At 40.7% G+C, this 250,936-nt stretch overlaps 4 protein-coding genes across 7 annotated transcripts; 2 read left to right on the top strand and 2 right to left on the bottom strand.

The window, feature by feature from the left end:
* The first annotated feature begins 82,839 nt into the window (after positions 1–82,839).
* NDUFB4 (NADH:ubiquinone oxidoreductase subunit B4) lies at positions 82,840–88,481 on the top strand. Its single transcript, XM_016199910.2, has 3 exons — positions 82,840–83,024; positions 87,023–87,169; positions 88,364–88,481. Exons 1-3 carry the CDS (start codon positions 82,845–82,847, stop codon positions 88,424–88,426), a joined length of 390 nt encoding a protein of 129 aa, XP_016055396.1. The 5' UTR covers positions 82,840–82,844; the 3' UTR covers positions 88,427–88,481.
* A 7,134-nt stretch (positions 88,482–95,615) lies between these two features.
* On the bottom strand, positions 95,616–128,924 carry HGD (homogentisate 1,2-dioxygenase). The gene is made up of 13 exons (XM_016200151.2): positions 128,844–128,924; positions 127,932–128,020; positions 124,166–124,271; positions 114,392–114,451; positions 112,890–112,981; positions 111,724–111,758; positions 110,823–110,902; positions 110,178–110,277; positions 108,031–108,155; positions 105,548–105,652; positions 103,181–103,307; positions 98,767–98,948; positions 95,616–95,949 (listed from the first exon to the last, which is right to left on the bottom strand). The coding sequence occupies exons 1-13, from the start codon at positions 128,919–128,921 to the stop codon at positions 95,800–95,802; spliced, it is 1,329 nt and encodes a 442-aa protein (XP_016055637.1). The 5' UTR covers positions 128,922–128,924; the 3' UTR covers positions 95,616–95,799.
* Positions 128,925–140,023: 11,099 nt separating this feature from the next.
* RABL3 (RAB, member of RAS oncogene family like 3) lies at positions 140,024–174,572 on the bottom strand. Its single transcript, XM_016199911.2, has 8 exons — positions 174,516–174,572; positions 169,838–169,929; positions 155,438–155,567; positions 152,492–152,606; positions 149,025–149,175; positions 144,930–145,001; positions 141,866–141,904; positions 140,024–141,297 (listed from the first exon to the last, which is right to left on the bottom strand). The coding sequence occupies exons 1-8, from the start codon at positions 174,559–174,561 to the stop codon at positions 141,232–141,234; spliced, it is 711 nt and encodes a 236-aa protein (XP_016055397.1). The 5' UTR covers positions 174,562–174,572; the 3' UTR covers positions 140,024–141,231.
* A 187-nt stretch (positions 174,573–174,759) lies between these two features.
* On the top strand, positions 174,760–213,554 carry GTF2E1 (general transcription factor IIE subunit 1). Of its 4 annotated transcripts, none has more exons than XM_087818180.1 (5): positions 174,760–174,847; positions 180,632–181,132; positions 197,330–197,531; positions 201,608–201,849; positions 211,899–213,554. In XM_087818180.1, exons 2-5 carry the CDS (start codon positions 180,685–180,687, stop codon positions 212,306–212,308), a joined length of 1,302 nt encoding a protein of 433 aa, XP_087674306.1. In that variant the 5' UTR covers positions 174,760–174,847; positions 180,632–180,684; the 3' UTR covers positions 212,309–213,554. The 4 variants fall into 4 exon arrangements, with proteins under 4 accessions (XP_087674306.1, XP_087674305.1, XP_087674308.1 ...); XM_087818179.1 differs by having other exon boundaries at positions 180,660–181,132; XM_087818182.1 differs by lacking the exon at positions 174,760–174,847 and adding an exon at positions 175,110–175,623 and having other exon boundaries at positions 180,660–181,132.
* Positions 213,555–250,936: the final 37,382 nt, after the last annotated feature.

The raw sequence follows: 250,936 nt of genomic DNA on the forward strand, positions 1-250,936 counted from the left end.
CCACCAGCTACTCTGTCCCATTCTCTTTGCCAAGAGTGAAATGAAATGTGATGTACAGGTTTTGCTTCTGCCCTCTAATAATTTATAATACTTTTCATCCCTTACACATGCACTGTACCCCCTCAAAATCTGGCATGATCGTTTCTTCCTCCTGTCTATTCAAATTTCCATCTTTTTTTTTTTTTTTAACTCAAGTAATAGTTTATTGCTCTTCTAGCACCTTTTCTGACAATAACTTGGTATAGAAGAAAGCACATGAGGTTTGAGGTCAAACAAATGTGGCTTTTAATTCTGTCACTACCATTTACTTAACTAGTTGTGTGACCTTCATCAAACTATTTAAACTCTCTGAAACAGGGTCTCTGCATCTGACAATTAGCAGAGATAATGCCTTGCAGTGGACTGTGAAGCTTAAATATGGTATATTATAGAAAGTATCTGGTGGGTGGTAGACCTCCATACATAGTAGCGATTATTATTTCATTGATCTGCTTTGCAAATGAGTTACAGTGGGTACCATGTGCCAAGTACTACCAAACCATTCAACATGTCTTATTTATTAAATTATCATAACAAACTGAAAGGCATTTTTTAAAATTGTTTCCATTTTCCAAAAAAGGAAACTGAACCTAAGAAAAATGTGGATACTTTTCCAAGGTTAATGGTTGGTTATACAGCCTTACAACTTGGCATTTATTGTATACCATTATAGTACAACCTTTAACATTGTTCACATAGTTGTTCTTGATGCTCCAGCTAGATTTTAAGTTGCTTAGGGCATAAGCATATCTTATCTTTATTCTCTCTACATTTGGGGCACAATTGATGGATTTGACCACATCAAAATGAAAGACTCATGCTCAATCAAGGGCACCATAGGAAACAATGATAGATTAGAAGGAGAGAATCAGTACCTAAAACTAACAAGGAACTCATAACTGGGATATACATATATGTGACCCTTACAAATCAATAAGAAAAAGACAGAAAACCCAACAGAAAAATGGGCAGAAGATACGAATAAGCAGTTTCCAAAAAAGCCATCTTGCATGTCCAGCAAGTAGAGAAAAGATGCTCAAAGTCACTGGTATTATTTAAACTACACAACAACCCTGTGAAAGCAGTATTATTTTATTATTTCTAGTTTATAGATAAGGAAACTGAGACACAGAGATTTTTAGTAATTTGTCCAAGATTGCACAGTAAGTGGTAAATATTACTTCACACTCACCACAGTGGCAAATATTAGACAATTGGACAATGTCAAACATTAGTATGTAAGCAGTGCAGTTTTCTTGGTATACTGTAGTGATTTAGAGCATTAATTTAGGATCCAGAAGCCTTTGTTCAAATATGCCTTTGTAGTAAGTCTTGGCTATACTACTTACTGTGTAACCTTGGGCAAGTTACTTAAAGTCTTTGTGTCTCAGTTTCCTCATTTCCAAAATGGGGACAATAATAGTACTGAATTCATAGCATTATTGGGCAGGTTAAATGGGTTAATATATGTAAGTTACTTAGAACAGTGCCTGGTACATAAGCTTATAATTAATGTGTGCTAGTTAGGAAATAATTCAGTAGGACCTTGGAGCTGCTGATAAGTCTGTGCTATAGAGTGTGGTTAACTTAACTGTATGATAAATGAAAAACGAGACAAACAACAATAACAACAAAATGAATTACGTGAAGGAGTTGACAGTTATATCAGTGAGGACTTTTTTGGTTGCAGGTGGCAGAGAAGCTAACTTAAATAAATGGTTTCTGCAGTTACATGGAATTTATTGGCCCAGTACCCCCAAAAGATCCATGGGTACACCTGGCTTCAGGAAAGACTTCATCCAGGATCTCAAATAGTCACCAAAGATCCAATGTCATGCCATCTCTTGCCTTTACCTTCAGCAACCTTATTTCACTTCTGGGTTCCACATGGTGGCTCCTGGGAATTAGGGCCTGTGCCCTCAGGGTGGTACACTGGCCGCGGTGATGGCCTCATCACGCGCTTGGGCTGCACCGTCTTGGCGAGGGAGAGAGCCCCTCTCTGGAGCTGCTACAAAAGCCCTAGAATTCGCTTTTTTGTTTTAAAGCCTTAATTGAGTTTCTCGATATCCTCAAATCCCCATGCCGGTCACTGGAGGAAGAGGGAAGGTGGAGCGGGAGTGGGAGGCGGGATGGGAGTTGAGGACTCGCTCAAAGAAAGTCAGGCTGGCGATGGGCAGGGAAAGCCGGGGAGGGACCCCGGGGCTAGCCGCTGCCCCCTGCGGCGGTGACACGGCCCGCAGCGAAGCCCGCGCTCTCCGCGGGGGCGCGGGCGCCAGAGGGCGTGGGAAACATGATACATAGTTTTACTTATTTCCAACCTAACAATAGACATCGACTTTGCAAATGCACAGATAGACTGCGGTGCCCGTATCTGGCCCATATGTCAGTCATGAGTTACATCCCATCGCGGGCCATGAGGAGCGTGGGCGTTCCCCACGCGGGGGGACCGGCTCCCTTTACCGCGCGGCCCTGTACGAGGCGTGCCCGCTCAAATAGGTTATTATAATGCTATCGAGCATTAGCTAAACGAGGTAAAAAACATGTTGGCTATGAAACCAAGAAATGAAAATAAAGATTTTTTTTCTATTAATCAGAAAAGGAAGGAGCTGCCATGTTTCCTGCTTCTGTGAAGAGCTCGCTCTGTCACGCTCGCAAGGTAAAAACAGTGACTCGATCAGGTCTGACAATAAGGCAGTCAACAAATTCAAAGGTAACAAAAAGCTATTTGAAATATGGATTCATACTCATTATTATTAATGATATCTTCATATCAAGCATGCCTTGGGGTATCAGTTTAAAATGCTCAAGATCAGCAGGAATTTTAGAAACCAGGTAGGCAGAACATAAAGACAAATGCCTACTTTTTCTTTCTTTTTTTTTTTCATTTTGGTGATGCTTGAAGATGTGCAATATTCAATTCAGTGCTTTAGAAAACTCCACTCAATTTAGATTGTTTAGAGACTTTCTTTTAGATTTCTTACTTAATGGCAAAAAATATACCTCTAGGGGAAACAACTGTCTTCCTGCTCTAATCAGGAATAGTAGAAGCAGCGCCTGGAAAACAATATGATGACAGGCTAAAATGCATTCTTTGGTCAGCATACACCATTGAAACTGGCAAAAAAAATCAATATATACATCTGAAAATTATCAGGAAAAACAAGTATTAAAGCAAATTACACTATGCTGATTGGCTTATATAGGGAATGAAAATATAGGTGTTTCAATTGTTTCTCAGCCTATTATATTGCCTGGATTCTGTTTCACTAATGACATAAAGAAGTATTTTGTTTGTGAGCATCTAAGGAAAGCTATATTGGAAAAGATATATTCTTAATAATAAATTACTTCTTTAAAAAGTATTTTCTGGAAGAATTGTGTAAGCGAAGCCACAGAGGAATGGTTTCTCTGAATGGAGCAGAAGAAGGATTCAGGGAAAGGTCCTACAGCCACCCTTACGTGTGGAATCCTTGGCTGCACCATTCATAGATGAGCTACTGCAGCAAAGACACAGGCCGGAGCTGCACAGTATGTTACAGAAAGTCACTGATGTGGTTAATTTTATAAGTTAGCATATAGCAGAATATTTGTAATACTTAGCAATGATATGGGAAGTGACTGTAAATATTTTATACCACATTGAAGCTCACAGATGATCTTAGGACAGAGGCCATTGCTGTCAAACTTGAAAACACAAGTATTTATTTGACATAAAGACAGCTGTTCCAAATTTGTTGTCTTTTTATGCGATAACAAGTAGAATTCTACCTATCAGTTAAAAAAAAAAAATCCACACACAATCTGCCACTTCAAGGAAAATTTGTGATGCTAATAATGAATGAGAAAGTAATTGCTTTTTAAAAAATGTGCTGTATGGTGCTGGTTGGTGTGGCTCAGTTGCTTGAATGTCGTTTGGTGCACCAAAAGGTTTCCAGTTCTATTCCCAGTCAGGGCACATACGCAGGTGTGGGTTCAGTCACTGGTTGGGGTACTTGTGGGAGGCAACCGATCAATGTGATCATCACATCACACTGGTAGTTTTCTTTCTCCCCCTCTCCCTTCCTCTGTCTCTAAAATAAATAAAAACATATATTTTTAAAAACATATACTATGGAGAAAATATTTTGAAATTGGATATTTGGAAATGTTCATCATTAGGTGATTTTGTTGTCCAAAACAATGAAGGTGTGGCACCCATAAAACTCTTATATATACAAGTTTTTAAAACATCAACAAAATTTTCTAACTTGTTTAAAAATCTTCCAATCCATAGTTTCAGTGGTTTATTTACTTATTAGTGAAAAATATAAAAATGCAACAACTTTCAATTAATTTGAAGAACAAATAATTTCTAGAGCAGAGGAAAATTTACTAGCCAAATTTTGACCAACATTTTTGCATGAGTGGCTCATAGGACTGAAAAATGAGTGCTGTAATTTTGTGAGTGAATCAATGATGCACATCTTCCAACTAGATCTGCTTATGTTTGTAGTTTATTAGTCTGCTAGGAATTCCAATAACAGATTGGGTGGCTTACACATCAGCAATATATTTTCTCACAGTTTTGGAAGCTGGAAGTCCAAGATCAAAGTGCTGGCAGGGTTGGTTTCTGGTGAGGTCTCTCTCCTTGGCTTGCAGATGACCACCTCCTCTCTGTGTCTTCACACAGCCTTTTCTCTGTGTGTGTGCATCCTTGGTATCTCTTTCTCTTCTTATAGGGACACAAGTCCAATCAAATTAAGATTCTGTCCTTCTGCTCTGTTTCCAAATATATCCGCATTGGGGGTTAGGGCTTTAACATGAATTTGGGGGCAACATAATTCAGTCTATAACAGTGAGTTATCTTTTTCACTTCTGACAGTCATAAAACCAAATATCAAAGTAAACTGGACTAAGAATCAGACCTTCAACTCTCCCTCTCACAAAATGTTAAGCAAATATTTTCTAAGTGAAATAAAAACATCACTTTACTTAAATTTACTATTTTTCCAGTGAGAGCACATGTTGTTTTGATTGTTAACAAATAAAATAAAGTTTTAAAATGTTATTTATTTTATCTTTCACTCCTTTTGTATATGTTTTATAATGTACATAATATATTAACCTATTGTTATTGGTGGAAGTATGTCACATTTCAGGAGTAGCCATCTCATAGAAGTCAGGCCAATAGGGCTAATGAGATCCAATTCCAAGATTTTTGTTCTACCCATTAGGGAAACTGACCTTTTCTTCCACTGGCCCGGGTATAAGATAATGTGAGTTTGAAGCTGCAGGGAGCACCTCCTAGGGCCTGAGATACTGCCAACTCTACAGAGCCAAGAGGTGGGGCCCCATAATATCATCAGAGCCTCAAACTGAGCTGAATCTGATTAGCCCCAGACTTTTCTGCTTTGTCGCCTGCGCCTGCTTGTTTTTGCTCAAGCCTCTTAGGTTGGTTTTTTTTGGTTGCAATTGAAAACAGTTCCAACTGATCATCAGGCCATCAATGTAATTTCATAGTGCTTAAAACAATAAAATAGTTAGCATAAATAAATGCAACGGTTCTTTAAGCCTAATATTTGTAAGAGCTATGAAACATCAAAGCTGGGAAAAGGAAATTATTTTCTCCAACACTTGCAGAAGAGCAGATGTTCTGTCCACTGCACCAGCTGCCTCCTCTATTTCCCAGCCTGCTGCAGACATAGGGATGTGTATTATTTAAAGGCACCTTTAATACAAGTGATTGAACTTGACTCTTACTAGCCTAAGACAAGAGGGAACATATTGGCTGGTGAGTTCACATGGGGTTGAAGGAAGAGGAGCTGTTAGAACTAATGTCTCAGGAATTTGAATGGGACTATAATAGGCAAAAAAAAAAAGAAAAAAGCTCTGTCCATCCTTGCCAAAGTTTACCCATGCCCTAGTCTCTGGAACCTGCCAATGTTACCTAATATGCAAAAAGGTGAATATTGTCTCATATGGCAAAGATGCGAGTCAGCTAAAGACCTTGAGAGGAGGGTCTTATCCTGGATTCTCCTGGTGAGCCCTAAACGCGATCACATGCCCCCTCATAAGAGAGAGGCAGAGACAGAGGAGGAGAAGAAACACACGCAGATAAGGCAACATGAAGGTGGCGGCAGAGAATGCGGTGGTGCCACCACAAGCCAAGGGGCACCAGCAAGTACTGGCAGCCACTGGAGCTGGAAGAGGTGGGGAACAGGCCCTCCCCCTCCCCACTCCCACCCAGCTTCCAGAGGCAGAGCTGCCCTGCTGACAGCTGGATTTCAGTCTTCTGGCCTTCAGGTTTGGGAGAGAAGAAATTTATGTTGTTGTAAGCCACCAAAATTGTGATAATTTTTATGGCAGCCCCAGAAAACTAATATAGGACTCAATGCTATAAATTCTCTCTCTCTCTCTCTCTCTCTCTCTCCCTCCTTACCTCCCTCTCTCATCAGACTCTCAGCTGATTCTGCAGTTTTAGTTTCCCCATGTGGCTAAGAAGATGGCTAATGCAAGTCCCAAAATTTCATCTTCCCAGCTTTGGAACTCCAGCAAGAAAAGGGCATTTATTTTCCCAAGGTGCATATATCCAACCCAGGAAAGGGTTCTGATGAGTCCTCTGTGTCATTCCCCCACCCCACCTCCCTCGGACAAAGCCTGTTTCCCAGGGGTAAGTCCTGTGGGTGGCTCTGTGTGGATTATATCATCCCTACCGGGCAGTACATTGATTGATAGCTTCACAAACCACAGGGTATGAGGGGGAGGTCTTTCCAAAGATGGGATACTGGACAGACCAAAACAACAAATATACACTGCGAGGGCCAGATTCCTGGGCTCTTTCTCACCTTGAGACACCATGAGGACACAGGGGTATGGGCAGAAGAACCACAGGCTTGTCCCAGGAACATGGGGCATTGCACAGTCCCCGCTCTGATCCAGATGTAGGAGTAAGGAACTGCCTTCGGAATTTATGTGGAGATTGGAAAGGCTGCGTGTTGGGTCAAAATGATGGACCCACCTTCCTATAGGTTCCAGTCTGAGTAGGACTGGTCTAGGCTGGATGGAAGGGTGGCATCAGTGGCTCCACGATGTTAATGGACAGCATCAGATTATTAATAGTTGAGACCCCCCCTGAGAAGACCCCTGGGGATAGAAGTTTTCATGGCCAGAGCCAAGGCTGAAGAGAGCCTTTCTTCATTCTTTGGCTATTTCATCTCCCCTCTCCCCACCTCCGGTTTTAATCTCCCTCCCTCTAATACCCCCCCTTTGTCTTTTTTCTCTCTCCTCTCCAGACTCCCACCCTTGGGAGAAGAAGCAGGATGCCAATGCACCAGCCCTGGGCTTTGCAGACAGCAGGTAATGTTTTTTTCTCCCACTGAGAAGAAAATGCCTTCCCCTGCCTAGTTTTGGTGGAACACTCTGTTATCAGCATAATCACTGACATTTATCATAAACCTCAGTGACCGAGATTCTCCCAGGGCCTGGGCTACTCCCCGGGAGTAAATCGGGCACTTTTGAGCAATGACAGGCCTTCTTTCAGACCCGCAGGTATTATTTTTAATGCACCAGCAAAACTTAAAAATGGAAATGAATAAATGCAGCTGGTTAGAGGAGCTGCCCTGCACATGAAGGTCACGCAGTACAAGAATCTGGCTCATTAAGAATGTGTGAAGGTAGCAGGAAATGCTCATTTTTACTGGCTTTTCACGGTAAATAGAAATGCTGCCATTAACCTGCTGAATACCATTCAGCGGGAGCCTGTCAGAGATGCCTCCTGGAAGCCCCTTCAGCTGGCTCTGCCCCTTGATGTTTCCTCTTTGCCCTCATTAAATTTTTAGTCGCTATGGCTGCTTCCAAAGAAAGCTGCCTCTTTCAAGTTATTGCTTTAAATAGCTATAATGGATGTATGAGGGAGGGAGTTGTAATATTCCTGCAAGAAAGAGACTTATAGATTCTTTTTTTAAATGTGAGGAAGTGGTGTTACTCCAATATGAATTTTCATTCATATGGACCCAATTGACTCTGTGTTGGGGGTTCTCCAAGACCACTTCCAGGTTCCACAATCTGCTAGGAGGGTTCACAGAACTGGGCACATAGCTGACCTCATGACAATGATTTATTACAGTGAGAGGATACAAAGCAAAATCAGCAAAGGAAAAGGCACATGGGACAGAGACCAGAGGAAACCAGGTGCAAACTTCCAACAGTCGCACAGGATGCTCTTAATTCTCCCAGCCACAAATTGGGACATATGTGAAATGTTGTCCGCCAGGGAAGCTCATTAGAGACTCAGTGTCTGGGGTTTTTGTTGGGGGCTGGTCATGTGGGTAACTCTCTGCCTAGGACATGCCAGGATTTCAGACTCTTGGAAGGAAAGCAAGTGTTCGGCATAAGCCATACTGTTTGCATAGTTTTGGTGCAGTGAGCCACTCTCATCATTTCTGGAAATGGTGGGAACTCTCCTGGAATCCAAGTTTCCTGATGCCAGCTATGGACCAAACTTGCAATCAGGGCTTTCTAAGGATAATAGTCTCAGGCCTGCTATGTTAACTCTTTAATCTCCACAATTTACCAGTAGCCATGGCATTTCCTGCATTAAGGGAAACTTGAAATTTTAAAACAGAACATAGTAAACATAAATTAGGAGATACACCATGAAGTCACAAATCTCTGTCATGCCCCCAGCTTTCTTTCAAATGGTACTTACATGCCATGTGTTTACCCTGCTATCCTGGCCATTAATGATAAAACAAGGAATTTCTCCTTGAGTCAAAAACTAAGAGGTATGGTTGGAGGTGATTGAGACCAAGAATCACAGTCTGACCAATAAGGGGAGCTCCATGTTGGGGCAGGGGGTATCAAACTGATCTAATCCACTGTTTTGGGAAGAATAAATGTTAGATAGAGAAAGGGAAAGTGGGTTATTGGAGCTCAGATTGAGTGAGAAGTGTTGAGGTATTGTTCCAGGTCTCCATGAAGCCTGGTGTGCTCCTCAATCTTGGAAGTCTATGGTCAAGACAGAGATGATGCCTCCTGGCTCACATTGTGTATACTTGCAATGAACACATTTCTTTCACTCTCAGGGGTATGTCTTTTCCTAGTAGCCTGTAAGAGCCCAGCTAACCACAGAAGTAATATTCCCTTTACAAAGGGATTTGGCAACTAAAGTGAGAATGTTTGTATTAGAGGGCATCTGAAGAAATTTGAAACAGTAAAATTTAGGTCAAATAGAAGTTTCAGAACACATTCTACTTCCTCAAAAACAAACATAAGTAGGCTTAAGAAAACTTAAAAAATTATCTATGTGATTGAGTCATAAGGAGTTCAATTTGTTGGGACTATTTCTTCTTCTATGAGATGAATGCCAGGAAAGAAAGTGATGATCTCCTATGACATAACTCTGTGTCCTTGGCACATACAGCCCCAGGCAGGAGGAACCCAGGATGGCCTGGAGCAAGGGTTCCCTTTGGTGAGGCTGCCAGCAGGGGCTGTGATGTTGATAACAGCTTCTAAGTATTCAAGCCCCAAATCCTCAAACCAGACTTGAACAGTGAGCTGAAACATCCTGAACGGCTCAGTGGGGGCCAATATTCAACCCCTGCACCCCAAGCAGGCTCAGAGGTAGGAGTATAGTGTATTTATCAACCTGTCTGCGGGTTAAATATATCACAAGAGTCAAGATCTTGGGACTGTGCTAGGATGAGGGTAATCAGAAGTGTGCTCCATGGGCACTGCTTTGCCCAGGGTGTCCTTGTGAAAGGCCCCTCAGAACGCGCAGTTAGTGTGTCGGGGACACACCATCTGCCATCTGGCTAAGCACCTCAGAGACTCCCATTGACGTGGCGTTGGCTGAGGCTGGACTGTGATTAGAAAGGAGGGTTTCATTTCACAGCCATCACCTTCTTAAGGAAAGGATAACCTCTTTATCAGGCATATGACCTTTTAGTTGAACTTGAAGTATTTGGGACTGTTCAGAGATAGTGCTAAACGGCACAAGAATACTTGCTCTGTGAAGATTGTTCCCTAGGGAGCTTCCTGAAGTAAAAGCGATAAGGGTTGTCAGAGACCATCCGGTTTTAGTATCAGGGCCATTTCCATCCTTTGTTTTTTAAAATGGGCTCAGACGTTTTTTCCTCTATAGGGGGAGGGAAAAATGACTGCTTTCTTAAGCATTCAGGGCTGGGTTATGCTTTGAATACAGAGTCGCTGTGGTTAAGACTCCAGGTTCAGAAGCATGAGAAACCTACAAGTTAACTGCTTGGGCCAGTTACCTAAACTCTTTGCTCCTGTTTTTCCTCTGTAAATTTGAATAATAATCATATCACACAGGGTTTTTTATGAGGATGAGATTAGATGATGTATGCAAAATACTTAGCATAGTGCCCAACCCGGGGTGAGCATTCAATTACTACTAGCTATTTATTTAACTATTTTATTTTTTCACAGGTACTGAATCCTGCATATGATTCCTTTTTTCCTGAACCTTCCAAGATCAGAATTCCATCCCTGGAAGTGGTCAAGAGCACAAAAAGGGAAGATTTACTGTCCAATGCAGTAGACCTTTGGATTTCAGTTCTGTGGTTTCTGCTATTCTTAGATAACCTCAGAGGTCCACGACCTGGTATGTTTTGTTTACATATATCTCACCTTAATCTAAAAGAGATTAAAAAAAAAAAAAAAAAGTAGTCAGGGTGCAGGAGAATCATTTTAAGTACCCACCCAACCATGTCCTTCCCTGAGAACTTTCTCTCTCCCAACCCAACCCCACAGAGGGATGGACTCCAAAGATGGTACTGTGTCTCATGACCCCTTACTACAGCTGATTGGATACTTGACCAGTGAGAGCAAATTTGGGATTTGAGTCAACCCAATTTTCAGGACATACATGAAGAAGAAATTGGGGATCACATCTCATGATAGCTACAATTTATTTTCAAATGGTTCAGGTAAAAAAGTGTCTATAATACACACACAGAGAGAAAGCAGACATCACAGAGTCATAACAATTGGTAAATCTAACTAAAGGGTATACGTGTTCATTGTACTATTCTTTTCATTCTTTGGTTTAGAATTTTAAAAGTTGAAAAAAGTTTTTAGTGGAAAATAAAAATAACTTTAAAAAGATTAAATGAAAGAATACTCCATGAGTTAGAAATTAGCTCCAGGGCCTCTGGCCATCTCTGAGAAACCACATGTTGCTCGTGGGTAGAGGAACCAAGCACACACAGAAGAGAAAGCTGTACTTCAGTGAGAGACTAGAGAAGCAGAGGTGCAGAAGCATGCAGAGGGGAGCCTGACATCCCCGGGGCATGGGGAAGGTAGGCTTTATTCCTGATCTCCTGGTCTGGCTCCAGAGGCCTGGTTCTGGTGCACGGCCTGGGTTTTGTTGAGATAAGGTATGTGGCAAAACAGCTGCAACTGATAAAAGCTACAGGAACTGATAACAAGGAAGTAAGACCACCCCACACCAGATTTTTGGCTTAAAACTGGCAGAGACCAGATGGATCCAACACAGCAACTAATTTCACCCAATAACACCTAGCCTCATAATACACTCATTGTAATACATTAGCATGCTAAACGACATACCCCAAAACACCAGGATCGGAGTGAGGGAACTCCTCTGAGAAATCTCCATCCCATTCCTGGAAAGTTCCTGAATATTCCTCTCCTTTACTGAAAACTCTACTCCTTGATTAAATGAACCTCAATAAAGGAATCAAATCCCACTAAGTGGGCTCTATCTGGGAAGAGCCCACTCTGTCTCACTGCTTCATTAATAAACTCACTTTCCCTGTAAACTCTATGCTGGCTCATGTTTGAATTCTTTCTCACATAAATCTAAGAACCCATAATGGATTGTGAACCCTCCAGTTCCCAGACCCTCAGAACATCTGCATCATTCTTTCTGCCCCTGAGGTCCATGAGATACCCTGGTATCCTTCCAATGAATTATATATTTTTTTAAATTTTGTTTGTGATAACTTGAGTGTTTCTGGTCCTGATGAACAAATGGGCTCTGATCAAGCCCCCTGGTGGGCCTGTGGTAACAGGTCCACTGAGGCATGTATGAGTTGGTGAGTGGGATGAGTGGCTCAGCTAGAGATGTTAACATCAGACTGTTAACATCTGATCTCAGCAGAGTGTGCAGGACAGGGAACACAAGTATTAACTGGAAGTATAACTTTCTATTATACTGTACAGCTTAGGGGGAGGGGATAAATCATATATGTGATGGGAGTATATTCTTCAGGACACAAACTCAAGAGTGGGCTGGGGGTTGGGGAAGTAACACTTTTTTCCTTTTCTATGCTGAGCTTAATCCTATCCACAGCCTCCTTCTACCTAGTAGCAGAGTCTGAGTTTGCTCAATGGGTTCACTGTTTTTCCTATTTTTCCCTGGGGGAGTATGTTGGGAAGGATGGGCTATAACCCTGGGTCATCACCAGTGATGCACACCTGACATCTCCAAAGATGTCGCCCTCACCCCCGATCCTCCCCGCCCTTACTATGGGGCATCTCCTGGCTCTCATGCTTTTGGGGTCCAGGCCTGCTGCCTGGATACACAGGGACTCTCTGAGGCAGCTTCTGGCCTGTTGGCCTTCACTATCTCTAGGGCTGGGCTATTCAATTGCCCCCTCCTCACAGCGGTGGAGTCTTAACATTCCGTGGGCTCAGATCTCCCCAACAGATCCTGAGAGCTCTGTTTACCTTCCTCCCTAGCCTGTGGAAGGGCACAGGGTCTTTCTCGAGTTACCTAGGTGACATCTTTCTCTTCCCTCCTGTGCAACCCTGGGATGGAGGACTGGATCACAGGCCCCCTTGAATTCTTCTCAGCCTACTGTTTATAGCACATTTTCTTTTAAAACTTCATGTTTTATTTTTACTAGACTAGCTGCACAGAAATGACATATTTTGTTGTAATATTTAATTTCAAAATAACCAGAACTAACACAGAGAAACTTTCTATGTTGCCCTTTTAGAAACATGGGATTCAAAATTTAGTATATAATCTGGTATGATTTTATGCCCCTGAATCATTTTGGGTATTAGCTTTTGATATTTAAAAACCAAGCTTTTGAATTGCAAAATCCCTTTTTCTTGCAAAGCCTATTTTGAAACCCAAATATTAAAAACTGACTTCTTTGTTATTTGCATTTTGTTATAACAAACCTACCCCGAAGCAATGACAACTTCAAGTCTAGGTCAAATGGAGACTGATCAAGGGAGGGATATAAGAAAATGTGGGGAGGGCAGGAGGAGAACACATCAGGTTATATTATTGACTCTATATGCCAAAGTAGTATTCATGAATTTAAATAGATTCCAGAGCTTCTCCTGCCAATGTCAAGGTTTTCATCTATTGAAAGGTACAAGATTTTTTTCTTGCCAAGGCTCTACCATATGAGAGTATCTCATGGACCTGAAACTTGCGTTGGATGGGGCAACCTCAACAATCTAAATATAGCTGGGGACAGGAGGTAGCAAGCAAAGTCTGTAAATCACTAAAACAGGTTTCATAGAAGCCACACACCAAAGAGTGCATCCATAGGCAAACCCCTAAAATAAAGTCGATTTATTTTTATTTACATATACAAACTCAGTTATCAAGTTTCTAAGGTTGGATTGGGGTTGGTAAGAGACATAAATATCACATTGTATATTGCAAACAGCAAGAAAAATTGTTGATCACATTAGATAGCAAAGGAGGAGTCAGAAGAACAACAAAAAAGTTATAAACATTTAAAACATCAAGGCTGTCTAGGGACTTTAGTGTAAAGATAACCTGTATTAAATTTCTCATTTGTTCCTGTGACCAGTTCTGTATTTGATCAATGTCTTAGAGCTCAGTGGAAATGCAGAGAAATATAATCCAAGTATGATATATGGAATTCATAATTTAATAATATGACATAACAATAATACTGTGACATGATTTTATGCCCTTGGTGTTTTGGGGGCATTTGTTCTTGATAACTAAAAGGCAAGTGTTTAGATTTCAGAACTCTTTTTTTCCAAAGATTGTTACAGGCTAAATTGTGTTCCCCAAAACTCATATGCTGAAGCCCCCAGTACCCCCTAATGTAATTGTAGTTGGAGACAGGGCCTGTGAAGAGGCGATGGAGTTAAAATGAGTCTGTAAAGGTAGGCCCTAATCCAATCTGACTGGTGTTCTTTTAAGAACAGATTAGGACACACAGAGACACCCAGGGATGTATCCACACAGAGAAAAGACCAAGTGAGGACACAGTGAGAAGAGGGCCAAGGAGAGAGGCCGCAGAAGAAACCAAACCTGCTAGCACCTTGATCTTGGACTTCCAGCCTCCAGACTATGAAGAAATAGCTTTCTGTTATTTAAACCACTGAGTCTGTGGTATTCTGTTATGGCAGCCCTAACAAACAAATACACAAACTATCCCAAAACCCAAACTCTAAGAAACAACTTCTTTCTTATCTTTACCCCAAGACTTTATAATTTAGTCTGAGAGCAGTCCAGTGATTTTTCCAGGTCTCCAGAAGACACAGAATTGGCCACAGTGCTCTCTCCTCTGGGCATGCAGCAAGGGGCAGAACATAAGGCTTCAGCATCAAATCCAGACCCTGCCACTCAGAAAATGAGCTGTAGTCTATAATCTTTACTTCTCTGAGCCTCAGTTTGCTCATTTATAAAACAGAGCTGAGCTGTGAAAATCACATGAGATGACATTCAAATACTGAGCACAGACCTGGCACATAATAGGAAGGTCACAAATATAGTTCTGTTATTACTTCTACTCATGTTATTATGACCTTAAGCCATCAATAAGAGTAAACTGTATGTTTTGTTTTTTCTGTTGAAGAAGGGGGTAGTTATTTTTAAAATAGGTTTTTAGCCTTGTGTGATAAGATTCCAATGTAGTGGTGGTTACGGGGATGACCATAATGTATTCAGAATGTTGAACTATCCAGAACTGTTCTCCAAAGACTCAATAGTTGCGATTTCAATGTGAACATTTTGCGCCCTCTGAGCAGTTCAGTTCCAGTTCTCTGCTCCAAGGGCCCCAATTCTCTCATATAAGCTGCCTGCTTCTCAGAACCCCTCAGAACTTTTTAAAAATGTATTTTATTCTTTTCTGATTTTCCAAAATGTCCAAAATGACTGTGTACTAACTTTAAACCAAGAAAAAACCCCATCATAAAACCTACCAAGAGGTTACGTAAGAGAAGTACACAATGAATTCAGTCATTTCGTCATTCTGAGCTCAATGGAAGGTGCTTAAAAGAGTGACAGTGACAGATGCCAGAGGGCAAGGGCAGAGGAGTGACTGAGAAGTGAGGAAGTAAAGCTACACCATGGATGGGAGTGTGAAATGGAGCTGGATTTGGGAAGCCTTTTTTCACATGGAACACTTGGCTGTATTTATAGGTGGAGAGGAAGTAGGTCTTGGAGAGGGAGAGGTTATAAAAATACAGACAAGAGAGCAAGGCCTGGGCGAGGCAGGAGGGATTGGGTTTGAGGCCCACACAGTGAAGAGGTGCCTGGGACAGGCAGGAAGGAGGGGAGTCAGGGCCATGACAGGTAAGGTTAGAGGAAGAGGGAAGGGAGGCTGAGGGCTTCCTGGCTGATAGCTCATTTTCTTGGTGATAAACGATCTCAATTGCTGAGGTTGAGGGGGATAGTCTGGAGGAAGGGCTCACGGAGAATGTGTGGAGTTATAGCACGGAGAATGAAAAAGGGCATTTAACAGAGACAAGTGAAATCTTTGCTGGTCAGGGCTGAGGGCCTGGGCAAGGCTGAGAGAAAATGAGGTTATAGAGACTCTGTGAGTTACTAAAGGAGAGGAGTAATGTGGTAACAAACGTATTTCAGGACATTTTTAAAGTGCTGGTATACCAGACGGTGCAGGTGAAGTTGGCCAAATTTTAGGGTGACTGGTAATGAGGCTGAAGAAAGGTTAGTGACCAAGGTCTTCTTGAAGGGGTATCATCTAGGCCTTTATAATAAGGGCGATATCATCAAACCACATTTCTCTGTGGCCAGCTAGCTCCCTGTGACACTAACAATTGAAGATGCTATAGAGAGACTGGAAGCTTGGAAGAGATTCTTGGGACTATTTTGCTTTCTGTTTCTATCAGTGTCACCCCAGAAAAGGTTCTTTGCCCTGTTGATGACAACTGGTTCTGGTTTCATACTTGTAAGACAACCTCATAGCACCCCCTTGGAAATCCCAGCTCCGGCCAACTGGCTTCCTCTCCTCAGAGATCTGAGTTCCAGTTTGGTGGGTCCCTTCTCTGAGCTCCCAGAGACACCAGCACCGACAGGCAACCTCCAAGTCTGGGCCCTAGCTCAGCAGAACCTCTTCTCTGGGCTTCTAGATTCTGATAACTCAAAGTTTTTCCTTTTTTCTAGCCCAAAGGATGGTAACTGCTTACTGCAATTCTGTTACCTCAGCGTTCCTTTGCCTTTCAGTCTCCAATACGTAATTAACCAGTTTCTTCAGTTAAGTTCTTTTTGTAAAAAAAAATCATTTGTTTTCTCAATTAAATCCTTACTGTAAGAGTCACTTTATTAGTTTGCTAGGGTTGCTGTAACAAATAACCCCAAACTGGGTGGCTTAAACAATAAAAATTTGTTTCATAGCTCTGTAGGAGGTCAGAGGTCTGAAATCAAAGTGTTGGCAGGGAGGGCCTTCGGAGGGCTCTGAGGGGAGGTTGTAAATGGTCTCCTTACACGGTCTTCCCTCTGTGTGTATCTGTCTCCATATTTCTACTTTTTTATAAGGACACCAGTCATATTGGATTAGAGCCCACCTTAATGAGCTCACTTTAACTTAATTATGTCTGTCAAGATCCTCTCTCCAACTAAGGTTACAGTCTGAGGTACTGGGGGTTAGGACTTCAGCATGATGAACAGCAATTAGAGAAAGTGTGTGTTTAAGTTTTGGTTAGTCCACTTCTAGCTTTATGTCCTTGGGCAAGTAGCTTCATCTTTCAAAGCTTCAATTTTTATACTCTATGAAATGTATATGATAATTCTTACTTCAAAAATTAAATTAGATAATTTCTTTCTTTCTTTCTTTCTTTCTTTCTTTCTTTCTTTCTTTCTTTCTTTCTTTCTTTCTTTCTTTCTTCCTTCCTTCCTTCCTTCCTTCCTTCCTTCCTTCCTTCCTTCCTTCCTTCCTTCCTTCCTTCCTTCCTTCCTTCCTTCCTTCCTCCCTCCCTCTCTCCCTCCCTCCCTCCCTCCCTCCCTCCCTCCTTTCTTCTTTTCTTCCTTTCTTCCTTTCTTCTTTGTATTTTCTAGGAGAAGATAAACACATTGCTCCTTCTTCCACTGCTCACTCTATTATTCTTACCCCATTTAGATTTTTTTAAAAATGGAGTTTAGTTGCTCACAACTGGCTCTGAGACTTGACTGACAAGAGCTGTGCTGACCATTGGAAATTCCCCCTCCACTAATAGCTCTCTGCAAACCTTCATTCTCACCCAAGTGGTGTCACTAGGGCTTCCTCTCAGCCTTCCTTTGCTCTGTAGCTCATTTCTTTGCTTCCCTTGGCATGATCTGGGTGTGCCTCAGTTAGAGATCCCACTTTCCCAAACAATTCTTGGCCAAGTTTTTGGCTGCTAACCACACCCCTGCCTCTCAGGGGAAAGTGCTTTTCCACACAAGACTTTGTTTAAAAATCCTTGTTCCTGGAAGCTAACAAGCTGTGAGTTGCTTAAAAAGTAATGGTTACCTACAAACAGCACAGCTAAATATAGTCATGCAAAATGCAGTATTTTCAAACAGAGAGCATTGTTTAAACAAGAATTTGAATAGTTTTCTTCCATGTAGAGATACAATGAGAGACCTCAGTAAAGCCTGTATTATAATATTTTTAAAAGAAATGGAATTTTTAGAGTGGTGTGATGGTTAATTTTATGGTCACAGGGTGCCCAGATATTTGGTTGAGCATTATCCTGGGTGTTTCTGTGAGGGTGCTACTGGCATCTGGTAAACAGAGTTCAGGAATGCTGCTAAACATTCTACAATGTGCTGCACAGCCCCCACAAAGAATTATCCAGCCCAAAAGGTCCATAATGCCCTGCTCTAGACACTTTGACCTAGTGACCTCATTCCTGTTCATGACATCAACCACCTCCCCCAACTCCAGCCTGGAGCAACCTCCTGAGTGTCTGCCCTACACAACCAACAGCTTAGCAGGTATCTTTACCTGGAGGTCTCAAAAGCTCCTCCAACTCAACATGTCAAAAACTCATCTTCATTCCCAATCACTCAACAAATATAAATACACGCTTACTATGTGATGGGCACTGTACAGGTGATGAAAATATAGGAGTAAAAAGATGGAGTCTCTACCATCTTAAAAATTCTGATTTGGTGGAAGGTCTAAGCAGCCAAACAGGCAATTACAATACTGAGTGGGAAGTGGTCACTAGTTCAACAGAAGATAGGGTTTTAGAATGTGTGACCAGAAATACACCATAGGAACATAACTCTTATTTATACCAAATAGCCTATGGTAAAACTGATTTCATTATATGTCCTTTCACTTGAAGTGGAAGTTTCCGAGAACCTATTGATGACGTTAAGTGAGGACTTCCTGTACATGTGTTCACTGTGCATGTGTTCACATGTTGTTACACTGTCACTTCAAGGTCAGACTGACCTTTCCTTCAGGGCTAGTAGCAAGTGCTCTGAGGCAATACAGATGTAGAGTTGGGCAGTACAGCTCATTTCCATGAACAAAACAGAAGTATCATCCTACCAAAGGAGCAGAGGGGATCCATAAATAACTGATGTCAATTAGAGGTAAGCAACAACCTAGCCTGTTCTGTCAGCCATCAGATCATAAGTGGGTAGTGCCAGCCTATAGGTACGGTGCCATAGTGAATTCTCCTCTATGCCACTGTCAAAATGTTTTCTTCAGTTGGCCAAGCCCATGATCTCACTGGCCCCGTAAGAGATCCGGGCTTAGTGCTCTCAGCCTCACCTCCTAACTGCTTTCCCTGTAGCACCCCTGCTCCCTCACAGCTACCAAGGTCAGCTCCCCACTCCTCCGGATCCTCCCATCACCCACCACACGAGACTTCTAATGGAATTCCATCAAACTTTAGAGCCTGAGGGAGCTTGCAGAGCATAATATCCAGCTTCTTCATTTTACAGCTGAGGAAACACAATTTACAGCCGAGAGCTGATGGGGAGGCCATTATCTGCGACATGGGCTGAGTAACAGAGAAAGCCTGGCTGCAAGAGAGGCCACAAAGCAGAGATGCTCAGAAGTGAGCAGGGATCAGAGACCGCGAAAGAGGATTCCCAGGTTGCCTGGTGTCGTCTGTTCTTGCAGTTCAGCTGCATTCCCACCTTCACGCACCAGGGGACTTACCTGGACCCTAATTACAGTTTTCCTTTGCTGCTGATGGTAGCTAAAGTCAGTTTCCAATACATGTATGGCTGTGACTTCACACACATAATAAATCAGAATCCGGGGTGTAAACTCATGGTGTTGGAGGACAGCTGTTTGAATATCCTGGACCCCCAGAAAGACAAGCAAGTGGGTCTTAGAACAACTTAAGCACGAAACATTTCCTGAGGCAAAAATGACAAGACTGAAGCTGTCCTTCTTAGGGCAGGCACATCATGAGAAGGCAGGGTTCTTTGGAAAAGACAATAATGCTGGGAAAAGTAGAAGCAGCAGGAACAGAGGAAGAGCAAATATGGATTGACTTCATAAAGGAAGCCACACTGGCCGGGCGGTTCAGTTGGTTGGAGCGTTGTCCCTACACCAATAGATTGGGGGTTCCATTTTTGGTCAGGGAGCACACCTAGGTTGCAGGTTTGGTCCCTGGTTGGGGTGCGTACAGGAGGCAACTGACAGATGTTTCTTTCTCACATTGATATTTCTCTCTCCCTTCCTCTCTCTCTAAAATCATTAAAAACCATATCCTCTGATGAGGATTTAAAATAAAAAAAAGCCATAGGCATGAGTCTACAGGAGCTTAGCAGGACAGTTGAGGACAGGACATGTGGACATCACTCATTCATAGAGTCTTCAGAAGTTGGAGCTGACTCAATGGTACATGATACACACAAAATCACCTGCAATAGAAAGGTTGACTCTCCAGCTGAAACTGTAAGTCTTGGTGTATTAGTTTGTTAGGGCTGTTGTAAAAAATGACCACAAATTTGGTGGCTTAAAATGACAGAAATTTATTTTCTCACTGTTCTGGAGGCCAGAAGCCCAAAATCAGTATCACTGGGCCAAAATCAAGGTGTTGGCAGGGCCCTGCTCCTTCCAGAGGCTCCAGGAGAGAACCTGTTTCTTGCCTTTTCCTTCTTCTACTGGCTGCATAATTCCTTGATTTATGCAGTCTCTGCTTTTGGAGTCATAATGCCTCCTCATCTTCGGTCTGTGCCTCAAATCTCCTAACTCTTATAAGGACATTTGTGATTATATGTAAGGTCTGCCCAATTAATCCAGGATAGTAGTCCATCTCAAGATATTTAATGTAGCCTGGCCAGGCATGGCTCAGAGATTGAGCATCGACCTAGGATCCAGGAGATCGAGGTTCGATTCCCAGTCAAGGCACATGCCTGGGGTTGCTGGCTTGATCCCCAGTGGGGGGCGTGCAGGAGGCAGCTGATCAATGACTCTCTCATCATTGATGTTTTTGTCTCTTTCTCTCCTTCTCCCTTCCTGTCTCTGAAATCAATAAAGATATATTTTTTAAAAAAAGAAAAGATATTTAATGTAATCATGTCTGCAAAGACCCCTTTTGCCATATAAGGTACCATTCACAGATTCCAGGGATTAGGATGTAAATACCTTTCCGGGTGGGGCATGATTTAGCTTACCACATTTGGGATATTTAAAAAGCAAAATACCAACTTAAAAGGGTATTAGCTGGCAGTGGAATGGTAAAGAAAGGCAGAGCCAATGAGTGTTTTCAGCACTGGGTTGAATTAAAGGCATCTAGACCCAAAGAACACAAGACATGGCCCTTGAGGTTGGCATATCCCCCTGGAGGCGATTGATGCACCATGTTGTGGTCCATCCCTTGTTCTGGATGTTAGCTGAGTGATCATAAGGAATTTTCAGATAATTTGGCTGCTTACGTAGATTAACCTATGGAGACGGAATGAGCTGATTTGTACACCAGGGTATTTGGTTTGTTGGATCATTACATTTCTCATTGTAAATGTAAAAATCAGAATTCTGTTTTACTGTCCATTAATTTTTATGAGTTTAGGTAACACAACAGGCTCTGAAATGAGGTCTGTCCATTTTGCTCAGATATATAATTTGACAGCATAGTAATAGTGAATCCATCCATGAAGGGGCAGTCAAACTGAGTTGTGATCTTTCAGTCCTAATTTCAAACTGTTAAGGAAGGAGTGTAATTAGTCAGACTCGAGTCAATTTCCTACCCTGGAGCAATGGACTGTGACCAGGGCATGAGTCCCTTTTGGATGTGCTGCTCTTGTTTTATATTCATTTGGGAGGGATAGGTCAGTGTCCTCAAAAGTTGGAGAATATGGCAAACGAAGGACAGTGCAGTCTGTGTTGTACCTTAATTCCCAGAAGGCATTCTATTTCCAAACATCCCCTGTGCTACCTGCTAAGTCTTCATAATTATGTGTTTGTGCATATTTTCAAGATTCACAGGAAAATCAGTTTCTCTTTCTTCCAATGTATTCTCACTCCTATCAAATTAATCTCTATAAAATACCTTTGATTTGTAATCTATCATGACTATTACTCGTTTACTATATCTGTGTTTTTAGCCTTACCTCTGTGTCTCCTTTATTTTATTACTTAATATATTTTTAAATCAACTCACTCTATAATTAAATACATTACTTTAAAAAATAAACTCTTTCTACCATAAATAAAAAACTAACACAACTTTCCTTAAATAGAAGATACTTATTCAAATAAATAGCAGGATTTTAGAATGTGTTTGCCAGCCATGGTTTTGACTCAGGCTCTAAAGACAATATACAATATACAATATATATATATAACCAAAGCTAGTGTAAGATGGACTCCTCACATGCAAGTTTGCAAAGGAAATTGCAGAGGATTGGTTCCATGGTGTTTGCACCCTTTAGCCAGATCAATGATATTTGCAATGAGTCAGCGTGTGGAGGGAAGGGATTTGTAAAGGATCTCTTAGGAACAATCTGGTGATATGCCAGAGGCCCAAGGGAGGGTGCTGCCCTCTCCTCAGACCTGTGTGACAAGCTTCCTTGGGACCTCACGGAGAGCCAAGGAAGATTTTCCCAGGAGTTAGGGGATATAGACAATGGCAACTGACTCCCACCTAAGAAAGGGTGGAAGTGTCTGTGTTAGGATTGGGCTGCATACCCAGAGTTTTGGGGACAAGGGAGGTGTGAATGTTTCTTGTGGACCAGATGTGGGCCACCTGGGAGACAGGGAACTGGAGTCTGATCAGAGCATCTTGGGTCCTTCCAATTGAGTGGTCTGGAGGAACTCCAGCAGGAAGATGCAGGGGACTGCTGCTTCTTAAGGGCTGTGAGAGGAGCCATCAGTGACCAGTCAGACTGGAATGCTTGAGTTAAGTCCCCTGTCACCGGCAGTGATTGAAATCTTCATGAGGGTGCTCAGGCATGACCGAGTCAGGTTTGACCTACTTGGCTGACAAGGCTCTCAGCCACCAGCCAGGAAATACTGTTCTTATACCTTTACTTCTCCCTCTGATCTCCCCTTTTCTAACACTGGAAAGAAGTAAAACAGCAGCTAACAAGTGGAGGAGAAAGTGAGTGGAGAGAGCAGAAGCCCGCCACACTCCCTGTCTGGAAGGCAGGCAGTGGTCAAGTAGGCCTTGCCCAGGGGAGGGCAAGGATATTGAAGGGTTCACTACTATCTAGTACTTGACATTCAAATTGCCAAACTAAGATTGGGTATAAGGCACTAACACATCAAATATTGATTGATTGATTGATTGATTGAGTGAGTGAGTGATTGATTGATGTGGGTAGTGAAAAGAAATCTGTGAGGTAATATCTTATTGCCATGAACATAAAATGTGAGTGGACACTTGTAGTCTTAAGTGCAATCAAGCTTAGTTTGTAGGACTTGCCTCTTCTCCTCCCTATCAGTGGTGGATGGTACCAAGGGGCAGACCAATGAGTGTGGCAGTGGCAGTGGTGAGGTTTGGTCAACGGGCAGATGGCTGTGGTGGCTTAGTGGTGGCTTAGCCCTGATATTTGTGTGCTGGTTTGCATACTCATCTGAACCCTCCCCAATCTCTTGAGCACTTATTATTTCCATTTTATTTTTTGTTTTCTGTTTTTTCTCTGTTTTCATTTCTCTGTTCTCTTGTTTCTTGCCTTCCTGTGGGTTACTCGATTATTTTTTTGAATTCCATTTTCATTTACTTGTGATGTTTTTGAGTGTAAATCTTTGCATAGCTAGTTTAGTACTTGCTCTAAGTATTACATTATATATACTTAACTGTCAGTGTTTTGATGTTATTTTACCAGTCTGAGTAATGATAGAGAAAGCCTTATTTCCCTTTACATGCCTTTACCCTCCCCCATTTATAATACAATTGTCTTAAATATTTTACATTTAGAACCATATCAGACAGTATTATAATCTTTTCTTTAATTGTCAAATATCATTTTGAAAACTCAAGAACAAAAAAATTCTATGTATTTACCCATATTTTTGCTTTCTATGCTCCCCTTTGCTGATGTTCCAAGGTTCCATCTTTTATTGTTTTCTTTCTGTGTAGAGAGCTTCTTTTAGCCATTCTTTCAGTGTAGTTCTACTGGTGACAAATTTTCTTAGTTTTTTTTTTCACTTGATAATGTCTTGACTTCCCGTCATTCCTGAAGGATATTTTTGCTGGGTGTAGGATTCTGGATCAAAAGTTCTTTTCTTTCAGCGCTTGAAAAATATTGTGCCACTTCCTTTTGGCATTCATGATTTCTGATTAGATATATGCTGTCATACAAATTGTTTCTCCACTATTGGTAAGGTGTTATTTTTCTTTGGCTGCTTTCAAGAATTTTTCTTTGTCTTCAGTTTTCAGAAGGTGAATTATAACATGTCTTGGCATGAGTTTCTTTGGGTTTATCTTATTTGCAGTTTGCTAAGCTTCTTGAATCTGAAAGTATATAACTCTTGCGAAATTTGGGACTTTTTCAGTAATTTTTCAGTCCCATCCTCTTTCTCCTCTTCTGGGACTCTGATGACACAAATGTTAGATCTTTTGTTATGATCCCACAAGTCTGAGGTGCTGTTCATTTTTTTCAGTCTACTTTTTTCTCTGTTGTTCAGATTGTCATTTTCTATCATTAATTTTACTGCTTCTTTCCTCTCCCCTCTCCAATCTACTGTTGACTGAGATTTTAATTTTGGTCTTTGTATTTTCAGCTCTAAACTTTGCATTTGATCTTTCTTTATGTTATCTATTTTTTCCCCTGAGACTTTCTACTTTTTATTTGTTTCAAACATGTTTATAATTGCTCACTGAAGCATTTTTATCATGGCTGCTTTAACATCTTTGTCAGATAATTTTAACATCTCTGTTTTCTCAATGTTGGCATCTGTTGATTATGTTTTTTTCACTAAGTTTGAGATATTCCTGACTATTGTATGCTGAATAATTTTTGATTCATACTTGATCATTTGATACCCAAGGTGGGAAAACTATCATTACTGTGGGGCAGGATTAAGAGTTCTGATTCTTCACGTGGTCTCCACTGGCCCATGGTGGAGGTGGTCTGGTTTCCACAGTAAGATGGTAAAAGTCCTGATTCTTTATTAGGCCTCCTCTGTTGCCATCCCAGGAGGGAAGTTGAGTAATGTCTTGTTGCTGCTGGGTGGGGATGGAAGTCCAGGCTCTGCACATGGTCTTCACTGACACTGTTGCACCACCCCAGCAAGAATGTTAGGGTGTCTCATTACATGTTCCCAAGGGTATAAATCTAAGCTCCTCACTAGGACTTTGCTGGTGTGGAGAGGTTGAGGAGTGATTTTTCGTTTATGTCACTGGAATAGACTTGGTTTTGTTTAAAAGTTTTCTGTCTTGCCTCAAAATCTATTTTCTGGTCTTTTGGCTAGAGAGAGCAGGCTTTTGTTGAGGGTTTTTCTTTTGTCTGCATCTGTTAGCATTTCTGAGTTCCATGTTCTTCAGCTCCAGGTCTGGGATCTGTGAGGCCAAAAGAACCCAGGGAATTTACCACCATGCCTTCCTTGGATCCTAAAGTCCTGTCTTCACTCCACCTTTCAGAGTCTTCTTGTGTTTTTGTATACTTTATGTCCAGGGTTTTCAGTTGTGCTTAGTGGAAGCAATAGGGAAGAGTATGTCTTCTGCATCTTCTTGGAAGCAGAAGCAACGGGGTCTATATTAAGTCATAATAAACAGTTGGTGATTTTCCTCCCTTTCCACAAATACACAAGAATAAATGCACCAAATTAGTAAGATATTTTTAATTAATACATTAATAATATAAATGTATTTAATTAATCAAAAGGTGAGTTGATTTATAAAAACAAATTAAGTAAATAAAGTTATAATTTAAGATATATGTCTATCTGACTATGTAGATATTTTTATGCACATGAGTACATGAAAGTTAAAAGATTAAAAAATATATACATACATACTGGTACCATAAATTGGTGAACTGTAGGTATAGTTGAAACCTTGGGGATAGAAACTAATAGTTACCCTGGACAAAAAATCCTGGGCAGAATCAAGAGTAATATGTTCCCTATTCTGTACATGGGCAGTGAATCAGGCTTGTGGCTTCCTAGTACACATATTCTCATTCATCTGTCCTCTAGAACAGATGCAGCAGGGGAGTCAGACAGACAGACACACTGACAAACTATGCTAATAGAAAAGTGACTGAAATAGTCTGAATATAGGGAAAAGATTATGTGAAAAATTAATTATGAGGCATGGTGTGGGATAAAACTAGCAATTATTCACCACCCACTATGTATCAGATACTTTTAAACATTATCTCATTAAAATTTTAAGGGTTAGTATTGTTACTCCTTTTTAAGAAATAAGTAAACTGAGACCTATGGAGGTCAAATAACTTGCTTAATCTAATCATTGCAGAGTCCAAATTCAAACCCCAATTTGTCAGATTTGAAAATCTTCTGCTTTGCTACCTTCTCTCAGGAAGAAGGTGGGGGTGGGGGAAAGTAGCATTAGAGACGCTTGGTAAGTCCATGAGGTGGCCACAGAGGATTGATAGATGCTAGACTATACTGCCTTCCTCAGTCTTTCCTATTTTCACGACTGTGCTGTGCATTGTGCTGGAGTCTACAGCCTTCTCCTCCCAGGATGAACTTTTATTTCAAGGTAAAAGCCTGGGCTGGGTTCTTCTTTCCTCTCGGATCTGAAGGGAGTTGGCCAAGTCTCCTCTTCCTGAATGTACATAACTAAGAGAGGCGGGAGGGGGCCTCCAGCACAGAGACCCATTGCCAAGAACATCTCAGGGTGGAGAGACCTTTGGAACATTTTTTCCACTCTGCATCAGACAGGGTAAAATTGATTAGCATTTAATTGGTTTCAGCTGCTCTTAACATATTGCATAGAAAACTTTTATGTACTTTGCTAAATTCAATATTCCTTCTGGTTAACAGATTGAAAGCCAGAAACACCCCGAAGAAACACCAGAAATCAGTGCTTTGGGTCACACTGAGTTCTTTGCTATTATTCACCCATTTGGAATGCTCTGGGAATGCTAACTACTTTGGATTGGAGATGAGAAGAGAAACAAATCGATGTCTGGTAAGACTAGGGTAGGTAGCTTCCTAGAAACCAAGATACAGTATCTAGATTGCAGTTCCAGATTTCCCTGTGCAGTCATGTGATTTTGATACACTTTTTCACCTCTCTGGACTGCATTCGGGTTTCCAATCTGGAAAATGAGGAGAATGAGCTTGATGATCTCAAAGGTTGCTTCCATCTTTCACAATTCTCTGATTTATTTTCATTATTGTGATGCTTCAGTACAATTCTGGAAAAACAACAATACATTGCTCTCTGATCAAGAAATGTGCAGCCCTGCTGGGCATGGCTCAGCGGTTGAGCATCAACCTAGGATCCAGAAGATTGCGGTTCGATTCCCAGTCAGGGCACATGCCCAGGTTGTGGGCCTGATCCCTGTTTGGGGGTACGCAGGAGGCAGCCGAACAATGACTCCCTCATCATTGATGTTTCTATTTCTCTCTCCTTTTTCCCTTCCTTTCTCTGAAATCAATAAAGATATATTTTTTAAAAAAGTGTGCAGAATAGCAATGGCAGATTGTGTGTTGGAACTCAGTGAGGGAGAGGTTTGAAAGAACATATAGGTTAAGGATTGGATTAATCAATATGCATTTTAGTCTCCAAAGCTCAGAGGACAAATGAGTGTCTGGGGAAGTTGCTGCCTGTTTCACTGTGTTCTTGGGCAAGGACACTTCAGCTCGCCCTTCATGTCTCCATCTATGAAATGCAAATAAGGACACCTACTTGTTAATACAAAAATCTTTGGTCAAAAAGTAGGTTGTAAATAGTGTGTATCAGACACTGAGGGCCATAGAGTGGGTGCAGCTACAGTAACTGTTTTCTCTCAATCCCCCTTCCTGCTCTTCCCTGAATTCCCTTAAATTGCTCCTTCTCCAACTTCTTCTGCCTTTATTTTTTCTTCCTTGCTGCTTCTCTCTTGCTCAGTCACCTTCACTGGGCCTTCTCTTTACTAATGCTCATGGATGACTTTGTGGCTTTAGAACAATGAAAAGTTTAGGAGGACCTGAGAGGGAGCCTTCTAAAGCCTTGCTTGCCACTACTTGGCTTTATAGGGTCCCCAGCAGTTGTTATTCCCTTATCACCAAACCACAAGTTAGCAATTAGTTGACTAACTTGCAGGCCTAACCCTTGGCCTGAAGAACTCCTGATGCATCTCCAGCACACCCAGGGCTGCTAGGATGAACGTGGACTTGCTTAGGCTTGAGAAGAGAGGAGAAGCACTTCCGTTGAATGACTTCTCCATTCCCTAAAGCCAATGATTCCCCTAGGTTTCCATGAATTGGTTAATGCTCAACATAGCTCAACCTGCTGGACCCATAACTGATGCTGCTATATTCATGGTCTGGGATCCTTTAGGGTCATAATTCTTTCACAATGGGGGCAAGGCCAAAGCTGGCTCTAACAAATGCTAGATAGAGCCTTGCTGCAGATGGTAACATTGAAGAGCCATTGACTTTAGCTGAGGTGGTTCTCCGTGACTTAACACTCCTCATAGATGAAATAGGTTTGTGTTAACAGCACACAGCTATGATATTGAAGGCAAGACCAGCTATTGGAATTTGCAGACTGCTTATAAAACTTCATGAGGGTTATTGTATCGATGTGGATCCCTCTTTCCCAGAACCAAGTCATGCACTGGGAATCTGAAGTGTGGGAGAGAGTTCAGGCTTGGTCAGTGGCTCACCCATTGGGGATGCCAGCCTCACTAGCCTTTGAAAAGGGTGAATAGTGTTCTTTCCCTGTGAGATGTCGTGTGTCTACCTGGGAGGGGAATGAAGGCTCACAGACAGCAAGGTCTTCCCGGTCCCATCTGGTGGCTTTTTACCACAGCCTGGGTAGGAGTGGCCTGAAGGTGCTCTTTTCCATAAGTAGTAGAACATTCCAAGTCTCTGAACACCCTAGGGGAGCAGAGCAAAATTGAGCCTGTTAAGCTAGCCCACCAGCTCAGCAAGTCCATAGTGCTTCACACTGTTGTGTGCTAACTACTCCCTCAGAACCTGGTTCTCTCATGATTTTATTTAGAACCCCTTGCTGGATCTTCCCCTGGCTTGGGAATTACATGCTATTTTGGGCATCATTTCTCTTAAGAGTTTACCCCTAGTTGGAAATGTGAGGAGTCCATGGAATAGAAATGACAAACAAAAGATGAAAGTGCTCTGTAAATTCTAAAGTGCTAGTGTTGTTTATTATTGTTGTTGGTGTATAAAACCTCATGGACCCTCCCCCTGTGGTTCCTATTTAATATGTGCTTAATCAGGGAATGGGGCCATGTCATTGGGTGATTTACATGCTCATGTTCCTCAGGGAGAAGCCCAAGCCCATCCTGATAGCCTGGCCAGCTTGGCAATAAGCCCAGATTCATCTTGTTAGGTCCTGATTCTGCTCTTCTTCCCCAAATTCACAGCAACGCTCGTATTTATTGACCTCAGGCATTTCCCCTAGTTTCTCAACTCTAATTCACCTTGAGTTACAAACGGATGATGAAAGATCACATGGTTTTCTTCGTTTTGATTTTAAAGAGGAAACATGAGGGAACTTTAAATCTTGCAGTTACTCTTGTGCTCCCCACATGTTGCTCTGACTCAGGCATGGGAGAGGAGGGTGTGGTTGGAATTGAGCCCCAAGCCCCGTAAGCTTTCAGCACAGCCTCTGTTTCTCCTGTGGATTCCTCTCCCAGCCCTTCTGAAGGTTCTCTTTCTCTGGCATCTTTTTAGTGTGAACTCATGTAAACTATTAATGAGCCAGGCAGTGTTTTCCAATTTTTATAAATCAAACGATAGAGGGTTATAAAAAGAAAACAAGCCATGCTTATGAAAGGTGCCACGAACATCAAGTTCCACACTGCTGCTTTTGAATTGGCGTTTATTAAAAACTGGTTATAATTCCCCTGGGGTCAGGACTGCTAAAAATATTAGGAATTGACTTGGAAATTCTATGCTTTTATTATGCTCATTTTCCCTAATTATTTGTTTTCAGCCAGAAAAATCTGACGTCTTAGGATGTGTTGCTCTTGCCCTAAGCCATAAACTTAATTTTCGGCTGCTGCATCTTGGAAACCTAAGATTCTCAGAACATTATTACTTATATTCAGAAAAAAATATTTTATTTTAATCAATAAGGTTTACTTCACCAGTAATTAGGTCAACTGGGATAAACCTGCATTTTCCCCTTCTTCTTTAATGGTGGTGAAATTATGAGAACTATTGTAGCTCATAATCATGCATTTACATATTGTGCTATCGAAAAAACACCAATAAAGGAAAAACAATGAAATGAAACAGATAAATAAGAGAAAAGTCTATCCCCTTCTTCCCCCTCCCCAATCTTTTTTGGCTATTTGAACATAAACAGTGTCACTAAAATCTGGGGGAGTTTAAATTCTACTTCTTGCTAGGATGACTGTTATAAACTCCTCCCTAAGCAAAGATTTTGTGTTCTGAAGTCATTGTGTTCTTAGGCTTTGGTCCAAAGTGACTTCATTTTCTCTCCACTGGGATTTAAGAGAAGCTACTAATGTAAGGACGGCAATTTCATGAGCCAAAGATGTCTTTTTTTCTGACTCATGCTAAATAGGATTGAATTGTGTGTTAAGAGGCCCATCAAGTTTCTCCAAAATTTCAATTAAGTTTTACAGAATTCTACTTGGCTCAACCATGGAGTTAATTAAAATGTACATTACAGATCTGATAAACTTAACAAAAAATTGGCACTGGGAAGGCATAGGAACAGTTACTAAAACTAAAAATAACAGTTCTCAGAGAACAGTTCTCAATCTTATATTAAACACGTCAAAATTAATTTCAGCTGCATCAAAAAGTTGGCATACCAGTCAGTCCCAGGATTTGTTTTGTTTTGTTTTTAATTGGTTTGAATAGAATGGCAAAACCAATTCTAGGGTTTCAGCATGGAAATGAAGAGTGTATTAATCATGAGCCTGTCCATTAAGAATGATGTAGGCATATTAGTTACTAACATCAAGCCTTCCGGTAATTGGCACCACTGTGAACCAGAAAGTCAACACTCCCGAAAGGGCCTGTTCTAGAAGAAAATTGGCACTTAAAAGTTCTCTCTTAAGTCAGTTACTCCAACCTTCAGGAAGAAAAAATAATAAGTTTCAGAAGTCACCTTAAAGGATAATCCAAGATATGCAAAAATGATTTTTGTAAAAGGGTGCTTATTGCAATATTATTTATCATAGTGAGAAATTGGAAACAGCCAAATAGGCAAAAAGAGGATTGGTTAAACAAAGTATGATACGTTCAAACAATGAGATACTCTGGAATCATAAAATAATGTTATTGCCTGGCCAGTGTGGCTCAGTGGTTGAGCGTTGACCTATGAACCAAGAGGTCCCCAGTTGGGCTCGATCCCCGGTAGGGGGCGTGCAGGAGACAGCTGATCGATGTCTCTCTTATCAATGTTTCTATCTATCCCTCTCCCTTCCTCTCTCTCTAAAATCAATATAAACATATTTTTTAAAAATAATGTTATTATAGTAATATTAGAGTTCATGAGAAAATTTTATAATATATTAAGCTAATTATCATATATATTTAGAGAAAACAGTAGGTTAAAAATAGTAGACTCCAAAAATTAATCATGGCTATCTCTGGGGCAGTGCCAGAAATATGCATTTTTTTCCTCCCTGCCCTTTTCCATGTGTTCTTTGTAATCAAAGAAAAGAGAAATAAATGTCATAAAAAGACATTTCGTTTGCAAAATCTGCTGAGACATGGTGCATGTTTTAATCTCCTATTTTTAAACTACAGCTTTCAAATTACTTGGCTTTTTAGAGATGCATCTACTGCTTATGATTCTCATCAGTTTTTAAAAAATATCTGTCACTTCCTATCATATTTGGAAGTTTTCTGCTCTGTACTTATGTGGTGCTTTGGGAAAATTAAATTTGATTGTGCCAAAGTAATCAGAAATTGCCTTAATTTTGTTTCTGTGAAGCCTCTTTAAAAGTTGTTAGATGGTGTCAAGAGTCCACCAGGCCTGAAACAAAATAGTTTTTTATTATTGCAAATACCTCTGTGTACAAACTCCACCCTCAAAGCAACATGCAAACCCCAGAAACTGAAAGAAGACACATGTGCTAAGCCAGGGAGCTCCTGCATTCAGAGCACAGATTAAGCTACTTCACTGAAGATGGATAATTGAGGCTTTGACCAGGAAGGCTGTGCACTGGGGAAAGATCAGGCCTCAGGTCAGTGTACTCTTGTGTGGGAGGATCCCTGTCCACCACAGTTTCACAACACAAATGCGAATGGCTCTTGGTTAGATGGAAAATTTCATTAAATCCCATTATCTAAGATAGGAAACTAAAGTTATTATATTAGCAGATCCTGATTTTAAAGAGCTACAAAATCTCTCTCTTTCTCTCTCTCTCTCTCTCTCTCTCTCTCTCTCTCTCTCTCTCACACACACACACACACACACACACACACAGTAGTGGAAAGATAGAGACATGTTAAGGCTGTGACTCATTATGGCAATAGTTGGAATTCTCAGTGTTCCCTCCTGTCACAGCTCTCTGCCCATGACCTGGAGCTTCTCCTTTTCTCCCTGGCACTCATTCTTACCCCTGCTCCGTGCCCTGCACAAAGCTGAAGGATATGGGGCAGCGTTGCCCTCCGAGCCATAATGCTTCCAGCCTTAGGTGCCCAGGTGGCACGGTTTAGGGAAGGAGCCCGCAGAAACTCTAGGCCTCAAGAGGTGTGGCTGCTGGCTTTGGGTGGCGAGATGCAGTTGCTTGGCGCCCATGCTACGGGGGCAAGGAGATCCAGGTTAGAGGAGGAGAAGAGGAGAGAGAGGCCCGAGGGAAAGGGTTAATAACAGGAGCAAGATCGGGGCACCGCACGGCAGAGGCAGGGAAGGGAGCGGGAAGGGGTGGCCTGCAGGGCAGAACTGCTGCGGGAGGGAAGGCAGGAAGCCTGGCTGGCAGAGCAATTTCTTTCAATGAAGATCTGCGCATTATAGTTTTAGTTTTGTGTGTCTGAAAATATCTTTATTTTCTCCATCACTTCAATTGTGGTTTAGCTGGATATAACAGTCCAAGCTGAGAGTTGTGTTCATTCAGCACTTTGAAGACTGCTTTCTTCAACGTTCGAACCGCTTAACGTTGCTGCTGGGAAGCCCGATAGTGTCATTCTTCACATATACATACTGTTTTTTCTGGGTTTTCTTCCTGGCACATTTAAGATTTCCTTTTATTTTTTCTGTTTGAAGTCTCATTACAATGTTCCTAGGCGGGGTTTATTTTTATTTATCCTTTTGTTACCAAAGGTAAACTTTCAATCTGAGGACCCATGCCTTTCTTTTGCTCTGGAGAATTCTCAGCTATTATTTTTATGGTAAGCAACTTACATTGCTTCTCTGTCATTCTTTTAATTCTCTTTTATTTTCTGGGATTCATGTTATATGCATTTAACCACCCTTTGTCTCTGTTGAATTTGGGGTGAACTCCTCAGTTTGACCTTCCCAGGGATCAGCACTCCCTTCACTGAGTCTAGAGTTCATTTCATCTATTAAGTATTTTTTAAATTTCAAGGGCTACCTTTCCATTTCTAAGCATTTTATTCGGTTATTTTGCATATCCATCTGTTCTTGCCTCATTTACACCTGTTTTGGTTACATAATGACTAGTTCTTGTTATAGTTATTGTCTTATCTCTTTGCACTTTATTGTTTTAAACAATTTGTTATACTACTCATTAAAATTACTTTCTGGAGTAAATTTATGTTCTGATTTCATATTTTATTGACTATATATTTAGGATTAGATTCTAAGGATTTTTACTTGCAAGCTTATTTTGAATTGAGTTGTTTTTGTTACTTGTTTTCAGTCTGATTTTATCTTCTCTTTTCCTGTGTTTATTTCTCTAAATTTATTGGTTTTGTGGTTGTCTCTTTGCTTGGCCCCCTAGAATTCCACTTCAGAACCAGATGCTATAAAAGCAATTCAGGGTCTTAGCCCTGGTGATGTCAGGGATCTCTCAGGCCGTCAAGAGGCCAGTATGCGGCTTGGTTCTTCTTGATTTCAAGGCTGGGTCTGTGTCCTCTCACCTCCTTAGGTACACGGCCTCTCCTAAGTCATAGCTCAGGCAGGTTTTGACTAAGGCAGTCTTCCTAATTCAGGTCCCTTGTCTCAAGTGGAGTAGCCACCACCTCCTAATTCTGGGCCTAGAGACCAACAGGCCTATGGCTTCAGCCCAGCTCACTCTTTGGCATTCTGTTGCTTTCTACTGTTCGTGGAGATAGCAATCTTTATTTCACCCTTGAACTCTGTAATATCATTTTGTTTTCTTTCTTTTTTTATAGTTTATCTATCTTTTCCATGTGCTTTGGGGAAGAGCAGAAATGCCCAAGTGTGAACTTCTTATCCCATCTTATTAGACGTCCAGCAGCTATTTTAAAAATCTACCTTGCCATTAGTTAGTACACATATCGTGGGTTGTATATTTTTCTGTGACAGACAAGTGACCATTAATTAGTACATATGCCATAGGCTGTATATTTAAGGAATAAATGGGAATTTGTTTTTAGCAAAGTTAGAATGACTCGCTGGTTATAAAAATAATAGGGCATGGAACAGACTGACAGCTGTCAGAGGGGCAGGAGCTTAGGGGACTGGATAAAAGAAGGTGAAGGGATTAAGCAAAAAAATTCGTATATAACACATAGACCTGGGCAACAGTAAGGGGGTGGGGATAGGTGGAGAGGGCCAAGGAGGGGGGAATGGAGACTGAAAGGGATTTTGCTTGGGATGGTGGGTGCACAATGCAGTGTGCAGATGATGTTTTGTTGAGTTGTACACTTGAAACCTATATGGTTTTGTAAACCAAAGTCACCCAGTAAATCCAATAAATACTACTACTACTACTAGGGCATGATTTTTCCTTCATGGGTTCTCACTGGATCAAGAGCTGTATTGGAATTGATTAGTAAATTCTGTAGTTCCTAAAGACTTAAAATCCAGAAAAAGCTAAGTATATTCTCTAATGATTTTTTTAAAAGATAGGTAATCATAGGATTTTAGAGCTCAAAGGAACATTAAAGATCTTACACTGTTGCCCATCATTTCTGGACCTGAAAACAGAGATGGAGAAATTAAAGGTCTTGCTCAAGGTTACATGATATTCTGGAAATAAAGCTAGAACTTCAATAATTGGGTGCTCCTACGTTTGTATTTCTCCAACAAAGTTGTCTGTAGTATATATTAGAAGTGATAGAACCAGGACGCTGATAAATGGTTTCTACTGCAGTGTTTAATTATTTACAAAGTGGAGGCATTTCACAGAACAAATCACATCCAGGTTTCTTAAGGTCTCAATTTCAATCTACTGTGTGTTTTTTTAATGCAAATGTGTGCATACCACCATTTCTTGCTCTAAATAGAAAGCAGAGTTAGCCAGGATGCTCCTTATTTCCTCACATGGCCATGTCCTATTAAGTGTCTAATTTAGATAAATGTAAGAGACTAAAAAATGAGAGTAGAGATGAAAATAGAAGTATAGCCCATTTCAGGGTTGATGGTTAGAAGCAAATGACTCTGGCTGATTCAGCAGAAAAGTAACTTATGACAATGGTTTTGTATAGCTTATGGAATTGTTAGGAAGGCTAAAATCAGGCCTGAGGATAAGCTTCCAGAAATAGGGCTTCAAACTTTAGAACTAGCCTTCTGAGAAAACCACTCCTGATGCAAGCACCAAGCATTAGATGCTATAGCAAACTAGATGCTCACAAGCTTGGCTTTCTTGAAACTACAGCTGGTGCCAGCAGCAAGGCCATTTCTTTTCTTTCTTTTTTTTTTTTTTTTTTTTTTTGTGCTGCATCCATATACTTATTTATTTCTTAAACATATCTTTATGGATTTCAGAGAGAAGAAAGGAGGGGGAGAGAGAGAGAGATAGAAACATCAATGATGAGAGAGTCATTGATTGGCTACCTAGCCCACAACCCAGGCATGCGCCCTGACCTGGAATCGAACCCTGATCTCCTGGATCCTAGGTCGATGCTCAACCGCTGAGCCACGCCCGGCCGGGAAGCAAGGCCGTTTCTGTGCAGAGCATACCGTGCTGTGAATGACACCCCGGTGTGCATGTGCTGCTCCAGCCGTGGGAGCTCAGGTGTAGCCCCTGCTAGTCCTGAAAACCAGTGTCCTCTCTCGCCATCCTCTGCAGCAAAATGGGCTCTGTGCAAAGCTTCTTTCTTCAAGCGGGAACTGCTGTGCTTGGACACGTCCAATCCATGCATTCTGGCACACACGCTAGCTGCAAGTGGGGGGCTGGGAAGCAAGTTTTCTGTCTCCTATCTTGGAGAGCCAAGGTTCTGAATGTGGAAATGTCCCCAAATACAGCACCAATGTCCAGGTATCAGGCAACTAGAAAGTTTGCCAATGATTTCTACATTTAATAAATTAAAATTGGCAAACAAGCAAAGGAGCCAAATTGCCCATGGGGTTGCATATGGGGCAAGACCACCCTCTATGCTAGATACTCTCCATTCCTCTAAATACCATCTCCGCCCTTCTCCACCCGGGGCGCACCCCTGGAGGCTGGCCTGGGTGCATGGCATCCACCAGCTTTTTCGTTCTCTGCCTCCAGTTGGGTTGGCCAGTAGATGGGGCTGGCAAGGGATGGAAAGATAGTAGAAGGACAAGGTTTGGGCACTTAGCTCCCTGATTCCCTCTTGGCTGGGTTGCAGGTTGTTTCTCTCTCCTCAAGGCCCCTGTTGGGTGGCCTCTCTTACAGAGGGGGGTCTGGCTACCACTCCTTTCTCTTGTCCCTTCAGGACTAGGGGTTCCCACTATTGCTAGCCTTGGGACTTACCCAAGGCTTGTGGCTTCCCTTACTCCTCTCCACACCTTGTAGGCAGCTTCTTTTAAACTCTTCTGTCCCATTTACATGTTTTGTCAGCTCCCTGCTGGGATCCTGAAGAATGCCTCCATCCCCACGGTGGCACATGCCTACATCTTATTTTCTCATCTCTCCTGTCAAAGTGCTGTCATATATTTTCTTTTGTTGTTTTCTCAAAACCAAATTACCGATTGAGTTAGATGAAGACAATATTTTAAAATATAACAGTAATAAAAAACTGTCACTAGGGTTTTGAAATTTATGTTCTACAACTACAGCAAAGTTCTTTTGGGTCCTGGCAATGCATCATTAAAAGCTCTAAAAAATCATGAATTTGAGGCCCATATAGGAACAGGAGGGAGACCGGGTCATATAAGGGTGTCCCTCCAAAATATATACACACTTTAACAGCTGATAGCTCAATTTTGAAAATGAAATATATTTTAATAAACACTGCTTTATAATTATTCAAAGTGTGTGTGTACATTTTGAGGGGGACACCCCATATATATATTTTTAAATGTGCATTGGCTGGCCCAGCGGCACGGCTAGTGGTTGAGCATTGACCTATATGACCCAGGAGAGCGAGGTTTGAATCCCAGGCAGGGCACTTGCCAGGGTTTCGGGCTTGATCCCCAGCAGGGGCCATGCAGGAGGCAGCTGATGACTCTCTCTCATCACTGATGTTTCTATCTCTCTTCCTCTCCCTTCCTCTCTCTGAAATCAATAAAAAAAACATATTTTTTTAAAAAGTGTACTGGCTGGCCCTGAGGCAAACTGCAGCTAGCTGTTAAGGAGGAGTCACTGAACCAGCACACAGTGATGCACACCGCTCCCACCTTTCCCACACCGCGATGGACACTGCTTCCTGCAAAGAGGGCAATTCTGAGAAGGCTAAAATTAGTACCCTGAGTGAGTTGCTTTTTTGTGTGTGTTTTTTTAACAGAGAGAAAAATTATATGTGTCTGAATTCTCATAAAACTCTACAAAGGGCTTCCTTGCTTAAATAGCTGTTTTCCCCAGTTGCTTCTGATTGATGGGTAATTTCCTCCCACAGTCTAACAGATGTCAGCCACTTCTGCCGCCTGTAACATAGAATCTTCTGCACATAACACCTTTGCTAATATGACACAGCAACAAATCAATTGAAACTTCCACTGCATTCTGCTTAGAAAAGGAACATTCCAAGAAAACAAGGTCATAGAAAGGTAACAAGTTTTTAAAAATCAACTGGCCGTATAGGTTCAAGCTACTCTCCTGGGTCTAGGAACTACGTTCGCCATCACAGATCTTCAGAATGATGGATGTGGGAACTGCATTATCTTTATTTTTTATTTTTATTTTTTTAAAAAATATATCTTTATTGATTTCAGAGAGAGGAAAGGCGAGGGAGAGAGAGAGATAGAAACATCAATGATGAGAGAGTCATTGATCAAGCCCACAACCCAGGCACGTGCCCTGACTGGGAATCGAATCCCGATCCCCTGGATCCTAGGTCGATGCTCAACCGCTGAGCCACGCCCGGCAGGGTGGGAACTGCATTATCTTTAGTCTTAAGAATGTTTTCTTCTGTTTAATGTATACATTCTCATAATATTCTTTCATAATATTTTCTCTCTATATTACTAAATACCTTCTCTATGCCTCGCTCTCCTCCAAGTTTTATAGGGAATTAAGAAATAGAATATGCAGTGCTTGCTCTCAAGGAACTTCCAATATAATGGGAACAACAGTGAACATGATTAAAACATATTAAATGCTTTTGTATGGTTTTCAATGGACAGAAGTTCAGAGACACCTGGTATGTTTCTGTATAATACATATTTTAGTGCTTCTAACTGCTCAACCAGGTTGGGCCAGTCAATCTTGGCAGATGATCCAGTTGGCAACTGTGGCAACTGTGACCACATCCCTCTTCCCAAACCTTCTCTTAATATGACTTGAAATTGTATTCCATTTTTAGCATCTGCATATATAACTACTCCTGTACTGGTTTTACAATAGTGATTCAAACACTAAATTTCTTATGTCTTGCACTTATGTAATATATTTTTGAACCTATAAATAAAACTTTATATCCATCCTTGTTCAATTATTCTGGTTGTTTGAGGCTCAACTTTCCAGTTCATTAAAACAATTTAGACCTAATTTTCATCATTTCATTTATTTGCTTTCCATCCCAACTTTGGTCACCTGAAACTTTAACTTACATATATCTTAATTATAAAGAATTCTGGTGCATTGTGAAGTTCATGAAACCTTGTTACTTATGTCATCTCACTTACCATCAGTTTATTACAGGTGGAGTCACGGAAGCTCAGAGCAGCAAGGTGGCCGGCTAACAAGTGCAGAGCCAAGACCAAGACACGTTTCATCAGACTTGAGCCTGGTGCCCTTTCTTTAGAACAATATTTCTTTTATTTATTCTTAACATTTACAAGTAATATGTTAAGTAACATTAACCTCGCATTAAAACAACCATAGATTAAGTGAACTCTTCCCCTTGGCCCTTCCTCTGACCCCATGCCCCTTTCCAGAGGAATTCACCCAACTTGGCTTGAAATGCATTCTTCAAGACCTTTCCCATGCACTCCTTCCCTCCTGGAAATAGTTCACATTTTTGGGTTTCGTATGGTACTTGTTTTAGAGACCTTTCCATGTCTGAGTTTGCATATATTACTTATGTTTTATCTGATGCAGTGTTATAGGGATGTGTATCACTTGATTAACTTTCCCCTTGTTAATAGAAATGTTATCAGTTTGTTACTTTAAAAATACTGTAATAAATATTTTGTACATGACTCTGATACATGTGTGGGAATTTCTCTGGGCTAGATACCTGGAAGTGAAAATGTTACTTGGAAGATACATGCACTCAAAATCTTGATAAGAAATAACAAAATTGTCCTCCAGAAAGGCCTACTCATGTATATGCCTGACAATATGTAGAGGGTAGTGCTGACCTACACTTTTAGTGATATTGATTTGTACTAATTGCTTTAGTTTTTACTAATCTGAATTGTTCTGATTACTCAGTTTTGGCATCTTCCATTTCTTCTTTTATAAATTGCTTGTTATTCTTTTCATAATATTCTCTCTACTACACTTTATACTGTCTTCATATGAATCTCTCCCAAAAAGTACTGAATGAAACCAGAACACGTACAGAACTATAAACAGCGTCAGAGGCCTTCCTCTATGATGGGCATGGGTCCGTGAACAGGCATTTGAATGCAATCGTCTGGCCGGCGGTGGGTCCCTCTAACCAGTTTACAAACCGGGTGATGTCCCTCCATTTTGGTCAATGAATGTTATGAGCATCTTTGCAAAATATTGTGCTGAAATAGATTAATTGTGTCTGGTATTATTACGATCTGTTTATCTTTTTAAAAATATTTTTTATTTGTTGATTTGAGAGAGAGAGAGAGAAACATCAATTTGCCATTCCACTTGTTTATGTACTCATTGGTTGCTTCTTCTATGCGCCCTGCGGACTGGGGATCGAACCTGCAACCTTGGCTTATTGGGACAACGCTCTAACCAACTGAGCTACCAGGCCAGGGTCAAATTTATTGTTTAGCTCTCTCAGAAAATAATATGAAGTTAGTTTAGCCTGTTTTAACGGTTAGTTAACAAATGTTTATGTAATATGCATTCTAGAATATTGCGGAAAGTAATGCTAAGCTCACTCACTCTATAGATTCCATAACCCCTCCCTTTCCTTTTTCCTTTTAGAAAATCTGTATTTCTGCCTGGCTTAGATTTCTGGCACTTGTTCTATTTTCAATTTCCCTGAGATGAGAGGCAGTGGTTCTAAGGCCTAATATCTTTTGTTCAGTCTGCAAAGCCTGCATACCAGGTTCTCTCCCTCCTCATTTAGGTTGGGCTTCAGTTTATTCCCTGGGCATCTGTTAGACCCCTCTCGGTGTGAAGATCGTGTTCCTTGCTGGCGAAGAAAGAAGTGATTGAGTAGCTCTGCCTTTTCTCTGCTATCACATAACAGAATTTCCTCCGAGCAGCCAGCTTATCCTTTCTCCATCTTCTTGCTTCAGGCTGCGTGCTCAAAGCCCTGTCTGGGGTCCTGGTCATCTAGCAGTCCTCAGCTCATTCCAGGTTTTCTGCCTCTGTCGCTTCCTTACAGGGTTTGTATAACTTTCTTACTCACCTTGGTCCGTGTCCTTTCTCTCTTCTTTTGGATGTGTCATTTCAAAACACAGACTCATCAGAGAATGCCATGTTGGCTCATAACAGCTTCTGCAGGTAACTGTTACAGTACAAAATTTAATTTCTCAGCTTCACAATTTTAAGAAACCCAATGTATTCCTTTTCATTGCCCTGGGGTTATATTTATATGACTTTATTGAAGTTTGTTTTCCTAAAACCTCAATTACATGTCTTTTTTTTTTTCTATTACAGATTCTGGGATGACAAGATCCCTTTCATCTTCAGGAAGGCAAGGGATGCATTTTATTTCATATGTTTGTTGAAAGATTTCTATCATTCAGACATCAGCAAGATAGCCTTCCTTGCTGGTCAGGACTGAGTCTAGTGTAACAGTTTCCTTCCTTCCTTCTTGTACTTTTTGAAAGATCAAATTATGCCCTGGCTGGTGTGGCTCAGTTGGTTGAGCATCGTCCTGTGCACCAAAAGGTCCCCGGTTTGATTCCCGTCAGGGCACATGCCCAGGTTGCGGGTTCAGTCCCCAGTCAGGGTGTGTGGTCAGGGTGGGAATGGGAGGCATCCAGAAGCAACCGATCCATGTTTCTCTCTCACACATCGATGTTTGGATGTGTGGGGTTTTTTTTCTCTCTCCCTCCCTCTTCCTTCCTCTAAAATCAATAAAAATGTATTTTTTTTTAAAAAAAAAAGGAAGATGAAATTATTAGGAATGCAAGTCAAGAATGTATTAAATTCTAAGATTGTTGTAGAGATTTTGAATAGATATCTAAGTAGTTGAAGGAACACATCAATATTGCATCTTGATTCTGCGATGTTTTCATCGCATGATTTAGAAAAACATCCTTCAGCTTTCTAGTTAGCCTGGCAGTCTCCGCGCACTCCCACAAATAACAGTGCGCTCTCACTCTCACTGAATCCTCTCCATATGCTGCATGCTGTACTTTTGGGTTCATATGTTTGCAGTTTTGACACATGGTGGTACTATATATCCATTTTTATCAGATTTGTTTAAATTGAAGAACATATACCATTTCATTGCTTAGCCCAATTTCATTTCCCCAAGTCTCAGGAACATCTAGGAAATTGTATTTATCCGTGTAGTGGATGCTGTGATGAACTACCAGTTCCCCTTCAGGAATAAAGGGGTTATTACTCCAGCAACTGGGGGTGTCATCCAAGCTGGTCTCTTCGGGGACTGCCTCAGCTCAAGAGCAGCCTCATCTCCCAAGGCCGCGCCCTTTCCAGAGTGGCCTTCGTTCAATGACTGACTGATGTGTGGATAAAGCATCTTGCCCCAGTTCAGGACAGCTCTGAAGTGTCATCTCAGAATCCTCAGCAGGGCTGGCCGAGCATTCCCTTGACACAGCGTGGAACTCACGTCTCCCTCTGCTCAGTTCGCCCCCCCCCCCCCCCAAGTACTAATCCCAAGGGCACTCCTAAGAAGCTTCCTACAAGCTGATCTCCATCTCAGGCTCTTTTTCCTGAGAAACCCAACCTGGGACAATCTGCTCGTCTTAAAGTTTCCGTTATATCCTGTTATCTTATGCACTGAAATACAAATAATTGAGCCTTGGATATTATTCCCAGTACTGGTTCTCTGGTATTTTCTCAGAATTACTGGGCTTCTCTTTCTCCCACTGTACATCTTTCTGTGCCTTTCATGTTAGCTTCCATTTACGTGATTTAGAAGTTTCTTCTGAGTCTTTTTCTTCCTTCCCTTCAAACTTCACGTAAGGCTGTTTGACTAGTAACCTTTGTCCCTAAAACATTTTTTAAAAATCTTCCTAACATGCATTTCTTACTTGCCAGAAACCTGTCACTTCAGTATTATAAATCAGAGTCGGAAGGAAAAGTATTGACACCATCTTCTGAGACACCTTTTCCATTCCGGTAATCTTAATCTTCCAAAGGCCCAGCTTTCCCGGGGACAGCCCAGATAATGCTGACAGTCGGCCCTTCACCTGTTACCTCCCTAACCGGCAGCTCAGGGGCCTCATTCTGAGTGTCTCCGGCTGAGGGGTTCAGTGTGAGCACCGCCTCTCAAGAGAGGGCTCAGTGAGCTCATATCCTGGAGTTCCCAGGAGCCAGTGAGCCCTGGGTGTCAGTTTGGGCCCCCTGGAAAGGATGATGGAACAGAGTCAGGAATTCCAGAGTCAAGATAAAGGAGGAGGAAGCAAGCTAGGGCAGGAAAAGAGTTCAGACTGTGAGGCACACCTGACACCTGTGAAAGGAAAGTTGGGAAGGAGCAGAAGTGGGCAAGGAGAGCCTCAGGCTGAGCTGCAGATCTAACAAAGTCTTGGCCAACCTAAGGGGGAGATTCGGAGCAAAGACTTGTTGGAGGTGTCCTGCAATGGCAGGAATGGCCAGGCTGCCTGGGAAAAGCATGGCCTGGGCTTGATCCTGACTGCGCTGCAGCTGGAGGCTGCCAGGGAACTGCACTCCTTGCAGCTGAATGCCAAGTTCGGTTTTTTTGTTGTGGTTTTTTTTTAATCCTCTCCTGAGGATATTTTTTCCATTGCTTTTCAGAGAGAGGGGAAGGAGGGGAGAGAGAAACATCGATATGAGAGAGACACATCAGTTGGCTGCCTCCTGCATGCACCCCGACCAGGGCCGGGGTTGAGCCTGCAACTGAGGTATGTACCCTTGGTTGGAATCGAACCTGGGACCCTTCAGTCCACGGGCCGATGCTCTAACCAGTGAGCAAAACCGGCTAGGGAGCCTAGTTCGTTCTTGAAGAGAGACCCAAGTGGTGAGCTCCACGGTTGCTACAGTTCTCCCTATGCCATTAGGGTCTCCTCTGTTATTCGGGGAGCAGCCCCTCCAAGATTGCAGTGGGCCCTTCTTCCTGAGGGGACACTTAGAAGAGGGAGGTTAATGGGATGAACCGCAGCCCCCATCACTTACAACACTGCCCACAAGAAGGTCTCATTGCCAGGGGGCAGCCGGTGATCTAGGCCCCGCACCCCATCATATCACCTGCTTTCTCGAACCATTGTCCGTATCAGTCATGACATTTGGGTTCTCCAGGAAGCAGATGCTGTGACAGTTGGGAGTGCAAGATGTTTAGGGGGGGCGAGAGGTGGGGACAACTGATGCCAGACAAATGGAAAAAGGTCAGGGCAGGGAAAGCCTTTTAACTATGATGCAGATCTGACATTTGTGGAAAGAGAGAGGGAGAAAGCAGAATTGGGAAGCAAGAGCATCAGGCTGTGGTGCAGGCCTGACCGTCTCCGCCAGCCCAACGCGGGCACTCTGTGTCAAAGATGGTGCGTTAGAGGAGCCCTGCATTCAGGAAACAGCCAGGCCCTGGCCCCAGCCACGCTCAGCTCTTGACTGGGGCTACCTGGGAAGAGCTCGGCCTTAGCATTGAAGCTGCAGGCTGTCAGCGAGCTGGATCTCTGCAGCTGAGAGGCAAGTTCTTGCTTGAAGGAAGGTCTGAGCAGCACACCTCCATGGCCCCGCACCTTGCTTAGGCATGCAACTCAGGCTCCCTGGCACCACGGAACCAACTTTCAGCCCCTCTTATAACATAGTCACTTCTCCTGGCTTAACCATGGTTTTACAAGGTGATGTATCATCAGGGGGCCTAGAAATCTAATTTGATGAGGAGGGAAGAAGGTCTTGTCTGTAAAATAAAGCAGTTCACTTTGTGGGGATGCTATCTTCCTAGGATGCTAAGAGAACATGGGCCCTTCAGTACCCAGTGAAGTGGGATGAACTGTCGTTGCTTTTGTGTCCCTGGACTTCCCTCCATGGGGAAAGGCCTATAGGTTCTCTGGTTCCACCAGGCACTTTTCCCCACTTTTCAACCTCTTAAAAGTTATTTTGCATCATCTCCACCTCCTTAGGATATTTTTTATTTCTAATTTCTTTCCAGTACAATTTATTTAAGACTACTTGGGGACACTCTCCCTTCCCAATGGTAAGTTATAGCACCACAGAGATTGAAATAAAATACTTTTGCTGCTAACATGAATGTCAGGTGGGTGTGGACTCAGCTAAAGACAGTTGCCCATTTCCCAGTAAGTGGCAGGTAGTTAGGCATGGACAGCTTAACGGAGAGGGTAGGTCATAGGCAGGCTGGAGGGGGCCTAGCCTGTCCTTGGGTAGACCCCCAGGTGCCTCACTTTTTATGAGCAGACTGTAGGTTGGATAGGGCTAAAGATGTTGTTGCCTGGCCCTGGCTGGTGTGGCTCAGTTGGCTGGGCATTGTTCAGTGCACCAAAAGGTTGCCGGTTCCATTTACTGGTCAGGGCTCATGCCCAGGTTGCTGGCTGGATCCCCTGTAGGGGGCGTGCAGGAGGCAGCCAATTGATATTTTGCCTTCACATCAATGTTTCTCTCTCTCTGCCCCCCCACCTCTCTCTCTAAAAATCAATAAAAATATTCTTTAAAAGATGTTATTGTCTGAGTAGAAGGAGTTCTTTTATTCTAAGGTCCAAAGGCATTGGAGAGGTTTAAAGCCCGGAGAAGAAGCCACGCCGTGACTCAGCTTGTCTGGATTAGCGGCGTGCTCTGTGTCCATTTCCTGCTTAGTCCGCGGCCCGGAGCTCAGCCTTATCTGGACACTCCTGTCTCGCAGGTGCTGTGCCGCAGCTTCCTGGGGAAGCATCATTTGTCTATGCTTAGATCAGAGCCTCTGAGAAGGAGGTGCTCAGGATAGAAGGGCAGGCCCCAAAGACAAGGTGACTCTCAGCAGGATGTCCTCTTCTGTCAACCTTGAGGATGGCACATTTCCCACAGGGCTCTTCATCAGACCTTAGCATTCTCTCTCCTAAGACAGTGACTACCTTGTGCATACACAACAAATGTTTGGTTAGCAACTCAAGCAAAAAGAGAAACAGCACCCGCCCTTCAAGTCCTACATCTTCCTCAGAGAGTATACTTTCTCTGTCTCAAATCCTTTCTCATAAATAAATAATCGTATGAGTGGTGGCTAACATTTAAGTAGCGATTCCTATCCAGGGATGTTCTGAGGATCTTAGAATTATACATGAACCCGCTTGCTCTTCATAACAATAAACTCTATGAGGCAGGTGCTGCTATTTCCCCCATTTTGTAAATGGTGAAACTGAGGAATAGAAAAGTGCAGTGACTTTTCCAAAGTTGCCAGCAGGTGGTGAAGCCAGGGTGTAGAATAAAGCGGCCTGGCTCCAAGTCCACCGAGAAACCCCTAGAGGGGTTTACCAAACCTCCCAGTGGTGCCCTGAGAAATTTTATTTGTGTGTGTGTGTGTGAATCCTCACCAGAGGATATTTTTTCATTGGTTTATAGAGAGAGTGGAAGGGAGGTGGGGGAGGAAAGAGAGAGAGAGAAACATTGATGTGAGAGAGACACATCAATTGACTGCCTCCCACATGACCCTGACTGGGGCTGGAGATCAAACCTGCAACCCAGGTATGTGCCCTTGACTGGGAATCAAACCTGTGACACTTAGGTGCTCAGCCATTGCTCTAACCACTGAGCCATGTGAGCCAGGGCAACCTTGAGAAAATTTATAGGAAGACTCAAAAATAGGTTGTTCCTTGGTAAAATTTCAGCCAAAGAAGGACCCCAATCTAGGTGGGTTCTCCTATCTGTATCTCCCAATGGGAACCAATATTGCCATTTGCTTGGCCTCTTCATTAGGGCTGCTGATTCTGGGCTCCTCTGAGAAGGCTCTTTTAAGTGTGAAGGTTGGTCTCCCTTTAAATTGTTACACTCAGCTCCCTCTTTCTAAGCAGCATTGGCCTATTAGCAAAACAACACAGGGAAAGGAGTTTACTTCCCCGTTGGCATTCTACAATAATTTTATTTATTTCTTCCTACCTGTTTTCCAAGACTATTCAGTGAGCCTGCTGGTCTAGGGACCTGTGAGAAGCCTCTTAAATTCACTTTGGTCTTTTCTAAATTGTTATATTCTGCCCTTAGGCAACAAGCAAGCAATGAAAGCTTGGCAATAATTTAATGTGAAAAGTACACTAATTCATTTTAGAAAGATTTTTCTAATGGAAGGTTTTTCCAGTTAACCTTCTATCTCCCATTACCTAGAAAATGAAATTAACAAGAATGTACTGTTCCCTGAGCAAGCTGTCAATCCATATTTCAATGTAAAACAGAGTTAATATTTACAGTCATTAATTTCTCTCTAGAGAATCTGTTCATTTGATGAATGTTTTTCCTTGTAACTCATTTACCTTGTGAATCTCTCAAATCTAGTTTTTTCTTCTTGGAGAATAGTTGAAAAATTCTGCCCTGAGTATAAGAATATGTTCATGGAATTGGCCCATGGGTTGTTTCACAGAGGAGCTACTCATGAGGCATGGAAATCCACATCATTCTCATTGCCTAAAGCAGAGCAGTTAGACATCTATTAGGCTCTGGTTTGTGTTCCAGCACTGGCTGGACAATACTGATTGGCCATAATATTGTTTTTTGTTTTTGTTTTTAAATATATCTTTATTGATTTCAGAGAGAGGAAAGGAGAGGGGGAGAGAGAGAGAGAGAGAGAAAAAAACATCAATGATGAGAGAGTCATTGATCGGCTGCCTCCTGCATACCCCCGACTGGGGATCGATCCAGCAACCCGGGCATGTGCCCTGACCGGGAATCGAACCCTGATCACCTGGATCCTAGGTCGACATTCAACCACTGAGCCACGCCTGGCAGGGCGGCCATAATATTGTATGATGTATATTATCAGCTATAGGTTTAACCTAATGCTACACCCTTTTCCCAAGTTTGTGAATGTCATATATACAAGATTCTTCAAAGCCTGTGGAGCATTTCCTAGATTCTGGGGAAGCTAGGACCATGTTTCTCAAATTATTGTGCATGACCACCTACACCAGCTCACCTTAGGGATAGTGTTAAAATGCAAATGCCTAGGCTCCTGACAGAATTTCTAAATGAGAATATTCTGAGTCAGGCCCAGGCATATAGGAATTTTATATTCTTAAGCACAATGAAGTTTGAGAACCACAGGCTACCAAAGTAAACAGTGTGAGTTAAGAATCATCAAGGGTACAATTTTTTGTGGATATTCGCAATCTATTCTAAAATTTATATAGAAAGGCAAAGGAATTAAAATAGTCTAAGCAATTTTGTGAAAGAACAAGGTTGGAAGATTCATACTACTTGGTTTCAAGACTCCCTAAAAAGATACAATAATCAAAACTGTGTGGAAAAAAACCAAAAAAGATTGAATGCAACTCAGTGGAGAAAGGACATTCTTTTCAATAAAAGATGTAGGAACAGCTGGATGCTCATATGCACCAAAGTGGACCACAAACTATGTTCCAAACCTTATGCAAAAATTAACTCAAAATGGGTCATGGACCTAAATATAAAATGTAAAACTTTTAGAAGAAAGCATAGGAAAAAATCTTTGTGCTCTTAAGTTAGGCAAAGTTTTCTTAGAATAGCAAAGCATGATCCCTAAAAGAAAAAAAAATTTGATAAATGGGACTTTATCAAAATTTAAAATTCTGCTTTGCACAGACATTGTTAAGAGATTGAGAGATAAGTTACAACTGGATGGAAATATTTGCACATCACATATCTGACAAAGGACTTGTATGCAATACATATAAAATCTCTAAAACCTCAATGGTAAGAAAAGAAACTGCTAATTAAAAAATAGACATTAGATTTGAACACTTATTTCATCAAAGAAGATAATTCATGGGTGGATAGAAGCTCAATGTTATGATTTACTAGGAAAATGCAGATTAATACCACAAAGAAATAACAGTAAATACCTATTACAACGTCTAAAACAGAAGAAACTGACAATTCTAAGAGCTAATGAGGATGTGGAGCAACTGGAACTCGTATATGGCTGATAAGAATGTAAAATGGTAGAGCTACTTTATTAGAAATGTTGGCAATTTCTTATAAAGTTAAACAAAGATTTATCATATCACCCTGCAATCCCACTCTTAGGTATTTATTTATCCAAGAGAAATGGACATTATGTTCATCCAAAAGCTGTGTACAAATATTTACAACAGCTTTATTTATAATTGCCAAAGACTGGAAACAACCCACATGTCCTCCAGCTGGTGAATGGATAAACAAGCTGTGGAACATCCGCACAATGGAATACTACTCAGTAATAAAGGTTGAGCTACTGACACATTGGATGAGGCTCCAATGCATTTTTCTTACCAAAATGGATGAAGCTCAAATGCACTTTTCTAAGCAAACAAGCCATTTCCAAAAGCTACATACAGCATAATCACCTTTGTATGACATCTAGGAAAGGTCAAAATTACAGGAACAAAGAACTGACCAGTGGTTGCTAGGGACTTAGGGAAAGGGAGTTTTTGACTATAAAAAAAGCAGCATGTATGAGGGAGTTTTTTAAGGTAATGAAACTATTCTCTATCCTGATTGTGCTGGTGGTTACACGGCTCTCTGTGTTTGTCATGAGTCAGAATTATATGCCAAAAAGTATAAATTTTACTTATGTGAATAAAAAAAGAATCAGTTAAAGTATATCTGACTTAAAACTGCCAATGAATCCAAATCAATATTTATTGAGTGTCTATTATGAGCAGGGCCTGGATTGGTGGTATGAGGAAAACAAAACCACATAATCAGTTCCTTCTCTCTGTAGACACCAACCCACTGGAAGACACAAACAGGTGCACAAGTAACTACCATGGGGCAGTGGGGGATACGTGCCCAACATAGGAACAAAGAAGGTATAATTGGAGAACACTGGATTCTTATAAGAAGAATATAAGCTTGAAGAACTATACGGCTGAGTCATAGCAGCAATAAATCAGATCTTACACTGACCAAAAATTAGATGGGCGAAAGTTACAAGCATGGGAAAATGTGATTATTGATCAGGTAGAGTAAGGTAATAAAAGCAAACTCTAAGTGTAATGAGATTGAATCAATGCATGCAATGCTATTTTTAAAAAGACAAGTCAAATAATTCAGTACTGATTCCTCCTAAGGAAGTGAAATGAACAGATCAAGGTTGTGGTATGTTGTGTTGACTTTAGATTCCCATAAGCAATTTCTTTACCCACCTCTCACCCCCATTAAAAATAGTTCCCTCCTCTGAGAACTACTGTGTCTAGGATAGTGATCCTCAGCCACAAGCTTCATTTGGGAGCTTGTTAAAATTGCAGATTCTAACGCTTTATGCTATATCTTCTGAATCAGAAACTCTGGGGTTGAGCCCTGCTATCTGTGTTTTAGCAAGCTCTCCAGGTGATTCTGATGAACGTTCGAGAAGTTTGAGAGTTTGAGGAGATGCCAAAACTGAATGCTGTGCTTAACTATTGTAACCAGTTGAAGCTTAAAAAGAAATATCAACTTTTAGTGACCCCTCATCCAGACCCAGACTGGGCTTAACTGAAGATTCTCCAGACCACTGAACAATGGGACTTGTTTAACCAAGCATGTAAGATGTATGGTTTGGCTTCATTCTATCTAGATCATTAGTGTTCAATGCTTATGTGGTTTAACCACCTTGAGTCTCTCTTCCACCTTTCTAAAGCACTTCACAATATTCTGACTTTTCCCCCTTAGCAAACTAGCCAGTAAATTTTGTTTTTACTGATGAGTACTTTTTTGCCAGGTAAAAATAAATTCTAAACTCTGTTTCTTTTACTGTTAAGCTCTGGTGGTCTCTGTTTTATTCTTTTACAGAGAGCAGGCAGTCCTCAAGTGAGTCTAGGAACTAAGCTCACTTTTTCAGCCCTGGACAAGTACTTTAGAATCAGAAGGCCTATATTCTAATCCTCGTGCCAACCCAAATACTGGGACTGCTTTGGGCAAGCTGCTTAACATCTCTGAGAGTCAGTGTTCTCATCTGTAAAGAGGAAGGAGGGAATTATCCCCACCTCGATCTACATAATGGCTGTGAAGTTGCTTAGTGAAGTAGAAAGTGGATGCACATGTAAACATCATTATCATTTGGTGACCTTTTCTCGATACTGCACTCAACACCCTCAGTCTTCTCCCCTTGGCTTCAGAGCACCTTACACAAAAAGCCTGCAGCCTGGGCATGGAAGCTGAGCCAGCAGGGCAACCATCATTGTTTTGCAATTACTCTGGATGAGTGAAATAGCAGAAAATATTCCAGCCTGGAGGATCGTGTATAAAAACATTAGATGATTATAGGAATACATTATAGACTTTCCATCAGAACTTGGAAATGACATTGCAAATTGGTGTATGGTTTACAATAAAAAATGCTCTGATCCTTGGAATGAGCAATTGACTTGCAGCAAATCTGAGCTTCCCCAAATAATGAAAGTGTTCTGCATGCCCAGCGTCTCATTACCTGACACAACAAATAGGGTACAGCTGATGTCAGGGTCTAGCAGTCCCAGGAAATAAACTGCTGCTTCTGATAAATAGGTAGTAATTTATGTAGAATTAGTCCCTTGTAGTGTGCACAGTATTTCTGAAAAATAAAGAAATAAATGCTTTTCTGCTTAAATAGTATCCTGACCCAAGGCAATTATTATGTAATGTATTTGACAGAGGAATGATCCTGACTCTTCCCCAGGGCCTTAAGAATAAGAGGATTTTTCTAAAGTATACTAATGTTGAAAAAGAAAGTAAACATCTAGGCTTGGCTTAAAAGAAGCAAGCAGAGGATAAGTTTAATGGAGAAGGGAAGGTGACATCATTTATGTAGCACCTACTGTGTGCCAGGCACTGTATTAAACGTTATACATGTTAGCTTTTTCCTCATAGTAACTCTGTGAGGTAGACAGAAATCATTGCTCTCGTTTTAACAGAATAGGACACTGTGGCTCAGAAAGTTAAGTGGCTTCCACGAAGCCACACAGCACACAGTTAATGGCAGAGCAGCAGGTAGCCTCTTATCTGGACAGCTGCAGCAGCGCCTGTGCTAGATAGTTTCCCCGCGCTCCTCCAGACCCCCTGCCCCTTCTCCAGCTCCCTCGGCACCCAAGAGGCCTCCCCAGCTTGCTTCTGGTTTCCAGCTGTATCTGGCCAATGGGCAGTATTGGTAGAAGGTGAGAAAGAGGGAGCAGAGCGAGGCCAAGGTTTTTATGCTCCCCTCCCCATCTGCCTTCTGCTCCATCAATCGAAAGTCTTGGCTCCTCGTGGCATAGGATGCTCCCTTGGGGTTTTGAGGACCTCTCCCTCCTCTAAGTGCCCTGCACTCTGGCCACGTCTCAAATCTCCCGGTCTTCAGTGTGCCTATAGTTACAGTAAAACTGAGCTTGGCCGGTTTATAAGACATTGAGGCTTAGAAACGACTGCCCCCCCGTTTTGTTTAGTTGTTGGCTCTGATTCAAATGAAGCCGTTGAATGACGGGCACATTCTGCTTGCCCCACAGTGTGCCATCTGAACAGCTCCTGGCTCAGGGTTTAGAGTGTCTCTACCCCTGGCTCCAGCTCAGAAAGGCTAAAGGGTTTTTATGAGAAAAAGCACCTCGCTGAGCCATATGTGGTTTCTGAATGATGACATTCAGAGCTTGGTGAAAACGAATGGCAGACCTGACATTTCTAAGAATTTCCACAGCTTACATTCATACGTTTCCAGCAAAGGATATACTAGAAGCTAGATGTGTGTCCAGAAAAACACTGCCGAACATGAAGCTACAGTAAAGGTATATTTTTGAAGACTGGTAATGAGCTCCAATCAAGATGCACAATAGCCGAAGGAGGTCTTGTCCCTGAACCATTTCATTAAGCTAATGGGACTGGTCTGTTTGGCGGGGCCGGCTAACTCCTGTTTTCTGCGTGAAGTCATTACTCATGATCTTAGAAGAGTGAAGAAGAAACAGAAGCATGCTATTAAGCAGGATAGACACGCTGAGCAGTTTTTATGTGTGTTGATGCTAAAGGCACAAATAAAAGCTTTGGTGATCAGCAAATGTAATAGTCCTAATATTTTCAAAGGTGTCAATCTTAAAAGTTTAATATCATGGATGGGCAATAATTTTTAAAAATTGATTTCATTATATTTTTGTGCTTGAAATGACAAGACATCCTGGAATCATCATCTTGCCTGAAGTAGTTATTCTATTATTAGATAATTATAGCACTTAACACAAGAAAGGAAGATGGAACGGGTAATATTTAAAAATGTCTTTTTATAACCATGAAATTTCCCTTTTAATCTCTAGCAATTCTTCTTTCCTCATAGTCCACTTTGTCTAACATTAATCTAATTAAGCCAGACTTACTTTGATTAGTGTTTGTGTAGTATCTTTTCTCATCTTTTTATCTTCAACCTTTCTCTATCTTTTTATTTAATTTAAATAGTGTATAGCTGGGGGGTTTTAATCAGTCTGACAAACTTTGTCTTTTAATTGAATTGTAGACCATTTACATTTAAAATAATTAATGATTTAGTTTGTGTCTAATATCTTGCTATTCGCCTTCTATTTGTCATTTTCGACTTTGTTCCCTTATTTCTCACTTCTTGCTTTCTTTTGGATTACAAAAAACAATTTTTATTTCATTGTTTCTCCTTTATTTGCTTTTTAGTCACATATTCTTACATGATTCTTTTGGTGGTTACCTTAGAGATTACAATAGCATCCTTCATGTATAATTGTCTGCCTTAAGTGAACACTTTTGATTTTACCACTTCCTAACTAAGGCAAGAAAGAACGTTTGCAAAATTCAACTGCATTTACCACCTTCCCACAGTTTGTGCTGTGGTTATCATGTATTATGCTTCTACATATTAGTAACATGGAAAGTCTCTGTCTTATTTCAAGTATTATAAACATCTCCTAATACTCCTCCTGTGCTAGCCAGGGCAATCTAGCAGTTTTAACAATATTTAGATCTCTGAGGTTTAACACATACAAAATTTATTTATTTATTCATTTTACTCATATAAAGTTCAACATAGGTGTGCTTGGTTGGGTGGCTCTTCTGGGCACCCCTTCTCTGACTCAGGGGTCCAGATTCCTTTCACCTTGTGACATAAGCATCTTCAAAGCAAACTCTCCGGGTTTTTGTGGAAGGGAAGGCAGCTTGGTGTGGGTTCATTGAACCACCTTGGACCAGAATGACCTACACACTTCTACTCACGTTCCTTTAGCCAGAACTAGTCACATGGCACCACTTAGAGGGTGGGAAATGTTGATCCTCACTGAGCAAATGCTTCTCAGCATCAACTCTATACTATAGAAGGGGCTCACAAATCTTCAGTTCATTGCTATTTCAGTTACAGGCCTTGCCTCTGGTTTTACACACATCCATCCACGTGGAATCCACCGCGATCTTATATCTAACATAGATATAACTGTCTCTTCCCCATTTAGCACTCATCAATTACTCCCCACTGCCAAATGAAATAAGTCCAAACCCTTCACCAAAGCATTCAAAACCATTTAGGATCTAGCCCTTCCAGCCCCATCTCCTACAAGATTTTGTCCTGGGCTCCAGTCCCATTAACTGCTTCCAGTTGCTGGAAGCTTCATTATCATTACTTGCCTCTGTACATTGGCACATGCTCCTCCATCTTTCTAAAAAGTTCCTCTTTGCTGTGTCTAGTGGGAAAATTTCTACCTCTCCTTCAAAGCTTAGCACGAGTATCTTCCTCTGTGAACCTCCTGCAGCCCTCTTCCTTAAGTAGAGTTGATCACTTAGTTCCTTTGTGTCACCACTGAGCTTTCAGCAACCCTCCACAGTAACACCCATTACACTGAGTTGAAATTGTATTTTTACATGCCTACCTCTCCCTTTTAGCTCCTTGAGAACTGGGACCATCACTTGCTTTCTTAGTATCTCCAATGCCTAATACAATGTCTGCCACATGATGGATGCTTCATAAATGTTCATGTACTATATAGTTAAATGAGTGAACAAATAAGGCACAATTAAAAAAATTCTTATGCTTAAATTTAAGTTTAATCTTCATTGGATATTTAAAAGTCCCTGGAGAAAATGATGAACTTGTGCTCTATTTACTGGATCTTCCAATGAAGAAGAATGGAAGGGCCCAGATTAAAGCCTTACGGAAATAACTAACATCCCTTCTTGCCCGGGTGGGGAAGCTTCCTCTCAGTCAATCAATACACTTAACGAACAGGATACAAGAGTGGGCTGGAGCTACAAGGAGGTTAAAGTGACACAAGTTCTTATTGGTGCAGAAGTAACAGTAAAAGTTTCAACTCTGGGAAGTGGGAGAGCACAGAGAACACTGGTGAGGGCTGAGAGGATGTGGGTTATTGAAAAGAATGGCTTGAGGACACGTGATTTCAGCCTGTAGTGTAATGATGGAAGGTGTGGAGGGTCGAGCACGCGTCCCTGAACTCTTCCCTTCGGTACCATGAAAAGACGATTAAACCATAATATGGATTTTGAATGAACTGCATGTCATTAATAATTCTTTTAAAATCATTGTCCATCTATGTTAATTAACGACTGTTAAGTTAATCAGCTCATTGCTCCATCTCTAACCAGTCTATGTGAGTGAAAGTCACCGTATATTCAAAAACAACAAATAATAAACAAACATAACACCCTGACGCCTGCGCCTGTGCTATCTCCTCTGACCCATTGTTAGTGTGATAATTTGGGGGGTCTCCAGCTGGAACTATACTGGAACTTTGCCACCCAGGGTGGTCGATGGGGGTCATTGGGAAGCTGAAGTGAGTCAGGAATATTCTTTTTTTTTTTTTTATCTTTATTGATTTTAGAGAGGAAGGGAGAGGGAGAGAGAGATATAGAAACATCAATGATGAGAGAATCACTGATTGGCTGCAGCCCGCAACCCGGGCATGTGCCCTGACCGGGAATCGAACCCGGATCACCTGGATCCTAGGTCGACGCTCAACAGCTGAGCCACGCCCGGCTGGGCAGGAATATTCTTTATCAAACTGAGATAAAAATCAGGGAAACTGTTCCAGCTGTAGGGACTCGTGCGGAGCAGGAAAGGAGTCTGAGACAGTCCCAGCCCTCATTTCTGACATCAGTTTTGGCAGCATATGGAAGCTGTAGTGGGAAGTCTCCCTCTCCATGGGTTTGGAAATCAGGGATATAAGGTCACCTTCTGAGTTAAATTAGTAAAATTCACAGACAATGAGTGTGATTAGTCATCTGTTAGAGTAAAGCCAGAGATCATCTGAAATGTGTGGACCTCACAAAACTCCAATTAAGGTAGGTGATTTGGAAGGCAGGCCCAGAATATGAATGTCATTTAGTACAAGATATTTAACCAATCGAATTGTACATTGCCAGGAGGAAGACTATGTGCAGGTGGGGAGGGGTAGACAGAGGGGGAAACGTTCAGCTTCGGCTACACAAAATGAAAACCCAAGGAACGTTAACTTGGCAGCGTCCAGCCAAGCAGTGTGCGCGGAGGAGAGAGCCACCCTTGGCGGTTGCTGGAGTGTGCTCGGCGGTGGGACAGCAGTGCTCTTCCAATCTCTCTTCAGCACCTGTGTGCCCTTTGCTCAGCATTTGTGTCCATCCGTTGCTGCCCTCCAGGCATTCTGATTCTAGGACTGGTTGCCCTGGACAGTGAACATAAATTTTTCAGTCCCTGGGGAGAAATGTCTCCCACTATAAATTTATGAGTTTGCCATGAGCAACCTCATGAATTTGATTGACTCAGGTGACCCTGGATTCTGAAAACTTCTGAGATCCTGATGAGGGTGAATGCTGGAATTTGGAAAGTGGTCAGTTCTTCAAGGCCTTATTACCCATGAGGTCTCTTAGTAGACAGCTACGGCCTTCTCTGGGAATGCACTGACCTCCTCTTCAGTCCCTTTCTGCCTTCATCAGACAGTACCACAATATCCACTCGGGTCAAGAGTTCTTAACCAGATCAGACCCAATGACCTATTTTTTAACTGAATGTTTTGTTAGGTCCCATTTATTCTGAAAAGAAATGTACAAATAATAAACCTCCTATGCACATATTTTTAAAAACTCAATATAATGTCCTAACTATAAAAATAAAGAAAAAATACTAGTAGAAGCGGAATAATTTGTAATAAAATAATACGTATTGTAGTATATTAATGCTTGGGGATGACTAACTAAAAGATAGAATGAATTAGCCCTGGCTGGTGTGGCTCAGTTGGTTGGGCCGTGGTCTTGTGCACCAAAAGATTGCCGGTTTGATTCCCTGCCCCTGCCGGTTTCAGGCTCAATCCCCACTAGGGGGCGTGCAGGAGGCAGCGGATCCATGTTTCACTCTCACATCGATGTTTCTCTCTCTCTCCCCCTTCCTCTCTCTCTAAATATCAATTAAAAAATCTTAAATAAAAAAAAGATAGAATGAAGTAGTCAGTTGTTTGGAGATCACAGTGAATGTGACAGAGACTAACGCAGATGGAAGCAGGTGTGTTGGCAACCCCAGTGCCAAGAGCGCTACGCTGCCAGCGAGGTGCCTCTGAGTTTCTAACTACCGTTGGTAAAATTCCTGACCAAACAAAGTACAGTCTTCTCTTGCTTTAAAAATGCTTAGAGGGAGGTAGAAATAAAGGAAGCTTTTATAATCATTTTTCACAAAGCCAAACAAAATTACTTAGATAAAAAAGCTGACTTGAGCCACTTTGCCTTTCAGTAGAGCGGCCTAATCATCTCCTTTCCTGGTTACACGGCTCTTTCATTTAGAAAAACACCTCAAAGGGTCTGTTTTATTGTGAAAGCTGGGGCCTGGGCTCGTTCAAATGGGAAAAGCTTATGATAAAGATAACTAAATTATTCCATTTGATAATGAAATTACAAGATTTTAAAGTTCAATCCTGGCTTCTTCAGAGGCTTAAAACCCTGGGAGAGGGGAGAGGGAAGAGGGGAGAGGGTGTTAGGAGGAAAGGAGAGAGCCTTTTCAGGAAGAAAATTTGGGGTCAATACAGGGACCTGGAAGCAGTGGCTTTGTTCCTAGACCTTGGGTCTGGGAATGTGACTTGTTTCCAATCCCCAATACACAGCCCCAAACAGAAATGATTCAGTGTCATGGGCTTAAGTATTTTCAAATAGTAGCAGCTGAGAAGAAAGCAAGGTCAGGAGGGACCAACAGGCTGAGTTTATGAGGCCATGCCTGTGATTGGGGGGGGGGGGGGGTGTCTATACAATGACATTTGATTTTCTTATATAATTTTTTGTCCTCATTTTAACACAAACCAATCAACTCATTCTTCAAACAAAAATACATGCTCAAGAGGACAAGATTTGGAGATTTATAAACAATCTCCCCCCCACCCCCCCCATCTATCTGTTGGTTTCCTGTGGGTGGACATAAAGCAGCTGCTTGGAACTCAGTTCATTCCCAAAAGTGGGGTCAGGAAGACATGGCCATAATTTGAGGCGATGCTATACTGAATACCACAATTTACAAGGGTAAGTACATAATTTTGCCTGGAGCCCAGTCTAAGGCCAGTCCCACAACCCATGCTTTGTGACTCAGGAGCAGGACAGCACTCTCACAGACCCAATATTCCTCGGAGACCATCTCGGCAGGATGATGCCGCATCTCCTGTGACTGTTCCCAAAGCCCCATCCAAGACAATTATCTAATCTCTGCTCAGGATTCAAATTACCTAATGGTTTTACTCCATTGGGTTGAGCAGGCTCCTTTGTGCATACAGTTCCTGGAAAATAAAAAAAAGATGCTCTTATTTCAATTACCACCCTTTCAGAGGGCCCATTACTTCATTTGTCCCACATTCATTATGGCAGTGGTCATGAGAACAAGTTCAGCTTTATAGTCCTTGATGGAATGCATTAGCAAAATTGAGTCTTTAAAAAGAGGAGGGAGAAAGAAAAGCATTCTGTGCATGAGAAAAGATTTTCCATTTTAGCAAATGAAAAGAGGGAAGCGACTAAGGAAATTATCAACTGTTAGAAAATAATCAAGGAGATAGCTGATGATATTTTTTCTCCTTCCAGAAGCTTCGATTTTACCATGCTTAAGATGTTGCTGAATTACATATCCGAGGTCCTCACTCGTTTTGCTCACCTCTCACTTGCTCACCTTCTGTCCCTCCACTTGCCCACTCTCTCCTCGTATCTTCTCCTTCTCTGTACATACCAGCCTTCAAGTCTGTCCCTGCTTTTGAGCATGGGCCTGGGTAGATCTGAGGGCTGCTTACTTTTTGGTGCTTCCTCAGTGCCACACACCAAGGATTCACTCTTCCGTTGGTTCGAGATCTGAGAGGCTTCCTCTGGACGAGGCACTCTATGAAGAGGAAGGGCACCTAATTCTGTGCTTTTTTTTTTTTTTTTTTATGTGAATGTGTCCTTAGTATTTTCTTCCTGTGTGTATCTCAGTTAAAAACCTAAATCCAGATCTACTTTCCCATGCAGAAACCTTTAGTGATTCCCTACTGCCCACAAAATCAAGTCCAAGTTTGTTAACATAGTATTCAAGATCCTCTGTGATTGGCTTCCAACATACTTTTCCAACAAATCAGCTCCTCTAGCCAAATGAGAAGCTGTAAGAAACAGCATCTAAGTGTGCGGCCTCCGGGTTCAAATCCCAGCCCAGTCACTTACAAGCTGTAAGTTAGTTGAACTTCAGGTTACTTAAACTTCTTTATGCCTCAGTTTCCTTAGCTGTAAAAATGGGATAAAAGTAATTTGAATTGCATGAGAATCAAGAGGACTAATCAATGTTAGTTACCGAGGACAGTGTCTAATACATGATAAACATCATCAGCTATTATGATTATAATTACTCACTATCCTCTAAACTTTTGTATTTTTCTATTTTTGTACCTTTTCTCACACTTACCAATTTCTGGAATGTTCTTCCCTTCTCTCCACCCCTCTAAATTCTTCCTATCCTTTAAAGTCCTAATCAGATTTTTCCCCCCACAAATGTCACTGGACTGTTCTCATATTCTTTTCTATGTACCAGTAGCCCTTACTATCTATTTCAATAATTTTGCAAATGGTCATTTGTTGCTTCATTGCACTTCTTGTACTGCCACCTTCAAAGGTGATTTCACCTGGTCTCCCCCACTTAGCCTGTGAGTTCTCTGAAGGCATGACTCAGGTTGGCCTTTGTCTGGAGCTCAGCACTTGGTACATTGCCTTTCCATTAGCAACTCAATAAATATGTTTATTTGACTTGGTTTGAGTCACAGGTTGAATGCAAGTTTGTTAAGTGCTTTTGGCAGTGGTGAGCTAAAGGGAGTGTAGAAGAGTTGGAACCTTTGTTATTCACTCGTAGGACATTCACAAAGTGTGTGTGCAAGGTGCTCCACTTCTACTTTGCACCGATCAGGTGCACTTTCCTCACTCCAGGAGGAGGCTCCAGGACTGTTTTATTGGTGATCTACTAGGTTGAGCAGGTACTGTATTTGGCCAGAAGGGGGCAGGCTTTGCAGCCAGATGGGTTTTTAGAACAGCAATTTGGCAGAAGGCAGGGGAGCAGGGAGACTCCCCAGGGCTGGCTGTAACACAGATGTCCCTTAAAGAGCAGTTGCTTCCATAAAGAAGTTTTGCAAATTCAGACTTTCTTCCTTGGCTGCTCCGATTTGCCCCTCGGTGGAAACCTTTGGCATCTAAAAGGGCCAGGGTCAGGTAAGATAGAATAGGAGCTAGTATGGTATTGGGTCGAGACTTCCAGGTTCTAGTCCAGATTCTTTTACTAACTTTCTGGGTGGCCTTGGACACTGATGTCATTACCATCTTCTCAAGTTTTCTCATCTGTCAGTGAGGTTGTTGAAGCAACACATAACTTCTAGGGTCCCTGCTGTCTCTAATATTCTATCATCCTAAAATTCATCTCATGGTGGCGTCACTGGTATCTATAAGGGAAAGACAGAGATCTCATTTGGTCAGAATTCAGGTTCTTCTTCTGACCAGTAAAACTCAAGTGAGTCAGTCCCTAGAGTATGGGATGGTCTCCTTTATTGGGCGTGGCCCTGCTTACAAAAGTCTTGGAATTCTCCTTTGTCTCCACCAACACTGAAAAAGTAAGGGCTTGGGATACAGGACAATGAAGAGATGGCAGGGTAATAATGGGGCATAAATCTGAAACTAGAGCCTTCTGTTTACCTGGTCAATTGTCCCCTTGCCTCTGAATTATCACCAAGTGTTCCCTCTTTTCAGACCTGATGAAAGGACTGAAGTCACAGTTGCTGATGCGGGTAGATAGAGGTCCAGGGAGATAAAGCTAGATTGCACTGAGGCTTGGTGCCAAGTAAGCACAAGTGGTCAGAGAACCACGCGGCCTTGGGCTCAGTCCTATTGGTGCATTCCCCAGGCCCGCTGGCCCCCCACTGCCAGAAGGCACTCTCAGTTCCAGTCACCCAGCTGCCCTCTGCAGCTTTCCTTAGATGCTCCTGGCAGCTCCTGGTGCAGTCTCTCCCTCTCGAATGAAGCTCATCGTAGCCTGTCCCACTCATTCAAATCCACTCCCCAGCTAAGGCAGCCAGTCTGCCTTCTTCACTTACACCAGGCCCCTGGGGCATGAGATCACTGAGGCCGTGTTTCTGTGCTCACGAGTCCATCTTGTGCCTGGAAAATCATGCTGAGGAGGAATTGCTGCTGCAGCCAAGGGAGACTGTGCTGTGCTCTAGGGCTTGGGGAACAGTGTGGTAGGCAGACGGCCGCCTAGGGCGGAACATGTACAAGGGCACCAGTCCTTGTAGGACAAGTGGTCAAGCATGGAAACACACATCTGTCCCATTTACTTATTTCACATTCTTACTTTGCTTCCCTCTTCCTGGCAATGCACAGCCCCTGCCAGGCGCTTGGCTCTGTGACACTTGCTGGAGGGCAGAGGGAGGGCAGAGAAAACACACGGCCTTAACCTCCAAGGAGCTTGCAGTCCCGCCAGAGAAGCACGGCATGCACACATTTGCAAGCGTTTATAAGGGTGGCCATGAGTAGGGGGATTTCACCTGCCATCCATGTTGAGTGTAAAGATCTAAAAATCCCAAGTTTATGTTTCTGGAGAGATGGTTCATAATTGTCTGGTTTCAAAGGCACAATGGACCTCCAAAAGGATAAAGAACTGAGCTCAAGTTAGAAGACCTGGGCTGGAGCCCTGTATTTCCACTTGCTAACTGTGAGATAGCACATTGCCTAACCTCCCTGATCCTCAGTTTCTTAATCTCTAAAGTGAGCGGATAATTTCTGTCCTTCCTGTCTCACAGTCTGGCTATGAGGATGAAATGAGACAAGTATGTGGAAGTGTTTTATAAATCATGAAACACTACATAGGTAACGCGACCAGTGGGGGCCGTGGGCCTTCTATGGCTCCATTTTTCTCTCAGCTGCTGCTAAAGGCACCTCATGCCCTGTGAGTTCTTTTCTTTCTCAGTCTAGGAGACGCCTGGGAGCTGGCTCACCCAGGGCATGCCTCTGTCTCTACACTGGATGTTACCCGCAGCGCCCCAGAACCAAAGGCTCTGTCCTTTCAGTAAATGCCTCCAGAGCAGAGAGCCCCGCTGTTCTCTGTGACCCATTCCAGTGTTCAACTGTTGTGAGATCTCGGGAAGTGGGCCTCACAATGACCTTAGATACGACCTTGGCAGTTTGTTTATTTCCTCTGGCTCCTACTGATTAGAGGTGGGTGATAGCCACTCACCAAGTTTTCCACTTAAAAGTATGCTTTCAAATGCTTGACCATAATAGCCCCTTAACCTATGCTTATCTAGACCTAATAATTTAAAATACATTTTATACACTCACTTACTTGATTATAATCTTCTCCAAATGTTTTATAATCTCTTCTACTTGACCCCCTGCTCTTCAACCCCCTCCCTAAAGAACACCCCTTCACAGTGCTCCCCTCTCCTTTCTAGGCACGCACCTCTCTCCCCTAAGAACTTTTCATCTTCAGTTCACCAACATTTGAATAGCTGCACAAGCACAAAATGTTTGATTCAGGGACCGTGTCTGTGGGAAGGATTGCTTTGTTAGTTTCCAGAGAAATGTGAAGCTTAATTTAGAAAGTCGTATAACAATTCTTCTGGTTCTGGAAGTCACAGGGATTATGGATTGCACTGCAGAGGCAACTTGCCTGATGATGTTAGCACTTTGCTGCACTGGGTTTTTCTGCAGCACTTTCATTTTTATTCCTGTTCAGAGACACAGTGGATCAGTCTACTAGATGCATTTGCTCCGTGAGGACAGGGCTTATGTCTTGTTCAGTCTCTTTGTGGCCAGGGCCTACCAAGGGCAAACAGGGGGGTAAGTATCTTTAAATGTTGGATTGCATTGTATTGCCTGTCTGCCCCCTACTTCCTACTTTGGTCTTAAACATGGTCCAAATAGGTTCTAGAACTAGGAAATGATAAATGGTTACCAAGTATTGAGTATGGGAGGGCAGGTGTGATTAGATCACACCTCTACCACCTTCCTTGACTCCAAAAGGCTTAAACAAAGTTCAAGGGCTAAGACTGAAGAATATCGTATCCAACTAGATCTAATGTGACCATGTGTCCCTCAGGGACACGCATGATTAGGATCTGAAAAATAATGAGAACCTGGACAGAACAGGATAGATTTGGAGGTAGGGACCATGAAATGTAGAAATGGTGGGATACATTACCACCACCTCCTTAGCTGTAGTATTTGGGGCTGGAGCTGAGACAGGCTTCTGCTGAGTAATACTGCCCTGGAGCCATCTGTGGGCTGTACGTACTCAGGGTTCTCACTTGGCTTTTGTGGGCTCCAGGCAAAGCACCCTTCCATTAGATGCTGGGGATGCTTCTTGACTGTCATGGAATGTTCTGGAACCTTAAAACACACGCTCAGTTACACTTCTTGATTCCCAGGGCTGAAAAGCCCAGAAAAAGAATTTAAACTCTGTCCCCACCAAGGGGTTAGATATATAGAGAGTGTGTTATGAGCTGGAGGTCCCCAGAGGTCAATCTGGAGAGAAAGACAATAAGGAAGATCCCCAAGAGAAAGTCACTGTGAGTGAAGGTTCTCTGGCACAGGACTGGATCCAGCTGGAGCACCTGAATACTAGAGGACAAGAGGCCCTGGGCAGAGGGCAAAGCTGAGTCCCTCCTTTCTCACCTGGAGCCTCTCAGCCCCCAATCCTGAGTTTCAGTGTGTCTGGGAAAGCATGGGGCTGGGTCTTAAGAAACAAAACTGAGTCATTAGAGGTACAACTCTTCTGATGCGGGCTTCTTCTCTAAGAGACCTGGAAGGCCTTGTCCTGCCAGTCAGGGAGGGAGATGACCACTGGAGGTCAATGGTTTGGGAAAGGTGGGCAGCAGCTGGCAGCCACCCGGCAGGAGAGAGACTGTAGGCCGGCCAGGGCAGCAGGCCTGGAGAATAGAGGTGGGAGAATATACACGAAGAACATGACTGCACAGCTAATGGTGCAGAATTAGCCACTTATGCTGTATAGCATATTCTACATAGTCTAAATTTTCTTCCAAGTGTTAGTTTTCGACAGCTCTTGAAATCTTTCAGAGCTCAGCCTGTGGATGGATTCATCTCCACTTATTTTTCATTAATATTTACTAGTGAGTCTAGGATGATACAGAGACATAACAAAAAAGAAGCATAGACAGAAACCCAGATTCGGAGAAAACCAGAATTACCAAAAGAAATACACACAAAGAGACACAGTACTGAGTTTGAGAAAATGGATTAGAGATAGAGAAACACAGAGAGGAAGCAATTTGGGAGAGGGAGGGAGGAAGGGAGAGATTGAGACCTATTAAAACGGTATTATGGAAGAAGCTAGCTGGATCTCCCAAGATGAGGATCAGGGCGTCTGCGATTAAAAACTCAAGAAAAACCACAAAGGCCCATTGTTTCGTTTGTCAGGAGGTTTGGGCTCCAGGCAACGTCGGCGCTGGCTTCCTGAGACACTGCCTGAGCGCCCCCTGCTGGCCGCTCTGTAGAATTTCACCCTCTGGATCCAAGGTGCAATGGGATTACGTAAATCTTCCTGAATTTTGCCCCACCCCCGCTTCTTTCCTTTATTTCTTTAATTTTCCAAGTTCTTCCTGTTTTTTTCCTAAGCTGATGTCTAATGCTGGGGATTGAATGTCCTCACTGATTGCCACGGTCCTCTCTGCCAGCGAGGGCAGTCCTGAGAGACCCGTCCTAATGAGGGTGCCCACAGGAGGCTGGCTGAGCAAACATTTATTGAACACATGCCACATGCAAAGCACTGTGGAAAGGCCTGAAGGGAGCTCATTTGGCCTTTAGTCTTCTTGCCTCAAAAGTGACTGCTACAATTAAACTGGCCTTCTGGGGTTCGCCTGAGGGCAGGCCCCTGTCCAGATCTGACCCACTGGACAAGCTTCCAAAATAAGTCCTGAGAGGAGCCTTGAGTCCTGCGGGGCACCAACAGTGTGGGCACCCTCTCCTCCTTCGTTTCCTTCTCTTTCACCCCGTTCCTCTTCTTTGCAATGTGCAAAGCCCCTGGGGCTGGAAGGAGAGAAACACAAGTCTCCCCGAATGCTAAGTGGATTTTACTGCTAAGAATAGCCTTTATCTCTGGGCGGAAAGGCAGAAGACCTGGTCCTCTCTCCTCTCTCTCTCGGCTGAAGGTTGATTTTAAAGGGACAGCACCCAGTCATAGGGAGACAGTGCGCCCTGGCTTTCCTATGGTGACTGAGTTCAGAGTCACAAAGCCTGGAGAGGGGCAATGTAATAGGACAGCACAAAAGTCCACGGGATCACAGAGAGGGGGAAGGGAGAGACAAGAGGGCAATGGGGGGGGGGGGAGAGCAGGACACAGAATCTCCGTGGCACCCTGAGCCCTGGCTCCTGCAGCCCCAAGCAGACTGACGGGGCTGGCCCTGGGATCAGCAATGGAGCCCCCCCCCCCCCGGCTGTACATGGGGATCACCTTGGGGGACAGGGACAGATTTCTAGACCTCTGGCTAAGATTATGCTCACAATAAGGAACCCTAGTACCTCCCCTCAGAGGTTAGAAACCTAAATCATGTCGCTGAAAATTGAGTTTCCTTTCATAAAAGTGCTGTTTCTCTCTAGGGCAGAACCTATAAATGTTCCTAAAACATTAGGTCAGAGGCATGGGGTTATTTTCAAGGACTCTGGTCCGTTTCCTTTGTTAGTTAGTTATTTGCTCTGTGGAAAGCAGCAATGGCTCTCTGGAAAACAGAGTCACTATTTTTAGTCCCCTGATTGCCCTTGACCGCTGTTTCTGTCTTTTATCTACCTCCCCTCCCCTCGCTTCTCTCCTTTTCTCTTATCACTGGTTCAGTCTTTTGCTCACACTGTCTCCGTGTCTCCCCCGGGCTCTGGCTTCCTTCCCCACTCACCTTTCCTGCCCCTCCTGGACCTGCTCCCTGGTCAGAGTGCCGACGTGGAAGGAAGGGGTGAGAGGTTGCTGTGTCTGCTTGGGGTCCCCAAATGTCTGATGCCCTGCAGAGTACCTTAAACAGACACTGACCAAAGTCAAGAAGAATCAGGCTCTGGGCCTTTCTTTACTGAACAGTCTATAAACCACTTCTGGAAAACAAATAGACAGCCCACAAATTGTATTATCTCCTATCCTGACTAGCCCTTGTTCACCTCTAGTATAGAGAAGTATTTTAGTAACTCATGAGTCAGTAGGAGCAGAGGCCTTGGTAGGCACTGCTTAAATACAAGTAATGGTTGTTTATCACGAAAGAGAATGGCTCATAAATAACTGAAACTGGCCCCGTTCTATTTCTGTTGAGTAAAAGGGAAAAACCCCACAAACGTCAAAGTGTAAAAAGTAAAAGAGGAACACCCTGTAGAAGATGCTATTTCTTGGTATTGCTGCAGCTGAATAAATCGGAGCAATTTCCAAAATGCCCCTGGAGAAGAGCTGATTTTAGAAGAAACCTGCTCAGCTGCTCCGTGCTGTGGGTCCGGGCGGCCCATGACCAGCAGAGGGCAGACTTTAGTTACAAACCAAAGCTGCAGCGGGGACGGTGGGACAAGGGCAACCGAGGATTCCAAGGTTGCCAGTGCTTAGCCCATGTTTACGCACATCCCGAAATCACAGTCCAAGACGTCCAACAGGACACGGCAGTGATTGTTAAGAAATAAGTGGTTTCTTTGGGGGTGAAATGTTCTGAAATAAGTAGTGGTGTACAACTTTACAAATATACTAAAAACTAGCAAATTACTGAATTGCACACTTTAATAGGGTGAATAATCTCAAGGAAACTGTTATTTTTAAAAAAAGAATTTGTGCCCTGCTAGTGTGGCTCAGTGGTTGAGTGTCGACCCATGAACCAGGGGGTCACAGTTCGATTCCCAGTCAGGGCACTTGCCTGGGTTTTCAGCTCGATCCCCGGTAGGGGGCATGCAGGAGGCAGCTGATCAGTGATTCTCTCTCATCACTGATGTTTCTATCTTTCCTCTCTCTGAAATCTATAAAAACATATTAAAGAAAAAAAAGAATTTGACTAGGGTAGATGTTTTAGAGGGAAACTCAGAGCAGGAAATAAGGAGAATATAAAGAGAATATCTGAATTCTGGAAAAGCCTGTTCTAGCTCCAAGCACCAAAAAAAAAAAAGAAAAAAAAGAAGTATTTTGGGTGAAAACAGAAGATTTAGTGCAGGCTGAAAATAGAAATAGCCAAACTCAGTGTAGGAAGCAAGGAGAATTACCCACAAAGTTGAACTGACCCCGCATTTTCTCCAACTGACCTACTTGTAAAGAGTTGATACCTCTCCGGTTCTACTGACATGGTAATGTGGGTGCTATTTCACTCAAGGCAAGGGAACCAAGCTTGTGTTGATGTCATGGTGACTTTCTATGCAGTGAGAAATAAGGGAGAATCACACTTCTCAGGCCATAGTAACAAGAAAGATTTCCTAAGCTCTTAAGAGCTGACAAGGAAGGGAGGTGATAAGATTTAAGTCGCCAGTTCAGTGGCTGGGGGCCTCACAGTCACACCTGAGGGCCAGGTCTGTTCTCAATAATGCCCATAGGGTCTAGAGCTTGACTCTGTTCCTCCTGTAGCCCCACGCACCCTGCAGAGGCCGAGCTCATGAGAAGCCTTAGTAAGTACTTGGAGAAGTGGAGGAATGGGGAAATAGGTGAGCACAGAACTGAGAAGGCCCAGTGAAGTACTCTGGGATGAGGGGAGCCGTGTACAGCCTTGGTCAGCACGTCAGAGAGGAAATAGCTCTGAGCGAGAAAGACGAGGAGGAATGACTCCATTCGTCCACTTTTTATCAGAACGGCCCATTCACAGGTCCCCGGCCTGCCTTGTTGAAGCAGAGCGGGGTCCAGGGCACACCTGGGCATGCCCTTCCCGGACAGCATGCTTCACGCATCTGTCATTTCTTATCTCCATCCAGTTCCTGGACAGAAACTATAACACATCACTCTCGCTGTGTGCAATGCAGTCATAATTGGTTTTGCTTCTAAATGCACTGTGAAGAAACTCTATGAGAATGCCTTTTAAAACTAGTGTTTACTGATTAAAAAATAAAAATAAAACAGCTGTCTCTTCTGTAATTGCTTACGGGGACCAGGGAGAGCAATGAAACTGGAGCATGATAAAACATTTTCCAGTCCTGTGTTTTTCTCTAAGACTGGTCCCCTGGGTGAATGGTAGGCATTTGGGGGAACTAGGGACTGTATCTAACTACGTCTTACAAAACCTGCTTAATTATAGATTCAACCAAGATGGGAACTTAGTAACTAATTATGTAGCTAGGGCTTCAAATAGACATTGGAACCAGAGCTCATAACACTTCCTGTTATGTAGTAAATAAGTTAAAAACAGCTGGCCGAATAGCCATGGTTTGTAACAAACTGTATGAGTTCAGTGGTAGGAAGAATTGGGCTTGGGAGCTGGGCAGGTCTGCATTTGACACTTGGCCGTTTCCTTCAGTTTTTCACTTAGTAAAGGTATTGATCACCTTCTGTGGATCCGGCACTGCGTTAGGCTTTGGCAACAGAAACATGAATGAGAAAGTCAGTCTCCGTCCTTGGGACTGTAAACTCCCCACCTTTACAAAACACCTATAACTTTAAAAAGGGCTAAGCCTCTCTTCATCTAGATCTGTAAAATGGGGGCGAGGGTGTGTGATGAAACTCATTTGAAAGTTGTAAGGATTGAATTGAATAACATAAACAGAATGCCTAGGATACTGCATTTTTAATAAATGGTGCTTCCTTGCCCTGGCTGGTGTGGCTCAGTTGGCTGGAGCGTCGTCTTGGACACCAAGAGGTGGGGGCTTTGATTCCCCATCAGGGCACATACCTGGGTTGCAGGTTCAATTCCCCAGTTAGGACGCATACTGGAAGCAACCTATCGATGTTTCTCTCTCTCTCTCTCTTCCCCCCCCTTCCTCTCTCTAAATCAATTAAAAAAGCATATCCTGGGGTGAAGATATTTAAAAAAATGGTGCTTCCTTTCCCCTTCTATGCACTCTCTTAGTATAATTTTCATTTGCTACTATATGCTACTATGTTTATTTGAACCTTCCTAGCTTAAAATGAGACCGAATGGGCCAGGGTTTTGAATGGAAACATCAAAGCAAATCCCTCAAACGGTACCTGTTGCAGTTGGGAACGTAGGTTGGCATCAGAGAGATCTTCATTAGAAGGCAGCTCTGCCACTTGCTGACTTGGGGCAAGTTATTTAACCTCTCTAAGCTTTCATTTCTTTCTCTGTAGAGTGAGCCTATAACTCCACCCTCCTGGAGTTGTTGGGAAATTCAGTAAGATACTAACTATATGTAAACACTTAACCCGGTGTCTGGTATGAAATAGATGAGTGGTAGAAGTTATTATTTGTCTGTCTTACTCTTTGAATATCAATTTTTACAACTCACACTGGTCTGGAATAGCGTCACACCCAACTCCTCATTTTATATATGAGGAAACTGAAGCCCAGGGTGGTTTGGCCAAGTCCTACAGTTAGTGGGGAACTGGAGCCTCTGATGCCTGCCCCGGTGTTCTTTTTCCCTAGTTCATGTTCAGGGGTGGGTTTGACTAGCATATTGGTTTCTGCGAACATTAAGCTCACACATGTAGGATGTGGTGGGAAAGCATCTTCCCTCCCTGGGCTGCAGTTTCTTTATGGAAACTGATGAAGTTGGCTAAATGATTCCACTCAAGGTTCTAAGACATGTTGTCTTTTTGAAGAGAAACTAGGGAACACAGGTAACTATAAACAACTTCATCTGGCCATTACTTAGGTCATGTTCCTACTTTATTTAAACGATTAGACAAGCAGATAAAGGATTCTCCTCTATGCTCTCCCCTACAAGGCAACCGTGCCTGACCTTAGGGGTGGCTCCCTCTCAATAGCAGTGATTTTCGAACTGCAGATCATAACCTATTAGTGAGTCTCAAAATAAATTTAGTGGTTCAGCATTTTAAAAAATGAAATAGAGGAGAAGTAAAACTACCAGAGTGCATCACAAGTAGTAATAATAAGCATTATTTTTGAAATCTTTGTTACATGTGTCATATGTGTGTGTTGGTTTCTGTACTGTGAGGTCACAATTTTAAAATGTATTTTCTACCATGGGCTGTGGTCCAAAATAATTGAAAGCTACTGCTTTAAGATATACTCTATGTTGCCTGCAATGAAAGATATTTCTCACTTTTTAATTATACATTCTTTCATTCAACAAATATTTATTGAGCAACTATTACATGCCAGGTACTGTTCTAGGCACTTAGAATGCAGCACTGGATAAAAGAGGAAAAACTTCCTGTGCTCATGGGGCTTACACTCTGGTGGGGGAAACACAAGCAAAGGTAAGGTACAAAATTTAGGAAATGTATATAAGGAGGAAAGAAGGAAGAATGGAAAGAAGAAAGAAAGGGAGGAAGGGAGAAAGAAATGTAGGCCATTCATAATCGTACAACCCAGAAAAAACACTGTTAGCATTTTGGTTTATGTTTTCACAGGCTTTTTCTTCGTAAGCATATGCTATTTATCTTGCCATTTAGAGCACTTCAGGGTAATTGGTGTCACATAAATGTACAGGATGGACACTGAACAAAATCCAGTGACCAAAATCCAGCCCTCTGAAGCATGAAAGGAGAGCCATTGCTTTGCTCTCCCTCTGCTTCCCCCTCCCTCTTCCTTTCATCCCACAGCGGTCTCCACGTCGCTGCTTCTCTCTTTTCTGTGGCAATTACACTGCCAGGCCTTCGCACGTGGAGACAGAGACTGTTGTATGTGAAATAGGAATAGTGCTCGCTGACTCAGCACACTGGGCAGTCCTGTGTCAGGGTTCTGCTGAATATTGACCTTTAATGACTTCAATGATTTTATAGATTTTTTTTTTTTTTTTTTAATTTGAAATTTAAAGAGGTTGTGACTCGCCCAAGGTCTCACGTTTTCGGAAAGTAGTCAGGAGTCTGAAATGCGCTATGCTCCATGGTGTGAGGGCTTTGGTGTGGCCATCTCCATCTGCCATGCATTTCAGATTTCTTTCTTATTGTGCTAACATAGCTTTTTAAATTGTCCAGATACGGGCTGTTGGAGTTGTTTTATGTTGTTGTTTCCTAGGAGGCATAAACTGGTTAGACTTATCTTGGCTTGAGAGACCATTCATTTATCACATCTCCTTGGATTTTGTGACTACCATGCTAAAAGTCTTAAAAATAAATGTAATGGGAAGCTGCACTTGGGTCCAGCAGATGAGAAGATGGAACTGGATCCTTTCCAAAGCCAGTATTTTCACTTGGATGTTTCTGGCTCTCTCATTTACTTTAATAAGCTATTTCATAAGCTAACTTTCTCTTTAAAGACCCCTTTTTTAAGGGGAGATGGTTCAGGTTTCTCATTGTGGTCAGTGGGGCCTCAGGATTTTCAGGACATACTTGGACCATGCTTGGAGATCTAGTGGAAGCTGGTCCTCCCCTCCTCCCCTGCTCAGAGCAGGGGGAGAGCCTGCATAAGATTTTATGTGAAAGAAAGGCTCTGCTGTGTTTTGTTTGTTTGTTTGTTTGTTTGCATTTAAAGATCACCAGAACATCTAGATGATCTGAAAGGACCTTTCTTATTCTAACATTTTATAACTTCTAAGTTCAAAGACTGGCTCCTGATTTTTCTTTTAGAGGTGTCTTTGCCCTTACGGACACACTCACCGATCATGCCTTAATTATAAATGCTTTCCCTGCTGACCTTAGCTGACTGCTAACTATGTCTTCTGCTGGCTATAAAGATCCTGGAAATGAGCGTGTCTGGTAATCCTGCCCTAATAGCATTGCCACCAGCAGGGGAGAACATTTGCAGCAGGGCTCAACTGCTGACCATGGATTTTACTTATTTATTTATTTGTAACTTGCAGGCGCTCGTTCCAACTACTTTGCAAAAGCAGTTCCAGGGTCGCCGCGGGCCCTGCCGCACAGCGGCCCCCTCACTGGGATGCTGCCGTCCGGCTAGGGCCAGGCACCCTGCGGCGCCCCCGACTGCTCCCCACCCGCAAGCAGCTATGCGGGTCGGAGCTCACGTTCGCTCCCGCACGTTTCTCTTTTCTGGCTGCCTGGGCCTGCAAAGGCGCTTGAATGCCCGTGATCTTTGGCTGCCATGCGAGCGGGGCTGAGCCAGCCCGTGCCAGCCCGGCCCTTCCTAGGCGCCCGGCCCTTCTGGCAGGTGCAGATTCACTTCACACGCAACGGGGCTGCTTTGCCCGAGTGGAGCAAGTGCAATCTTCCTTGACAAAGGACTGATGTGGACTTTCATCTAAAATTCACTAGCGCTAAAAGCAGGCAGACATAAATCAACATCTCTACTCACTGCCGGTCAGCAAGGCTCAGGAATTCGCTGCTGGATGTGTGAAGTCAGGATGGAGGATGGAGAAGGCGAACAGAGTCGGGGCTTCTTGTGTGTCACACTGAGTGTCCTCTAACCTCCTTCCATGCCAGGCAGCGCTCTGACCCCTGTTTTTAGAGGAAGAAACTGAGGCTCCGAACCTACAGTGAGGAAGAGGCAGAGGCAGAAATTGGACTTGTTCTGTCTGGCCCCAAATGCCATGTTCTTTCCACTCCGCCACGCTGCCTCCTTGATGAGCATGCTGACTCATCGGGGAAGTTATGTAAGCTTGCAAATCACACGGAGATGCCCAGATAATGTGGCTGCACAGAGAAGAACAAAGCAGCCCTGGCCGGTGTGGCTCAGTTGGTTGAGCATCGCACTGGGCACCGAAAGGTCGCCAGTTCAATTCCTGGCCAGGGCACATGCCCAAGTTGTGGGTTCAGTCCCCGGTTGGGGTTCATAGGGGAGGCAACCAATTGATGGGTTTTTTGGGTTTTTTTTTTCTCTCTCTCTCCCTCTCCCTTCCTCTCTCACTCTAAAAACATATTTAAAAAAAACACGGAACAAAGTGTTGCCACAATAGCTTTGGTGCAGTGGAATCAGTGGAGACAGGCAGTCCACAGGCTGGGAAGAGTTATGCAAAACTGTTGAGAATAAGGGCTGCCCAGTGAAATCTATGTGAGATAATCATTTGTCCCTTCCCCTCCCTACTTGTTCTGTAAATAAACATGGCTTTAATTATAAACATAAATAAAGCTATCTGTCTATTGAATTCACCAGTAGTTACTCAGAGTCCAATGCCGACTTTGGCCACCTGCAGAAGGTATCCAAAGGTGTCTGGGATCAGGTTTGTCTTCAGCATCATCCACATGCCTTTTCCATTGAACAGAGGAGTGCCAGATCACATTTACACTTTGAGGAGTTATCCCTGGCCTCTGTGAGGGGAGACAGCAAGAAGGGAGGCCATGCAATGGCCGCTATTTGTGCCCTGCCCGTGTACCCTTGGTGTTCACCACTGCACACGGAAAACCTGTGACCCTCTGTGCTCTGGCTGGCAGTGAGCTCATCCCAACACAGCGCAGAAATGCTGGGGAGTTCATGCCCGAGAGCAGCCACGAACCGATGACGGGCGGAGAGTTGCTAGATAACTCGAGGTGTGCTCTGTACCGTCTCCCAGAGCTTCTCCGAGGGATGGGGCTCCCGCATCCTGCAGGGCCTGATCACACACGCTGGACGCATCGCCTCTTTCACCTCCGTCTCACTCCCCGACTCAGCTGCCAGGGTCTCCCGGGACTGCCTCTCGAGTAAATTATTTCTACCCAAATCTTTGTCTCAGGCTCTGTTTCTGGAGAAACTCAAATGAACCCTATTCAATACCTTCTGTAGAGGTAGATAATGGAGGCCTTGATGAAGGGAGTAGGACTGGGAATGGGAAGGAGGGGGTGATATGAGCAATATTTACCCTGTGATTTAGGACTTCAAAACTGGTTAAATGGCACTCCAGAGAGAGGTGAGGGGGGAAAGGCTCTACAAGGATTCTAGGTCTTGAGCTTGAACTCCTGGATGGGTGCTGACTCCTTGAACTGAACTAGAGAATAGCTTTTGGGGGTAAGAAATAAATTCCATTTCATATAAGTAGGAGAAAGTGGCATCTGGCTCTGTGATGTCATTTGCAAGAGTGAAAGTACTGCCTTTGCCAAAAGCATCTTCCCAGACTGCTTACCATAGTGCTTGAAATTCTATATTACTCATTTCTTTGGCTGGCTTTTTCCAGAGTCCTATTTTTAAAATGCTCCTGAGATTATTGATAACTTTGTTACGTGTGGTAATAGCATTGTGGTTATGTAGGAAAAAAACTCCTTAACTGTTAGAAATCCATGCTGAAGTATTTATGGGTGAAATGAAACACTGTCAGGAATTGCTTTAAAATAATCCAGCAAAAAGAAAAGTGAAATGTACAAGTAGGGGAATAGATAAAAAGGACACACTGGCAAAATATTTAAAATTATAAAAGCTCAGGGATGAGTACATGGGGTTCATTGCGCCATTTTGTCTACTTTTCTGTGTTGTTGAAATTTTCCATAACAAAAAATAGACATTACCCTGATAGTTTAAAAATGCTCCTGAGAGGATATCATCTTCAATGGTCTTTAACACTTGTGAAGAACAACCACAAAAGTGTGTTTTAAAACTCTGGTTGGGTTTTATATTTTTAGAATATTTACAAGAAAAGGAAGGCTGGTCCTTTTAAGAAACAGACTTGTTAGGAGCTGGATATTAAAAGAGAGAAGAAACTAGGATTCCGATATAGAATATTCTACATTTTGCCAACTGTTTAACCCTTCCCACCATTCTCCAGAAAGGAAGATGGCATCTAACGACATTTGATTACGCCCCCCAGCACGTCCTACATCTGGAACCCTGTATGCATGATCTCTTTGTATCTTGAAACTTTGTCTAGGGATCCATTTCACAGATGAGGAAACTGAGGCTAGAGATGTCTGGTCTTCTGCCTAAAGACCACAGTTTGATAAACAGGGGAATGGGGCTAGGGGCCTGGGCCTGAAGCTTCATGTGACTTGCTCCAGAGCCCACTATGTTCCAGTCTTCAGATTTACTTGCCTCAGTGGTTGGCCTTAGATCAGCCTGCCATTCAGAGAAGAGGCCACTTGCAAATGGGCTCCCACTGAATTGATTTTTTGGGAAGTGACGTGCTTCTGCTCAGGACAAGCCTAAACCAGGAGAAAATAAGAGTATGCCCTCTTGGGCAGGAATGATAGGGAGAAAAGAGTTTGGAGACCAAGTGAGGAGTAACAAGGAAGCCCGGAGCCTGTTTACCCCAGAGCTTTAGGAGCTCGGCAAAGGGTGAGAAAAGCTGGAAGGGGAAGCAGGGCCTGGAGGAACCAGCAAGAGGGAAAAGCAAAGATAAACTGAACTGTAAAAGAGCAAATCACTCTATGAGTAAATGTAAAATGTTCGTAAAAGTAGTGTTTATTTAAGTACTTATATATATTTTAAAGCCAGTTTTAAGGTCAAGTAGATAGTTAAGCAAATTGTAAATTATAATTACTTCCTCTTGTTGGAGTACTATGTATCCATAATATTATGGGTATTATTATCTATAATAAAGACTACGGAAAAATGCTTGTTTAAAAACTTAAGCGAAAAAGCAGAGTATGATATATGCATAGTGTGATCACAATTTTCTAAAAAATCCTCTACATGGAAAAAAAGGTTGGAAGAAAAACATGTCAAAAATCTTGGGATTGTCCTTAGTTTGTAGAAATATATATTTTTTTAATACTTAAATTTTTCATTCCATTTTTTTACTTTTCTATAATGACTTGTGTTACTTTTAGAATTTAAAAAAATGTTAAAAAAAATAAACCAAAGAACTTCCTTTTACTTTTAATCTTTTTTTAATCCAGGGTAAAGAAAATGCTTATAGGAATAAAGGAAGTTTAAAGTATATATGATTTCATGTTGAGGAAATAAAATAATTTAGTAGAAAATCTGAGAAAGTAATGGTAAGTTATATCTCAGCTGTCCTCAGTTAGCCATATACACATGAAGCAAACCTCATCACTGAGCCTCCACCCCCTTCAGTAACCATGTGCCTATGAAACATTGAGAGATCTATTCACCTGAAGATCACACTACGAGAACAGAACATACACCCCTAGCAATAGGTGTCTCTATCCACCTCACAGGATAAATTCATATGCCAGCATTTGCAGTTAGCCACCTCCTTGGCATTTTTAACAAGTCACAAGAGTTAGACTGTAGCTCTTTCAGTTAGTTTTTCAGGGACCAGACTGGTGCTGCATTTTAGAAAGCCAGGGTCATGCCAGGTAAAAATGTCAAATATATGTTTTACCTGGATAGAGACCTACTCTCCAAGATTGTTAAACCAAATATACTACACGCACCCACAATATCTGCAGAGCTCCTTCACAAGAAAGGGTGATTTCTGCTGGCTGACTCGGAAATTGAAATATTGGAAAACTATCATTTAGAAACATGACATTAGGTAGCTTTCTTGAAAAGGCCTTTACCAAAACCTAATAAAAGAAGTACAAAAGTTTCTTTATAATTCAGCCAGCACTGGAGCCTGCCCTGCACAGGGTCCTGAGCCAGACTCGTCAGGGGATATGTAGAGTAAGAAACAGAACTTGCTCTTAAAGGAGAGAGTGAAACAACCATAACATTGACTGTAATACTAAGCAGAAGAAAAGAAGTAGTTGGCATATTTAGGGAAGCAAAAAATCACCTCTACTTAAGGGTTTTATGGAAAGGTTTCCAGACCATGGGGCATTTGAAGGGAGGGAACCTGAATGAAAATATTTCAGTTGGCCACAGACAGAAGGGAGAGCACAGAATGGCGTTGATGGAGGAAAGAATATCATCAAAGGGAAAAATGAAAAAAAGAGCACGTTCTCTTCCAAATTTTTAAAAATACAAGTGGCCTTGTGAACTAAGGACCCTTGGCATCATGGCGTGGCTTATGGCTGTGACTTGTTTTGTTGAGAACAGACTTGGAGGCAGGCGGAGGAAGAGGCCGATTGTCCGGGGATGCTCCCAGACCAGACTTGGTAAGGGGGCAAAAGAGGAGAGATGAGAGGGCCCCTGCTACTGTGGGGATGGAGATAGGAGGAGAGGCAGAGGTGTTAAAGGGGCATTGTTAAGATCTGCAATATTTTAAACAAAAATAAACACACACAAAAAGAAAAAGTGATTAAGGAAGAGGTGACCCTGAAAAAAAGGGGGGCATTGCTTTGTGATGTACCCCATCCTCTGTATCTACAAAAAACCTTCAGTAAAAATCTACATTACTGGACAATGTTTTCAGACTTGAATTTTTAATTTGGGGGGTGGAAGGGGGAGGAACGAGTATGGAGTATGGCCTGGAGGTGAGCACAGGGTGAAAGCAAAGGCAGCGAGAGGGGTGTAGTCATATTTGATCATATACTCACTTTGAAATGCAGAAAGGCAACTGGTCACTTACTCATTCACTCCTGCTATGATGTGCCAGGCACTGTGCTAGTGTTGGGATGCTGGGTGAGCCAAGGCCAATGTGGTCCTGGTCTTCAAAGAGTCTACATTCAGGGGGAGGGGAGGAAATGGCAGGGATTAACTAAATAATAAAAAATGTAAAATTAGCATTGCAATTAGCGTTATGAGGGAGAGGCCTACAGTGCTATGGAAGCTCACGGGGGATCTGACTTTGTTGGTTAGTGAAGAGCTATGGCACTGAGTGAGCTCTGAGGGTGAGCAGGGATAGAGGGTGTAATGTTTAAGGCACAGTGCAGAGAAGATGCAAATGCCCTGCGCCCGAAGGAAGGAGCTGGAGAGAGGCCAGTGTGGCTGGAGCTCGGACAGTGATGGGGAGCTCGGAGCAGACCTCATCGGGTCTTGAAGTCATGCACGGGTTTAATTAGGGGTGCCAGGACAATGTATAGGTAAAGAGGTCACCCTGCCTGCAGCATGAAAAAGAAGTGGGAGCATGGCAAGTAAATATATGTAAGGAAACCACTGAGGAGGCTATTGCTCTCTCTGAGGAAGAGGTAACGACGAGGCAGCGCTCCACCCGCCCCCAAAAGCAGGGCATAGCCTCAGCCAAGAGGATTAATTGTATGTTAAACTGACAATTTGCAAGAAAATGTCACCTTACACTTTGTAGGAAACTTAGTTTTCCTTTCAAGTACAAATATGTGCTTATATAAGTGACTTTACTAATAAGAACAGATCTATGCCAAGAATAAGACAACAAAATTGTCTTTGCAGAAGAGGAATGCAAAATGTAATATTCATAAGCTTTCGGAAACGTCTACACGACAGATGTGTTTCTAAGTGTACTGTGTATTTTAAGCAGCAATTTTTTATTTTTTTGGGGCCTGGTTGGTTTGTATACAGCACACTAAATGGATGGAGTGAACCAGCCATTATGTAGGAGTTGCTTTGTTTTTATAGTAAAAACAACTCACAGATGCATGGGCATTAAAATGTTTCCATATCACCTTCAATTCATCCTGTGTATTCTAATCTTGCTGAAGAAGAAATTAGCAGCCCACAATGGCAGTGGGAAATGATAATGCTCCTCTGTATTGGAAATAGATCAAGTAGACAAGATGAGTAAAGATGTAAGGGGTCTAAACCACACGATTAACAAGCGTGGTCTAACCGCGCACTGAACACTACAGAATATACATTCTTTTTAAGCTCACATGGAGCTATTGTAAAAATGATTATGTATGAGTACAAGGGGATATTCACTTTGTAATAACTCACTGAACAGCATATGTATGATTTGTAAATTTTTTAATATTTATGTTAATTAAGTCCCAAAGAGAGTCTGGGGAAATTTCAAAGGACTAATATCATACAAAGCTCTCTGACAGTAATAGAATTAAATTGGATATTAACAATAAAAACATAGACAAAACAAAATTTCTTGGAAAGTAAAAAATGCATTTCTAAGCTCATGAGTCAAGGAAAAAAACAACGAAAATTATAAGATACTCAAAACTACATGACAATGATACTAATAAAAACTTGTGGATATGTAGCTAAAGTGAAATGTGCAAAAAATTATAAAACAGAAACAAAAATGAAGGAGATAAGCATTCTGTTTAAGAAGCTAAAAAAGAACATTAGGGTAATCTCAAGAAAAATAGAATAAATATAAAAGGAAAAATGACTGAGTAGAGATGATCGACAAAACAAAAATAGGTTCTCTGAAAAAACAAGGTAGACAAAACTCTAGCAGAATGAAGAAAAAAATAAAGCAACAAATAAACAAGATTAGAAACATAAAATAGGACCATCATTATAGACAGTGGAGATAGAAAATATCATAAGATGAGATTAGAAACTCTGTGGCACTAGTTTAAAACAAGATGTTTTAGAAAATGTAAATTACCAAAATTGATTCCAGAAGAAATAGAAAACCTGAACAAACCAACAACCATCACAGAAATTGAATTGATAGCCAAAAGTCTCCCCTGAAAAAGGATGGAAGACCCAGACAGTTTTATAAAATAATTTACCAAATTCCTGTCTTCTAAAAACTGTTTTTGGAGAGTTAAAAAAAAAAAGAAGAAAATCTATCCTACTCATTTCACATAAATGTATTACCCAAACTATATAGGAATAAGAAAAAGAAAATGATAGAGCCTATTCACGTATGAACATAAATTATAAAGTTTTAATAAAATGCCAAAAATTTAATTCATTAGTACATTAAAAAACATACCATGGCCATGAAGTAGAGTTAATTCCAGAATGCAAAATGACTCCACATCAGAACACCTTACCAAGTTTTCCATCTTTTTTTTTTTTTTATCATATTAGCAAAGAAAAAAACATATGACGACCAAAAATGTAGAAACAGCATTCAATCAATTATCACTCATTCATGATTAAAAAACAAACTTTTGGCAGAGAATATAAAAGAATTTTCTTAACCTGATAAAGGGCTTGGTAATTTACATTTTCTCAACCCAGGTTAGGAGTTTATTCACAATTCCCTATGATCCTACCCAATGCTCTTCATATTGTTGCAAGCTGGAACTTACCTGCTTTTTACAGTTTCTGTATTTACCTGTCCCTCTTCTGTTCCTTGAAACTGCCCCACTCACATAGCTTGACCACCTCTGCACATCTGCACTTCTCTCCTTCTCCAATACATCCCACCCCCTTCCAGCCAAATGCAGGTAAATGTACTTAGTCTTTGGAACCCATGTCTCAATAAATTCTGATAAGTTCTTTTGGGAGATTTTTTTTTTAGAGAAGTAGGAGTCTTCAAAATATGAAATATTCATTGATGCAATGACCACTTGTGAAACTGCTTCCCATTCTAACTGTTCCATCTATGAACCCTAGTGCCGACACCTACCCCTATCAAAGTCTTGGTCATCCATTTGGAAATATCCAGCCCTCAAATACAATAGAAGTATACTGAAAATCTTGCAAAAGACATGTAAGTTCATGAAATTGATGAAAGTAATGTTGGTGAACTGCCAGATCCACATGCAAAGTCACTAATAAATGAGGATCTCACAGAGTTGCACCAGGTAACAAATGAAAAAAAACACACACAAAATCAATAAGAATGATAATTACACCGACGCTTGCAAAGGAAATAATTTAGTTTTAAAGGATTAAGAGAAGGCCTTGGGAAAACTGGATAAAGCCCTTCAAAACTTATGGAAATATGACCCTACTGCAAAAATCAAATGCAAAGTAAAGGCTAATGAGCTATATGTAAATTCAGTCCCCACAAATGAACACTTGATTTATCAGAATTAGTATGTGTTGTAATCGTGACCTAAAATTTGTAAAATATAAGATAAATTCATTTTCATAATTTTTGGTTGCATTCCCAATAAAGTCTTTTTCTTTCATTCTGGCATCTAGGTCTCCATCTTCAATAGGTTCACTCTCAGAAGGCCTTTTCAGGGAAAAGCAAGAAGGGAAAGAAGCCCTCTTGCACCCATCTCTATGTTTCCCAAACATGCAACATTGTAAGAATCCCCTCAGGAAATTGTAAAAAATTTCCTGGGTTCCCCTGCCAGACCAATTCTGAATCTCCAAGAGCAAAAAAGAACCTAGGACTCCATATTTTTAACAACTATCTTAAGGGATCCGTATAATAATTAAGCAAATGTGGGAATAACTACCTTAACTAAAAGCAAAATGATGTTTTATTTTCTCTCTCTCCATCTCCCTCTCTCTTAACCTTAAACTTCCTTTTCAACTTGGTCAGCTGGCTTATACTCACTGCACTCCTTTTTCTTTCATCCTTTTTACATGTTCTTCTTCCTAGATCAGTGTCTAATGTATAAACAGATGGTTTTTGAAACTTCATCAATGTACTCTTTAGAATTTTTAGAATTTACAACCTGTTCCTGCTTTTCATTTTATTTTCTTAATATTTTAAAACACCTTTGCAAAAAAGCAGAACTTCCTTTTTTCTCCTTTAAAACTGAGCGAGAGTGATTTGTCTCAAATTCCCTTTTTCTGCATTCCCTCAGCTGCATTCTCAGGGGCCCATTTTGCTCTCTACTCATTGGGATATTAAACTGCCTTGCAAATGTTATATTCTGTCTGTTCTTTCTGTACTGCCTGACAGCTCCTCGATGACAAACATCCCATCCTTCATTTCTTCTGTATTTCCCCCACTGAGCCTAGAAGATTGACTGACTAGTGTGCAGTATGCTTCACGCTGTGGGGGCTTAATAAATATTTTAAAACAGTATTAAAATGTTGATAGATTTGACAGCAGTGCTTCTCATCACTTCAAGCGCCAACACTTTCCAGGTTCCTTCCCTGCCTAGCAACCATTTCCCCAACACACCTGCGTGTCCCCACAGTTCATCCAAGCTGAAGCTCTCTTTTGATCCAGTTTTCCTTGCCTGAGTCATGCAAATACTGTTCACATGTTTTCCCCTGAAAAGTATCTGATTGGTACCCAAAGACCCTGCCAAGAAACCTGAAGTTGCTTTTTCCCCTTGGATAGTAAGGGAGGGAGAAAGACAATAGGGATGGAGGTTTCATTTTGGGTTACTTTCCTCTTTTCTCTCCTAAACCATCTTTCACAGTAAGACACAATGCCCCTATGCATATTTTCATATCTCTAAGGATATTTTTCATTCTTAGCACCTGAAGAGTGCTAAGGATTTTAAGTAAGAGGTTTTAGTACTTTAACCAACATTTTTTCTTCATGAGCTTTATTCATTTTGTGTCTGACCTACTATAATCAGGCAGGCAACACTTCTAACATTATTCTCCTACTAAACATCACTTCGTGCCTATGAAGAATACTCTTCTACTGATATTATAGGGCAGTAGAAGAAGTTACAAAAAACTTATTCTTTTTCTTGCCTAGGGAATCAAATTTTGAAAAGCACTTTGCATCTACTCATTGTTTCATTTAATCCTCACAACACCTTTGCTTGGTGGGCAGACTAGGAGTCATCCTCTCCCGGATACAGACGAGAAACTCAGAGACTTTAAGTGACTTGCCCAAGGTCACACAGCTTGCTTGGATGCATTCACACTGAAACGGGGCTTCCCAACCAGTCCCATTTTCGGTTTCTGCAAGTCCCACACAGCTCAACTCCACATACTCGGTTCCGCCAGGTCAGCAGAGAAGGGTGCGCGACAGAAACAACGAGCGACAGACCGCAGGGGCCGCGGGAGAAGGATGCAAGCGGAGGGAGGGGCCGTCCTTAGTAAAGCAGAAAGCACTTCGCGCACGCGCAGAGCGCCGTTCGAGGGCCGGACCGAGGAAGGACGCTGACGCCCGCCCCGAGCGCCTTCGCCAGCCGCCGGCCGCGGCGCAGGCGCACTTTCTCGGGATTAAGGTCAGGAGGCAGGACGGCGGCCGCGCAGGCGCAGTGGTGCGCCAGGGTCGCAAGATGTCGTTCCCCAAGTACAAGCCGTCGCGCCTGGCCACTTTGCCCCCTACCCTCGACCCAGCCGAATACGACATCTCTCCGGAAACCCGGAAGGCGCAAGCCGAGCGGTTGGCCATAAGGTCGCGGCTGAAAAGGGAGTACCTGCTGCAGTACAACGACCCCAGCCGCCACGGGCCCATCGTGAGTGGGGGGCGGCCGGGCGGGACTCGAGCGCCCGAGTTCCACGGGCCCGCCACGGGGCGCGCGGCGCGGGGGCCGCTGTTCCCGAAGAGTTTCTTAGACGTTTGCTGCCGGTCAGTGTCTTAGACATTGGCCCGCGCCCAGGCCCAGAGGGCAGGCCAACTCGCCAGCCCTTTAACCTTGGTCAGGGAGTTTGGTGGTCAGAGAGCGGGCCAGGGACTCGCACACCGGGCAGGGGCAGGGTCCTGGCTTCATCGCTTCCCGCCTGAGGATCTGGAGAAAGTTCCTCATTCAACTCTGCTGCTTAGACTCAGTTTTCCTATCTGAAAAATGGGGGTAACAGAGCACTTCCTGTTTTATGAGGATTATAAATGAGATAAAGCACGTGACCGGCCAGGCTTGTAATAAGTTAATGAGTGTTCAAAAATGTGTGTGTGTGTGTGTGTGTGTGCTTTAAAGCTGTTTTCCCACCTTTCAGTTCACAGTTCATAGCAATGCTGCTCTCTCCTGCTGGGAATATAGTGATTGTTTGTATTTTTAAAGGCCCAAAGACCCTGCAGCTTGTTGAAGCTTTGGAGTCAGACTAGCAAACCACAGGGTGGGGCAGAAGTAGGTTTACAATTGTGAGTATGTGAAACACAAGTTTACTCTTGTATTATTATTTATTAGTTATTTTAAAAATTTTTATTGATTGATTTTTAGAGAGAGAGGAACATTGATTTGTTGTTCTACTTATTTATGCATTCATTGGTTGTATGCGCCCTAATGGAACAAACCCACAACCTTGGTGTATCTGGAGGATGCTCTTAACCAACTGAGCTACCTACCCAGGGCCTATTTATTAATTATTGTATTATTTTCCATATGAACCATTGAAACCTTTTGCCCCACCCTGTACATGACCTTGGGCAATTTGCCTAAACCTTCTGAACCTTCGTTTTCTGATCTTCATGTATGGGAAAGGTAGTATCTTCTTTGTAGAATCCATGTGAGATTAAATGAGGTAGTTTGTGTAAAATTTCCAGCACATAATATATGCCCATCAAACTGATAGTTATTATTATTTAACAAGTGTGCTTTTTGATAATTTTTTTGTACAGGAGCTGTTTAAATATATCAAATATGATTAAAAAAAATACTTTTCCCAACAGTTGCATTAGTATTCTGTAGGAATTCTTGGGAGTTGTGAGAATTCAAGGAAATTTACAATGTCCCATGCACTATCTAAACTTTCCTGAGTATTATTTAAATATCACAACTATTTAGAGAGTTAAGCTCCATTGCTATTCCTGTTTTACACATGAGAAGACAGCATGGGAAGGACAAGTAGTTTATAGAGTGATACTCTGTTAGCAAGTGATAGAACAGAATTTGAACCTTGGTTGGTCTAAGTAACCCAAAGCATCTGCTTAACCAGTTGGCTCTTCTGTCTCCTGCCAGAACCTTGTTTATTTGAGAAGAAGGTGCAGAGAGAGATGTTTATTATATATATATACTCACACAATTAGCTTTGATATGCCAGAGGTAGTATGATGTAGTAATAAAGATTAAGGCCTGAGCCAGACAGAGTTGAGGGTTAAACTCCAGAGTTTCTCTTTTCCAGTTCTGTGACCTAGGGCAATTCCAGTTTTGTCATGTAGAACAGAGGTAGTAATGCCTACCTCATTGGCTGTTCTGTTCATTAAGCACGTGTCTCACACTTAATCATATATTGACCAATACATGGGAATTACTTGCCTAACCTAAGGATGATTGACTCGGTGAATAAATAATCACTCAGGGTCTGTTACAGGCTCTGCCCTGTGTTACGTGTTGCAGTGACAGTGGAGGTGAAACGGGCAGAGAGATCCCTGTTCTTATAGAATTTCTAGTGGGAGAGGCAAGTAGTAAAGAAATTAATCATTTAGCATGTTAGTGATACATGATAAGAAAAATAAAGCAAGGAAGGGGATTAGGAATGTGTGTACATAGTAGGAAGGGAGAGCAGCTGCAATTTTAGATAGGACCGGGAAAGGCCTTGCTTATAAGGTGACATTTGAGTGAAGATCTGAAGGAAGTGCGGTGAGGGAGCTGGAAAAGCAAGTGCAAGGGTCCTGAGATAGGAGTGTGCCTACTTAATTGCAGAAATACTGAAGAGATCATTGTGGCTAACATGGAGAAAGGTAAGGGCAGAGTAGGAAGAGATGAGGTCAGAAAGAAGCCTGGGACTAGATCATACGAGGCCTTGTAAGTAGTTGGCAAATTGGATGTGACATGTAAGAGGAGGAGAGGGGTCAAGGATGACTCCAAGGTTTTTGACCTCAGTGATCTGAAAAATAAGTTGCTTTCTGCCAAGATAGAGAATTAGAGGAGCAGGGATGGAGGTGAAGTGGAATATTGGGAAATCAGTTTGAGATGCATCACATTTGACATGTCTGTTAGACAGCATGTCACTGTTGAGCAGGTAGTTTGGATATTATGTCTGGAGTTGAGGGTAGAGGTCCAGGGCTAGAGGTATAATTTTGGGAGTCAGCAGTCTATAGATGGATATTAAAAGCCATGTGACTGGAGATCACCAAGGGAGTGAACAGGAATGGCCAACAAAGTCCAAGGTCCAATATTAAGAGATTGGTGAGTAAGGAAGAAGAGAGCAAGAGAAACTAAGGGAATGGCCAGAGAGAAGGAAAACCAAGCCGGTGTGTCCTGGAAGCTGTGATTTCAAGGAGTTTTCATGATGTCACATGCTGCTGGTAGTCCAGACATGGAGTGGTGTCAAAGAGCTGTCACCCAAGGCATATGTATTGGAACCTCTCTTAACAACAGTATTGGTCTCAATGAACTATGGTCATGGGGATCTTGATATTTTTCGGAAATGAAATGTTTCTAGAAGATAGATCTTCACATATCAAAGTGTAGAGAGGTGACTGGCAGTTTGAGAATTCATGGAAGAATCATTCAAATACATTAATAGCAGAAGGAATAGGTAAAAGAATAGATGTATTGAGCTCAACTGTCTCCTTGAATCTATAACTGTGTCTTCACCCTTGCTGTTTCTGCAAACAGCTTGATTTAAAATGCTACTATGCAAGATCCAGTTTCAGTAATTTAGTCCTACCAATCATGACTTCTTGGTATTGGTTAGGACCTTGAATGTTCTCCTTACAACTTAGTATTAAGACTTTAAAGCTGATTTCATTTGCTTATTTTTATCTATCAGTTAATCGGAGCAAATAATTTTGTAAAATCATTTGGGGATTTAGCTAATTAAATTTAATTATGTGTTTGGGGTACATTTGTTATTCTTACGTAGTTATTCTAGTATAAACATATTGAAATGGACAGTTAATTTTTTCTTAACCAAGACAGTGAGCCTTTTCCTTTAACAACAGCCCTGTTCTTTGTACAAAACTATTTAATAGTGTGAAATGTCGTATTTTGTTCTTGAAATATCAGTCAAGTCAGCTTACAAACGTGAAGTTCATAGTTAGCCTACCTCAGTCTTCGCTTTTCTGCAGCTTACTTGTAGCCTGGAAAGACCAATGTAGGGGTAACATTATAAAGGACCTGGAATCAAAGTACAAAGCATGATCGAGCATATGAAATCTGTTCGTCATCATCGGGAATCCTATGTGATTCTGTCAGTCACACTTCAAGAAAGATGATGAAGCTAAAAGCAGTCCAGGAAAGAATAGATAAAAATGATCAAAGAGAAAAAGTGGCTTCTCTGACAGGGTTAGAAAGATTAGGATTCTTAAATCTTAAATAAATAGAAAGCTGAAGGGTATAAGAGTGCTTTTAAATTCTGAAGGATTTGAACAGTATCACCAGAAAATTATTCAGCAAAGAGTAGAAATGAAAGATCTTTCCTGGAGCTATTTAGGAATATTCAGAGTATACCCTTAACTGTAGTAGAGAACAAAAGGAAGGTATCTCTTGTGCTCCCCCACAGAAGTCCTGATGAGGTTGTTTCTTACTCTGGCCCTGCTTAAGTTCTTGTAACTTTTTGTTATTAATTCTAGGAAGATCCTGCTTTGACTCGTTGGACCTATGCAAGATCGGCAAATATCTATCCCAATTTCAGACCCACTCCCAAAAACTCACTCTTAGGAGCTGTGGTTGGAATTGGGCCCCTCGTCTTCTGGTATTACGTTTTTAAAACTGACAGAGTAAGTATCAGGAACTGAGGTTTAGTATTTGTGTGACAGAGTCGCCCTGAGCTGGCTGCAGCTCTTTCTCTTGATGATTGCCACCAGTGCGCCTCCCGTCTTGGTCCTCTACTTTCCCTTCACGTCCTCTTTTATCTATTCCTTTCCAGCAAGAGATAAAACATGACTTGAGTTATATGTTTGATTTTATTTCTTTATCGTTTCAACTCATAGAAATATGCTTTGTTAAAAATCACTATAGTCTGTGGGTCTCTCAAGTTTAATGGTTGCTCTAGAATTTAAAATAATAAATCAATTTAAATCTCTAAGACTTAGCTCATGAAAGAGTCTTTCTGGTGTATTTTAAATGATGTAAGGAAATTATACTGTGACTATTACGTAAGAGAATACAAAAATAACTTTTAAGAAGTTAAATTCTTTTTTCTCATTAGATGTGTAGAAGTTAAACGTACTTGTTCTGATTTACCTTTAGATATCATCTTTGCAAATTTTTGTATTTAGTTTTCTTAATTCATGTTTTACAAAGAGATGTTTATTGCGTTAAATATAAGCAAAATACATAAATCATTTAGTGTGTTCCCTATTTGTGTGAATTCTAGTTATATTGGTTACATTTTGCAAATTAATGATAAAACTTACTAATACACTAACAACAGAAAAGCAAAAGCAGCCTGTGCTGGGCACCACTGCCATCAGAGGCTTGCGTATAGGACTGCAGAGAAAGCGAAGCTTATCTTTGACACAGGACCACTCTGATGCTAGAACCCCTTCCCCAGCTTCCAGGCTTCATATTGCCATCTAGACTGGTGCCCACCTATCTGGCTTTGCTTTAAACCAGCCAATCCACTCTCCTGTTAGTGTGTATATATTTTGATTATCTGGTAAATACTGCTTAACAGAAAGGTGGGCCACATTTACCCGGAAGGTGTTTGTGTTTTGCTTGTGATGTATGCATTTTAGTGGGGTAATACAATTTTACTTACTGAAATGTGGGTAAGATATTTTTCAATAGCAGTAGTTTCTTACTGTTCCTTTATTTTTTCAGACTACTACTTCCTTACTCATGCTCCATAGGTTTTAGAAGGAGGGGGTTGGAATTAGGTTTGGAGCATTTAATTCCTGTTCTTTAGAGTTTTGTATCATGGGCTGTGCCAGAATGCATTGTTTTTAATTTTCTTTTTTCTGTTTACTCAGGATAGGAAAGAAAAACTTATCCGGGAAGGAAAATTGGATCGAACATTTAACATCTCATATTAAATCTGACAATGACGACTATATGTATTATTGTTTAATAAATCTATTAATCATTAAATAGTTTCTCTTTCTTAATGTTACCTCGATTCAACAAACATTTGCTGGACATTGTAGAATCTCTACTTTGTGAGCGTTCATAGTTTAATGAAGAAACAGGTGCGTGTTCATTCATCTAGTCATTCAACAAATGCGTGGCTACTGTGAGCCAGGCATTGTGCTATGTGCTGGGAATGCAACAGTCAATTAGACAAACTGTGTGCTCAAGAGTATACATTCTGACAACTTTTTATTCTACAATTATTATTTGAGTGCTTATTATGTGTCTGGTACTACTTAATACCTAAGTTCTTGCCTGGCTCCTGCCCCAGTGGTAAATGCAATAGAATAGTAAGAGGAGATGGTGGTAGGGGACTTCTCCTGAAACTACATTTGCACAATTAAGCACATTTTTTTTTTTCTACTTACAATATATGTTCCATATCAATTAAAAACAGTTTTCTAAAGAGGGTTTTATTCATACTTTATATAAAATGGAGACAGCATCGAAGAATATTCTTGTTTTACATGGAGTGGCTTGAGTCGGGCAGATGGAGATGGGGGGCGATCAGTTTCCCTGGAGCCATCTATTAGAAGTTGAATAGGCAGCTTCTCTAGAATCATGCTCTGCAGAAGGGTTAGCATGGAAGCGATTTGGTCCCATCAGCGTGTTTGGGAGGAGACACCAATGTAGGCTATAAGGAGAATGAGCTGCTGTTGGTCTACAGGTACTAGGGATGGCTGGTTTCCTGGAGCCACGGGTGGAGGAGCCTGTGTCCTACAGTATTCTAGTAAAACACTGGCCATTAGGTCTCTGCATTGATCAAACACTTATTGAGCCCTGATCATTTACTAAGCACTGAGGATACTAACATGAAGATACAACTCCTTGGAGGAACTCACATGATGAAAAACAATTATAGCAGTCAACGTTTATCAAGCTTTTACTTGTGTCCCAGGCACTAAGCTAAAGCTTTACACACCTCCCAACATGCCTTAAAGATCCCTATTATGCATGAGGTTAGAGAGGTTAAAGATTTGCTGGAGTCCTCTAGCTAATAAGGGCTGAGACAACTTAAACCTGGGCAGCCTGACTCCGAGAGAGGGCGTCTGCAACCGTTCTTTGAAAGGGATAAAGACCAATGCTGTGGGGAGTCCAGTACTGAGAAGGAACATCTAACAGCCTGGAGGGTTTAAGTGATAACACCTTAAGAAGTACTAATTGGCAGTTACAAAATAGGCTTGGAGGTATAAAGTACAGCATAGGGAATACAGTCAACAATACTGTAATAACTATGGTGCCAAGTGGGCACTTGAATTATTGGAGGGAACACTTTGTAGAGTATATTAATGTCTATCTGCTGGTCTGTACACCTGAAACGAATACAAAATAGTGTTGAATGCAAACTGTAATCAAAAAATTAAAAAAAAACAACACACCTTTGAGAGCAGAGACTCCCACTTGCACTTTTAGATTTTCTGCATACTTACAAGTATATAGAATGTTAGAACTGGAAGGGTCTTTTAAAAACTGCCAATCTCACAGCCTAATACTATAGGAAAGATTTGGACAAGAGAAATGACTTGTCCAATTCTTTAGGAAACCCTGCCAATTTGAGGATTAGGAATGCAGGTTGTGACTAGGAACTACTGCTCTGATGGCCCATGTCACCTGTTTGATTCAGAATGAGACTTAGGACAGCTGAGACAATTTCCAGCCAACCTCCTTCCCTCATACAAATAGGAGAATTGAAAAGTCATTTTAACAGATTTGGAGAGAAATCAGGCAGATGTTGGAGCATTTTTTTGTGTAAAGCAAGTATTAGCAGATTTGTCTTTTGCGGGTTGTGAGAGTGAAGATGCTAGATTCAAACCTAATACCTCCCATATTATTCTTGCCAAGTTCTCCCAAGAAGGTATCCATGGTGGGCACTGGCTGTTGCCCACTGACACCCACCTCCCCTTACTTTCCTTCTGATAGAACCCCATTTTTTTCAGGAGACTGGTGGAAATCCCTTTCTCTGCACCCTGCAATGGAATGGTGTCCTATCCAGGACTGGGTCCCACCTTGTGCCCTGAGCTGCCTGCACAGGCCCCAGCCACCAGAGACCCTGAACTGAAAAATAATGATCTTACTTATTTTTATTAATCTTTATTAAATGCATGTATAGCTCACATTTATTTCAATGTTTACTATAAAAATGTTTTGGGTCTTTATTTAGAAGTTTAGTGATATTTTTGTGACCAGATATATGCCATAGGATCTTAACTGTTGTTTACATCAGTTAGCCTGGGGTAAAACTGGTTCGTTATATGTTGTTTCACTTAAAGTCAGTTCCCAAGAACCTATTGACAAAGTTAAGTGAGGACCTACTGTACTTATATCAAAGCCACTTTAGATTCTATCCTAACTTTTACTTTAATTGAACTATTAATATACATTGTTGAGATCTTAAATTGAACGTCAACATGGTTTTCTTGTTTTAAGACCTAAAAGATGACGAAAAGGAGACAGCACTACTACATTTTCTACACTTTGAACTTCTGTTACTTATTGTGTTGGGAGAGTACATTCCTTAATCTTCAGCTCAACGCTAGTTTATTTGGGGACAAGGACCTTGGCTTATTCCAGTGTCTCCTACAGTAGGTGGCACAACAGTCTCAGTGAGACAGAAACTAATAAGTATTCACTGAGTCACAACGGCAACAGTATCATTAACAATAGCTAATATTTGCCTGTGCTCACTCTGTGGAAAGCGATGTGGCTGCCTTTATTGCCTGGTCTCACTTAACCCTCACCAAATCCCTGTGAAAGAAATCATTTCCTTCCTTCAAATGAGAAAAGTCAGGCTTAGAGAGGTGAAATCACTTGCTCAACCCAGAAACTCATTCAGCTATGGAAGCATGGTCCGGATTCCTTACTTACTATTCTTCCAAACAAATAAAATTCATATATAATGGCTATTATATTAATAAGTATCTAATAATTTTACTTAAAAACAAACATGTCAAGATCAAAATACCGTCCCCTCCTCCCTTCCCCCAAAACCCTGAATAATAGCAACTGCTTTTCAATGCTCCTTATGTGACAAGAACTATTCTAAGCAATTTATATGAGCTCATTTTATACTCACACTAACACTATGGGGTAGGTACTATCATTATCCACATTTTACAGCTGAGGAAACAAAGGGAGAGAGATTAAGCAACTTGCAGGGTCACACAGCTAAGAAGGGATAGAGCCTGGATTTGAACTCAGGGAGTGTGGCTCTAGCATTTATGCTCTTAACTATGCACCACACACAAATAAGTTTGGACATACTCAGATTAATGATGCAATTATATGAAGTTAATAATACTAAATTGAAGGCTGGCTGATCACTAAATAGAAGACATTTAAATGTCAGCTCTCAAGCCTTTTTTTTTCTCCCCATTTTTATTTTAGTAGTAAAATGTCTTCCCAGAAGCACAAAACCCCAGAAGTGATAACTCATCACTCTGTAAAATCACAACCCAGAAACTGTACATGAATTTGTAGCTTCTAAACAGTTTACATCTAGGCCTTAGGTTTCCTAACACCCCTCTTCTCCCCATGCTCCCTGTGCCCCACTTGGGCACCTTTGCAGAGCCGGTGCTTTCTGGTGGGAGGCAGTGCCCCTCCCCACTGCCTTGTAGCCTGCTTTTCCTCCTAGGTAATCCCTCACTACACATCCATGTTTACTGGAACATTGGGAGCTTTAGGGATTTTTTTTTCACCTTTCTGTAGACCCTGGGAAACCCTGGTTTGAAACTCAGGTTTGGACCAGGATCTGAGGTTGGAAAAGAGGGTGTTTTGGATACTGATTTTAAGGTAGTTTCTAAAACTTACCTATGCACTTGGGATCACCTGAGCAGTTTCAAAAAAATTCTCATTTGGGTTCCATGTCCAGTGTTTCTAATTTAGTTGAGCTGAGGTATAACCTGGGCACTTGGAGTTGTAGATGCTGCCAGGAGATCCAGTGTACAGCTGAAGTTGACAACCGCTGCATCCGGAGCAGGCTTTCTCAACTTGGGCACCATTGACATTCAGCAATAGTAGAATGAATTATTCCAGATCCTTCCATTGTAGAATGTTTACCTGCATCCCTAGCCTTTACCTACTAGATGCCAGTAGTACCCTCCCCAGTTGCGCCAACCAAAAATGTCTTAGATGTCAGATGTCGGGTGGGGGTTGCAAACCCCTCCCTGTTGAGAACCGTTGTTCTACAGCCACGACTAGTAGCCTGGGCTGTGAGAGAAGTCGCTCACAAGGAAAAACGAGAAGGGTGGCTTCTGTTGCACACTCGCTAATAGGAAAATATATAAAGATGCCAAGGTTTCTGGCAGAAAACCCTCCTGTCAGTGGAGGAAACCTAATCAGGGTGCCTTTTTTTTTCTTTTTTTTTTTAAGATTTTCTATTTCTAAGCAAAGGGAACATTGTCAATAGGTTCTGCAACTTGAAATGAAACGACAAATAATGAACCAATTTTACCATAGGCTCATTGATACAAGCCAGAATTAAGTTCCTGTGGCATCTCATCAAAGTCATAATGAACGAAACAGCGAACAAAACGATGATATTTGAGATTAGGGAATAAAGGAAACGATACAGATCTTTCTAGCTGATCTGAAGCACAACAGGAGAAAACTAAATCTTTTTTTAATTAGCATGAACAGCCTGGCTTGGGTGAAATACTGTCTCCAGCTGACGAGCTGCTGCCAGCAGTGGGGATAAAGTACATGGGCTTCGATGCTAAATGGATGCAAACCCAGAACATTGCCATAGCTCCAGGAAGGCTTTGCTGCCAAACTGATGATAAAATGAACCTAAATCACTGAGAGTCTAGATATGTATAAGTGTAGGGTTAGATAGAGCTCATTATGAAAGGGCTGGTTAGGGAATAAAATATCTCAGTGGTTGTCTTAGTTTGTGTTTTCTGGGAGATGAGCCTCAGGAGGGTGGGGAAGTGAGAGGGAAGGAAGCTAGTAAGGGGCGCATTAGCAGAATTGCCAATGTGGGCACTTGTAGCTTAATCTCAGGAAGCTGCAGGGAGCCAGGGCCAAACACAAGCCTCCAAGATATGGGGTGAGAGAGCTGGCGTTATCCACCGATTCCCACTCCTCGCTGGTTGAGGGCTGCGTCCAGGCCTGTTCAATCCTCAGCACTTTTGCCAGGTTCTGATTTGGGCCTCAGGCAGAGTGGCTGGTGTGGTGCTGGCAATTAGAAACATTTAGTTGTCACCGGATGGTGATTGCTGATGGGATAGATGTCGGGGGGCCACTGGCAACACCTGCTACCATGATCAAATTTAAAATTTACCTAAAGGTCTTAACTGCTTTACAATCTTTATAATCTTTAATTTTTAATAGAGAGTTCTTTATATTAAGGAACATTGGGAAGGCACAGCAACCTCTGTTACCCTCAAAGATACCTTCACCTTACTGTTTGAGACCATGAAATACTGTCAGAAAACCAGCAGTCATCCCAGCCTTGTCCTCAACTCCTCTTTCCCTCACCCCTTACATCAGTCCACTAGCAAATTCTTTCAGGTCTGCTCCAAAACGTTTGGGAATTTATTCATGTTGGTCTCTGCTGCCACCTCATTAGTCCAGGACAATGTTATCTTTTTCCTGGACCATTATAATGGTCTCCTTCCAGGTGCCCAACGTTCACTTTTATTTCAGTTTCTTGAACCCACAAGGCTTTTTCGTGGGATGCCTCCCCCCCCCCCCCAGCCCAACCCTACTCCTCCAAGGACTTGCTTCTTCCTACCCTCTAGGTCTGGCTAAATGTCACTGCTTCTTGGAAGACTTTCCTCTCTAAAGAAAGATCTCCCCATCCCACCTGTTATTCCCAACTCAGTTCCTGTTTGTTTTCTTCTTGGCATGTTTCACAATTTGTAATTATGTTGTTTATTTCCTCTGACTCCATCTCTGGAATGAAACCTCTGTCAGGGCAAGGAACATGTCTATCTGCTTGACCACCATATCCTTCATAGGGCTGCCAGACTGAGCAAGTGAAAATACAGGCTTCCCAGTTAAATCTGAATTTCAGATAAATGCTGAGTAATTTGTTTTAGTGTAAGTATATCCAAAGGACATATTCAATTATTCAGGATTTATTTGAAACTCAAATTTAACCAGGCTTCTTGGATTTTATCTGGCAACCCTAGTTCCTAGGCCCTGACACATGGCTGACTCTCACTCCATATTGTTGAACAAAAATCTGGTAGCAGCACATGAAAATTGCTACTATGGCAACAAAGTGGGGGAAATGTGCTAACTTACAGAACTAAATACCACTTCCCATTCCTTTCTGTTCTGATGTGCCTGTCTCCTCATTCCAGGAGAACCTAATCAACTCACCCAAAGTCCTGGGCAGCCCAGCCCCTGGGAGGATGCTGGCCATGGGGAGGGAGCTGGTAGGAGCAGCTTTCCCACACAGCACTGCCTGTTTTGTTGTGGTCCAACTATAGGGACCCTTGATGTTCTTGGGCTCAGATCTCCCCACACCATGAGCCTGCTAAGGGAAGAGAGAACTTCTTCCTTTTCAATAATTCATCCCCAGCGCCTCACTCTGAAGCTGGCACATAGCAAGGATTCGAAGCATGGATAATGGGTCACTAGTAGGGTGATTAACTGTCCTGCTTGGACCAAGACTGAGGGGTTTTCTGGGATGTGGGGCATTCGGTGTGACAATCAGGACTGTCGGTACCCTTAGTGAATGACGCTCACTCTCAGCGGCTGGGCTTCTTGTCCATTGTCACTGTATTGTTTGCTACGTGACTACCAAGATTAGACAGCCAGCTGCCCTGGCTGCCCATCTGTTTAAGGATGACACTAGATGTTTGAAGTTCTGCTGACCCCCTTGCTTCCTTATGCTTGAACTGACTCCTGGGGCCTTGGCCTTGGCTTCAGCCTGAACTCATGGTCCTTATGTTGGCCTGTCCTTCCTTGTGACTTGGTCTTGTGGTCCGTGGTAGATGCCCTGGACTTGTGCTTCTAGGATAAAGGCACTCAGGCTAAGCCCATGCAAAGGGGCTCAGTCCAGTGGCATGGACCCCAGTCCTGCCCGCTCCAGGTCTGCTCCATCAGGTACTGATTAGGACCAACTGCCACTTCGACACACCAGGAAGTATTTATTGAGTAATTAAGCTGACAGCCATAGAACTTTCCAAATACATTTCTACAAATGTTTCAGTCACTTGACTATCAAAAAGTGAGTTCTCATTTTAACCCACCCCCTCTCCCAATACTGCCAGAAGTCACGAGATTCTGGGGAAACACATTGGATTTCAACTATGGTGGCGATGCTCTGGTCTCACTTAGGTCCTGCTGGGCTCCTGGAGTTGGGGGTAAAGTGGCTCTTGAGAGGCTCCCAGCACTTGTAGTAGTTGTCATCCAAACAATTAGAGGTCTTGAGCCCCCACTTGGTGACCGCCATACTTAGAGAAGACTCAAACATAAATGCCTGCAGGAAATGATGAGAAAGAAGAGGTGAGGTGGGTAGCAAAGCACATTTGACGAGATGTCAAGAAAGAAGGTGTGAGTGGGCAGAGTCTTTGAATAATAAATCACGTGTGCTAGCATGGCGAGGAGAGCAGGCCCAGGCCCAGGCCTCTGGCTCTGACCCTACCACTTATAAGCGGGCGATGCCTTTTGCAGGACCCTGAACTTCTCAGAGCCTCGAGTTTCATTCTATAAAGTGAAATTGGGCGCGTAAGCTTCACGTCGCCCATGTAGCATTATGGAGCTACGTTTGCTAGATCCAAGGGCAGAGGTGGGGAAGTCCTAGCAGTACTCATCTTCTCAGGGCCCGTCACTCACTGGGGCTCTGTCCGCGTGAGGGAGGCCACACTCCCCATTTTGCAGAGGTGGAAACTGAGGCTTGAAGCTGAGAAATGACTTGTCTAAAGCTGTGGTGGCAAGAAGTGGCAGAGCTGGGATTTGGACCTTTGTTTTCCGGGACTCTGACCAAGAGGTGAGCTGGGAGAAGGGGATGGAGGAAAAGAGAGAGTGAGGAGGAAGAGGAGGGAAGTAGGGGGCAGGGATGGCGGTATACAGCGATTTAGAAACCCTGTCCCAGAAGGGAGCGCAGGGTGGATGTCCCGCCGGGTTCAGGAGGATTTTATCTGCAGCAGTAAGATGATGTAAGTGCTCTGTGCATGGTAGACATTCCAGCTTCACTGGCTGCTGATTTGTCTACTTTCTGTGGCTTTTAAAAATCAAAAAACATGCCCGGCCGGGCATGGCTCAGTGGTTGAGCATCGACCTAGGATCCAGGCAATCGGGGTTCGATTCCTGATCAGGGCACATGCCTGGGTTGCTGGCTCGATCAGTGACTCTCTCATCATTGATGTTTCTATCTCTTTCTCTCCCTCTCCTTCCCTCTCTCTGAAATCAATAAAGATATATTTAAAAAAATAAAAAATATAATAAAATAAAAATCAAAAAACAAAATAAAACCCTACAATTCTTATGTGCTCACATTGTTAGAAATTTTAAAAATATAGATGGGCAAAAGGAAAGTGGAAATTCTCTGTGCCACAGTCGAGAGAACCCTCAGTACTGTGTGGTGTCCAGTATACATTTACTTCTTCTTGCTGAAGACAATGGAGATGATTGTCCCTGCCTGACTTCCTGCGACAGGCTTGACTCAAGGACCAGATGAGGTCATGTGGATGTGCCTTACACGTTATAAAGCACTATTCAGACATAAGGGTTGTTATCAAGGCCATTATTATTGTTGCCTCCTTGCTGACTGCTTCTTAGGAGCCTTGCTGTCTGACTGGAGTAACAAAACCCCATCCCAGCTGAGCTATGAAGATAGTATCACATAAAGTTAATTTATTCCAAATTGGAATAAGGTTGAGGCATATAGATGGGCCTGGGTTCAAATTATACAATGAGAAATGGTGAGGGAGGCCCAAAGTTAGGTCTAGATAAAGTGTTGGGCCCTCTCCCACCAGTAGCCTGGCTTCCTGGCTACTCAGGGCCTCCCTGGCCCCAAGGCTCCCACACAGGAGAGATCTTTCTCATTAGTGCTCCAGCCCTAGATGTCACCCAAGTCTTGCTCTCATAAAAACAGCCCTGCCCTGTGCCTCACTGTTACAGAATGCTGTTCCCTGGTAACACTGACTACTATCGAGTGGCAATTCTGGAGTAGCCTGTGCACCTCCAGGAGACTTCAGAGGCAATAGCTTAACTGAGATTCTCAGACCATGTCTTATAGAGAAGCAGGGGTCTACAAAAACTCCACAGAGGCCCTTGCAAGGGGCAATAGAGCTGAGGTCAAACAGATGAGACTCTTCTCAGCCTCCCTCTGCAGACCAGCTACACCAACTCTGGCCCCAGGATTGGGACTGAAAGCAAGCTGCACTGGACAAAGGGACAGATAATTCTGCCTGCTTAGGTGGTTAGCAAACTGGGCATGGAGTCAGGCGGGTCTGTGCTATTAATTTTAAAGTCAGGTAGTATTGAAGGCATTTGTTTAAAAATGTAATGCAAATTAGCATATAATTTAGCATAAAATCACTCCTTGTGGTCCATAAACTCTACCTCCCAGAATGCAAAATAAAATAAAACCAAGTACAGCAGCCGTCTGCAATTGTGTTCAGCCTCAGTGTTTACAGCCTGACTCAAGAGGAATACAAAACAGGTTTTAAATCCCATCAGTTTCATCCCATGCCAAAGGAGAGCAAAAGAAAATGAGAAAACAGCAGAGAACTGCTCCTCGCTGTCCTGACCCTCCTTGGCTTGAAAACCCAGCTGAAGGCAACATCCTGCATCCTCTGCGACTGTGACGCTGCAGGAGCACGTCAAAAGCAAGAGATGACTTGAAGACAGAGCATATATACATGGGGCTGCATGCAGATAATGGAAGGCCCCTCCCGGAGGATTAATGATATTCCCTTACATTTGAACAGTGCTGGACAGTCTGTAAGGTTAAATGACAGCCACCCCCTGGGTTGGATGCGGTGCCCATTCTACAGATGGAGGAAATGAAGCGGAGAAGTTAAGTGACTTATTCAAGGTCACACAGGAACTAAGAGCTAGGGATTGAACCCGGGCCTGACTCCAAGTCCTAAGCTCTTTCTACCCTCACTGCATTGGGAGTCTAGTAACACACAGGGGGTGGGTGCGTACACACATGAGAATGGACAGACAGACACACACTCTCCTCTCCTGACTCCTCCTCTGTGACTTTGGAGAAATAAAAATCAGACTCTTCTCTCAACAAGACTGGGGAGCCCAGAGGCCACCAGGGCCTGGCATTTAACTTGCTTACCATGGTGCCATCAGCAATCCTCTCAGGTACCAGGTTGGCTTTGCTGGCCTTTTCAAAGCAGTTGGCATCGGGCCCATGGGGAGTCATTGCGCTGTGCAGGCTGCCTCCTCCTGGCAGGAACCCACCTTCCTTTGCCTCATAGTGACCTTTAATGAGTCCCATGAATTCACTCATGCAGTTCCCTGGGAAGGTTGGAGCAGTATTTTTTTTATTATCCAAGGCAGACCCATAAACATTAAGACCCTTCAAACATCATTTCTTCAGAATGACAAGAAGATAGGAGAATCTGTTACATTTTATAAGATTAATAAAGAATACAGATCAGCAAAGGAACAACTGGGAAACATTCATTGGAGTGGAATTCTTGGTGGGCAGAGTTCTGCTCCCTGGCCGTGTGGATTAGCAGAGCTCTTGTATCCCACTGCCTGAAAGCGAGTGCGCTAGGTCTGAAAATCAGAGCCCAGGCAAGAATTTTAATAGTAATTAAAATGTAAATTGTAATAAAGAGTGGATGTATTCCATCATTTAGGGTTATAATCCTCATATCAAAATTATCTTGCCTAGCCAGGCGTGGCTCAGCAGTTGAGCATCGACCTGGGATCCAGGGGATCAGGGTTCGATTCCCGGTCAGGGCACATGCCCGAGTTGCGGGCTGCAGCCAATCAATGACTCTCTCGTCATTGATGTTTCTATCTCTCTCTCTCCCTCTCTCTTCCTCTCTCTGAAATCAATAAAGATATATTAAAAAAAGAAAAAAACCCAAATTATCTTCTTTTGTGATCTGAGCCTTCCCCAATAGCCTCACAGTAGTACATATATCACCATACTTCTGGTTCCCAATCTAGAGAACTGAGGTGGTGTGTGTGTGGAAGATAAGGTAATGGAAAGAACTCTGGACTTAGAGTCCATTGTCAAATGATAATCTGTGTGAAAGGATCTTAGCATTTGTAAAACCTAATCCATAAATGCTATATTCTATCAAATATTATCTTCTGTATCTGAACCTGATATCATCTCAGTCTTTCAATCTTAAAAATGGTTGATAGATTCATTCTTATCTATTTTCATTGACATTATTCTCATAGAATCCTAAAATCTTAAAATTAGAAGGGATCTTTATTTCTACTTAATACAGAAGAATTTTCTACATCATTCCTGACAGATTGTCTCCCGTGCTCTGCCTGCACGCCTCCTGTGAATGGACTCTCTCTACCCAACAAAGCTCCCTGAGCTCTAAATTACCTAAGCTTTCTATTCAACAAAGCTCAGAGTGTTAAAAAGTTCTCTTGTATTAAATGGAAATTTGCTTCCACATAAATTAAATACATTGGTCTTAGTTGTGTTTCCTGGAGTTACATAAAACTTGACAAATATCACCATGTTCCCACTCTTCCAAAAGTATGTTTCTATTGAAATAAAGCTTTTTATTAGAATAGCAATGCATTTAGAACAAGAATTAAAGAAATATAACACCTGAGTAAATTTAAGTGCCTTTCCATTCATCCACCCACCTACCCATCCATCCATTCACCTGTCCATTTCCCACCCCATCCATCTATCTATACATCCAAGTGATATATATAATTGGATACTGTGCTAAGTATTGGTGGAGATGAATAAGAAATAGCCTGTCTAAAATTACTCATAGTCTGTCCAGAAGAGTGCTAAGAGTACAAACCATGAACAGAGTAGAGAGATTTGGCAGTGGCAACCCTTGCAAAGCCAAACATTTCACATGATAAATGCCCTACCCCTCTTCCTTGCATGTGAAGTATAACTAAATGCCAAAATAATTCTGTAATTGACTGAGCAGCCATACCCTCCCTCCCAGACAACAAAACCCTGCAGAAAAGGTAAGATCCAGGTCATAGCTCCACTTGTTTGTCTATGAAGAGGAAATAGAGGAAGAGACGCGACTGTAAGCATAAAGTGTCTCTCTTTCAAAAGCAGTTCTCATTATCTAAATACTGTCACACTCCTCACTCCAGTATGTGTCCGCAGGGTCACTTTCATGGCCTAATTTTAAGAAGAGAGCAAGAACAGAATTCAGCTTTGATCTGAATATGAATTTAAGCAGCAATGAGTTTGGTGATGACATTTCTATATCATTGTATATATTTCAAATGACAGTGGGAGGTAGATAGACCTTGCCTTTCTGATTAATGCTGAGGCCAGTTGACCAAGGCACATTAAGATGATTGGATGCAATATTTCTACACTAATAATTTTCCACTTCTCCTATAAAGTCACATCAAAGCAGCAAAGATTTTGAGTACTGCTAAAGCAATATCTTAAATATCTCTAGTAAAAAATAATTTCTCACTTGGGATTCTGTGTTTTTTCCAACTAACTTGCGGCAACCATGACTTTGTTGAGATCTGTCTATCCAGGGCCCAATTTACTTGAGAGTTTTTTCAAAAATTATAAGAAGCATTTCACAAGGCCATTTGTTTCAGGCAATGTGAACTACAAACCAAAATCAAGGAGCGGGCTGAGAGCTGTGGCACAGTAGCAGACTTGCCTGAGTCCAACTGCTCCGTTGCCCCCCTCCCTGGCTGAGGAGACAGCCTCAGGCCACTGTCTCTCAGCACGTGGTCTGCATACCTCCTGCCTCAGAATCTCCTGACTTGCTAGTGCACAATGCAAATTGAAGTTCCACCTCAAAACCAACTAATGAACCTCTCTGGGAGTGGGCCCTGGTAATAAACATTGAAAAAAAAGGCATTCTAAGCAATTTTCATGTTCCCTAATGTTCTCAAACTATGGTCCCTGGAACAGTAGCATCAGCTTCATGTAGAAACTTGTTATAAATACAAATTGTGGGGCCCTACCTGGACCTACTGAAGCAGCAAGTCTGAGCATGGGGCCCAGGAATGTGTGTTTCAATAACGCTCCAGGTGACTCGGGCAGCCTGCTAACATTGAGAACCATTACCTCAGGCACATAGAACAACCTCAATACAAGAACTATGTGAAATGGTGAATTATGAAGGCCTAGAGTCTAAGGTGCAGGCTATAAGCCAGAACAGTTCTCTCTCTTTGACAATAGCTCCTCTGAGGACCTATCTTCAGGAGAACAGTTAGGGACTGTGATAGGCTTGACTCTGCAGAAAGGACCTAGTTTGTAACAACTTTATTCACAAAGCATCTGGTGTCTGTCATGGTAACTAATTGTATCCATTTCTCAATCATAATGGTGTCGCCTGAAAAGGTGCTGGGGTTTGACCTTGAAATGGCCTTCTTCCACTCTGAGGGACTCTGCAGATGCCTAAACAGCCCATTCAGTGCACCCTTCTATCCTGTTGAGCCTGGGCATCTTGGGAGCTGGTACTATAGAGAGGAGCCTCAAATAGACAGGAGGCCCTGAGGTTAACTAGGGAAAGGGGTTTGTATTTTTAGAATGTTCCTGCTCAGTTTTCCCAGAACTCTGTGTACAAAAATGCACTCTCCAGGAAGTGGAATTATACACTGATCTTTAGGTTGGATTTACAGGTAGCTACTGCACAGTTAAAAACACCAGCTTCATTAAGTACAGCCACGAAGCACCATATCCTTGGTGATGCCTTCACGTATTAAGTAAATATCTATTAGACGCAGATGGTTTACCAGCTCTGTTCTAGGCACATTGGATAGTGGTCATGAGTGTCTGCTCTGGCATCAGATTGCCTGCAGTTCAGTCCCGACCCCACCACTTAACTAGCAGGAAGGGTCTGAGCAAGTACCTAATGCTCCTGGTCTCAGTTGCATCCTCTGAAAAAAGAAGATACTGATGCTGCTCATCTCTGACAGCTGTTACGAGGCCTAAAGGTTAATGCCTTTAAAGAACTTATACTAGAGCCATAGAAAGTGGTCAGTAATTGTTAGCTGTTAGTAATAATAAAATTAATAGAATAAAAATGATAGATTTCATAAGTTCTGTTTTAGGCAACAAATGCTTTTCAGAAAGTGCTTCCTGAATAGCATTTATCCCCTGGTGTGGACTGTAGTCTGCTCTCCCTGTCAACATAACCAGAGAAGGCACATTTTACTGGTTCTCGCTCCAGACTTAGATAATGAGGTTTCCCCAAACAACAAATTAACCAACACTCTTCCTCCCCCCCAAAGAAGCATCTGAAATGTAAAGAAATTTGTTTCTCACTTTATCAGCCTTTCTACCTCTCTTCAGGGCCAGAGGAACTGGGCTTTGGCATTACAAAGTGTTCCCTTCTCAGAGTCAACACATCGCTGCCATCCCCTGGGGAAGTTGTGCTATTTAAGCAGCTAAACGTCTGGGGAGCAGCACCAAGCTTGGGGAGGCAGGATCCTGGACTCCAGCCAGGGCAGGGCATCCAGAAACATCTCTGGCAGTATTCCCAATGGGCAACGCTCACTGCTCTGCTGTCTCTTTGCTGTGGCTTGGCAAAAGAGAGACTTACTGTGGTAATAAGGAGGCCTGAAGGTCTTATCAGCGACTCCCCATCGAGGTGGGAAGATGACAAAATCAGCGATGGCCACTCCAGGGCGGAGAGACTTGGCAGTCAACACTGTGAAAATGGACGGGTCCTGCAGAAGCACAGGAGAGGCTGAGCACACGAGGAAAGGGAGATGAGTGGACAATGACATGCCTGTCACACGCACGTGAAGGGGTTTTCGAAGGACATTCTAATTTCTGATCAAACCACACAGGCCAGGCTAAAAGTCTGGGCTTGTCATTGAGACACATAGGACCTTCCCCTCTTGCTGAGCTTGAAGCAAAATGAATTAACACCAGCTAAGAGTATTCCAAGCCGCCTTTTCGCCCTGCTGAGCCCATTTCATGTAAGTACTATCGTGTGGGCCTGAGAACCAGTGGTGCCTGCCTCCCAACCTGACATGAGGGTGACCAGAGCTGGGCTGGACTGCAGGGAGCTCTTGGCAGAAGGGATGCTCAGAGTAAGGTGGAGATAGAAATAAAATATCCAAGCTTAGGTACAAATGGAGGATCTGCTTCTCTTTGAGGGGATCACAGAGATTCCAGATGGTATCCTTATTGCTTTCTGACCCTTGTTTGACTCTCAGACTTAAGACACACCTCATATATCACTAGTTTGGGTGGTGGTAGGGTAGAGGGGAGTAGGTTGGGAGGATATGACTTTAAAAGAGCTTTACAATCCTTCAGTGGAAAGATTGGGGTTCAGCTTAATGGAAACCAATGGTCATGTTTGCTTTCAGATGCCATGATAGGGTCTGCATTCAAAGGCGATTGAAGTCTATTCCTGCCTCAAGAATGCTATTCCTTTAGCATTATTGGTGGAGGGTGGGGCGGGTGGACTAAAGGAGTAATAAAACAGGTACGGGAACAACTAATCAGAGCCAGGTGCCAAGGGCAATCTAGCTTTATAAACAGAGATCCAAGGGAGTACAGAGGGAGGAGCGTCTGTCTCTACCTGAGAGGATCAGGGACGGCTTCAAAGAGGAGACATCTGAGGTAGGCGCTGAAGAATGAAAGGTGAATGAAAGAAAGGAAGAAGGGAAAGAAAGGAAAAGGTATTTTAAGCACAGAAAACAGGAAAGACAACAAAATGCACTCAGGCTTTATTAAGAGGGAAGAAAGCTAAAGGCCAGGGTGCCCTGGCAGCAGAAGCGAGAGGGGCGAGAAGTGGCCCTGGAAACAGGCCCATGGCCAGATGCAGCAAACGCCACGCTTCAGAGCTCAGGCTTAATCTTAAACCACAGACTTAATCCTACACCGCTGCAGAGGTTTGCTAACGCAGTGGGGGAATGATCGGATGTGAAGCTTGGAAATGGTGCTGCAGCAGTGGGACCGAGGAGACTGGCCCTGGGTAAATAAATGCAAGTCAGAAAAGCAACCCCCACTGCTGTGAGAGCTAACACTTCATCTGTCATGAGAAATGACCTGAAACTGCTGACGAGAACATAGCGGGGCTCGAATAAAGCTCCGTCCGTGTCCTGGGAGCCTTTTTCATTTTGGGGGGGCTCGATGTCTCATTTTCTTTTCCTTCCGGCCCTATGCAGAGTTGCTGCTCTTCAGAAAGGTGGCTTTGTCCCCCCAGAGATAAGCTGCCCTGGCTCAGAGTAATCTCTGTCTTTGGTTCTCTGCCTTCTGCTCTAATTATCCCTCCGGCTTGTGAGTTAAGTTAATCTATTATAAACGAGGCTGCAAACTGAACTTTCCCCCAGGACCCCAGAGCTAGCACTTTATCGAGAATGTGGGCCTGCACTGTAGACCAGGGACCTATTTGCGGCCCCTTAATTGAGTGAAAAATACGACCAAGTTCATACTCTAGAATTTCCTTGGTTTAAATCCAAGCGCTGAACCTTCTGAGTGACTTTATAAGAGAGCTGTCTACGCCATCGCTGCTGGAAACGGCCAGGATCGGAGACACTGGGGTAGGCGGCCAGAGCAAGTCGGCTCTTGGTATTTTGTGGGCAGGACAGAGAAGTTCCCAAATCCAGAAATGTTCTTTTCTTATCACTCCATCACTAATGCCAGAAGTTGGTTTTGTTTTGGGGATAAACTTTCCATGAAGGAAATCATTTTTTCGTAGAGAAAGGAGCTGTGCTTGTGGGTGAGCGTTGGGTGTCCGGTCTTCCTTCCTCACTAGCCGTGTTATTTATTCCCTCACCAAAGCCTTGTTGCAGATGATTCAACTTCCTGTGAGCAGGATGACAAATGACTGTATGCCAGGCTCCCAAGGGTGACACTGGAAATGTTAAATCTGCGAATGTTAGGGGCCTACCGTAAGCCCCTCTCACCCAAGGGTTGCCCCCTTCCCCAAGGCCCCTGCAGGGGCCAGACTTACTGCATGGTCAAAGGCCACTGCATTGATGACCATGAAATTCTCCAGATTGTACTTGTAGGGGGTGTAGTTCCCGTGCCAGGCCACGACATTGAACGGGGAGACATTCTGATGGCAAAAGAAGCAGAAAAGGGTGATCTCAGCACCTAATACTTTCGTAGCCGTGATCCCAGTTCACCCTTTGGGAGAAGTATAACCCTGATTCATTCTGTAGTTGCTTCTCACACCCTCAAACTATCCCTTGTTTGGCCACTAACCCTATTTTTTTAGTTTATAAACTGCAGCTGCCTCTGATCACATGTGCAGCAAAAGAAGCACAGCACATTCTCCAAGTAGTGCCTTTTCAACAATTTTTAACGCAATTGTGAGAATCTGTGGATGCCAGCAATTCTCAGGCCATCTGGGCCACCCTCTGGGTTTCCTGTGTGAAGGGCAGGCACTTGCTGTGACTGTTCTCCAGGTAATTGCTGCCTAGAGGAGCTTCTAGTAGACACAGTGCCTGGGTGGTAAGTGCAGGGTGACAGGGTCTCTAGAAGATCCAGCCCCAAGGACTTGAGATTTCAGAGAAACCCTGACGTGAGCCTGCCCTGGGGTGGGAGAGGATCAGTGTTCTGTCATAGGAAGTCTGCCCCACTGCAGAGATGGGTCTGTGCTGGAAACAGCATCTGACTCAGTATGTTCTAAAGAATTTACTGGAGAGACTATGCACAGAGGTATGACTACTATTAGGTGGACCAGAGATGGATGGTGTAGTATCTGAGCCTAGGAATAGTGGGAAGACATTGCCATTTCTAGGCCTGTGGCAGGCCACGAAAGAAGTGTTACAAGGCTCCAGTAAGAGCTAAGAACCAGGAAGAAGGGGCAGCCCAGTGGGGTGCTGGTAAATATTTTACAACCAGCAATCTGGAAAAAAATAAGAAAAACTCTGATTTATAGCATTTGCTGATTTCTGGGGTATAAATACTCTCACCATGATCATTTTTGAGCTACCGATATGATGCCACTGAGCACAAAGCTGTAAAGAGACGCCAAACCGGTATAAACTGGCTCCAGCATGCCACTGGGGCTACCCAACATGAAGCGACATTGTGGAGGGATGCAGTCACAAATAGGGAGGAAGCAGGGGAAGAAAAACCCCAGCTTGTCCTTCCTGCTGCCCTCCAGTTTCCTGGGAGGACCTCTCACTAGTTGAACCCAACCAAAATCCAGCTGGCGAGGAAGGCTGGGTGATGGGATCCAGGTAGGTCAAGCTCCCAGGGCTCAGAGAAGGGAGAATAGACCAGCAGGAGCTCACATAGAGAATAACTGGCATGGGGTCCACCTGGAAAGCGGAACTATTGGGGCTGCTGGCTGCCTCTAGAATGATGGTTCTCTACCAGCTGTATGTCAGCAATAGTAGGGAAAACATGCTTAAAATGAATGTAGATTTCCATGCCTATCCCCAGAGGTTATCGTTTTTGTCAGGCTGGAGTAGTATCTAAGGACCTGCATTTTAAAGATGCCTTCCTGATAATTTCTGATGCAAACGGTCTTTGAACCACATTTTGAGAAATCCTGATCCAGAGAATATGAGGGTGACAGTGTACCAAAGAGGATGGCCATTAGCCCTCAGGGGTTAATTTTAAGTGTCAAACTAGTTGACCTCTGCTGGTTAGCATACCTTCTAGATGCTGTCCAATAACATGCCTTGGGAAATATAAGCAATAAGGCAAAGAGGCAAAAATAAAGCAAACAAATAATGGTAAATAGAAGAGATCTTTGGATTATGTTTGTTATATGATTACTTTATGCTAATATATAGTCAATGTATTAAGGAATAATATATACTATATATTATATAAAATATATACTAATATTAGTATATGTTATAATAAAGATTACATATTATGCTACAATTATTTTTATTTATTTATTTTGATTGATTTTAGAGAAGGAGGAGGGAGAGAGGGAAATATTGATGTGAGAGAGATACATCAATTGACAATTATTATTTTTATTATTATCTATAACTTTGCTTATCTCTTGAGTTTACCATGCTGGCAGTGTAAACCAAATCAAGCTAATTAACTGTGCTCTACTTGTTTTGTATAGTCATTGATAGAATTTGAAATATGGTGGCCACTGATGAATAAAAACCTTGGATTATTTGTCTGTTAACTCATTTCCCTTTTTAGAACATGTTGCCCTGTCTGTATAGTATGATTTTCCCATCATTTATATACCCGGGATTTTCGTTACTTGGTGAGTGGAAACAGCATGACCAACAGATATGGTTCTACCATTTACCATGACATTTGGTAAATTATTTTTCACTACCTGGCTTGTTTTCATGGCTACAAATAAGGCAAATAGTACTTTATTTGTAGTATCTTGGTGTAATAAAAATGAAAAAATATAATATGTGTGAAGTATTAAACAAAGGCCTTGGCAATCAGTAGGTGCTCAATAACTATTCATTTCCTCCCCTGCCTACTGACCCTCTTTACCTGTTTGGCAGCAAACAGCTTTCCCTGGTATTTATTAATCACAGTGTAACCACCTGGCACTTGGCGATCTTCATACCAGGCAACGGGTATCAAGAAATCACGAGGATTGGCCAAGCCATTGGCTCCTAGAATACAATGACCCATAGTCTTTTGAAGTCACATAGGAAAGATACTCATGGTTGCACAAAGAAAAAGGGCTTTCTGTACCAAGAACTACCCTACAATTTGCTTTCATTGTTCAAAGGCTCATTGGATTCCCACTATGGTACCTTTTTAAGAGAACCCAAAGAATTTGATCAGGAAAAAGAATCATGAAAGTCATCATCATCATTGCCAGCATCATCTCCCAAAGTTGTAGAGTAAAAATGGTTTATAAAATCACTTTACGTACATTATCTCATCACTACTGGTGAGGGGACAAGAGAGGAGGAAGGGACTAGAAAGGAGGAAAAGACTAGAAATACTAGACCTTTTCTTTCCAGGAAAACCCTGATGACTCTAGAACTCATCTATAGTCCTTGAGAAAGAAAGGTTTCCATGCTGTTGGCCCAGGCGTGCCTCTGCTCCTCAGACAGAACTCAGAATCAATCCAGGTCTGTAAAACTGCTTTCCAGCCTGACAAATCTGTCAGGGAGAAAGGATTCAGGACTTGCCTGCTTACCTTTGCTTTGTGAGTATTCCCTTCAGGGAAAGCAAATAAATCAAAAGACCAAAAATGAAAAGTGTGCGTGCAAAAGCATAATTTAACTCTGAGAGGAAAGGCCTGGGAAGTGTTCTATGATTTCCAGCTCCTGGGGTTAAAAAAAAAAAAAAGGCCCCAGCTGGTTAGAAAATTCTATGTCTTTTCCAGAGGGTACATGTTCCATGGAACCTGGAAGCTATGCTGGCTGCAGAGCAGCAGGAAGCCAGAGCAAAGTGGGAAGAGCGGGTGGTGAGCAGGATGACAGACGGCCCACCATGGCTCCAGCTGCCTCTCTGCTGCCTCTCTGCTGCCTCCCACCTTCCTCTGACTATTTGGATCCTCACAGAGGAGTGACCAGAAGGCACATGCTGGTCCTGTCCCTGGTTTGCTCTAAAAAACTGTTGACAGGAAAGGGAAGAATTGGGAGGTGTGGCCACCACCTTCAGCAAACATGGCAGAGATGAAACCAAGGGCCAATTTTCCCAGCCACTCTTTTCACTTCAAGAGATGTTTTGAGAACAACCCCTCCTACCACCTCCAATTCTCCTGCCTCCAGCTGGCCACCTGCATCTCCTGCCTCCAGCTGGCCAGAGGAATCAGGAGTGGGGGGATCTTAGTGTTAATCTGCCTCATGGAGGCGATGGTTTCTAGCTTCTTCATAGCACTGAGTGTTGTACCTTTTTTGACTGTTAAGTGTTTAAATTTTGTGGAGTGTGTTCAGTAGGAATGTGAGGTTCATAGACTATGTGTCTCTTGGTCTGTTTCCCCTTTCCATAGGAATATAGCACCTGCCATTTTTTATAGCTTCTCCACTGTATTGTCTATACACAACCAATTAACTTAAGAAAACGATATCCCTTCTGTTCACAAAGCTCATTCCCACGTGTACACTTTTGCTTAAGCTGTTCCCTTTTTTCTTTTCAACTTTTTCATCAAGAATTAGCCAAATCTAACCTCTTCTGTGAAGCTGTTCCTGGTGATCTGGCCCACAGTATTCCCAACTTCTACATCCTACAGGGTGCACGCTCTTCTCCAATGGTCTACATACTACTCTAGAGGAAATTTTACAATGGGTTATATCGGGTCATTTCCTGTTATGCATGTTACGCATGTATGGGAAGGGGCTTGTGTTACCCTTGAAGAGGTTTCTGTCCCTGCCCTCATCACACCTGGGAGCTGAGTCAAGTCGATGGATTAATATCCTGCTGATTGCATTTCGGCAGTTGGGTCAGCCATACTGCATGGAGCCGCTGAACTTAGAGGCCTGAAAAGAAAGTCTGGCATCGCTCGGGGAGTTCTAATAGGTTTCTAAAATTCCCAACTACCCTTGGTCTAGAAAAGAAGTTGTCTAGAGGAAAGTTAAAGTTTGAGTGAGGTAATGAGGAGAGAAAGATGTTTAACTCTCATACAATGATCTGTGTCCTGTATCTCGAGTCAGGCTTAGAGGCCTGTCGTGAAGATTTACCAATTGGTCCCAGGTCAGGCAACTCAAAGTGGACGCCGTAGACCTCCAGGATGTAGCCTCTGGTCTCTTCAAAGACATCTACGCTGAACCGCATTCCTCTCTGGAAAGGGAAGCAGACATTGGGGTGCCCTCCCAGATCATACCTGTAGTTATAAAGCAGCCCCAGAGCCCCAGACAGCCCCCCCCCCCACCACACACAAGTAAAGCTACGGTCTGTTAAGCTAAGTTTGAGAGCCAACCAACCCAAAGATGAGTCCGAAATAAAAATTTAAATCCTAATCACATCTGTGACCCAAACCAACTCTAGCCTATTCTCTTATTTGGTTCAGAGATAACAGTGCCCTGATTTAGCCAAATTTTTAAGAAAATTTACTGCCTTCCGCCCACATCCAGGACCTCGTCCAGAGTGTGTCTAGATATTTAGGAAGGTGAACTGACAACGCTCTTTGCTTTGGGATTGTGTGCTATTTTATTTTAACCCAGGCCTGCTCACCCTTCTGCACGGAGAGCCTTCTGCGTGACTCAAACTCCCTCCCCACTGCCCAGACGTGACGGAGAAGCTTCAGAGCCAGAAATAGCCGCAGCTGCCACGTCTGATTGCTCCCAAATTAGAGAGAGGCAGGGACAAGGGGAGACATTACTCACCTGAATGACGCAGATCTCGTTGGGCTGCACAAGCATCTTGCCAAACTCGGTATAAATGAGAAGTTTCCCTTTCTGGGGAACTAACAAAAAGACAGGGAGCAGTGAGCATCTCTTCACGAGAGAACCATTCCGTGAAGAGTCAAGTGCCTAAGGGCTGCATTGGCTTCGTCATTGTCGATGAGAAGAGCCTACTGAGTCTCGCAGGGGAAAGGCATGGCAACTGCGGCTACCCGTTTTATTACCGAGAAGAACATGAATGAAAAGTTGACTCTGTTGGGGTTTTTTAGTTGTCAGGTAAGGAGCTTGTATGTGCACAATTCTGTGGATTGACCAGAAAGGCAGCTGGAATAGGATAGAAAATCACCTATTTCTGACACTTCCAGCAGAACGCTGTTATTTGCATGTCTACTGTCTACACCAAAGTGTTCACTCCAAAATGTTGGTACTAAAACCATCAAAAAGAAGGAGCAGACCAGAGAGCTCTCTAACAGACATTGCATTTTAACTGCTATCATGAAAATGTATTTAAATTGCAGATATCAATGACGGATAGTCTTTTCTTGGGTGAGTATGAAAGCAAACAGAGTTATCTTAATAAGTTAATCACACCTTGGTATCACCCTTCTTTTTTTTCCTTTTTTCCCCCAGCTGCCCAGATCTCCCATATTAGAAACACCCAGAAGAAATGCACAAAATCAGAGAGACCAGGGCATAGAGTAGAGGCTTTGAGGTACACTGGGAATCTTTTCCAGGCCACCAATTTTCTTTAGATCTTAGTCTGTTGATTCCACTAAATTATACAGATTGAAGGATGAAGGAAAATAATATATATAAAGTTAAAAAGCAGCTTCTAACTAGGGCTAAATTCACAGTGAAGGGGTGAAAAATCTTCAAAACTTACCAATCAGGAAGTCCCCATCTGAATTGTAAAAGCACCTGAAACATACAGAATCATTCCTGTGATTTCCAGTTTCAATACTGTCCAGACAATTTAATCCACTGCACAAATTATTGTTTGGTGCCCACTCTGTGCCAGGCTTATTGCTGGGTATAAAATGGTGTGTGAAATGACCTAATCTCTGCCCTCATGAAGCTTCGAGTCTAGTAGGAAGTCAGACAGCAGCCGAACAATTACAGAACTATGTCATTGTAAACTGTAGTGGCACTATGAAAGTCAAGTCCAGGGGAATGAAAGAATAATGGGCATGATTTAGTTTGAGGAGTCAGCAAAAGCTTTCCTGAAGAAGGGATATTTGACCTGCAGTCTGAAGGGATCATCTAGGTAAGGGGTTAAGGAGGGAGGAGAACACCCCAGGCAGAAGGAACGGCATGTACAAATGCTTTGAGGCAGGAGGACACATGGCAGGTTGAAACAACTGAATGAAGGCTAGTGTGGCTCAAGTGGAGAGAGAGGAGGCGCCTGATATGAGGTGGACCCAAAGTGACATCTCCTGTGCCTTGTCAGAGGGCTGTGATCTTGGACCTGATTGCCTGAGGTCACTCAGCCAGGAAGAGCAGAACTGCTTTTGGACATAACAGTCTGTTTCAAAAATCATTCTGATAGTCTGCTTCCCAAAGAAAAGGCAGGAATGCCATTCACATATGTTTTTCTGATTTTTAAAAAAATCTAATATTGGAGCTCCTCTGTCTAGGAACTTTAAGATAATACAAAGTTATTAGTTGAGGCCAAAGTCTGCCTGCTTGGCCTGCCACCAACAGGTGGTCCTAATGGCTGTCCATGCAGCATGATTTTGGACTCAAGAATAGTCCTGGGAACCTTAGAAATTAAGAATATTCTAACCCAAACCTGGTTAAACTCAAAATGCCTCTTGGACTACTCCTGCTTTTCAGTGCCCCACTGTCCCTCTTCTATTTGCATGTGACATTCTTGTTTATGTCACAGTAGTCAATCAAGATAGTAATACTCATTTATTGTCATTATTAACAAATGCATATCAACATTGCTCTGGGAAAGAAACAATAACAAAAATAACAACCAGTATTTTACTCTCTGGCCAGCAGCTTTTGGGGAATGGGGATGTCCTGCCTCAGCACTGAGCCACTTACCTGTCCCCCATGGAGGTGTTGCAGAGGAAAATGTGGATGGCAAGCCCATTGTTAGACTTGATGTCTCCAGCTCCACACAAGGTGTGCAGGCCCTGGGAGAGACCGCAGAAGAAGGAAGGGCAAACATGAATAGTTCCTAAGAGGCCATCCTTCCTCCGGGTCCCTGAGGGCCATGAGACAAGGGGGCTTGGGGAGGAAGGTTGCAGCATTAGGGACCAGTTAATGCCCCCCAAATATACCAGATCATGTGGGTAGCCCTCTGCTTATCAGGATCCGCCCTGCTCTATTCAGAACAAGGCAAAGGGAAGTACTCGGACCAACTGTAGTCCTCTGCTGATCATACACAGTCCAGGAAACCGTAGCACACAGGCCATCTGAAACAGCCCCCAGCCCCAAACTGCACATGGAGATCCCACAAGAAGATCATTCTGCTCCTCCAGATATCCCTGATTCTTGTATTTTTAACTCAATCTCCAAGTTTGGGGTCTATTTAGATGAGTCTACACAGGATTTGGAGCATTTACTATGGCTAAGGAGATCAATATGATCCAAACAATCTGGCCTATGGCTGTACACCTGGACCCTCCCTATGTAAACCACAAACTGAGGTTGGGCTGCAGAATCTTCCACTAGCTTCTTTGAGCCCCACTCCTTGTAGCTCCACCCCTCCTTCCTTACAAACTCCTTGCTCTGAGCACAGATGTTCCTATACTCTCAGCATCTATTACTACCAAGCAGAACTTGTCCTAACTAGACTTGCTGGCCTGAGTCGATGCTATTCTAGCCCGGGGGTTCATTTCAGGGAGTTCCTGAATTTAGATGGGAAAAAATGATATATTTGTTTTCACTAATCTCTGACTGAAATTTATCATTTCCTTCAATTAATGTGAACAAAAGCAACAAACTACAGCAGTATTAGAGGTGCCTGTAACCTTGACACTGATAGAGATCATGGATATTTTTATTTCACATTTGAGTTGTTACAGATATCCCCAAATCTCATTTATGCTCATGCTCCTAATAACCAGAGTTATTAGATCTTCTCATAGATTTTGTGATTTAGTGCATTAATAAGGAAGCATACATATTACTATAAACCAAACCACATTTATTTTAATATTTTCATCATTGTATTTCAATATAATTGGCTTCTTTGTAATTTTATGTAATTTATTTTAGGCATTTAAGAACACAGGCTTCACCAGACTATCAAAAGAGCCTTTGTTCCAAAAACAAAGGAACCTGGGAAGGTAAAAGCTCAGTTCCCATCGGCTGTTGGGAGATGTTGTAAACAGCCAAGTGCCCTTTGGTGTGTGGGGCGGTAGATGGTGCCTGTAAGTAAGACATCAATGGGAGCGCCGCAAGCGGAGGCAGATGGTGCTGTGTCGGCCGCCTGCCTCTAAGGCCGCTTCTGCTTGGCTTTCAGCCCGCAAACGGTTGGATCACTCTCCGCGGAAGAAAGGGGAAGGAGCGGTGGGAAGAGGTGGGTAGCATTGACTTACGCTCACAAAGTCCACCTTCTTCTGAGATGCTTTTGGAATCTCAAATGGTTTCCATCTAAGCTGGAAAAAAACACACATACAGGAAAATGATTTCACAAGGGGAAACCATAGACTTTCTAAATAAAAAGCATCGATTACACAGAAAAAGGACAGCTGCTCCCTGGGAGGCTCTGACTACTTGTGATTTTGTTATTTTAAATTTAATAATTATCTATCATTTCCTTAAAGGGGCTCAGTTGGGTTCTGTGTGTGTAACCCATATGCATATATACATATTGTCTTTGTTCGCTTTAAATTACAAAAACTTAAAAAAAAAGGTCACTGCTTCTTATTTCAGAAACTTTGTTTCTTTCAACATTTTGCTCAGGCACTTCAGTGAGTTTTGACTGATGCTGCTTTTAATGCTATTTATAATTAGCTCCCTTTGCTGGCATGCCAGCATCTCTGTGTGGGCCCCGACACTGCAGGGGAAGGTTCTACTTTTACTTCCAGCCCTTGGAGTTTTGAATTATTTCTTGAAGAGAAAGAAAAAGCACCCAGCTGAGACTGAATTTGGTAAATGCAGTACCAGGTTCAGTTTTTTTCACCAAACCCCACGTTTGTCCTCAGGCTACCTGACAGTTCAGTTTAAATCACAACAATCTTTAATTTAATAATGAAATGATCTAAGGAAGTGTGGAGAAAAATCAGCAGGTCCAGGCCCTACTCAAAGAGTCAGCCCCATACTTATTAATCAACTTGGCAGCAGGCCTGACCCAGCCAGGCTGGCAGCTGACAAACCCAGCAGCCTCAGGATTTCTCACGGGCTGACCTACACCCCAAGGAATGGCTCCACTGGCTCCCTGCTCAAGGCAGGCTAGGTAGGGCCTTTTAAGTCATTGGGCTCAGCTCATTCTGTATTTCAGAGGCAGCCAAGGGAGTGGGAGATGGGGAGGGGAAGCAAGCAGCGAATGGAAAAGGCAGTGCTGGGATTAGTCTCTCTCTGATATACACAGTCAGACAGCAGTCTTTATTTCTTAAAATCAACACAGATTATCACATCCTGGGATGACTTAAAAGCAACGTAAAATGTTGATTTGAAAAGTGTTGTTGAAATCATGCTTCAGAAAGAAGGAAAATGTTTAGGACTAATTAATTCAGGACGAAATATCCTGGAGGAGGAGAGGAAACCTGAGAGCAAGGATTTAGAAAAGGGTTTCTCAACCTCGGCGCTATTGACATTTTACATGGAATAGTTCTTTGTTGTGGGGGGCTGTCCTGTGCATTGTAGGATGTTTATCAGCACCCCTGACCTCTACTCACTAGATGCCAGTAGCACTCTCTCAAGTTCTAACGACCCAAAGTGTTTCCATTGTTAAGTGTCCTGGTGGACAAATTCCCTTGGTTGAGACCATTGACCTGGGAGGATACTGCCCCTGACTTCAGGGAGGACCACAGCTAAGCACTTCAATAGGGTTCACATCCTGGATGAGGCAGTGGACTTGAAGAACCTTTCCTAATGCAAAAAGTGATGCCCTTCAAATGATGGAGATGGTGTAGGGAAAGGAGTAGTTTATCTGCTGGATCTGATGGCAACAGATTGCACAGGGCCTGTATTCAGCATCATGAAGGATGATAAAGACCACAAGGTGGTTCTCACAAACCCAGTGCCCAAAATAAGAATCAAGCTCAGGCAAGAGGTTTTGGTTAGGAGATTTGGTGTGATATCCTGCTGAACGTAAGGAGGGAGATCTGGGGAAAGAATAAACAGGAAGAGTCCATGGAGTGAAGGGTAGAGCCATATGCTAAATCCAGATGTTCAGCTTAATTGCATGCTGTGGAGCAATTACCCTCTGATCCAAAGTCAACACAAGGGTTAAGCCAGGAGACCTGAGTTCTGCTACTGCCTCTGTTCCCATTTACTCTGTGAACTCAGACAAATCATTTTCTCTCCCTCTGTTGTGTTTTTTTCTTACATGCAACAATGGGATGCTGGAGAAAACTATAATTCCCTTCAGAGAAGAGCATCTGAAAGTAATAAAGTAATAAAGGGAGCCTTGTTAACTGATTTAGTCCTATAACTTTTTAACAGTTTATTTTATTCATACTATATATTATTGATAATTAGCCCCCCTGAATTTAATTATTAAACATTTCAAAAACAATGAAATCCATTGTAGTACCCAATGCAATGTCTTCACTCTAGGAGATTTTCATAAATCTGTGTTGAATGATTGAAGGAATAAATACAAGGTATTGAGAACATTGCTAATATCTCAAAAAAACAAGACTAAAGCAAATTTGTGAGATTTTTGGAAGTCAAAATGACATTCAGGAGATAGCGAGTAAATTGAAAACTGTTTCTAAAGGTCTAAAAATTATTTCTGAAATGTAAATCAGTTCTTTATACATGTGAAAACCCCTCCATTCTTCCATATTCTTTCTGATTTTTTTGTCAGTTGTTCTATCAATTGTTGGGAGAGAGGTGTTGGCATTTCCAACTATAATTGGGGATTTATCTAATTCTTCTTTCAGTTCTATTATTGCTTTACATATTTTGCAGCTGCATTCTACAAATTCTATTGGAAAATAAACTTTCATTTACTAGAAATGATGTAGTCAATAATAATTTGAAAAGTGCCCTCAAGGGAGACTAAAGTTAGAATTTAAAAATCTTTAAGGTTACCAAAGGAGAAAGACAGGGAATCAGTGGTAACATTTAATGATCAGGACTTGAAATTCATGCCCAGGGACCAAAAGGGAACAAGAGAATTGACATCAGTTATTTTCAGAGTCAGAAGATCAGGAGTTGAACTGGATAATTCAAGTCTAGTTTTCAACACTGAAATTCTTTGACTTACTGAGATTCCCTACAAAATTGGCTTGGACTCAACTAGATTAGGTGAGTTAGATACTCTCAACACCGTTGGCTGGTTAGAGGTAGACATATCATTAGAAGTCAGTAGCATGTACCCCAAAACTTGGACGTAATGTGTAGATATAGTAGTGATTGTACAGTGTCAGCATTTATTAGCCCAGCTATGGCTAGGAAAGGCCAAGGGTAATCCACTACGGTGAGTTTCAGTGCAGATTAGGGAAACTGGTGGTGGCTGGGGGTGGGGGAGTGAAAAAAATAAAACAGTAACTCACCGAATGACTCAGCAAATCTAGCAATTTGAAGGAAAAGGCAACATGATTGATGTGGAAGACAAATCAAGCTTTGAGTTCTTTAGAGTTCTTTGAGATAACAGACAAGAGCATGGGTAAGGATGATGCAAGTCACTGTACTTTATTTAGACTTTCAAAGTCTTTCATGAGGCTACAAAGAGGTGAGCATTCATGAGATTTGGAAAACTTTTTTTTTTTTTTTGTTGTCATGGAAAAACACCTGGATTCCCATTTGGCCTTGCCCTTGAGTATAAAGCTAAGGGCATTAAATCCATTATTCAGCACCTAGCTTAGGGCATGAAACATAGTAGTCACTCAATTAATATTGGCTGGATGACATTTAATTATCACAACTCTCTGAAACACCTATGATTATTATCATCTCTATTCTGGAAGTGAAAACACAGATGGTTTAGAGCAGGTAATATTTTTCTACTAAAAACTGATGCCAATACTCTCAGACTCTCTTAGTAACTTACACCCTAATCCCTTTACTCTCAGGTTGTCTTGATATGCTTCCCAAACTATTCATGATCTCCTTGGCTCCTCAACCCAGGTTTTGCCTTCTTCTAATTGTCTTCTGCTTGGTATTTACTGCTCTTCCCGTGCTGAGGTGCCCTGGCCCAGTCTGACTCCTGGGGCCCGAATCCTGCTCAGGTCCTTTACTATCAGCATCCTTGTGCAACCTTTTTATATTAATTCATTCAAATGACTTATTGAACCTCTCTTTGTGCCAAGTTTTATACTAGGTGCTGGAGATAAACGTGACAGTCTCTGCCCTCAGGGAACCCATTACAGAAGATCCTGGAAGTGTGGACATTTTTTGACAGGAAAACAAGGAAATGGATAAATAGAAATGACTTTGGAAGAGAAACATAAACAGAAGCATCCCCTCAGGTGTAAGTCCTGACACAGGGCCTATTCAATATTCTTACACATGGAAAATAAGAGAGACACACAATGAAATAATCTGGTTTGCAGACAGCTCCAACATCTTTCCAAGGAGTAAAACACAAGTTGATGGAGATGTACTGTAAAAAGAGCCAGCAAGCTGTCAAAAAGGTCTCAACAGGGCAACGTGCACTGCACTGTTGGCAAACGCCAGTGAGCGCGTTTAGGGAAATGAAATCTAGTCTATTTACAGGCTGATGGGACCCAAGCTTTCAGGTGGTATAGTCAACAAATACTGTGGATTCTACTATTTGAAGGGAGGCATGTGCTGGGCACTTCAGGTCATAATGAAGATGATGGAGAAATAGATCTCAGGGTGGGAGAGGGTTGGAGTCTGGGAAAAATTAGGGAAAGGGGATTTTTAAAAGTCATGCTGTAGGCCATATATTGGATCTTCTTGAATGTTTTCAAGAGAAACAAATAAAGATTGATGTTATTTCCAATTATTTATGGTCTCTGGCTACATGGGACCCTGGACCTTATTTATTTACATATATGTACAAAGAAAAAGACTGGAAAGAAAGAAACCAAAACATTAGAAGTTGTTAACTGCATTGGTGGGATTATTGGGCATTGACACTTTTGTATAAGTTTTAAATAAAAACATGTATTAATGGTAGTGGGTGTATTATTGATGTCTAAAGAAGGTATAACTACAGGGTGTCCCCCAAAAATGTATACATATTTTTTTCTGATAGCTCAATTGATGTTTTTTTCTTTTCAGATTTAACCCATTGGAATTAGTAATTATTCAAAGTGTGTATACATTTTTTTGGGACACTCTATAGTTTCAGTAGAGCAGTCGGGGCAGGCTGAATTACAAAGGGTTAAAAACTTAAAGAGGTGGAAAACCCAAGACATTTGTGGAGGGAAGGGGCTTTTAGGATTGTGAGACTTGAACAGTTAGCCAGCAAACATTCTATAAAGGTGTACTGTGTGAAACTTTTTTGGTAATTTGCAAGTCCTGGAGGCAGAGGTAACTTTATGATGTAGTCTTTAATTAGCTTTGAGGTGTTTATCACTTGGTCTAAATTATACTGAGAACAAAAAGGTAATTTCCTCAGCTGAGGCTTAACTGGGTCGAGTCTGACTTTTCAACAATCAAGAGGCTGGGGATGTAGTAATAAAAACGATAAACTTTAAAGGACTCTGACCTTTAAGAGGAATTCTCATTCAAGAAAACTAATTGAAACCTGTAAAATCAGTTAAGTGGGACACAGATTTGTTTGTTAAATGGTGAGGCTCCAGAAGTTAGAGGAAGGCGAATGACAAACAAAATTAGGGGTATTTCGTAGGTAAGATATGAATGAACGGAACTCGTTATGTCCAGAGGCTAAATCCAAATACACTCAGAAACAGTTTGTGTTGATTCTTAGACAACTCATTAAATAGACACTAAAAGAAAACAAACTTTTTGTGGGTATAGTTCCCAGTTTTCCTGGGAGGGCATCAAAGAGATGACAGTGGTGATAGCATATCCTGCGATGTTCCTATGGAGGAAAAGTTCGGTAATCCTCAGATCTTCAGATTCCCAGAGATGACTAACCTGGGGAGCTGGTGAAGTTGATGAAGGATTCGATTTGCTCTGTGACAGCTGAAGACATACCCACCACACAGGCTTCAGCAGGGAAGGGTTGTCAGATAGGCGCCTAAATAGAATTTTCTCAGACTTTCTTGGTGAGAGCCTGGAATTCATACTTGGGAGAGGTTATGAGGGGGAAAGTGATGAGTGCAGGCTGTTGGGGTTATTAATGAAGCATTAAATTGGAAAGAGATATTAACTTCTCAAGAAGGTGTAAGTGAAAACACGAAAGCATAGATGTAGCACGAGCAGCCAGGAAGTGTGTGCCAGGGCAAGGGAAGGGGGTGGCAGGTGACACAGGTCACAGAGGAGGGACATGATAAACTACGACCTCGATGGGGTTGGTGTTCACAGAGGCGCTATTGAGTTCTGGGAGCATCTATCCCAAAGTATGTGAGCACAGGTCTAAAAGGAGCAGGGGAAATATTGGAGAAGAAATTCACTTAGTGGTCACCGTATCAAAAGTGTTTGAAGGAATTCAGAATGGGGAAAGGTAACAAGTTCAAGGAGAAATGCAAAGAAAGGTTAGAACAGGGCACATGGGGTAGGGGGAGGAAATAAATATATATTGAGGATCTACTAGAAAGTAAGCAGAAACTTTGATAAAGGCATTTTGATGCCTCCGTATTAACTCGTGCCTTTTCATGGAGTTGCCTCAAACTTCCCTCTCAAGATTTATGTTAACTATTTATGAAATAATGAAGTAACACGCCCGCATAGCATGCTTGACTCTCATCTGTGGTGGGAGACTTCCATTTCCTGTTTTGTTAATTTTACATCATTTGAGCTTTTTATAAGGGTATATTACTTTTATTATAAGACAAAACCAGAAAAATTCTATCAGGACAAGGTTAGCTCCCCTTCATGAGCCACCCCAAAATAATCATTATAAAAGGGTATATTTATGTTAATAAAATGTAACAATAGTAGTCATAGAAATAAAAATATGTCATAAAAAGATAATGCTGCACATATTACATGTCACTCTCAGAATAGAGTCACATTTTCCTTAAAGGCTAGGTTTAAAATCTAACCTCCCTACCCTAAATAAAATATAAAATAAGTGGGCTCCACTGTTGCACACACAACCACAATCAAATCTGAAAAGATGTATGAAGGTGATAGGGGCTTAGATGACTGATGTGGATGATACGAGCAGGCAGGGGCACATAAACTCCCCACTCCACGCCTAGTTATTAAATAACCACTAGTTTTTAAAATAGTTTTCTTAAATGGCCCATGATTTGAATTCCCAAACATCTGCCTATGAATTTTCCTGTAACCTTTCCTTTAGTCTAGCTCAATGGTTCTCAAAATTTAGTGCACATAAGAATTATCATACAGGGCGGCACACGAAACCATGTATCCTATACTTTATGGAGAATTTAAGGGATTTTTCTCAGTAATAATTTTGTTATACTTAATTTTTGTCTTACATGCTGATTTTATAACCACCCGGTTCCTTTTCATAATGCAAAGGAACATGCAGTTTGGCTCTCCTCAAGAGAAGTATCAGAAACTTAATTGGGGATTTTCTATGCTGCCTAAAGAAAAAACAGAAAACTTATTGTGGTCCAAATACCCTCTTAACCTTCCCAAACTAGTATATAATACTTGCTTAATTTATTTTGCCCAGCCAGTAGTTCTACCCAGTGCAGTTATCCATCCTTTATATTTTCTAAAGGAAGATGGAGTCACATTATTAAGCAATCAGGTTTATTTATTAATAAAAACAAACAAATGCGGCCATTGTAACTCTAACAGAGAAATTAGAGAATCTGAGACATAACCCATTGAGGAGGCAAACAAATTCTCAGAGAATGAGCAGTGGCTTTGTCTAGAATGGTTTATGAGATGAGTGAAAAAGTAAGTGATTACATGAATGAAGTGAATGGTTACACGAAGGAGGTAAATGGTTACATGAAGGAGGTGAATGGTTATATGAAGGAGGTAAGTGGTTACATGAAGGAGATAAATGGTTATAAGAAGGAGGTAAGTGGTTTCATGAAGGAGGTGAATGGTTTCATGAAGGAGGTGAATGGTTTCATGAAGGAGGTGAATGGTTTCATGAAGGAGGTAAGTGGTTACATGAAGGAGGTAAGTGGTTACATGAAGGAGGTAAATGGTTACATGAGGATGTCTTCCAGATGCATTCTTACCCCCAGAGTGTGGGAGAGAAGGTGGTAAAATGCTACTGGATTAGAACCCACGTGAGACTCAAGGAAAAAGTGAAGACGGGGTTCCCAGGTTGGCTGTACAAATTGTTTCTCACACAAGGGCCCTGATCAGTGGAAGGGGAAAGGGGCAGAAGCTGAAAGCCCAACCTTGTGTCTGTGGGGTTGGTGGTTGGAGCAGGGGCTGACTTTTTCCAATATGCTCAAAGGCAATATACAAGCCAGTGGTAAACTGGGCAGGCTGTCTGCTTCATGCATTAAACTTTACACAAGTGGAAGTTTAGACAAAATATCCTGGTTTCAGAATGACTGGAAGGTGGATAACATTCTAAGTTGTTAGCCCCCATTTCCCCCACTCCGAATGCGTCCTTTTCGGTCCTTTTTGGAGGGGAGTGAGGAGCATTCAGTACTTAATTTTCTGAGATTTCCATAATTAGGGAAGAGATGGAGCAGAGCAGGAAACCAAAAGTGACTACAAATTATTCTGGTTCTACAAAAAAAATCTAAGCATTTAGGGGAAGGGGATTTTGTAGGTATAGACAAAATGTCTTGGTAAACCAAGGGGAGGCAGCAGATTTTCTTGGGTTTTGAAAAGGGGAGGGAGGAAGGAAGGGAGAGAGATTGATTGTTTTGTGTGGACCTTGGATACAGAGGTGGGTTCTTGACACTGTGACCTGGCAACTCCTAGGAGGAAGGAATGGCCCTGTGGCATATCCAGGATGACAGGACCAGAAGTGCCCTTGCAGATGATTCTATGCCCAAACCTGGCATGATAACAGCCAAAATATGGGTGTCTCAACACTACGCAGTGAGAGGGACCAACCAGCAAGGCCCAGCCCCCCCTCCTACTCTGCCATCCTTTAAGACCAGTGATTCCCAGCCAAGATGGAGACAAAATTGTTTTCTGCCAGTTTGGCAGACAGGACCTCAGAATAAAAAATAATATAAAATGAAAAACAAATTTATCTGAATAAAAATCCTTCAATTTATATGGACTACCGCTGCCTTTAAGTGAATATATGAAATGGCTGTTTCGGAGTCGTGGTTCTCGCCTCCTTCCTGTGTGCCAGGCACTGCTTGAAGCACGTTTTCGCCTGTTCTGTTACGCAATCTTCACAGCAGATCATCGTGCCAGTTTAGGGGTAAAATACCATGGCTCAAAGACACAGTGGGTAGCTGAGGGACAGGGGTGCAAGCCCAGGTCTGTTCTTCTTTCTGCACCATACACCTATTATCAGTGACATGTACCTAAGGTCAGGGACAAAGGGGCTACATGTACTCGGTTCTCAGAAGGTAAAAAAAATAGAGTTCAGTCTAGTCTAGCATTGAGTTTGTCTCATTACTGAAAATAGAGTATATAACTACTGATGCCCAGAGGAAACTCAAACAAAAGAAGGAAACCAAGGCAAGAAATGGAAGTTCCTAGGTCTGCAGAGAATGGGACAGCAATCTGTCACCACAATGAACTTACGGAATCCAGCTCAGAGAAGCTTCTCATCCCTATATATTTTTCTAGATATGTGAGGGTTGAATGTGTTTTCTGTAGTCTGCGGTAAGTTTAGATTAAAACAAACCAATCGACCTACGGGCACGTAGATATTTTCACTAGCCTCTGTACTTTCCATTTGTCCAACTCACCCTGGCACTCCTGCAGAGTACAAACCACTTCTGTGCCCACCTAGTCACCATTAGGCTAGAAAAACACAAGCTTACACACACACACACACACACACACACACTTACACGCATGCATTCAATCAAATCCAAAATTCCTACCCAAGTTTGAGCAAAACAATAGATACACTTTAATATTTAGTTTTTTTAAAACTGTCTAATTTCTCAAAGACCCAGGCTTGATTTAAATATTTATATTCAAGGCTTTGGATACATGGTATGTTCCAATTCACAGAATCCGGTTACCTGGTTAGGATCAGGATCAACTTCATCCCAGTTGTGAGTAACATGGCCTTGGTCAGTGGATTCAAAGGGCTTGTGAGAAACTGAAGGTAGAATCCTATACAGCCAACTGGGAGGAAAGAAAGACACAAGTCTCACAGAGATGTTATGATACACAGACTGGCTCAGGAAGCACCATCAGGAAGATGCTCAAGTCAACAGCGATCTGCGGGCTTTAACGTGAAAAACAATGACACAGTATCACTTCTTAACAGCCACTGTTGCCCATAACCCTTGTCTCTTCTCACCTTTCCACTCTACCCATCACTCTTCATATTAAGGCTCTGGCTCTTGGTTATTCCCATAGTGACAAAAAATGAAGAATTCTCTTTCCCAATGAGAATTATAAAGGAGAAGGAAGTACCCTGAAGGACATCAATGTAGGAAAATCCACAGAAAAACATTAGCTTATGTAAGTCATTGGATACCAATCTTTGCTCTGGAAGGTGAGGACAACGAATCCTTTGTAGACTGGAAGATATGGGTGGTTTCTTTGTTACTTTTGAAATACAAATCAATTTTCTTCTTTGAAATTATGAAAGTAATACATGCTAGTGGTAAAAATAATTTAAGTAATTCAAAAAGTCCTGAAAGGTAAATGGCTTTCTCCTCCAGTTTCTTTAGGGCCAATCCTCAGAGGCATCAGTGCTCAACGATATCCTTGCATACTCTCAGGCATGTCCAGTGCACGCACGAGCAAAAGTGCCAGATCGGTGTACCACTCTACTTTCACAACGAAAATGTGTGACAGTGCCTAATCACCCGCATCTTCACAAATATGGGGTATTATTAATAATTTTGCCCTTACAGGTGAAAAAAATAATATTTCATTTGAATTTTGTATTTCCTTTATTATGAGTAAGGCTGAGAATCTGTATGTTTATTGGGTCTTTGTAATTTTTCTATGAATTACTTATACAAGTCCTTTACTATTTTTCTATTGGGTTATTTATCTTTTTGATATTAGTTTGTAAGAGGTTTAGGAAATTAACTCTTCTATACTCCAAAATTATAAGACTGTTCTTATTTTCTTATAGTACATCTATGGTTCCTTCTTTCCTTCCTTCCTTCCCTCCTTCCTTCCTTCTTTATTTCAAGTTTTACTACCTATATATGTAGAGACCTGAGCCAAAAGTCTTCCTGCTAAGACCCAGATCTCAGGCTTCTGGAGGAAAAGAAGATTCTGATGAAGAAACCTTGAAGGACACCAGGAGGACAACCTTCCGGAAGTTGAAAGGGATACTGAAATTCACTAAAAGGGACCCAAGTCCTTTCAGAGGCTGTTACCCTGACAGAGTACAGAAGGAAGAACACTGCTTCTGACAATGGGGGACCAGAGAAGCTTGAATAGGCCCTGGCCCTTTAAGCCCTAGAACAGTCCACTTCAGGGGGTGGAGTTGGCCCGACCGCCCGCTGAACCGTTTGAGAGATAAAAAGGCTAGATTTGTTCAGTTTCCATTTGATTTCTTCAGTTCTAGATGATGTGATCCCAGACCTTGACTTTAGGCCATGAAAAACTAAACTTCTCTAGCTTCTAGTCGTCTATGGAATTGAGAATGTAAGTGTATCTTAGAACCAACTGTGTGTCACAGGCAAGTTAAAAACTTTCTTGACCTTAGGTTTCCCATCCTTATTTCCTAGGATTGCTGTGAGGATTCAGAGTTTATGGACCTAGAATGCATGGTGCACAGTAGGTGCTCAATTATTCTGTTCATGTTGAATTGTCTGTCAGCTCCTAATCATCTGTGTTTTTATGATGCTCCAGATTTTTCACAATCCCTTTCCTGACTCTTACTTTCTCAGGACTTAAGTAGTCAGTTAACTAATATGATAAAAATTAATCCTTGACGAATATAATCTCATATAGTTTGGGGGGGGGGGCTCTGCACTCTATGGTTTCAATGAGTAGTGACTAACTGTAAGGATTTTAGGTTTGCTCACCTATGGATAGGACTGGTTCCATCTTCCCACCGGGGATTTTGCTCAGTTTCACAACATTCTTGCGGATACCTTTGAAGAGTTCTAAACAGATGGGTGAGCCATGCCTAGTGTCCCTTGTTTTTTAGCTGAGTTTATAAAAATCCCCAGGCAGCACTACATTGCCCTGGACAGAGATTTAATTCTGATTCAGGGAATAGTGCCAGCTTCTTAATGAAATGCCAACAGCTCATTTTCAGCCTCCTGGATCAGAGCTTAGCTCCTGCTGGCTGAAGATATTGCTGAATAATGGGGGCAGGCAGCAGAATCCGGAGGCCAGGTGTCCCATTAGCAAATGGGACATAAAGTCAAGAACATAGTTGTGGAGGTCAAGTTGTTATATATTAGATTGGACAGGAATTGCCTATGTTTACCTTACCTGGACGATTTGGGCTTGCACAGAGAGAGATGATTAAATAGCAATAGAATTAACCCCTGATTTTTGACATGTGGGAAGCTATCTCTTTTCCCCTCCATGCATGTATGTATTGAGAGAGAAGCCATATAGATATTGACATGGCAGCACAGAACCCACCGTATCTCACACTCGGCTCTCTCGCAGCCTCTTAGGGATAGATACCCTGTATTGGAGAAAGAAACTCTGCTATACGATAATGGCGGCAATAATGATTATTATCATAATTAATGTTAATTGAGCACCAATCATGTGCCAGGCAATGTGCTAAGCACTTTACATACATTCTTTCCTTTAATCCTCACAACACTCTGAAATATTATCTTTTAGACAAGTGAGGAACCTGAGGCTCTAAGAGGGTAGATGACTTGCCCAAGTTCACATAGCTGGAAAGAGAAGGAGCCAGGATTGAGACTCAGGGGGGATGGCCCTAGAGTGGGCATGACTAACCACTAAGGGGAACAATGTGTCACTTGTGTGGTCAGTTGGGCTTCTGTACTCACTATCTTATTTGCTTCTCAGGAGGACTTTGTGGAGACCAACCCAGTTCCTTCCACGAAGCAGTACAAGGCCACCTGCCCACCTCCCCAAATCCCCAAGATCAGTAGCAGACCTCCTCACAGGCCCTCTAGCCTGAAATTCCTACAATTAGACACTACACATTTAAATCAAAACACGTACTGCCTCCCCAGACCACAACAACTACTGCATCCAACCTGTCCCCAAGGAGTTAATCATGGGAGTGAGTTCATTGACCTGGCTTGTAGGATTAGAGTAAACATGGAATATCACACATTGTGCTAATGAATGTGCTGGTTTCCAGCAAAAGCAAAGTCCAAAGAGTAAAAACCTTATTAATTCAAACCACAAGGGGCTATAGTACACGACCTTTCAGCTACTCAGGTTTGGATTATCCAACCTTTTTATGCAAAGAACAGTCAGCTGAGGACGATATTGTACTGAATCTTCTGTAATTTGGAGTTAATCATTATAAAAAACAAACAAAAGTAAACCAAAATCCAAAACGCAATTGGACAATCCTTAGGGAAGGCCAGACTCCTGGGAACATTTTCTTCTGAGTGCAAGTGAGAATTTGTTAACAGAACTGGATGTGTGTTTCCAGGCTCTGTGCAGCTGCTCTCTCAGCTTCATCCACCAGTCACTTGATTTTAGCTGGAGACAAGGCCTCTCCTCCCCAGAGTGTGATCCAGAGCACAGCCCGTTAGAAGCAGGATCTTGGGCAGCCCTGTGAGGCTGTGGCCCAGATGTAGGAGGCAGCACTAAGGAGCAGTCAGGGCTCCCACAGTCTGCTGGTTGGAATTAACCTAATCCTCGTACCTTCTCTTATTGCTGCTCCGCGGACAAGTAAACGCTGATCCTGAGAGCTGCTCAGCATACAGATTGTAGGGACAAACTTGAGGATTGTTCTAAAACAAAGAAGGCAATAAAATAACATCACTCCAGTCCAAAATGCATCTCACCTTCCCATCAAGGAGCTCGTGGGAGGGTCCTGTCCTGAATGGGGATGCTCTGGGCCACTGCATATGACCATCCCCAAACCATATATACTCTTGTAATAACTTTTTAGGTAACTTTCCCCCCTGATTAGAAAAGTAATATGTGCTTATTGTAGAAAATTTGTAAAAAAGAACCCATTATTTCACCATCCAGAAATAAACCAATGTTGACATATTGATATATTTCCTTCCATTCTGATCCTCCAAAATGGGGATCTTATGATATGCATAGTTCTATAATTATCAGAACTTTTCAAAAGAGGAAACACTATATCATGAGCATTTTCTCATGCCATAAAATATTCTTCAACTTTTTTTGAAAAAAATATTTGTTTGCCGTATTTTTACTATTGTAACCAACACTAGTGTGAACATCCTTGTGCATACACTTTTTTAGGACTGATTATTTTGTCATCAGTGTCATATCTTATGTTGTTCAAGAAAACTACAAAAAAGTTCTCTTAGCCTTGGGCCTAAAGGATCCTCCTGAAAGTCCTACAGTTAGTCCTACTATTTTGGATTGAGTGCTTTGCCATAGAATAGCCACCACCCAACTTTAATCTTTGTATTGTCGTTGTCCTATGTCCTAATTGTCTTGAAGATTTGTAAAACTCCTAGGTACTTCAGAGGCTAAATTATAAGAGCTATGGTGGGTAGAGGTGCTTCACCTGAGGGCTTGTCATTCGTCCTTAGAATTCAGGGCTCTCTATGCTAGCATTCTATTTACTCATACCTGTCCTTCTGGCAGGGCACCGGGACAGCGAGGGTCCTCTGAGGCACATTCATTCCCAAATCCGGAAATGTACTGCATGTGACAAAGACACAAAGGCCACCATTAACGTGATTTAAAGAGCATTTCACAACACTGACAGTCTACGAAAATAAGTGTTTCTATATGGACATGCATTTGTGTATGCTTTTCTATTCATAATATCTTTGCTATGTCTTGGCATGTGAATCATTTAGGAAAGATAAAATGTTTTGTGTGAATTTTAAAGACTGTCAATTAGTTGGGAGAAGAATTCTGGATATTACATAGGCTCTTCACCCTTCCTTATACTTAGTCAATTTATGGGCTTGTTCTTAAGTATCCTACTCCAAGAACAGGTCCTTTAATTCTGGTTCCATGAGGGACTCCCTGATAGGGGAGGTGGCTCACACATCACTTCATCCATATTAGTATGATCTTGCTGGGCCTAGCCTGCAAACCTCCTAGGGTTTGAGGAGCTTCACTCCCTATCCATACTCTGAAACAAGCAACTATAAAGAGATGTGTGGACCCATTCTGACAGCAAAATTCTTGAGAGAAAGCTCTTCAAATTAGCCACACTGCAGGTAGAAGACGACATAATCTGGCTCATCTGTGGAACACACAGGCTGTCCCCCAAAAACATATACACATTTTAACAGCTGATAGCTCAATTTTGAAAATGAAATGTATTTTAATAAACTGCCTTTATAATTATTCAAAGTGTGTGTATACATTTTGAGGGGGACACCCTGTATATAAGAATGAAGGTTGAAGATACAGGGGGCTTTCAGGAGATGTGCCAGACCAGAATCTGCCCATCATAGCAAAATGGAGTCTATTCTGATTGCCATTTGTTTTACACCCAGAGAAAATAAAGTTAAGGGTTTTCTCAAGAAAGTAAAGTATATGGAGCCCATGAAACTCATTGTTACAGCACTTAATGCACCTGTGAGTTCTTGCTCACGGACTGTTCTGCTAGTTCATAAGCTCCATGAAGTCAGACGATAGCAGTCTTGTGTACTTCCATGTGCCCTGTGCCTGGTTCATAGAAGGTACTCAATAGATATCTATTGTCTGATTTAGTTGCCACTGAATCTTATCCTAATATGAGTATATGTAAGCTGTTGTGAGGTTAAAACTCCCTTTTTTTCTATCTTAAACATCAAAACAAATGACCATCCCACCCACCCCCACTCCCCGTAGATGTTCCTAATAAATGTACTTAATTTTAGCCCCGGATGAAAGTGCAGCCTTGCTCAGGGAGTGAAATGCCACCATCTGAGCACATGTTTTTAAGGGATATAAGAAGGATGTGGGTGGGCGGAGGGTAAGCCCTCCGGAGTCCTCAGCAGCGTGGAGAGGGTGAGCCTGGTGCAACGCGCCTGCATGCGCGAGTGCTGAGCAGGCCAACAGCTGTCTGTATTTGGAAAGGAACGGCAAATGTGAAATGTTATGACCTAGAAAGCAACGGAAGCGAAATTCTTCTTTTTGCCTCCAGACACATTTTTTTTTTTTTTGGTACGTTTGAAAATCTATCAGCACTGAAACATCGAATTCTATTACATACAGATTGGTTAACAGCAGCGGCATGCAGTTGGGAATGATTTCTTTGGGGAAATGGCAGAGACCATCCAGCATTCTGACTCTCTGCCGAGCACAGTGCCCTTCTCTCTAAATGAACCTCATGCTCACAATCATCAGGATGGAATTTGAGCTGCTGAGAAATGGTAATGACAGCAAATTCTGTGAAATGGAATTTTAGACCAATCTGTGACCGAGGCCACTGAGTGTCACAGTGCCTTCACTTTGTTCGTTTCTCCCAAGCAAGGCTGGAAGGCCTGAGTGCTGAGGGAGGCAGCCCATCTGCGTGGCCGGCCCGGGAGGTTTACCCATTAGCCATCCCCAGTCTTCACAACTGGCAGCCTCAGAACAGAGGCCATGTTCAGAACAAGGGAAAAGAGATTTAGTATGTGGAGTTCTGAAGCATTTGCTTCCGATTGCTTTAGAAAATGGAAAAGAAAGTAGAAAGAATGGCTCATGGTTTGGAAGGGAGCCACCCAGCTCCCAGAGAGGTGTGGGTTCTGAATCACTTTCTCAATCTTTGCGCTGGTGCATTGGCTGGAGAGAGAGGAAAGTGCTGAGTCACTGTCAAATCAGTTGGTTTTCCTAATCCTCTGAGAGAAAAATTACAGATGAGTTTTTTAGAGCTTTGAAATTCCATGCCCCTCACTGCTGAAGGCATCTAAATGGAGGAAGCAGTTTTCTGGGGCTGCTTTCCCAAGGCTTTGAGATCAAGGACCGAATCTGAACTCTGCTTTTATCTGCTGTGAAAATCCAGGCCTTCAACTCCAGCTGCTTCAGTGACTACGTACAAATATACCTTATACCAAAAAAAGTCTAACATTTAGCAAGTGTTTATATGTTTTCTTCAGTCCAGATTTCTGAATAATTTCATCCAACATAAAAATATGATTTCATTTCTTTCCAAGAGAATTACATGCATCCTTTCTAAATAAAAGAACAAATTACTGAGCTCCATGCAACTTCAGTACCATCAGTTCTTTGGCAGCTCCGTAGTATGCAGTTTTTTAATTCTCACCTGGACCCCAGGATATGATTTATTTGTCAAGAGCAGTTTTATGAGGTGTTTTTTACTGACTCTGATCTGGGTAACACCCTGATGGGATGAGCAGATGGTGCACCTCCTTTCCTTTTACTGGGCGCGAAGCAAAGCAAGAGAAGTCAGGGTAGAGACAGAGCTACAACTACCATTTTTCCTCTGTAAAGAGTCCAGTGTTTCTTTTTTAAAAATATATCTTTATTGACTTTGGAGAGAGAAAGGGAGAGGGAGAGAGATAGAAACATCAATGATGAGAGTGTTGTCATTGCCGGGCTGCCTCCTGCACGCCCCTGACTGGGGATGGAGCCCCCAACCCTAGCATGTGCCCTGACCGGGAATTGAACCCCGATCACCTGGATCCTAGGTTGATGCTCAACCACTAAGCCACGCTCTGACCAGTCCAGTGTTTCTAAGTCACCTTGTTGGGAACACAGACCATAGGTTGTTAGGGGAACTTGCAGATAATTGCGGTAGGCTAAAAATGTCCCTCAAAGATATTTATTTATACTTTAATCCCTGGAACTTGTGTTACTTTATATAGTAAAAGAGATGTGATTTTTGCAGGTCTTATATTGCAGACGTGATTAAGTTAAGGATCTTAAGATGGGGGAAAAGTCTAGATTTTTTGGGTGTGCCACTTGTAATCACAATCACAAGGTAGAGGGAGATTTGACTACAGAGAAGGGAAAGGTGATGTGATGGAAGCAGAGATTGGAGTGATGCACTGCGATAATGGTGAAAGAGGCCACATATCAAGGAATGTGAAAACCTCGAGGAGCTGGAAAAGGCAGGGAAATAGATTGTCCCCTTGAATCTCTAAAAGGAAGCAGCCTTGCTAATACCTTGACATTGGCCCAATGATTCCAGAGTTCTGACCTAGAGAGTGGTAAGAGAATAAATGTGCAGTCTTAAGCCACTAAATTTCTGGTAATTTGTTACAGCAGAAACAATAATTATGTAGACCAGTGGGACCTATCCTTCACTAATCATTAGAATCACCCCAAAAGTTTTTTGTTTTTTTAAATATATCTTTATTGATTTCAGAGAGAGGAGAAGGAGAGAGAGACAGAAACATCAATGATGAGAGAGTCATTGATCGAGCCCACAACCTGGGCATGTGCCCTGACCGGGAATCGAACCCCGATCGCCTGGACCCTAGGTCGACACTCAACCGCTGAGCCATGCCCGGCCGGGCCCAAAAGTTTCTTAAATGCAGACCACGACTTAGAGAATCAAAATACGTGGTGGTGGGGCCCAAAATATGCATTTTAAAGAGCTTTTTGTTTTGTATATTATTATTATTTTCTTTGTTAATTCTCACCGAAGGACATTTTTTTCCATTGATTTTTAGAGAGAGTGGAAGGGGGGAAGAGAGAGAGACATTGATGTGAGAGAGACACATCAATCGGTTACCCCCCACATGCCCTGACCTGGGCCAGGGTCAGACCTGCAACCCAAGTAGGTGCCCTTGACCAGGAATCAAACGTGACCCTTCAGTGTTCAGGCCGAAACTCTAACCACTGAGCCACACCTGCCAGAGCAAAGAGCTCTTTATTTTGGAAATGAGGAAATCAAGACTTGTAGAAGTGAAGCAATTTAAGAACATACTGTGGTCTATTCTACATTTAATTTTATTATTTTATCTTTTGAATTTTCTTCCCCCAGTAGTGCTTTTATTAAAAGTGATTTCATCTGAGGCTTTGTGTTGACATATCCATTAAAATGAAGAAATACAGGCTGAGAAATATATATTTTAACATAGAATGCTTATTGATTAGAATGATGCAACCTGGTTTTCTGTGTTTGGATTCCTGATCTCTAGAGCTAACCTTTAGACAGCAGGCTGGGATGAATGCCTTTGAAACTAAGAACAAAGACCAGCATGCAATTTACATTGGTGTGCTGGCTCTGTGCATAATAAATTGCTTAAAAATTTCATCAGGAGAGGATTTTAAATATGATTTATTTATAAATGGTAAGGATGTCTCCAACCCCTGCTGAATTCCCCCATAGGATTGTCATCAGGAAATAGTTTTTATGCACTCTCCCTCTTTGGAGACTTCAACTACACTTTTGATGATCTCCCATATCTATCCTCCTAGTCTCACCCACTCCCCTGAGATCCAGATCCTTACATCTGACCAACTCCTGGGATCTCAACTTGGCTGTCCCTGCAGCAACTCAAATTTATTTTTATTTATTTTTTTAAAGAAATTAAAAAAAAAATCTTTATTGATTTCAGAGAGAGGAAAGGAGAGGGAGAGAGAGAGATAGAAACATCAATGATGAGAGAGTCATTGATCGGCTGCAGCCCGAAACCCGGGCATGTGCCCTGACCGGTAATCGAATCCTGATCGCCTGGATCCTAGGTCGACGCTCAACCGCTGAGCCACGCCCGGCCGGGCAGCAACTCAAATTTAGCTGGAACATTCTTGGATCCCAGAACAGGCAGGGCTCTCTGTGTGTGCTGTGCCTTTGTACATAACCCACATACATTTTTCAATTGCACACTAAATGATAAAAAGGAATGATTTCCTAGAGAAAGTGCTAGGACTTCTATTAGCCAAGGGCAGCTTGTGGGCCTCAAAATAACTGAGTAGATTAAACATATCTAATCGGTCAGCTAGAGGCAGTTCCGGAAGCTGCAGCAACAAGAAGGTGTTGGAAAGTGGGGGTCTGGGGAAAAAAACACAGTGAGAAACGTGTCTGCCCATGGTGGGAGGGAGCCCTTTAGATAATTTGAAATAAACAAAAGCAAGAGATGGACAATAAGGGCTTCAACTCTTTCTTTTTTTAATCATTTCTCCTTCATTCCCCATGTTCCCTGTCAATCCTAGTCCCAGCCATGCCTTCGGACACCACAGTGAAGCCTCTGAAGACAGGGACTTGGACCAGGGCCGAAGTCCTTTCTAACTCTGATGCTATGAAATTCGCAGAAGCTTCTGGCTGAAGAAGCCACAGCAAAGTTGCCAGATAGTTTCTTACCTTCAGTGTAGTCATTTTCCTTCTGCTGTAGGCCTGGTGACTTCAGGAAACCCAAGCCCAGATGCTTCTGTTTCTTCTGCAGACCACTCTCCGAATGTTCTTATGCCCACCACTTCACAGCACTCGATGGTCAGCGGGTGGCTCAAACTAGCCCCAGGATTGCCTAACTGATCAAGCCAGGGGAAAGTCCAGCACCCTTATTTTCAACTGATTGCTTACACAATTGCCTTTGTTTACTGACCCCAGGCTGTTTCTGGAAGAGTCTTCAGAGGCCTGTCTCTTCACCTGAGGTAGAGATTGGCTAATTATTTGTTCCAGTTAAAAGAAGGCTTATTACTAAAGGCAGGGAATTTTTTTAAAACCCTCACCTGGGGATATGCTTTAATTTAAAAAAAATTTTTTTTTTTAGATTGGCCCATTTCAAAGGCTTTGACTTTTTTAAAAAAATTAATTTGAGAAGGAAGCATTGATGTGAGAGTGAAATGTTGATCGGCTGCCTCCTGTGCTCACCCTGACCGGGAATCAAATCTGCAACCTGGGTATGTGCCCTGACTGGAGTTGAACCCACAACCCTTTGGTGTACGGACGATGCTCCAACCAACTGAGCCACCCTGCCGGGGCCTAGGGGCAGGGATTTAAAGCTGTCTAGGAAAGGAACTATAGTCGTTAGTTTCTGCTGTGTGCTGCAGAGACTTCTCTACTCAGCAGGGAAGGGAAGGGAGGAGAGCTCACTCTCTGGGGAGCAGTGACGAGCAACTGTGCCCTGGCACAGGTATTCTCACTTGGCTGCCTGACCCAGCGACCAGGTCTGGACAGCTCTCCGAGGGTGCCTCCCAAGGATGAGCTGGGTGGACTGGTCAGAGCTTGAAGCACTCATTTAAAGCAAACTGAGATGTTTACTATTACTGCTCCCCTCAGTTCCTTCAATTCTTATCAATGCTTTAAGGATCTGGATTCCTAATGCCTTTATTTCTCTGAAAACAGACCAAGGGATTCCTTTCCAGCCACTTTTTCCATGACCCCCTTGTCCTTCATCTTGGCTGGAACCGCTCTTAGCCATGTCCTTAGCCATGGTCAGGTATCAACTTCGTGGCTAATTGTGTTCAGGAAGGAAGAAACCATATATCGAATGTGAGTTCTTGCCAGATTTTTCCACAGACATTACCTCATTTAATTTCACAAAAATAATCTTGTAAACCAGGTTTTATTACTACAAACTGCAACAGACCAGGCAGGAAGTGTAAATGGGTTAAGCAGGGTAGGTGATTTTCCCAGAGAAGAGTTTTATATGAAGCTCCAATTTTTAAACATTGGCAACTAAACAAATGAATGAACAAATAAAACCACTGTGGTAGATTGTAAAAGATCCCCACAATTCCCTCCCATCCTTGTTTGCATCTCCCTTTGCAATGTGACTTTGCTGCTCCTTCCATCAGGCGATGGAGTCGTTTTGTTTTACTTCCTTGCATCTTACTTTGGCTAATAGCAAACATGACATAAGCAGAGGCTTGAGAAGTACTTGTGCTTTAGGATTTATCAATTTCCCCTCTTGAGACCACCATGCAAAGCTAGGCTAGCCTCCTTGAGAATGAGAGACCACATGGAGAGAGAAATTCAGGCAATAGCCCAGCACTAAGTGCCAGCCATGTGAATGAGGCAATCTGACTGCCAGATGACTGCAGACACATGAGTGATCCCAGGTGAGACCAGCAGGAGAACCACCAGCTAAACCTAGTCCAAATCACTGACTCACAGAATTGTGAATAAACAGAACGGTGTATCTAAGTTTCAGGGTGGTTTGGTAAGCAGTGATAGATAACTGATAAAATTATGTCAAAAAACATGCATGTGGGGTTGAAATAGGTATGGGCTGCCAGTTTAGACCCTCTGCTTTAGATGAATGGGTCTAAGCAACCTCCAGAGGAGGTCCCCAGGTCTAGCATTCCACGGTAGCAGAGAATGATCTGCCTGTGTATAAGGTATTAGTACAGAGAAGGCCAGACTAAAGGGGCCATGTTGATAGAAACAAGTGACAGGTTGATAGCAAACTGTGTGAACTGATACCGTGGACCAGGCAGCTTATAAGGCATCTCAGCATATATCAGAATGGACAGATGACATTGTGGTATTATATAAACTTCCCTGGAATTTATATGCAAACCTGGGAGGAAGGGGGTTTTACTAAAGCTGAGTTTTTTATTTCCTGAGGTATGCAGACGAAAAAGTAAATTCAAGAAAAGTAAAAATTGAATTCAAGAAAAATATTTTCTGCAACTGAGTTTAATTGAATCTTGCATCTCGATGGATCCTAAAAGTTAGTCTTTGCTGGTAAGAAAAATAAAATAAATAAATATGAGCCAATAAAAGACAAAGGAAAATGCTTTACTGCTTTATTTTTCCATAAACTTTCCATGCTCTTTCCATTGAATCAGTTTTGAAGGCAGATTTAAGAGGCATTTCGGTTCTTCCTAAGGTGTGAGAGATTTCCTAAAGAGAGTGGTAACAGGTCTGGGACTGGATGAAAATTACTTTGAGGAGCCTGAAAACACTTCAAATGGTGTAAACCTATCACCAAACTTTAGGGATTTCTCCAAAGTGGGTTAATTATTTTTTGTCTCTTTCCATTCTTATAGCAATGATTCAGTAAAACAAGTATTTGCTTTGTAGCTACTAGAGCCAGGCACTATGCTATATACACCCGGGGGGTATGAGAATTATTAAAACACAGGGACAGATAGTTCTGATTGGCTTTCCATTTTAATGTAACCACACACTCATTTCTTTGTCTTATGACTACTGAGGACCTGCTAGGTGCAAGACCCCATGAGATGTGGGGGACAGCGTACTGGTGAAAACTGATGAGTACCATAGGTGCTGCGACAGGAAGGGTCCAGGGAGGGACCCCAGGGTGGGGAGTGGGGCACCTAGCCCTGACTGGCAGGGCAGGGAAGGCTTCCCAAAGAAGATGATGCCTGAGCCAAGTCACATAGAATCAGAGTGGGGTAGGGCACGGTGAGAGGGCAGAATGTGGGTGAAGACAGAGAAGGGGAGGTGCAGGGCATTCAAAGAATGCGCTTAGGGGGGTGACTCAAATAGCAGAGTGGAGGGGTCTAGTGAGGGAAGGCTTCCAGGAAGGGGACGGCCAGGCAGGCATTTGAAGCCGGGGAACAGGGGGACCCTCTGGGCTGAGTATGTCTTTTAGGATTCAAAGACAGCCAGGGAAGGAGCAGGCTGTGTGCAGGGGTAAGGCAGGCACATAGTGGGCCAGAGCAGAGCCACACTAGCAAAGTGGTGAGCAAAAAGAACAAAGGCGTGAAAAGCCAGGCAGGGGAGGGTGGCCTCAGCGAACTGACACGGGGAACACGTGAGGTGAAGAATTTGAAAAGGACCAGGAATTGCAGACACCAGGTGTCTGCTTCTCCCAGATTCAAGTACAAGATAGGTTCACTTTCCCCAGAAGCTCTGGAAGAAAAGTGGGAGAAGTTTCAGACTTACAGACACCAGAGAGTGGGGACTCAGACCAACACCAAGTGCAACGATGAGACCTCCAGCCTCCTTCCCCAGTGCACTTCCAGAATATATCAGCAAGTGTTTTACCCCAGACAAGAGGCTGGAGGACGCTTCTCTAGGACAGTGGCCCGTAACTCCTACATATTTTGACAAATAATTATTAAATATAAAAGGTGAAGTCTTTCTAGAAATGCTAATTTAATGAAGTAGATGGCTCCTTTCCCCCATTAATTCATATATCCATAAATTAATAATTCTTAATTTTAGAATGAGATAGGATTCAGCATCATTTAATCTTATTTTATGGTTTTACCGAGATAGGCACTGAGAAAATTTGTTCATAATGCAGATATGCCTGGCAGGAATTTGCTATGGTATCACTCAGTTCTCCTCCTGAATTAAAGACTAATAAATACATAGTGTTCTTTCATTAAACATTATTTTTAATGACCTATCACCTACTCTCTGGAGCAGCCCAGGCAGGCTCCAGCTTCAACCTTACATCAGGCATACTGTGGAATATTTGAGGCTCAGGGTTCTCTCAGGGCTAGATTTCCTAGAACACTTCCTCTCCTACCACCACAATTTAACTCAGTCTTGGGACCATGGAGAAATCAATTTTTTATTTCCTTCTCCTTCTTTCTCCAAAACAGTATCCTCTGTTGAATTTTAATAGATATTAAATCAATGCAGACATACTGTTAGACCTTTAATCTTCTTCAAATAGATGCTACCTATGTTTTAAATTTTTCAATTAAACCAACTTTTATTATACACCGATACAAGGCCCTGCCTAGGTTGGGTGCTACAGCCCACACTATTGAAATGAACGCTCAGAAGCTCTGACGATGGCAGCCATTAGCAGCTCTTCGTTTTGGTCCAATGGCCCAGCACATGCAGTCTGTTTTCAGAATGCACAGCAAAACAGCAGCGCCAAGGCACATGGATTATATCAGGGGTGTTTCAATTTCAGGGAACCCAAGATAAAGCTAATATGGATCAAACTCTTTGGGAGCAGCTCTTCTTAGAGCACTAAGGTGAAGAGACCAACCCAACTCCTTTCCAACTGAGGGTCCTGCCACCTGAGGGACAGATGACTGCCATGTGACTGCACATCTGGTTGCCTCCATAATGAGCAAGGACATTGGCTAGACATATAATTCACAACAAGGAAAAAAAAAGTCTTTCTCTATTGCTAGCAATTTGTTCTTTCAGAGAGTAAGAAAATTAAAGATTTAATTAACACTTTTTAGGAAATATTTTGGTATTTACACTTGATTATTATTTAAAAGCAATTTTTACGAGCAGGTCTCAAGAAGTCTCAGCAAAAATTATGCTTCAAAGCATTCTTTTTGAAGAACTCTGACTAATAACATTCATTTTGGCAAATAACCTTATTTTGTTGCTACTAATACTTGCAATAAACTCAGGCTATTAACAATTCTATTTTATTTTTTGTAGAAAACTGTAATTCAGAGAGTTAAGCCTGACAGCAAGAAGAAATGGAGTTGAGGAGTAATACCAATTTTTCAAGGTATCAGTGATGGGTTACTTCAATTTTTTAATAAGGAAGAACATGAAGAAATTGGGATAGATTTTTTTAATTAAGGGAAAGAAAGGAGGGTAAGGAAAGAGTTATTGATTCATTTGTTAAAAGAGGAATACAAGGGTTGAGGTCTTTATGTATTCATTTGGTTTCTACTCCCTAACTGCACAGCCTCTGTCACAACACACTTGTGCCAATTCACACACAGATCCTGATTTGCATAGCTTTCCTTTATGTCAAAAAAGAAATCAGGACTAAGTCTTGTGGGGGAGGATGCAAAGAAAAACTGGAGAATATTCTAGCTGATGAAAAGTGCTTTAACCATCCTTTCCCAAATTCCGAAGACTGCCTTTCTAAAAGAACTCTCTAATGTCCTTATTTAACACCCTCTTTCAGCATACCTTGATTCCCAGAGTACTTCTAAAATTTAATTAAAATGGAGTAGAAAGTGAATTTATTGTTTTTTTTCCTAGTTTTAAAATGAGAAGCTGAAACTATGTATTTATAATTATGATTATATTTTAATATGGTGCAAAATCAGGAGTGCAGAGACCTGCAGTAGAGCCAGAGAGAGAATGCGAGTGAAAAGATGTCGAAAAGGCAGCAAATTAGTTTTTGGAAACCAGGTTTATATATTTAAGAACAACTGGGACAGAGAGAATTAAACAAGCAAAAAAGATGGGTAAAAAAAGAAAGGAACAATTATGCATATACACCCCCCACCCCCCAGATTTTGGCCTGTGAAATCCAAGAATTTTAGTCCATAATTCATGTAAATGTGTTGCTGTGGAACTTATTTTCACTTCTCTCCATAAATACATTGTTAACACAAAGAATAATATTCTTAGTTCACAGACTACAGTTGAGACATTTCAGGAGTTAACTTTTCCTTAAAAAACAACAATCTGAAAAGGCTGTAAATCTTTCTTACTGCCTTTGTGCGGGTCTTAGATTCACCCTACCCATTTCCAAACAAAACAGTAAGAGTGCGACGACTTTAACCTAAAGAGTGAAGGATTTAGTGGGCTGTCAATGTCTCGCAGAATTCTTCTTTTCTGGTACTGCTGCTCTCTATGTATTATTAATCTATTTATATTTAACTCCAGCCATTAGTGCTCCTCTTCCAGCCACTGAACCATTTGCAAAGGAGAGGAGAGGGAACAAGGGCTGCTATTATTAGGCATTCTTGTGTGTGATGAGGGTGGACACAATTAAATAACACCATCTTGCTTCTTTGAAAATGACAGAAATTGTTTGGGGTGGACAACTCAGGGCTTGTTAACATAACCTTTCCCCTCCAGAAGGTAAAAAATAGAGATACATTTTTTTAAGTACTTAATTAAGCCTTCAGCAAGGCTTGTGGAAAAATTACAGACCTATAAAAACCCTCCAGGTCTAGGCAGGAGTAAATTTTCTCTGCAGCACTCTGTCACTTCTCATTGGCTGCATCATTTTGACAACATCTCATATTTCCACAAGGCTTTTACATAATCTATAAACAGGGACAGAAAGGTGAGGAACAGAGGGAATGGGGACAAAGTTTAGAACTCCCATAGTCACTTCCTTTTAGTTTTCCATTAACAGGTGAGGGTGAAGGGTGGCATTTTAAGATGACTTCATGAAAAGGCTAAGACATTAATAACTGACACAGCAAGAATGCTGTGAAAAATTGCCACCTCTTGCTCACTCTTCCAAAGGATGTGTGCAACTCAGTCATAATGAAGGCCCTTTAATGTTCCTCCCCCAAACCTCTTTCGATCAGGAAAGCCTGGGATCTGTAGGCAAGAAAGACAATCACATTAAATCTCAAGTAGGCAGAGTTCAAATGCTAATAGCCTTTAACTTTTTTCTTTCTTTAAAATATCAGTCCGTTGTTCCTGAAAGAACCACTATTCTGTGGTTTTACTCAGAAAACCACAGCAGACTAAATAATAAAAATAAATCTACCAAAGTGGAAAACATTTGCCAGCAAATTGGTGACTGTGTCATCTAAATCAGAGAGGATGAAGGTGAATCTCCTAATATTCACCTATTGGACTTCATATGAATTATTTGCTTGTGATAGACATTGGGTATATACCTTCGGTGTCTCAAGCAAATGATTTTGTTCTATTATTTTATAATGTAACCCTATCCTTGGATTTTTAAAAAATTTGTTTTTGTCTTGTGGACCCTTACTTTCCCTTGATCTGACTTTCTTTTCAATTAACAGAAGAAAATCAGTTGCTTGTGCCTACAAAGGGACTCCATCCCCCCTTTTTAACCCCTTCTGAAAATAAATCTGGAAATACACCTCTCTACAAATTTAAAAACCCATTTTATAAAGAAAATATAGGTGCTGACCTGATTACCATCTCTTAAAAAGTATCTCTTCTCTATGACCTGTGAAAAACAGAGATTTTAAGGGTTTAGCACACACACACATACCTGGAAAAAGTAGCTAACTGTAATGGCGACTCATGGGACTAAAAGGCATATATCCAAATTAAGAGTCTTTTCAATAGCTATAAACATCTGGTACGATGAGTTGAATCTGGTGCTAATGGATCAGGATCACGGGAGTATTTCCTAAGAGCCTGCCTCATTCCAGAAAGTACTAATAGATTAAAAAAATAAATGAAAAAATTAAAACGACTAAGTAATCAGAGACTGACATATGATCCCATGCAATTCTTAGTATATATAGCAGGAAATCTGGCTCTAAGTTTCCTAGCAGTCAGCCCTGAAAGGTACCAAACAGAATTCATAAGAAGAAAGCAAAGCACCTGCCTACTAATAGTACAGCTATTCCTTAAAGAGGAGTCTGTGTAATATAATAAACCACCACATCTCTCCAGCAGACCCAGTGATAAATCCTCCAGGGCCTCAATGGAGACAGATGACACAACATCAAGTGTCAATTCGCTTCTTTTTATGGACCTAATCTGCACCTTTGATTCAGTAGTTTCAGAACTGTGTGTACTTGGTCAGTAGGAGAAACACAGTAAAGCTGTGGATGTATCTGCACAAATCTATCACTACTATTGTAAAGAAGCCCTCAAACGACATGTCCTAAATGGTGAGTTTAAGGAGGACCACGTTTTCAGATGATGAAAAACACTTAAAAATAATATTAAATTCTATGCTAGCACTTGAGAAACTGCAATGATTGCAGAGGCAGTATTGTTTTCTTTACACAGAGCTGTTGTGATTAAGAAAAAATCAGATAAGAATACAGATTAGCTGGAGATTAACTCTAAGACAATGGAATCTAGAATTATGAAAATAAAAATTCCTCTGAATAAACACTGAGCACCTTCTTATAGGCCTATGTCAGCTTACTCTCACTGGCCCGACAGCCAAAATGTCTCAATTTTCCTATCTTAGAGACTACGGCTGGGTCACTGTTGGCCACAAGAATCCCGGGGGTAAGGTTGCATTCACTGGCCTCAGAGTTAGAAAAGTTGGTTCATGATCAATATACATCTCAAAATACTTGGTCTTATAGAAAGCAAGAAGGGACTGATTCTCTTTCCTCTCTCCAGGGCAGGGCAGGAAAATCAAATCCTATCATTCTAGAATGGGGAAGAATTACTACTAGCCAAGACAGACTGGAGGAGGAGTCAGATTCCCTCTTGGAAAAAAAATCTTTACATTAAATTCTTGCAGCCCTGGCTGGTGTGGCTCAGTTGGAGCACTGTCCTGTGCACCAAAATATTGCAGTTCAATTCCTAGTCAGTGCACATACCCAGGTTGTGGGTTCGATCTCTGGGTAGGCACGTACAGGAGACAACCAATCGATGTTTCTCTTTCACATCAACGTTTCTCTCGCTCCCTCTCCCTTCCTCTCTCTCTAAAATCAATGGGGGGGAAAATTCTCACAGATGTGATATATAGAAAACTGGGTGAAATTTAGCTGCCACGTCCCTTGGTTTCAGGCAACCACCTCAGTCTGGCCAACCTCTTAATCTACATACCTTTGATTATGATTTAGGCAATGAAGACAGAAGTTACCTTTTTACTTTTGCTCATAATTCCCTACCCTCAACTTGCAATGTCCTCTTACTAAATCTTGCTTTCTTCTTAAAATCCATCAAGTTCTCTCTAATTTTTTTTAGAATAAAGCCTTGACAGACAACTTGGGTCGCACTAGTCTATAACCCATTGTTTCTCTCGGATATAACTTACTACATTTAATATTTCAATTCCAAAATTATTAAATTACTTAAAAATGTAAACAGTATATTGTGGGATCTTTCCATGTCAGACACAGATCTATAAGATGTTGCTCTTAGGGGATAGCATTTTGTATCAGATGAGATCAGGAATCTAAACCAAATGAAAGTTCTTACATTTTAAGTTTGAAAACAATGTAGACAGAAAATGTGGTTCCTTGCAGTGCATCCCATTTAGAAAATGTTAATATTTGTACAGCACACTGGGGTAAATGGAAGAGGTTGCCAATCACCCAGCCTGAGGGGCTCTGGCTGCTCGGAGAAAGGAGGGGATCAATATCTCAGCACAGCTGTACCCTATTTGAGAAATACCATTTGGAAAGTTCTGCAATGAAGCAAAAATTTCCCAGTGATCTCATATTAAATAGGGAGGGGTGTGGGGCTTTATCTTCTGCTGACATATTGGATAAAGGGCCAAATATTAGATCTCTAAATTGCTAAAAGAAAAATGATTCATAAAGAAGACCTATGAGAGAAATGTTTCTTGGAAGATTACACTTAGAAGGAAATATAATAAAGAAATTAATCTTTTTCAATAACACATACAGAAATACTATTTTACTTTATACACAATGTCAGCATTGGGCAAGCAACTTAAACTTGGTCAATACTATGTGCAATGCAGCTGTATGGCCTTGTAAAGGAAAAACAAACAGTGCTCCAATTTATTAGCATGCTGAGTCATTCTACATTTTCATTCTACAATAAGATGATGCTAGCAAAAGTCAAGAACTGGAATGCAAAGGTTTCTGATAGGGAAACAATAGGGGATCAAGATGATGACATTACCTTAAAAGTAATAGTAAAAACTATTAATAGCTGGGAGAGCAAAAAGAACTCAGGGCTTTAACTAAGTAGAATCTCCTCAGTTTATTGCCTTTTGTAGGGCTTAAATACAAAAAGAGATAGAAAATACGGAAATATAAATTGTTTAAAGAAGGGGAATTAGGTTTTTTTTTTTTTTAAATTTAAATCCAGTAGCTTTCATCCTTTGCTTAGAGAACACTGCTGATAGAATAAATACGTCAGCAGGCCTTGAGCAATTATACCAACAGATAAGAGAGATCAAAACAAGTATTATTCAGCTTGTGACGTTTGGGATGAAGGCATAAAAGGACAAAGTATTCTACAAAAGAGTTAAGTTTTCGTAATATATAAATTAAGTTTAAAAATAACTTAATTGAGGCCATTACCTTATCAAAAAACCTACTGAGCTTGACAGCGTTGGAAGAACCAGCTGCTAAGTACCGTGGATTTGTGCAATCCTAGAAGATAAAACGTAAGACCTACAATTAAAAGTTAGGGAGCATAGCTCTTTGTTAGTTATCACTGTTCCTGTCGCACATTTCTATAGTAAAACATTAGGCATAATACTCATAAAATATTCACATAATTTTCAAATTATGATGCACAAAGCAAAGGGGAAAGTGCTAAAGGAAGATAAGGCCATTTTTTGTTATTTAAGCAACTGTAGAGGACACTGGAACCAATGTGCTCATCACCAAATTCATAAAGGAAGACAGGGTTGCTAATATCTGATTAATAAAACCAAGATACTGATCAGGTGGCCTACTGACATTTACCCTGAAAAGCAGAAGTCATCAAAAAGTCAACATTTCACTTTTTAACACTAGTTACTTACCAGTGCACAACTAAGTTCTATGCAGTTCATACAAATAGTAGGAAAAATGAAAATAAGGAGTTAAGGGAAGCAAAGAACAAACAGAACAGTTGCCAGGGATCTCCCGCTCACTGAATACAAGGTAAATAATACATCTCTTGGTGGGCCATAAAGATAATAACAAACAACAGATATATTTTTGATAATAAACAATGAATTATTAAATATCATTCGGCTTTATTATTAAATAGTTAAATAAACAATAATTAACAATAGATATATTACTATTAAATAGGATTTTTAAAAATCGGGGGAAAATGGGGCCCAAATAAGACAAAACAATCCGGAACATTAAATCATTATAATGACTATTAAAAATCTTAAAGGCTTACTATCCTTTTATTGAAATTCCAGTGTTGTGATGCCTTTGCTTGTCATTACTGACTTGCCACCTTAAGAGACAGAATACTTTGATTTTTTACCTCAAATGGCACATAAGACCAAACTATGAGGATATCATGTAGGCTCCTTTGCGAGAATGGTATTTGTCTTTCAGGTCATGTCCCTTGGGAAATTCTGAAATTATTGGTGTTGCATTTATTGATTTGTAATCTCTAAGCCCACAATTCCTTTCCAGTAAATTCTGAAACAGTCACTTCTTTTATACATATATAACACTTTGAGGCTCACATTTTTAATTTTGGCTAGAATCTGTAATACATTTTTAAAACCACAAAAAAAGAGAGACTACAACAAACTTTTTGAAAGATCACAGAATACTAGAAGCAAGCAAGCTCTGAATCTGAATATCTGTCACAACATTTCTAGATTGTGTGACATCGGTTAGGTTACTAAATCTTTAAAGTGGAGCTCTTTTATGAAATGGGGATAACAAAACTTGTCCCATAGGATTTTTTGTGAAAATTAAATGAGATAATGCATGTCTGGCACATAGCAGGTACTAAAATATTAGTTCCCTTCTCTTTTCATTCCAAGAAAATGCTATCAGACTGAATTTTCAGACACAAAGCACCTAATATAAAAGATAATTCCATATATGGATTAATAGACCGAAATATCGTCATGCAAACTTTTGTAATGTTTGAACACATTTATACAGCAGTCGGGGCATGTAAGAGACAAACCTTAGACGGACCTATGTTAGATGTTTTACAAAATGGATACTGATTACATAGTCATGAGTATATCAAAAGACTTCAGAGATGATTCCAAAAAGAGCTAAAGTACTAAATATAAAAAATAAACCAAGCAGCAAACAAATAAACAAAACCTCCCAAAAACTTAATTCTAAGGCCACACAATTTCAGCTTGACCAGGCTAAAGAAACTCCGTGATTTTAGGATAAGAATTTTAGGGCTGAGCCATCTGTTATTAGTCATGGCCGAGGGCAAAGCCTGAAGATTGATAGCTCTAAATAGCTGTTTAAGCTTGAGAAAGGACTAATAATAACTAGGGAAGATGCTTTATTATGACCACTTTGAAATAAATGCATAACAGAAAAGCTTGTACTAGATGCAATCAGCCTAATAGGATTAAAAAAATAAGTAATCTTCTCCCTCTTTGTAATTTAAACACTTTGCCTTGTTTCAGGCACAATATAACTCTGATTCCTTCTTTGATGTATACATACAGTAACCAAAGATGCTAGCACTAATACTGTTAGACTAGCTTATTATTTGAGGATTTATGTTTATTTGCTGAGTCTTTTGACTATCTCTTTTTGAAACTCATACAATTTTTCTCCTCATTTTAAGTTCCTTCCATAGTCAAGACCCCTCTGGTGGTTTCTGCTGTATCCTTGAAATCATACATGGATAAAAGGCCAAAAGTATGTTGTGCGTGAACTCTGGGGAGACTGGATGTGCCAAAGTATCACCATCTGACTACCTTTACATCCTGTTAACTGGCCCTGACTTTGCAAGTAAAGTAGGAAAATCATACATCTAGCCATGAAAAACAGATACATCCCAAAACACACTGAAAGTAATTAATGGAACAAATTAAGTATATTTAATGGTAAATTACACTTTGGAAATAATGTTCAAATGAAGTAACCTCAACATCTTTTCAACAGGGATATTATATATTCCAAGTAGCAGAATCATCTGGGACATCATGGCCCAGTGCTGACCACTCGGGGCACTTAACGATGAATATTCCATGGTGGCAGCTGAGAAAAATAAGGCACCTGCAGGGCAAAGGAGAATGTGACAAACAATGGAAGGGCAGACAGAAGCTGACTCAATTGTGGGGGTAGAGATGGGGTTGAGCCAAGCAGTGTTCACAAATGTTGATTCTCAGAGTAAGGACATCAGAATCACCGGAGTCATTTGTTAAAATCAGAGTCCCAGTCCTCCTGCCAGACCTTATGAATAAAAAGCTCCTGCTGTGGGGCAGTTATTAAAAAAAATTCACAGGTACTGTTTGTTGGTAATATGAATATGCAGTCAGGTTTGGGTAACTGTTAATGTAGGTATTTCTAAGAGTTCTTTCAGCTCCAAGATTCTAAATGTTAGTTGTAGGATAATTAAGTAGAAAACAGCTTAATTGTACAGCACAGGCTCTGCAGTCAGAGTGCCTGTTTTGACCTGTGTAACCTTGTCCTAGTTACCTCTCTCTGCTACTAGTATTCATCTTTAAAATGGGGGTAATAATAATGCCTACCTTATAGGGATGATGTGGAGATGATGCATGTGGGATAATGTACGTAAATAACCAGAACAGTGCTCAGCACATAAATGCTCAATAAATGGTAGCAACTGGTATTATTAAACCACCACGACCACCACATGTCTGAATGCCAGTGCCCTGTATGTGTGCCCAAATCCTACTTGTGAGCAATGACACATCCTTCTGTGGGCAACACTAACTAGTTTATATGAGCACTTTTCTTAGCCTTTTTAGCACCAAGTTCCAATTGAGCTAAATAACCTCAGGAAGGGATTCAATCCTCTATATACACATAAGAGTATATAATCTAATGCCTATGAAGCACTTCTAGCTTATAGTCTGTAATTTTTTCATAGTCTAGTTGTTTGTCTTTTAAGGTAAATTCTGTAATTTGAGAAGCTAAGACGCCATCCTAAAGCAAGAATAATCAAGGTACAGTATCAGTAACCTTTCTTTGTCACCTTAGTTTACTTATTTTGATTTTGGTGTGGGTTTTTTTTGTTTTTTTTAAAATATATCTTTATTGATTTCAGAGAGAGGAAAGGAGAGGGAGAGAGAGAGAGAGACATCAATGATGAGAGAGTCATTGATCGAGCCCACAACCCGGGCATGTGCCCTGACCGGGAATCGAACCCCGATCGCCTGGATCCTAGGTAGACGCTCAACCGCTGAGCCATGCCCAGCCGGGTGATTTTGGTGTGGTTTTAAAAAATCTTTTTAGAAAAAGTGCATGATTTTTACATTATTCATAGAACAAAGTTTAAACATTCCAACCCATCAGCATACAAGGAGGCTGAAGTGACTGTGCCCATCTGACAGTCTATGCTGATTCCAGTTTTCACCGTATTTTGGAGTAGAACCAAAATAGCCTGATTTCAAGTATAAAGCTTCTTTTGTGAGACTATGTGACTTGTGAAGTCTTTGGTTTTGCTTTCAACTGATAATAACACAAACATGCATTAGTAAAAATACACACCAAATTAATCTCTTCTGCATTGAAATCCTCAGCCAGGAAAGCAGTCCTAGTTAAAACTTCATGGCGCTTGGTTTCGTGAATCTGGTCCAGTTTAGTTCCTATTACCAACAGTGGGATTTGGTTATCAGCAAAGTGTTCCCGGTCATAATCCCTGTGATAAATAATGAAGAGGTGAATAGAATTTACCTTTTTCATGTAAATGTGCAGTATTTAAATGCAATTAGCTTATACTATTTTACTGATAATTCACTGACTCTTGCTCATCCATCACCTCTAAACCTACTTTTCTCTTGATTTCTTCCATCTACTTGTTTATTTAACAATCCATCCTCACCACTTACAGAATTCCCACTATTCAACTAACTACTCAAAATTTGTCCCCATGAGTGTTTATAGGCTACTTGAATAACTGAATGCCCACCAGGTATACCAAGATAGGCTGAGTTGACGTCTCCCAAAGCTCTGTCTTCTAAGGCTCGGGAATTTTTGTGTATAGATGCAGAGAGTGGATTCAAACCTCAATGGGGAGAAAACCCTGGAACCTAGCATGGCACTCAAACCTGTGTCAGAGGGGGAAATGACAAGCTCTTGGGTACCTGCATGGCTATGCATAAGCTCTATACTACCACACACATTTCTGTCTCTGAATAATAAAGAAAAATAGATTGCTTAAGGAAAACAGGAAATAGGGATGCAGAAGGCCAGAATAAATTAACCATAGATGATGCTATAGCCTAGGGAAAGATGGATTCAACACATGGAAAGGGAAAGAAACAGTTAAACCACAAAATGAAGAGTAAGAGGAAAGAATTAAGTAACAAATAGTTGTTTGTCCTGATACCAGAGCTGTGGGAGACAGATGACAGGGAGACAGAGGACAGGCAATACAAGTCCCTTAGGGTCACTGGCCATTACAATTCTTTTTTTCTATTTCTACCCAAAGGATAGAGTGGTATTCCTTCTATTACTAAAAGGACCACAGAGCCCAAAGGTGCTGAATTAACTTAAATTCTATTCACATATGATAAATAAAAGGTTTGGATTTCTGACATAAGCTCAATTTACTACAGTCAGCAAAATCTGGTTTCGAACACCTTATGACAGTAAATCAATATTGCATAATCCAATCAATACAACCAAGTTGAACATAGCTGTTTTTCTTCCTTTGATATTACTTTCCTTTCTCTCTGATCTAAATTGGGTGTGTGTGTGTACAAAATTATCAAATCTTTTTGTCTTTCACAATAATCTTGCAGAACCTCAGTTACTGTTCAGCCTCGGAACACAATTGCTTTGAACTATGTAACCTCCCATTTCATAAAAATATTATCATTCTATTTATTGCATCAAAGCCAATAATAGCTTGAGTTTAAGGCCCTTGATCTTTTGGTCAACATCAATCCTGATTTAGGAGAAATTGTCCCAAACTGAAATCTGTTTTATTAGAGACTAAAGCATTGAGAGTGTCCTTCTTTAGAACTTTCCTTTTTCTTTCTTTTTTTTTTTTTAATATATCTTTATTGATTTCAGAGAGGAAAGGAGAGGGAGAGAGAGATAGAAACATCAATGATGAGAGAATCATTGATTGGGCCCGCAACCCGGGCATGTGCCCTGACCGGGAATCGAACCCCAATCGCCTGGATCCTAGGTCGACGCTCAACCGCTGAGCCACGCCTGGCCGGGCAGAACTTTCCTTTTTCTATGCTCGCTAACTCTGGCTCACATACAAATTTTTGTATATAGTTTATCAAACATCATTTTTGATACAGATATATTTCTGTTACTTGTAGTCTTGCATAATCTCTTGCACATCAACATATATATGTATTACATATGTAATATATGTGCTGCAAGTTTTACACATTAACATATGTATTATATATGTAACATAACAATATGTGTTACAATATTCATTTAATTTGTTCCCTTATATGTCTTTTTAGCTTTCCTTTTCTCCTCTTTTATTAAATCTTACATCCAATATGACTTTGGAAAAAACGAAAAACAAAAAATTGCATCTTTCAGACCACTATATTTAAGTACCATTTTAGAGAATACCTAGGATTCAGAGAAACAAATTTAACAGACACTACAGGCATACACTCAACAAAATCCAGAATACGGGAAACTCCACAGGACAAATAAGCCATCATTTTTTCATAAATAAACTGCTAGAGGATAAAAAATAAAAATAAAAAAAGGAAGGAGAAGATGAAAAGAAATAAAATATAATGAGTGGACTTTATTTAGATACAGATATGAATAAACTAGCATTTATGAGATATTTGGGGAAATTAAAATAATATTCTATATTAAACAATTATTGTTAATTTTAAGTATGACAATTACATTTTGGTTATGTTCAAAAAGTTCTTTTTAAAAAAAATATATCTTTATTGATTTCAGAGAGAGGGAGAGGGAGAGATAGAAACATCAGTGATGAGAGAGTCCTTGATCAGCTGTCTCCTGCATGCCCCCTGACTGGGGATTGAGCCCGCAACCCAGGCATGTGCCCTGACCGGGAATCGAACCGTGATGTCCTGGATCCTAGGTCGATGTTCAACCACTGAGCCATGCTGGCCGGGCATGTTCAAAAAGTTATTAATCTTTAAAGTTACACATTGCAGTATTGTATATATAGATGAAATGATATCATGTCTAGGATTTGCTTCAAAACATCAATGAAGCAAAACATCTGTGTTCGTGAATTAGAAGAGGCAATAAAAATTCTCCCTGATTTAATCTATAGGTTTATTACAATTCCAATAAAAATCTAAGTGTAATTGTTGTCAATATAGACAAGCTGATTTCAGTTTTATATGGAGAGGCAAACTAGACTAGCTAAATAATTTTGAAAAGGAATAAAGTGAAAGGAATCACACTACCTAATTTTAAGACCTAGTATAATGCTATAGTCATCAAGACTGTAATTGGTGAAGGGACAGGCATGCAGGTCAATGGAACAGACTTAGGAAGTCTAGAAATAGACCTATGTAAGTATGGTCAGCTGATTCTTGGCAAAAGAGTAAAAGCAATTCAATGGAGAAAGACTAATCTTGCCAATAAATGGTGTTGGAACAATTGGACATTTATATGCAAATGTCACCCTCAACTAAAACCTCTCACATTATAAGTAACTCAAAAAGGAGCAGATCTAAAAGTAAACCTAAAACTATAAAACTTCTAGAAGAAAACAAGAGAAAACCTGCATGTTCCAGGTTAGGTAAAGAGTTCTTAGACATGATACCAAAAATTACAATATATAAAAGAAAAAACTGAGGAATCAGACTTTTTAAAAATGCAAAACTATTGCTTTGTGAAAGACACTGTTAGAAGAATGAAACGGCAATCTACAGACTGGGAGAAAATATTTGCAAATCAAACACCTTACAAAGTGTTATTCTGGAGGGTGCATTCTTGTGATTGCTATAACATTTCAAACCAATTGTGAAGTAATCTGGGCTTACCCATTTGTTACCAAGACTCCAGTTGGCACCAAATCCTTGTTGAGAGCTTCTAATGACCAACGATACAAGTTTTGGGATGACTTCTTATTTGTTAAGTCATGTACTAAAATAATACCTGAAACAATCAGAGAAAATAAAGTCAATACAGTAACGATCCTTCTTCACTTTAGAATTGGCAAAATGAGACTTAGTAAATAACAAGCATTAAGTTCCTTAGTGAACATAGCATTCTAGTGTGACTAACAAACTCAGACACAATTATTTTAAAATTTCCTCTATAAATTCTTACAAATAATTATTTGTAAGAAAAATTACCACATTTTCTTTGTCAGTCTAACTTTTAAAAATTCTATAAGGACTGACAAAAATGTCATTAAACTTTTAGAGTGTCTTTTCTTTTTTTTCTTCACTCAACACTCCATGTGCCTACTCTGCCTTGTCCTAAGTGCAGAACCACCTCATCAATAAAAAGAATCAAAACTACTTCAAGTATATAAGAAATTATACATACTCAAAACGCTAATTGTTTTTGCACTCTGCATAGTACTATCATAGACATCATACATACACATATTACTTATTCTCACTAAAAATATTAAATGATAAAATATATTAAAACAGTATTAATTTAACTCGATACAATTGTTATTCTTTACCTGAAAAAAATGTTTTCCTGTAGATTACCTGGGCCTGCCTAATCAGCTCAAAAGTCTAATTTTTTAGTTCTTGAGAGATTTAGTTAAAAGAGCAAAATAAATGTGCCACTAGAAGGGGACAGGAAAAGACAGTCAGGAGATATGAATAGTAGAAAACAGATGGACTTTTGAAAGAGTGAGAAAAATAATAAAATGTAATGATGCTCGGAAATACAACAAAACAGAATCAGTTAAGATCCTAGACAGAAAGGCAAAGCAGGCAATTATTACGCTAAGCTATAGACAAAAAGGGAAAAGCTTTAACGCCTAGTGAAATTTAAGATATCTTGAGGTCAAAAGACTATAGGTTTTCAAGCCCCACCCCTTTTGTACTATCCAGATTCCACTGTGAAAAGAAGCCATAAAACTGAGGAATCCTCCGTCTTCACGGTGCCAGTTTGAAAAAGGGCAGAAGAGTTAGAATTGTTTGGCTCCTCTAGTGTTTAGACATTTGTGCAATGAAGAGGCTTGTGCATGTCATGCCTAACTTGTTTAAGGTGGTTCAGATAAATCTGTTCTCTCTCCCGGCATCTGGAATGAACAGATCTGACAGTTGTCCCCATATCCAACTGCACTCACTCTACGCTCCTCAATGAGGTGTTCTATTAGGCATCAGGGACACATCGCTGAGGACACATTTTAAAAAAGGAATAAAGAGCTACCATTAAATAATGTAGCTAACACTTATTCACCACTTACATGCTACATGTTATGTTTTACATGTGTTATCTATGTGATTTTCAGAACAGTCCTATGGGGAAGAATTATCTTTATTTTACGCATGTGGAAACTGAGGCTCAGAGAGGTTGAATAATTTGCCCTAGGTCACACGGTAAGTGGGGTAGCCAGAATTTGAACTTGGCTAATTTGACAGTAAAGCATTGAGGAAAAGTAGAATAAAGTCTCACTTTAGGGCACAGGAGTGGCAGATATTTTCTCCTCTCCCTATTTTCCAGGTATAAATATCATAAAACTATGGGTGAAACTTTTGGTTGGGAAAGTGAAAGGATTACAAAGGCCTAGGTGAGCTATTGGATGGGCGGGGAGGAGTTCATTTTCTAAAGATCTCCATTGAAGACTTTGGAACTTCTAAAGGCATTTGAGTGCCCTTTTCCTCATTCCCTCCCTCCCCCTCGGGATGAGAGTTCCTGTCTGTAGGAGCTACGAGGGTCAGGCTGGGGCCCAGAGGGTGAAATCAGGGTGACAGCTGAGCAGCATATGTTCTAATCATAAAAGAGAGAGAGGTGGAGACACACTTTAGAGGGTTCCTTTGGGGATTGATTACCAGACTAGTTCATCACGGTGGGAAGAAGGTAGGGTATTGAGGGAAGAATGTTATTGCTAAGAATAAAGACTGTGCATTTGAATGGAGTGATCCTTATGCTCTGTTTCTTAGGACACTAAGGATGGTAGATGGAACCTTGAGAGCTTCTACCAAGAGAAATGTTCCAGAGCTAGAATAACAAAACATAAAACATTTGTTTATGTAACAGGGATTTAAAAAAAAAAAAATCCTCATCCAAGGATGTGTTTTCATTGATTTTTTTTTTTTTTTAAAGAGAGAGGAAGGGAGAGAAAGGGAGAAACATCAGTGTGAGAGAGAAACATTGATCGGCTGCCTCCTGCACGCCCCCTACTGGTATTAAGCCCACAACCTGGGCATGTGCCCTGACAGGGAATCAACCCAGTGGCCTCTTGGTTCATGGGTTGATGCTCAACCATTGAGCTACCCCAGCTGATCCAGGTATTTGAATCTCTATAACTGAAGGAAAATTTTGCAACCCTAAAAACACCCTTAGGAATCTCTTTATAATTAATTACATAGGACTTTCTCTAAGGGGCAGATGAAAGGAATCTTTGTATCTCTGTGACCTCTGGCTTAGACTACAGGATTCTTAATAGTTGTATGGTATTTACCCAATTCACTGGAGAAATAGCACTTTCAGGGGACAGTGTTTTGAAAGTTCCATGTTTTATGTCAAATACCCAAAATACAATTTTATTTCTCAATATTTAGTTTATAACAATAATATAAATAGAAACACTATGACAGAGTAAATATTTCATGTTCTGAATTACATGGCTAGAATCTAGAAACACAAACTGGACTGTGATATGCAGATTTAAATTAAAAGTTGTAAGTAATTAAGTCTTTCTTAAATTAAGATGAGTCCAGCAACCCATAGCATTTCATATCAGGTGATCTGTACTCTTGGACCATTAATACATGGTAGAAATAAAAATGCTTTACCATTTATAGAGTTGTAAAATACTGCTCTTGTGCTTTTCACGCTGCTGGCACTGCCCACAGAGCCTCCAACATCCCATAATTCTATATAGTAGGTCTTCTCTTCTGGGGTTCCTTCTTTGTAGTCATGTACCTAAAAAAAAATCAATCCATCAAAATAATTATTATAGCCACTTAGGAAACTGATAAGCACCCTCATTCCAGTTTAAAGCACTGGACACTGCATATTAGCATGTCACCCTCTGACTCTGATCATCACCTGCTATCTTTCAAGTTTCCTCCCTCTAAAACTCCAACTCTAATAATCTTTGACCTCACAGGACTCTGTATGTAGTTAATTGATCCTCACACCTTTCACAGCTCTCCCTTCCACTTCCAAATCCTGCCTTCCCAACTAAGCATAAATTCCATGCTTTGTCTTTCTAGTCACTCCTCTGCCCCTCTCTCACACTGTATTCACCTGACAAAATTCCAACCTTAATTATATCCACCTTTCCCCTGATTTCCATGTCTACAACTCAGCTAGCTGAATGTGAAGCTCGAAAATACACATTCATGTTGACTGGATTAATTTTAAATTCAAGTGTACCCGTGGAGCCCTCTTTTAGTCAGTTGCATAGTTCATTTCCTCTTTTTCTCTCCTAGATAACTATTTCATACTTTCTCTTTTTTTCCAAATTTCCAATATAGTATCTCTCCCTTGTCCTCAAACACAGCTAATGACCTTGCTTCCTGTGACAGAAACAGTCAGAAGCGAACTTCTACAACCTGTTGTTCCCATATCTACCCACCTCCCTGCATTTGTCCCTGCAAAATCTACTTTCCCTCCAGCTATTAGAGATAGGCTGTCTGTGTCTCTAATGCTGAATACCAGCCTCCTGTGCATGAGATCCCATCTCCTTTTCTTATCAAAGATGTGGATTCTCTCTCTCTTATCATCCAATTTTCCCCTCTCAGTTGGACAATTCTCACCAGCGTATAAACGTGCCATAATTTTTTCTTAGGAAAAAAAAAAATACTGTGTACTTCCTCAAGCTACCATGCTGCTTCTGTTCCTTCAATTATATTAATTAATTAGTTTATTTATTTTTATTGTTTTGTGTGTCCATCATCCAAAGTTGTCCCTTTCATCACCATTTATCCCCCCCTTTACCCTCTTCTACCTCCCCCATCCCCTTTCCCTCTTGCAATCACCATGCTGTTGTCTGTGTCTATGAGTCGTTTTTTGCTTAATACCCTTCATCTTTCTCACCCAGCCCCCCAAGCTCCCTCCCCTCTGAAAGCTATCAGTCTGTTCTCTGTATCTATGAGTCTGTTTTTCTTTTGTTTGTTTGTTTATTTTGTTCATTAGATTCCACATATAAGTGAAGTCATATGGTATTTGTCTTTCTTTGACTGGCTTATTTCACTTAGCATAATTCTCTCCAGGTCCATCCACGCTGTTGCAAAAGGTAAGATTTCCTTCCTTTTTATAGCTGAGTAGTATTCCATTGTGTAAATGTCCCACAGCTTTTTTATCCACTCATCTACTGATGGACACGTGGGCTGCTTCCAAATCTTGGCTATTGTAAATAAAACTGCAATGAACATAGGGGTGCATATATTCTTTTGAATTAGTGCTTTGGGTTTTTCTGTTCTGAAAGCACTCCAGAGGACTTTTGAGTCTTTTCTCAACTGTGTCTAATTCTTTTCCTTACATTCTCTTTTGAACTCATTCCTGTCACACTTTTGCCCCAATTACCCCACTTAACTATTCCTTATATCAGGGTCACCACGGACTTCCACATTGCTAAATTCAGTGATCAATGAACAGTTCTCATCTTACTCTACCACTTGACACAACTAATCACGCCTCTGCCTTGCAATATAGTCTTCACTTAGCTTCCAGGACATCACACTCTCCTGGTTTTCTTCCTACCTCACTGTCTAATCCTTTTCAGTCTCCATTTGGGTTGTCCTTACTCTATTCTTCAATTGTTGTAGTGTCTTAAGATATTTTATTTTATTTTTTATTGATTTTTAGAGAGAGAGGAAGGGAGAGGGAAAGAGATAAACATCGATGTGAAAGCGAAATATCTATCGGCTGCCTCCTGCACACCCCAGACCGGGGATCAAGCCATCAACACGGGCATATGCCCTGATCTGAAATCAAACCTGCAACCTTTCAGTGCACAGATCAACCTTCAACCAACTGAGCCACACTGGCCGGGGCTAATCTTATGATTTTAAATGTCACTATGTTGGTGAATTCCAAATTTTTATCCATCCTGGACAAGTTCCTTGAACTTCAGACTACTATAAGCCACCAGACTACAAGTTGGATGTCTAACAGATACCTCAAATTTAATATATAAAAATAATTTCCTGATCTTCCTCCCAAATCTATTCTTCTCCCAGTTTTGACTCAGTAAAAGGCAATTTCATCTTTTCAGTTACTTAACGGGCCAAAAACTTAATAGTTATCCTTAACTTTTCATACTGCATATCTGATTTGTCAGCAAATCCTATTGCCTTTGCTTTAAAAATATTTCCAAAATCTGTTCATTTCTCACCATCTCCACTATTACCACCCAGCTCAGAGCCTCTATCCATTTCTTTGCTTGAATTAATATAATCATCTCCTAACGGACCTTCCTACTACAGCCTTGCTGGGCTCACAGGTCCCCCGCCACCCTCCTCCCACCATTTGCTTTTCATACAGTAGCTAGAATGATCCTTTTAAAATGCAAGTGAGATCATATCACCCTTCCACCAAAACCCCAATGATTTTCTTGCTCAGAGTAAAATCCCTTTCTCATGGTCTGGACTCTGTAAGCTTGTACTATAAAACTGTTCATAAACAAATTCTGATATATGGCAACCTTATCCATTAGAATAAAGTTAAGAGCTAGATTTTAGTATGGTGGTTCAGGGGTATATATCAGAATCTTCCAAGATTTTTTAAAAAATATACATGCCAACAAAAGCAAAAATAAACATGTGGGGCAGCAAATGAAAGAGCTTCTACACAGCAAAGGAAACCACCAACAAAATAAAAATGCAAACTACAGAATGGAAGAAAATATTTGCAAATCATATATCTGATTAGGTTTTAATATACAAATATAGAAAAAATTCACACAGCTCAATAGCAAAACAAAGACCTCACAAAACAATCCAATGAAAAAATGGACAGAGGAACTGAATAGACATTTTCCCCAAAAGACATACAAATGGCCAACAGGTACATGAAAGGGTGCTCAATATCACTAATCATTAGGGAAATGAAAATCAAAACCACACTGAGATGTCACCTCATACCTGTTAGAATGGCTGTAATAAAAAAGACAAGAGAAAACTGTGTTGGTAAGGATATAAAGAAAAGGGAACCACTGTGCACTGTTAGTATGTAAATTAGTGCAGACACTATTGAAAACAGTATGAAGAGTCCTCAAAAAATTAAAAACTTTTCTCCCATATGATTCAGCAGTCCCACTTCTGGGTATATACCCAAAGGAAATGAAAACAGGATCTTAAAACGATATCTGCACTCCCATGTTTATTGTAGCATTATGCACAATAGCCAAGATTTGGAGACAACCCAAGTCTCTGTCAACGGATAAATTGATAAAGATGTGGTGTGTATATACAATGCAATATTACATACAATGAAATATTATTCAGCCATGAGAAAGAAGGAAATCCTGCTTTTTTGCGACATGGATGGACCTTGAGGGACTTATGCTAAGTGAAATAAGCAAGACAGAGAAAGACACATACTGCATGGTGTCACTTAAATGTGGAATCTAAATAAAAGTCAAATTCACAGAAACAGAGTAGAAAAGTGGTTCTCAGCGGCTGGAGAGTGGAGGAAATAGGGAGAGGTTGGTAAAAAGGCATAAACTTTCGGCTAAAGATGAATAAGGTTTGAGGGCCTGGGATATAACATGGTGACTAGAGTTGATAACACTGTATTACATAATTGGAATATGCTAGAAGAGTAGAAGTTAAATGTTCTCACCAAAAAAAAAAAGTAAAAAAAAAAGTGAAGTGATGGATGTGTTAATTACCTAGATGGGAGAAATCTTTTCACAATGTAAAGCACACTTTTAAAAAGAGAAAAAAAGTCCTTTAAAAAAGAAAAGAAATATACATGGCAGACTTAATAAGAATATTTGGGGTTCAATCCTAGGCATGCATATGTGAACAATTCTCTAAATGATTTTGCTGTAACTCCTAGATAAGAACTGCTGATTTTATAGAATGGAACTATTCTGGTATCAGGCGGCCTAGATTATATTCCTTGACTGCCACTAATTATCCCTGATATCTTTGAGCCTCAGTTTCTTTGTCTACAGAATGAAGGCGCTGTATTATGTGTGCTATGTGGCTTTGAAATAATAAAAAACAAGATAGCTCCGTAGTTAAAATAGATGTCATAAAATGCACTAAAACTCACATACTGTATTTAACAGAATGCTTCACTCTTCTTACTTATTCACAAGTTTTTTGCCCAAATCCTTGTCTAAGAGAAAGTTTAATAAGATACTCCATAGACAGCCAAACTGTCATTAAGAGAAGACAATTATCAGACTGACAACGAAGAGGACAGAAAAATCATAGCAGCAGGAACCATTTTGGATAATGGGAACTAATTCTGTAAACTGTGTTAAAAAGTATCACTATTTTGCTATATGGCAAAAATAATATGAGTTCTGTTTAAGAAACCAAGGAAACATATTTTAGCAAGATTTCTAAGCAAAACCACTGAAACAACAATACAAGATGTTATAAGGAATCAGTTATCTGTTATTAAAAAGCTCAGTCACATTACTGAAGCTCTCTTGATCCTATCTCCCTTCCCTCCCAGACCCAAAACCAACCAGGGCAGTTTAGGTAATCCTATTTGCTGCCATAACATCCAGTATGCACCTAACATTTCTAACCACACTGTCTTATTTATCTGCCAAGATCTCTTCTATTAGACTCTGAGCATAAGGACAGGGACTGTGTATTATTCATCTTTGTAGGCCTAGAAAATAGCATAGTACTTAGTACATATTAGATGCTTGACTATGTTTGTTTAAATCAATAAATTTAGGATATCTCATCCTCTGTTTTATTATATTCAGTTTATTATTTTACTGAACACTAGTACTTCTCAAGTACAGTTCTGAGAACAAACTAAATCAGAACTAATAGGAAGCTTGTTAAAAATAAGATTCTTGGACCACTCCAGAAGTTTTTAGGGTGGGGATCAAAAACCTGTATTGTATATTTAAAGAAAGCTCCCTAGGTGATTCTGTTACATAATTAAGTTTAGCAACCATTGCAGTACACCACTTTTATCTCTAAAGTTATTACAAGTGTCTAATGTTACCTCCCTTAAAAGACTGTAACTCTTCTAAGAACAGCCACCATGTAATACAATTTCCAGGTAGCATGGCCTCTTAGCTTTGCTATATACCAAGTCTGCCACCCAGATCCCTTTTGGCTACGCACAGTCCCGAGCTAGTTTGACAAAATACCTTCCCTAATCATTTTTCATTGTTTCCCTCTAGAATTAGAAGACAAGGTATCCTTCTTCCTTTCCAACTTGTTCAGTTAATACTGTTTAACTTAATTCAAATGGAATGAGTCCTAAGTACTTTAAACCAGTGGCTTGTAGCTACAACATTATATCTTTTATACGGGTGAGTGATCTCCAAGGGAAAGCCTGGCATTATAACAGGTATCACTCTTGGCTCTTGACACAATAAGTGGTTCCTCAGTGCTACACTAAGAGCACAGGGTGATTGCGGGGGGAGGGAGATGCAAAACTATAAGCAATGCGTTTTATGTTTAAGTAGATCATCAAGGATTTAATTCTTAGTCATTATCGACTTTAGAGTTATACAGGAAAAATTTCTCAACAGGTAGGAACAGTATGTGCTGATCATCAAATGGGAAAAGGAGTCATACTCCTCAATGCTGCTGTTGCCTTGGTTCTTCTAATTTCCTTAACTCTCCACTTTTTATTGGAAACCAAATCAAGACTAAGGACAAAAGGTTTTGTCTCATTTGAATAGTTCGTTGCTGGTAACTTTTAAAAAGTAAAAACAAATTTAGTAAAGAAAATCAGACACATCAAGAAAGACCACTGGACGTTATAGACACTAATAAGTTTGGTTTCGTATATATGTCTGCAGAGTTATTATTAAAGAGAAGCAGAAAGGTAGGAGGTGTTAGGAGAGAGTTCGGAGAAAAGAAAGGATAGAAAAGAACAACTAGGAAAGTGCATCAGGGAGCAAGAAATGAATTTGTCTCATTCACTGCTATGCAGGCATACCTTGGAGATATTGCAGGTTTGTTTCAGACCACCGCAATAAAGTGAGTGTCATAATAAAGCAAGTTGTAATGTTTTTGCTGGTGGAGTGTCTTGTCTTCAATTTGCAAAAATCACAACATCTGTAAAGTGCAATATAGCACAGCACAATAAAACGAGGTATGCCTGTGCTTCCAATTCCTTACAGTGCCTGATACCCAGCAGGTATGCAATATATGTACTGAATGAACAAATTAATGAATGACTAGTGTAGAGGTTGCTGCCAATTACCGCTCCTTTCCAGTAATCTTGTTTTGCCTTCAGCCAAGCTCATTTCCTCCTAAAAACAAAACAAAAACCCCCTCCACTTCCCCCTTCTATGCTGTCCCCATTCACTCCTTTACTTAACCTCTATTTTTAAAAAATATGTTTCTACTGATTTTCTTGAGAGAAAGAGGAAGTTAGAGGGAGAGAGAAACATCGATGAGAGAGAATCATCGATTGGCTGCCTCCTGCACTCCCCCTACTGGGGACTGAGCCCGCAACACGGGCATGTGCCCTGACCGGAAGTGGAACCGGTGACCTCTCCGTGCAGGGGATGATGACCAACCAACTGAGCCATACCAGCCAGGGCCTTTTACTTAACCTCGAAACTCTGTGAAAGATTGATTTAAACCTTTGTCTCTATTTCCTCTCTGCCTACTCACATCAGTTGGTTTCTGCCACTAACATTCCTTGGTCAGCACTGGCTTCATCATCACCAAATTCAATTTCTCCTCTTTCAGTCCTTATATCTCTATAGTATTTCATACTAAAAATCAATCCTCCCTTCGTGAACTTCTCATTTCTCTTTGTTCTTGTATTTCATCATCTTGGCTATCTTCCTACCTTTTGATCAGTCTTTCTCTGACCCCTCTTTCACCTTCAACTCTCTAAATATACCCCAAAGTTCTTCATCAACTCTTTTCTTTCTAAATGTTCTCTTTTGAAAACCTTATCTCTCATGGTTCAGGATTATGTCCATACAGATGATTCCAACTCAGAATTTTCTCTTGAGCTTCAACACCTCATTTTCAAATGCTTTCTGGATAGCTTCAGGTGGATAACTCAGATACTGCCCTTCATCATGTCCAGAACTGAATTTATTACCATTTTCTTCTCTTTCACCTCTAATATACACCCCTCTTCTTGGGGAATAGTCCATTCATCCATTGTGCAGGCCACCCATTCGATCATTAACGCCCAGTATAACTTTCCACTCTTCACAAACATCTCACTTTCTTACTTGAACTGCTATAACACTAATTTTCTACATAAGTTCTGTTTATACAAGGACTTTCTCTGATGATGAAAATATCCAGTACAGTAACCACTAGTAATGTGACTACTGAGCAGTTCAACTAAGGAACTTAATTTTTAATTTTAGTTAATTTAAATTTAAAGTGCCACGTGAGTCTAGTGCTTACTGTATTTAATAGCATTGGAATACTTTTTCTTACTACTTTTTCTTACTTTTTTTCTTGTTCTGAAACAAGAGGCAGTACAGGATAGTGATAGCACAAGCTCTTGGACTAGACTGCCTGGGCCTGAATCCCAGCTCCATCACTTACAGCAATGTTGCTTTGGACAAGTCATTTAACGTCTCTGTGCCTCAGCTGCTTCATTGGCAAATAGGGACACTAATAGCAACTACCTCAAATGGCTGCTGTGGGAATAAATTAATTAGTATGTAAAATAGGTGCCTAGTCTAGCTAAAGTGTTAGCCACTGTTCATTATTATTATTATTTTAAAGAACTTTTATCTATAAACCTTGTTCCACCTTCTAGATCCCACCTCATATTCTTGGTGAGGATAGAGACTGCTTTTTAAAAAAATGTCTCCCTAGTGCCTGCACATTGTTATGCTGTCCACAGAGGAAGCCAATAAATATTCATTGTATGCGATGTGTAAATTAGAGTTTAAATCCCATTAAAGTGAACTAGAAATGACAAACCAATTTCCTTATTTATAATCTGTGAGAAGATTAAGACTGTAAGTCTTGTTTTCATAAATAAGAGTATCCATGCATTTATATTAGTCCCATTAGACTTGGTACAACAAAATTAGAAGACAGGAATGAATGAAGAATACCACAAAATAGAACTTTTTTGCCTTCAGTTCAGCCATGAACACCTCTGCAGTACACCCTAAATCCAAAATGTTAATAATTACTGAGTACATACATTAAGCTCATTAGCTTCATCTAGTACTTGAAGTTAAACAATTACCGCTATTTTTAGTTGGCTCCTAAACAGATGTGAAATGAGCTAAATGAGGCAACTGTTAGTGTATTCACGGGTCTACACTGATTCTAGAGATCCCCTTTTGCAGGTGTCAATAACAAAGAAGCTATAATATTGCAGCTTACAATATGAAAGCTGCTAAGAAGAAAGTGTTCTTCCAAGCTACTTAGGTAAAGGCTTTATCAGATTTAATCATTCTTGCTAGAGGAAAGAAACTTTATTATGTAACGTTATTATAACAATAGTCAAAAGGATCTACATATCTATGACAACTTAAGATTATCATATAAAAATGCTTTTTACTTATGTTGTCATTCAAGAAATGCATTATTCTCAAAGATGGAAGACAGAGACAACTGGCCCAAGATACAATGGAGAGTAATAAGAGCAAGGTTGCTTTGGCAATATGCAATTCAGGCCAGGCTGGCTTTAAAGGAGTCAATCAGTACCACACTCATTCCAGTAAAATCAGTCCCATTACATGACATTTGTATTCCAGTGTTCCTTGGAACTGTGGAGATAGTTCAAAAATCTGCAGTCTAGCATAAGCTAACTCAGAGAACTACAACTTCACTTTTTCCAAAAGCATGGTTTCCAAAGGGAATTATTACCGTTACTTCTAAAACTAATCTTATGTTGGTCTGCTCTCTGGGATGTGCATAGAACCACCCCTTGGCAGACACAACCAGGTCTCCACCTTCATATACAGTGGACTGTTAGGACAGTTTCTTTTGGAAATTTTGCCACCAGCTAACTCAAGGCATTTTACATCCCCGTTATCCTCAGTTACCACACATTTTGGGCCTTAATTGGTGTTTCATATTCTCATCCCCAAACTGCTTTCTGCTTCCCCTACCCATCAATTAACCCTCAATTGTTTTCTCCCTCTAAATCTTTCCACTTTTCTCCTGGAACCTTACTCCATGGTTAAAAAATTCCAAATTACTCTAATCTTCAACTTCACTGTATTAACTGATGCCAGCCTCTGCTCTGAACATACAACTTCTGCTGCCCTCTCAGATGGATGCTGTCCTCTGTCTCATTCTAATTACCTTGGAATTGTAAAGTAAAAAAAGTACCTGGCTTACTCTCCAAAGCTACTTCCAGTACACTATTCCTCTGCCCTTATATTTAAAAAACCCTGTATTATTTAAAGGTTTGTGCCATCCATCTGTACTATCTTCCCTCTCCCCTTGCCTTATTAATACCTACTAGCTTCCTATCAGTAGCAGGTTCATACTCTTAACCCTCTGCTGCAAATCTTATCATTAACCACTTCTATATTTCCTTGGAAGACTGATTCTACATCCTAACCAGTATTCCTTAAAATACTATTCACCTATACCAGAATCATCTCAGGTGCTTCTTAAAATGCAGATCCTTGGGCATCATGCATAACTCTGACACAGAATATCTGGGGGCAAGGTCCAAGAATCAAATTAAAAGACTAAGACTGTCAGACTGCTTATCAAAACAAAGTTTAACTATATCCTACTTACAGGAGATACATATATTTATATGTATTTGTTGTTGCAAATGGCAGGATTTCCTTCTTTTTATGGCTGAATAATATTTCATTTTGTGTGTGTGTTTGTGTATAATTTTCTTTATCTGTTGATGAACACTTAGATCTTAAAAGTTCTCATCATAGAAAAAAATTGTGACTATGTGAAATCATAGATGTTAATTAAACTTATTGTGGAAATCATTTTGTAATACAAACATATATCAAATCATTATGTTGCACACCTTAAACTAATACAAAGTTATATGCCAATTATATTTCAATAAAACTGGAAAAAATAAATAAGTTGGTTTAGCTATTTTATTATCAGACAAGAGAGACTTCAAGGCACAATGTGTTACCAGATTTGGAGAGGGACATATCACAATGATAAAATGTTAACTCCTTCAGGAAGTTTAAACAATCTTAAATTAATACATATCTAGTAATATAACCTCAAAGTATATAAATGAAAAATTAACAGAATTCAAATGAGAAATAGATAAGTCAACACTAATAGTTGGAGATTATAACATTCATTCCTTAGCAAATGATGTAACAAGCAGACAAAAAATCAGATTTGAACAAAATAATAAACAAACTTGACCTAATTGACATATTTGAACACTGCACCCAACAACTATAGAACATGCATTCTTTTCAAGGGCACATGAAATATTTACCAAAATTGACCATACAATGGGACATCAGGCAAATCTCACCAAATTTCAAAGGATGAAATCATACTGTGTGTGTTCTGAACACAATGAAAGTAAGCTAGAGAGCAATAAATAAAAGATAATAAACATTCTCAAGTGTTTGGAAATGAAGTGGCATATTTCTAAATAACCCATGAGTCAAAGAAGAAATCACAATGGAATTAGACATTTTTAACTGAATGACAATAAACAAAACTTCAGAGGTGTGTAGCTAAAACTATGCCTAGTTAAAAATTTAGAGCCTTTGAGTTCTAAAAGGAAGCCTGAAAAAAAATCAATGAAACAAGGAACCATTTCAAGAGGTTAGAAAAAAGACAGATAGCAAATTAAACCCCCCAAAGGTATGGACATCTTTAGGAAAAGAGTAGAAATTAATGAAATAAAAAACAAATATATAATAAAGAACAACAACAAAGACAAAAACTGGTCCTTGATAGACATCTGGCAAGACCGAAAGATAAAAGCCACAAATTACCCATACCAGAAATGAAAAAGAGTAACATTACTAAAGATCCTACATATACTGAAAGACAATAGAGGATATAAAAACAAATTTTTGACAATTTTTTTAAATGAACAAATTCTTTCAAAAAATTGTTAACAAAACTGACACAAGGAGAACACAGTCATTTTCATATTTTCTTTAATGTTAAAAACTTCCCACAAAGAAAATTTTAGGGCCAGATGGTTTCACTTGTGAATTCTTTCAAATATTTAAGAAAGAAATAACATATATCTTACATAAATTCTTCCAGAGGATACATAAATAACACTTCCCAACTCATTTTATGAGGCTAGCATAACACTGATACCAAAACTCCACAAGATAAGGAAAATGACAGACATATTTCTGATGAATTTAGGAGCAAATATTTGAAAAAAATATTAGCAAACTGAATCTAGTGATATATAAAAAGACTAATGCATCAAGACTAAGTTGGATTTATTCTGAGAATGCAAAGTTGGTTTAATACTTAAAAATCAATCAATATAATTTACTACAGCAACAAAATAAAGCTGAAATATGATTACCATGAAAAAGCAACTGACAAAATACAACACCAATTCATGATACAAAGTCTCATCAAAATAGGAACAGAAGGGAATTTCTATAATCTGACAAAGTACATCTACAAAAATATCCTACAACAAACACCAGACTTAAGGGTACATTGAAAATTTCCCGAGATTGGGAATGAGACACCACTTCTATTCAACACTGTACCAGAGATTTAGCCAATTCAATGAGAAGTAGGGGGGAAAACCCAAAAGGTAAATTACATGAGTAGATTGGCTCTGGGTAGGGATAAGCAGGGCAGGACAGGAATAAAGGGGAGGGGGAAGAATACTGAACTAAAGTTCTATTTCAAATTGTAAAGCACTATACTTTAACTTCGCTTCTTAAGCTTCTGTGATCCTGCTTACAAACCTGTAGGCTAGATAAAGCAGGTATTATTTACTCGACTTTGCAAATAGTATCCTAAGACTCAGAGAAGTAAACTGATTAGTCTAAGGTCACTGTTTAAGAAGCAAAAGGCAATATGAGGACTGCTCCAGGAAGTGGGAGTTTAAACTTGAGTTTGTGTTTTTTTCAATATGTCATCTCACAAGGAAGGGAGGTAGAAAAGTACAAAGGGAAATTTTGTCCAGAACTTGCTATTGAGTATCCCAAACTTAAATAAAGTTGCCATTCAACTCATTACCTAGAACTTCTTTTTCTGCCATATCTAAGAATTTGGGAGCATGGTAGCTGAAATGGCAGACAGGTCCCCTCTGACTTTACATGCATAGAAACATCATAAAATATTTTAAAAAATAAAGAGAACAAGTTCAAAAGAAAGGAAAATCCCCAGAAGCTAGAAAATAAAGAAGGAACTTAAAATCAGAGTGAGAAGTGGGAACTGACCTAGATTCAGATATAGCTTCAGGGTCTGGTCCCTGGAGTTTTAGTGCCCATCCAGGAATAGAGATTTGTTTTCCAGCTTTTAAGGCAAGTGGGTGAGTGACAAAGACCGACTGTAGTTCTCTTGATGAAATCTGGACCCTTGCTGAGCTGCCCAGTCAGTGAGAGAGAAGGGGAAAAACTCTATCCACTGGCTCAGGAAAAACATAAACAATTTTCTATCAGGAACCTCACTGTAGGGGTTGTAGAGCATAGATAAAAAGGCCCCAAGAAATGAAAACCACAGGTCCATGATATAATTGAACATTAAGGAGAATTTACATGATCTAGATGGCATGGAAACTCCTAGCTGAGAAATTACAAGGACCACTGAAATCCCTAGGGCTCTGGCAGCAACAGAAATGAAAAGGCACTGACTATTTTCACAACACAGCACACAGTTCTTCCACAGGGAAGAGGAAATGTGATCTTCAAAAAATTACAAACCATACAAAAAGATACATTTTCATGAAGTAGAGTCAGCATATACAGCAAGTAGGATACCAGCCACCCACGCAGAAAAAATAGAACATTCCAAAAGAAACCATAAAATAGTATGTTTAAAAATGATTAAAATATGAAAGTAAAACCATAATGAAAGTTTAGGATATTCTGAAACTTTTGGCATTTGTAAAAGAATCAAAAAAATATCTAAAAACTACAGTTATTAAATGAAAAACTGAGTGGATATATTAAAAGCAGATTAGACAGATTAGTTGAAGAGATGCTTAGTTAACTGGAAGATAGGAGTACACCATCCAGAATGAACTGAGGAGAAACAAAGAATAGAAAACCTGAAAGTGCACTTAAAAGACAGAGGACAAAAGTCTAATAGAAGTTCAAAAGGAGAGGACTGAGGGAAGGATGGCTAAAACTTTTGAAAATGAAGACAGCCATGAGGAGTATGACTTCTGAATAGAATGACTAATAATCCACACCTAGACGTGGGTTAGCAAAACTACATACATCAAAGATTTCAGATGAAAGGTTTCCAACCAGCAGCAAAATAAGTCATAGAACTCATTCAGTCAAAGAACTAAAGGAAGATAACTGTCCATCTAGCTAACTACCATCCCTTCCCTATTTATTTCTCAACTCAATGGAGAAGGTATGCCAGCAGAAGAGACACTTGGACCGGAGGAGTTGGAATTAGCAAACACCAACAATATCTGGAAAGATACTTAATTCAGTGGACACTGTGCCTGTGTTTCCTAAATGTGAGGTGGACAGGTGACCCTAAACATAAGGCTCCAGAAGCTTTTGCCTTTGCACTATTTCTAGCCCAAAGTTGTATTTCTTAGTGCAAAGGCTTAGGCAGAATTATTCAAGGAGCATGTAAAGTGAACTCTACATAACAATTAAAACTGAAGTCTCTAGAATCAGACTAATAGGGATCAAATCTTGACTGTCCGTTAAGCACTGAGTGAATTTGGTCAAGTTACTTTGCTTCTCTGTGCCTTAGTTTCTGCAGCTGTATCTCACAGTTTAAAAAAGATTAAATAAGCAAACACATGTAAAGCATTTGGCACAGTATCTAGCACAGAGTAGGTGCTTAATAAAGCCCAGTTATTATCATTACTTACTTTTGACCACAGTACTGTAATTTGATTACATACTTTGAACAAGTTATTTTTAATATGACTACTAAAAAACTGAAATATAGGAAACATACTCTGACATCTACTGAGCAGCCCACAGTCCATGATGGATTTCCCAGCACTTGATTTTGGCACAGAAGATGAACTAGTGAAGATTTCCCAACACCTGTAAAAGACACAAGAACTCTAGTCAGGTAAGAGACATGCTGAAATCTATGACGGCAAAAGTGTAACTGAGAATATGCAGTAATAACAGCATGTTTGTTTAAAGGGTGTTCACACCATACCAACCATTTAATAAGCTTTATTAATAGATGGTCAAGAAAAGTGTCCTCTAAAATTTCACATAAGGAGGGCTTGTTAAAACACAGAATTCTGGGTCCTGTCCCCAGTTTCCTATTCAGCAGGTCTGTTGTGGAGCTCAAAGGTTTTGGACTTCTAACAAACTCCCTGGTGATGCTGATGCTACTGGTCCAGGGGCCTCACTTTTGAGAACTACTATTCTAGGGCAATTTCATATGAACTAACACTTTCCTTTTGAATGATTTCATCTATTCAGTCTTTTTTAGAATTGTAGAATTTTAACAGATCTTGGAGGTAATCCTCTATCCTGATCACCAGTGGAGAGGTCCGTTCCATGGCACCCTGTCAGATGGTCTTCCAGATTGTGCTTGAACGCTGTCAGTGGCAGGGGCTCCCCATTTCACAATTCCTTATTTACACACTCCAGTTCTCCCATACAGTGATTTTTAAAAGGCAGCCAACCACTTGGCCCAGCTTTACCCTTTGCTAAAAGAGAACAACTCTACTCCCTCTTCTAATCATGGCCCTTTACCTTAAGGCAGCACTTTCCTTTCCTTTAGCTCTCCTGGGCTCAGGACATTCTGTGTGAGGGGGAAAGAAAATGAGTTCTCTCCACACATCGATGGAGTCACTTATTCAATTAACAGCTTTTTTATGCCATTATGACAAGCATGGTTGGTGAATCTTTCTGCATTATTTGCTGTATCAAAAACTTAGACCATCTCTTTGTGTGCACTTTTGTGCATGAATCTATCATTTATGTTTATTTTTTATTATGTAAAGTTATATTTACAGACAATCACAAAGAATTTTTTAAAAGGAAAAAAAAACACACACCTGAAGAGCACTACCGTCGATATGAAGGTTTAAATCCATAAGCAGGTTTTTCTATAATCTTTCCCATAAGATTGTTATTGTGAATATATACATGGTGTACTTAAAAACAATAAATCATCAAGCCTTTGTTTACACATCTGGTTCTGTCTGGAATACACTACCCATTCTCCCCCACCCCTGCCCTCCACTGGCCTGGTGAATTAACCTGTCAAGACTCAGCATCATTCTAGTCATTGTCTTTTCTGACTCCACACAGGTAGAACTAAGCACATTATCCACCATCCTCTGCGTCTCCACTGTACCCTGGACATTTTTCTACAGAACACTTATAACACATTATTACGCTTGTTTGTTTATATGTATTATTCATTCTGTTTAATTTTAATTTCTTTGAGGACTGGGACTGGGTTTTACTTATCTTTTTTCTTTAATCTCCAAATACTCAGAACAGGTCCTTAATTATTTATTTAACGACTAAAATTATCCATGTTATTACAGAATCTTCCTAAACATGTTTAATACCTCCTACATTGTAGTTCAGAACACTGACATAATAATTTACTTAACCATTTCCTCATTATTAGATATTTAGGGTATTTTAAATTTTTCACTATGCTAAGAAAAGATTTCTGTTTAAACTTTTAATATTAAAATTATTTCCTTAGTATAACTTCCCAGAAGTGAAATTAATATGTAAAAGGAAATGAACATTTAAAGTTCTTGATATATATTGACAACTTTCATCTGGTCACTCTGCCACCAGCCATACACAGAAGCCTGCAAGTCTTGCTGCATCTCAACAATGTTATGTAGTTGCTTAGTGTTACAAGTTTTCATGACCTCTTGATTTATTAGTCACCTCATGTAATTGAACCAAACATTTTCCCAGATTTCCCTTTTATTCTTTTTATTATTTTGCATACAGACATTTAAAACTTTTGTTGCTCAGACTTAGCTTTTGTCTTTGTATTTACTGCATTGCATCTATGATTTTGGGGGCATATTATTGATATTTGTGCTAGTATTTAATTGTTTATGTTGGAGGCATATATCTAGGCATTTAGTTATCAGTTTGATGCAAGGCTTGAGCTTCTAGTTAAGCTTAATTCTATATCAGAATAAGTATTTTTATGCAGTAACACGTGTAGCTCTCCATGAATTAACTTTGGGTGATAAGAATTAGCTAATACTGGATGAACTCTAAACAATAGGAAGAATGGAAGTACCAGAAATAATGGCTAGCTATTCATTTCTCCTTTTTTTTTTTTTTTTTAATATATCTTCATTGATTCAGAGAGAAGAAGGGAGAGGGAGAGAGAGAGTCGAAACGTCAATGATGAGTCATCATCAATCAGCTGCCTCCTGCACGCCAACTGGGGACTGAGCCCACAATCTGGGCATACGCTCCAACAGGGAATGGAACCTGGATCCCCTGGATCCTAGGTTAGTGCTCAACAGCTGAGCCATGCCCGACTCGGCTAACTATTCATTTCTTTAAGAATTTTGGGAAGTTCTGATTCTATGTTTTCACTATTAGAACTAAATTAGATTTAAAAATGCATTGATTTGCTGAGAGGTAAAAGGCCCAATAGAATTCAATAAATACCAGCTGCAAATGGTTGTTGGTAATGTATTAAGCTCATTCCTTATCTCTGAAAGAACAAAGAAGTCAGTATGTGCATGTTAGGGAGACTTTCAAGATTCTTTACGAAGTTATCAAATATCTCTATGGGATACAAAATAAATCTCTAATCTCTAAGTCCCAAGTCATTCCTTTATGTATTTGTGAAACCCTCCAAATTTCACAAGGGAAATAAGCCTTTATTAAAAAGTAAACTTTGAAGTTAGAATGCAAAGGCAGATGAAGTGTAAGAAGTACTGTATATTATAACCTGTCTGACAGCAAGTCACTGTTAAAAGGGAACTGATAAAAAGGCAATAACTGACTGCACATATAGCCTAACATCTGAATGTGAAACAAGATCAATTACTTTCCTGGTGGACATGACTGTCTTTTGTTTTACAACTAAACTATAACGAACAAACAAACAAAATAAAGCTTACTAATTGCCTGGTCACTTTCCCACTTTTAATGCAGCAGCCAATTCAACCCTGTTATGTAATGCACTAATTCCAGTTATAACCCCAGCACCTAATACAGTGCCTGCTCTGTAGCACATACTTAAGTGTTGTTGTTGTTGTTGTTGTTGTTTTGGGGGGGAGTCTACTAGTTCCAACAATATCTAACATGAAGAGATTGTTAGGGGCAATAGAAAAGGGAATTATAAAAGAGAGACACCCACTTCAAATATCATGAAACTGTGTTAGCTCTGTATTCCAGTTCTAAATTCTACTTGATGCTACTCTTGCCAAATCCCTTTAAAGTAGCATTACTTTATCTGTAAAACTGAGTGATTTTATTACATTAACTTCAGCACCACTTCAAGCTAAAGAACTGGAGTTGACATAAATGTATTATGTTCATATAATTTCATACTGCAACTTTCTTAAGTGAATTTTAAATAGCTCTCTCTGTAAAATATTTTATAATGTAAATAATCTTCAGGCAAGGTGAAAAGGTTTTGACCGCCTTCTTTCCCCAACAATGTTGCTCAGTTCTGTAAGGGTGGTTTTCAAGCTGTCTGAGGTATGTCCTCTTCACCTCCAAGCATCTGGCACAATGTCTTTGCTCATAACACACATTTCAAAGGTGAACTCCAGAAAAGCACAAACAACTATGAAATACAAGGTTAGCATTTATTCCAATTCCTAAGGAGCATAGGAGTGGAGGTGTGGTAAGAGGGAGGATAGTGAGGCAGGAGGGGGAAATGCAGACTTCCAATTCCAGCTCTCAAATGTCCAAGGTGTCAAAAGAATTTTAAAACTAGAATTAAACTGGGTTCAGCATTAAGTCTAAGTTATTGCATAATATGGCCCTTATCTTAATTTCTCTATTTCTTACAATCTAGCACGTAATAGGTTTTCAATTAAGATCAAAGAGAACAAAGAAATCAAGCCCAGTTGAGAGTAAAACAGGATTACCATCCAATATTTCATTTCATAAAATAACTTAGTGTTTAAGTATGTGGACTCTGGGTTCAAATCGGTTCTGTCAGTTACATCTCTCAGCCACACTTTTCTCTTCTGTAAAATGGGGTAATAGGGCTGATTTCCGGATTAAATGACTTAATATATGCAAAGCACTCAGAACAGTGTCATTTTTCTTAGTGCACGTTTGACTTCCTTAAGAAACAAAATCTCTTAAAGGCACGGTCGGTCCTAACTTCTGTTTCCTTAGCACCGCGCGCAACAGAATACTCAAGGTCTGCATATCTTTTAAAACAAAGGAATTGACAGTACGCGCTAGGTTACGATCGTCAAGGAAACCGACGTAGGTAGCTGCGGAGGCGGAGGGACCGCGACTCTGCGCCCCCAACCCGCGCGAGGCCGCCGCTTCGTCAAACAGAGCAAAGTCCTCTGGGAAGTGTAGTCTTTAGGCCTTGAGCGGGATTTCAGCCTCCGCCCGTAGCCAGTTAGTGGGTGGGGAGGGAGTAGTCGTTATCGGATAATACAAAAGTGTCGGGAGCCCAAGAAGTGGGTTAAACCGCTCACCTGAGTCTCCCAACACCAGTACCTTCACCCGATCCAGGGACGCCATCTTGCCACCGCCTTCCTGGGGTTAACGCCTGTTCCGGATCGTAGGCCAATCAGAGCTGTGCGTGGAGGGCAGAGCCTTCCATTTCATTGGCCAATCAGAGTGAGACTCTCTCCATTGCCGGCTTCACTGCGCTGATTGGCCGGCCCGGTGAAACGTAGCGGGTGGTTCCCAAAGCCGGTCGCAGTAATAAGGCGTTTTCTTTGTCGCAGGAGTGGCGAGGCTCGTTTGAGCCGGTAGTTGAGGCGCAGAGGGAAGCTGTAGTGCCAGTGTTCGAGGATTCGCCTTGGTAAAGCTTGTTCCCTGTTCCTTGTTCTGGGTTCCCTGGCCCGGAGTCGCATTTCAGGGTTTCTCCTCCTTCTCGCTCCTCTCTTAGCTACCCTCCTCTTCTAAACTCCTCTCTTGACTTGGTCCTCCAAAGACCCATTGACCCTGGAGCGGCCCGCGTGCGACCTCTGGTAGGACCGGCTTGGCTCCACCGAGTGTGGCCCCTGGGCTCAGCTGGCCGAATCCGAGGGCCTTGGGGGTCTCGCAGTGTAGGGAGGAGTGAACATGACCGAACCGGGCTCGCGGAGGGCAGCTGGGTCCAAAGGTTTCGCTGTGGTTTGCAGCTTTCTTACGTATGAAGGCGTGCACAGTACCATGAAATATGGTAGCTGAGGAAACCGCCGTTAAACGTGTCAGATCCAGATTCTTATAGAACTGGCATAGTAAGATACTGCAGTAATCCACTGGATTAATAAACTGGAAACCCCCGCATCCTCTCCTTTCTCTATTTATTTTATACCCTGCAGCCAGCATTATCTTTTAAAATTGCAGACTTGATCCTGTTGCTTCCTGCTTAAAACCAGTTGAAGTTTAAGAAGAGGGTTTCCAGTAGCCTGTCTTTTTCTACTGTGGAAGCGGCAGTGGAGGAAGTAAACTGTGGGGAAGCTGGCAGGGTGGGCATGTGGGAAGAACACGTGCTTAGGCGATCTGTTGGAAATTTTTTTGAAAGTACTTGACTAGCTGTGCTGGATTCTGGAAAGTCAGTGATGAACACGATGTCCCTGTTCTCAGAGATGGGTACGGAGAAGTACATGTCTATTCACTGCAACAGGGAAGGTTGGGAAAGAGCCAGGGGAACTTGTGAAAGGGGGAGTCATACTAAGCCCTTAAGGGGAATCTGCAAAGGTCTCTGAGGAAATGTCAGTTGAGATGTGAAGGATGATTAGGAGAAGAGAGTTTGGGCAGAGAGAACAGCATGTACAAAGGCCTGAAAGTGGGGAAGGCGTGTGTGGCTGATGGAATTAAGAGCCGCCCAGTGTGGCTGGACATAGGACCCACAGGGTAGATAGTGCAGAGAGTTCATTCATTTCAACTTTGTTTCTCCAGCTCTGTGCCTGGTGCACAGTAGTTCTTCAGTATTTGTGTGATTAGAGTACATATGATTCAAAAACGATCTTTGGGGATCTGTGCTGGGTAGAGAGATAGGTGAGACTGGGAGGGACTGAGACTTTGAGGCAAAAAAGAAGAAAAGGGCTTGCCCTGAGAGGTCACACACTTAAACATTTCCAGAGACCAGCCAGCCAAGCTCTTTCCCTGTTTAAAAGTGACAGCTGCTTTTTAGCTTGTTTTTTCCATCTGGGAACCTGGTCTTACTTTTCCTCAGATATTTTCAAATTTCAGGAGGAGCTGAAAATTGAGATTTATGTGAAATCCCACTATTTTTAGATGTTGACAACTAAGAAAATTAAGACATTCTTTTGGTCGGACAATGTGGCAGAGGCTGCCAATTTGGGACCTGTGATCTAAATAATTTAAGAAATCCAGAGACCGAGTAGGAGATTCAGCATATGTGGGGAAGTAGAAGTGATAGAGAAGGCAGTGGCCACAAAGGACGATTTTAGAATGTAGAAATTTGAACTAGGTGGCATGAGTTCTTTCCTGAGCTCCAGTTTCATCCGTTCAGCTACCTGCTGGACATCTTCACAGAATATTCTGTAGGATTTCCTCAAAAACAAGCAACTAAAAGTGAATGCCTCGTTTCTTCCAAACCTGTTCCTCTTCAGTTGTTAACTTATTTTTCATAGTAGTACTTTTCCTAGTTACACTGGCTTAAAACAAATAGCTCTATCTAATTGTATTAACAACATGCTTGTTTAATGGGTATAGCTTTTCAATTTTACAAGGTGAGAAGAGTTATGGAGGTGGATGGTGGTGATAGTTATACAACATTATGAATGTATTTAATACCACTAAACTGTATACTTAGAAATGGTTAATTGGTAAATTTTGTTATGTGTATTTTGCCACAATAAAACATTTATTTAAAAAAAACAAATAACTATTTAAAATTTTTCTAATTTTTTTACTCCATTTCCAATGTATTATTGAGTCTTTTGAATTTTGTTTCTGTAATAAGTTTCATCCCGTTCTCTTGCAATTTTTTGCTCTCTTTCTTAGTTTAAGTTTGATAGCTCCTTATACTTCCACAGTGTGTCCATTTTCACTTACCTCAGTCCATTCCTCATATTGTAAGAGTCACTTTTCTAAATAGGAGTTCTTATGAATACCAGTACTTAATGGGACTCTTATGATGCCATCTCTGTAAGCAGCATATTTTACATGGATTATCTCATTTAATCCATACATCAACTCTATGAGGAAGGAACTGTTAATTACTTTTTATGCAGGAGGAAACAGACTGAGAATTTTCAGGGCCCCAGGCTAAGAAATGGTGGAACTGGGATTCAAAACCCAAAGCTATTGGACTGCAGAGTTCTCATGTCACTGCCTTGTTCAAATCTCTAGGACCCCCTAAGTTGTTTCAGGCAATGGAAACAGGCTAAGTAAGTGACACGGTCCTCCAAATAAATGTAGGGTGTGCATTGGCAGGATATGTCATAGCCAGTCACCAGATTTGTCTGAAGCAGTGGTCAGGGACTTCTGTTCATTGGAATCACCTAAAGAGCTTTTAAAATAAGATGATGCTTAATCTGACCCTCCCAGACCAGCTGAAACAATCTCTGGGGTTGGGGCCCACGTGGGTACTTTTAAATGCTCCCTAGTTGAGTTTACTTTACAGTCAGGGTTGAGAATGGAGTATGCGGTGGGAGGTCAGGGAGGGGAATACAATAGTAGGAAGTAAAGTTGGAAAAGTATCTTATTTTGACATTTGTCTGCCATTCTTTGGCCTGTTGGATGTTTCTGAAACCATATTTTGTATTCTGCCAACCTTTGAGCATGTAACAAAGAAAAACAAAACTGGGTTCAAGTACAATGTATCACCACATTGAAAAGGAGAACAAAATGCACCTGGTAGTGTGCTGTGATGCTACTTTGAACAAAATGCACCTGGTAGTGTGCTGTGATGCTACTTTGGTGTTGAACCCAGCACTTCCTTGGCACCTTTGAGCCTTGGGGTAACAGGAAGGCTGTAGGACCACAGGTTTGGATCTAGGTGCTATTTTGTTATCTGTTGTATAGGCATGCCTGAGTGTTTACAATATGAAATATATATTTTATTATAACTAACTTTCCTTTTTTTCCCTTTATTACATGTAGGGCATGATATTCTGCCCCTCTGTCTCCAAAATGTGTATAGATTGGTTATTTAGGAATATCTTTTTCGTATAGTACTGTGGATATAAAAATATTTCTTATTTCTTATATAAGGAGATGTTAAATGCTAACCACTGATTTTAAATAAAAGGTTCAGTAAAAAATAGTGTTAATAACAGAATATGATTCCCTATTGAAATAATTCAATGGGATGTCTGTTGAAAATTTCCCAATGGTGTAGGGAATTTTATTTGATGTAGTCTGGATAGCCTGACCATTTTTACCTTGGGATATATTAAATCAATATGAAAGCTATTTTTAAAAAAATTTTATTTATTTATTTTTTTTAGAGAGACAGGAAGAGAGAGGGAGAAACAGCGAGTGGTTACCTCCTGCACACACCCTGACAGAATTCTGCAACCTGAGTATGTGCCCTGACCAGGAATTGAACTAGTAACCTTTCAGTGCATGGGACAATGCTCAACCAACTGAGCCACACCAGCCAGGGTGATATGGAAGCTATTCTTATTAATTAGTGCTTCCTAAGCACATTACTTCTCATTTATTCATCACAACAACCTCATTGAGATAGTTGATATTGTTATTTCTCAGAGAGTAATGTATGACTTGTGGTTTAAGGGATTTGCTCAGGATCATACAGCTAGTAAAACACAGGCTGTCTAACTCTGAATTCTAAAGCCCATGCTTTTTTTAACAATCGCATGAAAATCTAGCCTATGCCATGCTTCTAAAAGACAGCTTTCTGGGTCATGACATAAGAATTGGATACAATTGCTTTGTTCTGCAAGTGATCCAGTATTTAAGGGTATTTTGGACTTGCTTTTTTTTTTTATTTTTAAGGGACTATACGATATTTACTTAATTGGTCATCAGATTTAACTTTGCAAAGTTGGTAAAGCTGCTGGATCTAAGTGTTAATTACTTTCATATTTATAACATTAATTTTGCAAACACCCCAATTGGTGATTGCTTATGTGTTTATTGGTTTGTTGTGATTTTATTGTGAAAGCATGACTATGTAAAACTTTCTAGATTCTGTTGGTAGAAAATTATTTATTTTATTATTTATCCTCACTCCCGAGGATATGTTTTTATTGATTTTACAGAGAGAGGAAGGGAGAGGGAGAGTGAAAAAAACATTCATATGCATCCGTCGGTTGCCTCCTGTACCCACCCTAACCTGGGATCTATGGGAACAAACCTGCAACCTGGGTATGTGCCCCAACCAAGAATTGAACCTGAGACCCTTTGATGCACAGGAGGGTGCTCCAACTGAGTCACACCAGCAAGGGCAATCTTGGTAGAAAAATTTTACTGAAGAAATAGACACTCTAAGGATATGTTAACTGCTAGGTTTCTCGGGTGTTTCCAGCATTCCCAAAGATCTATCTATAGCAGTGATTTTCAAATGGTGTGCTACAAGAATTTTTAAAACGTGCAATATCTGACTATTTAGTCAAGGGCACCAGCCTCTTTTCCCTTAGATTGTCAGATAAAAATATGACAACAGCCAATGCAACAATAGCTGTTCTGTGTGAATGAATCAAAATTACACCTTTTTTGGTCAGATCAGCAAAAGTATATTTTTGGTGTGCTGCAGAATTTTAGTAATTAGTTTATGTGTGCCATGAGATGAAAAAGGTTGAAAATCGCTGATCTGTAGCATTAAGAATAGTGAGACTTCATTTACTTTTTTTGTGTTTCTCTCTGAAATAAAGTGGGCTTGATATATCATTGCTATAAGTAATACTTTTTTTGTTAATTCTCACCCGAGTTTTCTTAGAGAGAATGGGGGGGGGAAGGGTGAGAGAGAAACAGAAACATTGATGTGAGAGAGAGACATTGATTGGTGGCCTGCATGCTTTCCGACCCGCCTGGGATCAAGCCTGCAACCAAGGTACGTGCCCTTGACCGGGGAACCCATGATTCTTCGGTCCGTGGGCCAGCACTCTTAACTACTTAGCCAAACTGGCCAGGGCATAAGTTAATTTTTGAATCAAGCACACTGTAGATCATGAAAATTGACATTTAAGAAATATGTCGTTTTTTTGTTTTTTAATTTTTTTTTTTAATCCTCACCTGAGGATATATATTTTTTCATTGCTTTTTAGAGAGAGTGGAAGGGAGGAGGGAGGTGGAGAAGAGAGAGAGAAACATCGATGTGAGAGCGAGACATCGATTGGTTGCCTCTCACATGAGCCCCCACCAGGGCAGGATTGAACCTGCAACCCAGGTAGGTGCCCTTGACCGGGGATTGAACCTGTGACCCTTTGGTGCTCAGGCCAGTGCTCTAATCACTGAGCCACACTGACCAGGGCATGTCAGGCTTTCTAGGTGTAATCTTTTGTGTACTCTAGAGCAAAATCTTGTTCTCTGTTAAATGCTTAGGCATTATAAGTTATAAAACAATGCTTTGAGTGTCTTTATGGCACTTTGAGAGTAGTGATAGCTACCTGATGGGTTGATTATTCTATATTTAAAATGATTACTATGTCCTTATTATGCCTAGGTAATCTTCTCTATTTTTCTGAATTCAGTACATTTAAAGGTGGTTTGCTAAAGATGGCAGACCCAGATGTCCTCACTGAGGTTCCTGCATCATTGAAGAGGTTAGCCAAGTATGTGATCCGAGGTTTCTATGGCATTGAGCATGCTTTGGCCTTGGACATCTTGATCCGGAACCCTTGTGTGAAAGAGGAAGATATGTTGGAGCTGCTCAAATTTGATCGGAAGCAACTTCGTTCAGTTTTGAATAACTTAAAGGGAGACAAGTTCATCAAATGCAGAATGAGAGTAGAGACTGCTGCGGATGGGAAAACGACTCGCCATAACTACTACTTTATCAATTATCGTACTCTTGTTAATGTGGTAAAATATAAATTGGACCACATGAGAAGGAGGATTGAAACTGATGAGAGAGATTCCACCAACCGGGCTTCCTTCAAATGTCCTGTCTGTTCTAATACTTTTACAGATTTAGAAGCTAATCAGCTCTTTGATCCCAGGACAGGTGAGACTTTTTCAGTTTATGAATCTTTTAAGTAACATTTAAAAATAAACTATGTATCCTTTTTCTTAAACTGATTCATCTAATTTTTAAACCAATCATGTATGTCATTATAAAAGTGAATGGGTTGGTGTAAACACCATATGGTCTTTCTTAGTCTTACTGTTCTGTTTGACTGTCATTCTCCTTTAGAAACACTTGCAAAGCCTTTCTCCTTCACAAGGGAGTGCACTCCTCCACCCATGGCCTTCCTACCTCTGTTCCCACCTCCACCCCTTATTTACAGCCACAGCCTAATTGAAGGGTTGACTTTTATACCGCTTTGAGACTCTTCTGACATTACTTTTGACTTGTTCATTCAACAAATATTTGAGCACCTACTGGTGCCAGTCACTGCCAGACAGTCACAATACAGTGTATATAAATGTGATGTTAGTGGAAGTGTAAAGTGCTATCAGGAGTACATAGCTAGGGCATTTAATCTGGAAAGGCCTCTGGAAGAGCTTGAGTAACAGCTGAGACCTAAAAGATAACAGTTAAGCAGATGAAATAAGAGGGGCACCCTTTCCAAGTTAACAAGTGGATAGATATTTAATCTCTTAAGCATTAGTTAGTAGAAGAAAATTGTCAACAAGATATGTAATTTGCTTCATATTAATACTTTAGTTAAGGATCTTTTTTATGAACCAGAATTTACAAAACACATTTTCCAAAAATGCAATATGTCTAACATTAACATGGAAAACTTTAAAGTGCTATATAGTTATTTTGTATTGTCATTTGTAAACTGGTAAAGAGACTATAGTTTTGCTAATTTTTCATAGGTCAATTTGTTCTTATTTTCAGGAAGTAAAAATCTATAGAAAGAGTCAATGCCGTTAAGTTAGGTTGTCCCTTTGTTATGGCTGAATTCAGGAGTATAGGTTACTTTTTTAAAAGTTCATAGGTCTGCCTTTTAAAAAACTATCAAAAATGTAATTTAAACTTTTACATGTGACATTTTTATTGGAAAAAAATTACATATTTGTGTACATGTTTAATTTTCTAATTTTTGTTTATGTTCTGTATTTTACATTTAAAAAAATTGGAATCTCAGTATCAGTTAAGATGATTAACAAGAAGAGCTAGCCTATGATTTTTCCCCCTTATTTATGTGAAGCAGTCATTTGGATGAAAAGTCACTTAAAGAATTCCCATTTGTGTTAAATGTTTATTTTGTTTACTTCGAACGGGAAGGATCTTGGTTATAAGAAAATCTTAACCATCCTAAGCATGAGAATTGCTTGTGTGTGCCATAGAGGAAAGTTGTAGAATATATCTGGAGCTCTTTCAAAATAGACTAGGAAAATCTTGTGATTTTTGCTATACACTCTGACAGGTTTTTTTCCCCTCACCCGAGGATATGTTTTTATTGATTTCTAGAGAGAGGAAGAAAGGGAGAGAGAGAGAGGGGAAGGGAGGGAGGAACACTGATGTGAGAGAGAAACATCAATCAGTTGCCTCCTGTATGCACCCCAACTGGGGATCAAACTCACAACCTAGGTATATGCCCTGAGCGGGAATCAAACCGCAACCTTTTGGTGTACGAGACGATGCTCCAATCAGTTGTCACCTGACCAGGGCTACTCTAACCAATTTCTTAAAGGAGCTCTGGGTTTTAGTTTTGTGATTTTCTTTAGATGTTGGTGTTACAGTCGTCATCTTCATCACTCTTGACTGCAGTAGAAGGTGTTATCCAGTTCCTCAGAGAGGGTAATCTGAAGTAATGTGTTTCTACTATATTTATTCATTATTTTATTCTTATTTAATTTCATGAAGCTTTCTAAAAGGAAGTTACTCCACTACTTATGTATTAGTATTTAAGAGATTGACCCATGATGCTCTTTGAATTTCACCTAAGTTTGGTGTCTAATTGAAGCTGATTGTTATGTTATCTACAGGTGGGTGGCCTGAGGACAAGATAACCTAACACCCAAATATATAGTCAAAGTTATTTGAATCAGGAAGTTGAGATAGGGTAGGGAGCATGAAAACACTTTATGAAAGAGCTAAAACTGAAATAGTTGTTTTACTGCCATTCTGAACAAAGACTTTTTAATATGAAGGTGGGAAAAAGGGGTTCAAGGAAAGCAAAAGTGAGTCATTTTACCTTAGCATCACTCGAGATGGTGTCCTGAAGAATGTACTGGCCTTTTGATTATAATTTGGCTTTTCCTTTGGAGTTCCCTTTCAGGAGAGAATGTGCTGTTTGGGTGATACTAGGACCCAGCCTGCCTGTCAGTTTTGTTTTGTTTTTCACTATTAACATGACACCGTCCTGTGGTCTGTACGTTCCCTTTAGAAATTTCAGTCTTTTTCTCTCTGCTCCCTTCCTGTTTTGCTCAGTATTCATTCCCATCCCGCTCATTTTGAAGAAGATGGGAAGTAAACATTTGTTATGTGTATCAGAGGAGGAGGGGGGGGACTGTTTCTGCTGTAATATTATAATACTTATGTTCTGTTTAAGTTGATAGATTACAGTTTTCATTCTAAGCCCAGACTTATATAAAGCTATTCTATTTCCTGGTTGTTGTTGGAGATTGGTGATTTTTCTCATCAAATGATGGAGATACCTGATGGGTTATTTCCATTCCCACCTCAACAGTTATTAGGTTGAACTGTTATATTGTCAAATACAGGGCATTCAGGAATTAGATTTGAAGCCTTCTAGACTTGACTGCTTCCCTGATAAAAAGTTCTTAACTCAAATGTATGGACAGCTCCCTGCCACTGGACAAAGGGTAGTGACTCCTAGATGAGCATCTGGAAATTCTGGGCTCAGGAAACTCTGAGTCCAACAAGAATTATTTTATCCAGGCTAATTTACACATACGCCAGAAATCTTCTACTTCAGTTTACAGCTTTTCTCTACTTTACCTCTCTTTCTCTAAAGATTGTAAGGTCTCTCCATACTTTCCATTTAGATTTTGCCTTTGGTGTTCTTGGGTTGAATTCTCTCCAAATGTTTGATGGCTGTATGTGTGAGATAATAGAAAATATATATTGGTCTCTGCCCAGTTTCTTGGACAGATCTCCTAAAACCCTTGTAATTTTATAAGTGTTAAGAGCACTAGGTGCATCTTTTGTGCTATTTGTTCTTTCACCCCAGTTCCTGACACAGGGCTCCTGAAAAGAAACCCTTGTAATTTCCTGGGTGATAGGAGTGTCTTTTGTTCTAATGAGGCAACTCTGGTGGGCTCCCAGATGAGAAGCTTGGAATTTTAAGCCCTGTTCCCCCTTCTCATGAGATGGGAGAAGGGCTGAAAATGGGGTTAATAATCCATTATGCCTACGTGATGAAGCCTCCATAAAATCCCCAAAGTATGAGGTTTGGAGAGCCTCCGAGTTGGTGAACACATGGAGGTGCTGGGAATGTGGCACACCTGGACAGGGCATGGAAGCTCTGAGCCCATCCCACATACCTTGCCTACACAGCTCTTCCATCTAAATATTCATCTGTATCCTTTGTTACATCCTGTAATAAACTGGTAAACATAGGTAAGTGTTTTACTGAATTCTGGAGCAGCTTTAGCAAATTAATTGAACCCTAGGGGTGTATGGGGGGGATTGGAACGTCTGATCTGCAGCCAGTTGGTCAAAAGCACAGGTGATAACTGGGCTTGCAACAGGTTTCTGAAGTGGGGGCAGTGGGAGCAGTCTTGTGGGACTGAGCCCTTAACCTGTAGAATCTGATGCTGCCTCTAGGTAGACAGTGTCAGAATTGAGTTGACTGGTAGGACACACAGCTGCAAGTACAGAGAATTGCTTGGTGTGGGGTAAAACTTCCACACATTTGATGACCAGAAGTGTCAGAAGTGAAGTGTAATGTGTGAGTAGTAAAGGAGACAAACAAGGAAGAAACACAGATAGAGAGCTGGGTTTTTCCCTACGTAGAAAGGAGAAAGACTGAGGTTTTTCTATTACAGTAGGTATAGATATTTTATTTCATTAAAATGGAATTGCTTAGCCTTTGCCCACTAGTCCCTGGTTTCAGAAACTTAATCAGGCAAAACTAGCTGTTTTACTTCTTGAAATATCAAGGTTTTAAGTAATCAAAACAAAGACAACATGACACGAAATTCCTCAGATCAGCAAAGTAGCGTCTTGTGGTTCATAAATGCATGTTTTTAGATTTAGCAAGTTTTCTGTCCATGGAAATAGACTTAATATTTCTACTTTAGCCACCTCAGCCATGGGTGATTTGGTTAATGGCACTTCTAAGTTAAATTCAGAAACATGCTTCCTGGGAACAAAAGGGAAGGGGAGATTGTATTTTCAGATATTACGGCTAGATGATATGGAAATGGCTTTTTATTTTCCATTTTTAATTTAAAAATTATGCAGCCATAAGGCCAGAGATAATTGTGAAGAGAAAATGTTACCCCAAAACGCACTAGCTTTTACATATTACCTATAATTATAATCACAGCCAAAATTAGTTTGCGATCTCTTGGTTCTTTAATGTACCAAACTCTCTCATTTCTATTGAGTGTTCAAAAAATGTTTTAATAGGTATGATTTTACCCCCCATTTTCCTTTATACACACTTTCAGCACTTTGATTTTATCTATTTTTTCCTAGTACAGATACCATTTTATTCCTGTTCTAATTTTTTCTTAACAATTCTCAGCGGTGGGAATATTCGACGAAAGAATATAGTTGTACAGCTTAGGTGTTTGAATTATAGACAGTTTGGGAGCTCCTTTTACTGAAATCACCTAGAGACCTAGGAATCCCATTTTAAATAAACTTTGAAATAAGTTAAATTTTTTAAAAAGAAATAAGTGTATATTTAATAAGATCTTAGGAATAAGAATTTAGAGATTATTTTATCTAGTCCAGTTCATCAAGTTGTGTGTGGGTGTACATACATATGCCCATGTCGTACTCCAGGGTTTGGAGTACTCTTACAAAGTAGTAAATAAACCTAGGGCAATATTTATTTCTAGGATGTTTTAGATTGAATATGAGGGAAGAATATGATAGCTTTCATGGAGATTCAGCTTGTTTGGGTTAGCTCCATGAAAATGACTTCAAGACAGGTAGATTTTTGGAATTAGTGTAAAAGAAGTCTTTAATAACTCTTAAAATAGGTATCTAATAAAGGTCTTAAAAATAGCCAATAACGGAAATTGTTGTAATTCTAGTGGTTAGTCCTGAGTCACTCGGAATATTAAAGTAAACTTCATATCTACTTGGGATATTCATGTATAAATTTGGGGTTAAATCATGAGTCCCTTCGTGCCTTGTGACTGCAGGCAAAGCTTTTTGGTTTATAGACAGATCAGTTTCCTGATTAAAATTCCTCTTCAATTCCCTTAACCTGACATTTTTAGACTGTTAGAGTCCTATATTAGTGAGACTTTTTAAAAGTCTTATTAATGTTTACCTTCATACAGCAGGCTACTTTTTCTTATCTTCATCTCTTTCTACTTAGGACAGGAGATGTCTTATAAAAGCAATGTTTTCAATTCCTAAAATGCTAAAAACACAAATACAAAAAGAAATCTAGGATTATTTTGCTCAGTTGCTGAGTTGGAATCTTGTCCAGGATAGGTTCATTAGAAAATTATACTGGAAAGCTCAGAGGTGTGGATTTGGGGGGAAGGGGGTGATTATTAGAACAAGTTAAAAAAAAGTTTGGGAAGAAAGTAAGGAACAAGTGTCCCCCCCCCTTCCCCCCCTAGTCTCCCCCCCCCCCGAAAACACACACACACAATAAAACCCATGTAGGTCTGATTTTTTATTTTTTTTTAATTGCTGTGCTTGATCTTGAAGATTTGAGAGCTCTTTAAAAAAAAGTCATTTGCGTTTTCTTTTTTATAATTTGATGCTGATTACATAGGAGCTAATTTATTTGTGAAGAGTTGATCCTGGCATACAATATTCTATCAATTATTGTCTGTCAAATAGTCATATCAAAACCACAGACTTTTTGCCTGCTCACTGCATGTTGAGATGAATTTAATTTAGGCCTAACTTATGGAATTTATTGTTAGCTTTACTATTCACCCAAGTACTAGACTTCAGTATATTGTTTTCCCTCCCAGGCATAGTACATTTTTCCCTTTTGTAAGAAAAATTACAGAATCTAGGAATGATGCATGATTAGACCAAATATAGATGTGTCCATTTAAGGAAGAACAGAAGCTAATTTCATGGATAAATTGAGTTTTGGGGGGTGGGGTTTTACTGTGTACATCATTAATATATTTGAGATCTTCTGAATTTAAAAATATAGCCTCCCCCAAATACATTAGACCTGCTTATTTTTTTCCTTTTGAATGCAAATGAATGAGTATTTTATAGTGTTAGATGTTCTGCAGTGACTTGTTAATGAGTGATTTTTAAAATTCCTTTTTATTATAGGTAAAATAATATAAATATATAACTATGTACTTATTATGTGTGTTACTATTTTATAATAGCAATTCCTTTTTCTATACATTTCCTCTCACCCAATTAGACTGAAGAATTGTTTTGTTAAATAAAGTTTAGAAATTAGAGTAAAAGGTAACTTTTTGAAATTAGCATTTTAATATATGTATGCCTGAACATTTTGAGTTATGAAAGGTACAACAAAGGACTTGATAATACTTTCAAAGAATAGCCCAAGAATGACTACATAACTTCTTCATATTAGTTAAGAGGGAGGTGAGTGCTTTTGGAGGATTCAGAATAATATTTGTTTTCTTTCTTCTAAAAATACGTAAGTAATATAAATTTAGAAAACTATATAGAATAAAATGGCAAACCTAGTTTTTCCTCTCTGTGTTCTCCCATTCAACCCAGTCCCTACTCTCACTACCTTTCAATGTGGTAACAATCATTAAGTTTTACTTAGCCTTCCAGTCCTTTCACCTTATATCCCCAACCTCAACACCAGCTGTCCCCTACCCTTTCCCAAAGTCCTTTTGAAATCTAAGAAAGTAAAGTGATTCTTAATTAACTATTTTGTTGTTATAACAGCTTATGGTTATTAATGTTCGGTTAACTTCTGATAGTATTGTCAGGGTTTTTTAAGAGCACTTATATTGCGTTCTTTTGCATAGTCAGTATATTCAGTTAACATGTGGTTTCCAGCAGGTTCTTTTTTCTTTTTTCTTTTTTAAAGCAGTTGTTATAAGACAGTAAAATGACAGTGTACAGAATTAGGATTACAGAGCCCTGACTTCTAGTCTTGGGCTATGTTAGTAACTATTACCTGTGGCAAATTTGTTAATTATTCTAGGCTGTTTTTAGCATGCATAAAATGTTAAGTTCAGTCTATTCTGTACCATATATGGTTTCTCTCAACTGTAATTTCCTGACACCCTTTGATGGAGAATAGTTGTCATTTTAAAAGTACAAAGAGGCTTGGGGTTGTTTTATCCCTGCTCTTAGAAGATGATGTTAGTCACGTTTGGTTAATTTGAAAGTCTTGGTTAGGAATTGAAACTCATGGTTATAGTAGTGTTCACATAGAAACTATGCTCTGTTTAATTATGCCATCTTCAGAAACATGTTGTGGCATAGTGGAGAGTGATATTCACAGTTTTTGACAATCTTATTTTCCTAAGCTCCCCAGTTTATTCCTTTTCCCCATATATATGCAGTCTATAAAATATTCAGTGGGAGGGGAAGCAATGTCCATATATGCTTCCTAAGGTAAATATGGTGTTTGGATTTTTACAATGTGGTAAAAATCCCATGGTTAGTGATATGTCTTGAAGTTTTATAGTTTTCTCTTTATCTCACTAAAATCCTAAGAGATCTGGTCCTAGTTACTTGCTTTTAACATGGAACTGTTACTCTTCTGTTTTATTGTTTTTCCTGGAAGCTTTTTGACTGAGGGTAAGTTTATTTAAAGTTTTTCTTACAGGATTGTCCAGAAGTTATGTAAGCCATTATCTCATGCTTAGATTTTGCACTACTCTCTTAGCTAGTCTCCTTGCTTTCTCTCTTGCTGCTCATATGGACTATTTGTCACAGCAGCCAGTGACCCTTCTAAGAAGCACATCAAGTTATGTCACTCTTTTTTTCAAAACCCTCCAAAGCCTTCTCAGAAATGTCAGAGTACTTAACAGAACTTATAAGGTCTTTTATCTACCCTCACCTCTCATTTTGAGGCTTCATTTCTACCACCCTCTCCCATGTTCACTCCACAACAGCCTCACTGACCATCTTTTGTGTCTTGCATGCACTAGGCGCACCTTCACTTTACTTGCCTTTTTACATGCTGTTTCCTCTTGCCCAAATGTCCTTATGATTGGTCCTTTAAGTCTTCACTCACTCATTGCTGTTTCAGAGAGGCTATCCCTGAGTTTCCTATATACAGGTTGGGCAAAAGTAGGTTTACAGTTGTTTGTATGGAAAGTAATACAATAATTAATAAATTATTGAATCAGAAAGATTTGTATTTTGAAGCTAGGCTCAGTGATTTTTGTTTTTAAGCTATGACCTAGTAAACTTAACCTTTCTGAATCTTTATTCCCTCATATGTTAGATTTTGATAATACTATTGACATAGACTTGACTATGATGAACATGTGAAAATATTTGTGATATAGCCTTCTTGATTCTTTTGTGGTTTGTGAATGTAGATAATCAAACAAATGTGTTATCATGGAACTCTCCGTCCCCTCCCCCCATTAATCCTGTCATTTGTAAAGCTTCGCCTAAAGAATCTTTGTACTGTGCATTTTCTCCCTGCTGCCATGTTCTTGGATCTATCTTGCATATTCTTCTTGGCTTGGATTTACTGTTTCCAGTTTTTGCCTCCTTGGTTTTATGTGTGGTAAGGGAAAGATGACAAAGAGCTATGAGCTTCAATTTGTTTCTTCTCTCATGCTTGAGTAGTATATTCTGTGCACACTACTTAGTGCAAAGTGATCCAGTTACAAGAAGAGTGGGGATATTTATCATAGTGATTACTTAACAGCAGCTCTCCACCAAGGTATGCATTAGAATTCCTTGTGGAACTTTTAAAATTTACATTCCTGGGCCCCGCTCCAGACCTATTGAATCAGCATCTCTGGGGTGGAGCCTGGGTATTAATTAAAAATTTCACTGGTGATTTTCATGAAACAGTTAAGAACTGGCTTATTGGAACGCGCCTCAAGCCACTAAGGCAGATCACTGTTTATAAGTATTAGTTTTGATGACCTCATGTTCTTTCCCAAAATCTTTCAATCACTTTTCTGTTACTAAAGAATAAAATAAAAATGAAGCTTGGCATTCAAGACCCACTTATGGCCACCGTAGGTTATCCTGTTAATTCTGGTGTGGGGTTTTTGTTTGTTTGTTGTTGTTTTTACCATTCTTTTAAATAATTATATTCTTAGTAGACTGAATTTGCAGGTTAGCATTATTTTCAACTATCTACTTCTCTTACGATGATCTAGAATGTCCTGTTCTCTTCCCCCTTTCCTTGATCTCTATCAACTACTTTTCTTTTGACATCTAGTTCAAACGCCACACTTTGTCCATGAACCTTCCTTAGTGCCCTCAGCTAGAAGTCATATTCCTTCTTTTAACTACAAAATATTTTTGTGCTTTATTTTTGCACTGATCCCAGATCATGTTTACCTCCAGATACCTTTCATCTCTACTAAACTTTTAAGTTTCTTAATGACAGATTCTGTTTGTGGTCTACTATTCACTCAGTAGAATGGTACTTTGTGTTGATGGGTTCTTTTGTTTTATTTTTAAAATTTTATTGATTTCAAAGAGAGGAAGGGAGAGGGAGAAAGAGATAGAAACATCAATGATGAGAGAGAGTCCTTGATCGGCTGCCTCCTACACGCCGCCTGCTGGGGATCTAGCCTGCAACCCAGGCATGTGCCCTGACCGGGAATCTAACTGCGATCTCCTGGATCCTAGGTCAGTGCTCAACTCCTGAGCCACGCTGGCTGGGCATGTTGTTGTTGTTTTCTTTGTTGTTGTTAATCCTCACCCAGGGATATTTTTTCCCATTGATTTTTTTAGAGTGTAAAGGAGTGGTGGGGGAGAGAGAGAAACATTGATGTGAGAGACACAGTGACTGGTTGCCTGCCACACACACCCTAACTGGGGCCAGGGATCAAACCTGCAACCCAGTTATGTGCCCTTGACCGGGAATCAAACCCTCGACCCTTCGGTGCAGAGACCAATGCTCTCACCACTGAGCCACACAAGTCAGGGCTAGAATGGTACTTTGTATATAGTATGTGCTAAGTTCCTCACCCCCACCTCTGATTTGAGGAAAGCTTATTTGCATTTTTTAATGTTTAGTGAAATTTATAAAAACGCTGCTGGTATGTTAAGCTAGTCTTAAGTCATTTTCCATAAAAATGTAGAATTTCTTATTTTTCTTCTTAGACCTGGCTTTTGACAGGCTGGATCTTGTTTACAACTTGTGTTTTATAATAAACATAGGATTCAGAGATATCAGGACAGCTTTTCATCTTGTATTATTTGCCCTACATGGTAATAATTGGGAGACAGTTCCCCATGGGTCTCTCACATATTATATATGTCTTGCAAGTAGAGGTACTGTCTGACTGCCCTTTTTCTGGACTACCTTTTTCAAGGACATTTATATAGTGAGCAGCCTTGGAGGATACAGATATTGTTTCCAGAGCAAAGGGCAAGTTTGCTTACTATTCAATGTTATAAAAATAGATTCCTCCATATATGAAAAGGTACTCAACATCACTATCATCAGTGAAAGGCAAATTAAAACCACAATGAGATATCACCGCACACCTCTCAGAGTGGTTGTTATCAATAAATCAACAAACAACAAGTGTTCACAAGGATGTGGAGAAAGGGGAGCCCTCATGCACTGTTGGTAGGAATGCAGATTGATACAGCCACTATGGGAAACGGTATGGCGGTTCCTCATAAAATTAAAAATGGAACTGCCGTATGACCCAGCAATTCCACTTCTGGGTATATATCTGAGGAAATCCAAAACACTAATTCTAAAAAAGATATACACCCCTATGTTCATTGCAGTGTTATTTACAATAGCCAAGATATGGAAGCAACCCAAGTGCCCATCAATAGATGAGTGGATAAAAAAGTGGTGGTACATATATACAATGGAATATTACTCGTCCATAAAAAAGCATGAAATTGTACCACTTGCGACAGCATGGATGGACCTAGGGGATATTATGCTAAGTGAAGTAAGTCAGACAGAGAAAGACAAATACCTTATGATTTCACTTATATGCAGACTCTAAAGAACAAAGAACAAACAAAACAGAAGCTCATAGATACAGAGAACAAACTGAGGATTGCCAGATTGGGGGGTGTCATAATTGGGGGATTGGGTGAAAACAATGAAGGGATCAACAAGTACAAATTGGCGGTTAAAAAATAGTCACAGGGATGTAAAGTACAGTATAGGGAGTATAGTCAATAATATTGTAATAACTATGTATGGTGCTAGGAAGTTACTTGAAATATTGGGAAGATCGCTTTGTAAATTATATGATACTCTAACCACTATGCTGTATTGCAAATTGAATGTCAACTGTAACTGAAAAATAAAAATAATAGTCACCCTCCAGAGCAAAGGACAGGCATGTTTATGCCCGTTATTAACCTCAGGGTTTCTCTCTTGTGACATAACTCGCTGCACGTACAATTGTTACCTGGCTCTCTTTGTGTCACCCTCTGGGAATTGGGGGCTTACAGAAGTGTCACAAAAGTCGATACTAGCTACTGCTATTTTCATGAGTAATAAAGTTTTTTGTCTCTGACCTAGGAGTCCTGTGTCTTTCTCCAACATCCATGAAACTGGCAGGATAATTTGTTAGCTTATAAGTATGATAAAATCTCAGATTCTTCTGAGTTCTTGACAGTAATATTTAAGCCATTCTTTTCAGAACTGTAAAATGGGCCCTTCTACAAGTAACTCTTGGTAAATCTCAATCTAAATTAAACCTTGGTCTTTGGAGTTACCTGAATAAAGCTTGGAGTTACCTGAATAAAGCTAGAAGTTACCTTATGTCTGTATACTATGTTCTGTTTTTCCTACATATTTTTTTCCCCACAAACCAAATTTATTCAAGTTAAAGGACTGTTATTTTGATATTGTCCTTCTATCAAATGATGATGTTAACAGTGATCTCTTTCTCTCTTTTCCCAAAATAAAAGCATTGCTATTTAATGTGGATGAGTGACACTGACAAGCACCATTTATTTATTTAAAACTGAAGTTTGGAGTGTATCTTGCCTTCAAAAGAGAAATGGGGTATTATTAGGGAGGACATTTTTTAAAAAATTGGTATAACGTGATAATTTTAACAATAAGTAATTTAATAAACTGGATAAATAAAACATAGTATGTTTGATAGTGACAAATGTTAAGGAAAAAGAGCGGACAGAACAGGATTAAAGTTTTAGGGAATATTGGTTAGGGAAGGCCTCACTGAGGAGACTTGAGTAAAGCACTGAACTAAGTAAGAAGACTCGCCACTCACCTGTCTGGAGGAAGAGCATTCTGGGTAGAGGAAGCAGCAAGTTCAAAAGTTGTGCAACATGGGGTGCCCCATGCAAGACTTTGAGGAGCTCAGTTTGTAGTACTTTGAAGACATGTTGAGAGGAATGTGCTGTCCTTTGTCTTAGCTGTCTTTCTGTGCTTCAATCGTACTACTTGCTTTTATGTTTATATATTAGTTACTTCTTCACTTGTGGAATGGGGTTTCTTTCTTTAAATTTAATTTTGAAAACTAATGAATTTGATAACTCTTTTGCAGTATTCTCCAGTTTTCATTGACAGTCTTTGTAAGTGTTCATCTTTCAACATTTAATGTAAGTCCCACATCAGCATTGTTTTTTTTTAATTCAGCAAGTATTTGAGAGCTCATTTAGACCTTATTTTATATGATTTATTTTTTAATTCCTACATGGATTATATTCTTCCTATTTCTGTTGAAGAAAAGAGGCTGAGGCAGCCTAGAATAATTAGAAAATAATCTAAGATAGCATACTACTAAAACCTCTCTAGCCAAGGTCACAAAGTACCTTTTGTTACTAAATATAAAAGCTAGTTTTCAGTTCTTTTTTAAATATTTCAGCCAATGGACTATAACACTTTAGTTTTTGTTGATTTTTTTTTTTAATAGGTTTATTGATTTTACAGAGAGGAAGGGAAAGGGATAGAGATAGAAACATCTGTGAGAGAGAAACATCGATTGGCTGCCTCCTTGCATGCTCCTTACTGGGGATTGAGCCCACAACCCTGGCATGTGCCCTTGTGCCCTGACTGGGAATTGAACCATTGACCCCTTGGTTCATGGATCGACACTCAACCACTGAGCCACACCAGCTGGGCTCAAATCTTTTTTACCTTGAAAAATCAATACCAAACCACTTCTTTGAAATACCATCCTATCCCTCTGGTTGTACCATTTCTGTCTTAAGGATTCCTCTTTCCTTGGGCTGATACCTTGACCACCTATACTTCTCACTTTCCTTGATCTCTCTGGATGCTCTGATCTACTTTACGGCTTCAGTTACTATCTACATATTGTTGATTCTCATATCAGAATTTCTGTCTATATCTCACTTTTCAGCTTTAAGCAGTTGTAATAAGTTGGCTTCTAACTCATCCATTTTGACAACCAATGGGCAATATGGATTCAGACATTTAAAGCAATTTTATGTCTTTTTACCACAAAGAAGAAATGAACTTACTTTTCCTCTCTTTATTTTATAAATAGTATGCTTGTCCAGTTGGTTAAGCTAGAATCTTTATGTTGATGCCCACTAGTCAAAGACCATTAGTAACACACCCATAGGTAAACAAACGTGGGTTTATTGATGCTTTCTGCAGCAAGGGAAGCCACACGTCATGGGGAACCGTGGAGAATCACAGCAACACCATGCTAGAAGAGAATTTGGGCTTTTGTTAGATAATTTTGAGGGAATTCAAGGAAGTGGTGGGGGGTTGCTCTGGATTGGGTGCTGTCAAGAAGTGGGGATAATTCTATGATTGGGTATCTTAGTAAATCTTATCTGAGGTGAGAAGAATGGGGTCGGGTTAAAACTATAATTGGTAAAGAAGCAGTAGTCCCAGTAGTGCCATTTTTTTTTTTTTGGTGGGTGGACAGAGACATTGCTTTTGTCTGTACTCTGACTCAGATAGACTTGGCTTTGCGTCATGATCTGATATTGGTGATCTGTGAGTTTCTGTTTGATAGAAATACATCACAATCTAACTATGAGTGCTGGCCCACCTCCTAGCTCTGAGGGGTTGCTTTTCTTCCTCACTTACTTGGAATAGGTGTAAAAGATTATGTACCATCTGCACAGCAGGAAGATGGATGAAGAGTGTTTTAGACAGGATATATAAACAAAGAATTTACATGGTATTAGTTGCTTATATGTGAGAAGCAGTAAAAAAGCTTATTCTACTTGAAATATATCAGTAGGCTCCAGCGTTGTATTGAGACAGAGGTGCCTAGTTTGTTTATTCCTTCCCTGGAAGACGGGTTGGGGTGTGGAGTTATGTAGCGATCACGTATGGAGATTTTTAAAGCTAAATGTTTGCATACTTACAATGGGCCGGGCACTGAAGTACTTGTATGGTCTCTTTTAATTCATTACTCAGGTAAATTAGGATATAAATGAAGGGTGCATGTCCCTGGCATTGGGAATGAGAACCAAACTGGAGATCGATGTGAGGCTAACGGTGCAGACTGTAATGTTTCAAGAGTGTGAGTTTCAGCAAAATAGTTTGGGCTTGAGTCCTGCCCCCTCCTCACAGTTAGAGGTTATACCACCTTGGGCAAGTTACTTAACCCCCTAGAACCTCTGTATTTTACAGATTTAAATGTGCAATAAGTATACCAACCTCAGAGGGTTGGTGATCCTTGATAAGCACTCAGTATACAATGGCTGCTGTTATTACTTTTCTTTTACTGGCTATGTGACTTCGGACAAATCACAGAACTCCTCAGCCTAGGTTCTGACATCACTTTGCAGGATTGGTATAAGGATCAGAAAGTATACATGGACACCCAGCTTGCGTGGCTCAGCGGTTGAGCATCGACCTAGGATCCAGGAGATTGCGGTTCGATTCCCAGTCAGGGCACATGCCAGGGTTGCGGGCTCAATTCCCACTCGGGGGCATGCAGGAGGCAGCCAATTGCAGACTCTCTCATCATTGATGTTTCTCTCTCTCTCCCCCTCTCCCTTCCTCTCTCTGAAATCAGTATAGACATATTTAAAAAAAAAATTGTTTTAAGTATACATGGAAGCATTTTAGAAACAGAAAGCACTATACAAATATAATAAATATTAATGTCCAGTATGTTGTCTCTCCAATGTTTGAATTTACTTAACAGGTGAAGGACTGTGGTTGGGTTGTGATTTTTGGGGCCAAATTATGCAGGATCTTGAATATTAGGATGAGAAATTTAGATTTGATGCTTTGGACTTTAGAAATCTAGCTATCAGACAGGCTTTAGAGCAGGGCAAAGAGATGACAAAACTGGTGGCATAGAAAACTTGGAGAGGGAGGATCTAGAGGTTCAATGACCAGATTTAGGAAACTGTTTCAGGCTAAATAGTGGTGGTCTTGATTAGTGAAATGTCAACAAAAGTGAGAAATCATGGATGTTTCTAAGGAATTACTGTGATTTAGTTACAAGTTAAGAACAATAAAGGCTTCTTGAACTTTAATTTTGGAAATGATTGGTTAAATTTATTTAGATATAAATGGTTAATAAGTTTGAAGAAATAGCCTTGTGACAATGTATAGGATGACTAGAGACTTGATTTCGGGTATTTATTTGGCTTTCCCCATAATGTACAGCCAAATGTGTAATGTGCAAAAAGAAGGCTTTGGAGAAAAGGTATAGGTTTCACTGGTAAGCTGTAAAAAATTTGGTTTTAAGTTAAAATAAGTATAAGTTTGTTAAAAATATGATTAAAACCTGTTTGCTATGCTTCAATCAGGGGTTAGAAATTACTTTGAAATGCATCAAAAATGAAAGATGGATAGAAATGTGATAAATATAGCAAAGTGTTGATTATGGATGTTCACTGCAAAACTCTTTCAACTTTTCTGTATATTTGAAAGCTTTAATAAGAACATGTTAGAGGAAGAGTGGAGATATAAACAGTTTGCTAAAGACTAGTCTTGAGAATTTCTCTTCCATGACCTGAGACTTATTTTCTCTGTAGGAACTTTCCGCTGCACTTTTTGCGATACAGAGGTAGAAGAAGATGAATCAGCAATGCCGAAAAAAGATGCACGCACACTTTTGGCAAGGTTTAATGAACAAATTGAGCCCATTTATGCTTTGCTTCGGGAGACAGAGGATGTGAACTTGGCCTACGAAATACTTGAGCCAGAACCCACAGAAATACCAGCCCTGAAACAGAGGTGAGTGTAGTTCCTGTACTCTTAACCAAGAACACTTTTAAGCTTGCTCTTGTTTTAACTACCTGTACTTTGAAGAGGAAGAGTGGGTACCTAATTTACCGGAAGACTGAAGACTAATGTCTCATAGATTCTAAGCTCTGCCACACTTGTCTTATTAACTTGTGCCTGTGATGAAGTTTGTTTGTACTGAATGCAGAACAGTGTGGGCCTTAGGCAAAAATCTTTAAATAGTCAGGTTTGACTTCAAGTACTCTGCTTAGGTCTGCTGCAACTCAGCCAATTACTAGCTGATCCTAAATTGGTAGTGCCTCTTGGGGATATTTGAATTTTTCTAGCCAAGTTCTGAAGGCTGAAGTTCTTTAAGGAATATAGCATTCACTTTTTTTGTTTTTGAAGTGTATTAACCACACCTTTCTTGCCTGCCTCAGTTTTCAGTGTAGCTTCCTTGAAAGTGAAGTAAAATAGGTGTTTCCTATGGGTTAGTACTATTATTATGTCTTCCTATTTTTTTTTAGTGTATCCTAATTGAATTGCAGAGGCAGCCTTAGTTTTGCCATGCCATAAAAAGTGGTTTATATTCTTTGAAAAGCATAAATGTGAATTGGGGTCAGCGAGTGTTTTCCTAACCACCTCTTTTCTTTTTCCTTCTAGTGTTAAACTAAGAGGAAAAAGCAAAGCACTTAGAGTTTATACCCTTTTACAGAACCCAGTAGTCCAAGTTGTAACTACAGCTTTTAAGAGCACGATGTAATACCATCTACGCATTATTCTTATGCTTCCTATTTTAACTATAGTTAATTTCCTGTTTATCAAAATGTTTCCCCACTATAGTAGTATTCATTTACCACCACCACTGTCCACCTCCCATTCCAGGTCTTTATTTAGATAACCCTTACTCCATGCCAGAGACAAATCTGAGTGGTGCAGTGATGTCAGTGGCCCTAGCAACACACCGTATCAGACAACCTGGATTCTCATTAGGAATGGTGATGACTCCAGGGATAAAGAACAATCAGGAAATAGAGGAAATACGTTGATCAAGAAAGAAGCTATCCAACAGCCCCATCACTAGGGAAGAAAGGGTGAAATGGAGGCAGGCAAAAGAGAATAGAATGGGTGCCAGCCAGAACAAAGTACAATTGCTTCCATGTGGTCAGGAGAAAGACCATTGGAGCTAGGTTACAAGGTGTTAACCTGGCTGAGATGGCCTCACCAAGCGTTTGACAAGCTCCACTGGCTGGATATAACATCCTGGAAGTGGTATTGATTTAGCCTTTCCCTACTATATAGGATGTGTCTCAGAGCATAACAGATCTGTAATAGCTATCCTGCCCCCAATACAGTGGTACCTCTGGTTTCCAATGTCTCAGTTGACTAGCATTTCGGTTTTCAAATGCCATAAACTCAGAAGGAAATGCTTCGGTTTTCGAACACGCCTCGGAAGTCAAACATGCCACATGGCTTCCACTGAGGGCAAGACCGTGAGGCCTAGCTGCCGGCTGTTGATCCCTCGGTTTTCGAATGTTTCAGAACTTGACTGGGCTTCCGGAACAGATTACATTAGAAAAACTAGGTACCACTTCTACAAGAAAAAAAACTACAATAGAGTTGCAAGGGAGCTCAGAGACTGTAGTGATTCATTGATGATTTTTTAAAAATTAAGTAGCATCATTGTTTGTTTGCTTACTGATCTGTAACCAGTTAAATTCTAGCTTATCCCTAGATCAGGAGCCAGAAGCTGCCTCTGCAGAATTAGTAGATTTAACCTGAGAGCTGATGGACAGTTCTCGCTTTTCAGCAAGAAATTCAATTTGAATTCTTAAATTGAATTCCTTGCCTATAGCCTCTCCTTTTCCATTATCTCATTAAACACTAACTTTAAAGATCTTTAAAATTAGTTTAAAATAATATTCCTCCCACACACCTGAGCAAGAGTTATGTCTTTTTAAAGTTCTAAAATTTCTTAAATAATGTAAAAGGATTTAAAACTGAATTGTCAATTTTGTCATCTTTAAGTAAAATGTGTGTATTCTCTCCAGAGAAGAAATTTAAATATGCAGAAGGAGTTAACCTCCAGGTCTCTCATCTAGATTTTTAGTGTCACATTTGCTGATGATTTAGATTTGTCTGTATCTGTGGTGAAGGTAGAAATAAAATCTGTGTAGTCAACTCTCCATGGTTAAAAATATCTTTTTTTAAAAAGTCTTCCAAATTTTAAAATTTGTTTGACTTTTGGTCAAATCTCTTCTGTTTCAAACTGGAATTAAACCAGTCTTGAGTTTCTATAATAGAGGACTGAAAACAAAAGACTTATAAAAGTATTCTCATGCTAACATTTATTTTAATTGTCCTACTTTCTTTCCTCACTTTTCTTGTTCTTCTTTACTCAAAGTACTGAATACTTGCTCACCTTCAGACTTAATGCTAAAGACAGAGCATAGGTGAAAGCTATGTGTTCAAGATTATACAGAGAGAAACAGTAGCTTCAGAGAGAGTGAGTGAATCATTTAAGAATCTGGACAAAGGAGACACAGAAAAGGACAGGGGTGTAGTTGGCCAGGTCAGAACTAGAGAAACATTGAATATATGGAGAGAGACAGAAAAGGCATATGACTAGCTCAGGGAGACACATTTTGGGGCAGACAGGCATGTAGGCCACGTTCAACACAAGATAATGATGTTGGCTGAGGATAGAAGAGACATTCAAAGGAGTCACGGAGAAAACTGGGTGAAAAAGGAGAGACTCAGAATATAGAGTGAGCACATAAATGTATAAACACAGGTCAGGCCAAGGTAGAAGAGAAGAGACAGAAAAGCGAATGCTTGAGGGAGTCTAAAATTCAAAAAGCCAGTTTACACCAGAGTAAGCAGGGTCAGATTACAGTGAAGGCAGCAACACAGCCTTTTAAAAGACATCAGAACAGGTAGAAGATGGAAAGAGAATGACTAGTGACAGATAAGGTTAAACTGAGACAAACATAGTAAATAAATAGTGCAAAAAGTACCGTTAGATGAATGCAGAAAGAAAAGATAGAGAGAAAACAGTTATTTACAACTGTAGCATAAGACTTTTAAATATAGCAAGATAAATAGATGGATTGGGTACAGAGAGACACCTAGTGAGTAGACTCAGAGTGGATCAGCAAATAACTGGTACAAAGGCTAGGGGAAAGAATGGTTTATAAGCAGCCCTAGGTATAGCTGGCGGACATGGATTAATGACTGGGTCAGCTTGGATTGAACAACTGGAGAGAGTGCATTTTTGAATGGCAAAAGTGGCAGTGGGCCTGGAGACATCCAGAGGAAGAACAGGAGGGATGGGATAAGCCGAAGATTACCTCCTGAGTATGGTTAGAAACAGTGTTCTGAGGGAGAGATAAAATGAGCCAATCAGATACTTGGACAGAGGAATCCATCAGAGAAATTTCAACTAAGCATGAGGCAGAAAGCTCAGGCGGATATAAATGGGCCTGGGAAGAAATGAAGAGCAATGGGGTAAGCACAAAGTCAAGTAGGATCCAAGAGAAGGAATAATAGTGAATGGCTTGTGAGAGAGAAAGATATGGCACAGGACATAAAGACAAGTGGAGAAGTATTGGTTAGGCTAAAAATGAGACAACAGTCCAAGTTCCATGAAAAATATTTAGAGAAAAGTGCTAGAGAAGTAAAGGAGAAACATGGGGCCAAGAGTCAGTCAGGTATGGAGAAGGATATGTGAAAGATGTATTACCTGGGAGAGATTTTTGCAAGACTAGTATCTTTAAGTGGATTATGTCAGCATACCATTCTCCCCTCTTCTTAAATAGATTTATTGCACTATCTTAAACTATAAAACCTCATTCTTTCATATACACCCGATGATCCAGTGTTTGAGGAACTTAAGTGTAAATATGATGTGTTCTTATAACCCATGCAGCTTTCACCCTGAGGTATAAAATAGGTTTCTCAGAACTGTTAAAGCTTGAGTGCATGATTGCAAGATAGCATTTTTTCAATAGCTACCTATGCATCTGCCCTCCTTTCCCAACACCAAGACTTTAATATTTTTCTTCCTGTCCTCTAATGTTTTTATTCAGCAAGGACCGTGCAGCAACTACTGCTGGAGCTGCTGGCCTGGCAGGTGGGCACCACCGGGAAGCATGGGCTACCAAAGGTCCCTCCTATGAGGACTTATATACTCAGAATGTTGTCATTAACATGGATGACCAAGAAGATCTTCATCGAGCCTCACTGGAAGGGAAGTCTGCCAAAGAGAGACCCATTTGGTTGAGAGAGAGCACTGTCCAAGGAGCATATAGTTCTGAAGAGATGAAGGAAGGTAAGAGAAGTCATTAAAATGCGTATGTCTTGGGTTCAGTAGAAAATGAGCTTGACTTAGTGTTAAATTGCCTGGACAATTCTTGGTTTTATTGGTAATCCACTATATCTGTTTTCCGAAACAATTGCATTATAGCAGGAAGTAAGAAATTGAGCAATAAGCATTAAAACCAAATAATATACTTGCATTTTCCTTCAACTTAGTTGAAGAAACAAATAGCTTTTAAATCTGTCTATCTAATCTATCATCTATCTATCTATCATCTATCTATCTATCTATCTATCTATCTATCTATCTATCTATCTATCTATCTATCTATCTATCATCTATGTATCTATGTATCTATGTATCTATCTATCATCTATCTATCTATGTATCTATCATCTATCTGTCATCTGTCATCTATCATCTATATCTCTATTTTTAATTGAGGTAAAATTGGTATATAGTGTTATATGGCTCAGGTGTACAACATTATAATTCTACAACTGCACTACAAAATGATCACCACCAAAGTCTAGCTACCATCTTTCACCATACAATTGACCTCCTGCACCCATTTTGCCTACCCCCTAACCTCCTTCCCCTCTGGTAACCACCAATTTCTGTTTCTATGAGTTTGGTTTTGTTTTGTAATTTATCTTTATTGTTGAAAGTATTACAGATGTCCTCTTTGTTCTTTTTTTTTTTTTAAGATTTCTCATGAATAAAATCATACAGTATTTGTCTTTCTCCATTTGACTAATTTTAATTAGCATTAATACCCTCATGGTGCATTCCTGTTGTTGCAGATGGCAAGATTTCACTGTTTTTTATGGCTGAGTAGTTTTCCATTTTATAAATATATATATATATCTCCCACGTCTCTTCATTCATCGGTGGACACTTAGATTGTTTCCATTTCTTAGCTATTACAGATAATGCTGCAGTGAACATAGGGATGCATATGTCTTTTTGAATTAATATTTTTATATCCTTTGGATAAATACCCAGAGTAGACTAGCTGGATCATATGGTAGTTCTAGTCTTAATTTTTTGAGGAATCTCTGTACTGTTTTCCATAGTAGCTACAGTAATTTATGTTTATACCTAGTGTACAGAGTTCCTTTTTCTCCATATTCCCTCCAATACCTGTTGTTTCTTGTCTTTTTGATAATAGCCATTCTTACAGGTGTGAGGTGATGTCTAATTGTGGTTTAGATTTGCATCTCCCTAATTATTAGTGAAGGTGAACATATTTTTATTTGCCTGTTGGCTCTCTGTACGTCTTTGGAAAAATGTCTGCTTAGTTCCTCTGCCCATTTTTTATCAGGTTGGTGGTTCTTTTGTTGTTGAGTTGTATGAATTCTTTGTATATTTTGCATATTAATCTCTTGTCAGACATGATTTGTAAATATGTTCTCCCATTTAGTAGGTTGCCTTTTCATTTTGATGATGATTTCCTCTGTTGTATGGAAGTTTTTTACTTTGATGTTTACATTTGTTTCTCTTTTTGCTTCTGTTACATTTGGAGTCAGATCCATGAAAACATTAAGACAGATGTCATAGAGCTTACCATCTATGTTTTCTTCTAGGAAATTTATGGTTTCAAGTCTTAAACTCATTTTGAGTTAATTTTTGTGTCTGGTGTTGAGATAGTGGTCTAGTTTTATTCTTTTGCACGTGGCTATTCAGTTTTCCCAACACCATCGCTTGAAGAAACTGTTTCTCCATTGTATGTTCTTGGTTCCTTTGTCATAAATTAATTGTCCATATATGTCTGGGTTTAATTCTGGGCTCTGGAGTCTGCTTGATTGACCTGTGTGTCTGTTTTTATGCCAATACTATATCATTTTGATTACTATGGCTTTGTAATATAGTTTGAAATCAGTATCAGGGAGATATCTGATACCTTCAGCCTTGTTGTTCTTACTCAAGATTGCTTTGGCTACTTGGGATTTTTTATGGTTAGAATTTTTTGCCCTAGTGAAAAATGCCATTGGAATTTTGATAGAGATTACATTGAATATGTAGATTGCTTTGGATAGTATGGACATTTCAACAATATTAATTCTTTTAATCCATGAGTAACAAATGGCTTGTAATTTATTTATCTCTAATTTATTTCATCAGTGTCTTATATTTTTAGTGTACAGGTCTTTCATCTGTTTGGCTAAATTAATTCCTAGTATTTTATTCTTTTTGATGCAATTGTAAATGGAATTATTTTCTTAATTTCTCTTTCTGATAGTTTATTATTAGTGTACAAAAATGCCACCAATTTCTATACATTGATTTTGTATCCTGGAACTTTGCTGAATTTATTTACTCTAACTTTTTTTGGTGGAATCTGTATGGTTTCCTATATACAGGGTGGAGCAAAAGTAGGTTTACAGTTGTTTATATGGAAAATAATACAGTAATTAATAAATAATAATACAAGGAATAAACTCCGTGTTTCACATACTCTCACAACTGTAAGCCTACTTTTGCCCCACCCTGTATTATCATGCTTTCTGCAGATAGTGAGTTTTACTTCTTCCTTTCTGATTTGGATGCCTTTTATTTCTTTCTCTTTTCCAATTGCTGTGGCTAAGACTTCCAATATTATGTTGAATAAAAGTGGTGAAAGTGGACGTCCTTGTCTTGTTTCTGATCTTATATGAAAAGCTTTCAGCTCTTTACTGTTGAGCATGATGTTAGTTGTAGGTTTGTTACATATGTTCTTTGTTATGTTGAGGTATGTTTCCACTTTATTGAGAGTTTTTATCATAAATAGATGTTGAATTTTGCCACTTTCTTTTTCTGCATTTATTGAGATGATCAGATTTTTATCCTTTATTTTGTTTATGTAGAACATCGTGTTGATTGATTTGCAGATGTTGAACCATCCTTGCATCCCTGGAATAAGTCCCACTTGATCATGGTGTACGATCCTTTAAATGTATTGTTGAATCAGTTTGGTAGTATTTTGTTGAAGATTTTTGCATTTATGTTCATTAAGGATATTGGCCTATAATTTTTGTGTGTGTGGTGTCCTTGTCTGGTATAGATATCAGGATAATGCTGGCCTCATTAAATAAGTTTGGAAACATTCCCTCCTCTTCAATTTGTTGAAAGAGTTTGAGAAGGATATGTAGTAAATCATCTGTGAATGTTTGATAGAATTCACCAGTGAAGCCATCTTCGTCCTTGACTTTTGTTGGGAGTTTTTTGAGTACTGATTCAATCTCCTTACTAGTAATCATTCTTTTCAGATTTTTTATTTCTTCATGACTCAGTTTTGGAAGAATGTGTGTTTGTAGACATTTCTTCTGGATTGTACAATTTGTTGGTGTATAATTGTTCATAATAGTCTCTTATGATCCTTTCTGTTTCTATAGTATTAGTTGTGACTTCTCTTCATTTCTGATTTTGTTTATTTGAGCCTTCTCTGTGTTTTTTTCTTGGTTAATATAGCTAAAGGTTTGTCAACCTTTTTTTATCTTTTCAAAGAACCAGCTCTTTGTTTCATTGATCTCTTCTAATTTCATTTTAGTCTCTATTTCATTTATTTCCACTCTGACCTTTGTTTATTATTTCCTTACTTCTGCTAACTTTGAGCTTCATTTGTTCTTATTATTTTAGTTCCTTTGGGTGTAAAGTTAGGTTGTTCATTTGAGATTTTCTTGTTTCTTAAGGTAGGACTTCGTGCTATGAAATTCCCTCTTAGAACTGCTTTTGCTGCATTCTGTAAATTTTGGTGTGTTGTGTTTATGTTTTCTTTTTTCTCTAGGTATTTTTATTTATTCTTTGATCTTTTTGTGATAACCCATTGATTGTTCAGTAGCACATTGCTTAATCTCCACATTTTTGTGCTTTTTTCATTTTCTTTTTGTAATTTATTTCTAGTTTTGTACCATTGTGGTTGGAGAAGATGCTTGATATGATTTCAGTCTTCCTGAATTTATTGAGACTTGTTTTGTGGCCTAATGTAATGTTCTGGAGAATGTTCCAAGTGCACTTGAGAAGAATGTGTGTTCTACTTTTGGATAGAGTGTTCTGTATATCTATTAAGTCCATCTGATCTAATGTGTTAAGGTCATTGTTTCCTTATTGATTTTCTGTCTAGATGATCTATCCATTGATGTAAGTGGAGTGTTAAAATCCTTTATTATTATTGTATTGCTGTTAATTTCCGCCTTTTGGTCTGTTAATATTTGTTTTCATATATTTTGTTGCTTCTGTGCTGGGTGCATATAAATTTATAAATGTTATATCTTTTTGCTGAACTGACCCCTTTATCATTATGTAGTTCCCTTCTTTGTCTTTGATTGCAGTCTTTGTTTTAAAGCATATTTTTCTCAAATGAGTATGCCACCTCAGCTTTCTTTTCCTTTCTATTTCCATGGAAGATCTTTTTTTTTTTTTTTTAACTTTTATGAGTTTATTTGAGTCAAACAAAGGATATGTCTAGAAACACGATCTCAACAGACAGTAATATGCTTCCTGCATGGAATATTTTTCACCATCCCTTTACTTTCAGTCTCTGTGTGTCCTTACTTCTTCTTTTTTTAAAAAAATATATCCTTATTGATTTCAGAGAGAGGAAGGGAGAGGGAGAGAGAGAGAAACATTAATGATGAGAGTCATTGATCGGCTGCCTCCTGCACGCCCCCTACTGGGGATCGAGCCCGCAACCCTGGTATGTGCCCTGACCGGGAATCGAACCTCGATCGCCTGGATCCCAAGTCAACACTCAACCGCTGAGCCACGCCCGGCCAGGCGCGTGTCCTTACTTCTGAAGTGCCGTGGTGGAGAGCAGGGCTTTCACCTTGCCTGGCTATAATATGCATCAGCTGCCACCTAAGGGTAGGTGAGTGCTAATAGATTAGAAGGGGAGTTCCAAAATGGGGCCTTCCAGCACCAGCATTTGCAAGGTAGTATGAAATTACAGAAATGGTACCCACCATTGTTCATTCCCAGGATAGGTTCCAACAGTTTTCTGTCTCTCTGGCAGATGCTTTAAGATTAGTAAGTAGGTTTCCTTCATGTATGGTTTAGGTGCTCCTCAAACTGGTGATTTTGCACTGTTTCCAGGGCGAGTGAGTTGGTATACACATTCTTTAAGTGCAGGTCCTCTGTTCCCTACAGGTCCATGGATTTCCTGGACATACTCCCCGTTGGTTTTCAAAGCCAGGTGTTTTGGGGGTTTGTCTCTTCTGTACAGGATCTGGATCCCTCCCAAGTGTAGATATGTGCACCTGGGGTGTGGTCTTTTTTCTTTCTTTTTTTTGTGAGACCTTATCTCTGCCACCTACCCATCTTGATGCTGCCCTTTTATCCTTCATCATAGAGGCTTTGTTCATCCAATTTTCAGGTCTTTTTCAGAGGAAATTATTCCATATGTAATTGTGGATTTGTTGTGTCACGGGAGGAGGTGTGGTCAGGATCTTCCTATACTGCCATCTTGAACTGCTCCTTAGTCTCCATTTGTAGATTTAAGAAAGAGCCGTCTCTTTCTCTTAATTTCTTGGAAAAGTGCTCTTGTGTTCAAGGTGGTCAAATTCATCTCTCCTTTTTTCTTTTGTTGCCCTAATTTGGTTTTTCTTTAATCTTCACCTGAAGATTTTTTAAATTGATTTTTAGAGAGTGAGGTAGGGGGAGATGGAAAGGAAGAGGGAGGGAGAGAGAGAGAGAGGGAGGGAGGAACATCTATGTGAGAAACGTCGATCAGTTGCTTCCCATATGCACCCAGACTGGGGGGTTAAACCCGCAACCTGTACATGTGCCCTGACCAGGAATCGAACCTGCCACCTTTTGGTGTACAGGACAATGCTCCCACTAAGCTGAGCCACCCAGCCAGGGCTGTTGCCCTAATTTATATGCACTATTATTCTCTGAATTGGGAGCAATAACTATACGCTAGTCCAAGCTTTTTTATGTTGTCTCATAAGTACCAAGGAGTTAGTGCTACCTGAAATATATAGAAAGATACCACCTGAATGAAGGATCAGTGCTGCTCAGCATCCGTGAAGGCTAATGCAATGTAATACTAGAAGATTTTAGAAATCTCTGTGAGCACGAAAGGGTTAAGGATTGCATAATAATCATGTTTGAGAACTGCAAGATTTTACTTTTTAAATTTTAGTCTTAAGTTACTGAATTTGAAGACTTTGGGGGATGATGATTTAGGAGTACATAGAAAATGGGAGGTTAAGACCGGACAAAGATTACTCAGAAACTTGGAAGCAGAGATGAGAGGGAGCCCGTGCCTCTGGCTGCGTTTCATCAGCATTCAAATCTGCATGCCTCTGTGCATCTTATTAACATGACACCTGAGTGTGATTCTTTAATGCTAAAGAATTATCAGTAACTGAAAACCACTTGTTTTTTGGCCTTTCTCCTAACCTCTTTTCTCTTCATAATTAGCATTTCTTTACCCTGTATGATAGGAATTGTGAAAGTAGTGTGGAATTGGATAGTGATGATAAAAGCAGGTGATACCTCTAGTGTGATTCTCTTTGGTGTTTTCATTCCAATAAGAAGAAAATAAGTTTGTTTTTGGCAGCCATACTTCACTCTCCCTCCTTCCCACTGATCGGCTTGGCTATGATGTTTATTTTGATTCACATTGTTCTAGATTATATAGTAATTAGGCTGTCAGCTATTTAATAAGCTTGTTTTCCCCATCTTGGCTTTTTGCCTATTCTTGAAGCAACCAAACCTTCTTTTCTTTGAACTTAGAAACACAATTGAATAAAACTATTGTTAGCCAATATTATATATAATTAGGCTCATAAGCTTAATATTCGGTGTTTACAATTCCTAGAATGATAGAATTTGAAACATAAGGACCTTAAATAAGTCATCTAGTCCACCTGATTTTTGTGAATATTTCTTTCTACATAAAATAGGATAGTATGCTGTCATATCTAAATTTGTCTTCATTAAGTTTTATGATAGTAAAATAGGCTCTATCCAGTGAATGTGTGAATTGAGTCTTATTTGTCCTACCCTTAACTTTCCTCAGACTTCAAGTCATTTTAATATCTTTCAGAATTTCATAGACTTCAGTCATGCCTTATTACTATACAGAAAGTTCTTTCTTCCTTTCTTCCCTTTCTTTTTGTTAACCCTCACCTGAAGTTTTTTTCCCCACTGATTTTTAGAGAGACTGGGAGTGGGGAGAGGAGAGAGAGAGGAGAGAGAGAAACATCAATTGGTTGCCTCCTGCATGTGCCCCACCCACCCCAGCCGGGTGCGGATTGAACGTGCAACCCAGGTATGTGCCCTTGACGGGAAATCAAACCCGCGACTCTTTGGTGTGTGGGCGACACTCTAACCACTGAGCAAGCCAGGCAGGGCGCTGAAAGTTCTAATTTCTTTTGATTCTGCTTTCCTTACAAATAGTCCTGTTCCCCCAATCCTCTCCGCCTACAGTTTTTATTTTAATTGCCTCTTTCTGGACAATCTCCAATCATAATATACTCTGCTTGAGACCTACTGACCAAAAGAATATATGTTGTTCATGCATGGATTCGTCATTAAATTGTTGAGTTTTATTTCCAGTATCCTTCTGGTTTTTACCAGATATTTTGTTGCTTTGGTTCTGGAAGCATATTAAGGATAACAATTTTAGAAACGTGCCAGGTTTTTTGAAAACCTTCTGCCCTGTGTCTGATAGCTTGGACCACATCTTTTGGTATATTTTAGATTATTTTTTTAGAGGCGGATTTTTTTACACTTGCCAGTGTAGAACTAGATCTGCCCCTTTTCTGCCCATTTATACAACCTTCAGTTCTTCCTATATATTTTTTGCTGTCAGCTTGGCCCTTAAGTAGCCAGAATTGCTTTAGAAATATAGGAATGTTCCTAAATATTGCATCATTAGTGAACTTGACAATTTCCACGTATATATCTTTTTTAAATTTATAACTCTCTTAAATAAGACTGTTCCTAGAACTAGTATTTCAACTTTACCATCCAGAGATTTGCTCATTTATCCTCATATTCTGTTTTTTGTCTTCATCTATAATGCAGAACAATTCCTTTTTTCCCATACCTCTAAAGACCCTTGTCAGAAATCTTTTAAATAAAATTTCATTTAGTTTACAAAACTAAATTGCTTTCCCCTCATTTTATGTTTATTTTATGCATTAATCAAAATACTATTTTGGTAATATTAAGCTATTTGAAAAATTTTTAAAGGAGCAATGATTATCTTAGAGACTCGTGTGCATTGTCTTTTTTTCCCCCTTCCTGTTGAATTACAGCATTGGTAATAAGGGCTCTGGGAGGAAGTTCAGCCTTTGGCAGTGTTTTAAAGTAGTTAAGTTAGATTTCAACTCTCATTTTTACATCCATGTTGTCAAAAGCCTGTTTTGTCTGACCTAAATTTTTAACTTCTCAATTTCTGGTTCCCATTCTCTTTTCTTCCCAATATCTCACTCAGGAGTTCTATATTTTTTTAAATGTCAAGGGATGCAGCTAATCCATTCCAATATGTTAATGAGAAGATGCTTTTATTTCTCCATAGCCAGAATTGACCATTTCTGAGCCTTCTCTTGGTGATGATGATGATGATGATGATGATGATGATGATAGATAACGCTATTCTAAGGGCCAAGCCTGTTCTAAGCACTTCACAGATATTTACTTAACTCCCACAGTAGTCCAGTGAGGTAGATGCTATTATTCTTTTCCCATTTTGTACTCAAGAAAATTGAAGCAGAGCCCTGGCCAGGTAGTTCAGTTGGTTTGAGCGTCACCCCGTGCACCAAAGGGTTGTGGGTTCCATTCCCGGTCAAGGCACATACTCAGGTTGCAGGTTCGATCCCTGGTTGATCCATGTTTCTCTCTCACATTCTCTCTCTCTCTCCCTCTCTCTCTCTCAATAAAAAACATATCCTCGGGTAAGGATTAAAAAAAAAGAATTGAAGCAGAGAGAAATGCAGTAACTTGGCCAAAATCACACAGCTAAAAAGTGTTGAGAGTCAGGATTTGAATCAAGGAGCCAGTTCCAAATAACACTTTTAATCCTGTTATGTATTTTAAATGGCACTATTTAAAATTTGGTATTTTCTGACTATAGAATACAGATGTTTGTCTTAAATTTTTCATCTTCGATATATCAGGCAAAATATGTACACAAAATGATTGATAGGTGTGTGGTGAGATAAGCATCATTTGTGATACTAGATTCCTTTTTATAAAGAGTTCAAAGTATGCTTAGTTTGCTTTAGGAAGCTAAAACTGTCATATATTCACTCATTCATCAAATATTTATTCAGTGCCTAACAAGTGATAGGCACTATTCTGGGTGCATGAGATATATCACTGAATAAAAAAGATAAATATCTATTGTGGAGAACCTGCATGCTGGGAAAGGGGTGCCAAAGACAGCAGACATTGTGAATTAAAATAAGGTGACATTTGAATAAAGACTTGAAAGACATAAGGGAGTTAGATGTGAGTATCCCAGGTAGAGGGAACAGGCAGTGCAAAGGCCCCGAGGTGGAGCTGTGTGTGGTGTGTACAGGGATACCTTGGAAGCCACCGTGGCTGGAGCAGAATGGGCAAGGGGAAGGAAAAGATGTAGTAGGTGGGCTGCTACAGAGGGATCCCAGATAGGGAGGACCTTATATGCCATTGTAAAGCCTCTGGCGTTTACTCTGAGCAAAATGAGGAGCCGTGTTTTGATTTCCTCTTATGCCAGCTACTATACCTGGTCTTTTATAGACATTATTTCCTATGCTCTTATCCAGATCCCTAGAAGGTAGATGCTTTTATCACCCCATTTTATAGAAACAGGTACTAAAGTTTAGAGACTAAATATCTTGACCAAGGTGGCACAGCTCCATATGTGAAAGGATCAGGATTCGATTCCAGGCTGTATTATTCTTAAAACCCATGGACTTAGCCAGTTTGTGAGAAACGTCTTGACTGTATTGGGGACAGCAGCTCAGGAAGTAGAATCAGCGGGGTCCCGGCAGCGCTGTTTGGCGCCACCATTGTGTGTGAACTGCATCAGCAGGTGCATGTTCTGCGCGGGGCTCCCGCTTTCGCACACTGACCCTCCCGTCCCGCAGGCGGCGCGGAGGCGGGCGCGTTCCCGGGCCGCGAGGAGGGCCGCGCGGGGCCCGAGGAGAACGAGGAGGTGATGCGCGCGCTGCTCATCCACGAGAAGAAGACCCCGTCGGCCCCCGCGGGCCCCGTGGGCGCGGCGCCCGCGGCCGGCAGCGACTCGGACAGCGAGACCAGCGAGTCGGACGAGGACTCCCCGCCCCGCCCGGCCGCCGCCCGCCGCCGCGACGACGACGACGAGGACGACGACGAGTTCGAGGAGGTGGCGGACGCCCCGGTGGTCACGGTGGCGGGCCGCCCGTGCTCCTACCTGGAGGTGAGCCAGCGGCCCGAGCTGGTGGCGCAGATGACGCCGGAGGAGAAGGAGGCCTACATAGCCATGGGGCAGCGCGTGTTCGAGGACCTGTTTGAGTGAGCTCCCGGCCTCTGCCCACGCCCGTCGGAAGTCCCCTCCCCCGAAGAGGCGTTTGGCGGCTTTCTGCCCCCTCCTGTAAGGCGACCGGTCCTCTTGGCCAGAAACCACGGGAGAGAGATTGACTCTCATGACAGAAACTTTCCCCACAGACAGGCTGCAGGCGTTCCCTCCCCCCTACTATGACAGTGTTCCTACTTTACTGTGGTTTTTTAAAATCGAGGCCTTTTTGTTTCCTTTCTAAGGCACGGTCTTCTCCTTTGTGAGGTCAGTGAGGGAAGCCTGTAAGGTGAATTCTTCCCGTGCCTGCAGCAGCCCAGTGTGACAGGTCACGGCAGCGCACTGATCCAATTTTTGAAAATCCATTCTGAGCAAGCATTCCGAACAATTCCTGGCGTTGCTGCCAAGCAAAGCAGCTTGCCAACAGCAAGTCATTTGATGAGGGGGGAAAGCAGCCTTAAAGCTGCAGTTGAGGATGGTGTCAGTAAGTAAGGGGAGGTGGGCAGTGTGCAGGGAAGAGGGATGGATGTGCCTAAATCTCATGATTAAAATCTAAACCAAAATCTGTGTATTTACAACTGACCTGACTGGTAGATTCTGTTGTTTTGCTTTTTGCCTTTTGGTTTGTATGATAAAAAACAGAAAGTGGGTTTGGTAAACCCTTATGAAGAAATTAGGAAAAAACATGGACAAAGGACAAGGAGTCCATATAAGGGGTTCCCTTCTTCTACAGTGCTATAGATTGTCTATGAGGGCATTTCAGCGGAAACCAGCATACAGCAAGTGATACTCCCCTCTTTTTCTCCCTCAACACCATTGAACTCCTTCTTTGCCTCTCTCTCGATTATTGTCGGACACGGTATTATAGAATACACCCAGTATATTGTTGAGCATTGTCACCTCAAGGAACATACTTTATTTTCAATCCTGATATGTAGCATGGTATTATTCCCTAAGGCAGAACTTTAAAAGTAAGGAACTTTCATACAAGGATCTGTAACAGTTGTATATTTTGTAATATTTCCCCTTGCATTGTAATTTTTAAGTATTTATCATTTTATAGTACATGTGTGAAGTTAAGGTAGATTTTAGAGTTACCTGAGCCCTGTAGGAAGTGATGTTTCATTTACCTGGCTGTATGAATGACTGAATATCAACCAACTATTTTATACTGACTGAAATTTGTTAATTTCCAGCTCTGTAACATCTTGGAGTGTAATTAAAATGAATATTCTTCTCATTAAAAAAAGTTTCAGACTTTTTTCTCTTATTAGTCATATTTTAAATAACAGATGCAGTTGTATGTCGTCCAAACTTTTTCTGGCAATAGTTGACTTAAGAATGACTTTTAGCCCTGGCTGGTATGGCTCAGTTGGTTGGAGCATCATCCAGGAGACAGAAAGGTGGTGGGTTCACCAACAACCGCCCCCCTCCGTCAGGATGTGTACAGGAGGTAACCGATGTCTCTCTTTCCCTCTCTCTGAAATCAATGAGGAAAAAAATGACTTATTCATTTATTTTGTTGAGAGTATTACAAATGTCCCCCATTTCCCCCCCTCCACCCACTAATAAAGTTTCTGTGAATGTTTCTCTTTGAATAAAAATGACTTTTATGTATGTACCTTGTACACATGGTTTATTCAACTTTTAAACACTGTTTTTTAAACTTTTATAGTTCTAGAATGTTCACTTAAATAAAACAATAATCGGAAGTAAAGTTTTAAAACAGTTGTAGGTTAACTGTCAGCTCTTTTTTTCAATAAATAAATGTTTCGCCCAGCTGGCATGGCTCAGCGGTTGAGCATCGGCCTAGGACCCAGGAGACTGCAGTTCGATTCCTGGTCAGGGCACATGCCCAGGTTGCAGGCTTAATCCCCAGTCGGGGGCATGCAAGAAGCAGCTAATCAATGACTCTCTCACTGATGTTTCTCTCTCTCTCCCTCTCCCTTCCTCTCTCTGAAATCAATAAAGACATATTTATAAATAAATGTTTCTCACTAATTTTTCTTGAATCTGACTTGCATGTTCTTCCTAAAGCTACTGTTCTTTCTCCCGTTACCTACCAACTTCTGAAAGAATCATGTGGACTAGTGACATACTACTTTTACCCCCCTCTCACAGCCTGGCTTTTGCCCGTTCCTATGCTGAGGCAGCTTCCTCCAGTCCTGACTGTCCAGCCTCGCAGCCCTCTCGTCCTCAGTTCTTTTGGCCGCTCTTCCTTATTCGATGCTGTCAACTCTCTCTCTCCTTGGACATTTTCACTTGGCACCCTGGCCAGTGCACTGACCCGGTTCTCCTTACCTCCTTGGCTGTTCCTCCTCAGTCTTTAGACTTTACTTTTTCCTCTGCTGTATGTATCAGCATATCTCAAGGTCTAGTTCTTTTTTCCTTTCTCTGTGTGTGTGTGTAATTTATGTAATGGAAAAACATCAGAAGTGAAGACAAGCCCTGGCTGAGTGGCTCCGTTGGAGCATTGTCCCGGACACCAAAAGGTTGTGGGTTTGATTCCAGGTCAGGGCACATACCTAGGTTGCAGGTTCAATCCCCGGTTGGGGCACATATGGGAGGCAACCGATTGATGTTTCTCTCTTATGTAGATATTTTTCTGTTTCTCCAAAAAAATGAATGAAAACTTGTCCTTGGATATGGATTAAAAAAAAAAAAAAGTGCCCGGCCGGGCGTGGCTCAGCGGTTGAGCGTCGACCTGGGATCCAGGCGATCAGGGTTTGATTCCCAGTCAGGGCACATGCCCAGGTTGCAGGCTTGATCGATGACTCCCTCATCATTGACGTTTCTATCTCTCTCCCTCTCCTTTCCTCTTTCTGAAATCAATAAAGATATATTTAAAAAAAAAAAAAAAGTGAATATGTGTATTTGTTGCAATGGTGTGAAATAGAATAGGTACATAGGTATACTAAATAAGCATTAATCAGGAATTAAACTATTTTCCTATGAAGCCATTTAGCCATTAAAAAGAGAGAAAGATATTTGTAATGTGTTAGGTATAGAAGATTCTGTTTTTCTACGTGTGTGTGTGTGTGTGTGTGTGTGTGTGTGTGTGTGTAAAGAAAAAAAAAGTACCTAATATGTGCTGGGACACTAACTTTTTTACATGTGTTGGCTCATTATAACCTGTGAGGTGGATATATGTATACAAAGATATATATAATTAGAGTTGAGAATTACAGCGGTCTTCATGTGTTACAATGGAAAAGATGTTTCCATTTTGAAAAAAGAATCAAATGGACATTTTTAAAGAAGTTCATGTAGAACGGGTGGGGAACCTTTTTTCTGCCAGGGGCCATTTGGATATTTATAACATCAATTGCGGGCCATAAAAAATTACCAACTTAAAAATTAACTATGAAAAAACTAGATTTATTGAATTTCGAGTCCTGCCTGCGGTTGTCTTGGGAAGGCCAAACCAAATGATTTTGCCTGTGGGCCGGATCCACAGGATTTTCCCACTCCTGATGTAGAAGATACCTGGTAGAATTAAATAGAGTGACAAAAACAACCTTTTTATATATAATGCTAGGATTTTTACGTGTGCCTTTTGTTAAATACAGGACTTATTTCCTTAAACGTCTCTGAATGTATCCTCAAAATAAATAAGGAAATACAGCTTAATATAGAAACTTTTGTACACTACCCCACATTTCAATAACATATCTAATGACTCAATATATTGAGTTTGATATAATTTTATCTGACAGGTTTATGTCTGTTGAGTGGCACAATAATCTGGTGAGAAAAGCCAGTCAGTGACAGAATGACCAAAAATGGGAGCCCTGCCAATTAGCAGCCTCTGAAGCTCTCAGAAGGGCAGATTCACAGGTCTGTTGACCTTGGGATGCATGGAGTTGTTACCACCCACAGCCTATAAGGATGGCCAGTAACTCGTCTCTGAGTGAGATTGGCCATATTAGTATAACTCAAGTGTCAGATGCCCAGATGTCCCACTGTCCTTTAAGATGTAAGTAGAATAGTTGTATCCTAACTATGGGATACTTCTTCAGTGTCATTTCTTTTGGGGGGGGGGGGTGAGGAAGGGCTTCCTCCTCTCTGCCTCCCTGCTGCCCTGGCTTCTCCGCCTCTCCTCTGCACCACCTGTACTAACTCCAGAGCGTCATCAATGCAAGTCTGTGTAACAGATCCTCACTGAGCAGGGGACAGGTAGAGGGCTTTTGTCTCAGCACTGCATAGTCCAGGCATAGAAGAGTGGATCATACACATTCTTGTTTTAAAGACTCTCTTACCATCCTCACAGGTTTCGTCTCAAGTAAAACCCTGGCTTTAAATCTTGCTAAAATTTCAGCTCCTTTGTTTCTTCAATTACCCCTTTCTTTCCAAAGGCCTTGGAAAGTTATAAATGTATTAGAGGAAATAACTCTGTTTTTCATTTTATTCCTATTCCAAACAGTGCATTGAAAGCTCCTATCACATCCAAAGTGGCCTATCAAGGTGTTTCCCTAATCAAGGAGCCATCTCCCCACCTCTGGGAGTCAGCATGGGAAGTTAACTGTGGCTTTAAAAGGAACTTTTTTTTCTTCCCACGGCACTAAAAAATATTACTCGTCACATTTTGTTTTAAGTAAAGTCATGTATTAGACAGCTCTTGCCCCAGGTGATCCATGACCTTGAATCTGGTGGAAAACTGCTTTCATTCTGTGTGCCCTTGACACTGAAGCCTTTTTCTTATTAAGATGCCCTTTTCCCTAAAATATCTTAAGGAGTACTAAGTTTAAATGATTAAAAGAAAATAGCCACTTTGGCATAGACTGGAAGTAAGGAGACTAAGTTCTAGTCCCAGGACCAGTTAACTAGATACTTGCACTGTGACACTGTTACCTGATGGTTACCTGTCTTTCTGGGCTGTTACCTGTCTTTCTGGGCTGGTTTCTCAGCTGACAATAATGAGGATTATGCTAGGATCACCAATGATTCCCTCTGCTCTGGTATTTTATGGAGGTAATACATTTTAAAATGAGACCAAATAATAATAACCAAGAAAAAAAAAGTCTGATGTGCTACAGCAATTCAAACCAAGTGAAGGGTATTTCAGTTGAGGGACTAGCATAGGTGGCAGGTTTAGGATTTAGAATGTAGCAAACCGCAGAATAAACAATGGCTAATGAGGTTTCTCTTTTCCTATCTTGGCAAGGTACTTCATTTCTAATTATCTGAATGAGTGAGGAAGACATATTTGAATATTTTATAACTTTTTGGTACCATTTTGAGAGAATGGACACTGAATGGAAATAAGTTTGGGAAGAGCAGTTCATTTTCTTTTCTACCAACTCTTATGGCTAGATTCCCAGCCAGGACCACACTAGAAAGTCTTAACCTATGTACTTCCTTTTTGGTTTTTTAATTTCTGAGTTTTAAAAAGTAACTAAGAAATGACAAAACAAATATGAAAATCTTTAGAATTTAGAAATTGGTATAATTCCACCTTCTATTCGTTTAGCATTTAGTTTCCACCAAAGTGGTTTCACAAGTATTATCTCTTGGGAAGCCCGGCCAGTGTGGCTCAGTTGGTTGGAGCATGGTGCCACAGGCCGGAGGTGTATTGATGCTGTTTGCAATGCCTGTCGGGCTGGTTTCTGAATCCCAGAGAGAATGCTGCTTTCCATGGGGAGTGGGAACACTGAGCTGGGGCATCAGGGGTGGGCTTCCTTTTGACACCTAACTGAGAAACAGGCCTTGGGTGGATTCCTTTCAGTGCAGTAAACCCTCAACTTTCTGGACCTTGATATAACGGACAGCATTTCCAGTCCGTGTGTCATATGTGAAAATTAACACCCTGTTAATTTTAAAATGCTTTCAACCAAGATTTGGTTATAATTAAATTAACAGATTATTTTTTGGTATTAATTCACTGTTATTTTTAACTAATTTTAGCGAATAGGCCATATTTTGGAAAAAACACTGTAGTAATTTCACTGACATAAATAAATATTACATATCTACAACTATAGTCTACATATTTAAATCCAACAGTCACCACTCGCAAACAGCGTTCAGCGAGTGATTAGCACGTGATCACACCGCGTCTCTCACGCTGATAGTTTCTGTGGTCGCCTGGCCTGACTCCCTGCATCAGCTGTAACCCCGGCCCGACGTTCGCATGCGCGCTAAGCCGCGCCCAGCCGAGGGCATTCGTGAGCTCGCGGTGACTAGTGAATGCCGCGTTTACTAGACCTATTCAGTATAAATTTAAAATTACAGTAACACATATAGAAAACTTTTCTGTGAAATTACACTTTTCATACATACTGAATTCTAATTACACAAACGTGTCTACATAAGTAGAAACAAACTAATTTGTCAATTTTTTCACATACGCATTTGGAAAACTTACTTTATTATATAATGAACTTCAGGTTTTAATGGACACCCCCTTGACAGAACTAGTTCATTATGTTGAGGTTTTACTGTATTTTGCTCCAAACATAAAATGTTAATGGATATGCTTATTTTTGCTGAAGTGTGCACTGTCTAGTCACAAGGGCGCACTGTCACGTCACAAGTGTGCACTGTCTAGTCACAAGGGCGACCTGTCACGTCAGAAGGACGCCCTGTCACGTCAGAAGGACGCCCCGTCACGTCAGAAGGACACCCTGTCTAGTCACAAGGACCCCCTGTCTACTCACAAGGGCACACTGTCACCTCAGAAGGATGCCCTGTCTAGTCACAAGGACCCCCTGTCTAGCCACAAGGGCGCACTGTCACCTCAGAAGGACGCCCTGTCTAGTCAAAAGGGCGCACAGTCACCTCAGAAGGGCGCACTGTCACGTCAGAAGGGCACACTGTCTAGTCACAAGCATGGCCAGTTTTATTCCCAGTCAGGGCACATACTTGGGTTGTGGGTTTGATCCCCAGTTGGGGAGCATTTGCTAGGCGACTCATCCATCCTTCCTCTCTCTCTCCCCCTCTCTCTCTCTTTATCCCCCTTCCTCTCTCTAAGCATGTCCTCCAGTGAAGATTTAAAAAAGAAAAAATATATCTTGTGAAAACGAAAAAGATTTTCAGAAAGATACTGGCACCATGGTAAATTTACTATCTATTCTGTTGGCTTTTTATATTATAAAAGAAGCAAAATGAATGGAACAAGATAAGTTCGGGTAACCTCAAAACATGTAAAGCCAAACGGACTGAAAAGGGGGAAGAGTCATGAAATCTGGCTCCTTTCCTGGCCGAGCGTGGCGCCAGGAGCGGGGTGGGCAAGCACCCTCAGCTGCTCCTGAGCTAGCGTCATGTCCTTCAGAGCGCCGGAGGCTGCCTTTCCTATTCCAGTTGCAAAGCAGGCAGGCCTAGTACGTGACCCAGTTTCAGCAGTCACCCTCACATTTCCTGAGACAAAAGTGCATTATTGCCGACCTAAAGTAAATAAGTCTGAGAAATGAGTCTAAACAGAAGGCTGGTACCAGGTCCTAAAGTGCCTTGAATCCGTTTTTTTGGGGTGTTGTTATATGAATATTAATTCTTTAAAAATTCATCCAATAACACCTATATAGCAAAAAATAAAAACTCCCTACACAGTCCATCCCTATCTCACTACCCTGAGGTAACTGTTTTTATTAGTTTAATATGTCAACCCAGACCTTTCCTAGACCTTCAAGAAACAACATATACACATACCCACAGATACTCTGTAGTGGTCTTTAAATAAATGCAATCACATACACATTGCCATTTGCTTTTAAAGTACTTTTAAACAGACAAAGATCTTTTCATCTTAGTATATTTAGATTTGCTTCAATTTTTAAAATAAGAACTAGAACTTTACAGTATAGTTGTAAGATGGTTTGTATAACAGTTTTCTTATTAAATGGCATTTAGATACATGTCCAGTTTTTCAACTATTAAAATGCTATAATGAATTTCCCTCATATTTTCATTTTCTGAGTATTTCTATAGGAGAAAATCAGAAAAGAGCCAAAGGGCATGTCCATTTTAAACTTTGATAGACATTGACGAATTGCTCTTTGAAAATATTGTTGGAGAATTTTAAGCAGGGAAACAATTTGTAACATTGATGTCGGGTTGGCTTTTAAACCAGGAGATTATAAAGGCTATTTCAATAGTCTTGATTAGTAATTTGGTCTAAAAAATTGTCCAAGTCAGTGGGGATGGAGAGGAGCAGACAGATTTGAAGAACTTTGGGGAGGTAGCATTAATGGATTTGTTGACTGGATAGGCCAGTGCTTTGGATAAAGCTCAGGTTTCTGACTGGATGGTGGTTCCATTTATTAAGATGGAAACATAGGAGGAGGGGCAGGTTTTGCTCCTGCTTCAGTTTCCCATCTCAGTAAGTGGCACCATCATTTCACTTACATGCTCAACCCGAAAGTCTAATAGTTGGTCATAGGTGTGTGGTTTTTTCATCCCACTTACAATTAGCAACTCCTGTCAGATTCAAAATATAGTCTGATTTATATAATCTAATTTTGAAGGTAGAGCTAACAGGACTTGCTGATAAATTTAAAGTATATTCTAACCTTGATTTCTTATTACTTTCACCACTACCAGCCTACTCCAAGCCACATCAGCTCTCACCTTGACTATGGCAGCCTTTCAACTGGTCTCCTCACTTCACTCTTAATACCCTTCACTCCCAGGGATGTTGACAACTCCCCAAACCCAAGACTTTTTAAAAATGTAAATCAGATGATCATTTCCCAAACACCCTACTCCCTTAGAACCCTTCATTCCCCCCCCCCCCCCCCTTAAAATAACATCTAAATTCCTTGCCCTTTTCTATGGGCCCTCAGTGGTCTGGCCCCGGGCTACCTTTTGACCAGGTCTCCTACTATTTATTCTTTCCTTGTTAACTACTTTCTAACCACTTTGAAACTCTTTCTGTTTTGCAAATATGCCAAGCTTTTTCCTGTCTTAGGTCTTTGCCTAACTGTATTCTCTGCATAAAACACTCTTTTCCACCCTTGTCCCTGTTATTTCATTCTCAGCTTAAAAGCCACCTTCTGTCTGCCCTGTCTAAAGGAAATCTCTCCCATTCATGATCATGTTTTCCTGTTTTATATTCTTCATAGCAACATTACTCTTTGAAATGAATTTATTTCTTATTTAATTATTTATGTCTATCAACCTCTCCTCCAAAAGACTAAGCTCCTTGAGGGCAGGATACTAGAATACAGAATTAATCATGGTACATAGTAGGCACTCAGTGTTGAATGGATGGATGGACTGAAGAATCAGCACTAGGGGAACAGCCTTTTCTTCACCAAGGCTGATCATTTTGTTCCTGCTTGAACTGGAAATATATGTATATTTTCTTAATCAGTTAACTATGTTCACTTGTGGCTCATGGTACCTAGGGCTGTGTCTCCAGGACAAACAGTAGAGGGTGCCAGAATATAGCTTCTTGGCCACAGCCAATGAAATGGCTAGCTGCTTCAATTCTGGGGAGTCATTAGCTTTAATATTCATGGAAAAAGGAGTATAGCGAGTACTTTGTCTAGGACTGCACTTTCTACATATGGCTATTTGAGTACTTAAAATGTATCTAGTCCAAACTGAGACAGGCCGTAAATATAAAACACCAAATTTTGAAGACTCAGTATGGGAATGGAGAATGTAAACTATCCTACTAATAATTTTTGTATTGATTATATGTTGAAAAGGTAACTCTGTAGATATATTGGGTTAGAGGAAATATACCATTAAAAATAACTTCACCTGTTTCTTTTTCTGTGGCTATCAGAAAATTTAAAATTACATATATGGTTCACATTTGTAGTCTGCATTATATTCTATTGGACAGCACTGGTCTAAGGATTTTCTTCAGGTACTAGAACTTCAGGTATTGTACTTGGTGATTATTTGCATTTTTTCTCACATACAAGTTTTTGACCTGAATGCTGTGCCCACTTCCCTCTCCTCCTCAACCCTCGTCCAGAAAGGTAGGCTTCATTTTGTTTGTAGGCTCTTTGTTCTTGGGACAATAGTGAATTTTGCTGGTTTAATTTTTTCCCTTTTAACGGTGGGAGTGGTTGGGGTGAGGTGTTTTTTGTTTGTTTTTTCCTGAAGTAGGGTGAAATGTAGGGATGTCAGCAATGGTGATAGGAACTGAGACGTTTTCCACTATTGAAACCAATGTCATCATGTTGAAAAGTGCTGCTGATTTCTGGGTAACTGAGGAAGAGGAGCACCTGGAAAGTCCTGCTGGAGGTGAGAGCTAAGAGCCAGTCCTAAATCAGAGGAGCACTGGGAGTTCAATGTGTTGCTCTATATGCATTATATTAATATGTATTATATATGAAGTTGCTCATGTGTTTACTGATTGTATCCCCCCTTCGCTAGAATGTAAGCTCCATGAGGGCAGACTCTTTATTTTTCTTGCTCACTGTAGTATTCTGGCTCATAGCCCTGGCTCAGTGCCTGGCACGTAGTAAGTAGTTGTCATACACATTGAATGAATAAACAATTAGTTTATTTAGTCCAGGAGTAAACTATGACCTTTATATAAAGGACTTATTTTCAGTTTCTGTCATTGCTTGTATACCTAATGTTTGCATGCTATTTTGTATGAATTATCTTGCTGTTTGGAATGCTTACAGATGGTGAGCGCTGATCTGTGTAGCAAAGGGCATTTTCCCAGCAACTGGTGAAACCAGCTAACCAAAAGTATGTCTAACAAATAGGTCCAACCCACGGCTTAAGCGTGACTTGGTTCACTTAGTATATTAAGATCGTTATTTAAAGAGGAAATGTGAAAAGAACAAAGATTTTGCTATTTCTTTGACTAGTTTTGTCTCATAGTAATATTGATGATACAATGGTTTCCTTTGTGACATCGAAGACCCAGCTTCCTTTTATCTTTATGTTCAGCCATTCTTGGCAACTGTTGCTTCACGGTCACATAATGGCTGAGCCACCTGTACCTTCAGGTCAAAAGAAGAGAGGGTACAAGGGGTTAAAAGTATAAACCAGCTGAGTCAGTATTTCCTCCCTTTTTTTTTTTTGATTTTTCATTTGGCCAAATTCATATGACATAAAGTGAAACATTTTAAAGTGATGGCATTTAGTGCACTTACAATTTTGTGCAACTACCATCTCTATTCAGTTCCAAAACATTTTCATCACCCCAAAAGAAAACCCAATACCCATTAGGCAGTTGCTCCCCATTCTGTCCTTCCTCCAGACCTTGACAAGCACTAATCTTCTTTCTGACTGTCTATGGATTTACCTATCTTAGATATTTTGTATAAATGGAATCATACAGTATGTGGCCTTTTGTGTCTGGCTTCTTTCACTTAGCGTAACGTTTTTGAGGTTCATGTTGTGGCGGGTATCAGTGTGCCATTACTTTTTATGATTAAATAGTTTTCCACTGTGTGCCTATACCACAATTGATTTATTCATTCTACTTTTGATGGACATTTAGATTGTTTACACATTTTGGCTAATGTGAATAATGCTACTATGAGCATTGTGTACAAGTATGTAAGTGCCTGTTCTCAATTTTGGGGGGTATGTACCTAGGAGTGAAATTGCTGGGTCATATGATAATTTTATGTTTATGTGTTCTTTCATTTTAAAGTAATATCTCTCGCCCAGCCGGTGTGGCTTAGCAGTTGAGCATCGACCTATGATCCAGGAGATCGAGGTTCAATTCCCGGTCACGGCACATGCCTGGGTTATGAGCTTGATCACCAGCGGGGGTGGGGGTAAGGTGGGGGGGGTGGGCAGGGAGGCAGTGCTGATCAATGACCCTCTCTCATCATTGATGTTTCTATCGCTCTCCCTCTCCCTTCCTCTCTCTGAAATATATATATATATATATATAATGAAGTAATCCCTCTCCAGCACTGTGTGCAATAATTACTGTCATTCACTGGGGAGTAGACAGGGCCTGGTGACCAAGATGTCTGTTTTGCACATGAGAGTTGACAGAGAATACCAGAACTCAAGGGTTTGTGAGCAGAGAGCCTTTCCTGGCAACAACTACAGAGAACAGAGCAATAGGAGACATGCATATGAGGTAAGAATTCTAGAGTCCTGGATTTGCTTTCCTGAAGGAATTAGCTTTTCTGAATTGCCCATTCCTGGGATTCAGACTCTAGGCCACAGCGTGGAGTCCTCCTGGCCCTCCAGAGTGCTAACCTTGACCTGTGACCTCTGGCTCCACTTATCTGTCACACAGACAGGCGTTGAAGTCCAGGGTCAGAGTGGGCTAACATCTTCATGAGGTAAGGCCGTTATGTTTGAACATGCCTGTAAGTGTACTAATATCTGGGCTAGTGGCGATGGAAGTTATTAAGATCTGGAGGATGGATCCAGAACTAAATTGCCTCTCACAAGTATTTGCTCAGTATGAAGTTGGTTTTAATCAGCCCTATTCCACCAGCTTCAAAAACTGGAGGCTGGCAGCTTTTCATTTCAGGGTAGTGACCTAGCTGGGAGGTCTAAAGAATGATTCTGACAGTGTTCCAAGAGAATCTTTCCCTGCTGTTATGTGCCTGAGTGCAGGTATAATGTGTGTGTAGGAGGTTGGAAAAAGGCAAGACAGGGTGGGCCTTTATGCTTAGTGGGTAGGCGGAGAGGACCTACTGTGCTGTGTATGGCAATCACATTTCACAGCTCTGACAGGCTGTAACTTCCTGTAAATTTAGTGATAATTTCTTTGCTGCTTTTCCACTGAGACTCATTAAGTTATAAAAATATGGCAGTGTTGTGAACGTCTCTGTGCATGTCTCCTGCATTAGTCTAGCTCCTTCAAAACTGACAGTATTTTCCCTCCCATCCTCCCTCCCCACCAACAGTTAGGGACAAAAACACCTACCAAGCAAAGAACTAACTGAAAGCCTGTGACAGTGGCTCTTTTGCCTCCTAAACCACTATTTTTCAAGCAGTGCCTTGGGCTACTTTGGGAGTTCTTCAATATGTCCTCACTGTGTTTTGACTGACAGATCTCAGTGTTTCAGCATTTGTGTCATTAGATCACTCCCCTATCCCCAAAGTGCACTTGGTAATCCCTTTTGAAACTTGCTTTTCTCCAGAAAGTGCTCCTTTCCCTCTGCCTTGAGTTCTCCGTTCATTTTCTTCCCTCCTCTGTCCTGTGCCCTCTTCTCTACAGTCATCGCTTCTGAAAAGAGCCCCTTAAGCCTACTTCCTATGGCGGAGGAGATGCGCAGCTTTCATTTCCTCTCCAATTTTGCATTTCTGCCCACTCTCCATGCATGTGATTCAGCTGGGTTGGCTGCCAGTCATAGTGATTGATTCAGACAATCCAGGCCAGACAATAGGAGTTTCTTCAGGGTTTTTGTAGAAATGAGAAAAAGGTACTTTCTCTTCCTACTAGGGTTGTTAAACTAACCCTAACTACTAGGTAACTAACCAGCATAACTGGTAGCTACTGGGAACAATCTTTATCATTGTTTGAGGACAAGCTGCCTGAAAATGACACCAACACAGAAAGGCAGACACTAGAGAAGGAATTAGATTTCCAACCATCACACTTGAGCACCTGAATCCTGACACATCTGAAGCCATTTTCACCCTTGCAATTTCTTGTTCTATGAGTCCATACATTTTACTTTATTCTCAGGCCAATTTGAGTTGGGTTTCCATCCCTTGCAATTGAAAGTCTTGACATAGACAATGCCTACCCGCCCACTGTTACCTCCACTTCATCTTTCCTCTGTCTTTCCCTCTGGGCCCTATTTAGTTGGAGGTAGTGTCTCACCTACTATCAGCCTCCTCAGCTCTTCCCACTGACCTCATCAGTGCCATGATCCCATACATGCATGTATCTAGGGCTTTGTAGCTTATCTAGGGTTTTCCTATTTCACTTGATCTTCACATAAATCTCTGAGGAAAGTAGAGGAGGCATTATTATCCTCTTTCTTCTGCTGAGAAAATAAGTTGAAAGAAGTTTATGATGATTTCTCCATATCATATTTATAGTAAATGCAGGGACTCAAACCCAAGTTCCCTGACTGCTGATCTAGAAGGGTTCTTTCTTTCATGTTGTGTTGCCTCCTCTGGGGAGAAGCATGGCTCTAACGTAAACTCAGACTGTCCTCTCCCATGGAAACCTCCTTTCTCTAACACCTGTAGGCCTAATGGGACAGGAGGCCTCAGATTTGTTTCTGCATCTGTTTCTGTATCTCTTTCAGATTGGCTGCCCTCCATTTTCTATCATTTGGATTCCATTTCATCTGTCTGTACCACCTGTCACAAGTCTTTGTTATTGTAATAGGTTATTTCTCAAATATTTAACCTAGTTTAAGACTATGACTGGTTCTGGGTTATATTATGACTTGGCTTCCTATTGACCCTTAACTCTCCAACTTCTTTAACATCCCAAGGCCTCCCACAAGGTCTCTCAAATCAGCTCTCATCCCTACATCTCTTCCTGACCTGTTTTTTATCCTCCCATGTGTGGGCTGGGGCCTGTGGCAGCAAAGATTCTAACTCATGCACTACTGGCCCTGCTGCTTATTTTCATCTGGGCCCATCCTCTAGATAGCTACAGTGGCTGCTTCTCTCCTTGGTCGTTACGAATCTGTTCTTGATCTTTCATGTCTGAGATCAATTTTCCTCCATACATCTTCTATAATAAACACTATTGGTTGCTTAGTCAGAATCTATTGCTCCCTTCCTAATACTACCTGATTTTTGCTAACAGATCTTCTTCTCAAGGAAGTACATATGCTTCTGGAGAAGCTAACTCAATATAGTCATCTGTACAGTTGGTCCTGATTGAGCCAAGGATACTTGTAGTAGTAATTGGGGCTATTCGTAAATATTCTTGTTCTCCTAGATATGTGGTAAGATTGCATTACTTAGCTTGTTGGAGTTAGGTGTGGCCATGTAACTTGCTTTGGCCAATAAAATGTGAATAGAGGTGACATGTGTCATTTCCAGGCAGAAGCCTTTAAGTGCCAGTGCATGATTCACCAGGTCCCCTTCCCCCTGCTGCAGTGATTGCTAGAGCATTTGTCAAGATGAAGCCTTTATCAGCCTGTGTCCCAGAGTGACTATAATGATAGTGCTCCCCCTTCCCATCTCCACTGGCACACAGTGAGTAAGAAATAAATTTTTGCTGTATTAAGCCACTGAAATATGAGAGTTGGCTGTTTACTGCAGTATAAGCAGGCCATCCTCTCACCAGTACCTGGGTCAGAAACCTAGCCTAAGCCAAGCAATCCATGGCATTTCCTGGTCAAGGAATTGGCTGAGAAAAAGGCTTGTGACCGTTGGTACACTGAGATGAGAAGGGAGGCTTGCTGGGGCTTTGAGGAAAGAGGTTTCCTCACTTTTAAGAGAGCCACCAGGAGAGATGGAGTCTTTCTTCCTCTGGACGTTACTTGTAAATGTGAACCTGGAATTACTAAGTCATCTTGCTACCAGCCTGAGGATAAAGCCAACACATAAGGAGAGTAATACCAAAAGAATGACAAAGAAATGATGCCAAAGCTCTGATTAATCATAACCAATTATTACCCTACCTTTGGATTTTTTTCAGTTGGAAAAGCCAATAAATCTCCTTTACTGTTTGAGCCATTTGAGTTGGGTTTTCCATTACATATGTCCAAAAGCAACCTAACAGTTTGTAACTTCCACAATGGATATTTGGTGCAAAGTAAGTGCTCAACAAATATTGATTAACTGAACAAGTATAAATCAAGCTTTACCCTTAAAGAGCTTACAGCAGTATTGACTCCAAGTCTCACAAACCTGAAAGATTAGAGATCAATACAAGAGAGTATAAGCTGTTAGGTACAAAATTAAAGTTCCAAAAGGCATGTTAATAACAAACAGTAAAGGCTATGAAGGAAAGATATTATTGCCTAAAGGTTGGGAGCAAAGCTTTTTGGAAAAGGTCAGATTTGATCTTAAGAAAAAAAAAGATCAATTTGGACAAGCACTGAAAAGTGGGAGAGTGGATATCGCTTAGAGTTAGGGCAATAGCAAGCAACAAGGAATGTGATGGTGCTCAGTGTATGTCAGATCTTTTCTTTTTCTCATCGTGAGACAATAGAGAGCCATTTCCTCTTGAACTGTTTGATGTAGACTTGATGTAAAAGAGGTGTGGCCACTACCCTGACTATTTAGCTGCTTACTTGCTCAAACCCTTGCACATAGTAGGCAGTCAAACCTGTTTACAAGATTACAAAGACATACATCCATGCACGTTTTCTCCCCAAGGAAACACACGTCTAAGGGCTTGTCTGACAAGCATTCTACTTCTTTTCTGGCTCTCTTAACACAATGCTTGGCACATAGCAGGCCCTTAGTTAATACTTGCCTGAATTGATTAAAATTATCTGGTTTGGGAAGAAGTTATTTGCCTAGTGAGCTCGGTTTCCCAGCACATCAACACTTCATCATACCTCTGTCAGATCAGATTCTCAATAGGGTATCTTAACTACATGCTATTAAAATACCTAAATAGAAGGCCCATCTGTTTGAATAGACTGAGCCTGATGAATCAGCGAGAGAGGTGGGAGGCTGATCCAGCCAGACATGAACTGATCGGGTGGGGAACAGGCAGCTCTCTTTCCCTTTGCCACCCGAGAGTGCTCACAACAAAACATACAGATTTATAAAGAGAAAACTGGATCAAGCAGTTAGGAAAAGATGAGCACTGAAGCAAGCCACACGGCAGTGTCTGTGGGCTAACAAGTCTGGCCGGAGCCCCTTGTCCCAGCTGCGGCTCGTGCTGAAGCATTTGTGGGAGCAGGAGAAAGAGGAGCCCAGGGACTTGCCTGCACCTCTGGAATCTAGATTTTGTTTTCATGCAGTTGTAAAGAGCATTTTTCTTTAAAGCAGGATTTATTTTGGGAACTGTCGCTGGTGAAGTCACCAAGGACTTAAAGACCTAAGATAAAATGCAGTGATGGAAAAGTGTTGAGGAAGCTGCATCCTTTTGTCACTTCCCCAAGGAGTTTGCACTAACATCCATCCCTGATGCGATGTCATCAAGCCCTCACTTTCAGATTGTCTTGGCTGCCAGGGTCCTGATCACAGTCAACTTCTCAACTACCACAGTCTCCCTTTCCCCACTTCTCTTCAAATACCCCGGGTGTGGACTGCACTCTTTGATTCTGCCATTAAAGAAGGAAAAAAGATTGGCCTGGTGGTGGTCACTCTTCACCACGCCAAACAACAGGTTGAAAATTGTTTTTTCCTATGCTCTACTGGTCTTGGTGGCACTTAGCACACAATAGGTGCTTGATAAATAATCTGTTAAATTGAATCATGTCTCAGTTCTCCGGGCTAAGAAAAATGTTTGATGTGCTTTATTATCACCGCTGGTATGATTTCTCTTCTACTCCTCTGTCACCTCCATATGTGTCCTTAACCCAGCTCCCCATACACATGCAAACACCATTCAGGTGTTTCTATTTCTCTTTTAGGGTTCCATTTAGGGTATTTTCTTTATTAAATAAGAGGAGAACTGAGAAGAGTACACGAGTCAAAAATTCTGGATTCTGGTTCCGGCTGTGCCATTTACTTTGAATATGAGGTAAGCTCAAATTCCTCATCTCTGAAAGAATAATAATAGTAATATATGTCTGACTTAACCTCCCAGGTTGGTACAAGTGTCAGATGAGCTAATATATATGAAAGCCCTTTGAGAACAGAAAAAGTATTTTAAATGACCATTCTTCTAAGTTCCTAACCCCTTCTTCCAAGTTCATGTCCCCAGTAAGGCACATGTAGAATTATCAAGAAAGTCTTCCATGGTTCATTTCCCTGGGAGATGGGCTCCTTCTCACCTCCCTTCCCCAGGAGAGGTTCACTGGCTGGCTTCCTGGGTCTGAATGGGACACTTTTACTCTGATGCCTTCACTGGGGTCCAGGGTCAGGCCCTCAGCTCTGCAGCCTCAGAAGCTAAATCTTGGCAGAGCCTCTGAGTTGATCAGACTCGGGGATGCTGACTCATACTAACTCACAAGAGACTGATATATAACCAGAATGCCAGTTGATTAATTTACCATGGGAAACATTTGACCTGATCTGCCCCTGTTCTCCATATAGGCCACTTGTGAGGGAAGAGAGATTATCAGAAGGTTGCTCAGTGAGCAAGGGACTTTGACAAGGGGAGTTTGACCATTCAAATGTTTAATAACACCAGGCTCTGCTCATCAGCTGTGCTATCTTCTCAATAGGAATCCATTCTCCAGATGGTCTAGATGTTTCTGGCACCCTGGCAGGGAACCCAATTCCAGAATTTTGTTTACATGAGCCAGAGTGTGCCAAATGTGCCCTTTTGCCCACATTTGCTTGGCTGACCAATCTTCTGACCTACACATTGCTCTTTATATGTGTTAATCTATTTCAGACCTCTTGCAGTGTCACTGTGGTTCCCAAAGCCAGTCTGCTGGCCAGGTGGGGCTGATTGCCACAAAAGTACCTGGGGGGTGGCTGGTAGGGGGTAGGGTCGTGGTTATTACTAAGAAATGCAGACCTTTTTTTTTTTCCTTTTTTTTTTCCCCCTACTAGAAATTCTAATGTATTGGGTTTGGGGAAGGGTTTAGGAATCTGAATGTTTACAGGGAGCACAAATGACTTTAATCATTAGCCAGGTGCAGGAACCACTGATATAAATTTTATTTGGCTAAGAATTATACTGTTGCTTTAAGATGATGTTGCATATTCTGATCTGATCCATTATGGACTGATTGTATAGATTAACTTTCAGAACAAAATGTTATTTCCTAGTTCTTAAGGGCCAGTCACTGTTGCATCTTTGAACCAATTTTCCTCCCTCCTTCTCTCCCTCCCTTCCCTCCATCCTTCCATCCTTCCATAAATATTTATAAATACCTAATGCATAAGGAAGCTTAACTAGAGAAGGTTGTGGCAATCAACACTCCCAATGCCAAAAGCAAAAGCTGCTTTTAGGAGCTAATAGACTTTGAGGATTAGGACACATAATCCTAGTGCTTTAAGGCCAGCCAATAAAAGCAGGGCCTGACATTGAACAATCTGGAGACAATTTCCCTGTGGTAAGTAACCCTAGGTCTTGGCATACTTCCTGAGCTGATGTCCTCTAGGAAACAACCTTATCCTCACCAGTGGCCTTGAGGGAAACTACATGTCCCCATTTTACTCACGGGAAAGAAAATAGCTGCTTTTCCTCTCAAACATGATCCCCACCCCACTAGCATCTGGCATGGCTTGCTTCCAGTAGAGAAACCAAATCAGGGAACCAAGTGAGAATCCTCTAAGGAGAGGGCCCAACGTGCGATGGGCGCCACAATATACTAGGTGCTGTGCTTTCATAGTTGTTATGCCTTATGCAAAAGCTACTGGTAGGCATTAATAGCCCCATTTTCCAGATAAAGAAATTGAGGCTCAGAGTTGTTAGCTTGCTAAAGTTACCTGCAAGTGGTAATGGTAGAATTGGGATTTGAATCCAAGCCCACTCCGTTCCAGGTTTTATGTTCCTTCCATGGTCCCTTGCGGCTTAGTAAACAGGGGATTTGGAAGAAGGAGTTTTGAGCGTGGGATTAATTGTGATATGCATATGTATTTATAGATAATACTTAAGTCTCTCTATACAGAATTATTCATAGTATATACATATATCTTTTTCATTATTCCACAAAGACAACTATCACTTTCCTACATATAAAATATATTAGCATCTCAACGTGCATTTGGTATACAGCTAATTCTGATTCCTGTCTGGAAAAAAAGGCATTACTTGTGGACAGAATTGGGAGTCAGGATTCGCAGTTTATAGTCCTGACTGTGCCATTCATTCACTCACTGTTTGTCTTGTAAAGCTGACTTTTCCTCCCTGGGCCTCAATTTCTTCATCTGCAAAAAGAATCTAATCTAGATTTCTAGATCTCTAACATGCTAAGATTATGAAAACCTGGAGACAACTGTTACCATGTTTCTTAATTGTTTCCGGTCAAAGCATAGCAAATGAATACTAGAAAAAAAATAAAGCTGAGTGTATATGTGTGTGTATAAATATATATACATATATATGAAGACTATTTAAAAATAACTAATATTTATTGAGCACTTTATAGCTGCCAGAGACTGTACTAACTAGTTTACGAACTTTTGATTCATTCTTACCAATCAACTCAGTTTTTATTTATCCACCTCTGAGGAATGAAGAAAGAAATAATTTGCCCAGGATCATGAGGCTGTTAGATAGAGAAGCAGCTACTGAAATCCAGGTCTGATTCTATGGCTAGTAGCTGAGTATGGTCCTACCCTCTACTCTCTTGCTTTATGCCTCTCACTCCGAGGACTGTGTAAGACATTTCTTGAAGTCCCATTTGAGATTACCTGACCTTGGAATATGAGGGAAAAGGAGCCCATATGAGCCCATGTAAGGGAATTTCCTACAGACTATAATTATCAAGCTCTCCCCTGGGAAGGCAGCTGTAAAAGTCAGACGGAATATGTTCAGGTTCAGAGAGTACTTTTCATTTCAACTGTATCAGAGAAAACATTCTACTAGTCAGCAGACCCTGGTCATAAAATTGTTTCTTTTCCTTAGTTTTATTAGTATGCTTTGTTTCCCCAACATTAAGTTCATTAGGCCCCAGTTCCTCCGACCAGGTCTAAACAGGAGGAAATAAACCAGTGAGGGAAACACTCCTTTTCTGTCCAGTACTGGTCCCATGAAGGTGAAGGGAAGAGGAAGGAGAGGAAGGTAGCAAACTATCAAAGGGTCGAGTCTTACATAGCGGAGCTGCTGCATTTGACATTCGGCCCGTTCAAGTGGTGCCTTGGTGTAATCTGTTGCCTGGGATCTTCCTGGGCAGGGATGTTAAGTGGCTAGATTGGGCCATAGTCTAGAAGGAGTTATAAACACATCATCAGCCTCATACAGCCCCAAGGGATGATGCCTGGGTCAGGCCCCGAGGGTGTCCAATCCTGGGACCAGGGATAGGAGAATAGGTAGGAAGGTGCAGGTAGAGTCCCCACTTTTTTCTGTTTTCTTCCTTGCTCACTTTGTGCATTAAAGAGATCTCCTTTTCTTCTTTGTGTGCCTTATACTATGTGTTCTTCAGGCGTTTTGGAGAGAATTGAAAAAAGGCTGTCTATAAATTGCTCAAACTATTTAGAAGTCTCTGCATTGTGTACCCAAGCCTACACTTCCAATAATGTCAGAAAAGTTTGCTTCATTTTTGCAAAGCATCAACAGGTTAAATGGCATTTTTACTAAACCTACAATGACACAAAGCTGGAAAATATAGCTACAGAAACAAAATTCAAAATTGTCTAGACAGTCTGGAATGTCTTGTCTAACTCAATAAGATGAAATGTATCAGAAATAATTGCAGGATTCTATATTTAGGGTAAAAAAGAAAACCAACTATTCAGGATGGTGGAGTTACCTGGACAGTGTTTGTTCATATGAAAGAACTGAGGACTTTAATTAAGTACCGGTTGAATATTTGCCAACACTATGATGGGTCTGCTGAAAAAAAAAATCCAGTCTTTGATCGCATGAAGGGAAGTGAGGTGGAGATCACAGGCAGCCCTGGTCTTCAGTGGGCTGTGGTCAGACCACACTGAAGTACTGGGTTCCGTGGGAGGTACCACAATTCTTGGGGGATATTGACCAACTAGAACAAGGTAAATAGGATGGTGAGAGTCAGGAAATCAGAGATAATTGATATAAATAATCATATTTAGCCTGGAGAAGAAAAATAATCAACCAAAGGAACACCATATCATTGTTTGTAAATATTTCAAAGGCTCGAATGTGACAGGCAGAATAAATTGGCCCTTCCCTGTCAAGATGCAGAGCTAAGCCAAGGAGTACAAGTTAAGAAGGCAGATTTTAGTTCAGCGTAAGAGCTGTTCAACAGCTGAACCATTGTCTTAGAGAGAGGGAGCTCGCAGATTCTAGAAAGTGCTATGGTTAAGTCTCCATGAGAAGAACTTTATAGTGGACAGAGCTGAGGTGAGAAGTGGGAAAGCATGGCTTTTGTTGTTGTTGTTAATCTTCACCTGAGGAGATTTTTTCCATTGATTTTGAGAGAGAGTGGAAGGGAGGGAAGGAGGAAAGAGAAAGAGAGAAAGAGAGAGACAGAGACAGAGAAACATCCATGTGAGCGAGGTACATCCATTGGTTGCCTCCTGCACATGCCCAGACAGGGCCGGGAATGAACCTGCAACCCAGGTACATGCCCTAGACTGGGAATCTAACCCATGACCCTTTGGTGTGCAGGCTGACTCTCCACCACTGAGCAATACTGGCCAGGGTTAATTGTTTTATTTATACTTCCTAGCCCAAAAGAGCCACCATTGTCTCTGTTCTCTCCCAATTGGATTTATTTCTCTGATTTCACCTGCTATCTCTTTTTTTCCCCCCTTGGGCCTCAACTTAGGAGCCACAGACATCAGCTGGAGGACCATGCCTAAAGATTCAATGCCTGTGACTTTCTGAGCAGGGACCATCACTTTGGAAAACCTAAGCCCCTTAGGAATTCTTCCCACAGTGAAACTCAAGCTATGTACTCATCCATTTGCTTATTAACAGAAAGACTCACTTTGCTTTTTGAGCATATATTAAACAATTATTGTTTCTGCTGCAGAAATATTTTTATTATTCCATATATTGTACTTTAATTTCTTTGAGTTTCATTTGGTAATTCCTAGACACATTACCCTGCTCTTAAAAATTATGACCAGAACTTTGATAACATAATAATTTTAATAATAATTAAATTTATTACACAAAGGAAAAAATATGAACAGGACGTTTTGCTCTATGGTTTGCCTGTGCAGTTAAAATGACAACAGAAAACTTCTCCCTGCAAGGTGCTGCCCTGCAGCCCTGAAAGAGATTGATCACCATGCATTCATCACCCCTTACCTTACAGCTATTCCATTAAGAAAGGCTGGCAGCCTCATTCTTAAAATCCTTGATGCAGGGGCTTAGAATTGGTGTTTTTTTGTTTGTTTGTTTTCTTTCAGGAGAATACAAGACAGGCTTCAAAAGTCCTTAGAATAAAAGAATAATAACAATAACAACACCACAAATACTTTCATAGTGTTCGCTATGGGCCGGGCACTGTTTAAGCATTTCCATAATATAATTTATTTAATCTTCACAATAACCCTGTGGTAGGTGCTATTGTTTTCTCCATTTTATAAATAGAGAAAACATGGCCTAGAGAAGTTATATAACTTGCTCTGGGTCACAGAACTTGTAAGACGGGAGGTGGGGGAATTGAACTCATGAGTCCTGGCTCCAGAATCCAGGCTCATAGCCACCATGCTATATATACCACCATACCATGTTCCCTCTCATTTTTAGAAGGTACAATTCCTTAAGATAAATCCATGACTAAAGCTTCTAGTTTCAACATCTTATCACCTCTTTTAAACTTGTGTACTTTTTCCATTATAAAAATAATAGTGCAGTAGCTAAGAGTCCTGACTTTAATGTCAGATAAACCTGGACTCAGATGCAGGCTACCCACTGATAAGTTACTTAATTTCTTTAGTTTCCTTATATGTAAATCCATAGATTTGTAAAGAGGATTAAGTGAGATAAAATATGTAATGTGCTTAAGCAGGGTGCCTGGCCCAGAGTCAGCGCTCAGGAAATGTTAGCATTCGTTAATATGCATTATAGTCAAAGAGGATATGGGGAGACTGAAAGTAGAAATAGAGAAGAAAACACCAACAGTCCCACGACTTGGCCTGATTTTGAGCTATTTTCATTTTGTCTTTCATCTATGTGTAAGAGAAAGTAATGTTTGCTGTTGTTTATAATTCCAAGAGGGAGTCCTGGTAGCCAGGATGTCCTCTGTTTGCTGAGTCATGACGGGTGGTGGGGATAAAATATAGAGGTAAAAATTGGTGTGAATGTGTGTGCAGAATTGCTCTGCGTGACACAGAATAGTAAATGAGGATCCCAAGGGGAGAAACAATTTAATCTCTTGATTAGATGTTCTGAACACTCCCTGTTAAAAAGACAGAGAAGGAAGCCATTGAGGGCTCCAAATTTTAGACTTACTGTCCCAGTGATGTCCTTCATCCCAGCTCCCAATTTGTTGACAGTAGTGATGAATCTCTGAGAGCTGAGCCCGAGGCACTCATGCCGAGAGCCGGTTGTCCAGCCCTCAGTCCCCTCCAAGTCGTTCTTCTCTGACTCACCCTTTTCACAGGCAGCCAAGGTGGTCTCTTCCATGTTTTCTTGTCTCAAGCTGGGCTCTTAGGGAAGTGGGAGCACATGAGCCAACTTAAATCGCATTAGTCCATTGTCCTGTAAATGCTTTAGTTATAGGGAATGTGGCCCAGGAAGACTGTTTCCCTGAGGACTTGGGTTAAGGATAGGGCCAGGATCCAAGGAGAAAATACTTGACAGACTAATTTATAATCACAAGCTAATGTTGCTCAGTGATAGCCCAGGGAAGGATGTTACTTACCACTAAAGCCAGGCACCAATATTACTGTTTAATAACTTACTTTTCTTTGCTTATTTATATCCACTGGTTGGATATTTTAGATTGGTTTGAAAGTTATCACGTATCCAGTAAGTATATCTGGACTCTTAAGATTGCAGGTCTTGTGTGTTGCCAGAATCATAACTCAACCAAAAGATTAATGGGTAAAAATAATAAAATGGAATGAGGGCCTCTCTATTTCTATGCCTAATATTCGGGGGGAAAATTCATACAGCCAAAATCTTCTTCATTTGCCACCTATGGATAGATTTTCAGCTGGGTCTAATCAGCCATGATTACCCCTTGCTGGGACTATGGGGAACTAGTTCCTCAGTTTGATAAAGTCTGTTAGGAAGGGAAAAAACATCTTGAAATTTAAGATACAATTTGAGCACATCTTAGAGAATATGCTCAAAAAATATTACATGTAAATCTTCTGTTAAGCAGTTATTAGAAAGTTGGCCAGGATGACCCCCTAGCAGGGGCACAGACTAAACTGAGGAGGAGGTGGGAGTGACGGGTTTAGAAGGAGCAGCAGGTCCCCAGGCAGAGCCAGAGCCTTTCAGAGAATGCAACTGGAAAACAGCAAAAGTAAGAGAAAAGGGGTCCAGCCCTGGGAGTCCAGAAAGTAAGATCCAAGGATCCCAAGGGGTGAGGCTCTGGCCTTGCCAAGGCACCGATGAGGGAGGTAGGGGTGCATGGAGACGCCTGGCAAATCCCAAGTAACTACAAGATCCAGACTTAGAGGAGCCGTTAGCGAATCCAAAGAGGGAGTTCTTTGAGAGCATTTCAGGGTGGTTTGGATCCTGTATCAGGAATTTTTAACTTCAAGTAAAAGAAAAATATAATAAAAGTGTGGCTTAAACAAGATGAACACATACTTTTCTCTCAAATAATATGAAGTTGGGAAGTTGGTAGTCCAGAGCTGGTGTAGCAGCATCACAATATCACCGATGTCCCCATCTTATCCTTTCAGATGCCAACATCCTTAACCTGTAGTTTCCACCTTCAAGATTACCTCTTGGTCACAGTTGGTTTCTGCAGCCCGAGCCATCACATCTACCATATAGGTAGGAGGGAGGAGGAAGGGGGGAGAGCAAACACACTGAGTGAGCCATCCCCTTTAAAGAGCATTCCCTGCAAGATGCCAGCCTGTGATTTCTGCTTATATCTTTTCACCAAATCTGTTTCATATGACCAATCTTAAGTGAAAGAGAGGCTACAGAAATAGAACTTTTAAGCTTTACACTGAGTTGCCTTAAGTAAAATTGGAGTTCTCTTAATAAAGTAAAAAGGAATTATGGATATTAAATAGGCAAGTAGCCATCTCTGCCACAACCCCCCAACCATAGAATGACAAAAATAATTTTCAACTCCAAATTATGTGCTGGGTGAGGCTCTAGATGTATTGGCGACCTCTGGATGTGCTTCCACTGATTCTGAAGAACAGTAAGACAGTTTTATAACCAACTTATCCCAACACTTGGTTTGAGCTAAGTCAGGTTAAGGACAGATAACAATGACATTTAAAAGAAATGCCTAGGAGAACTGCCTGGAGGAAGTATATCACATGATTATGGTGGTGGGAAAAGTGATGGGATCATGACTTTTCTAGTTTTCTGTTTGCTTTGGTTTTATTTTAAATTTTCTTTAAAAAATAGAGGATTCTCTGTTTTCCTATTTTAAGACTCCTGGTAGAGGGAAGGCATTTGGGTCAGCCTTCTTAAAGTAGGACATATGCCCAATGTGCAAAGTAGGCCAAAAGGCCACAAAATGTGTTTAGGAAACAAACCAGGATGTTTGAAGTTGTCCTTGTATAAACATATTGTGTGTGTGTCATATTGAGTTCCACGTCATAAGGTCTGCCATAATGAGCTAGCAAAGGCCCCGGGAGGAAAAAATAGAAGAGAGCTGCCCTGGGGAAAGTTACTGAAGAGTGGGTAGCAAAGTAGGAGGCCTGTGGGAAGGCAACCTGGGTTCTAGGTCTTTTGCCACTCCTGCCTTTAACCAGCTGCACAATCCTGGGGAAATTAAGCTACTTGGTCCTGGTTTTCTTACCTATGAGATGAGAGAATAGGACAAGATGGTCATTAAAATTCTTTGCAGTTCTAAACAGTTATATTTTCTGTGATTGTTGAACCCAGAGAAAAAACTGAAATACGAATAAAGAAAGTAAAGGTAAGGAGGAATGAAAGCAGATAAGTAGCCTAACACGTGAAGAGACTTAGCCAAGAGTAAAAGGACTGGAAGAGGAACATGAAAAATAGGAAGCCATTGGGGGTGATTTTAGGTACGTGGTAGCTCTGTGGGACCTCTTTAGGTTGGGGGATTTCACATACCCCATCAATGAATTAAACATGCTGATTGCAAGATTGCAATTCTAGCATTGGGAGGAGATCCCCATATGCATTTGGTGCAGCCACCCAATTAAAATTCCTGAAAAAATGAATTACTTGATAACAACCTAAGCCAGTGAAATGGACTAATTCTTTTAGAAAGATTTTAACTCAATTATTATTTTTTTGTTTTTATTGAATTTATTGGGGTGACACTAGTTAACAAAACTATCCAGGTTTCAGGTGCACAATTCCACACACATCATCTGTACACTGCATTGTGTGTTCACCAACCCAAGTCAAGCCTCCGTCCATCACCATTTATCGTCCCTATATCCTCCTCCATCTCCGTTCTGCCCCCAGTAATCACCACACTGTTGTGTGTGTCCATGAGTTTTTTCTCTTTCTTTTCTTTCTCAATCCCTCCACCCCCTCACCCCAGCCTCCCAACCACCCCCACCCCAGCTGTCAGCCTGCTTTTTGTCTATGAGTCTGTCTCTAGTTCACTTGTTAGTTCATTTTGTTCATTAGATTCCACATATGATTGAAATTATATGGTACTTGTCTTTCTCTGACTGGCTAATTTCATTTAGCATAGTGCTCTCTAGGTCCATCCATGCTGTCACAAAGTGTAAGATTTCCTTCTTTTCACAGTTAAGTAGTATTCCATGGTGTAAATGTCGCACAGCTTTTTTATCCATTCATCTGCTGATGGGCACTTGGACTGTTTCCAAATCTTGGCTATTGTAAATAACACTGCAAATGAACATAGGAGTGCGTATATTCTTTTAAATTAATATTTTGGGTTTCTTCAGATTAAGTCCCAGATGTGGAATTGTTGAGTCATAAGGTAGTTCCATTTTTAATTTTTTGAGGAAACTCCATACTGCTTTCCACAGTGGCTGTACCAATTTGCATTCCCATTAACTCAATTATTTTTAAATAGCATTAATTCCACAATTCTCTTAACCTTGCCGTATACTTTCCCTAATGTCTATTCCTCCAAACTCTCAGTCCTTTTCTCTTTAAACCTCCACAAGTCTTTTCCTCTTTAAATTTCGTGTCAGTTTTCTTTTCACTTTCTGAATACTTTTTAATTGAAAAAATATGTATGTACTTTTAATTAGAAAATTAAGAGTGTGCATCTGTGTCTGTGTGCACACATGCAAGCGATTGCTCTGGTTCTTCTGAAATATTTTCCTGGAAAATACCTTATAATCTAATATACTGCTCTAATGAGGTTGTTTTTCAAATGCAAATAGATCCCTGAATTCTGCAGAAGAAATGGAGTTTCTCCCCCTGCACTATCTCACTAATTAAAGTTACTTTGTAATAATAGCTCTTCCTTGAGCAAAGCTTTGCTATTCTTCTGCCACCAGTAACTTGAAAATAAGGAAGTCAAGTCTGTTTCCTGGGTTGGCGAGGGAAGTCAATGAGCAGAATGTTGAAGAAGAGGAAGCAGAACAGTGTAAATTTAGCTCCAATTCGGTGGAAATTCAGGCTCTCCACCTCTGCTGTGGCCTCGGTGCAGCCTCCACTCTTCGGTCTCCCTAAGCCTGAGCCTTCAGAATCGTTTTGATAAACTTAGGGGTTCCAAAGCTTCTGCTCCCAGCCTCTGCTTTCAAAACCTCCACTGCGACGTGGAGAAAACTCTTCCCACCCTTGTTCCTCCATCTCACCTTCTAGATCCAGAGAAAGAGCTGCCTTTCTGTGTAAAGTTAATTTCTATAATTCACGCCCCTCCAAAGTTCTCAGAGACCTTTCCTCGGGGCTATTAGCTCTCATCATGGGCAGACTCAGCACAATGATGGAGACTAAAGAAAACCCGAGGCACAAAATTCTAAAGGGCAACATAGAGCTTCACTAAAGTTTCTGAAGAAGATGGAAAAGGGATACCCAAGACTTCTTTAAAATATTTTGTAGCCTGGCTGGGAGTGGCTCAGCAGTTGAACGTCGACCTAGGATCCAGGTGATCGGTGTTCGATTCCGGGCAGGGCACATGCCCGGGTTGCGGGCTCGATTCCCCAGTCCGGGGTGTGCGGGAGGCAGCCGATCAATGACTCTCTCATCATTGATGTTTCTGTCTCTCTCCCTCTCCTTTCCTCTCTGAAATCAATAAAAATATATATTTTAAAATTATTTTTAAAAAAGAAAGTTAAGTTTTATATGTATTGTCTCACTAATCCTTTGAGTTTCCAGTATTGCACCATTTTGAAGATAAGAAAATTGAATGAGATTAACTTGCCCAAATTTGATTTTAGGCGTGGCTGATGTCACAGATTCTCTGAACCCCTACTTAATTCTCTTTCTGAACAGGTGAAAAACAGGATCAAATGATTTTTCAACTAGGACCCTTAGGTTTTTACTTTCCTGCTTCTTGCTCCTACCAAATATTGTGATCTTGATTTGAAAAGGGATCTTACTTAATGAATTTTTTGTATTTGTAATAGTGCCTGGAACATAAAAGTGCTCACTCCATGTTTAGTAAACTGGATGAGCAGTGGAGGGCAGGGATGATGCTTCGAGAAGGTGATTCTTGCTGCCTCTATAGATGCCAGTAGCAGAGTATGAGTCAACTCTGTGGGTTCTCAAAAGGAATGGATGCCCAGGACTCTGGGGCACAGCTTTCTCTGACCATAACTCTCCTCCCCCATGTCTGAGTCGATATGACAATGTCCTCTGTAAAGTTTCCACTCATGCTGCAAAGAGAAGCCAGTGCATGTGAGAGCCAATCAGTTTTCCTCTTGCTTTCAGAGTTGTGATGCATTTGGTGCAGCTAAGAATGAATTATTGTAGCAGAGCCTGGAAGGAACCTTAGAAAAAGATTTAGCCTGTTTATTTTGCAGGGGGAAGAAATTGAGGCCGAGAGAGATAAAGCAACTTAGATCTAAGTAGCCAAGGTGGAACTGGAACAAGATCACATGCCTTTGCATTCCTGACATCCAGCCTGCAGAGGAAACTGAACCTCTCTATTTTGCTTCCTAGCAGTAAAGCTAAATGTTGCTTCAGAGAGAGTCACACAACCACATTTTGCTGGATGCGGCCCAGAAGGAGAGGATTGGGCCATGGGGGTGAATAGGCGGTTCTAGAATAGCAGAACTGTGCAAGAATCAGTGTTTCCTAGACAATTCCGACTTCTGGAAATAAGATATACTCACTGGAAAGAAAAGTATAATTGCTTAACTACAGAGTTGCCTCATCTAGTTTGATCTTATAGTTGGAAAGTCTGACCAAATTTGAGGTCTCCTGCACTTCTTTCTCAGGTCCTTGATAGTTCTGGCCTAGAACAATGACTGCTTTTACCACTATGCTGATATTGTCTCTGTGTGAATATTTGTATCTTCCTGGTATTATTTTCATCTTACACATGAGAAAAAGAGGCAAAAATAGGTATTGGCATAGGTCAAACCATCTCAATATTAGGACTAATCTCTCTTTGTTTACAAGGATCAAAGGGATTCTCAGGCTAGGCTAGGTGGATCCGGTAGCCCTGGTTCTCCCCCAGCCACTGGTCCTCCCTGGTGCCTGTCAGCCTGCCAGGAGCCGATGCCACAATTTCCTTAGTGCCCATCATTACCCTGATTGGTGAGGAGGCCCTGCTGGGCTTGGAGGGGGTCAGGGCATAGGGCCAGTGAAGATGAGAGGCCACAGAGAAGTGAAGAAAAAAAAATCCTGGGGAAATGCATCAAAATAGTGCTGAGAACAAAACCCTGGCTATGGACTGAGGATTGGCAAGAAAGGGAAAGAGCACTGTTCAAGGTCAGAGCAGCGAGGACATTCTCAGGTTGGAAGTTGAAATCAATTCTTCTTTCCTTTCAGCCTGGCAGCTGCACCTGGTGGGTGCCTAGGAAGCTGCAGCACTAAGAGACAGTCCTGGCAGCGGCACTAGCAAAAGGCAAAAGGGCCCACAGATCCAGAGCTAGAGCCAGAGAGGCGCTCATTCTTGGACCCTGGTCATGGGCCCCTAATGAAGGCAGAGCCACTCCATGGCCTTATGAAGGGCATCATGGGAGTATCTGTTTTTGTGGGTTCCCATTTTCATCATGATTAGTTTTTCATATGCTTGCTTTTAAAATATAGGAATCAGATGTCCTTGTAACTAAGGCCATGTATTGATGAGAGTGGGGTAAGAAGATTCCTCTATTATGAAGCTTAAAATTCAGGGCAGAGAAGCTGCTGCATTTCTTTCCAGAGTCAGTTTTTGCCAAGACAGGTCCAAGTGTGTTGAATCAATGAAGCATGAGGAAGGGAGGTGGGGAATATACATGAAGGTGACTGTAATTTATGGCCGAGAAGGGGCTGAGGGAAAATAATGTCTGGAGAAAGAAAGTATCACAGAATGAGAATTTCTAGAGATAGAAGAAAATCCAGATTTTAAAAATTTCAGTGTGAAAGACACATTTTCACACATATATAGTTTATGTAGATCCATAAACGAGCAAATAAACTGAGAAGGGAAAAGGAGAGAGAATGCAGTGGCCAGAACAATGTGGACTGAAGGCAGATCTGACAGCCTCTATAATGCAGAGGAATGAGAAAAGATGTGGAGAAGGCTAGTAGCCCACCCTTTTCACATTTCAACTCAATGAACACTTATTGAGCACCTATCAGGCATCAGGCTTTCTGCTGGGCACTGGGCATTCACAAGCTAACCAGATAAAAGCTATATCACTAAGGAGTTCACATTCTAGAAGAGGAGGGGATAGATGTGTTCACAGACAATCTCAAATCAAGGCATAACGTAATAGAGTCAATAGAGGTGTGAGCTGTGTGCTACAGAAGACAGAGGGGGCTGAGAATAATTCCATCTAATATCATGGAAGCCCTCTGGGAGGAGGTGATATTTGATCTGGAATTCAAACGGTGATTTTCTTTTCCTTTACTTTGTGCATCAATGTTTTGTTTATTTGAATAGATATATTTATTAGCTTAAGAAAATTAAATCTCTCTAGTTTGCATTCTAACAGCAGCAGCAACAATATGTGTGATGGACAACACTGGGGGATGTTATCATCATCTGCCAGAGCCAAGGTCCACATTCAATTGCCAACAGCGATGCAACGGGTCTTATGGAAACAAGAGAATGCAGTGTCTGGGAAGAACCCAACAAACCACAACAAGAAACAGGAACTTCTCCAGGGTGCCTGGAAGCACATTATGTAAGAAAAGCAATATTGCCTCTTCCCCAGTAATATGCAGCTACTGCATCCTGTGATCCCAGTTTAGATCACATTTATCACCACAAGTATTCAAGTCAGAGGCTGACCACCTCAACGAGGTGTTTAACCAAAGGCAAGCAAAGTTTTCCTGTAAAAGCCTAGATAGCAAATATTTTCAGCTTTGCAGGCCACATGCCTCTGTTACAACTACCTGCTTCTGCCATTACAGCCCGGAAAGCCGCCATAGGCAATATGTAAATGAGTGTGGCTGTGTTCTAGTAAAGCTTTATTTACAAACACAGTGACCTGGATGTGGACCATTGTTTGTTGACCCCTCTTTTCGACCATCAGTTTAACATGACTCTCCTCAGCTCTGCTACCCTCCCACCTCTGTAACATGAAGGGCAGTGGAAGTATTCATTAAGAGTCCAGCCCTTCTTTTTTTCTTTTTTTAAATACATCTTTATTGATTTCAGAGAGAGGAAAGGAGAGGGAGAGAGAGAGATAGAAACATCAATGATGAGAGTCATTGATCAGCTGCCTCCTGCCCCCAACTGAGGATCAAGCCCGCAACCAGGGCATGTGCCCTGACCGGGAATCGAACCGCGAGCCCCTGGATCCTAGGCTGATGCTCAACCGCTGAGCTATGCCTGGCCGGGCGAGTCTAGCCCTTCTTTCAACCTGCCCCCCACTCGTATTTTCTAATCTATCATTTCATCTTTATATTTTAAAATAAAAACATATATCCCTACTTTCTAACCTAAACTTCCATCTCCATTTTTTCCTGCTTCTAGCCAGGCGTATCTTAATAGCTACATGGATTACTCTTCTCATCCTTAGCAACAACTGTGGCTAAGCTGCTCTGGAAATGGAATTTCTGGAGCTCTGTCCTGAAATGGGGCATAGACTGCTAGTTGTTAACCTCAATGGTAATTCTCCCTTTTCCTTAGTAATATAACTCCCAATATTTATCTAGGTTTATAGCCACCTGGAATATAGACATTTCCCAGTCTCTTTGTAGCCAAGTATGACCAGGTGATTAAGTTCTAACTAATGTGACGTAAACAAATATTGTGCAACATCTCTCAGGAAACCATTTTAAAAGGCAGCTGGTGAGTGTCTTCTCTGATTCTTTGTCTTTTTCTCCATGGTGCTATGTGGAAAAATGATGTGATGGCTGAACTCCAGATACCCTCTTAGACCCTGAGGACAAGGACTTTGTCATAAGGATGTCAAAACAGTGGGCTGGAGGGAGGAGTGTGGATTCTCATACTAGCCTTGGACCAACTGACTTTCACCTGATGGAGAAATAAACATCTACCTTGTTTAATTCACTGTTACTTGAAGCTATACCTGATTCTAATGAATTAATTCAGATGCTTTCAAATTTCAAATAAGATTAAAAAAATATATAGACTGAGATGAACTTTATTGCAGTTCTTAAAATGACTATTTTAAAAAGCAAACAATGATCATTTTGAGATTTAAATCATTGAATATTTATGATTGCTGAATGTGACAGAAAAGAGCCCAGGTGTCTATTTGAATTTATTGGATGTTTGTACTATAGCTTGTAAACTTTCATTGCTTCTTATGAATTCAAGTAACAAATAGAGAAAACTGAGATACATGTACTAGTGCAGTAAGTAGTCCTGAGATCTGGAGCCTGCTGGTTCCCTCAGCAACAATTGTTAAAGCAACAGGGCAAAGGTTATGCTCTGTGAGCAGGTTAAATTGCTACCATCAGGGTGTTTAAACAGAGCAGTACCTCTCGGGAGAGCTGAGAGCAGTTCACTCATTGCCTATTTGCACTCCAGGCTTGCAATCTTCAGTAATGCCTGTTCTCTACTCACCCTCCCACCCCAAGCTTGCACTTTAAGGCCAGCTTCATGTGCGTAGTAGACTGTATATGATAGGACCAGGAATCCCATAGGTGTCAGCTTAGAGTCTCGATTCTTTGGAGAGGAGCTTGCCGTTTGGCCACCAATCACACTACGTGGTTCTCACACTGCCGTGGGAGCTCCCTAAGAGGGGAGGTCCTGCAGAACAGTCGTCTTATGCCTGATATTATTCCAATACCAAGCTGCTAGCAATGTAATTTATCTTTTCCTTCTTTGCGCTTGGCGTAGTGTTCCCTGCCACATTGATTTGTAAGACACGGGACAGATGCAAAAAGGTTAGATGCTGGCTCTGGTTTTCTCTATCAGCCAGCCATTAGCTGGGCAACCTGGAAACAAAGACTGCCCCTTTCCTGCTGTGCTTTACTTAAGAAAATAAACCACCATTCGTTACTTTCATTCCTCAGAAATGCTCTAAGGCAGCGGCCATAAAGTTCCTTAAAGATTTGTTTTTCAGAGCCCAGCCCATGGCTTATCTTTCTAGCCCTTCCCCCTCATACTAAGATGGGGAGCTGCTACTTACTGCCCCTCACCCTGAGGCTAGACAGTGAAGGCCACACTTTCTTTGGGTTTATTACTTGACACCCCATTCCTGGTACCAATTTCAGGTTTAGTTAACTTCTTATTGCAATGAACAGAGACAATGAGGAGGAGGGGTGGCTATTCTAAGGATATATTTGGACTGTAACTGAGCCTGAAAACCTGTGGGAATCAATGCAGTCCCAGAGATGTATGGTTCTCTAAGTAATGTCTCTGCTGCTTTCTTTTAGGTCTCCTGATTGGCTGTCTCTTCATTCACCAAATATTTATTGATCACTTACCATGTGTCGAGTGCACTTCTAGACACCAAGAATGCAACAGTGAACAAAACAGACAAAATCATGGAGTTCAACAGAGGATAAATGTGTGATGTCAAGTAGCAATCAATGCTATGGAGGCAAGTAAATCAGGATAAGAAGACAGTATGGTGCTATTTTAGATAGAATGGCCAGAGGTAGCTCTGAGGAGGTAAAATTTGAGCACAGACCTGAATGGAGAGAGGGAGCCCTGAGGGAAGGATGTTTCTGAAGAGGAAACAGCAAGTGCAAAGACCCTAAGGCAAGAATGTGCTTGTCTTGTTAGAGGATCAACACAGAAATGGGCTGTGGCTGGAGAGCAGGGAGGAAATTCATAGATAATAGAGGGCTACCCATGAGCCAGGTTATGCAGGGCATGGTAAAAACAGTCATGATCGGAACCACAATTTAAGTGTCATTCTGGCTGTTGTGTGGAGACCAGGATGCCTGGGAGCAGGAGCGAAAGCAGAGAAGCCAGTCAGGAGGCTAATACAGCAATCCAGAAGAGAGATGACACTAGCACGCTACTGCTGGGAAGGTAGGAAGTGGATGGACTGGAATACATTTTGAAGAATTTACTTATGCATTGAATATTAAATATGAGGGGAAAGAAAAGAGATCAAAGGTGACAAATTTTTTTTGTTCTGAGAAACTGAATGATTCATTTTCTGAGAAGGAAGGCTTTGGGGGAAGAGTAAAACATAGGGATATCAAGATTTTGATCATGGTAGATTTTATTCTCATATTGATGAGTAAATTTTAATCTCTCAAAACATCTGTTACTTCTCAATGGCATTTCTGTTGCATTTGAAGATAGTAAATTGAGAATGTTAATTGAGATACTTGTGGCATAGCGGCAAAAACAATTTGGAGTTGGATGAGTCATAATTTTCATGATCCTTAGCAAGTTTAGTAAATAAAAATAGTTAAATAACAACAGTAAATATTTGACTAGCAGTTACAATGTATCAGGCACTAATGTAAGTTCTATATATTCTAATCCTCAAATCAACCTAGGGGAAAACAGGCATAGAAAGATTTTTGACTTACTGTAGGTCACACAGCTGGTGGTGAAGCTAATATAGAAACCTATGTGGTGGTTCCAGGGCTTGTGCTCGTGGCCAGTATGCTTTCCTACCTTATGTCATTTTGTCCTTTAGTCTATTAATGTAGTTTATTACATTGATCAATTTTCACATAAAACTATCCATGCATTCCTGGGATAAATCCCACTTGGTTGTGATGTATGATTCTATTTTCTTATACTTTAACTTTTGCATCTGCAGTCATGAAGGATATTAGTCCATAGTTTTCTTTTGGGGGAATTTTCTTTGGTATTACGATACTACTGGCCTCATAGAATCAATTGGAACATATTTACCTCTTTTCTATTTTTTGGAAGAATTTGTGAAAGGCTGATATGGCTCTTTGCTTTTAGGGGAATCTATCAACTACTAATTAAATCTCTTTCCTTGTTTTATATAGGTCTATTCAGATTTTCTATTTCTTTTCAAGTCAGTTTTCGCAGTTTGTGCCTTACTAGGAATTTGTCCACTTTCATCTACATTATGTATTTTACTGGTATAGAATTGTTTATGGTATTCCTTTATAATCCTTTTTATTTCTGTAAAGCTAGCAGTAATTACCCTTCTTGTATTCCTGGTTTTAGTAATTAGGATATTCTCTCTCTTATTTTTCTTGGTCAGTCTAACAAAAGGTTTGTCAATTGTCTGAATTTTTAAAAGAATCAACTTTTTATTTATTCACTTTTCAGAGAGAGAGAGAGAATGACATTGATGTGTTGTTCCACTTATGCTTTCATTGGTTGATTCTTGCATGTGCCCTGACTGGGGATTGAATCCCCAACCTTGGTGTATCAAGAAGACACTCCAACCAACTGAGCCACCCAGCTGGGGCCCAAAGAATCAACTTGTGATTTTGTTGATTTTCTGCATTGTTTTTCTATCCTCTATTTAACTTACTCTTTCTTTTTTAAACTGTCTATTCAAATCCTATGCCCATTTTTAAATCAACTTATTTTTTTTTTGCTATTGAGTAGTATACTTTGGATATTAGACCCTTGTCAGATATATGATTTGCAAATATTTTCTCCCATTCTGTAGGCTGCCTTTTCATTTTGTTGACAGTTTCCTTTGTTGTGTGAAACTTTTTAGTTTCATGTGGTCCCACTTGTTTTCATTTTTGTTGCCTTTGCTTTTGGTGTCAAATCCCAAAAATAGGAGTTTTACAGTTTGAGGTCTTATATTCAAGTCTTTCATCTATTTGAGTAGATTTTTGTGTATGCTGTAAGATAAGTGCCTAGTTTCATTCTTTTGCGTATCCAGTTTTCCCAACATTTATTGAAAAGACTATCCTTTCCACATTGTATATTCTTGGTACTTTTGTTGAAAATTAGTTGACTTGTATGCAGGGATTTATTTCATGGTTTCCTGTTCTGTTTTATTGGTATATGTGGGGTTTTTAAAATGCCAATATCATACTGTTTTGAATACTATAACTTTGAAATATAGTTTGAAATCAAGAAATGCAATGCCTTCACTTTGTTTTTCTTTCTCAGGTTTGCTTTGGTTTTTTTGGAGTCTTTTGTAGCTCCATATACATTTTAGGTTGTTTTTTCTATTTCTGTGAAAAATGTCATTGGAATTGGTTAATTTCCAGAGTTCTGAAAAAGTTGATTTTGACTATTTTGCTAGTGTTCTCTGCTTTTATGGAGGAGTGGATATTTATTCCACCATTACAGAAGTGTTTCTTCTGAATATGTTAAATTTGTATTATTTCTTAGCATAAGGCAAGATTGCAAAATTAGCAGCATGTAATCTGAATCCAGATTTGCTTGGTACATATCTTGGTTCTGCCAATTTTTAGCTGTGAGAACTTTTGTCTCATTTTCCTCTTCTATAAAGTGAGTGTATTAATAGTACCTATCTTATAGGTTTATCTTATATGAATTAGTCACAAGTAAACTATCTATAGTAGTGGTTGGCAGACTATGGCTTATGGAACAATTCTGCCCACTATTTTGTTTTTTGGGGGCCCATGTGCTAAAGATGGTTTTTGCATTTTTAGATAGTTTAAAATAAAATTAATATTTCCCAACATATGAAAATTATATGATATTCAAATTTCAATGTCCATAAAGTTTTATTGATACATAGTCATGCCAATTCATTTACATATTATCTGGCTGCTTTCCCACTAAAACTGCAGAGTTGAATAGTTGTGATCAAGCCCATATGATCTAAAAAGTCTCAAATATTTATTATCTAGCAATTTTTAGAAGAAGTTTGCTTACCTCTAATATAGGACATTGACAGGCATGAAAGAACTCAACATTTGTTAGCTATAATTTTTACTGGACAGCTCAGAGTTACTAGTCAGTCTCTGCCAATTTTTAAAGGTATATTTCATATAGTTCACAGTGGCCCAAACTCTGTCTCATTAGGTCACATTGTATTCACCACGGCCTCCCAATCTCAGCATGGTCTGGCTCCTGTCTCCCTCTCTGAGTTCATCTTTCCCTCTTGCTCACTCTGCTCTAGTTGTCCTGGCCGTCTGTCAGTTCTGGGAATGTGCCGAACAATTTCCTTCCTCAGGGTCTTTGCATTTGCTTTTCTCTATGTTTGAAACACTCTTTTCCCGACTCTTCACAAAGCTGGATCTACATAATTTTTCAGATTTTAGTTTATATATTATACTTCAGCAAACCCTTCCCAGACCACCTTGTCTAGAGTAGGTCCCTCCCCCTCAGTCTTCCTCATCCAAATATTCTATTTATTCCTTCAAGGCAATAATAATAATCTGTCATTATCTAATTTATTTATTTCTTCAACTGCTTTTTTTTCTGCTTACCCACTAGAATGTTAGCACCTTGATAACAGGGACTCTGTTTCTTATTCTTTACTATTTAAATATTTGTTGAGTGAATGACTGATATTTAGCATCAACTCCCATGGTTCAGTATATTCATT

Source organism: Miniopterus natalensis, chromosome 6 (assembly GCF_054644295.1).
Source record: "Miniopterus natalensis isolate mMinNat1 chromosome 6, mMinNat1.hap1, whole genome shotgun sequence".
NCBI classification, from domain to species: Eukaryota; Metazoa; Chordata; class Mammalia; order Chiroptera; family Miniopteridae; genus Miniopterus; species Miniopterus natalensis.

Excerpts from the sequence above, each read along its gene's own strand:
- GTF2E1 (XM_087818180.1), top strand. The coding sequence starts at position 180,685 with ATGGCAGACCCAGATGTCCTCACTGAGGTTCCTGCATCATTGAAGAGG. Across the intron at positions 181,133-197,329 it reads GCTCTTTGATCCCAGGACAG|GAACTTTCCGCTGCACTTTT; the intron begins GTGAGACTTTTT and ends TTTTCTCTGTAG. Across the intron at positions 201,850-211,898 it reads TTCTGAAGAGATGAAGGAAG|GCGGCGCGGAGGCGGGCGCG; the intron begins GTAAGAGAAGTC and ends CCCGTCCCGCAG.
- NDUFB4 (XM_016199910.2), top strand. The coding sequence starts at position 82,845 with ATGTCGTTCCCCAAGTACAAGCCGTCGCGCCTGGCCACTTTGCCCCCT. Across the intron at positions 83,025-87,022 it reads CCAGCCGCCACGGGCCCATC|GAAGATCCTGCTTTGACTCG; the intron begins GTGAGTGGGGGG and ends TATTAATTCTAG. Across the intron at positions 87,170-88,363 it reads ACGTTTTTAAAACTGACAGA|GATAGGAAAGAAAAACTTAT; the intron begins GTAAGTATCAGG and ends CTGTTTACTCAG.
- HGD (XM_016200151.2), bottom strand. The coding sequence starts at position 128,921 with ATGCAGTACATTTCCGGATTTGGGAATGAATGTGCCTCAGAGGACCCT. Across the intron at positions 108,156-110,177 it reads GCCTGACCTGGGACCAATTG|GAGCCAATGGCTTGGCCAAT; the intron begins GTAAATCTTCAC and ends ATTGTATTCTAG. Across the intron at positions 103,308-105,547 it reads CAGTGGCCTTTGACCATGCA|GACCCGTCCATTTTCACAGT; the intron begins GTAAGTCTGGCC and ends GTGCTTCTGCAG.
- RABL3 (XM_016199911.2), bottom strand. The coding sequence starts at position 174,561 with ATGGCGTCCCTGGATCGGGTGAAGGTACTGGTGTTGGGAGACTCAG. Across the intron at positions 169,930-174,515 it reads ACTGGTGTTGGGAGACTCAG|GTGTTGGGAAATCTTCACTA; the intron begins GTGAGCGGTTTA and ends TGTCTTTTACAG. Across the intron at positions 149,176-152,491 it reads GGAGTCTTGGTAACAAATGG|GGATTATGACCGGGAACACT; the intron begins GTAAGCCCAGAT and ends TATTTATCACAG.